This window comes from Melozone crissalis, unplaced genomic scaffold (assembly GCF_028551555.1).
Source record: "Melozone crissalis strain CALT ecotype California unplaced genomic scaffold, PUWL_Pcris_2 ptg000009l_1, whole genome shotgun sequence".
Classification (NCBI taxonomy): Eukaryota; Metazoa; Chordata; class Aves; order Passeriformes; family Passerellidae; genus Melozone; species Melozone crissalis.
In genome coordinates, this window is record NW_026535787.1 from 21,176,586 (window position 1) to 21,464,943 (window position 288,358).

General features: G+C 43.7%; 1 pseudogene; it reads right to left on the reverse strand.

The window, feature by feature from the left end:
* Nucleotides 1-43,505: 43,505 nt before the first annotated feature.
* LOC128933315 (inositol polyphosphate 4-phosphatase type II-like) lies at nucleotides 43,506-174,456 on the reverse strand (annotated as a pseudogene).
* Nucleotides 174,457-288,358: the final 113,902 nt, after the last annotated feature.

Genomic DNA, 288,358 nt, shown 5'->3' on the forward strand with positions numbered 1-288,358 from the left:
GGGTCTGGGAACCATCCTGCATATCTTGGAATTTCAGTAGCCAGCTGGCCACTCCCGGCCACAGGCTCCCGAATAAAATAATTGTTCCTCTTCCCTAGCAAACAAAACTCAGCTGCCCCGGTTCAAGGTGGCACATTGCAGGAAACAGTAGACACTGTAATCCAGCCCAACGCTTGGTCGTGGTGCCAGATTGGGTCTGGGAACCGTACTGGATAACGTGGAGTTTCAGGAACCTGTAAGCCATTCCCTTCCTCAGTCTCCCGGATAAAATAATCAGTTCTATTCCCTGGCAAATAGAAGTCACCTGCCCTACTTCTGGATGGCAGATTGCAGCAGCCACTTGGCACCGTCAAAGCAGCCCGACATGGCACTGGTGCCAGCTTGGGTTTAGGAACCATCCTGCGTATCGTGGAATTGCAGGAGCTAGCCGGCCACTCCCGGCCACAGGCTCCACAAGAAAATAATTTTTCCTCTTCCCTGGCAAACAAAACTCACCTGCCCCGGTACTGGATGGCAGATTTCAGGAGTCACTTGGCATTCTCATAGAGACCCGACATGGCACTGGTGCCAGCTTGGGTCTGGGAACCATCCTGCATATAGCAGAATTTCAGGAGCCAGCTGGCCAATCCCAGCCAAATGACTCAAAACAAAAACCTCAGCCCTGTCCCCTCGCAAACAAAAGTCACCTGTCCTGCATCTGGCGGGCAGATTACAGGAGACACTTTGCACTGTCAAACCAGGCCAACTTGGCACTTGTGACAGCTTGGGTCTGGGAACCATCCTGCGTATTTTGGAATTTCAGGAGCCAGCCGGCCACTCCCAGCCATAGGCCCCTGAACACAAACCTCGGAACTTTTCCCTGGCAATCAAAACTCACCTGCCCCGGTTCTGGATGGCAGATTTCAGGATACACTAGACACTGTCAAACAAGCCTGATTTGGCACTGGTGTCAGCCTAGGTCTGGGACACAACCTTTTTATCGTGGAATTTCAGGATCCAGCCGGCCACTCCCGGACACAGTCCCCCAAACACAAACCTCGGCCATTTTCCTGGAAAACAAAACTCACTTGCTGCGCTTCTGCATGGCAGATTGCAGGAGCCACTTGGCCCACGCAAACCAGCCCGACTTGGCACTGCTACCAGCTTGCCTCTCGGAACCATCCTGTGTATCGTGCAATTTCAGGAGCAAGACGGCCACTCCCAGCCACAGGCCCCCGGATCAAAAATGTCCGCACTTTTTCCTGGCAAGCAAAACTCTACTGCCTGGGTTTCGGATGGCAGATTGCAGGAGCAACTTAGCACTGTCAAACCAACCTGACATGGAATTGGTGCCGGCTTGGTTTTGGGAACCATCCTGCGTATTGTGGAATTTCAGGAGCCAGCCGGCCACTCTCAGACACAGGCCCCCGAACAAAACCTTGGCACTTTCCCCTAGCAAGCATAACTCAACCTCCCCGGTTCTGGATTGCAGATTGCAGGAGCCACTTGGCATTGTCAAACCAGCCCGACTTGTCACTGGTGCCAGCTTGAGTCTGGGAACCATCCTGCGTATCGTGGAATTTCAGGAGCCAGCCGACCACTCCCTGCCAGAGGCTCCCTTATAAAATAATTGGTCCTCTTCCCTGGCAAACAAAACTCACCTTCCCCACTACTGGATGGCAGATTGCAGGAGCCACTAGGCACGGTCAAACCAGCCCAACTTGGCACTGGTGCCAGCTTGGGTCTGGGAACCATTCTGCGTATCATGGAATTTCAGGCCCTGCCGGCCACTCCAAGCCACAGGCCCCTGAACACAAACCTCAGCCCTGTTCCCTCGCGAGAAAACCTCACCGCCCTGCTTCTGGAAGGCATATTGCAGGACCAACTTGGCACAGTCAAATCAGCCTTAGATGGCACTGGTGCCAGCTTGGGTGTGGAAGCCATGGGATTTTTCGTGGAATTTCAGGAGACAGCCAGCCACAGGCCTCCAAACAGGAACCTCGGCCCTTTTCCCTGGCAAGAAAAACTCATCTGCCCCGCTTCTGGATGGCAGATTGCAGGAGCCACTTGGCACTGTCAAACCAGCCCGACTTGGCCCTGGTGCCAGCTTGGGTCTGGGAACTATCATGCATATTGCAGAATTTCAGGTAGCCCGCCGGCCACTCCATCCATAGCCCACGTACACAACCCTTGGCCCTTTCCCCAGCAAAGAAAACGCTCCAGACCCCATTAAAGGAGGCAGATTGCAGGAACCACTTGGCACTGTCAAACAAGCCCGACTTGGCACTAGTGCCAGCTTGGGTCTGGAAATCATCTTGCGTATTGCCAGATTTCAGGAGACAGTCGGCCACTCTCTGCAACAGGCCCCCAAATAAAACCTCACCGCCTTTTTCTTGGCAAACAAAAATCACCCGCCTCGATTCTTGACGTGAAATCACTAAAAGGCACTTGGCACATTCAAACAAGCCTGTATTGGCACTGGTTCCAGCTTGTGTCTTGGAACCAATCTGCATATCGAAGAATTTCAGGAGTCCGCTGGCCGCTCCAGACATAGGCCTCAAAGAGAAACCTCACCCTTTTTTTCTGGGAAATTAAATCACCTGCCCCGGTTTATGATGGCAGATTGCAGAAGCCTCTTGACACTGTCAAACCAGCCTGATTTGGCATTGCTGCCTCCTTGGTTCTGGGAACCATCCTGCGTATTGTGGAATTTCAGCATTCATCAGACCACTCCATGCACAGGCCCCCAAAAGAAATCCTCAGCACTTTTCCTTTGAAAAGAGAACCCAGCTTTTGATGGCAGATATCAGGAGCCACTTGGCACTGTCAAACCAGCCTGACTTGGCACTGGTGGCAGCTTGGGTCGGGGAAGCATTCTGCGTATTGTGGAATTTCAGGACCCAACCGGCCAATCGCTGCTTCAGGCGCCAAAAAAAAACCTCGCCCCTTTTCCATCATTATCTGAACTCACCAGCCACTGTTTTTGATGGCAGATTGCAGGAGCCACTTGGCACTGTCAAACCAGACCGACTTGGCACTGGTGCCAGCTTGACTCTGGGACCCATCCTGCGTGTTGCGGAATTTCAGGAGCCAGACAGACATTATTGGCCACAAGTCTAGGAATAAAAACCTTTCTCCTTTATGCCAGCAAAGACGACTCACCTGCCATGGTTCCTGATGGAAGATTGCAGGAGCCTCTTGACACTGTCAAACCAGCCTGATTTGGCACTGGTGCCAGCTTGAGTCTGGGAACCATTCTGTATATTGCCGGATTTCAGGATACAGGCGGCCACTCTCTGCTACAGGCCCCCGAATAAAAACCTCGCCTCCTTTTCCTGGCAAACAACAATCACCTGCCTCAATTCTTGTTGTGAAATTGTGAGAGGCACTTGGCACAGTCAAATAATCCTGTTAAGGCCCTGATGCCAGCTTGTGTCTTGGAAGCATCCTGCATATCGTGGAATTTTAGGAGCCAGCCTGTCACTCTGGGCCACTGGCCCCAAAGCAAAAACTCTGCTCCTTTTCCATCACTATCTGAACTCAGCAGTCTCCATCCCAGATGGCATATTGCAGGAACAATTTGGCATTTTCAAAGCAGCCCGATTTGGCTCAGCTGCCAGCTTGGTTCTGGTAATTATTCTGCATATTGCAGAATTTCAGGAGCCCGCCGGCCACTCCAGCCATACCCCACGAACACAAACCTCGGCTCTTTCCCCTGGTAAAGAAAACGCGCCAGATCCCATTAAAGATAGCACATTCCAAGAACCACTTGGCACTGTCAAACAAGCCCAACTTGGCACTGGTGCCAGCTTGTGTCTTGGAACCAATCTGCATATCGAAGATTCAGGAGTCCACCAGTAGCTCCACACAGAGGCCTCGAAAAAAATCCTCACCCTTTATTTCTGAGAAATTAAATCACCTGCACCGGTTCACGATGGCAGATTGCAGAAGCCTCTTGACACTATCAAACTAGCCTGATTTGGCACTGATGCCAGCTTGGGTCGGGGAACCATCCCGCATATTGTGGAATTTCAGCATTAAGCACACCACTCCATCCACAGGCCCCTAAAAGCAAACCTCAGCACTTTTCCTTTGAAAAGAAAACCCACCCTCCCCAGTTTTTAATGGCACACCTCAGGAGCCACTTGGCACTGTTAAACCAGTCCGAGTTGGCACTGGTGCCAGCTTGGGTCTGGGAACTATCCTGCGTATTGCCAAAGTTTAGAAGACAGCTGGCCTCTCCAGGCCTGAGACTCCTGAACGCAAGCCTTGGCCCTTGTCGCAGGCAAATTAAACTCACCTGCCCCCTTTCTTGATGGCAGATTGCAGGAGCCACTTGGCACTGTCAAACCAGCCTGATTTGGCACTGGTGTCAGCTTGGGTCTGTGAACCATCCTGCGTAATGTGGAATTTCAGGAGTCCGCAAGCCACTCCGTTCACCGCCCTCGAATGAAATCCTCGCCCCTTTTTCCTGAGATACGAAACTCACCATCCCTGGTTCTTGATGGCAGATTGCAGGAGCTACATGACACTGTCAAACCAGCCCGAGTTTTCAGTAGCGCTACCTTGGGTCAGGGAATGATCCCGCATATCGCAGAATTTCAGGAACCAGTCGGCCACTGCAGCCACAGGCACCAAAAAAAAAATCCCTCTCTTTTTTCCTGGCAAACAAAACTCCCCATGCCCGGTTCTTGATGGCAGATATCAGGAGTCGCTTGGCACTGTCAAACCAGCCCGACTAGTGAGTGGTGCCACCTTGGGTCTGGAAACCTTCCTTCTTATTGCGGAATTTAAGGAGGTAGTCGCCCACTCTGGCCACAGGCCCCCGAAAAAAAATCCCGCTCTATTTTTCTGGCAAACTGAACTCATCTGTGCCAGTTCTTGATGGCAGATTGCATGAGCCGCTTGGCATTGTCAAACTAGCCAGAGTTGCAACTGGTGCCACCTTGGTTCTGGGAACCATCCTGCGTATTGCTGAATTTAAAGTGACAGCCGGCCACTAGAGCTATAGGCTGCAAACACAAATCACTGCCTTTTTTTCTGGTAAAAAAACTCACCTGTCCCAGTCCATGATGGGACATTGCAGGAGCTGCTTGGCACTGTCAAACCAGCTCGACTTGGCACTGGTGCCAGCTTAGGTCTGGGAACCATCCTGCGTATTGTGGAATTTCACGAGCCAGCCGGCCTTCATGGCCATAGGCGTCGAATAAAATCCTATGTCATTTTCCCAGGCAAACTAAACTCACCTTCCCCGGTTTTGATGGAAGATTACAGGAGCCACTTGGCACTGTCAAACCAGCACAACTTGGCACTGGTGCCAGTTTGGGTCTTGGAAACAGCCAGTGTATTGCGGAATTTCAGGAGTCTGCCGACTACTCAGGCCACAGGCCCCCAAACAAAAATACTGGCCAATTTTACCTGGCAAATAAAACTCAACATCCCAGGATCTTGATGGCAGATTGGAGGCACCACTTGGCACTTTCAAACCAGCCTAAGTGTCAATTGGTGCCAGCTTGGTTCTGGGAACCATCCTGCCTATTGCAGAATTTCAGGAGCCATACGGCCACTTCAGCCTCAGGCCCCCAAATAAAAACCTTGCTCCTTTTTTGCTGGCAAACTAAGCTCACCATCCCCAGTTCATGCTGGCCAATAGCAGGAGCCACTAGGCACTGTCAAACCAGCCCAACTTGAGAGTGGTGTCAGTTTCATCTGGGAACCATCCTGTGTAATGCAGAATATCAGGAGTCGGCCAGCCACTCCGGCCACAGGCCCCCAAACAGAAATGCTGGCCCATTTTCCCTGTAAAACTAAAGTCACCTGCCTCTGGTTCTTGATGGAAAATTGCAGGAGCCACTTGGCACTGTACACCAGCCCGAGGTGCAACTGGTGCCAGCTTGTGTCTGGGAACCATCCTGCGTATTGTAGAATTTCAGGGGCCAGCTGCTAACTGCCGGCCACAGGCCCCCAACAGAAATGCTGGCCTGTTTTCCCAGGCAAACCAAGCTCACCATCCCTGGTTTTTGATGGCTGATTGCAGGAGCCACTTGGCCCTATCAATCCAGCCCGAGTTGCAACTGGGGCCAGCTTGGGTCTGGCAACAATCCTACGTATTGCAGACTTTCAGGAGCCATCCGGACATTCCATCCATAGGCCTCAAATAAAAACCTCAGCCTTTTTCCGTGGCAAGAAAACTCATCTGCCCCGCTTATTGATAGCAGATTGCAGGAGACACTTGGCACAGTCAAACCAGCCCAAACTGGCACTGGTGCCAGCTTGGGTCAGGGAATGATCATGCGTATTGTGAAATTTCAGGAGCCAGACGGCAACTCTGGCCATAGGCATGGAATAAAATCCTATGTCATTTTCCCAGGCAAACTAAACTCACCTGCCCCGGTTTTGATGGAAGATTGCAGGAGCCTCTTGGCACTGTCAAACAAGCACGACTTGGCACTGGTGCCAGCTTGGGTCGGGGAAACAGCCAGTGTATTGGGGAATTTCAGGAGCCTGTCTGCTGGAATTCATAAAATTAGAGGGTTTTTAAGAAATGGGTAAAAAAGAATAGCCCTCAGACTGAAGTTCTCTTAGCATTGCAAATACAGCAAAAAAGTTTTCTAAGTAGTAGAGCATACGTGACAAATAACAATAGGCCTCTGTAGAATTGGCTTATGGATTGCAACAAGGCTATTTAATGTATATCTTTAGAAGGTTAGCATGAATGGAGCTCTGTTCTTTGTGTTTTATGAACCAGTCTTTGTTTTAACTACCATTAAGTGTGTTTATATGATTGGTAAGAATGCTTGTCAATATGTGTTGCTCTATGTATGATTGGCTGAAATCTAGGCTGAGATGGTTTTATGCTATGCTGTAATGCCACACCTCCTTGGCATTCCCTGTGGATCAGTGAGCTGTTAACATCCTGTCTCCATTGTCTAACAATGTCCTGAGACTGATGTGCTAAAATACAGAAGCCGCTTCTTGGTGCAAAGACGATTATGCCGGTCACAGTGCTCTCCAGAGCGCAGCTTCTGCCAAAAGGCACCCGAGACCGTCCCTTAGCCAAGGAGAGCTCTGTACCTTCGTCTTTTGCGTCTCTTGTCACCTACATCTTAGCAAAAAGCTTTTCCACTAGGTCTGGCAAGGAGAAATTGTGCCAACACAGAAAACAACTCCCATCGTGTTCTAGAAGTTGCACGGAGGTCTGCAGAGTGTTTGGCAAGAAGAAACAGAAAGTTGTCCAAAACACCATCCAATCGAAAATTCATGTGATTGGAAAAGGCAGGAGAGTGGTCAGGTACTGTTTTCTATCAGTTTGCAACCTGCACACACAATCGCAGTGTTGTACAGCTTCCTTCTTCACCTTTCCGAAGCTGCTGCTCTCTCCGGCTCCCAGAGGCGAAGAAGCGGCTTCTTCGCGCAAAGACGATTGTGCCGATCACAGTGCTCTCTGGACGGCGGCTTCTGCCGAAAGGCACCCGGGAGCGGCGCTTAGCTCAGGGGAGCTCCATACCTTCCAATTCCAATTTTAGGCTCGACAAACCACTGGTATACCTGCAGCAGTAGGGCAGGATAATGGACTGGACTTCCTCCTTTTAGAGAGAAGGGAATGAAAAAGTTTCACCAGAATCAGAGCAGGCTGTAAAACAAGAAAAGTGTCATGAAAATAAGCCAGCCTTATCCTCTTAGTCTTGCTTGTTGTGATTGGCCAAGAATGAAATGTGTCAACTCGGTGTTCCTGGGTATCCCATCAGTAACAGGTACTTCAGCTGCTGTACTTCTCTCCTAAAGTTCAGAACAGAATCCAAGGAATTGTGATTCCATATCTCAATTCACCCTTTGGTGCCGAAAGGTGCCGAAAAAGGAGTGGAAGGTGCACGGGTCAATTAACTTGAATGGCCTATGTAAATCAGCGGCCACTGATTTCCTGAAGGCTTCAACAGGTTAGTTGTCTATGTTTTTCTTGCAATTGTTTTAACCTTTGGTCATGTTTTTCTTGGGATTCTTTTACCCTTTCCCCATTAGTTCAGCCTTTGCTCACAAGCCTTTGCTGACATTTCCAATATCTCGGTAGCCTGGAAAAGTGTTGTCTTTATTGATCACATCATGATTCCCTTCCAAGGGTTGTTTGCCTCAAGTCTCAGTTTTGCTGGTTTTCTGCTAGTTGATTGTCAGAGGGCAGCAGGTGTTTTGTAAGAGCAAGTACACAATGCCATAGCTTGCTTTTCTTTTGATTTGGCCTGTCTAGAAAATGGAATGAGTGAACATCTCTGAGAGGCTTTTCTCTCCCCATTAGGTTTCACTGGAAGGGCAGATGCAAATCGTCTACCTAAAGTCTTGGCATAGAAGAAAGTAGTGGTTTGCTGCTGCATCTAGCTAGAAGCTTACAAAAGGAAGGCCTTGGGCTGAGGTCCATTACTTTGGCTAAGTAGAAAAGGACTGTGGGAAGGTGAGGCAGCTGAGTTAGAGGTAGATCAACAAGTTCTAGAACCGTCGTGTGTTCACAGCGTGGTGCGTGGTGGTTGGTTGAATTGTGTTTGGTATGGCTTAAAGCTATGGAAGTGATAAAGGCCTGAGTGTTTCAAAAGCCTGGTTTTTGCAAGAAAGCAGCTCTCCTTTGCATCTGCCTGGGGACTCTGCATCACCACGGACCCTCACTCCCAGTTTGCCAAGGAGATGATCAGTAGGAATGTTGCAGAGCTGCCGTGTGCATCTGAATGGAATGGCAGAGAGTGAAGCGCTGGACATTTCTGACTTTAGTACAATGCTGCTGCATTGGTGCCAGTTGAGTTGGTTTTCCATCAGTGGCCTTTCTGTCTAGAAGTACACTGCCCAGAGTCTTTCTAGCATTTGATGCCGTTTCCTTCCTGTTGTTTTCATACCTTCCTTCAGCTGAAAGGATGATACAACCTTTACATTTTGAAGATCCCTGTTAGGAAACACTATGCCAGAGGAGTCATCGCTCCCTTTTCTTCTGCCTCCTTTGTCATTTTCAGAGACTCATTTCAAATTTCTGCTAATGTCAAGAAGAATACTGAGACTACTTAGCAGGGTTGACGCTTTCAGCTGCTTTCCTCTTTCATACTGCTTCATACTGGATGTGACTTCAAGGCCTCGTTTTGTCATCTGCATTTTGCCGTGATCCAAAGCCAAATATTCCAGGCCTGTGAACACAAAAAGAACTCTCAGTCTTTTGCAAGAACTACCCCTAGCAGGATTTGTGTTCTCTTTGGTCTCTACAGTGTTTCAGAAAAAAGGAGATTGTACTCTCTTCTTGTGTACTCTCTTCTTGTGCTCTCATTTCCCTCTCTCTGCCTTGCATGCCCTAGTTCATCTACCGGCGCGCATCATTTGGCATCATCTCATGGTGCAAATTCTGCATAGTTTCATGTCCTTACAAATGCCAGTTGCCAAGGAGCCTATCTAACCATTCAAGGGGCAAAGAATTGTAGGGCTGGCAAGTTCAGGTGCTGAAACTGTAAGTCATGCCATATCAAAGTGACAGAGCAAATCAATTGATCTAGGACTTTCAGCTGGACACCTCTGAGAATAGCAGCTTGTCAGCAATGACACAGCCATCTTCCTAGCTGTATTCCAGAAAGAGGAAAGGGACACCTTCAATGGTTAATATGTTTGGCATGAGAAAACAGCAAGAAATGTACCGCAAAATTCTTTAGTCAGATCAAGTACGTTTCTCTAGTGAGAATTTTGCACTTGTTCTTTCTTGTCTGTGCCTTTACTTTTCACAGAAGACAGGGGAGCATTTCATTATTACTGTTCTTTTGTTTTCTTTTGTTGGCCTCCGTCTTTCCGCCTGCAATTAACAAATTTGCCTTTCTTTACTGGCTTCTCTTTCTTTACTTCTAGAAGTTTACATCAGGTCTTCCAACCTTATCATCAATGTTCTCAGACAGTGGAGAGAAGTAGAAGATACAGCTAAATGGATAAAACAAACCCACCAAAATAGACAGGTTTTTACAGTCTTCTGTGAGAACATTAGGACACAAGATGTCTTTGAACTGAGTAATGCTCTACTGATTGAACTTTTAGTCCACTCGTTACTATTATTACACCTGTTTGGCCTTTAGTACAGAGCCTTGGAACTAATCCAGGCCAATACTTTGGCTAATTTTGTTTTCTTTCTAGTGAGAACTTTGTTTCTTAAGGAATAGTCCAGAGAAAGAGCCTCCACGGTACAGTTACGGGTCATAAATTCTGGTACAGTTTGTGCTGGTAATACGTCTAGGAAAGAAAGGTTTGACATCTTTTTTGACTTTCAAATGGAACCATTCTTTGAAAAACCTAAGAGTTGCGGTTCCCCCCCCCACCCCACACCCCAAGTACTTCTCTTTGCAATATTACTCAGGGATTACACATCCCCCCCCACCCTGTAAAATACGTTGCAGATACTTTGCAATAAGTGCAGCTTAGCAGCTAGAGATGATAACGTGGGTTAAATAACATTGCTTCTGCAGTGATGGAAACTCTGTCTACGCAGACATACTCAACAAAGGTTACGATGGCTTAGCTCCTGTGCTCAAGTTAACGTGCATTTTAGAACTTCCCAAGAAGGTGAATTCAACCTCCTTCATTGCTCTCTGCTGGAGTCCCAAGAGAATTTCAGTCTGCTTTTTGTCATTTACAGCTGTCACTGCTTAACTCTTGAAGATGAGACTCCCTCATGACTGATGAAAGTTGTCTACTTAAGAGTGGGTCAAAGACATGGTCTTGCTCTAGAAGGAGATGAGAAGGTTTCTGCAGTCTTTGTCATCTCTACTGCTTGTGATTTCTATACAAAGCCAGTGGGAAGTTTTCTGAAGGCAGTCCAGAAGCTGGCAATATGGACAGCTTACAGCCAAACACTTGCTGCAGTGCAACCATGGTGACACCAGAAAGGACTTCAAAAATTTCAAAGGGCAAACAAAGCAGTTGGAAGGAAAAGAACATGAACCATTATTCCATTTTTCTAATCTATCTTTCTTGAAATCATCATTTTGATGCAGTTTTGCAGCTTGTGTTGGTATCCCTTCAAAGGAATCTGAGACAGAGTAAGCTTTTTAATGGAGTAGAAGTGAGAAACACAGGCCAAGTTGCCTTTTTTGCCATCAAATACCAGTTATGCTTGAACTACCCTTTGCTTAAGGTGCTTAGCTTACACTAAGAATTGCTTAGCACATTTTGATGTGAGCAAATTTTACTGTCATGATTGAGTAAATTTCGCTGTCACTCAGAATTTTACTGTCGTCTGAATAGCAATGTTTGTGTCAAAATAGTATTTTGTCTCCTGTATCTGCAGCAGGTAAGCCTTTTGCTGTCAGCAGTGTTGCTTAACCTTTCATGTCATATCCCTCTTCATATCCATCTCCTGCTTAAGGCTTATTAATCTACTTTAGAATTGGCACGTGGAATAAGACTACTTTTCCTTTTTGAAAGCTAATGTCATTTGACCTACTTACAGCAAATAATTCATTAATTGCAACTCCCCAGCTAGCATCTTTTGGGCATATTCTAACCTTCTCAAGAAGTAACAAAAGCACTCTCCAATACTTGACTTTCTTAAGCACACCAAATGCTTCCCTCCTTTGCAGTTGGCATCTCTAAAATGAACCACATGTCTGCAGTATTTTAACATGTGCCATATTTAGCCAAGTCATTCATAACACACAAAAAGCAGTCCCTTCAATTCAGAAATAGTTTTCAATTGTTCTTGAATATACAAAACAGACCCTTACCGTACGCATTGCATACAGATTTAATGGTCATTAAAGCAGAACCTATGTTTCTCTTGTGATAGAAGGGTTTTCCACAATTGTTCTTGGCACAGTTTTCTACTGATGTGACTGTTAGGAAACTTGAAGGTAATTCTAAGGTACTGTAGTAAGCAGAAAAGGAGGAGAGGTTGTGCCTTATTTCTGGCTTCCTTTGGTTTTCTTTTTTGTTTTCTTCCTCTTGCTGTTTTTCATGTCACCTTTCTAGATATTGTGATTTAGATTGGTAGTTTACTAAGCTGTGTTTTCTGTCGGGAATTCTTGTAAATTCCCAAAGGAACCCAACTGGTGAATAGGCATCTTGTTATCATTTGCTAGCTCCATAGAAAATCTTCCTGCTGCTCTCAAATGCTTTGATTTGATACGCATTTTTATCACCATTCAAATGAAAAGAGAACGGTTCCTCTAGCCACTGCTTTTGTATTGGATTCAGTTCAGTGTTCGCTAATGGTGCAAAAAAGTCCTGCTGGAAGAAAGGATCTGCATAGAAATTGACCAAGACACGTGCTACATGGGTCTTGGAAATGTCTGAAGTTTCTCTACCTTTCTGGCAGTCTGTCTTCACAGCAAGACTTGAGGAGGGCTTTTGCTAGCATTTCTTTGACAGAAAGCAAGAACAAAGCAAGCACAATGGAGCAGCAAAAGAAGATGGCAGCAAAAGGCACATTATCCCCTCTGTTATTCATGCATCGATGGAGTATACCATCTATGCATACTAATAAATGGGGACTCCAGACAAAGGAGGAAATGCAGATGAATTTCAGGGAAGGAAGTTAGTGGAGAGCTAACTGCAGTCCCTTGACTTCACAAGAAATGGTGTCCGGTAATCCCAACCAGAAAGAAATAGAACTCCATTTTCAAATGGGTTGTCATCTATGGTCCTCTGTTCTTCCTAGATGAAGGAACTGTGTTTTGAATCAATCTTCAAGATGGGATGGCTAAAGACCTTAGATGCCTCCAATTTTATTTTTTTTTTTCCAGAAGCAACTGTCTCAAAACCTCTTCCAAGCTGACTTTTTCCCCTAAGATGCCATCATTTAAAGAGCACCTTTTCATTTAACAGGGTATTTCAAACATCATTTACGAATTTAGACTAAAAGTAACACTTTTCCTAGTAGTCTTTCATTTTTTGCAGCTCAGTGCTAACATAGGCAGCAAAGAAGAGAACAGAGCACAGCTCTTTCTGGAGCATCTTGAACAAATGTCCTTGCTTATGTTCTAATCATTCACTTCACCAAAATACCTAATGATGAAGAAAAGGTTGTTTACATGGCAATGAATGGGTGTGATTTCTCAAGTAGAATTTGTATCACGTAGATGACACTTGGCAAACAGCAAATGAAGGGGTTTTCTTCAGCTCTCAGACTGATCTTACGTGTGGGTAATTAGAAGAAAAGATAACAAGAAGGATATTTTTAACATGTGAATTTAATTACACCCCTACCATGGGCATCTGAATCTTATGAATAGACTGTGTCTGATTTAGAAAAAAATCAAGAATGATCACAGTTGAAAGAAAGATAGGATCATAAACCCTTTGCTGATGGAATGTAGCCTATTCATTGGTTGAAATGAAGCAGGTAGACAGGACATATGAAATCTTTTTTTTGTGGATCAAACATTTATTTTCTAAAGTGATGCTGACAGATGGTGAACTCACCAACTTAGACATTGCCAGTAGACAAGGTTGCATCACTTGCTCCATCAAGTTATGCCTTGGAATCATCATCCAAGGGGATTTTCCCTGCATCTGTGAAAATGTGCCTACCTTTTTCACAATCTTTTTGCAGCAGCATTGGTAGGCCTGATCAGCTGGTATGGAGGGTGAATAAGCAGCAGCAGCAAGGTGACTGGTCAGGAGAATTTGCTTCAATGGATTTTGATCTCCTGGATATTTGGAAGATCTGCTTCAGCCCTGTTTGTCAAACACCACCTTGAAAGGGTGCTAAACAATTGTTCAGGCTGGGTCCTGAAATTCTTTGATATGCAGGATGGTTCCCAGACCGAAGCTGGCACCAGTGCCAAGTCGGGCTGGTTTGATAGTAGCAAGTTGCTCCTGCAATCCGCCATCAAGAAGCGGGGCAGGTGAGTTTGGTTTGCCAGGGAAAAGGGCCGAGGTTTGTGTTTGGGGGCCTGTGGCTGGGAGTGGCCGGCGGGCTCCTGAAAATCCACGATACGCAGGATGGTTCCCAGACCCAAGCTGGCACCAGTGCCAAGTCGGCCTGGTTTGATAGTAGCAAGTTGCTCCTGCAATCTGCCACCCAGAAACGGGGCAGGTGAGTTTGATTTGCCAGGGAAAAGGGCCGTGGTTTGTGTTTGGGGGCCTGTGGCTGGGAGTGGCGGGCTGGCTCCTGAAAATCCACGATACGCAGGATGGTTCCCAGAGGCAAGGTGGCACCAGTGCCAAGTCGGGCTGGTTTGATAGTACCGAGTGGCTCCTGCAATCTGCCATGATCACGTGAAGAAATACTTTCTGGTGTCCGTACTGGGCCATATGCTCTTTCTTCTCTCCCTCAACTTCTCCATCACCTCTCATCTCTTTCACATGCGCTATCTTCAAGGTCCACAGGCTACTTTTCACAGAATCTTCAGGCCTGATGCAGTAAGAATGATGAATAGAACAGAGCTGGGATCAATTTTCCAGTTTGGATAAAATGCATTCTGCACACAAATCCAAGGAGAAGGTGCTGCCCCGATGCCCAGAAAAACTTTCACTACTACTAGTGTTCTACATCAACCGCAACTTAGTCTGAAAGAAAAGCTTTTTCTCTGAGAGCATCTGAGAGGTTTGCATGAAGCACTGATATCTGACATATGCAATTTTGACTAGGAGAGGAAAAAGAAAATGGCAAGAAGTCTTCAATTTTACTGGTTTCAATTTTAAATTCCGTGCACTTTTTCAAAACTTTTCAAAGCTCAAATGCTCATCAACATCTTTTAGTCATCTGTAAGTCAGTATTCATCTAAAATGTGCTTCAAATCAAAAGAATTTCAAATTTGCACTCCAAGTTTCTATGCCTAAAGTGATGATTTCCTACACATATTAGATGAAAGGAAGGCCTTTTTTACTGTGGGAGTGCTGGAACACTGGAACAGGTTGCCCAGAGAAGTTGTGGGTGTCCCATCCCTGAAAGTACTCAAGGTCAGCTTGGACGGGGCTTGGAGCAGCAACAAAGGAGAATCTTGATGGTAGAGAAACAAAGTTGGACTATAGAAGAAACTGGGCTTGAAGGATAGGAGCAAGTTTTCTCTCAGCTCTTGGGGTAAATTCAAAGTTTTCAAAATGACATTTATCTGTGATTTTCACTACTGTAACAGGAAGCTTCATGAAAACTGTACAGAAGATAGCAAATTTTAAAAGAGATAAGAATTACAGCATAAAATCCATGGGATGGGTTACAACATGAGACACTCTCTAAGAGAAAATCTCTGTGTTTCAGCACCTCATCATGGTAAGATTTCATGAAGTGCCAAAGCAGGCGGCAAAATATCATTCGGGACATTATTTACTGGAATTCAGCCTGGCCATTAGTAGGACCTGGGTTTGAACATCATGTAGATATACCACACACACTTTCCCTTCACTGAAAAATTACTGTTTACAACGAATAAGCAATTGAGGATCAAAATGGATTGAAAGCATCTTAAACATGTCAAGTATTTCATTGTAGATGATCTGTGATCCAAATACTTCTTCCACCTTAGAGAGGGACAGAACAATCCTTCCATATCATGATGGTTTAAAATTCTATCAAGCAATGTTTTGTGCTGAAAAGATATCATCTATTTTTTTCTATTTTTCAAAGAAAATATTCCTAGACGTACAACACCTGAGAACTAAGTAATTTTAAAGAACCAAATGAAATGAAAATATTCTGTAAATAGAATTAAATGAAAAGCTGTGTTTTAAATAGGAGCTAAATGTTCAACAGAATTTTTGTACCAGGCATTTGAACGATTGCACCAGCTCTTTTGCCCATAAAGAGAGGCATTTAGCATTTCAGTCTTTTCCAAGGTGTTCATGATCTGCTATGCTGATCTCTGTGTGTGCCTAGGTGTGTGTGGAAGGGGGGGCATGTGAAGGGGAGTGTGTAGGTTTGCTTAACACTTGTTGTGGCAGATTCATGCCTGAGCTCCACATTTTGTTTTAGAAAGGTCACACAGAGTGGATATGAAGTTTACTATCAACAAGAGATCAATTCCCAAACCAACCATTTGACTCTACCTTATAAATCATGTGCTTTGTTGCATATTTGATCAAACATACTTTCAAGCCAGATGGAGGAAGGAGGATGTGGGAATCCCTCCACCATCTTGCAACTTTTATGCAAGTAGGTTTTCAAGAAAATCATCCTTTCTCTTTTAAATATGTCTGGAACAGGCATGATGGTGGTGTCAACCTGTTGGAGTTTTTGTTGCTGGGAGAAGTTGTACAAAAGGATTGGTTTTTACATTGACCAGTTAGTGAAACCAGCGCAGGAATACATTGGAAATTCAACTGGGGGTTCCTTTCCCAGGCAGACTACTTCTAGAACGAGCTTGTGCACTGAAGCTGACTCTTTTGCTCTCTTTTTGTTTCTTTCCTATTTTCTTGGCTTCTTTGCCACTATCTAGACAAATTTGGAACTTTTTTCCCAACTCAAACGGTTTCAATAGTCTGATAGTGATAATAAATTTTTACAAGGAATTTTTAAAATATTTCCTCGAGTTAAGAAAGTCAAGGACTTAGGTCTTTTTCTTCCCTTATCAATATTGCAATGAAATTGATAAATAAAGACCAACTCTTTCTTTTTGTTTTTAACCCAAGTAGATAATTCCCATCCATTAATCCATTTTGTGGACCAATATTTGCCATTCTGATGTCAGTTGTCACTTCTTAACAGTAGACATTCTGTGACTATGTTGACAACACTTTGGGTGAAGATCCTAACTGGTCTTATATACACATAGGGAGAAATTTGCTCAGCCAGTGTCAGTCTAATGCACGCATATCAGAAGATCTTTCTATAGCTGGGAATTTTCCCATGAAAGGGATTCAGTTAGGGAAGAGATACTTGTCCCAGAGTTTTACATTCTTCTTGAACACTGCTTAAGGAACTTCGATCCCATGTCCATTTGGATCTCTGTCTGCACAGAACTTTGTCATGCCAGTGCTTGAAGTGCATCTCCAAGAGAATTCACTAGCACAGAATGAATTAGAGTGGAAGGGGTTGGTGGGGCTAACTGGGCCCAACCCCCCTGCTTAAATCAGGATACCTAGAGCCTCTTGCCCAGGATTCTATCTGGGTGTACTTTTAATGTCTTCAAAGATCCAGGCTCCACAGTCTTTCTGGGCAGTCTGTGCCGTGGTTCAGTCACCCTCATAGTAAAAAAATCATTTGGTGATGTTCAAAGGCAATCTCCTGTATTTCAGAGTGTGCCCACTGCCTCTTGTCTTTTCACTCAGCATCACTGAAAAGACACTGGTTCCCTCCCCTTAGCACTATTGCTTCCGGTATGTATGTGTGCTGCCATGTAGAGAAATGCCAAAAACCTCCCTGAAGTCCAGACAGTCAAAATACCCTTCATCTACCAGTCACGTTGATTCATCAGAGGAGTTTAAAAAGATGTTCAGCATGAAATTCCCCAGGAAAATCCATGCTGACTACATTAGTTGGTCGTCCTTCATGTGCCTGGCAAGGCTTTCCAGGAATATCTGCTCCATAAACTTCCTGGGGATAAAAAAGAGGCTGGCTGGTTTGGACTCTTCTGAGTGCTCCTAATTGCCTTCTTTGAAGATAGGTGTGATTTGCTTTGATCCAGTCTTTAGACTCTCTTCTCGTCTACATCTTAGCAAAAAGCGTTTCCACTATGTCTGGCAAGCAGAAACTGTGCCAGCACAGAAAACATCTCCCATCGTGTTCTAGATGTTGCACGGAGGTCTGCCGAGTGTTTTGCAAGAAGAGAAAGAAAGTTGTGCAAAGCAGCTTCCAATCGAATGTTCATGTGATTGGAAAAGGCAGGAAAGTGGTAAAGTACTGTTTTGTATCAGTTGGCAAGCTGCGCACACAATCGCAGTGTTGTACAGCTTGCTTCTTCACCTTTGCGAAGCTGCCGCTCTCTCCGGCTCCCGGAGGCGAAGAAGCGGCTTCTTCGCGCAAAGACGATTCTGCCGCTGACAGTGCTCTGCGGAGTGCGGCTTCTGCCGAAAGACGCCCGGGAGCGGCGCTTAGCTCCGCAGAGCATCGTACCTTCGTCTTTAGCGTCTCTTCTCGTCTACATCTTAGCAAAAATCTTTTAGTCAAAGCACTTTTTGAATCATGTTCAGCAATACAACCTGTGCAGGAATAAATGCTTAGGAGGGCTTGTTTGAGGTTTACGCACTGACCTCCCTAAGTGCAGATCAACAGGGAGGGGGAATCAGGGGCATCCACAGAAGAAGTTGCACTTGCATTCTACAAGGAAACATTGCCATTTCTGATTATAGGGCTTATGCACTGAGGAGTAATAAAAAAACCACATAAAGAATGCAGCAGGATCACATTTAAAACAAAATCCAACTTAAATTGTTTATTCAGAAAAGCTGTCAGGAAATAAAACATTTAGCAGTGTGCACCATTAGCAGATACCTTTTCACCAGCTCCAGCTGACAGCAGCTATAGAACACCAGGGGTATTTTTGTTGCCATTGTTTACTCCCTTTAGGGAACCAGTAAGCTCAGAATACACCCTGGCCCAGTCTTTCTCCACTTATCCCCCAGAAAACCAGAGTTTGCAATATATTTTTTTAGCTTTGGGCATCTGTGTAGCAACATGGAATATGACCTCCAGTGATACATTTTCCCCTCCAACATCTTCCCCAGGCCATTCTGCTGTAGCTCATTTGTTTCCCGAGAGATTCACTGTCCACAGCATTCCAGGAAAATTCAGGCAGATATCAGGAAAATCTTTCCAAGATTAAACACTGGAAGTCACAGGGAAAATCTGACTGGGTTTTTGGGGGGCAGAGGAAGGATGCATTGTTTTCCCTTCTGTCTGACATCTCAATGGTGTGCCAGCAGGTTAAATATCACTCAGGAGTTAAAGGAGGGAGATGGGCTCTGTAAGCCCCCAGTTTTCTATGGTTCAGTATGCTCTCTCACCAAAATGAGAAGTTATTTAAGGATAATTCACAGCTGCTTAAGAAGAATGAAAATTGGTTCTATCTGCAAAACTCAGATCCACGATTCACATACTAGCAAGAGCTAGAAGTAACATGGACAAAGATTCAGAAATCTTTTCCAGGATCCTGCCCTAAGAAAACTTTGTTGGTATATAATATGAACTCCTACAAATACTGGTGTCAGTTCAGTGAAAAACCTGAAAGTTGCAGGTAGTGGATGTGTATTTATGGCTCAGAACCAAGTAGGCAGAGAAATCAAGCTATTCCCAGTGGTCCTAGATATAAACAATGAATGAACTGTACTAATTAGCTTTCACTTACAAGTGCAAAGCAGGTTCATTAAAAATAAACTTTACTACATTACAGCACTGAAGACATCCCTCACCCTAATTCAAGTACAGATGAATGGATACAGCAAATTGGATCTATATGTGTTCACTGGGTTAATTAAAAGTCACGCACGCATCTGCAGAACCAGACAGAATTTTTTATTTCTACAACGGCTGCTGGCAACTTGGGATTAAGAAAAAGATGAAGAAAAAAAGCATCTGGTATCTGTTGAAGTTGAAAGATCCTTTACAACAGGAAATCTAAAGCACTGCTGACATGAGAAATGTTGACTCAAGCAAAGCCTTCCACACCCTACCCTCTGCACTGCCTTTTTTTTCCTATGGAAACTGCTGTGTCTATAGTATGATAAAAGCCTGAAGGCATGAACTCATTCTGAATTAGTTTACTGTCAGCCTCTTATTTAGAAATGTCAGCAGCACTGAAAGCAAAATGACTAAGAAAATCTCTAATTCTTAGGATGATCTTGTTGGCAGAGGCTTTAAATACACCTTCAGCAGTATCAGATTCTCCCTCACCTTTCCTGGAATATTCTTTGAAGAGATCACAAATTATGCATTCCTTAATGTGGTATATAATCTCTTCATATGGGAACCATGTGTCAGGAGAAAGTGTTGAGTAGATCCCTTCTGTGTGGGGAAGCCCATAAATGACCTCATTCATCAAGAATTCAAGCACAGCCGTGTCCCGACCTGCCTCACAGAGGCAGCAATTTTATTGTACTTTATATTCCTCCCCCATCCCCCTTCAGTGGCACGAAATAATGATTTAGATGCAAGAAAACACAATGTGTATGAGGAAATTATTGTCAAGAATGCTTCCTTCAAAACACTTTTGGCATACAAATGGTTGTGCTTCCACACTGGTGGCCCCCAGGGCATCACCAAGCAGGATATTGGAATACCTGCCTTGCAGGACAAGGAGGCTGAAGGCGGGAGGACAAACATTTTTACTGCTTAGGGACCCCTCAGTCACCTTCAGTCCAAGGAACCCAATGCAGCACCAAAATGGCATTCACACACTCACACATAGTCAGTTCTTGCTGGATTTCTTCCATCATAATGTGAAAGGACCATCAATGTCCACGAGAACTGCAGGAGCTGAATCCAGCCCGAGAGTAAGAAGCGGGCACTTGTAAACTCCGTGCCAATCTTGGTTTTTCCAGTGAGCTATGAAATACAGGTGATGAGGCTTCTCTTCCAACAAAATTAAAAAGTCTGTGTTGGCTTATTCATAAAGCTGAAGTAATTAAGCAGTAATTCTACTGATATTTCAGCTGCTACTTTTCCTGTAAAACCTGCTGAGAAATATAACATACCCCAGAATGAAAAAAAACCAAACCCGACAGTGCTTCTTTAAAGTTGCACTCTTCACTTAAAAGAAAACTCTTGGAGAGTATAAAACTAATTCTAAGTACTATCACATGTATAAGAGAAGAGTAAACTTTAATTATCTCACTGTTATAGTTTTCAATAAAGATTTATTAGCAATCAGTTCCAAATGACAGCAGTTTGAAATCTTCCAATGCTGAACTTAGGAAGAGGAAATATAAAATCTGTTTGATTCCAAGGGAAAGAAGATATTTTTAAACAAAACCACAGGTGCAAAATACCCTGCATAGTCACAAATTGAATCTTTCTGAAATGAAATAATAATAAAAAGGCATGTATAAAACAAAATAATCTAAATAGAGGTGTTACCTCTCAAAGTATCACCAAGGATTTTGCTATTAAGGCACTAGAAAAGGGTTCAGTATGATTTCAGACAGCTGGTTCGGAAAAGCAAAAGGAAATTTATTTTTAACTCCTCCCATTACTGTCTCTTTCCCAAATGGTTTGATCTTAGTGAAATGGTTGGAGTTGTCCTCCTAAATCATATGCTGAGGGCAATGTCATAAGGTCAAATGAGAATCCTCATGGGAAAAAATCTTTCTTCCCCTCAAGTTCCTCTGTGCAGCACACAGACCCACCTGGTACCTCAGCTCTGCTGCAGCACTTAGGGGAAAGAGTGGGGTGTGCTTTCAGATGGCAGAACAGCAAAGATTCAGCACAGGCCATCAGAGTGGGCTGTGCTTTCAGATGGCAGAATAGCAAAGATTCAGCACAAGCCATCAGAGTGGGCTGTGCTTTCAGATGGCAGAACAGCAAAGATTCAGCACAGGCCATCAGAGTAGGGTGTGCTTTCAGATGCAGAATAGCAAAGATTCAGCACAAGCCATCAGAATTCCCCTTACAGAGCCACTGCTGGAGCAGAGAGGACAGACAGACGAGCAACACTGCCCTCCTCTGAAAAGGAAGCAGTCAAGGAAAAGGCAGAGAACAAACAGGCAGCTTGCTTTCAAATGCTCTTTTTCATTCTGCAAGTGGATTTTTAAAACAGAAAGAGAATTAAAGGTACTCCCTTTTACATGCTACTAGGTTACAAAATAAAGGATTCTGAAGTTGTGAAGGTCCTGATTTTTCCTCGTAGAGTTGCCATCCCTGGCTGTGCTGCACAAGCAGGTCTGATGCAATCCCTCTTGGAAATAGCAATTCCCTGCTGAAATGATCTATGCTCTGAGGCCATGGGCACAGCACAATCCCCTCAGGGACCCCATCCTGACCTTGCCATGGCTCTGAGGGGAGCCTGTGTCTTCTCTCCAAATACTCACCACAGCAGTAGTGGGAAGACCCTGTGCAACAAGTTTCACTTGAGAGAGCTGATTTCTTTCCTTTTTATTTTTTTCCTTTTTTAAATGGATCTCCTGTTCAGCTCAGCCTGTCAAGACGGAGCCTTTGCTTAGTGGAGGATTTGCCTCGACTGGCTGATCAATGGCAGCTTCCTCAGGAGGAAAACCACCATCACAACACCAGCTCCTCGAGGAGAAGGCCTCACGCCTGTCATGGCCTCACTGGGTGTCCCTAGGGCTCCTGCAGCCCCTCCACAGGCCTCTGACACAATTCGGAAGAGCGGCCTTCCTTAAAGATACTCTTCAGAGTTTCCCAAAGGACCCCCTCACACCTTCCAGAGGGTTCTGCTGCCCCTGCAGTGAGACAGCCCCGAGGAGCTGTGGCAGGAGGCTCACAGACACCTGTGCTGGCCTGCAGGGTGCCCCCACCGTGGACAGTAACACAGAGCTCTGGAAAACCCTCCCTGGAAATTAACTTACCAAAATTCACCAAAACACACTGGTTTTCTGGATGTTAACAACACTCCTGCCTGCCCATGTGTGATGCTGATGATGAAGAATGTCTCTGTGAGGAATTGAGGGAAGTACTTGGACTGATGGTTTTTCTCCATGGTGGTGTTTCCTCTGGCCCCAGACCCAAGGAGATCTGTTGTTCCCCCTGTCAGAGGGTTTACACTCAGGGCTGCTTTCATTAGTGGTTACACCTGAAATGTGTCTTGAAGGGCTGACAGAGAAACAAAAACCCCAACCCTACCTCTACGAAACCCAACCCTTCTACAGTCCCAAGATGTTTAATATTCCCAAGGAGAATTGATTTTGTTTGGAATGATTGCTAGACCCGTCTGTTTAAGTAGCTAATTCTGTTGCAATGACTGAGAAGTAGGTGCCATTAAAAGAGCTTTTTTGGAAGTGCTGACTATTCACTACTCCACTGACAGGCAGCAATTTCTGAAGAGAGAATCGCCCCATTTATCTTTCTTCCTTCAAGACAAAGGGAAGCCATTTTGGCAAGGAGGAGACCAAGGGGTATTTGGGGCAGCCAATGTATTGCTGTATATTTGAATGCCATTGCTTTTTATAGCCATGCAGATGTGAAAACTGCCAGCAAATTTTTTGTCAGCACTGCTGTGATTATTCTGCGATTTCAGTGCAAGTCACAGCAACTCCTTACATTTCCCCCAAGCTCAAAGAAGCACGTCTCTGCAGAGAGGAATTCAGGATATGGTATTCAATCTGCTGCTTTATTTGTCAGCCTAATCTCACAATCCAGATGCTTAAAGCAATGTGGCTGTTGGTTCTTTCCCTTGAATTAGCAGTCTTGCATCCCCCTCCCACTACTGCTCCAGCCACAGGGCTGGCAGGTATTCCACTGATGGCCATACCTGCTGTGCTGTCAGCCTTGCTTTCAATAACAATGATTTCTAACCTTTCCAAGTTAAAAAGATTGACCTTATGGCTCAGCACAGGCTTTGCTATTGAATTAGCCCAGAGAGAGAGAGAGCCACTAAGTCCCTACATGTAGCTGAAAAGTATTTTATTTACCTTTCATTTCAAAACTTCCTTTCACCAAGTAAAAAACTAGAAAGTAATTTGACCAATAGCCAGCTTTCAATATTACAGTCTTTTCTGCAAATAGATTGAGGGCTACAGTCATAAATTAATTACTTTTAATGTCACTGCAGAGTAAATGTTGCTGCTGGCTAAATTCAAGATGCGCTTCTTGATTATTAAAAAGGATTTTTGGTACTGAATTTTGGCAGACTGGCAATATTGTACAGACATATCGAGACAACCCTATGTTCACTTCCTTAAAACAGCATTTATCTTGCTTTTCCATACCTTGAGCATTCTTGAAAAAGCTTTTCTAACACATCTTAGGCTTCTCTGTATTTTTTTAACAACAGCTTTCTTTTCCTTTCCTCAGCTGAACAACACTGACAGCTGGCAGCTGCTGTGACTAGGATTCAGAAATCCTAACTTTGGCTATAGGTGTCTAATTTAAACTGCTTTTCAGAGCTCCCTATTTAGTCCCTTCCTAACTTAGATAAAGACTAATATCTTTAGAGGGCAGGTCACACATTCCTTAAAAAATTGGATTGATGATGTTTCTGGCTGTGGCCATTTTTCTCCTGGGAATGTAAATGACAATTAGACTAAATATAGACAACAGAAGTGACATATAAACCAAGTCTCCACTTTAACATAAAATCCTTGATTATATGTTTCAACCTGCTGTTTTTGAATTGCCTGTCCTAAAACTAAGGACTACCTCACATGAACCTAGCATGAACTTTTGGGATTCACATTCTCTGAACAGAGAGAGACAATTATCTCTCTCAGGCTTTTTCCTGGAGAAGGGCAGAGGGAAAACAGTTCTTATCTCATGTGCTGCTCCTGTTGTTTTGTGAACGTGTGGAATGTGTTGGAAGATTATTTACCTGAAGGAATGTGGTAATAGGATTCTGGTGTGAGTGTTTTGTTTTCTTTACCAATCTTTGCAAGCTGAGTCTGGATGGTTGGTCAGGAGACAGTCACAAGATTTTGCTCCGTTGAGTTCTTGTTCAGTTTCAGTTTAGATGTAGTGTAATATAGTATAGGATAATAGAATAATAAAGTAATTAATTAGCCTGCTGATATCATGGAGTCCCCCTCATCATCCCTCCTGCCAATGGGGAGAAATTTCCCTGATATGAGCTAAGCTGCACAAGTGCTCCTTCCTTTACCTAAAGGCTTCACCCATTTCCCATGCTGTATAGCTTTGGGTTCACTAGGCAGTACTGGATAAAATACCCACTTCTGGTGAAGAAGAGCTCATGAGAAGGCTTGCAGTGATTCCTCCGCATCCCCCTGAGGAGTCTGTATGCACATGTGGATATCAGTCACAGTCACAGTCTCTGAGAAGAACTGAACATCCAATGGCCTTTGGATTTGTATTGCTCTCAGGTATATGGGATTATTTGGCCATACTTTATGAAGCATGGAGGAGTTCATTATTTCTTCTGGTCTCAAGTCCTAGGAAACTCTATTGAATAAAGAAATAGGATCTGACATGCCATAGACCTGCACAACTAATTTTTCCCATATCCATCTATTTGGACCATTGTTTGTCTTGTTCTCTTTGTTATAGTAAGTTCAGATATAAATAACTTGTTATAAAAGTCTTTACAGGGAAAAGGAAGTGAATAAGTTATCAACTACCTATAAATATACTAAAAAATGTGGAATTATAATAAAGACCCATCTTAGTAAGAACATGCCATTTTAAAATGTGGTAGTCTTAATGATAGCTAATTTATCAATGAGAGAAATGCGAAGGTTTAATTTTCTTTTGGAAAACATTTTGATGTGGAATTTATCACAATTCCTCCAGCAGGTCAAATGAAATAAGCCAGCATTAAATTCAGATTGCAGTCTCAGAACTGTGATGGCAATGTGTTACATCTTGCATCATTTGCAAAATCTCAATGCAGTTAACAACTCAGAAAACTGTGATCAGTTCCGTTTTCACTGCTGAAGAATGTATCACTACAGTGATGGTAATTTGCTGTAGAATAAAGTATAGAGACAAAAAATGTTATGTCTGTATTCCCGCTGGTGCACAATATATATTTATATTTATATATATATATATATATACACTCATTGTTATGAAGAGAAATACATATTACTGTGCACTACACCTTTTTCCCTTTTGTTTTATGTCCTTTTCTAGACAGTGGAAGAGGATGAAGATTATCAGCCAATAAAAACTGTAGCAAACACCAGGCAAAGAGATAGAGGAGTTTGGCATACAGCCAGCATCCCAAGGTCAAGCTCCTGCGACATGGATTGCTGTAGGGAAGCACAGAGTAAGAAAATAAGTATGAACATCCAGCTGCCTCAAATAAGAATAGATATAAAGCTCTCCTATCTGCCTTGTGTGCTGATCTGGAATTTAAGTTGCCTTAATTGCTATTAGTCTTCATTTTGCTGTTTCAATAACACACTAGAGAAATGGGAGATATTATGACACATTTTCTGTCAAACCTAGTCATGAACTGAGCAGTACACTGGGAGAAAATGATTGAGGAAACTGTTGAAGTGGAATAAAGCTTTTAGTACCATGCAAGAGGGCTGCAACTTCTCAAGTTACCAGATGAGCAATGAAAGCAGGAAGCTAGATTGTAAAATAAAATTCTGGCAGAGGAAAACTAAGTACTAGAAGCTTCCTGTGGTGTCATAGATCTATATTGCTGATAGTGGCAGGGATTTATTGACACAGAGATGATTCAGATCGAGACTCACCAGAGTATTTAATCCATAGAAGGAACTTCTCATGTGTCTGGTTATCTTTTGTGGTATCTTCTTTGAGGACATGAACTCATATCTACTTATGTAGGTTATTCATTAAATCATGAATTGCTAATTAGATCATAACTTAAAAAGGAGATAGGAGGTGTTAGAGCAAAACAAAAGGCCAGCATATTTAGTAGGTCACAGGATTATGACAGTATTTATGATCCATGAGGGTGCAATCACAAACCATGAAAATACCTGAAGGCCATTTGATCCACACAGTTCCCTTCTTAGCTAAGGTGCATCCACCCTTCTCCCTAACACTAAGCAGTGCTCAGCTGAAAAAAGAATCCGTAATTCGGAAATGTGCCTTTCAGAACACTAATCATAGAAAAGAGTTTTGAATTAATGTCATATTGTAATGAAAAGAAAAATCAATTGACTCAGCCCCAAAATGTTCCATTTAAAACCTGTCACATCATAGCAGTCTTCTTCTCCAGACACCTAACAGGTATGGGGGCTGCACCTCAAGCACAGAAATTAGTGGGAGTATTCTGTAATGCTGGCTTTGCAAAAGTCAGGATCCTGTGTTTTGTGTGCTTCATGCTCTTGAACATAGCAACGACGTTTTCTTAACTCTACAATTTTCCCTTGTGCAAATGGCTGTTTGCGTGTCTGTTTGTGTGTGTGAGTGCAGACAATTAATAACTTGACAGGAATTTCAGTGCCTTAGTAGCACTAGAAGTTGTCATATTTTCATTTTAATGGTGTCCAAAAAAATTATCTGTTAAAAATAAACTGCATGGTAGCACAATGGGAAGCAGAATTTAGCAGGCGGAAGATCAAAAGGAATTAAGTTCCAGAACTCTAGCCTATGTGCTTGTAAAAATTGATTTGACTTAATAAGTTTAATGCAAAAGGGAATTGCATAGTGTGCACTGCTTTCCTGTTGATTTTTAAAAAGTGTGGGATCACATCTCCCCTGCTGATGTCCATTAACCATGCCATTGAATATGTGAATATAAACTGGGTGCTCCACTTTTTTGTTTTTTGAACTCTTACTCAGTATTTTATACCTAAGTACACTAACTGGATTCACACACAAAAAACCTGCTAACACCTACTACTTCCCACCCATGAAATGATCACTTCTATTTCCCATACTGATATTAAAAAAGCAAAAACCTTGATTTAAATTTTTTTCTTAATTAATTCTTTCTTTCAACAAAGCATGGAGGTGGTGTATCATGAGGAGGTAAAGGTAGTCATTAAAAGTATTCATTTATACTAGATGATGTTATTTTGTGAGTTTGGGAGTTGTTTTTAATTCCTGCTGAAAATTACCTTATTTGTATCAAATATTCCCATTGAACAGTGTAAATAATTAACCTATTTAAACTTAATTAAAAGTACTTAGAAGCAAGTAATTTATATTTACATTAGGACTTGCAATCAACCTCTAAAATTTTCTTTATCTTTTCTTTATCTAAAATGCTTTGTAACCTTTGGATGTGACTACAATTTTTATCTATCATACAAAAAGCATTAAACCTTGATGCATTGTTACACTCCTTACCTCCTCAGCTGAGCACTGTCCTCTTCCCTTGCTGTTGGCAGAATGTACAAAGTGGAACAACCATTTTTCCCTCAAAATCATTTTGCCTTTATGAGAATGTTTGTGCACAATACCTGTTTGGCCAATCAGCAACAGCCTTGTTTGAAAAATAGGAAAAGCCAGACTGTAATATTTCATACCAGAGAGAAGTTAAATTCAAATAGAGAGTATTGAGAATCTACCTAGATTTAAGTAGGAAACCAGACTTAAGCTCCTATTTATGTGATGTTTTTTAAATGCTGATAAGTGCCCAAAAAAGTTGGGTATTAGATCATACTAACAAACCCAGACCCCATTCAGATGCTTTTGAGTATTTTGCTCCACTAAAAAAGTCCATCTAAAGAAAGTGTGCTGATGGCATATATTTCCTTCTGTGCACAAGTTCATTAGCATCAGCTACTTATTATAATAATTTACAGGAAACTGCCATCAACTTCCTTGCCATGACCATGAGTAAGTTCTTCCTGTGTGGGGCCTTGTACAAACAAAATGTTTTTGCAGTTCTGAACCAAAGTTCAGGAATGCTAATGATTCTGAAAGCTGTCACAAAACCTGCTCCTTGGAGTTTCTCACCTGAAGTGCCCCATTTCTGGTTCTTTGCCTGTGAAGAGTGACTTTAGGACCAGAGCTTAAACCTTTCTGCCTCTAAAAGGAAACTACTGAGGAACAGTATCACCCAAGGGGTGAATTCTGCTCTGGTTATGTACGGCAGTTGTTCAAGTCAGCAGTCCTGTAAACTGCAGCAATCAAAATTATTGTTCCATGAAAAATGGATATAACATGTAGGCTTTGCTGGGGAAAGAGCAGTATTCTTTCCTTGTTGTTCTGCTGTCATTCTCCCAGCTTTGCACCTGTGGTCTGGTACTGGTCTTTCCCATTTCTCTCTCTGTTTTTTCCCCAGAAGCAACTTACTATTAGAGTCACCACATGCAACATGCCACAAGCTAAAGCTTTGTTCATGTGAGCCTATCTTTGGTGCCACACTTCCAATAGCAAAACTATTTGATTGCTAGAAATATCACAAGATCCATTTTTCAACTGATCATATGTCACTGCCCTTTCCTATCGTACAACATATAAAAGTATTAAAATGTAAATATGACATGTATGTATATACATGTAAACAAACACATAGAAGAAATCTTTCAATTCAGCTTCTTATCCCAGCTTATTTAGAAGCAGTTTACATCTACACCTCTAATAACGTCAAGGATTTTCCCTGCAGCAGAGCAAGTGTACTTCTCATTTATGCTCTGGGCTAGGACTGGGCACAGACAGCCTACACAGAAATGCAAAGGGTCAGTTTAGTTAGGCATAGCAAACAGCACACAGTCCAGTTTGCATCTAGAACCTTCTTGTCCTTAATGACATGAAGAGCATCTGTCACATACCCGTTGAAGGCTGTGATTTGTACAAGATTTGTCACTCACAGGAAAGTTCTTGCCTAGCAGAAGCAGCATTTGTGAACACATTCTGTTACAGGCAGCAATGGTCAGCCCAGTGTGGAACCCTGCAGACTGTGGTTCAGAAATATTATGTCACATACTTGCGGGATTTCTGGGCTGTTCAGATGGTCTGGGGAAAAGCCCAAAGATGGCCTTGGGCCCCCGGGTTCGAAAGGACGAGAGGAAGCTTCAGATTTGTTCTTGGTCTTGGTGTTTATTAATTGCTTATCTAAAAGATTTTCTCTTGGCCTGACAGAGTTCTGCTCAGCAGTCAGCCATGGGCACACACTGAAAGCCCCTGGGGCGGTCACCTATCTTTATACCCGGAGTTACGTATACAATATTTATCATTTTTCTCCAATACCCTCTACCCTTATTAACCAGTGTTCCCCTAGTAAGGTCCAATCCCGGAGTGCCAACATCACCACAGAAGATGGAGGTCTAGAGGAAGAAGAAGAAGGAGAAGGGCACGCCCCAATTCCTCCATCTTACTTCTCTAGACCCCCCTGTACAGAAATCTTAAACCCTGTATCTCACACTCCAATTAACTTGTCCCTTCACCATTCACCCCAGTGAAATCCTCCCGTCCTCATACTGATGTCATCTCCCATGTGGGATCAAAGTCCAGCCACCAGACATCTCTGGCAGCATTCCAGGACTCCCGAGCCCCCCAGGGGGGGGTCTTGTTCACCCTGCACCCCAGTTCTGAGAGACTGAGATCCCACATCTCCCCCTTCTGTTTGCACCAAAAGACTTTTTTTGCTTTTATGTGAAAACCCCCCAAAGTCCTTAGTTTCTTTTCATTTCTCTTCTGGGTCGTTTTTCGCAGCCCGAGTCTCGACTTCTGTCTGAGTACTCGTCTCTCTGCTTCTTGGATCAGCATTCTCGTGTTCTCGCGTTCGGAATGGTTTCACGTGCCGCGCTGACACCCACTTCAGACCTCGATCTGTGGAGATACAAGCAAAACCCTTTCCCCAAGTGATTAGTCTGAAAGGACCCTCTATTTGTCCGGTCTCTGGGTTCCTGATCAAAACTAAAGGATTTTCCCTTAGCTTTGCCTGTGTGTTGTTTAGAAAATGTCTCACGATCGGTGGATCAGGTTCCGAGGATGAGCTATTTAGGAAATTCAGCACATACAATGCCTTATTTAATTTCATGTGAGGTGTTGCCTCTGGCTCACCCTTTCTCTGTCTGTCCAGAAGGGATTTTAGGGTGTGATGTGTTCTCTCAATGATTGCCTGACCTGTGGGTGAATGCGGAATACCAAACGTGTGTCTGACACCCCATCTTTTTAGGAATCTGTCAAGCACCCTGCCTGTGTATGTTGGACCATTATCTGTTTTTATCTCCTGAGGCACACCTAATGCTGCAAATGCCTGCAGAAAGTGTCGGCAAGCATGGTCTGCTGTTTCCCCAGCATGTGCTGAAGCAAAGACTGCACCTGAGAATGTATCTACAGAAACGTGAACATTTTTGAGCTTCCCAAAAGATGGGTATTTTGTGACATCAGCTTGCCACAACTGAAGACTTTGCAGCCCCCGCGGATTGATGGCCCCGGTAGAAGAAGGTGGCTGCACAAGCTGACAGTCTGGACAAGCACTAATGATCTCCCTCGCCTGACTCTTTGTGAGACGAAAGGACTCCATCAGTGCTTGCGCATTCTGATGAAAGAACGCATGACTTAACCTTGCCTGCTCAAAAATGTCCGGCAGCGTTTGCAAAATGGGCATTGTCAACCTGTCCGCCCGAGCATTCCCTTCCGCTAAAAACCCTGGAAGTGTTGTGTGCGCTCTAATGTGTGTGATAAAATACTCCCTTTCCCTGCTCTCTAGCAGTGTTTTCAAGCTTGTCAGGTATGAGTATAAAACCTCATTACTGACTTCTTTCAAGAGCGAACCCTCCAATCTCTTGACCACACCCGCAACATATGCGGAATCTGTCACCAGATTGAGAGGCTGTTTGAACAACTGAAATGCTCGGACAACGGCTGCCAACTCCACAATTTGTGGAGAGCCCTGAACCATCCTCACGTCTGATTCCCAATCCCCTGTCGTTGAGTCTCTCCACGTGATCACTGACTTGTGTGTCTTCCCCGAGCCATCCGTGAACACGGTGATCCCGTCCAAAGGTTCTTCACTTATCTGTGGTTTTGCTCTATAGCATATTTGCGATTGCAGTATTCTGTGTTGGGGAAAGTGGATTGTGCAAGCTCCTGGGAACGCTAACAATGCGATTAACAGGTCTTTCGATTGTTGCATTGCCCAATCGAAGTAGTCTCGTTTCAGAGGTAACCTGATGACTGAGAATTCTCTTCCTGCCATTGTCAGCAGCCTTGTTCTCGCCTTTATGATGATTTGTGCTGCCATCTCCAGATCTGTGAGAATCGTTTTCGCGGGCCTGTGCGGTAGGAAAATCCACTCTATGATTATCAAAGAGTCCTTTTGTGATTCATCCCATTGGAAGATCAAACCATGGAACTGCGTTTTCTTCCCCAGCACTGCCAACTGAAAAGGCAACGATGGAACAAATCGATGTGCCTGCCTTTTCTGTATCGCATCCGAGATTTTCTCCAACTCTTTTCTTGCTTCTGGTGTGAGTGTCCTGGGAGAACGAATGTCTGTGTCTCCTCTCAAGAGATCAAGCAGTGCTGGAATGTCACTATTTGTGATTCCCAAAACTGGTCTCATCCAGTTGATTTCTCCCAAAAGCTGTTGCAAATCATGCAAATTGTTGACCTTTGTGCTGATCTCCACCTTTTGAGGCTTTATTGTTTTCTCTGAGATTTTCCACCCTAGATATTTCCAAGGTGCAACCTCTTGAATCTTTGAAATGCTGATTTCCAGACCTGCCTTTTGCACCTCTGCGATCACACAGTCACGAGCTTCTTGCAGCTCCTGTCGTGTTGATGCTGCAATGAGCAAATCATCCATGTAATGAATGATCTTCGCCTTCGGAAATTTCTTTCGTGCTGGTGCCAAAGCTCGCGCCACGTACCATTGACAGATCGTCGGAGAATTTTTCAGGCCTTGTGGAAGGCAGACCCAATGGTACCGCTGCAGAGGCGTTTCCCTGTTGATACTCGGGACTGAAAAGGCAAATCTCGGAGCATCATCTGGATGGAGTGGGATACTGAAAAAGCAATCCTTGAGGTCAATGACCACAAGCTGCCAATCTCTGGGAATCATTGAGACAGATGGAAGTCCCAACTGAAGTGGCCCCATGTCTTCTATGACTTCGTTGATCTTCCTGAGGTCGTGTAACAACCTCCATTTGCCCGACAGCTTTTTCTTGATGACAAACACCGGAGAATTCCAAGGGCTGTCTGTTGGCTTGATGTGTCCCTTCTGCAATTGTTCTTGGACCAGGTCTTTCAAGGCACTCAATTTTTTCCGCTCAAGGGGCCACTGATCCACCCAAACTGGATCATCTGTTTTCCATGTCAGCTTCAGTGTGGCGAGTGCTGCAGTGACCCCTATTAAAAATCCATTTCGATCTTCGCGCCCCATTGTGCCAAAAGGTCCCGACCCCAGACTGTGATCGGCTTTTGAACGACAAAAGGACGAATGATCGCCGTCTTATCTCCTGGTCCCGTGACAACGACGGAATTCTCACTTTGCAGACACAGAGATGCTCCCCCGATGCCAGAGAGAGAGCCCAATGGCGCGACCAAGCTCCAATTGCGTGGCCAAAAGATGTACGATATTACTGTTACATCCGCCCCTGTGTCGAGCATACCTCTGATCGATATTGTCCTGTCCCCACATGTCAATTGGCACGTGAGCGTGGGTCGGTCTCGACCTATGTGCTTCACCCATGTTGTATGTACTTCAACATGCTCTTTCATAGGGAGACCTTCTTCGTCGAAGATTGACATGACCTCTCCAACTGCATGTGGCGGCAATGCAAAGGCTCTCGCAACCACAGTATTTTCTGGTACAGTCAATGGTGGACGAAGCGCTCTTGCCAAAACTGTTAACTCTGTATTTTTGTCTGCTGAGACAACTGTTGGATAGACAATGAGCCCAAGAATACTGCACTTATCTTGCCCAACTATCAAAAAATCTTGTTTCTTGTATGAGTCCCCGCGGATACCTGTTGGTATCTCCGCATGACTTTCATCTAGAAAGCATACTAGTTTTGAAGCTGCCAATGCACACTGTGCCCCTGGTGGGAGGAGGTCTGGGTCACTGTGGAATCGACTGAGGGTTTTGCTGAGGGCATCTGCTTGTCGCTCACTGATGACTGCCCTGTCTGTTCTTGTGACACCGCCAGTATTTGTGTCGGAGCGCGCCGGGGATTTCCCGCGCTCAATTTCCCGTTTCCCGGATGCGGCAACGGATTTCCTTCCACATCTGTCCGGGAATAACATTCTTTCACGGAGTGTCTTCCTCTTCCGCACCGTGCGCAAATTGGTCTTTCCGCTCTCTGGACTGGCGTTGGTATATGTGTCCGTGGGCAATTCCTTTTCATGTGCCCAGATTCCCCACATCCGTAACACTGTCCTCCTTGGGGTCTGTTTCTTTTCTGCATTGCCGCAAGAACTTTGTTGATATTTTCGTCCTGTTGATGAAGTAGTTTCTCAAACATCTTCTCCAATGTCTTGTCCTCTGATTGCCCTTCTGAGCGTCCCTTTAGCTGTTTCTCCCATTCCTCTTTTAGTTCATCCTTTACAATCGCTGCGACGTGCTGAGGCGTCCCCACCTTGCTGCATGCCTCCACCATCTCTGCCAAGGATGGCCGTCCTGGCATGGTGCTAATCACCCGTTGACAATCCGGGTTGGCATTGCCGAAAGCTAAATTCTCCAAGAGAGGCCTCTTCACTTCTTCTGTTGTCACCTGTCGATCCACGGCTTGCGTGAGTCGGTCGATGAATGACATGAATGGCTCTGTGGGACCTTGCCTGATGCAAGAGAACGGGACATCCGGAGCTCCTGTCGGCGTAATTTGCATGATTGCCAATCGCGCTGCTTCTTTGATGTCGCTTAACACTCTCCGTGGAAGCCGCGCTGCTTGTTCCCCTGGATTGTCATCTGGAGGATCCCCTGCTAATTGCCCTTCTGTGAGGTTCGCATTCGGCCCACCTTGGTATCTGTTCCGCAACTCAGCAAGATATTTTCTCCACCTTTTTTCCCAGACAAGACTCTGTGTGTCAGTGAGGATCATTGCCACAATACTTCGAATGTCATATGGTGTGAGATCATACATAGAGAATGTCCCTCTTAATAGCTGTTTGAAGTATTGTGAGTTCAGCCCAAAAGTCTGAGCTGCCTTCCCTAGGTCTTTGAGTGTCTCATGACCCATCCTTTCCCACCTTGGATTCTGTCCCTGGGCATCATATGTCACTGGCATTGTCAAATCCCCTGATCCCGGGAATAAATGCTTTTCCTTTTCCAATGCTTTTCTGATTTGCCTCCAATCCATTGTCTTCACCGGCTCTTGAAACCCCTCTTCATCAGATTCCATTGGGATTTGCATGAATAATGGTGTTGTAGATGTCATCGGTGATTCATAGTGTCTCATTTTTTGCCTTGAGGTTTTTGGCCTTGCTCCTAAATCCGAAAAGGAAACTCGAGGATCCTGTTGATATTTCTTCTTTACTGCATCGAATGAATGCAAGAAGCTTTTTGCTGCTTCTGCTGCTGATAGCATCCATGTTGGGACACCTTCCGATGCTGTGATCCTTATGACATCTTCCCCTTGTAGCTGTTCTTCATCTGAGCTTTCATCATCTTCATGAAATCCCGAAGTGGATGGATAATCCCTTTGTCGTGTTAACATTGTTTTCTTCGAGGTGCTTTTCTTTTTATATATTGTTGGAAAAAATTGCTGCATTGTTGCAGTCTCGCCACGAGATGGCGCTGTGGCTCCGCCGAGCCGACCCGGCATGTCGTGCACTTCTGCCCTCCTGCCACTAGATGGCGCTGTCACCGGCCTCCCTGGCTCGGATGACGAAGCAAGCTCGACTACCCTACTTCCTCTTCCGGCTCGGCGTCTCCCGTGAGGGGAAGGAACTGAAACTCCGAGGCTCGAGACTAAAGGCACCAGATCTGGAGACGGTGTGGAGCCGCGGGACGTAGAATCCCTAACACGGCCCCTCCTCACCCGCGACGTCGCAGGGGACCGGGCTCGGGCCCGCCCGCGTCTTACTCTCTGCGCGTGCGTGCTCTCTGAGCTACTTCCGGTGTCCCCCAGGGTGACGTCATCATCGTCTCCCCCCTGTTTCACCTCCGAAGTTCCCGCCCCTCGGTCTGTCCCAGAATCCGACCCCTCCTCCTCTGATGTTGTGTTCGCCTCCCCCGCCGGCACCCCGGCTCTACCCGCGATTCGAGCTGATCGTCGCACCGGCTCTGACATCACACCCGCGCGCCTCCTGCGTCCCGCCGCGGCGGCCCTCCGGGGCTGCGCGTTTTCCCTCAGCCCGCCTTGCGCGCTCGCCGCCCCCGCGCTGGTATGTGAGTCTATCCCCCGGTTTTTGCGAGTTTCGCCCTCCGCGGGCGTGTCCTCATCCTCACCGGCGCTGCTCGCGCCCGCCGCCGCCGCCGCCGCGTCGCCGCTTTCGCCGCGAGCAGGCCCCCCCCCCGATCCCTTATCTTCCTGCTCCCCCCCTTCTGCTCCTGACTCCTCCACACTCTCTGGAGTTTCAGGACGCCCTTGGGGTTTGTTGCATTTTTTGATCGGGGGTTTTAATATTTTTTCCTGCTCTCTTTTTTCGAGAGCCTTTTCCCCCTGGCCTTTTAAAGCCAGAGCAATTTTTTTCCCGGAGCTCTGCCGCTCCGCCCCCTGCTCTGAGGGTGCCGCAGCTTCTCGCTGCTTCTCCAGTTTTTTAGACTGGACTGCAATACCTTGTAACATGATTCTTGCCGGCGAGAGTAGCTTTAACGCTGTCTCATCTTTTTTTGTTGCTAAAATATATAAATGCCTATTAATCTCTTGCCAAAACCCGACTTCGAACAACAGACAAGTCTCTGCAAGTGGGTAATTGAGCCTTGCCCATAATAACAGCTGTTTTAATTCTTTCTTTGGGATCCCTTCTGTATATAATTCTGCTACACTTTGTAAGGTGGATAAGATTTCCCGTTGTTCTTGGGAGAGTGTTGCCCCCATAATATTATTTTGGCCTTCTTACCGAATTTGTCGCCAGCGTGGTCTGGAGGCCCTTGTTCTCCGTCCAGCAGATTACGAGGGATGGATCAGAGGCGCCTTTCTGGTCCCAGTCCAGGCCGCTCTGCTACGAGCTGTCTTCAGCAGAAGCTGAGAGATGGGATTTCTCAGTGACTGCTGATTTTTGCAGCTTCTCCCGGCCGGTTTTTTCTTTTTCTTCTTTCTTTCTTCAGGCTTCCCTCCTCTGGAGTTATCAGTGCTGTTCTCTTGGCTCTTCAGCTCTTCAGGGCTTTCCCCCCCCCGAAAGGTTTGGTGGGAGATAGCCCGCACAGCGGACACCAGTTGCGGGATTTCTGGGCTGTTCAGATGGTCTGGGGAAAAGCCCAAAGATGGCCTTGGGCCCCCGGGTTCGAAAGGACGAGAGGAAGCTTCAGATTTGTTCTTGGTCTTGGTGTTTATTAATTGCTTATCTAAAAGATTTTCTCTTGGCCTGACAGAGTTCTGCTCAGCAGTCAGCCATGGGCACACACTGAAAGCCCCTGGGGCGGTCACCTATCTTTATACCCGGAGTTACGTATACAATATTTATCATTTTTCTCCAATACCCTCTACCCTTATTAACCAGTGTTCCCCTAGTAAGGTCCAATCCCGGAGTGCCAACATCACCACAGAAGATGGAGGTCTAGAGGAAGAAGAAGAAGGAGAAGGGCACGCCCCAATTCCTCCATCTTACTTCTCTAGACCCCCCTGTACAGAAATCTTAAACCCTGTATCTCACACTCCAATTAACTTGTCCCTTCACCATTCACCCCAGTGAAATCCTCCCGTCCTCATACTGATGTCATCTCCCATGTGGGATCAAAGTCCAGCCACCAGACATCTCTGGCAGCATTCCAGGACTCCCGAGCCCCCCAGGGGGGGGTCTTGTTCACCCTGCACCCCAGTTCTGAGAGACTGAGATCCCACACATACTCAAGCATGCTCTGAAGTAACACTGGAAAGGGAATCAGTGAAAACATATTTTTGCTATCATATTACTCTGTTATCTCACTTCAGCTGTAGGTTCTTTCTCCTTTTCTGTCTTACATCATTGTGAGAAGAAAGCGGCTCCCAGTTTATGAGGAAAATAAAATCCATAAACATGCAAAGTGAGACAAAGTAATTTTAAAATACTTTCACTTTTATTACTAAGAGACAAAACTCCTAGGCTCCTGTTAGCTGAATGCTAACAGCTTTTTAATTTATTTCCAAAGAAGCACCAATTCCCAGTGTTTTCTAAAGGTTATCAAGAACTCTGCAAGTAATTAAAATCTCACTAAATATATTTTAGTAAAACTAAAAATGCTAACATATAAACAGAGTTACTAAATTATGCAACCACCTTCTACTCGTAGTACTGACCGTACAGATGAGCCACATTTTATCATATACGCAAACAGAAGATCTGTTTGCTACATTTCAGCCAGCCATGGGGAACTTACCTTTCATTGTGGTGAGAGATCATATAATAAATCCAGATTCCAACAGAAACTCAAGAAAACAGCACAGAAGCGATCCATAATTATTTCCCAAGGAAATAATTTGCTGAGATGGTGAAGATGTGATACCAGACAAAGCATGAGACATCACTGTTTTAGAAGTCTTCATTACAAAAAGCCTTGATCCCACCTGAATTAAAGATCAACAGTTATGTGAAAGGGATCTCCTTATGGGCATTTGAATGTTTTGTTTGCTTTGAACTAGAAAACGCATGACTCACCTGGTTCTGAGATGAAAGTTATGGTAAGACTAAGAAGAATATGAACTATTAATTTTTGCCCATTGCCGGCTTTTAAATGTTATTTCAGAACTTTTCTTAAATCCTTGCTCCTAGAGGTGATGAGACCTGTGAGTGGGCTTCCCCCAACTGCTTCAGGAGGGAACACACTCTCATCAGCATGGACAATCCTCCCTCTGGGCAACGCCACCGCAATGACAATGAAAAATGAATAACGAACAGAAAAGTCAGAAACATAAAAAATAAACATTAAATTTATTTAAATAAAAATATACACATAGTGTACAATGGACATGGCTTACAGACAGCAATGAAACAAAATTGATAAACCCTGAAATATAAAAAGCATTGAATTCCTATAGTTGTGCTTTGTTTCTCTGGACACACACATGCTGCGGACTGAGGTCCTGTTAATGTTACTGATACACAGCCCTGTGTGCTCCAGAATCTAAGACAGGAACATCACAAGGAACAGCTACACAAAAGGAAAACAAGTACCAAAGTAATTTGGGATTTTAGAAGTTTTAAAGTCAGACCATTCATAAACAGAAGTGCTGAAAACTTTCAAGGCATTTTGCATGCAAGGAAGGAGTAACCAAACACCACTGCAGCGTGGTTGAATTCTCACTGCTCTGAACCTGGCATGGCCAGGGCACTCTTTTAGCACAGACTCCAACTGTAACCTTTTTTCCCAGTCAGCACACAAATCCTGTGCCTTATGTTTCAGCTCTTTGGAATAGGGAGACGCTGGTTCACAAGTGTCTTACAGTTCATTTATCCTGAAGTATTTGCTCATATCTGAGCAAATGTAAGTTTTTAACTTGGATCGTGAGTATCATGCTGATAGTCACGGCTGTTATATTACTTATTCAGCAGATGCTATGAAAGAAAGAGAAAATAAATGTTTGAGTCCTGCAGAGTGTAAGCCAAATGCTTGGCAGCACAACAGTTGAGGTGTTGTATGGCTAAGGGAAAACCCCAGTGTTTTAAGGACTGAAGTCTGTGATTTGTTTCTCTCTAAAAAAGCATTTGTATGATTTTTTTTTGTAAACACGCAATATACAAGGTAAGTTTGTGTTTTCGAGAACAGCAAATTACTTTAAAGCATTTCCATTGTAAACATCTGCTTTTAAGCTGCAAGGAAGTGAAAAGCAAGATGCAAACATGCCTCATGGCACTACCTATACAGTGCACTTCTTTATAATAAAAAAGAGCATAAATATAAATATCAATAGTTTCAAGTTCACAACATAACCAACTGACACAATGTGCGTATAAGACTGTTAAGTGATTACATACATTAATTCACACAAGTAATTTTGCTGCATAGTTTTCAATGCAATTCCTTTCTTTATTACACTGGTGGATGTTCAGTGCATTTCATGCTTTTTTTAAAATGGACCAAAGGATTTCTTGGAACTTGTGTTTAATCTAGAAATCAAAATAATTTTTTCCTGAAACTTCTAATAGGCATATTATAGAGTAGGCTTCAGAACAGAGTGTTGCAGTTCTTTATACCAAAATTACTAATGAAGATTTAGAATATCATTACAAGTTATTCCACTGCAACTAAGTGAATTTTCATCAGGAGAGATTGATTTAGACGCAAAATTGTTTGTTAATTTCCTCATTTCACTTATGTAATGGCAAAATTCAGACAGAAAAAAATTAACATCGCAAAGGGCTTCATTAAGGCTACTTCCCAGTTAATATTTTGTTTCAGCTGTCCTCCTAAATTATTTTTTTTATAACACAGACATTGCTAGGAGTCCATAAAAATACATAGCTTCACATAGACAAAAATCACACAACATGATTAAAAATTTTTGCTTTCTAATTGCTCCATAAAAGCCAAAGTATGAACATTAATCAGAATGTATTTTAAATTCCTCAAAAGACTTAAAAAAAAAAAAAAAGACCTGCCTGCCTAATGTCAGTCATAAACATGTATTATAAACAATCGATAATATAATGTCACTCATAGATATGTATTATAACAATATTACAATAATTTCTGGGGAAAAAATACTTTAACATTCCTTTCCTTATGTTTTTAGTTATTTTAGACTAGCTCTCTATTTAGTCACTACTCTGTGGTACAAAACTCCCATGTAAGTGTGTGATGCATTGTACAAATATTGAAAGCTAGAAGCCCTTATTTCAGGATTCCTCGAGACAGATCCTGATTTGATTTCTACAAATAATATCATCTCTAAGACAAGATTTGGCTTTAGATGCCAGATGTATTTTTGAATTTTCATCTTCTAGCCCTTGAGAACTGCCCTCGTCTAAAAGCAGATTATTTTATACCTTACAAAAGTTTTAAGACAGCAGTTATGGAACAGTTTTTGTGGAGCCACCATCAAAATCACTCTGCTTATGTTATCCCTCTGCAAGACAAACAATGTAGTTTGCTCATAAAAATTAAGTAGTGCACTGAAATGCACAGTGAGCTAGAAGATAATGTGCAAGACCCCAGGGATGATTTAACTCCTCTGTCAGACACTCAAACAACCCACAGGGCTGGGAGCAGCTGCTACAAAGAGCAAATGTACTCCATGTAACACAACCATCAACCTGCAGCAAGCCCCTCTTTGTTTCTCCATAAAAGGCAAACCAGAAAACCCCAAAATTTTGAATCCATGGCCAGCTGACGGCACAGCCTTTGCTCACAGGGACCACAGTAGCCCCAGCAGGCACTGACCAAACAACAAAATCTTTGGGCCTGTTTTGCTACTGAAGCAATGAGGTTTTTCCAGGAGACTTGGAGCACTTGTGCAGGTTTTACAAAGCTCTCCAGACCTACAACAAGATGTTCCAATCCAAATATCAGTGAGAAAAATTTCAGCACTATTTAGCACAGAACTCAGGCAACTCTTCTGTAATGGCCCAAGCACGAGGCTTCACTGCAGCTGACTGATGTATTTGTGGTTTTGTCTAATTGATTATCTTTAGCAAATAAGGGATTTCTTTAATTTCACAAGAACATACTGTGAATGGTTGTTAAAACAAAAAGGATAGCAATCCAGTGCCATTTTTTCTTTCTTCTCATCAAATCCATTGCTTCAGCGTGAAAAACAATTTCAACGCAAAAATAACATGGTAGTGATAACAGCAATTTAGAGCCTGGGCAGGGCTAAAATGCTGAGGCAAAATCTTGAAATACTCTTTTCCTGGCAAGAAAATCTAGAATAATTTCATAGTTTTAATTTGACATAATGCCAATGGGACTCAGATAAAGAAGTCTAGGTACCTATAGCACCAAGCAAAGAGCACCATCTCCACTGAGATTTTTACAGACAGTTTCAGAATTACTGTGCAATGGTTGGCATTCTCTACTGCATGCCTGGAGGTTATTTCAGAGACCCATAAGGAATTTATCACTATCTCTAAACTGCATATGTAGGGGTTCTTTAAGCTAATAATAAACATGTATATAGTGAGGGTCAGTGCAGCAGCCTGACAGAAGAAAAATTACTTTTCTAGGAAAGATTATGTTCCATAAATTCAGAAAAAAGTTTCACACAGATCAGCTACATTATATTAATAGATAAACACTAATTTATGCACATATCCAGCCACCCAATGAGTATTGTCCCCTTCTACTGGTACATGACAAGAAGAAATCAAGGCATTGTGTTCTCATGAGTCTGAGCTTATCTGTGATGCATTGTCAACTCTTCTGACATATACTGAATACATTCCAAGAAAAAGGATGAAATTAATGACAGCATATTATATAATAGAAATAAAAAACTAATGCACCAAAACACTACTTACATTATCTAATTTTCTTGGAAAAAATAGTTCCAATTAGCTAATGTTTTGTATAGGTGAATTTCTGGCTCCACTGAAGTCAATGAGTATTAGAACAAGAATCTCTTTCTGATGTTTGTAGGAAAACAAACATCAGCCAGGCCAAAGCCTGATCTTGCAAATACACAAGATAGATTTAATTTTAGGCAAATGATAGATCAGTTCCATGGATCACCCAAATAGAATTTGCAGAATCAGGCTCTTAAATTCTGTTATAGTTACAGATTTATACCCAGTAATGAATATTAATGGATTAAAAAGAAAAAATTAAAAGTCACAGTGTATAGAGATTTCTTTGACTTCCATAGGAGTAAGCAAACATTTACTTCTTTATCCATGGCAATTACAATTTCCTACAGATGCTCAAATTCCCAGGGTAGTTTCATTAGGCTACATTTCTCATACTTCTGCTCTAGATATAAAAAGAAGGCATTGCATAAAGGTCAGTAACCAGTGAATACTTGGGAATTTTAAATTGTATTCCTCTCTGGGAGGCAGAAGAAGGTAAATAGAAGTAAATAGACACAATTAGAAAACACAAATGTTCTTTGCAAGCCAAATTTCAGGATTAACACCAGCTGGCAGAACATTAACATTCATTTTTAAAGCTGATAGCTCTTCATCCTAGAGTGTCTACCTGCAGCATTACAAATTTGATATAAATCAGCTGCTGTGGCTAACTAGTCCTAGTACAGCAGTTTACTCATAACATTTATTTTAGGCTTTCTAATAACATACAAGTTTTCAGAGTCTAAAGATACATTAACTCCTGTATATACAATTTATTTTCCCTAGCACTAAAGAAAATTTGCTTTTAAGGGTTTACACCAAAGAGGAGGTGAAATTCACACATTACTTGTGGAATTAATCACCCTGATTTCAGTGTGATCTATGTGAAAGTGAAATAAGTAGTATTTGGCTGGGGTACAGAAAACCAAGAGTGATACATCCAAATGAACCGCAGGGAATCAAAATGGAATTACTGAAATTACAGTCTGCAATTACTAAAAACACATTATGAAGTTTCCATGCTTATGTAAAGAAGCTAATTGTAATTACCAAAATTATATTTAGCCCAGGTATTATCATTAGCATCTTTCATAAACATTTCTGTGAAGGGTTTAATCCTTAGTGATCAAGACCTCAGTGCTCTGCTGGTTACAGAAAATACCTTTTCCAGCAGTAAGATACCCCTTAAATCAAATCTCAGGGTTTGGTTTGGAGTCAGAATGCCACCTTCCAGATTACTAATCTCTGTTCCTACAGCAAATGCCATTTCCCTTTTTAATCTTCAATCAAATGACCCCAGAAACTAATTCCAGCTGGCTTATGAGTCATACTAAGCTTCAATTTCACAAAGATAAGTTGAATGTATTTGATTTTCAGAATATCCAGTCCTTTGCTTTTTCATGGTTTTATTTCATAATGACTAATCAGATTAATTTCAGTGTAAAGTGATAAAACCTGCTAAAAATAACACCTCCACTGGTCATACATTCCCAATTCATATGTCATAAACAACAGTTGTTATACTCACTAATTAGCATGATACATGCTCCTGATTACACTTTTGTTAAACTTAGGTGTCAGCTTTTCCATATGTCCCCTCTGGAGGTCTGTAGTACTTTGGGAAAGCCATCAGCTGCATCATGTTGAATGCATACTTTCTGCATTTGACATTCTTCAGAACATTCTCTATGCGGCATCCTTCTCTAGTGAAAGGGGGAAAAAGTACAACTTCATGAAACATAGAATAAATATATATGCTTTATTTGTTCATTGCAGAGTTTCAGCAACAGTTGAAGTAAAAATAACAAGGATTCAACTCTACATTTTTGTTTTCCATGAGTGATGATACATCTTACAGAATTAAATCCAAGGCCAGGCCCAATACACTTATTGCCCTCAGAAATAGGTGATAAGATTTTCCATCCCCCCTAATATATCTGCCCTTGCAGTTTAAAGTTCAGTAAAAAAATTTAATAACTTTAATGATACATTTTGTTCTAATTCCAGAAATATATTTGCCTTTTAAACCTTTTCATACCTTTCTTTTTCAATTGATTTGCTGTATATGTGTGAGTATACATTGCCCTAAAATGCGCATTCTAGGAATAAGGAATTTTATTAAGTCTGGCCCTAGAGATTCGTGAAGGAAAGTTTCATCTCTGCTTCATTTGCTGTATGTTCAGCTTTGCAATGAAAAAAAGAGAGAATGGCTTTTCAAACAGCCCAATCCACCTCTCTGCTTTATAAAGGAAGGATGTTCGTTCACATACAGTACAAAAGTCACAAGTGCCAAAGTGGTGCATCAAGACATAAACAGGACTTTGTTAAAAAGAATATAAAAGTGTACTGAAAGCAAAAGCAACTAAAGCAACAATTACAAACAGGCTAATTTCATTACAAAATAGAACTTAATATATTCTATTTACTCTACAGAAAAGGGTTAGTTGTAGCAAAGTAATAATAATTTATTAAACGAAAACAATCCCATCAGCTAGTTACAATGAAAAAACACAACGGAAGATAAGTCTCACAAACCATTGCCCTGCCATATTTGTCTAGGGGTTAGTTTGTGTTGTGCAAATTTTTTTTTTTTTTTTTTTTTTTTTGTCAGACTAATTACTCTGGAAAGAGGGATTCAAGCATTCAGGATTCCACAACTTCTATACAGTGACAGCATTGTAAGTGGGCTTTCTTTGCGCTAATTACAGTGGGAAAGCTTTACCATGAACAGAAAGAGCAAATCAATTCACTCAATGCATAGTATACTTCTCGGAGTTCAGAAAAAAAGAATGAAAACACAGTACATTTCAGACATTGGAATCTTAAAGATGAATCCTTGGGGTCTGAGACTGTAGAAATATTACAACATGATTCTTTTTTTCTAGAGTTAGTTCGTTGCTGTTTGTAGAAAAGAAAGGAACACAAGTTTATTGATATTTGGCTAATAGCAAAGCAAGACTTAAAATAAGCCACACAACCAGCAGGTGTGAGCTGACAAGCAGCAAGGCGACAGGATAGAAGTGTCGAGCAGTTGGCTTGTTATCAGTTAGACAGCCTGTTTTGGGATCATCCGAGTCAGTCAGTGCTCCCTGGGTCTGTCTGCTGTTAAACAGGGAAGTTAGGAACAGATAGAACAGCATTTCAGCAGCAAAGAAAGCCAACAAGCAGGCATTTTGACAAAATGAAAGTACAGAGCCATTTTGAGGAAATAGATTTATCTAAGTACTTCCAGTATAACTTTTGTGTTCTACAGCTGACACAGGAAGCATGATCACTGGGCGGCTACTAACATACTAATGCTACTAGGTGCCTTGGAGTAGTATTCACAAGTGAACATTAAATCACTTCCACAATGAACTACGCCATCACTAAAATCAACACACACACTGAACAGAAATGAAATAAGGAGGTTTAAAAAAAAGTTAAGGAAGCAAAGAAAAAAAGATCATGAGTACGTGATAATGCAACACTGAACAAATAATGTCTCCATGGTGCTCGCAGGCTTTTCAGTCCTGCTTCAGTATCTATTACGAAGTTTATTGGCAGAAATGAAAAGGCCACACACTAACAGCTATTCTAAAATAGTATTAAATGATGGTAAACTGACTTCAAAAATTCATCACTGCTGGTGACTCAAAGTCAATAGCAGTTCTTTTTATTCAAAGGCTCGCACCTGCATTCCTGTAAGTAAATCACCTTGTATCTTTATCAGTCAACACAGGGAGGAGCTAATCTACTTAGAAGGAAGTTCTACTGAATCACGCTGGATTGTGTGGTCCTTGTCCTACCAGAGCAACAGGGACACTTCCACTGCCAGGCTTTCCTTTTGTATTCTTGACAGATTCTCTGTAAGTAGAATTACTCACACTGCAACCACACTTCTTCAATTCCTCTGAAGCTTACTTGCATACACTCAGGAGTCCTGTTTATAGACTTCCTTTGGGCAGCAAGGACTGGCAAGATGGTTTTTTTTTTTTCTATTTACTATGAATATCCTGTGATGAAAAGATAACTTGCCATTTTTTAATGTGGACTTGAGAATATCCAAATATGCAATGCAGTGCCCTTTCAGAAGGACATGTCACAAGTATGCTCTTGCTTTCAAGAGAGAAAAAGCTGGCAGACATGATCTTTACTGTCCCACAGCTGCAGGTAAGATGAATACTCTGAAAACAGCAGCAGCCACATCACCTTACAGAAAGCCTGCCTTCTGACTCGTGTGTTATAGGGCAACGCTACATTTCTTAAGCTTGGATAGCAAGAGAGGTGCAAGAACTGCATTTGCAGGTGGAACCCTAGGCAAGGGGGGGTTGATCAAAACCTTTCCTTGCCCAATTTCTCTTTTGAACAAGCCTTCCATAATAAGTTCTTAGTCTTAGTCTTTGCTTTGAACTTCAGTCTGTATGTTACACTAGTAAAGGGATCAATACATACTATTTTAAATAGCAAAATAAGAGATAAAAAAATAAAATCCCTGCTATTTTCATCTAGGTCAAAGTAATTGCTGGTGGCAGGGTGTTTGCTGCTTTTGTTCTACAGATTTCAAGTGTCCATGGATAGAACTTGGGCAGAACTCAGACTTTGCTGTAGACATTATCTCAAAAACTATCAAGAAATTAAGCTAATTGCATGGTTTATTGGCCTGTCAGCACTGAAATAAGTAATTCTATGTTTCTCTATCAGACTGCCCCAGGTATGCCTCTGTCCTAGGGCCCACCTACAGAACTTCCTTCCTCTTCTGCTCACAGTGACATTACTATTCGTGATCAGCTGGGAGGACTAACTTTATTGTTCCCAGTTAATGTTGTCCTCCATTATGTATTTCTATATACTTTTTTAAGAACCTGCTGCTTGCTGGTTTTCCTTTTATTTTTTTTAATCTCCACAGCATCCCACAGGTTTGTCCCTTTGACACTATCCCCTCACTCCCTTCCAACTCTTCAAGGTGAGCCTGCAGGTTTCAGCTTACTCCCCTTATGCCCACAACTCATGAGAAGTCCAGCTCAACCCTCCCAGTCCCACCTCTTCCTCCCCAGTCACAGAGTCCGGGTGATTTTTGTTTGCCCTGCATCCCTTCCATCACAGACATCACGTGTGCTCCTATGCACACACCAAACTTTTTTCTTCTGGAGAAATCCATCTGGGCAGCAGTGAAGTTGAGCATTCAGTAGCTTGCACAGCCACTGCATTAATCAGATTGATTGTTTACACCAATCTGGAGAGCCCTGGCTTTGCACACCAGTGGTTCATTCCAAGCAGGCTGAGTCACACACTTGCAGGTTGTTCCTACAGGGATGAACCCTCCTGCTTCTGTGGTGTGCCTTGCTCTGTTGGACTCCACATCTCAACAGTGTCTGGCTTTTATCTGCTTTGCTACAAGTCACATTAGCTTCAGTGAGATTTATGCAGGAGTAATGATGGAAATACAGATAAAAGCCATTTGTTCTCTTTTTTTTTTTTTTTCAACAGAAAAGCCTACAGTACATTTGTTCTTTGATATGCTGAAAAGAATGATCGGTGTCTTTTAACATAAAAAGTTTATCTTCCCCCCAGGAAAGCCACCGTGAACAGCTGATGCACAGGCACTCTGTTCCACAAATTAGTCACATCATTCAATGCATGATTCAATAAGATGTCCCCAAAATAGAGCAAGAGGATCCAAGTCCATTATTAGCTTCCTAAGAACAAGCTGAGCAGAATAGCTACACATGCTTTTAATTGAGGAGGAATATTTGATCAGGGTCAGATGCCTTGCTAGCGTGTGCCAACATTTCTCAGTGCAGTGCAGTGACAGTGCCTTCCAACACACCCCAAAGTGTCGTCTGCAGTGACTATTGAACAAAGCAAAGACCTACACCCAGCTGTCAGCACCATAACATTGCTTCCCCTGGCTCAGCCCACCCTGGAGGAGTTTCACTGCAAACAGCAGAAATCCCACTAGTGCCCTGTCAGCTGGATTCATGTGGCTTCTGACTGACAGCACAACCAGAACAGAGCGCTAAGGGTGCTACATGCTCAGGTGTGAAGATACAGCCATAGTTTCAGACGTTATCTCCATCACAAATTGAACTTTAACAGCAAAAGGAAGGAAGAAAACTTGAAAAATAACCAACAAGTTTCTATTTTACAAATAATTTAAACAGAAGTAGTGAAACCACCTAAGTTCGCAACATCTGGAGTCATGAACACCCCACTAACCTATCATACAATTTTTATTCATTTACTCTCAAATTGTTCATTTGAGACCTCCAGCACAGCACAAACACATTGTAGCAGCCAAGGGTTCTGTAAGTTAATGACAATATAACCATTTCAGCCTGCCTTCTATCTCATTTGATGTTTTATCATCCTAAACTCCTGTTAGGAGTTGCTACATGCTTATCAAATGAGGCAAAGGCAAAACAGCAGGTATTTTTTGTTCTTTTCAAATTCAGCTGATAAATTATTTGGACCTCAAAGTAGTGAAGCAGAGATGATGAAAATGGTGTGAGGAAAAAGCCTCTCAAGTCCTTAAGAGAGTCAAGCACACACATGAGGGCACATTCTGGCTTTCGATTATCAGTCACACTGATGTCCCTGAGCAACGTTTTTGGAGGAGATGATTTTCACATTTTGGGATGTATGCTTCTTTTTTAGAACTTTTCCAGCTACAGTTATTAGCAACACTGGAAACATTGAACTCTTCTACACGATTTCTTCAGGTGGAATAAATAGGCAGCTTTCTATTACCAGGTGTCCCACGTGCTAGTGGTGACTACAGTTTGAATTCATGTCCTACTGCACTTGTACTTTATGGGAATTTCCCCTTTTTTTTTTTTGTAGACAGATTCAAGCAAGGTTTTTCTGGTCCTGATGTGTTTTACTTGTTAAACTTCAGTGCTGACATAGTAAATAGCAAAAGTAAGTTGCTTCTCTAGAGTGCCATCTGGTAATAGTAGAGACATTTCTTCAAATAGAAAGGATTGCTAACAGTTCTCAGTCTTACACAATTTTGATAACTTACCTATTCCTTTTATTTCAAGACAGTCAAGTTCATAAGCAGCTTTCAAGAAGCAGCTTCTCTTAAGAAGTTTTTGGAACGAAAGCATCCTAATTTCTACATGATACATGTTACTGGGATTGACTGAAACACTTCAGAGAATAATCACCTGGATCAAAGTACAGCACTACAGTTCAAGAACAAGAAGGCAGCCTTAACTTTTTCAAAGAGAAAATGTGGGATCCTTGTGAACATCTCCTAGCCATTACCAAGCTGCTGCACTAGCACATCTAGAAGAATAAAACATTATGCAGAAGGAAATAAACAGGTATCAGCCTAGTCCTGAAGGATTTCAGTATCAGAGCAGAACTCAGATAAAACATATAAAGGAATATCGGGAAACAAAATTTTATTTTGAAATATGAAGTTGATGCAATAAACCCCCAACAATTTTTAAGAACAAAAAATGGTTCGGCATTGTTTCAAAATGGAAGATAATGGAGGGGAATCAGCAGAGACATCTTTTGTATCAATGATCTTTAAAATTATTCTTTTTCTGATACGCATTTAATAACTTAAATGTTTTCCCTCAAATCTACATGGCACTAAATAAAGTAGAAGATGCTAGAAATCAATTTTTGCTGCTTACATGATCCTATAATCTCAGCTCAAAACAACTAGAATTGCTGAAACTGATAAGCGGTCTTAGATCCAAGAATACTGAGAAATTCAGTCAGTGATTTAGAAAGCTGCTATTTAAACATACACAAAAAACCCAGACTGTTTCTCAAATCTGTTTTATCAAATTGTCACACTAAATTCCCTCCTCCTGTTTTAACCTTTTGTAATGCAAGTTTTTCCCTACTCTTGTTGCTAGAATAGAAATCCTCTATTTCCCCACTCCTTTCTTCTCTCCTTGCTTGGTTATAACACACGACTTTTCTAATGCATTGTTTAGGAAATAAAAAGGAAAGTAGATCATACAATATGAGGCTTGACCACTGAGTTGGACCATGCAGCAGATTCATGGTGCAGTCATGATGATAGGACACCTAGATCTTGAAAATCAGCTATTGTGAAGTAACTGTGGGATTTGGGCTCAAAACTATTACGGAATTTCAGTCTGTACAGAGCTAAAAATTCAATTTTGAGGAGGTGGTCAGAGACAGCAAGCTACTGGAGGCTCAGTGCTGGACAGGGTACAGGTTTTCAGCACTATTATGAACAGGCCTTAACAGTTCAGTACAGAGCAACAGATTAATAAAGAAACCCTCTTGCAGCAATATTTAATAACAGGCAAGGAGACACTTGGTCCCACAGCCACACAACCACATCTGGGAAAACCCTGTTGTCTTATGTGCTGACATGGACAGGGATCCTTTGGAAGGAATGCTGAAGTCAAAATTCAATTTACACAGTTGCTCTTTTGCTCTGCTGTGTATGTGTTCTCCTTGAAGTCAAAATAATTATAAATGTGCAAATTTATGACCTATTTTATCAGCTTAGCTGTGTTTGGATTTCCCAGAGCAAGTGAAAGAGGCACACACCCTGCACTGCAGGCAACAAAACAGCACAACTCACTCCAGCTTTGGGCCATGGAAACATCTCCCAAATTGCTGGTTCACACAGAGCAACACCCTTATATTTGTCTATGTTTACTTTTTAACATACAATTAACTCCAAAGAATAGACAGGAAAAGGGCAGTTTCAAGCTTGATATCTAATATGCATAAAACATGCTACTGGGTAATATACATCTCTACCAGTGTTCATCTTAGCACTTTAGAAATCTCTGCTGATTGCAGAAGAATTAATATTTTCCTTTTTGACTGATACAGAATGCCTTCAAGAATGTTTTTCCCTCAATGTTAAAGAGTATCTATGCGGTAAAAAAATAACATTGACAAAATTATTATAGTGAAAATACAAGAAACATTAAGAAAAAAATTCCAGTTAGAATCACAATTTTTGTCACTGGTGCATTTAGGACACCTCCATTAGCAGGCTAAATTCACCCTCAGCATCTGAACAGCAAAGCCAAGTTGACTTTCTGTGCCTGTGTCCCTTAATCTGCCAAAATGGACAGCAAATGCTGCCCCATGGGCACAGTATCTTGGTCATGCCAACTCCCAAAGTGCCCTGGAATCACTTGAGAGCACACTTAATCTGCCAAAACTGCATCCAGAAACATTTAATAATTTCACTGTATAAAATGACTGAGATCATGCTCTAGCATCTATCCCCAGAGGTTTTCAATTTACAGCTGTGGCCAGAAGCTTCAAGTCCTGCAAAGTCATTGTGGTGACTGTGTGAGAGATTAGCTTCAGAACTGAAAAGTGATGGGTTTGCAGAGGAGATTCTTCTTTACCTGTCGAGACAGCAGAGCAGTTTCTGAAACATGATTTTCACCTCTACTGTACTCCAAGGAAAGGATTTGTTATTCCGTTCTGCTTTTTACTGATAGTTCTCTGTAGTATTACGCATCAATTTTACCAAGGTTTCTCTGTCTATCAAAAAGTATGGTTCTAATAATCTTCCTAGACACTCTTCTATAAAGTATTAGGATTACATGTGTATGGGAATTTCTCAGGTCAAAGTTGCAAAATCTTTCCTGACAAATTTCTCTTACAAGGTGTCAAATTCAGTCTAATGTACGACCAACACTAAAGCCAATGTGGTCTGTATCTCTGTGCAGGAAAACAACTAAGCAAAACCCCACGGGTTTAACCTTCACTTGAGCTCTGAATAGATCCAACATTTCCCTTCCGTAAGGGTATGGCACTGGCCTAATTGGTTAGCGAGTCACACTTGTTTCCAGACTGTTTCTGTCACAGCAAGAGAGTTTTACTGAAGATGCAGTTATACATTTAGCTCACATAGCACAGTGAAACATAAATCCATGATAAATTCTTTCATATGTCTAATCAGGTTTAAATACTTTCTGTTGGCCATGAAAATAAATCTTTGTGAGTCATCCCTTTTCTTTTGGCAACAATTTTTTTAGTCTTTTTCCCCATGCTGAGGACAAAGTAGCAAAGCTGATTTAAGAGGCAGAAAGGGCTTCCTACACTAGTTAACAGACATGTGTGAAAGATGAAGCTTAAAATCTGTTATTCATTTCGAGATGTCCAAATCTATGGGTAGGATGACAGAATTAAGGTCAGAGAACTGCTGGTATAAACAGAACATCATTTAATCTATGTTGCATCCCTAATTTGGGTATTTTAAGGGAGGAGGGTGCTGAACAGCAGGAATTCTAAATTTGAATGTTGTGACTTGCTGGGTTTTCACTTTGAGATATATGAAAGGAGGAATGCAACTGCTTTTCATTAATGACACCAAGTCACATAGTCTCTTCATGGGATTAACCAAAGTGTGAGTCATAAACTACAGACAACTGCTAGTCTCTAAATAATTCAGCTAAATAATGTCAGTTCATTAAAAACTTTCACCTAACACACTGATACATTTTTTAAAAACCACAAAACCAGTTTGAGATTTTATCGGTTCTGATCCCAGCTGTTCTTTCAGCAGCACACAGTATGGGGGTATATTTATACAAGGTGAATTTGTGCATATATAGATTCCTCAGCCACAAAGAAAAATGCATCTAAATCTGATTTTAGCTGCTACCAGGAAAAAAAATGCAGCCCTGTTTTGGTTAGGTAGGGAGCTAACCAAAACAACCTATCCAAAAAATGCATAGGCTGGGATGCACACTGCAGCAACCTGAAAATTGTGTCCCAACATTAGTACCAATAAACCATCTTCTCCTCTCTTCAGCAGGTAGATTGTTAGAGAACTTTGGAAAATGCAAGGAAAATTCCATTTGAATCAGAAACACACAATTTTTCCATGTACTTCCTTCAGGGCAAATGACAAGGCTAGATAAAATTCTAATTTAAATGCCTTGAATGCATTTGTCATCTTTTCTGTTAACAGGTACAATGTGGAGACTTAGAGAAATAAACCTTTCTATGAGAAATTAGGAGTTAATGTAATTCTTTCATCTTACTTGTTTTGTTTCAGTATCTTTTTAGAAGATGGCTGAAATTTTGGAGTCTGTTCTTCACTCAAGTACCAAGGAGGAGAACTGAAACTGAAATCTTTTAAACAATATTGAATACAAGCATTTTCTCTTTGGTTGTTAAGCTGCATTTGTAAGGAAATCTTTATTTGAATGCTACTGCAGATTTGTTAAGAAGTTCATTGTATCTCACAAAGACAATATTAGCACAGATTCACTTTTTAAGCAAAAATACCACTGCACTGAAAGGGAGAATAAAGAGATGAAAGCCCATACTATTTTCCCCCCAGTATCAAGAAAAAAAAAAGACTTTCAGAAGATTTGAGATCACTAAAGACTAAAAATTCAATAAATTTTTAGTCTTCTGCATTCCTAAATCTTTGCTGGCAGAAAGGAGCAAATAATTTATAACACAGGTGCAAATACCTTCCTCTCTGCAATAACACTACATTTTTCTCACTGTTACAAAGAGCTGAAGGACATGGTTTTGCTCAGTGCAGTAACAGTAATTGTCAGTTTGCCAAAGATCAAAGACGCAGTTCTCAGGATAAGCTCTATGAACTATGCTCAAGACTCCCTGAGCACAAGAGGAGTTCGCTGCACTGTCAGCAGCACTTAACCATGAGCTAAGTCTCTGACAGATGAAAAAAATGGCAATTTATTTCCTGACCTGGACTGAACTATCAGATACATATGAAGTTTTTTATAAAGTCAGTCTTTCCTGTGTTGCAGACTGTGTTCCCTCAAGCGCATGACCAGTGGTGCTGAAACATTATCACCAGGGTTTAAACTACAATGCCTTGGGACCTTCTACAGAACCTGCCAATTCCTGAAACTTTGGAGTCTCTGGGTTTGAGATATTTTAAGTATGAATGTTCCCAAGCACATGTTCAGCAAGCCACATATGCAACTGCCAAGCAGAACAGCAATGGGGCTTTCCACATTTGGTGGCAATTGCAATCACTGGGAAAAGAGGGTGTTTTCCTGTGAGAAATCCAAAACATTAAAAAAAAAAAGGAACCATCCAAGATTTTGTGGGAAACATTCATCCCTTATTATTTTCTTCTGAAGAAGCAGCATGCCAATAGCAATGTTGGAGTATTCCTTCCTTCCTTCCTTCCCCAGGATGGGACACAGAAGGTAGCAAGTGGGTACAAATGTCTCACTGGGATGGTGGAGAGTGACCTTTGTCTGCAGTGCATTTTTCTACTCTATTATATGCACTGCTTATTATGTGCACTGGAAGGAAAACAGCTCAAGGTACATTTCAGAGTTTCATCATCTCACGGTGCTCCAACTTTAGCTAAACACTGCTCCAATTTTCCAGAAAAACCCTGTATTTTGAAATAACTACAAAATATTAGACTACACAGATTGAGGTTGTGCTGGGGGCAATGCCAGTGCCTCTGATTTTACACTCTCTTTATAAGAATACAGTTCTCAACTATATTCGTACACGTATATAAGATTACATTCTTATTACATTTGTATTACATTCAGATATTCTGGTATGCTTATGTTTCTGGCCATGCCTTCTTCAGTCACTAGGAAAACCAATAACACTTATTCATATGCTTCAGGTGTTTGGATCAAATAAATATGAGCCAGAGGCCAGGTGTTCATACAGAAAAACCTACAGTGCAGCCAAAAAGCACACAGGTTGTTAATGAGAAACATTTCATCCTCTCCAAATGCCTGTAATGTCAGGCCTTAAGGAATTCCGCTTTCTTTTCAATTTCTAATAAATGCTAATGTCCTTCAATTATATTGCAACTCACTCCACATTAACCTCATTAGGAATAATGCTGCCTTTCCAAGTGAGTGAGGGAGGTCAGCACTCACAGTCCTCTCTAGCACTTGCTCGTGGCCAGGGGACTACGAAAAAGGGCAGCCACCCTCCAAAAACATCTGAGCAGGCTGATTCTGTCCCTGGTTTTTGGATAATCCTGAGCTTCTATGTCTGTTGGACAGCACTTACAGGCTTCTGGTAACTAAACAATTTCGGTTTGGTTATTTTTTAAAGATCTCAACAATTCTTATAGCTTTATTCTCAATTACCCTTTATTAAAAACTTATTATCAGTTAACATCATCTTGTCAGAGCCTGGTTTACACATGGAAATTAGTCCACTTGTCCCTTTTTATTAGCATTCAATTCTGTGTTAAATGCACTATTAATGTACAGCTACTGATAGCTTAAATAAAATCTATAAAACACAAAAGCTGCAATTAAACAGCAAAAGCAATTTTAAAAAAAATTATCTTTGCTGAGCTACAAGCATCTCATGTTATCTCATTAATGTACACACGGGACAGGGCTTGTGCACTCTTTATGTGGTTCATAATATCCTTCCTACTCTCTTAGAACACTGGAGTTGGTTAAAGCAAGCACTCTGAATTCCTTGAATTATTTCCTTTGCTTTTCCTGCTTGCATGAATAGTTAATGATGGCAGATATGAGATTCAAATAAAGCTAAAGATATGTGAGTGCAGGCCAGCAGCTGCACTTGTCAGACAAGAAGGCTCATCAATGCAGACAGAGTATTTTGATGTATGAAATAATAAATGACATTTTCCCATGTATGGTGCACAGTAATGAAGCACATGCAGAACACTACAGAATATGAAAAATATTATAATCCTCCCCAAGATGGAATTGCTCACAGATAATGGAAATTTCAATGGAAAAGTAATGGGTTTAGATTTGACCAATAATGTTCTCTCGAGTGCAGAGGAATTCAACAACCGAAGAAGCAACAGACAACCTGAGGGCAAGGAAAGAGCTCTCTACCAAACACTTGCTTCCATAAACAGGACATACTTTATACATACAGGAAAGCTTCCTCTCCCTCCCATTCATTCAAATTATTAGCTGTATATTTTTACTAAGGAACACTGATTATAAGTTCTTTTTCAAAAATAAACACATCAAATCACAATGGTAGAAAAACTAGAGCAACATCTAACGAAATACTGAAAAAGTGTTCTTCAGTATAGAAGTATAACTTCTGCACATGTATCTACTCAAAATGACTAAATATCTGCAGAATTTGTAATGTTGCTGAAATTATGCAAGCTAAAGTAACTTTGTCTGGAAGAGTTATCAAATAAAGTTTTTCTATGAAAATAAACAAGAATTTAGCATAAGGGCACTATAACTACATCACTTGATGGCTACTGCTCTCTATGTAAACAAGGAAAGTAACCAAAGTGGACTTCTACCCTTATTGCAAAGCATGCAGTAGTTATCATATGAATTGAGCAAACAAGCAGCCTATATCTTGTAGCAGCTAAAGTTTAAAGAGTAACTTAACAGTACACATTTCGTTTCTTACCCATTTCTTCTTTCTAATAACTCCTGGCTTCCTTGACCTCATGATAATAAATAAATTAGTGTCTAGTGACAAGCATATGTTTAAAAGCCCATCAGGTTCTGATGTCAGCAAAATTTTCCTCAAGCTAAGTTTTGCCCTCATACCTTTATTTCACCTTCAAGTATTTACCATGACAACTACAGAATACACTTCTGAGATCTGATCCAACTCCTTTAAAAGGCAACATTCCCTAACCATGAGTGGCAAGTCTTTGGGTGCCAAATTTAACAGCCCAGGCTTCCTCTAGTTCTACAGAGCATCCCCAGGATGATTCAGGGCCCCTAAATCAGGCTACTAACCATCCTCCCCAGGACAGTATTGGGAACCTGAGTCCTTAACTGGGATACAATAGCTATCTAAAGTTTTATGATAGAAACAGCTTGATTATAAGTGTTGCACTGAATTCAGTGGTCTTTGGAAATAACTTCCTCAATGCCAATCACCCAATGTTTTTTCCCTCTCATCTTCAAAGAGCTTTATAATCTCCAGTCCATACTTGCACTGCCACTGTATCCCCTAAAATATGAAGCTCACAAGCCTAGATTTTATCTCCAACACCATAAACATAGTCAAACATGATGGATAACAACATAAACTTTCAAGCTCACTTGACGACAGAGTGCTTTTGAAGGACAGACTTGATTTTTGTCTATAGTGTAAATAAAAGAAAAACCAAGAGATTTATGAGCCAGGAATTGTCAGGTTTGGGCTACATTATGATGTGGTACAGAACATTAGGCTTTGCAACAAGATGAAATGTATTTTATTTCTCTTTTGGCATTCCATACCCAATGGAGTATGGATAGAGAGCTTCAAGTTTTTATTTTTGCTATATAAGATCATTTGACTTTTTCCACTCCATTGTAGTATATTTTTAATTTAATAAAGCTTATAATTAAAAAACCCCTTCTAGTTTATTCAAGGATTACAATTCAGAGGGGGTTCATTTAATTCCAATAGTTTTAACATCTGTGGTTTAAGTTGCAGAAAGCTTCAAAAGTAGCTATTGAAGTAATGTATTGCTTCATTTACAAAGGAAATTGGATGCCTAATGCATTTTGTGGTGCAATAATAACGAAGCTGTACTATTTGCATAAAGCAGCCCACAGTAATACCAGGTGTAGGTCCTGTCTGAAGAAAGGCTTTTAGACTTTTCCTAGCCCAGTGTGGACACATTATTCCATCGGGTTACACATTAGCATAGAGTTTTGCTTTCCAAATGGCTTTGATTGGTCTGATCAGAGGATCAGCCTCTTCATCTTAACAACCTATTATTTGCTACAATGATCTCATCCTGATAATCATGAGCCATACTTCTTTTGGGTATGAATTTATGTAGACCTAATTCAAACCTAGGAGGTGAACTCCAAACGGTGTTACCGTATTCGCTGCAACAACAAGCAAAGCAGAAAATTTCAGGGTTTAATCTGCTCAAGAGAGAAACACTCTCAGAAGAGAACTATGTCTCAAAAATATCTGTCTTGTGTTTGAACATCTGTGTAAGCATGCAGGAGGTAATCTGTACTAAGTTCAAGTTCATTACCACCTCATTGCAAGTTTTTCAGATTGGAATTAAGTTAAGACTGAAATGAGGTTTTTTTGTCCCTATTGTGCTGCACCAAAGATGCTTTGTGATAGCAGGAAGAATGATTGCCTTTAGGATAGAAAATATAAAATTTGAGATACATCTGTCACAAAAAGATTTTTAAAAAGTCTGCTAAGCCTACAAATACTTTTCTACACTACTGTACCCAGCATTGTCTTGCCAGTGAATACCCTTGGTGTAAAAGTAAGAAAATGTGTCTGATTTGAAAAATGTTACTGCACTCAAGTTTCTCTGAAAACCAAAAACAAGAGCCTGATCACATTATATGAAATGACTACATTTTCCTAGAGCTTCTATCCCACCAAAATTTTCATTTACAAACAAAGATCATGACATGAAGATAATAAACCTACAGGGCAACACAGGACATGAAAATCTCAAGTGTTTTAATTACCTTTTAATTGCCAATCAGAAACCACAGTGATGCAGAAATAAAGTACTCTAAAACCACTTTCCTGAATTGGAAAAAGATTTGCAAAGTTTGTAAACCATTTTAAATAATTCACTTCATTAAGTCATCTAATTAATCAGAAATGTGACAAATACAATTTTTCATTTGTATATAATCACATGTGTGTGTGTGTGCATATTATGTACACTATAACACAGACCAACATACTTAGAAAGCAAAGCTTTGGTGTATGCAATGTTGCCTTGTCAAGCATCACCAAAAGGTGATCTCAATCCCCTTTAGCCAGAAAAACATTTTATTGACTTTTGCTCTACTAGATTGAAATTATGCACCTTACAGTCAGACCAACAATAGCCACAGTCGCAACACAGTATTCTGTATCTCCTGTAGAGCAAAGGCAGCCTGAAGCATAAGGCTGTGTTCACACTAAGGGTTTCATGGAATTGTGGGCGCCTCATCCCTGGAAGCATTCAAGGCCAGGTTGGATGGGGCTTGGAGCAGCCTGGGATAGTGGAAGATGGCCCTGCCCGTGGCAGGGGGTTGGAATGAAGTGATGGTTAAGGGTTAAGTGATGATTCTATGAAATATTGTACTTTTCCCTCCAAGAAAGAACAGAAGGATGTGAGCTGCTACAAGAGCGTGACAGCATTTACAGAATGCAGCAATGTAATTTAACAGGGGAAAAACAATCCTACAGAAGCAAAAGCAAAATACCTCTACCTGGCAGCACATCTTGGGCTCCTTGCATGGCACAGGAGAGAAAATAAACAGCATCATAGTGGTCTGATATGTGCCAACTTACTTGAAAAATAAATTCAAAAAGCGTCTTCACGCGGCAAATGAACGTCAAACTAACTTTAATGTGGTTATCTACAAATTTGCTGATAATATCATTGTGATAGTAAATTTTTACAGAGAAAGGTGACATAGGGAGCAGCCTTCTCCCTGAGGCTACCACACAGCAGGAAAGCCAGAGAGGATTTTATTCAGGATGATGTTGAGGGAAGACTATCCATCAGCACTCAAAAGCTTAAACACCAGTTCAGCAGTGTCCAGAAGGCAGAGAGCCTTGAATTGTGCAGCCAGCATTGCTGCACTTGCTATGTCAGCATGAACCCAAGTAGCAAGAAGGAGTGTGAAAACAGAATTAGTACTATGCAGAAAAGTGAATGTCAGTAAGGTAATGAACATTATTTACAAGCTTTGCTATTGCACACTCAAGTACAGCAACAGGACTCTTATTTAAAGCAAAACAGTCTATGAGAAGAGGCCCTTTTAAAGAAAAAGTAGATTCAAATGAAATTTCAAACAAAGGAAGGACTATGATGTCATAAAGGACTTGGCACCTCTGTACTAGTTTTCTCCCACTTTAAAATTGAAAGAGATCCAAGAGCATTTCTTTCTCTTGCCCTTTGGTTGTCAATTATAAGCTTTTTAAATCAAAAAACTTTTGACTTTAAAAAGTGCAAGTGGAATAAATACTCAAACCAGTTATAGCCAATATTATCAAAGCAGTCTCTTGTGGATTTTCAGAATCATTTAATGGATCTTTGAGAATGAGATATTGTTGTAGCTGCTTGACTCTGCCTGATGCTACTTTGATCACTTCAAAACCAGCCAATAATGCCTCTGCCACAGTGCCAGTTTACCCATTTTCATTTGCTTTCCTGAGGCTTTCAATGTAACAACCATTTAGGAGAAATAAACTTAGAACAGAGACCATGCCAGTCTTGGTTAAACACCATGAGCTAAAACCCTAAAGAAACAAAACCAAAACCATATGAAAAACACTCCACAACAAACTACTCTGGACCCTCACATATTTTACTTACTACACAACACAAGGCAGTTTGCTGGAAGCTGCAAACCTTTCTGAGCTGATTACTTTGTATTCTGTAGATGCTCTGCTATCAACAGTTATGAAAGAATTATAAAGGAATTTAAATTAAAAAACCACCAACTTTGGAATGATGGCTGCAAAACAAATATAAAAGCCAACACTATTTTGACAGGGATTACATATTTTCATCAGATTTTCAGTTCACCCAGGACACAAACTATTAACCAGATGATCCTACAACAGGGTTTTATAAAATATATGACTGTGTGATCAGATTGCACCTCAGTCTTTTCAATGTTTTAGTAATCTAAACAAGTTCCTCAAATCTGAAAAATGCTGACTGGAGAGGGGCTGAAGAGTAAATATATATATTTTTTAAAGTCAGGTGTATCTCAGTGATCTATTGCAGATAATATGATGCCTTTTTAGCCTGTCTTTCTCTAGAAGCAAAGGGCACATGCTAGCTCTTGGTGTGAGGGGAAGGAACAGCAATGTGTACATATCCTCTTTGGGCACAGGGACTGAGTTCAGCTAAACTGAAATGTGGGATAAGAAGGCTCACACATTACAGTGTTCCCACAAGGGTAAGGAGACGTGCAGCCAAGGGGAGGCTGTAGCATGAAATTAAAGCTGATGATACATCAGAAAACTCATAGGATGAATGAAAGGGACAGAAAGGAAGGTTTCTTATCTATGTACTACACAACAATTTCACGGAGCAGTAAGTGAAGTTCCTGAGTAGCACACACAGAGGCATTGTCTCCCTCAGCAAGAGGCAACCTAACAAAAGAGGCTGGTTCACATACCAAAGGATGTCATCCCTTAACAGAAGAGAGAGGGAGCAGTGATTCCCTTCCCACACTCTGATCTCCGTGGTCTAAGGGACTGTAGATCTTGGCTAAGCCTTGTCTAGAATCACAAGACTCTGCAGAGGCAGAAACGCGCTCTGGCATCTTCCTGGGGCATTAGGAGCATCTCCAACAGAGCAGAAAAGCCAAGGGCTTTTCCCACTGCTGGAACACAACACACACATGGCAACTTGCAGGCTGGGGAGAGGAGACAGGCTGCCAGGGAAGTAAACCCAGACCAGGGCACGGGAACAGCACTGCAGATGCACAGCCAAAGCAGTGCCCAGGGATTTTGGCATTAGGGGTTTTGTTAGACCCACAGGACAACTGCAGCACCACTAAGTCCCAGGGCTGCAGAAACTACTTTAACTGTTCTATCATTAGGAGTCAGCTGTGGAGCGGGCTGTGCACTTTGGCAGGACTCCAACATTTCCTTTGCATTAACTTCCTTATAAACATGTGCTTTCTATTCATACAAATTATAGCAGAGACCTCCACTACTAAGAATGCAAATTCCCTAAACTATCTCCCAGCTTTATCTCTGGATGATCTAGAGAATAGGATAGCAATATAATACTGCTGTCTCCATTCCTGGGTTTAGTTCCAGCTGACTGCAGACAACATCATGAAAGTAGGAAATACATAATAGGTACATAATGATCCAAATGGAAACTCCTCTGGTCACTGCACTGCAAACAGCTACCAGGACTTGTATTGCAGGTTAATACTGAGAAACAACTTGTTGCTGCCAGGGATTCCAGTGAAAGGTCACCAGTGGCTGCTGTAATGGTAAGGACATGCTTACAAAATGTCACTCACCAAACCAGAGCTGCCACAGAAAGCAACAAGTAGAAACTACTGCTAAAACTAAGCTGAGAAAAGCCACTGTCAGAAGAGTTTCTATAAAAATACCATACACTAAGATGTTACTGCAAGAGAGTAAGAAACAGGGAAATGCTCATTGGAAAAAGAAAAAGCAGCAGACTGAAGGGAGAAAACCCCCATACATCAAAGACAGTTCCTCAAATTATGGTTATAAAATACGGGGGCTGATGATGACACACAATTACATCTCTCCTTTTATTTTGGTATCCAATATGATTTTAGATTCTTTCCCTAAAGAACCTGAGATAGAAAAATTCAGATCCAGTGTCTGAAGCTGAATAGGACCCTAATTATTTGAAAGCACAATTGTATAACAGAATGTGCCTGGTCACCTTATGAATGCATCATAATAAAAAATGGAAAAAGATAATGTGGAGATTGAATGCTGAATTCTCTCATGTCATGTACATCTTAAGCACTAGGCTAGCCCCCAGAGATGGTGGCTGGCCCTGAGCCAGTGTTCCATCCCAAAGGATGGGACTCAGGGAAAAAAAACCTGAAACCAGGCTGCTGGACAAGAAAAGATGATTATCTGAGCCAGAGAGCATTCCTACAATAGGAAACTAAGTTTATGAAGGGATCAAGGGAGTCTAAAATGAGAGGAAAGATAAACCTAGAAATGTATTTATCTGCTTCCTTTACAAGGCAGCCAGAGCTATAGCCTGACACTCCGTCACCTTTCTCCTGAAGGAATGCAGGATCTGCTATCACAAAACCACCTTGTCTGGAAGAGCAGCTGGTTGCTTCTTCCTTGTGTGCCCCCTCCCACCTTTGGACAGTCTGTAGGTTGCTGGGACTTCAGACAGGAAGCTATGAGCCCTCCCTGTCCAAGTTATATTACTCTGAGAAGAACACTGGTTTAGAGGCCAGTAACTTCTAGAAGAAATTTCATGTTTGATAGCTTTAACTAGCTATTGTATGCTACTACTGCCCTCTTACTCTCATTTCCTGCTTCTTTCTTATCTAAATTTTAGACTTGGCAGTGTTGTTCTTCCTGAGATTTAGCTGAACATGGCCAAAGCCATGGTAATTCAGCTGAAGGAACTGGATTTTCAATAGATAATGAACATGCATGCAGGACTTTTCCCACACACTCTTCCAGGAAATCTTAATCAAAGTGAAATATAACAGGAAGAAACCTGGTATTACTCAGTCTGGTGATTATAAACATCCGGTTGTTGATTTCTGCTAAGACCGAGTTTTTCATGGAAGCTCTTAATAAGCAATAAAGCACTAAATGAATGAGAAAATTAATGAAGTTTTCCATAAACAACTAGAAAAGCCTCAAAAGTGAACACCAAACAATATTTTACAATAATCTAACTACTTGCATGCTAGCTTTGTCTAATCACAACAGGTGAATTCACTTTTAGAAAACAAGATGGCAATTCAAAGCACCAAAACTGGACCTTACTGTTACTTAATGCCCAGGCTCCTATCAGTACATCAGGTGATGCAAATCATCTACAGCTTCCACCTCCAAATAGAGATGTTAAGTTTCTAAAGAGCCATAGAATGATGTAAAAATCTATACTGGAAGTCAGGCTTGCCTTTTGCAAGTTTTGTTTGCACTGTGCTTATACTTTTAAATGAAAAAAGAAAAGGTGGTGGAGGTCAGATATTCCTCCTCCTCAACTCACTCATTTTTAATGTCCTCAAACAGCTCTTTAAAAAAGGAGATATTTTCTTTATAATTGGCTCATCAAAAGCCCAATACTTGTCCAGATCATTCATTCTTTGAACTCGTGCTTCAGGGAGATTTTTGATAGGCAATTTATCTAAGACACCCTGAAATATCCTTAACCGTTTCAAGTGGAAACAGTGTGTGCCACACTGAGTCAAATTTTGTATTCAATGTCAGAAACACGTGACAGGTGTTGTGCCCAGCTCAGAACGATGATAAGGCTGACAGCATGGAGGATTCACCATAGACAGTGGATTTGTCATGGCCTTTGTTACTGCTTTGAGGCTTTATTGGAAACATGCCCGATGACAGGAGATCCTGAGGTTATTCACGACCCACAGCCTCCAAAAGGGATCCTGTCACTGAAACAATAAAGCTAAATAGAGTCAGAAAATAAATAAATTTTAAAAAGGGAAAAAAATCTAATTTTTTTTTACAGATCTACTTCATCATGCGTTGCCCACCAGTCCATCCTCCCTTAACAACAGTCAGCTCTAAAGACCAAAAAAATAGAACCATGTGACAGATACTGCAATGAACTCAGGTAAACCAGTTTTGTGCCTCTGTGTCTCTTGGAATAGACTTAACACTGAATTATAGGAAACATTCAGGTATGGGTGAAGGGAAAAATAAGAATATTGATGCCTGCAAAAAGAGACTTGGAAGTGGCAGAGACATTATAAACAGGATTTTAATACGATGTGAATTACAAGCACTTGATACAGAGGGGATGATATATTGATTTTCCTCATTCTGAACTATGCCTGTCACTAAGATCAATGGAAGTCACAAACCTATATCAAGGAAATTATAATATGTGGAATTATTTATAGAATGGCTGCTCCAGGTACACATCAATTGCAGCATCATAATGGCCAGACATGACTGAGGACAAAGCCATCTATTACATGTTGTAAATGATAAAGTATGCATTGCCATCATTGCTTCATTTTCCACATTTTTCATAAGTGAAAGGAAGAACTAATAGAAGGATTCTTGTACAGCCTTTTTTTATAAAGAAGCAACAAACATTGTAGAGTTTATCACTAAACGACAACAATTCCACTTACAAACTAAGTCATTAAAAGAACAGCTACAGGCAGCATGCTGAAACTTTGGGAATCACTTCTGGATTGCTCAAAATTCTGGGCACCCTGAAGAAGCTGAAAAGCAGCAGCACACAGGAGGGCAGCATCTCCAAGCTGCTGGTGGCAAGGAAGCATGAACCTGTAAACACATGCTTCCCTTTTCCGCTGCAAAAGCTCTGTCACCACTGACAGACAAAGAAAAAGTCTAATGGCTACACAGGCACCTTTATAATTTTCATATCTCAAAATTATGGCATTTCCAATAAAGTCTGCTTTTGAATCACCATTTACTTCTACAGTTCACTTAGTTTCACAGCAGTCTCTACCTCCCACTGTTAACTCTTAAAAGAAGTCTTTCAAAGGTCAACCCAAACTGTTAGGATTCTAGATGGTAAAACTGAATTTTTCATGTCTACTTGTTCTTCTGAAAGGCTTAAAAGCAATTTGTGGCAATCAGCACAAAGGGATTTGATTGACAAACTTTAACAAAGTGATCTAGAGAAGATTCATTGGGAAAAAAACTGCTAAAATTGCAAATTAAATGGCAAATAGTTTTTCTCTGTCTGCCCTTGAAGGAAAATAGGTTCTCTTCGTAGATGTGAAAATTTTGAATTCGGGAGGGAAAAAGAGGAATTTGGCTGGGTTTTTTTTATATTTTATTTTTAAACCTCTAGTATTGTGTTAGACTGATAGCAACCAGCATAGTTAGAAGATTTATTTCTTTATTATCCTGATGCTGCAAATTATTTTGTATGCTACTGCCACTACTGCAAAGCCTTTGCTTTAGTCCTCAGACAATCCTATCACTCAAGTCAAAGTAACTCATTTTTCACCTACTTTAATTCAGTTCTGAAATTCATATACAGGGCAAGAGCAGGATAAAGCTTTTGTCTGTTTGAAACTACAGCATAACTGATAGATTTTACATTTTTGTAATGGTGCTTCAACCTCATATACCCATTTACTTGTTTAATTTTTAAGTATTATTCTGATTTTTTTGCCTTTATAACATTCTTCTGTGACTTCAAATTACTGTTGCCTGCAAATATAACTAATGTGTTAATCTTCTCAACTTTCAAATCAGTCACATGACATAAACCCACTCAAAACCATTTATATTTTGATCTACAAAAACCTACTAGATTTTTTTACTAACAAGTTCAGGTTTTTTAAAATTATATTTATGTCTGTGAAAATTTTCCAATCTCCTACTCTACTCAAAGCTATTCTAACATTATGGTGATTTTATGTAATTAAATTATTTTCCTGTCTGGTAACTTACTGTAGCTTACATACTTTTGTATTTATTGGAGACATACCAGAAAAAAAAAAAAAAAGCATTTGAAATGCCAACAAACAAAATTTAACACAGAAAACTCAGAATTCATTAATGATAAAATATGTAGTTATGAAAAACTGCACAAAACTCATTCACTCACTGAATCACTACAGAGACTGAGGGATTTATGCAAGGTGCAATACATCCAAAACAATACAGCTCAGTTCAACACACCACATCTCACTGCATTAGTAGCACTTGTGAACTAAACCTACAGCTAAGCCATCTCAGCTCATTTACTCTTTATAAAATTACCTTTTCTCTTTAGAGCAGCTATCTTTGCCAAAGGACAAAGGGTTTATGTAGGCAAACCTACAGTATTAATCTACACATTAAGCGCCTATTCTGGCAATAATAAATATGAAGGTCCAGAATTACCCATTACAGACCGTAAACATGCTTGTTTACTTATTAGGATCTTTATAAAGCCACCATACAAACAATTTGTGTTTAAGAAAAGTCAAGATATGATTCAGTTACTTCTTTGCAGGCTGACCAAAATATTTTCTATTAGTTTTCTATTGTTATATGTTATTCTAGTGTTGGGGATACACATTTTAAAACTCCTCTTGACAATGTGATTAGAACTGTTATTATATGATTAAAAATATATGGATTAAGCTCATTAAAACCAATGATGAAAGTTTCTTTAGATAATCTAGCATGTGGATTAATTTTATGATTGAAATTTGTTTGCTCAAGAAGGTTTTTTTATTCATCAAAGACCCAGGTAATGAAAAATCTTTACATCTTTTAATTACACATTCCTGATAATATCAGCCTCAATTTCTGCATAGTTGCAATTTAGAATAAAACATGTTTTAATTCACTTCTTCTAAAGTGCAGTAAAGATTTCATCAGGTATTAGTGGCAAACACCACCAGTCCAAACCTACTTGGATGTTTCTTTTCAATAACGTGACTAGTAAGAATTGCCATGTGTAACAAATTTTTCTTTTGCTTTCTCAGTGTTTGTGTAGATGTCGAACAAATAATTTAATGACTGCGCAAATGGTTTTAAAATACCCTCAAAATTGAAATATAGCTTTTTTAGAAGCAACTGCTGCTCAGACTACTGCTCATATTCTACAGTTGGTGAGCTGACCCTTGCAAGATTTCACATATCTGTCTCACAAACTGTTAATGACAGATAAAACACACCGCTGCAAAGAGCCTGCCCTGAGGTGACCCAGCAGCAGTCAGGCTGCTGCTCAGGCAGGCCTGGGCTCAGCTGGGCACTCAGAACCAGCCTCAGACCCTGTGCAGGCAGGCCTGGGCTCTGCTGGGCACTCAGAACCAGCCTGGGCTCTGCTGGGCACTCAGAACCAGCCTCAGACCCTGTATGCCTGTGGCCCTGGGCTCTGCTGGGCCCTCAGAACCAGCCTCAGGCCCTGTTCGCTGGCAGCCCTGGCCTGGCTCAGAGTTCCATGGAGCCCCACCTACGTCCTCATGCAATCCAGCGCCCGGATGAAGAAGTCTTTGTGCAGCTGGTGCTCGTCCCTCAGGATGGAGCACTGCTCCAGCGTCACTGACATGGATGTCCTGTCTTTGGCACTCTTGCAGCAGGTGAAGCGCACTCCGTTCAGCTTGCGGCAAATCTGAAACACGGGCAGGGCCCACAGGTCAGCCCTTCCTTCCTACCAGGCTGCGCAGCCCTACAGCTCTGCAAGCCCAGCGAGGGCATCCAGACAGCTACAGCACTTCTCAAGAAGAAAACACCTTCTAGAAGTTAGTACCAGTACACTGAATTCCTGAATTTGACATGGGACTTTCATAACTATAAAAGAAACAGTTCCTTCACCGTTTCCTCACTGAATGTAGCAGCTGCCCTGTTCAATGAAAGCTAAATTGTCTGAATATCTGATGAATGAAGATATGGTGAGTCTTAACTCACAAACATGAATGTAGCAGACTAACTTCTTGTGAAGGTATGGAGTCAGACACATCTAACTTACATAGTTTTTATTTTCAACAGGTGAACTGTTCAATGTATGGCTCACAATTAATAAAGTTTAACAAATTGCTGCCATGGATTGTCTACTTTCACTTATACTTTGAAAAAGTTATAACACATAAAGGAAACATGACATTTTGGAGGATGATTCCTCCTCTTAGGAATCAATCTGTGGTTGTATCATTCCATTAGTTTATACTGTGGTTTCAAATGATATTTTACTAGAAAAAGAAAAATTGAAGGAGAGCTTCTGTGCCCAAATCTACCATTTCCCAGATATAACCTGTCCTGAGAAAAGGTAATAATTTGCTTACATCTATCCCTGGGGAATCACAGGTGTAATGGTACGAAACCTCAAAATGTTTGTGAGAATGCAGCAAGGCGATAAACTACAGCAGGAATCACAAAAAGAAACTTCCCGCATTGGCTATCATGGGGATGAAGGATGGAACATGAACTGAAACATGACCAGTGTCAGTCCAGCAAATAAGTGTTTCTTCATCTAATGCTAATTGCATTCTTAGAAATTCTATTAAACAATAAATACTATTAAATTCTATAAAAATCAAAAAATACTTAGCGCCTTTAAGTTCTTTGTGACACCATGGTGAGGACAATCTCAAAAGTTTAATTTAGGGAACCAGTTAAGGGGATCTTACTTAGAATCCAAAGAGGTACAGGATAGTGAAGGAGAATCTATGAGTGTTTCTTCCATCATATAATATAAAATTTTAAAAGTTAAATCTGTTTAAAAATTTGAACAGTTGCACTGGGATTTAAAACAAGTACTATATGATAATCTTCTTAAATAATTATGTGAAAGAACTGTTTCATTGAAGAGATTAATTCTCTTTGCACTAGTATCTTTGGAAGTCCCTGATTCATTTGGGCTATTTGATGTGAATGAGTCCTAAAAAAAATTTTAAATATTAAAAAATCATTTATAAAATAAAGTAAAAAAATCCCAGGTAATTATTCTGGATGAGTGATGGGCTCATATGTGGAATCTTGTACTTCCACTGCAATAAAAAAGTGATATTGCACAGCTACTGCACTGACAAAGTTTTCTTCTTACATCTTTTTCAATAAATAAATGGAATATAGAATAACAGTGTGTAGATCACTAGGACCAGAAATACACATTTCAGAAAGTTAAAGTAAGGGAACCAAGCAATCCTGTCCCACATCATACCTCAAGGGCACTAAAAAATTATTTTGAGTAATTTTATATTATCAAAGAATGGATATCAAACAAATCACTCCATTTCTAGCAGGTTCTACCAGTTTAAAAAGTGAGAAAAAGAAATTGTCTGCAAAAAACTATTACAGCACATCTGCCTCCTTTAACCAGTGAGTTTTCCAGTCATTTCCTTAAAATCCATTGCAGTTACAAAGTCAGCAAGCTTATGAAAATGAGTTTATGGTTAGTTCATCAATTTCTTTGAAACAAGAGAGCTCACCGTTGCAGCCAGCCACATGATTTCTGGATATTTTGATGAAGACTTTCTAGCAATCCCTTTAAATCATTTTGTTCTTGAAAATGTGGTAAACCTGGGAAAAAAGGACAAAAAAAGTTGCTAATTTTGATAAGGTTGGTGATATCATTGTCCCGACTACAGAATGCTCATGGTAAAGAACAGGTCTATTATTTACAGCCTTGTTTTGGAACACAGGATAGAAATTACCAGCTAAATATTTAAGGAATAAGCAAACCTTATGTCTTTTGAGTATTGCCTTGTCCTCTCTAAGATCTTCATGTGGAAATTTGAAGTATCTTCAACCTTTATCTTATAAATGGATGGTGAAAAACAAAATCAAATCTCTGCTGTAGTTCTGTTCATCAGCTATTACAGACATTCAAAAGAAATCAGAAAAATAAAAAAAACCTGAGTGTATTACAACCTGCTTTGATGGGATGATTATTTTTTAATTTTAAAGTCAAAAATTAGGGTTTTGTTTTCAAATTGAAACATCTAGTTTTTGTTTTAAAATGTGCCTTAGATTTTTCTATAATGTAAGATAAGGGTTAAACAGCACTTAGTATCCCCTCTAAAAAGTAACAAAGTATATTTCTCCTGAAATTAAGTGGGGCTTTATTTTGAAGTAGAAAATAATTTCAAGTTTGCTTAAAATCCAAAAATTTACCTGCTTGTTCTGGGTATGGCATTTAAGTTGAAGTTTAATTTATCCTACATCTCCAGCAAAAATTCAAGAGTAGGCAATTTAATTTCCCCCTCTGTTTCATATGTATATAGAGGAGGGATTTTTCTAATGTTGCATTTATCCTTGCTAGTTCTGAAAATCAATAAAAACATGCAGAATCTGTTTTTTGAAATTATTTCTTCTCATGGTGGCAAAGTAAAAAGAATTTAAATCATAGTTATCACCAAATAAAGGGGCCAGAATCAAGTGGAACAAAGTGAAACTAAATTGATCAATGGATTTCTTCAAGCAGAGAAAGTAAGTTATCCATCCAGTGAGGGGAAAAAACCCCACAACTCAAGCCCCAAACCCAAGCCCGAAGACTTACACTCAATTGGAAGAATAAAAATGAGGGAAGTATTAATGAAGGTCAATATCCATTCTCCTAACATGATCCAAGTTGGAATGATCCCTCTCATCAACAGGCTTTTACCTTTTACATCTAATAAATTCTGTAGTTTCCCTTATCCATGATTCATAGTAATAAGTACTTTAAATATATTCAAAAAGAACTAAGTTGCTTCAGTCATACTGTGCTGTCTAAAAAACCTCACCAACAAACAAGAAAAAAAGAAAAAGGGAGGAAAATGTACATCCAGAATCTGTTTTGCAATAATTTTAATGTGGATTGTTTTACCTCTGTATCACAAGCTCTGATTGTACATTAGATAATGTAGAGCACATAAAACCACATCACACTCTGCTAGACCATTACACTTACGGGTGCATCTGTTTCTTTAAAACAGAGAGCACAAAATGGCAAAGATGCTTTGAGATGATGCAAATGTATCACTAAACATTCTATTGCTCCCAGCAGCTTTCCTTTGGGTCACAGCAGAAAACGTGACATCTCAGAGGGGTGACTTCAGCACAGGTACAGCAAGAGTCTCCTAATTCATAGTACTGCCAAAGGGGTTGCACCTTGACTGGAAATGATCAATGGCCTAAACTCCTTGGGTCCCCCACAGTACCAAACCACCAAATCAGGCTAATAAGGGGGAGAAGCCTGGAAATACCAAACAGCCTTGTTGTTTTCAGGTACTTATGTACTACTAAACAACTATCTTACGTTTTTGGACTCTTACTGTCTCAGTATTTCTATAAAAGCAGTACCATTTTGAGCTATATTTGGTCAGCATTTTTGGTAGGAACCTTGCTGGAAACATGCTCTTATTTTCAGTTTCTGCTAAAAGAATTTAAGAGGTTAACGAATGGGTAAATGACGAAGTGTATGTTCATCTTAAAGACAGAAAGTCAGTGGATGCTTAGTTACAAGCAAGACTATTATTGCCAAGGAGAAATACAGACACAAGAGGAAAACTAACAGCGAAGGTGGCAATACCTTTCAGGGAGTGGAAAATTGAATTCTTTGAAAGGGAATATATGAATGAGGCAGCAGGCCAGGGAGGCTGCCAAGGGTGGATCCAACAGCCTGGCAAATAGGGCTGCAAATGCTCAAATTCTGTTGGGCTTTTTGAGCACTGTTTGGAACTGACAGCTTTGGGAACACAGTCCTGCATTTATTTGTAGCACAGATTTGGCATTATAGGAAATTATCTGGATAGGTGGGACAAAATCATCAAAAAGCCATCAATATTGAATGCCTCTCACGTGGCCCCAGCACCAGGGTTGCTGCCAGCCTTGTATGGAGGTTTGTCTTCCAGAGGCAGGGGAACAGGAGTGGGATTAAGTCCTGCCACAAATGAACAAGTTTGAGAACTTCCCTTTTTTCCCAGGGGGCTGGTTTAAAAGGCACATTTCTCCAAGGCAAAAGACTGACTCTGTATACTGGCAGGGAGCTACTGGGAAGGGCAGTGGAACCAAAAGGTGCTTTATGTTCCACAAAAAATTGTATAAAGAAGAGACTGTGTTCTTAAAGGTAAAGAAAAAAAGCAAGAAAGTTATAATAACCAGAAAATACACGATGAACTAGACACAATTAGTTCTCAAAAGCCTTCACAGTCTGAAAGAAGTCCAGGAACTGTGTGGCTCACTAATAATCCTTCAAGAAGGCAGTACAAGTTTAAATTGTGTTAATGAAAAGTAGCCAATACTGTCTGCATGCAAATTTTTGCTTTTATAAAATAAAATCCATTTATGAGGTAGCAGATCTACCTTAGTCCTAACCTGCATGAGGTTAGTTTTTCGAGGATGTTTTCTTAGCAAGATTCCCCTCAATTAATCACCCAACTTATTGTATGAGTTTCTCTGTAGACATCCTGGAAAAAAATACTAGGTCTGTGGGTGGATGGATGGGCATCCTGCCCATCATTTAGGAAGGGCTTTTGTTTCTGTCAAAATGATTAACAAATTAAAATCATCCTGATATAAGAGATAAACATGTATACATACACATGTGATGTATCAAAGTTTTACATAGCATTTAAACATCAGGCAGTTAAATCTCCCACATTTGGGACTATAGTTTGGGCATTAAAACTAACAGGATTTGATTGATGCAGATGTTTTCTTCAGTCCTTGCTTCTGGCAATCAGAGTAACAGCATAGTAATGTTTATGTTTATAATAGAGAAGTTCTATAGAAGTGGAATACAGGGCCTATTCCAATGAAACCTTGTCATTCATATAATGATGATGTGGCTCATTGCTTGTATTTGATCTGCAGATTTCTCCATGGTTCACCAAACCTCAACATATTTTCAGAATAAGAACAGAGGGTATGACTGAAGCTGATGAAATTTCCCACCAAGTATTTATGTAAAAATACAGTAGGTACAGACTGTCCTCTACATGAAATATTAACAAACTTATTATTTTAATAAATTAATATAGCTTAATGATGAACTGAACAGCTTAAAATAGCTGTTCAGTTCATCATTCCTCTCTGTAGTTTCATTTTCTCTGTAGTTTCTGCTGTGGCACAGGGCCTGAAATCACTCCTGAGACCAGCAGGGTCATGTACAGGTAAAAAATGTTTAAATTTATGGAACAAGTTATGGGATTCTGCTAATATTACTGTCTTATAACCTTCTACCTACTCGAAGCTTTTCAAACTGATTTGGACATTGCATTATTTTGTATTCACAATCAGGAGGCATTTTTTCTGTAAATAACTTGTAATATTCTTTGAGAAGTTCTAAGTTTTCCTGGTTAATGCTTTCCTGCAAAGTGGTATCTCCAAACCTATGAAAATACACAATAAATTATGGAAAAAACCCAAAACCCACAAACAACAACAACAACAAAAGATAAATTATCCTTCATAGTTATTTCTTTGCATAAAGAAATAACTTTGGTGCTAAATGCATTAGATTTTGTCAAACATGCAGTAGTTAAGTTCTTGTATGCTTTGGAATTAATTTTTGGAAACGAGATCATCGCTGATGCATACTTCTTCCAAAAGTTTATTAACAAAGCAATCTATTCACAAACATGCAATAAGGCACTTATTCTTTTCCCCTCACAAATCTTGAATAAATGGAAAGGCACTTTGGGGGAATTCCAATTCCAAAAATTGGGTACCACAGGCAGAGAACACCAACTCCTCCATCTCTTAGTGCTGCTACTGCTTAAGCATATCAATTTCTGTAAGAGCTGGATAATATGGAAGTGACACAAGATGGAAGAGAAGCTTATCTACAAAATAACTGTAGCTATAAAAACAAATATCTTTCTCTCTGAGACCAAGATTTCTACAACAGCCACATTTCACATGCCAAGAAACTAAATCTCACGGTACTACAGGAGATATGATTGTAAAGACACGAATGTCCCCATGACAGTTAGGGCCAAAGTTTTGAAATTCATCTTCAGAATAGATTTGAAACGGGAATGGAGGAGTAGAGGAAGAGAAGCATGGGCAGATAAGTGAGAAACTCAGAGAGAAGGGGACACAGATCAGAAGATACCAAATATGCTGCTAAATTGGGAACAAGGGAAGCAAATATTTCAACAGGCCACAGGGAGAAGGTGTAACTACTTCCTCAGTAGCCATTGCTGCACTGTCACATGAGAACATTTCTTTTAAATCGGAAATATTGTCAAGTGTATTCTATCAAAAAACAAATTAAAAGATTTTTTTTCTAATAGAGTAACATTTCCTAGAAATTTGCCACAAAAATGTTTTTATATTCTCAGGTTCTTTATCCCACAAACCCCTCCATGTTTTTAGCCATAAATCATGTGTGGTGTTTTCAGTCTCAAAAACAAATGTACAACTTTAGGAGTTAAACAGCATTTTGAATTAAGACAAAATCAGACTGTAACTGCATGCATTAAAGCTGCTTCTGCATTGAAATTATTTTCTTGGTAGATATTAGTACATATCCATATTTATAAATATGCAGTTATTTTGTTTTCTTCTATGGCTTTCTTTGCACACAATGTAAAATGACCACTGGGAACAACACTTCCTGCCACTTCACTTGCAAGCCAGGCATCTTTTCATACCAACTCCTCTACAAGCCCCCAGGTAATCAGGCTATTTCTAAATGTTGTCAAATTTTTCCTCAGACTATTCATAACTCAGTCCTTCCTGCCTATCTCACTCGTGTAAGCTCCCACCAGCCTGCTTCTTGCTTACCACATCATGTATTACCTCTTATTTTTTGAGTGTCTGATGACTGATTTTGTTGGTTTTGCACATTATGAGTTTGGCCACGTCACTCCTCTCAGCACTTTTCTCTTTATGTCATCAGAATAACCTATTTTCATTTTCAAGAAGTTTCCAAGTCCTCTAACCAGCTATCCAGCTCTTTCACAGTAAAATGCCACATTTTACTGTCTTTAGATTCAGTCTATGTCTCCCATTTCAATTTTCTGCCTAAATTTTCTCACATATCACCACTCAACTTGGAAAAGTGTCCCATAAACATTCACAAAGCTGCCTGATGGCATTCTTTAGTAGACTTCTTTAAAAGACTGGGTTTACTTGGCTGTCAACAGTGAACAGGAGATAAAATCCTGTGGTGTTTAACTTCTTGCCTATTACCCAGGTTAAGGATTTTCACTGTCTCCCTCCATTACTCCAGCTACAGCTTTGCTATAAGCTTTTGGCTTAGAGCAAATGCAACCTCAAGATAAGCATTAGGTATTTTGGATGCTCTGTTAATAAAAGCAGCTAAAAGAAAAGAAGTTTTAACAAAGTAGCTGTCTGTATTGACATCTTGACTTCTACCTTGCAGTTTTAGCCCTGCACAAATGTGGTAATTTAACATGACTGACAGATACCCTTCTCTTGGAAGAGAAAATTAGTACGTTGGTGAATCCATGACTATTATTATACTAATTAATTAATTTCCAGCAATCTGTTGCAGAGGAGTACTAATTTCTCTAGCTTATCACTTGTTTGGTCTCTTCAAACCCATCTTCAAGATGTAAGAATTTTGAAATTTCAAACTTGTGTGAGAATTTCAGAGTACTGCATACAACCAAAATTCTGCATCTGAAATAGAAATCCATTTTGCACCTGTATCCAAGAGAAACATGGCACCAACCCTGTGAAACGAAGCCCTGCTTATGATCTTATCTTCATCTGGACTTTTTCACTGTTCTACATTGCTTCATAGCTTGTGTTTATTTCCTTTAATACCTTTGAAAATACACACTGAGTCAATGTGAGATTGTCTAAGAGCAAATAACAAAGAAGATTTGTTTCTAATCCTGAGAGATAGCCTGTACCAGCATGGAGTACTTGGACAGAAAATGCAACGTGACTTTTCCTTACCTCTCTGCCAGTGTTTGCTGCTCATTGATTCCAACATTAAAGAGCACTGGATACATGCGAAGCAGCTTTCCCTCTTTAATCTCTTGTGGCAGCAGCTCAAACATCTTTGCTGGGAGCTGGACCTCTATAATGTAATGTTCACTAGGAAAAATGAAAACAAGAGTGAGGATGGGGTTCTTGATTGTCAGGAAAAGTTTCTTCAGCCAGAGAATGGTTGAGCAGGTTGAACTGGCTCCCCTGGGAAGTGTCATAGCACCAAGCCTCACAGAGTTCAAGAAGCATCTGAACTCTCAGGCACGGGGTGTGATTCTTGGGAAGCCCTGTGCAAGGCCAGGAGTTGCACTTGATGATGCATATGGGTCCCTTCTAACTCAAAATATTCTGTGATTCTGTAAAGAATGTTCCAAAAGCGCCTCTAATAAAAGAATGGCCTCTAATAAAAGAATGTGAGTTCCTGAACAGAATTTCACCTCCCCTGGGTGGCTGGTGTCTACCACCCACATCAGATGATCAGTGCACTGCTAGACAGTGCCACACACTTTGGATTGATTTGTTTGTGTACACAGAATGTCAGGTTTAAGCACTTTCCTAGAAAAAACAATTACAAGTAAATATGCTGACTCTTCAAGATAAGAATTTGTAGTTTGATTTTTCTGTCTTGCATTTCTACAGTCTTTCACTCTCATTTATTGAGCCATACCATATAACAACCAAAATAAAAATGGAGGGTTTCTAAAAAAATTATTAGAAAATAACTAGATTTTCACCTTTTCATCTTTTCTTTTTATGGTTGACTTCCAATTTGTTTGATAGGAGCAGTCTTATCACAGCTCTAAGAGGAATGGGACTCCTCCACATAAACCTTGTAGATTTTATTTTTAAATTTTTTTTAATTTTAATTATTCCCAATGTATTGCCTTTCATATTCCAGCCTTCCTGTAATTTATTCAATCCCTTCTCAGACAGCCCATATGATGAGAGTGAATCATCCAGATTAATTAAGCAAATCAGTGGTGAAAGCCCCCTTCAGAGGAAACATATATTTTCTAAAAGTTCCTGCTTTTAGCTGAATTTAATTTGCAGTCATCTTAAGAGCAATGATACTATTAAGAAAGTGATTTTTGCAAAATAAAACTATTTGGAGCTTCAGACTAGAATAATAATAAAGATGAAAAATCCATTCCAATCTTGTTAACCCTCAAATAGCCAAAATTAATGGAGTATTGCAGTTTATGTCCTGACATTCAGCAGTACTCACGTGAGATTCATAAAGGATAAGTGATTTTGTGCAAGGATTTCTGAGACTGCCTATGTCCTGTGTGATTTTCAGCAGCTAAAAAAGGCTTCCATTCTTAAAAGTGACTACTAAGTTTTTAATACTAAGTGGCATCGGAGTTTTTTGGTTTCCATCTTAAAAACAATCAAGGCCTAACTCTTGGAACTGCAATTTCATTTCTCATGCTGAAATACAAATTCAGGACATTCAAAAGCAAAGTTTCTCAGTTAGAGACCACATTTGTAAATAATGGCCTTGTCACTTGTCCAGGATTCAATATCCATGTGTGAATAATGCATCAGCAGCTCTGCACAACACAGACATTGCTCAGATTAATCTGTATTAGTAACTGGAACTTTTGCTTTTTATCAGGAGAGTAACCCAGAGCCTACTGGCTTTTAGAATCCCTACTAACTCACCTTCTAAAAAGTAAAACAATGCACTTTCAATAAAACAGAACTCAGCAACAAGAAAGCCATTAGACGGGTTTCATGGGCTACAGATTAAAACTGCAGCTCAGTTTCCTGGGCTCCAAGAAACAAAGTTCTTACCGCCTTCCACTTATATTAGGCAAAAAATCTTCTGACTTGGCTTCAATTACTCTAAACATTACTTTCTGCAAATCTGAAATGCCCACAGCCATGTCTTCAAGCATCCCTGCTTCTTCACCTACATGAAAAGATTAAAGAGACTATTAACAGAGTTGGCAGATCAGTCACTGTATAGGTCAGGGCAAAGCAATATATTTTCCAGTCTGTGCATCTAAAAATCACAGTTCTAAATCCACAGTAACCTACATAAAACCAGACTAATTTCTTGAACTGCTGATAATTCTGTGGCCTAAATGATAACCATGAGAATTAAGCAATTCTGAAAATCAGCCTGCTCTATATAGGCATAAAATAACCTCAGAAAAGCCATTTTTGTCTATTCTGAAAGTTTTCAAAATGCTTTCCTGCTGATGGAGGACAAAGGTTTTGAGAATAAAAACAAGCGTCATGCAAAATGGAGAAGACAGCTATCTCCAAATGAGCAACTGCATAAAAAAGCTGCACAAATGCTAAATTCCTCTACTTTAGTCAAAATCTCTGATTCAGGGAATGATTCCAGTAGATCTAGTTCAAAGTTTGAAACATAAGGCAATTTCTCCTTCCAAATTTCCTTTTTAATACATACCAAATAATGGCATGTGTAACAAACTATGAAACTGTTTTCAGGCTATCTTCACATTATCAGCACTGGGGATCAGGGCTGAGGCTGATAAAAGCAGTAAGTGTTTAAATCTTCTGTTTGCATTAGTTTTATAAACCTGCTATTTTGGGTCAGGTCTGCATGGAACAATAAGCAGGCCATGTTCTCTGAGCAACTCAGAATGAAACAGATTAATAACTTTTGCTGCAGAATTAACAACACAGTATCAATGACTTCAGCTGTGCTATTATGTGCAAGTCTACTATCTTGTAAGGACAATATTTGATTCAGCAAGCCAAATTATTGGAAACAGAGCAGAGGTTAAAATAAGAACTTCCTGGGTAACTTCTGGGCAGGGAACATAAGGAACTTTGTCCAAGAGCAATACTTACTGTATGTACTAAGGAGTCCTTCATACTGCACCAGCAATCCAACAGTGTGAAGCTGTTGTAAAAATCCTTGATCATGTAAACCTGTGTGCAATTTGATTACAAAACCACAGACCAATCCAGCGAGCTGTAAAGATAATTAAAACACGTGCAAGAGTGTTACAAGACAAACAGATACAAGACATTTCAACTGTTACAAGACAAACAGTTAAAATGAGGCTTGCTATCATTATACACAACAGAGGTAGCACCTACATATTTGAGAAATCAGCATAGGTATTTCTGTTTAGTGACTAAGTACATGATTTCATAATAATTATTTTGATGGGTTTTTTTGGGGTGTATAAAGTAGTGAAATATTCTGTTAAGGTATATTAGATAAGCTTAATTTGTTTTGTATCATTGTGTGTTATTTACACTGACATAAATAAGACCAGAACCTCACTTGTCAGGCTTCAAACATGCAAGACTGTGAATTATGATGTGAATTATGTGAATTAAACATGTGAATTATGATGGATTTGAAAGTGGTTCAACATCTAATGTAACTGAATCTCCTTGGCAGCTGCAACATACAACTTAAGAGAAAAATTAAGTGAAATATTTAGAAAAAAATCTATCTGAAAAAAACATGATATACAGGAGAAGACATAAAGAGCTTCAGTTATTTGCCAAGAAAAGACAGTTCTAAGGAAAGACATGCTAATAGTATTTAAACACTTAAAACACTGCCACAAACTGAAAACAAATAATCTCATCCCTGTTTCCAAGGTGACCAGGAGAAAAAATCTCCCTGGCTTGGATGCTGCCTAGCCAGTACCCCGTGAGGCCACATCTAGAGTGCTGCGTTCATTTCTGGGCTCACTAGGACAAGAAAGACAAGGAGCTACTGGAGAGAGTCCAGAGAAGGAACACAAAGAGGATTTGGGTCTGGAGCATCTCTCTTATGAGGAGAGACTGCACAAGCTGGGCTGTTCAGTCTGGAGAAGACTGAAGGGGATCTCATTAATACACACAAATACCTCAAAGGAGCAAGTGCCAGATTCTTTTCAATGGTCCCCAGCAGCAGGACGAGGAGCAAAGGCCACAAGCTAAAACACCAGACATTCCACCTCAACATGAGGAACAACTCCTTTATACTGAGGGTGGCAGAGCACTGGAACAGGCTGACCAAGAAGAATTTGGGTGCCCCTCTCTGCATACATTCCAACCCCACCTGGGCGTGTTCCTGTATCACCTGCTCTAGGTCACCCTGCCTTGGCTGGACTGGGGGGTTGGATTGGATGATTGCCAGAGTCCCTTAACCCTACTTATTCTGTGATTCTGTGATTATGAATATCAGCAGGATATATTCAAAGCTACACTTGAGAACTATATCATCTAGGAAGTCTAAAAATAAATTTCTGGATATTACTTTGTGCAAAGGCAGGATTAGCCAACTTTTTCAGTCCACTGCAGACCTGCTGCTCTGACTCAGTGATAGAAGCACCGTGGATTTCTACTTACTATTTAGTTTCTTACCACATTATAAATTATTTAGGTGAATATCATGGAAAATAAATGAAAAAGCTGTATCAAATTGTAAGAAAAAAAAAAGAGAAAGAAACCCACAAACACTGGCGTGAAGAGTATGCTTATAATTAGAGCAACAGAAGGAAGTGAGTGACACAAGACAACCTACTGCTTGGCTGAAGACGATGTCTCTCCTCAGGGTCAGCATCAGGCACTGGGGCAAGCCACAGGCAAGTTCCTGGAGCAGGACAAAGGCCATGGACTGCTTGGTCCTGGTCACCACCTCTGCCAAGCAGTCCTTCAGCGTGACCACCAGTGGGTACAGCTGCTCGTACCAGTCACCTACAACACAACAGGTCATCTGCTCCAGAGTGGAAAACTTGCAGTGAAAAACCCTTCTTTACTAGGAAGGATGGCAGTAGCAGCTGTGCACATCACCCTTCCCTTTAAAACAACCCCTGCAGCTCTCCCCAGACCACTGTGGGACCACAAATGCCACTGGAGAACATACTTATAAGCAGGATTCCATCTTACCACTGGGAATGGGGTTAAATCCCTGGCCTGAATCCAACTGCACTCTGAAACAATGGCCTTTTCTAACAGTCCCAGCATCCCTGTAAAACTGGTATTCAAGTGTCACAAACAGAGTACACAGGGAAACACATAAAACCTCATTTAGCACACAGAGATTAATACAGTGGCGATGGAGTCTCCTTTCAGGACTCAGAACTGGCTATGTAAGAAATGAAATAGCATCAAAAATGCAAAACCAGAGAGAATAACCAAATAATTAAGAAAAGGTGGGTGCTGGAGGGCAAAACACAATAACAAATAGGTTTCTGGAAGGGTATCACCTACTTAATCTGCAGGCTGGAAATATAAAAAGCTTCAGACCATATTCCTTTTTTTTTAGATTCTATGTTGTTCTCTTTAAACATTTAGAGATTTTGAACTCATTTTAGCTATTTCTATCAGAGAGATGCAGACTATTTTGAAACATGTTTTTCTCTGTAAAAATACATGCTAGGCATATTAAAAAAAACACTCATTAAATGATTGAAAAATGTGATTCCTTAATACATTACAAATGAAACAGTGATAACTAGGAATGGAGGAGAATTGGAACACCTTACACAAACTTGCCCAATAATCCCAGTCACTCCTGAATTTTATACGATTTAATAAAATCAGACCTGCCTTGTAGCTGCATATGGCTTTGCCTACCCCTAAGTTGAGCAAATAATAAAAACAAATAAATAAATCCCCCTCCTTCAGAATCTACATCTCAGTTTGATTGTACAGATTGAAATGAGGGAAATCAACACTCTGGAAGAATCTATATAAAAGTTGGGAATGCAACTGACAATGCAACAGTCTACAATTGGCTCATATTTTCTGTAGATCAGTGTAATTTAGAATCAATGATAATTACAATCTGTTGTAATTAGGTGCAAGACAGCAGCGGGTTGTTTCAGGTAACATTCTGAGTCAGGCCAGTAAAACCTCATTAGAACTGAGGAAGTTCTTGAGGCAGAAGACAGCTGCCTGTTGCCAGTCAATTTGGCTGAGCTCCAGAAAAACACATAAATTAATAAAACTGCAGCCAAGAAGACTGGAGAGAGCTTTGAAAGCTGGGAGAAATTAGAGAAAGCAAGGAGCAGGAAAGGGGAACAAGGACAGAGCATGCACAGAGAATCAGACGAGCTCTTTGTTAACTTTGTGGTCAGACAACATGAGTTTTACCACATATTTAACCATGAGTAACACAGACTGAGGAAGCATTCCCTGGAAAAAAGCAGTTCTGAAGCGAGTGTCATCCTGACAAAGCAGACCATGAGCCACCCCCAGGCACAAGCTCCAGGTGATTTTATACATGTCATTGGCTAACAGAGTGATGACACACTGTGTGCCAAAAGCTGGTGTACACGTTTTAGAGAGGCTGCTGGAAAAATGGAGAGCTTGCAGTGCAGAGCTACCAAGATTTAGAGTTTAATCTCCTTAAGCTGATGAAAAAGACTGAGCAGCAACTTGATTTCCCCTCTTCATGAGGAGAAAATAACAAGAACTAACTGTGGTGTTTATTCCAGGGAATAAAAGCAAAAGAACAACCAGAGGCTGCTGCAAAACACAGACGAGTTTAGAAATAAGGTAGACAAAAAAGTGTATCAAAGATTGTCTTGTATGCAAGGCATAAATATATAATACCAATGCAATTCATAAATAGACATTATTTGCAAAGGGACCTGACATGTCTAAAGTAGAGTTCTCTTAGAGTGACTCAGTAAATCATATTGTATACATTTTAGAATAAGATATCTTTCAGAATACCTTTGTAGAATCACTTCAGGAAAGGAATAACACAAATTATTGCTTTTAACACATTCATGGACTCACACACATTGAGCCTTCGGATCTCAACTTTCTTTTAAATTAAAATCACAGAGGAAAATTGTTTGAAGGGGTGAAGAATTAATTGAATGAGTGACCATCTGAAAAAAGGAGATTAGAAGCAAGAACAGAAGCGACAAGGAGACTCCAGGATGACTGTCAGGTTGCTAAAATGACATGGGCAGCCTGTCAGTTTGGAACGCTTAGCATCCAGAAGAACTGTCAGAGTCTCCTGATAAAGCAAAGAAACTCAGCACAAAAATAGAGCTAGTCAGCCACGGGAAACTAAAACAAGGCATGAAAACCAAACATACTAAATTAAAAAATTAAAGGATGAAACTAAAAGGACAGTACCACTGCTATGCAGTTAGAATGAGATTAAAACAAAAGTGCATGTTCCACAAAGCACTGAGTAAATATTCCATGTTCATTGCCAAGAGAGTGATGGCAGCTCAGTCTGTGACAGGATTTGCCCTTTGGTTACTGGAAAATGCCCTTCAGCCCCATGTTCCTAAAATCAACAGGCTGCGCAGGCAAATGACCTGCTTAGCACCCAGCTAGTCAGTTCTGCGTGCTCATATCCAAGTTGCAATATGTCAAACCACACGTTAAATTTGATAAACTTTGGCAGAAAAGCAAGCTTCTGGTCTTTTCAAAGTCAGGTCCACTGAAATGCTCATTAAAATATGCTGGTAACCAAAAAGGATGCTTCAGCATAGTACTCCTATCTCCTTTAGTCCTAGCAACAGATTAAAAAAGCCAATTTTGTCACTGCTATTTGTGCCACCTAAAATCCATAAATTGCTTTAAGTCACTTCAAAACTTGAATGGTATGAAGTTAAAAAACCAAACCTTAAAGAAAAAGCAGAAGAATGCATAATGTTGTGCCCTTAAAGCAAAGGGGGGCACTACAGCCATACAAATGTAAGAAATACAAATATAAATGTGATATATAAATGTAACAGCAGATACCCACGAGGTAACGTTTCACTTAAATTAATCACTCACTACCTGATCATAAAAATATTCCATGATAGAATTGAAATAATAGAGGTAAAAAAACATAAATGAGTTTTCTTTATATCACAAAGTGATCATTAGACAAACTCTGTTTTAATGAAAAAGGCAGGCAAATCAAACCAACCAACCAACACAGCAGCAGTAAATCCCTAAAATCAGCATGAAATAATTAACCCAGAATTTGATTTTACTGACTTAGGAAAGGAACAGTCTTTGAATTAATTATTTTTTTTAAAGGGAGGTTTAAAAAGACAGAAGATTGCACATATTCAACTTTGCACCATAAAAAGGTCAGTGCCTTATTTCTTTATTTTGCCACGCAGCTCTTGGAACTCAGCTGAACTCCAGCTGAGGGCTAAGCTCTTTGAAAAAGGAGGAGGCTTTGTACTCACAATGCTGCAGCAGTTCTTGCAGGAACAATAAAAACCTGAATAAGATTTCCTGGTGTTCCTGCACTTGAAGGCAGCAGTTTGCTTTGCACAGTTTGGGTGTCCAGATATTTGGAATTCTTGGGATTTATTATTCCACTGCAGGCATCCAAGATTTTCTCCACTGTCACATGGATTAATAGCTAAACCCAAAACCATCCAATAATACCTACATGAGCATCTCAGCATGCTTAGTCAGAGTGAAAACAGAAAGAGAAGACAAAGGTAATAAAAGACAAAGCTAAGAAAATCTAATACACTTTAAACATAGGAAGGTTCTGTGAATGCTGTGCAACTAAATATTCTTATATCTTGTTTTAGTTTGTTGATTCAGTTAAATAGTCTTTCCCTTACATATTTTTCAGCTTCTGTTTTTAGCCAAAGTACTTAGAGAAAGTACTGCTGAAGGGGATTGTCTTGTATTGCTGGGCTACATTCAGCCCAGATAAGGATCCTATCAAAAAGAAAAGGATGACACAGAAGAGAGGGGGAAAGGGGGGAAAAAAGCATAAGTAAAACTTATGTAAAAAAAAGCTTCAAAGAAAAGGAAGGAAAAATGTGAGGAAGAGGAAGGAAAGAGAAAGCTTTTCACATGTGACTGCTCTAAATAAATTGTGTCTGCTACTCAAGGACACAGGCCACAGAAAAATTTTTCATCTTCATGACTAAACAATATTTTATAATAAAAGCTTTTCTGAAGATTCAAATAAAACTAGAACACAGCTTTATTTCCCACAGAACATAGCTTTATTTCCCACTTCTACCAGCCTGCATTGGAAGGGATGCAATGAAAGGATGCAGTCCCCATCCCCAGGGCAATGAAAGTCCGAAATTTTGAATCTAAACTTATATAGTCCCCAACAGGTATGAGATAATACAAGAAAAATAAACCCACATATGTCTGTAGCAATGTGAGTATGAACAGAAGTTTCCTGTAATTCCAGCTAGGAAATGTGGCAATGTTCCCCAGGTGCTCTTTGCAAACCTATGCTGAAGGTTATCAAGGGCCAGTTCACGGAGCTCATGATTCCATAATTCACTTAAAGGCAAAATCCAGGTGCAATCACACTGGCAACTCAAATTGTTTGTGATGCTAGGTGGATCCTGTGTGTATCAAATGGGGGAGTCCTCACGCAGAGGCAGCGAGGGAACGGCTGGGTGGGAGCTCTGAAGGGAGGCACGAGCAGCAGACAGAAACAACAGCCACACGCAGCAGCCAAGCACAGACATCTGTCGGGGCTGTGCCAGCACCAGAGCCAATGCTGTGTTCCACTGGCACTTCTAAGGCTGCAGGACAGGCTTTCACATCACAACTCTCACGGAAAACGAAAAGGCAAAAGTGAAAAGAATTTAATGTTGTCACATATTTCTCCAAGGCAAACCAGACTAGAGTCAGAAGAACAACAAAAAAGCCCTCTCCTTAAAAATCCTTCTACTCTTCCTGATTTATCCTGCAGAGGATTCATAATCCTGCGACTGATGAAACCATAGCATGTTACCTTGGTAACTGTAACTCAAATTCAGTCTTTAGAATACACTCAAAGGTCAGACTGCATGAAAAGTTAAGGCTAAGGAAGGTATAATTCACATTGAAAGGTAGAGTACAGGAAAAAAAAGTGCTCCAGTATCTCCAATTACAAAGATTCCAAACAACAAATATAAACATGTTTGAAAAAAAAGAGTAAGATCACACAATGCCATAGTCACTGAGACTGCAAATATCAACCTACTTTAGGAAACTCTGAATATATGTTACAACAATATCTAAATTTATATGAAGATGCTATTGTATCAAAATATTGTCATAATATTTTCTATCATCTAAAATGAACAGATGTGCATTTTTTGAAAGGTCTTTCATTGCTATATGCTACAAAAAACCAGTCAGGTTCACTAAATAAGCAAAAATTTAATCTCATACTTCAAGGCATATTTGTTATTATTTTGTTCAAAACTCTGCATTCTTTTTTCTTACAAAAGCAGCCCAATTTCTCTGAGTATCAACTAGAGCAGTTTCAGACTTAAAGATCAACCTGTGCCATATATTTGCAGTATTAATGAAATACATTATGCTCAAATATGCTCAAATTATGTATAATATATAAGCAAGATGTGGCAAGATTTTCATTTATGTCACGTTTGTGAATTTTAAGTAGTGCAAAAGTCTGTTATTTTAGAAATGTATCTATGGGCATACACAGTGTGATTTTGTATCTAGGAAAATGCTGTGAACTCATAATCAGGCTTCAAGTTTAAAATTAAGCAGAATTAAAGCCAAATTTGTAACTGTAAACTTGGAATCTCAACCTCTGTGTAGTTGCTTCACGGTGCAGCCTTAGGGTTTCATGTTAAATTTCAGAGAGGGAGACACAGAGAAAAACAAACATCTACACCCACACTCTCATAGAGAAGTCAAGCATGAAAAATTCTGGCCCCAAAGTTTTGAAAATCATTAGGGAACCAACTTTGGCACACACCTGGAAAGCTCTTCGGAAAGCTCCATCTTTCAAGTTAGTCCTATAAAAGAAAGCAATTTTAAAATGTCTCCATCTCTATGTGACCTTGAAAGTCCTATAAACTGTCCAAGGCATTCCTAAAACGATGTCTTACTCAAAAAGGACATGAAAACACAGCAGTTTGCCCCACAAATCTCTGCAGCTCTCATGTGAGGGAGTGTTAGAGAACTTTCAGGACAGCTCAACAAAAGCACTGCTCTCACTGAAGGACACCTGTACTTATTCAAGAGAAATAGGGATGGCTCTGAAATGAAGAAAAAAGCAAGGATTTATTCCAGCATCATAGCAGTTGGATATTTTTTGTGTCTTTGGCCCACCAGCTCCAGAAGACAACCTCTCAGCTGGATGAAGCTCATCTAAAATTTTCTAACCATCACTATTATCATTATTGCTAAGCAAGAGCTACCTTTCATTCTACTTGATGACTTGATGGCTGCCTTATTACAGTACTTTAAATGATGCAACTTTGCTTTTTCCTTTTTTGTTTTTGGCTTGTGACCTAAAAGTTGTAACCAATATTTCATTTGCCTGTGCTGGTTAAATCCATAACATGGCGTATAGCAGAGGAGATACTCAGGGGGTTGAAGAGAGTGAAGGAAATTAGGGAAAAGTCTGTAAAAGTCTGTAAAAGGTCCACCATCTAAGGATTCTCCCAAGTTCAAAACTACACCTACCTAGCTGTTAAATATTTGTACTTTCTCTGAGGAAGGCAGGAAAGGTGTAGAAAGCTGTGTTGATATTTTTCACCTGCAAGCCTTCACTAGAGAGCAGAGATTATATCACCCTCCTGTCTAACATTACATGCCTGGTAGACAGAAACTTAGAGAACCCAACAGATAAGGAATAAGTTGCTCTCTGAACAAATCATACAAAATCAAGTCCAACACATCTTGCACTGAAAACAAGGATGCCAGGACTGCAGCATAAACCTCTCACACTGGCAAAATGCAGATGTTACAGCTGCATTAAAAATCAATACTACAACCAGAATTCACAGATCTCACCAGTACTACACAAATGACATAAAACTTTAAAAGTAATTTTAATTCTTGTTGTGTAAGAAATAAATTACAAGTGAGTACTGATAACTTTAAAACTCTTTATATAAAATGATGTAATTAAATTCCATGGAGAACATGTAAGGGAAGACACAGGATAAAATGCACAATGAAAAAAAAGAAAGTTGAAACTATACAAAACTGTATAAAATAAAGCAGTTGTGTTGGTTTGTTGTTTTGTATGGGGAGTTGATTTATTTAGCCGAAGAGTGGCACAAAGGTTGGCTCTGATGTCCTTCCATTAGGACTACTACCACTATCACTAAGGATCTGTTTCATTTATTGCAACACACTTTCAGACTAGAAAATCTCATTAGACTTATTAAGCAGATATAATCTATGCATCAAGAATGCAAACATGAATCATAGGAGAAGATCAGAAGATGAGAAGGAGAAGATCAGAAGGTGACAAGGACCCTTGTCACAAAATTTTCTTTACATCATCCCACTGAATTATTCCACTTGACCTTTTGACACAGGCTGACAGGTATATCCAGGTAAAAATGAATTTTATAAAATCAGAAAATAAAAATCAGTATATCACCTCAGAAAAGCAGAAGCATTTGCAGGAGAATGACACTGATTCAGAATGTTCACCTTTCCTTACAAGTTTTCTATGGGGCAAGACACAGTCCAATTTTTTTTTTCCTCAAAATACTACACGCAAGTAAAATCTTAAGTAAATTAAATTACATCAGCCTACAAAAAGAAAAGACTGTAGTTTCAAAAGGTTTACACTCTAGCACAAACAACTGAGCATGGCAAGCAGTCTGAGCACACATTAAAGCTGTACTTTGATAAATAACCTCCCACAAATGTGTAAACCTTGCCATTAGCCCTCTCATCAAAGATACTATGGAGTCTTCTCTAGATGACTTTTCTGTAGCTGTGCAAATTTTTATTTACTCTTGTCAATGACTAAAAAATAAAAAATTAGGGGAGGTTGCTTACCGCCTGTATGCAACACTTTGCAATCTTCTGCTGAAGGCTCATTTTCACCCTCTTTGATGTTGCTGATGTTGTCCTTTTCAAGCAGCCTGTCCACCATGGCAAATAAGGCTGTTCAAACTCTTTGCCACGTTGGCCCACACCCTGTCCTGAAAAGACCAGAATTATCACTGCATGTTACTGAAGAAAAAAACCAAAAAGGGACAATAGTAAGTTATTCATGATGTTAGCATACGACTGCTCCTCTCATCCTTCAGCCTATTACCAACCTGAGCCTTTTTCATGGAGATTCTCTTGCAGCGTAAATGAACCCAAACTTTTATGGTTTTAGACACTGTGCACAAGTGCTTCAAACTCGACATAATGCAGACAAAGTTTCAGGTCTAATAGCAAGGAACTGAGCAGCTTGTCTATTTAAATGATACCTTAAGAGTACAGACACACTCAAAGCTTGACAAATGAAACCTTGTGTGGGCCAGTTTTGTCACAGTGTTTAATAACCTCTTTTTGATAATTTAACATATCCTGTATTTTATCACATCAGTTACTCTGCTGAAGAAAATGTTAATTCAAGGACTAGAATGAGAAACTTGCTGTCATGGCATATTTATTAGCTAACACAATTTCAGTTTTGTTCCTCACCTCTCACATAAACTGCAACCACCACACTTAACTGAGTTTACAATAGGAGAATTAGGGGTGTAATAGAGAGGTAGAAAAAGTTCTGTACAAGCAGAGAGGAAAAGAAATCATGTGGAGCATAAGACAGAGCTGTTATGGATCAGAGATATAGGGAGGGTCCTTCAGGTGCTGGATGCTGCAGAAATCAAAGCTTTTGCACCTACTTTTGCAGCACTGAATAAGAAGGAAGAAACCAAGCCATACAAATAATGAGGCTGTTCACAAGACAAGCAATCAGACTAAAACCAAACCATAACAAACCCACAGAAACCACCCTTCCCTCTCCAATATGTTTCAATGCTGAGTCATTCTGAAAGTATTGGAGAGCAACCAGAGTATGCTTGAGGGTTAAAAATGGGAATTTAACATGACTGCTTTGTTTTGTATTTTACAGAGCCAGAAGCATTATGTATTTGTCAGGTCTTCAGGCAGAAAAATGAAGTTGCAAAAATACCAAGAGAGAAGGTTAAAGAAAACTGAGAACTCAGAGAAATAGCATAGTTTCATATAAATGGCAACCCTTGGATTTTGAGTGGAGGCAAATCTAGAGCCACTGCTAAGGCAAACATTTAAATCTAATGTCGCTTTTCAACTATATGCCTCACTTCAGCCTGACTAGAGGGATCTTATCTTATGCCCTGCTCCCTCCTCCTGAGGACACAAAAGACTGAGGGCAGGTATAGATGCCTTCAAAAGTTTCCTCCTCTATGCACTCCAAGCAATCCTGAAAAAACATTTACAATATGTGTGAAACTACTGATTTTTACCACCCACAAGCATAATTCTGGGGAGAAGGATTCTATGAAGAATCCTCCAGAATATAAGGGAGCTTCAGAGCTTTCAGTCACTGAAGTTGCTGAGGAATGTGCAAGTGAGGTTGCTCAGAGAAGTTGGAGTAATCTAATTTCCCTTTTCTTTTGTGTGATGGGGGAACTTAATTCCTGCACCAAAAAAGCATTAAGCTCTTAATGAGCATCTGGAGTTATTGCACAAGCAACACAAATATGAGCCCTTGTTTCACACTGGAAAGAGCACTTTTTTCAAACCAACTGTTAACCCAGCATTGAGATGATTTCTATACAATATTCTACAAACATTCCCTGAGGGTTTAGAAGCGAAATTCATAAACATCTGTTGACAGAAAGCTCACTCTTACTATCATGTATCTGGCTTTTTTATATACAAGCAACTGAGAGGGAGCAAGGGCCTGTTTCACAGCCCCTTTTCTCCACACAGGAGGTTCCTGGGATTGTGGGCTGATAGAAAATGTAGAGGCATCTATTTATCATTCATTGAGATGTTATTCTGTCTGCACCAAAGGCAGTCACATTTATCTAAGAAGGTTGTTGAAATTCTGCAGTTTGGCAGGAACAATTTTCAAGTAAAACTGCAGTTTCCCATCACTGAAAATCAAGTGGCTTCTATGATTCTCCATGAGAAGAAATTAATCCACTTCTTTGTTGGAGAATTTTGCTCAGACATGGCTTGAAGGAAAAAAGGCCATGAAAATATACGACTGATTGAAAAGTAAAAGGCAGGTGTAAACAGCAAAGTTCTCAGGCTTGTTTTTAATAACAAGTAAATACCTTGTCCTTGGATAGTGATGGGAAAGCAGTGACAAACATGGAGGCCTTGAGAACCATTCATAACAGGATGAGAAAAACAAGTTTTGGTCTCAATAACAAACCACAGGTATTGAAAACAAGAGGAGGGGTTGAGCCAATGATGAGCTCGGGTTTTGCAATATGTATGAACTTAATTAACACGGTTATAAAAATGTGCATGTTGGATCAATAAATTGGAGTTCGATGCTGATCAATTAAGATGGGCCATCTCCCTTCACTTCGTCACTTCTTATTGTCATCTTTTACTATTTCCAGAATATTTTCCTGTAGCCTAGCACTGACCTTTCATCTTCTTAAGCAGATGAAAAGATGGAAAGGCAGGCCTTGGCATCAGTGAAAGCTGGGCACCTCTCCTAGGACAATTAAAAATGAACCTGTAAAATAATTCTCTTTCATTCATCCAACTGAAAAAATTGTAATTAAGTTCCATCTGATCAGAAAGTATCATTAAAAATTAGGACACCTTCCTCATTTCAGAGAGCAGGAATGGACACTCCTGTCTGTCACTGCACCTGACTGGATGTCTTCCTTCTAAACACTGCCAGCCAGTGGAGTCCCAGAGGCTGTTTCTGTTTTTAAAGGATTCTCAGCCTTTCTGAATTCACCACAGAGCTCCTCAGTCACTTCTTGTCCCTCCATACACACCACTTCAGCTGCGTGCTTTACTTGTGCCATGTATGGCACAGCATCTGCACGTCCAAGCACTCTGAAGATGCTGTGTCGCCTTCATTTCAGTGGATATTCAGATAATTCCTTAAGGCCTTTTTGAGCTCTGTTCAGAGATAAAGGAAATATCTTAAGTAATGTGCATGATTAACACCCCCGTGGGCTGCTTCAAGGGTCAGCTTAAAGAGTTGTTTAAGGATGTAGATTTCAGGCAAAACTAAAGTTCCAACTGCAAAATGTAACACTAGTACTTATAATAGTACTTATAACACTTAGTACTGATAATAGTGAGGAAAAAACCTACAACAGCAAAGGAGGATAGAGCATTGTGCATACAAAGCAACATATATTAAAGTTTTTCCCTTTATAGTTGTGTTTCACAGTGGATTAAGTGTTTTTTCAAATTTTACATGGCTTTATTCTTTCTCTTTCCATCGTGCTAATCACAATTTGATTATTAAAACTCATATTATTATCACCTCTACTGACAGAAATAACTGAAAAGTTTAACCATTCAAATTCAGAAAAAATCACAAAATTTCTCCAAAATTTATACTGTCTCAAGTTTGACAATGACTCTGACTCAGCTCAATTCAGAAAACAGTGAAAGATACATTTAATTTGAATCAAGGTAATTTTACTAATTCAGCAGAAAAAAATGAATACTGTTTAAAATGACCCACTTACACAGTTTAATAGGTGAGGACCAAGCACCTGGCAGCTTTTAGTTATGAATTACAGCAAAGCTATCTTCTCTTCAGAGATGCTAAATTGCAGTACTAAATTAAAATGCAGCTTTCACAAAGTGCCACTTTTTCCAGTGCAAAATTTATCTCTTTTACAAAAACTATTGTGTTATTTATATCTCTGAATGTTTCAACAGCTAAAAACAAACATTTTGGCTTTAGTTCAAGCAAAGAGCCACCATTCCAACCCCTCAGGTTGTTGAGAAAACAAGAAAAAGTGAATTAAAGGCTCTAAAGCTGGAGGACAAATGAAATAATGAGCTATTTATTGTTTAAATCTCATGAATACTTAAGGCATGGGGCTGGAAATATTTGCCTTTCTTCTAGAAGAAATATATTCTTCTTCCTTTATTTTTGGCATGGAAAAAAATTACAGTTTAGGTGGATTACCATAGCTCACACAAGTTATTAATTATTTACAATAGAGATGAATATGCTGACATCCTTTACGTCTATGAGAATACAGTGATGAACTCAAAGCATGAGCCTGGACTGAATAAAAATAGCTTGAGTATGTATGAAATAAAGTAACAGATCTATTAAGAAGACATCCACCAAAATAATTGATTTATAAAATTTCAGCCATATAAATAATACATATCTTTGAAAGATATGCTAAGAATGTTAAAATCTAAACATTGTATTTAATTCTTTTACAGAACCTCAGACAGTTTCTAAGAACAGAGTCTAGGGGCAATGGGCTGAGGGTTAATTCAGTGTATTTAAAATGATTCCAGCCTGAGGGCTGGAGAGGGGTGTTGCAAGGGGTGGGGAAGAAAAGAATATTTCCCTGTGAACAGCATGTACTGTTCCAGTCCTTAAATCTGCCCAACTAGCAAAATCAACCCAAGTAAGAACAAAGACTATTCTTGTGTCTGGGCAAGAATACACTCAACACCTTCACTGTTCTATGCACAACTAGGCAGTCTCAGAGCAGTACACTGTACTTAGGCAAAGCCTTGCAATTTAGCTTCAAAATCTGCATATCTGCGATGTATCTGAGAAGCACAATTTTACAGTTTTGCACCCCTTTGCCCCCTGCAACGGCATGTGACAAGGACACTGAGGGCTTGAGGTGGCTTATGCTAATTTGTAGGGTTTCACTGGCCAAGGGTTTCTGTCCACTTACCCACTCCTCCTCATCATACTCAGAATGATGGGGTATGGAGTCCTGCCTTTTGACGTGAGCAGGATGGTCCTGGTGCTGTGCATCAGCCCCTTCCTCTGCACTGCTCCTGGGCACAGCTGGTTTCTTGAGCACACAGCCAGGCCGGGCCGTGTACAGCGCAAGAAGGGCACTTCTCACCAGCTGGTCCTTGAACGTGTGCACAAATAACTCCGTCTAGGGAAAAAACCAAACCAATGGAAAGGTTAGAGCAAAGAATGTGGTATGGCAGCAAAGCTGTGTAACACTGAATTATCCTTAGGCAGAGCAGCTATTTGTTTCAGGCCTGCCTGGGAGGCAGAAAACAAAGTAGGCCAACAAATAATGAGGAAAATTTCAAGAGTTTTAGAGATCACATCCTACAATCCCAGTGTTCTAAGGATTAACACAGGAGCACATTATCTGTCATAGAGATCACAATCTTTTCACTTTTTATTTGAATTCCAAATTTCTCCTCAGAGGCGAGCCTCAACAAGAGCCACTTCCAAGAGTAACCAACCACAGCATGATAATTTCTGAATAAGTGTAAGATAAAACACAATTAACCAGTTCAATAATCTCTCTAAATAAAACCCACCACTCTACAATGCTGAAATAGCAGTATCTGCAAAAGCAGTATTTCCACAGATAAATTTTACTACTGGTAGGTGTCAACCCAGATATCATGGTAGGTGACACCTGATTTCAAGCTTGATTTTTTTGTATATTTTAAAGAAAGGAAACTCTGAAGTTGTCTTCTCGGGTCTTCTGAAGATGCTATTCAATCTTTGCATCATTTTTCTATGTTGACTGTTACAGCTGGCATTTTACTGTATTTTTTAAATCCTTCAACTTCCCTGCATTATTCATCTCCCTTCCACCTCAACAAGGAAAGTATGCCTTTGTGCAGACAATCTTAATTAAACAGGGATGTGGGAAGGTATGTAGATAAGAGTCAGAGGATCCAGCCTCAACCAGCAGGAAATGCCAGAAATGAGGGCTGCCCAGCCAAGCTCCGTTCAGCCCTTATGTGCTGCTTATGCAAAAACTGGAGGGAAAAGTAGCCAAAAAGAACCCCAAAACAAAAAAGTGCCAAGTGCCAGCACCTCCCTGGAACTCCTGAGAAGATTCCTGGAAGTCTTTTCTCCCAGTTTCTGCATTTCTTATCCTATCCGTTCTTCATACTACCTGTTCATCTTTTGCACCCACTCCTACTCAACTTCTTTTTCTTGCCTTCCTGTCTCAAGACCCTCTCAAAAGTTTACAGATATTTAAGACAGAAAGGCTCTAAAAAATTAATGGTTTTCTTAAGGCTCCAGCTGCTAGGTGAGGTACTTAAATGAGAAGTTTCTGCCTTTCCCATTTTCATTATGTTTACCAAAAAAATGCTTTCTGAATTGTTTCACATGGATGGGCTGAAAATTTTACTCCAAATAAATCTCTACAGTTCTAAAAATAAGAACTGCAGGCACATCTAAGAAAAATTATTGATTTTTTAAAACCAAAATCAGACCTGACTTGGGATTCTTTAGACTTGGCAACACTACTCATCTCCCTGGCAATATTACCAGACCCATTCCTTCTCCTCATTACCAACTTGGTGCCTGAGGGAAAGGCCATTTTTTAACAGTTTTCTCAGGACTGTCTCCTCGTTGTCCTGAATTGATCTTCAGGACAATTTCAGTTTTCTACATTTCCAACCCAGATGGTACATGCCTGGAGAATGACTTAGTCTTTGGGGAATAGTGCTATCACACCCCACCATTCTTTGCCTTCCCATGGCACAATGAGATTTGAGGGGTTGTGTGGTAACAGCAAAGCTCCTCTTCAACACTCTTCTACAGTTCCATAGCAAGAGAGTTGAAACTCCATTACTTGTCTACCCTTAAAAACAGCAATATCATGGTTTTGCTGAGGTTTAATATCTACCTTCCCCACAATGTCTGTTTGAGAAAATTTCAGGTTTCTGGTTCAGAATAACGCTCAAAAAAACTTTACATTTCAAAAAATTATGAGAATTGGATAGCTTGATGTAAATAATGCCCACTAGGACTGCAAATTTTAAGTAATATAATTGAATAGAAATATTTTATAGGGAAATTTAGTTTTTAAAAGAAAATCAGTACAGAAGTGCGACTCCATTTTTCATGCAGCAACTAAAATAATTCTGTAATTAAATTCCATTCAGAGATCCCATTGGTTTAACAGCAGTCTATGTTTCAACTTCACTTTCTAACAGCTCAGTACAGCTAAATTTGCAGAATATCACTATTTATGAAACTGCACTGAAATCACAAAACCAGTCTATACAAAGAAATAAAAACTCCGCAAATTCTTTCAGATACTCTACTAAAGAGCATTTCTGCAAACAAAGATAGGCATAGCTGGAAAATTAATTTATCAAGCCTTCTGCAAGCTGCAAATGCTGATACACTTGTCGATAGCTAAAGGCTTCCTTAATCAACTAACAAAAAGTAATGATAAAAGGTTGGTCTCAGGAAAACACTACAGTAAACTGTAAATTATATATGGAGATGCTTAATAGGAGAAAATAAGCTCCTTTTAAGAAGCAGCAGTGGAATTATTTGATTTAATTTTCCACTTTCAATTCATGCAGCCAGTCCTTCCATTTCCAACATGAACACTTAAATGTAATTCACATTATTGATAATTCAGATTTACTCACTGCTACCTAATAATTATAGAAAGAATTCTTATATATACCAAGTGATATGTTTTTTAATAAACTTGCAGAATTTAATCACCAGGCAAATAATTTTTATGACTTCAAACAGACGTTTAATTTCTAAATATCTATCCAGTTAAAACAGCAGAGCATTTATTTTTTACATACAAAAAGTGCAGGAAAGATGGAATAGCAAAGCACTACATATGCCTCAGGAGCACAAGCAGATATCATGTCATTATACTCAGCAGAGCATGTGCTACTCTGCGTTAAATACAAGCAGGAACACTCTGGTAGTCTTGGTTCTCCAGTACTGTACCAGGCTATACAGACAGAATATTTCAAGACAGCAATATAAGGCTTTGAATTAACCATGAGGGATCTAATTTCAGTATTGTGTGGGTTCACTGAGTTTAGGGCTTTGAAATTGTATTTCTCTTTCCTGAAGCTGTTTCTTGGTCTCTCTTCCCCATCTCTCCTCCCCTCTTTACAAGCAGCTGTCCCAGCACACTTGCTTCCTCAGCAATCCACCCTATTTCTCTATTGTCCACCTTTTCCTAGGAGTGCATTTGGTAATAGACAGGGAAGCAGGTATTGAACCACTCCTGCTGCAGTTGTTCAGACAACTGGATTTGTCTCTTTCAAGCAAAAGGTGGAGGCTAGACAGACATCCAAGGAGTACATGGGGTGAGACTCCTTCTTCTGGGAACCTGAGCTCATGCACTAACATGCACTCATGCACTAAATTTAATCCTGGTCCTGAAAAGCTGATATGAACACACTCAACTAAGTCACCAGCTATAAATGTAAAATACCTAAGGCTTTAGCAAACTGAATGAATTGTCTTTTTTGTCCCCTTTTTATAGCCAGAGTCTCTAGCGAGCCATGGTTCAAGCAGCACTTTAGTACCATGGCTCCTGCCTCTGAAATCATCCCCTCCTCCTGTCCAGAGGCAAATGGCAGAGGAAATGCACATTGCTCAGCAACCACCCCTTGGATCTTCAGAACAAACCCTTCTTTGCCTGATTTGCTTTGCCTCTGCATACAGATTTCTTTGAACTAACCTCTAACAGAGCAGCTTCACTCTTCTATGCACAGCTAAAAATGCCCTCCTGCATCCAGAGGTACACCATAATCGCTACAGTCCCCCTCCTTAAATTCCTCTGTTTCATTTCCAGGCTGAATTCTGCCTTCTTCCATCACCCCTGACGCTCAGAGCGACTCCACATTCTCAGAGCAAGTGTGGATTCACACATCTGCCGCTGAGAGCGATATTCCTCTCCCTTGTGCTCTTCTGGAATGCCTTCCCAGTAAGTGGCCAAGCTCAATATCAATATTTGAAACCCTCCTATGGCACGAGGAGCTGCTGGGGTAATGGTGCTCAACAGACCAACAGGGCTGTCACTTCCCAATAGCTGAAGATGCATGGAAATGGTTACTGATCGTGTTATTGAGCCATACTGGGATCACACTGCTGAAGGGATGGCCCGTGGAGAAATGGGAAATTCTTCACAACCTCTCGGGTCACAGGGTTCATATTGTTATTCCTATAAGGGTTCATATTTTTATAGGGTAACATATGCTGGGAAGCACTACAGGCTTCAGCTAATCTCCATTTTCAGTCTGTGAGACCAGCGGGGAACATTATCTTCTCTAATTTAGAACTAAAGGAACTAAAATGAGGAAGAGGTTGCAGCTACAGACAGATATAATAGGAGAAAGAGAAATAAAATTTGAGATCTCCTAGAGCAAATTTCCCAGCTTCTCCTTCCAGGCTGCATCACCATTTCTGATCATGCTGTTATTCTAAACCTTATACACCAACCTGGCTTGAACTACCTCCCATAAGTAGCAGCTTGAAATATAATAGAAAGAGAATTAAAAAAAAGACTTCTCATACTACAAAATTATTTATAATTTTTGATATTTTCATAAACTCCAGTATGTAGCCACTAGAGGATAAAGAAGCTACATGAAATTAAATTAATTACACTTTTAAATAAAGGCAATCTTTATAGATTTCATTAATTTTCTATACGGAAGGCCTACAGAAATACTGAATAACATTATTTTTCTAATAACAACATTTTGATGCTTATTTTAGCTGAGTTTATTTAACATTTCCTGATGCTGTGAAAGTCAAATGATGCAGAAACCCCCTCCCTTCCTCCCCAGCAGTTAGAGAGACTTGGTTACTCCATTTTCCATTGCAGTGAGGATTTGAATCTTACTTTTTCTGAAAGCATCTTTAAAGAGTTCTTCAAGCTGTCTGGAGAACGCTGGCTTGCAGAACTGAGCAGCAGGTCTGCATGGCTTGATATGAGAGGCTGCAGATGACTGATGTTGCTGAGAACTTCTTTTGCCTTGGCTGTGTTTTCAGGTGAATAGTAAATACACTGGTATCCAGTGCTGTGATAACAGAGAGTCACATCATGTCAAATTCATTTCTGCCATTAACAGCAATGCTTATGGTGCTAAAAATCTTACCACTACTTTTGCAAAAAAAAAAAAAAAGGCCAGATGCCTGAACTTCATAGACACCACTGATCCTGCATTTAAGGGTAAAAACAAACCTTTCCTTGAACAGTAAAAGCATAAACAGCATGAAACAGCCCACCACCACATGCTCCAAGTAATACAGTGCAAAACTCCTTTGAGTGGGTGATCTGAACATAAACCCCCATGTTTTTATGTGTTTCTTTTAAACAGTGTAATTCTAGGGATAGAAAATATTTGACAAAGTCAGGTAATAATATCAAAGAGCATAAGGCTCCTTATTCTTCCAACTGAGCTCCCCAAAAGAGAATTGACTGCCTCACCGAGTCTTTCCAAGTGGGCCATTTATGTTGAATTGATCAGTGGCCCACACTGTGTTTTGATTGGCCTCGGTGATGTCCAGGAAGAGACAATAAACAGAGTTATCTCCAATAAAGAACAGGCATCTGATTTGCAAGAAGAGACCCAGCAATGGGTGTGGAAGTGAATTACTTCAAAACCACACAAATGCACACTGCAAACTTCCTACTGTCCGCTGTTCAAACTACTGCAATTATTTTGCAGGACTTCTCCTATCCCTCTTTATTCTTTTCCTCCCTACAAATTATGCAATACCCTTTTACACCACTGTTCTCAAACACCACTTCAGACAGCATGCACACACCCACTGGCTCTTGCCTGCAGCCCACAGCTCCTCACCTGAACCTCTGGTACGTAACCCTTCCTTTTATAAAGCCCTGGTTTAGTCTTTCAGAGAAACTAACCAAAATCTTCTACAGCTTCAGATTAAAACAGGAAAAAAAGAAACCAAGCACCTCCTGGCACATCACCAATGCCAGAGGAATGTACATACTACTCCCAGCTGGTACTGTTTGTATCTCCCTTCTCTCCTTTTTGTCTGAAGTATTTCAGTCCCTTCAGCCGTTTCACCACTGATTTCTTTCTTAATTTGGCATACCAAGACCAAATACTGACACTTGTTCAATCCTCTGAACTTTATGCATTCCCTTTCATTTCAGTCTTTGTCCAGATCTCTTCACTACCCCCAGTTCCCCTTTGTGCCTTTTATTGAGTGAATTCTAGTTCCTTCTCTTTAGTTTTCTACAAATTAGAAACTAAATCTTGATCAGTCCCTTCCAATTCAGCATTTTCTATGATTCTGGCAAATAAGGATAGCTTCAAGCAGTTTTAAAATTAAGGCTCTTGCTTACGTATTTTGCTGAGGTATACTGTCAATACCCAATTCTAATTTTCTATTCCCCAATATCCATTCTATTTTTCTGTCTTTCACCAATGTCTTCATTCCTAGATACAATTCTTTGTAGAGGCAATCAGGATTAATGGCATATAGCTGCCATTACTACCAGCCACATCTAAATTACGACGCATCTCCAACTTACATGAGCTACTCATGTCTACTAGACCCATGTCTAGTAAAAGTCATAATTCTGAGTATTTCAGCAAAGTGAATAATATAAACTGTCCCTCCTAATGAATTAGGAAAAACAAGCAAACCTCTGTCCCTCTGAGTAATGAAGAAACTGCCACAGTTCTGCCTTTGAGGTGGAGAGCCTGTTAGTGGGATGACTTCCAGAGTCAGATCTGGCACTACATCCACTGGAACCCTCAAGCAGCAGGCTCAGTGGATAGGGCAGGGACAAAGAGCAGTAGTCTGTGTTAATTGCAGTGAAGACATAGTCTTAAAAGTCTTGACACTTCTCTAATTCCCCATCAGGCTTTTCCCTCCCTTTATCAAAAAGTCCTTTTTGCAGGCTGAATCTGGCTAATGCTGTTATCAAGTTCACTGTGCACATACTCCTTTCTGGGATTTCCCTCAGTCTTTAAATCCTAGATAGTTTTCACTGATCTCCCACAGCTCTAAGCTTCACTGAATATTGCAGCAGAAAAGCTACAGACACCACTTGTAAGAAAGAGGGCAGTGACACCAAAGGTGTGGGCAGTTCTCATTGCAATTAAGTAAATCATAGCTTTTAAGTAAAGGAGTTAGTGAAGAGAGAATGGCTCTTCAGAATGAAGTGCACTACCAGACTGGTAATTATTTGGACAATTTAAACATTTTCAGAACCCTAGAAAGCCCGACACAACTTCAAATATTTAGTTCCTCTCATAATTTGAGAGCAACTTTCTCAATCCCCCTAGAAGAATGTGTAATTATTTTTCAGAAACAACACATTTGAAGTTTCTAACTGTTGTGTTCACACTGTTGCATGTATGACTAGCTGAGGTTTTCTGTGGCCTTAGCCTTCACAAACAGATATTACCACTCACAAGTAAGTGACATTCCCTCCTCTGCAGCTACTTTTAAAGCTTAGTGCTGCATGCAGCTCTGGTATGTAAGCACTGTTAGGCAGAAGAGGCAGCTGCCTCTTACAGAGAAACTTCTCACAGGTGTCCTAAGGCACAAACTGCATGAAACTTCTGCATTAGGGTAAAGGCCACATGGGTAGGTCCAGTGCAGAATAGCAGCAGCATAATGAAAACATACTTCTCATATGTAAATTATGACTCGGGTACCTTTTGAAAACTGTATGATAATGCTTTCTGGGAAAAGTTTGAAAGCTTTCACTAAGCATATAAAACCACATTTGATCATTTCCATATATTGGCACCATCATTAACCATGACCACATGACTGTCAGCGGTCATTTCAGTCCTAAACTTGCTTTAAGGACATTCTTCAGATCACATACCAGAAAATTTTCACCTAAAAGAAAAGCCTTTCTTGCTCTTATTTCAGGTCCTCTTTTTTTTTTTATAATGTGCCTTTTATAAAAATTGGATATGACATTCCTGATGGTAATAAATGAGAGGAGAATTGCAAAACCACTGCATTTTTGTAAATATTATTATACAGGACTTTCCCTTTGTGTCTGCACAAAGATTGATATTCTGTGTAATAGAAAAGACGCCAGAACTATCTTCACATACACATTTTCCACATTCTTCTGTTTGATAAACTTTCACAAAACATATGTCTCAGTCGTGTTTTTGTTTTGCCACTGCAAATGCTACCAGATAACTGTTTCTCTTTGTCTTCAAATTCCACAAGTCTAAGACTGCGCAAGAAATATATTGCAATATGCTGACACTGTTGAATATTTTGATAAACTGCTCTAATAATCAGACTGAAGGTCAAAAACACGCAAGGCAATTCTGTCACATCTTGACAGCTGCTAGGATTGGCTGAGAACTAGTCTCTCCCCACATCTTGCATTAGGTCTTCAGCTCAGTTAGCCTAGAGAAAACGGCTGCTGAATCTGCATTTTTCCTGTTCGTTCTGTATTCTGACTGATATCGCAAGGTGTCACTTCTTCCTTCAACAAAATCTTCAGAAAATCTAGCCCCATCATTTCACAGGAAATTCAAATTGCCAAAGGTGCCCCGGGGGACACAAGGTGTCCTCAAAATACCTTTATCCAGCAAAATAAACAGGTGCACGCAAAGCAGCACTGTTGTCGCCAGAGTGAAATACATTTGTCCATTCATTATAAGATTGAGAATGTAGTAAGAAATGGTTCATTTTCTGAAAGGTGAGCACTGTGAAAACTGTAATGCTACTTTATATCATATGACTTTAAAGGATTATGTCTATTATATTATTTATATCTAGCGGCTTCAGTTATAAATTATTATGATCAAAACCCACAAATCACTATTGCAACTGCATTAATCAGATAGTAAAGGAGAAGATACTTTAAGAAATGTCTTCAGACATTTTCTTCAGCAGAAAACATGTACTTTGTAGGCCCTCATATGATGGGGATGAGGCTGCCCATACCAGTTTGCTGACAGCAGAATATTAACACCGAGTTTATCGATGCGTCTTATGTGATCAACATGATGTACGTGTTTCATTGGCAGGTTTCAGCATCAGAGGTGGTCAGGGAAATGAAAGATTTTTGAAGATTTAACAGGGTTTTTATACTGTGTAGGGCAAGCAAGACCCCCTCAATAATACAGCTTTCAAAGCAACTAGATCTGCTGGGTTTTGTTTGATGTTAATATTAATGCCAACTCCTATTCAACCTAGAAGTCAACAGCAGAATTGAATAATTTTCCTTTTATTCTCTATGATATTTTATCCATGAAACTTTTTTGAGCATTGACTATAATGGAATTAATTTTCTGTGGACTGTCATGGTAATTTAGATCAGAGCACTCCCTCCCTGCTTTCCCTTTGGAATGCTGTAACACTGCAGCTGGCACCATCAGCTGGAGCACTGAGCAGTCACAACTACTGAAAAAATCTGAACAGCCACAGCAACAAACACAAATACATCCAATTCTTAGGAAAAGATGTAACTAACACTTTGGTGCATGTTCAACAGTGAACAAAGCATTTGAGCTCCACAATAAACTGAAACCTTTATTTTTGATTAGTCTTATTTTGGCTTTTTGAAGAATAAGAGTAGTTTGTTTTTTCACAGCGTACTAAAAATACTTCTACCCTAGCATACACCCAGGCCTGTCAGAAATAAAGCTGCTACCTTAAGTTACAGTTTCTGTATTTAAAAATTGTCTACAGGTACATTCCTCTTAGCACAAGAATTGCCAAAGAGATAGCTCATTCTGAACAGCAGGTTTTCAAGTACTGATATACCTCCAACTTCCTAAAATACAAGGAAAAAAAATCATAATTTTGAACCATTAAGGTTGCAGAAGACCTCCAAGATCATCGAGTCTAACCTTTGACAGAACAACCGCCATATCAACTAAACCACAGCACCGAGTGCCAAGTCCTGCCTTTTCTTGAGCACTTCCAGGGATGATGACTCCACCACAAGTCCCAGTGCACAAAAACCCTTTTCATGAAGAAATCCTCCCAACCTGAACACCCTGCAGCACAGCTTGAGGTAATTTCCTGTGTTTAGTCAAAATTAGTCTTAACACTAGAAGTAGAGCGTGTTTCAATTTTCATCAAAGCAGGGGGAAAAAAGGGAATATTTTATGAATGCAATGTTCAATCCTACCAGATTTTAATCTTCCATTCATTCAGCAGGATAAACTGTTTTGTTATTCAGTGAGCTTATGGCATTTTAATGCAACCTTAATGGTATTTTCCCAGCTACTGGAAAGAATACTTACTTTCGTCTTTCAGCCTCAAATTTACTCAGCAGTTTCCGGAGACCACCATTCTTAAATCCTTGGAAATGTGCTGCTGGGGCTCCCACAGTGATAACGTCATACAGAGCATCCGGAATGGGAATAGAGGAACACAGACATCTGAATGCTTCTATCCCTAAATCATGGAAACACTATGACATCTATTCCACAAAAAGGAAGGATAAGTCTATATAATTTCCAGGGAATAATTGATAATCCATGTCCCAAGAAGGCCCAAGAGCTAATCAATCTTTCTATACAGCCACTGCACATTTTAAAAAGTTCATTTGATTTATGGCTATATGTAAATTATGTGCCACTGAGTAGAAGAATATTCCAGCTCTGCAGTTTACAAAGCTGACAAGTAAATTGGCCCATTGCGTATTCCACTCTATTGCCCCTTTCATTATTTAACTTGTAGTCATGTTCAAGCATTTTAGAGTCAAAAGAGACCATTTTGATGGAATAGTCTGACTGAATAATAGAGACTACTGAATCACAGCTAATAATTCCTGCATCAAGCTTGTCTCTTGGTTGAGTGAAGGAATCTCTTTGTTTAGGCATCTAATCTTGATTAAAAGATTTCAAATGACAACAAATTCACTGCATTCCCAGAGAAGTCAATTAGGCTAGTAAAAACCTGTATTCCTTTTCTAGCTTGAATTTGTTCGGATGTAATGTTACTGTACTTTCAGATATAACGGTGTTTAATGCTGAATTGGTGAGCCCTGCTCTATGACATACACTTTTTATATATGTTTATAAACACAAAGTCAGTTGAGAAGCTACCAGAATAGGAAATAAATCATACTAATGAAATGCTTGCTGAGAAAACAATCTGTTGTCTCTTTCTGTATATACCTGGTGCCTTGTGACATAGGAGATGAATTCTTTTTGTGGATATATGCTTACAGAACTGGAGGTGAAACATCATTTTTCAAAGAGCTCATGATTGATTCTCAGGGTGGAGATGAAGATTTAATTACATCCCACACCACATAACTATTTTTTCTAAGTTTAAATTTACATTTACAGTAAGTACCTGTTTTGTACCTGAACTTACTGGAGGTACAAAAGTGCAGTTCCGAATGCCTCATCCTTAAAACGTATTTCTAAAGGAAACGTTACAGGATGTTTTTTGAGAACTGTTTTATTCCTCAAAGAAGTTTCCCATGTAAATTAAAATCTAGACCTCTCCTAAAATAGAACTTGCATTGTGATGATAAATATGCCCAGAAGCATGAGCACTGTACAAATGATTCACAGTTAATGAACTATGCCTTACTTCCTGAGCTGAATCTCAGAACATATTTGCTCAAATTGATTTGAGCTCTAATGAGTTGGTGACTCTTCAATATCCACTTAAAAGGAGAAGTGACATAATTTCATTCACCTAAGGTGAGCCTCAAGATTCTTAAATAGCCCATTCTTTTAGGTCTTTATACAGATTATCACTAATACATATTCTTCAGCTATTAGGACTCCACTGATACTTGACAATAAGGAGGAGGAGGCAGTCAGTGTCTTAAACTGGCCAGATGCAAAACAAAAATCACTTCAGTTCACCAAATCTATTTAAAACAAGCACATATTGCAAACAGGAACAAAAGCAAAGCTAAGTCAATATATAGATTTAAGTTCTCTAGTATGATGAACAGAGCACAATGTGGGGTTTATCAAATGGATAAGGATACCATTGACCCATAGGAAAATAGTATTTTTCCTCAAAGCTACTCCTACTGAAAGCTTAAGCACACTTTCTCTTCCATTTCAGTACTCAATGACAACCCAAACAAAAGTTCAGGAAAAGCAAACCTATTATTATACATGTCAAACACAAAAAAACCCACATACCAATGTGTATATACAATAGATGGGATTAAAACCTGTCTTGCATTCCCAAAATTAAGATATCTGATAGTGTAAGGGTTAATGACACCTCCATGGATCATTAGCTTGTTTAAATGCCACCTCCATGAATTTTTATTCTTCCCCTTCCAGTGTCATTCTCCTGGTTATATTCCAGGTGTCCTTTGATATATGCCAAGCAAAGCATGAGCTGAGAAAGACCAACTTCATATCAAAGTGCTGCCTATTCCAGATCAATTAGCAATTGCTACAAACTGCTTAGACTGCATATATCTAATACAAGACACAGGGAAGAACATCAGTTAACTAACAGAGGCAGAGTTTTATAATTTGAAGATTCAAATTTGGAAGACAACTAGAACAATTCTAACATTTATCTCTTCCTGTACTCTTTTTGATTATCAATTAATGATGTGTGCAAAGCAAAATGGTTTTGGAGAAGAAGGGAGAAAATTCATAAAAAAGCAAAACAAAACTCCAGTACTGTAAAAGTTGTGGCTGCTTAAGTAAGTCACAGATTTCACTCAACTTTTCTTTTTATTTAGCAAATAGAACAGTGTCCTGTTCACAAAGAGGTTTTCTTGAAAAGACAATGTTAAACTTCTGGCCCCCATTACAAACCTAAAAATCCTTTTCAGTTAATTAATTAACTTGAAAACATTAAATTAAAATCTGTGTTATCACATTATGTCACTATAAATCGCCATCTTGTTGAAATATTTGGAGGCACAGTTTTTTAGTAAAAGAAATAACAAAATATTGAACCAACAAGTATCTAACAGATAATTGGAAGCCCCTGTGTCCCAACTTAGAAGTGGATGTATACTCACACAGTACAAAACAGGAAATTTACCACTGTTTTTACTTCCTGTTTTACAATCTTAGATGCAGAGTGTATTAATAAGGCAAAAACCGTATCAGAATGTAATTTCTGTGTTTGTAGTTACAGCAAATTTATCAGACCTCAATTTATCGACAAATTATTCACTGTGCCATTTGGTCATATATATGTATCAATATGATCTTTGATCTGTAAAGGAAGCTGCTAAAATCATATGCAAGTGGCAACAACAGAATTCTGTGTTAAAAAGAACCACAGACCATGTTAGAGAAAGTTATCCCCCTTTCCAGGAGATGTTGGAAGCTTGCAGTATTTTCACTCAACACTGAGTCAAAATAGCACATATTCTCCATTTACTTATTTGCTTGAAGTGTCATAGGAACAAAATGAGCACATCCTTGGAATCTGTTTTTAGAAAGGAACTTGGAAGAAATTTAGTTAACCAGCCCCTAGTTTTCCAAGATGTGCAGTAATTGTCCACAACTTGTGGCATCAGAAGACGAGGCAGGGAAATTCCTTGCAGAGCTTTGACTTTGGATGTGATTTCTAGATTTCAGTGAAACTGTGTTTCAAAGCGTACTTAGTCATACTTGGGGAATTTCTTTACCTTTCAATCGAGGACTATGCACATGCATTCTTTGCAGATGAAGATTTATTGGGATGAATTCTAGTGTTTTTTATCCTTTGCTACAGCTTGATTTAAAGGAAGAACCTGAAAAACAAAAGTTTAAAGAATCATTGTCTTAACCACCCAGATGTTTTTGTATTCCTTTTAAAGGGAGACAATACTTGTATGTGAGGAGTTGTCTTTAATTTACCTTCAATGGATAATTATATATTAGGAGATGAAATGTTCACTGAGTCTCAGCATGTATCCATACTGGAAGCAACAAAGCAGCATTTAATTCACAGAGCAATCTAACTGTTTTATTCTGGGAGACAGATACTCTTCCCTGCTGTCTGAAATCAGTCTGTAGTCTGCTGGAGACAATGCAGCAGTTAATGTGCATTGCGTATATTCTGTGCTAAAACTGCAAGGTTACAGAGCTATGATGGCGCTGCATTTTTCCAAGTAAGATTATTTTCTTTGAAGAAAAGTATTGTATTGAATAGGCTATGTGTTCTTCCTAGAAAGAAAGTAAAGAAACACAAATGATCTTAAGGAAAGCCATATATTTGTTCACAGGAGGCATGATGCCTTGGAAAAACAAAACAAAACAAAATTAATATAGCTGTATATTTCCAAAACATTAGAATTTGAGTAGTTTTTTGGTAGCATAAAGAAAAATAATTAAAGTCTGACAGCGTGAAAATATAATTTACCTGAACACATTTAATACAGAATCTGTATAAAATAAAAGGGTGTAGATTAGGAAAGAGAGGTGGCCTTGTCTTCTGACTCAGGCAGCCCAACGTTTACCTAGGCCACTTTTCCAACATTCTATCATTTCGCCAACTATTAATTACTAGAACTAAAATTCCTCTCATTCAGATGGAATTTTTAAATAAGTTTTGCCAAGGTTCAGCCTTTTTTTGAAGCAAACACATAAAAAGATAAAGAAAATATTTTAAATTGTTTTTTGCTTGCCCAATCAAGACTTGCTAGTGTTTATCTGTTGAAACTGCCACAGGACTGAGCACTGAGCCTCCCAATATAAACCACTCTGCCAGAGGGCACCAACGATGCTCCAGACCAGCCAAGCTTGCTCAGGCTGCTCCCTAAGTTAGGAACTTAAAATTATAATTTAATACAGATGAAGAGCACAGCCAGGAGTCAAAATTTTAGATTAGACAGGAAATCCCATGATGCAGATTGAAACAAACAAATAACTTTCAAAGTTCCACTCCCTCCCAATATCACCAAATCTGTGCTTTAGAGTTACCTGAAATTACTGGGGTTTTTGTTTCCTAACCCTTATATCTTCCTGGTATATTTCCTTACAATAAAATGCTTTACATTCTCTCAAATTCTCCCATTACTGAGGATAAAAGTGTTTGCCAAAACAACTCAAATCTGAGATAGTTTTAACTTTCTTAAACATCCATTTTCAATAAATATGCTGGTAAACCAAAATTGCTGTCTAACACTAATGTGGCTTCCTCATACTTCCACAGCAATCTCTCAACTTCAAAAAGAAATTAGGTGGTCTCCTAACAGCCTTCTCTACTAAATTCCCAAATAGTTTGGTTGAGTTCAAGTGGGTATCACTCAAAAAGCCCAACATGAGATTATTGTGCTGGGGAAGCATGAGCATATTTTGGAGAAATTTTATTTGCAGGTGCTATCTGCCCTTCTGAACAATTCAACACAAACTCAGGCAATATTTTAAGATGAAGAAAGACACCTGCACTGGTTACACTGAACAGCAAAATGGTTTTTGGCATGCCTTGAAATATGTTGACCTGAAAAGTCTGAATTAAAATTGTACTCACATCCCTAATCTTAGCAATTTCTACTTCATAAGTACTTGAATTTCAATGTGCTCCCAACATAACTATTTGTTCAACTACAGTATTAAATCAAATCTATGTCTGGCTCGCTTTTCTAATCTGGTATACAATCTTGTATTAGGTTGCTTTGTTTTCTGATTAATGTCCCTTTCTCTTTTACATGTGCTGATTTGCTCCTCCTGGATGACCTCAGTTTCCCAGGACCACATTATTTCTCTCAAGACCCAATTAAGATGGGTCCTTTAACATTATAAACCCTTTAGAAAGTCACTTTGCACAATACAGGTCTTGCAGGGTTTATGTTTAATAGATTATATAGTCTATTTTTTAAAATCTCAAAATGTCCCCTCAATATTTTCCTGAATGTTATAATTATTACATTGGATCTGTCATTATCTGTATTTATTGGCTTGTTTACGACACTTTATGGAGCGCTTTCAAGATTAATTAGGCAAAGATTGAAAATACATATAGATACTATTTAAAACAGAATCAGGAAGTGCCATACTGGGCTAGACAGTAGATGCCAAAATTGGAACTGGGATATTCTGATGATGGCAAACAATCATAAATACAAGAAACGTCACTTCTGCCAACAAAATGGAAATAATTATACAACATTTAGTGCAACACAAGAGCTTTTTCCCCCTCCAAATATTTAAGCAGCTGACTGACTGCTTTCAGAAAGGTGACTTTCAGTTAGAGACTGGTTTTTTTTTAATACACTCAAATCGGATTTCTCCTTTTCTGTGACCAAGATCTCTGCATCCAGCTCTGGGCTCCCAGCACAGGAGGGACACAGACCTGCTGGAGTGAGTCCAGAGGAGGCCACAGAGATGCTGATTGGAACAGTTCAGCTTGGGAAAGAGATTTCAGGCTGATGCAATTGCAACCTTACTGCCTCAGTACACGGAGGGAGCTTACAATAAAAGCTGGAGTGGACTTTCTACAAGATCATGTGATGACAGGACAAGGGGATTCAAACTTAAATGAGGAGATCTGGATCAGACATTAGGAAGAAATTCTTTAATGTGGAGGGAGGTGAGACACTGGAACAGGCTGCCCAGAGGAGCTGGGGATGCCCCATTGCTGGAAGTATTCAAGGCCAGGCTGGATGGGAGTTTGAGTAACCTGGTCCAGGTGGGCTAGAACTTGATAATCTTTAAGGTCCCTTCCAATCCAAACCATCCTTTGATTCTAAGATTTATATGTATTTTATTCCCACTGAATATGCCAGTATTTTATAGCTAACAATCTAATAAGCTCTGAAAGGTTCCAGATAAAATCACAGATTCCCACCTGTATGCTTCCCAAGCTCTGCCAGAGTGTCCTGGTACATGCTCAGCATCTGATCACAGTGAGCAATTACACTTTTGCGCATGTTGTCCCAGTGAGGAGCAAGCTCTCCCAAGTCTTTAAGCTCCTGATTCCTGTACCAAAAAGCAAAAAGGGAAGGCGCTAATTAACTCATTAATCTATTAAGATTCATCCAAATTAATCTAAAACCAGTTTGCTACAAAACATCAGAAAGATTTCCTAATTGAAATAAAATCCGTTTTTGGACTGCTTGTGAGATCTGCTTTTCATCTCTCTTTTACAAGTACACAATAAATTATGTCAGTAGATAATGCAGTAACTTTTGTGCTCAAAACTCATCTGGTATAAATGCAGTAACCTTCAAAATGAAATACCACTTCTTTCATGAAGGAAAGAAGGCTTCCAGGCTCCAGAGAGTTGTGCTCAGAGCAAGTAACTTTATGTGAAGAGATATTAAACAACATTGGAAAGAATATAAAGTTTCTTTTTCCTGCAAAACTTTCAGTATGGTTGTTTTGATGCACTACTCTTTGTATACTTTCATAAACACATATTTCCAGCATTGTTTCTACAAATTCAGTTTAATCAGCACATCAGCTCTCACCACATTTCTTCAGGATTCAAAACAAAATATACACAAAAAATCCCAACACCTGCTCCCTAAAATGTCATGTCCAGTGTTCATCAGGTCAAAAAAGTACTGCTATGGTAACCAAACATGTCACTGGAAATCCAAAAGGAAATCCTTTAGTAAATTATCAGTTTTCCTGTACACTCTTGAGAGCTGACCTGAGTGAAATAGAGATCATCTGAATTTCCTGCACAAACAAGCTTAGTACTTTGGGCTTTCTGTTTGGTTTTTCCTCTTGCAGAGGAAGTTTCTCCTGTATCTCTCCCAAAGCCATTTTGTGGGACCTGCTTTTAAGGAAAATAAAAGATCTTCAGTCAGTCTTCAAACATCTGGAATTTGGCAGGAGAAAATGTTTGCAACACAACCAGTTTTCATTATTTTCCTTGGAGCATCAAGAAGAGTGTTCCACTGTAATTCTTGGAAGTCTCCAAAAAGTCTTCCAGAAGACAGTTCTTGCATACAGAAAAATTATGTAAGAAAAAGCAAAAATGGGGTAGAAGAGGTGGAAAGAGGGAGGAAAGGACCAGTGAGCTTGCAGCACAGGAACACAGAGCTCACTTATGTGAGCAGCAGATCTGACCATTAGTCAAAAAAGCCTTAAAATGACTTCTTAAATGGAACAGCAACACACTGGTGGTGCTTTCCCCATCATTATTAGCTTTGCATTAGTGTGAGCAGTGCAGTCAGAACAAGCTCCATAGGCAGACCTCTGCTCCTGGTGAGGTGACAATCAAAACCAGAGAGACTGCACTGGAAGCGGAATTAAAGCATTTCATTTGTACATGTTCTTGAAAATATCAACATGGAAACAAAGACACAACACGTGGACTTGCTGACAGTCTATGTTAACGATATTATTACTTTCTGCCATTTAATTGCTCCTGAAGCTGAACCAATTAAACTTTCCTCCAGCAATACAAACCGGTAATGCTGTAGCATAAGAACAATCTGTCACGAAGGGATATGAGAGGATAAACCAAACGTTCTCAGGGACCATTTTCTTTGCCAGTTTTTAGCAGTATAACATGAGGTTCCCTTTCAATTAAAATCTTAGGGCTTCCTTCTCAGAAAAGTGTGTAAAATTTGTCAGGGTATGCAATTTTGTTTATGTGCAGTGATAATGTTTTGGCCCTTAATATTTATGGTGTCTGATTTAATAGTTTTAGCAACAATGTTTGGACCTGGCTGGCTTCCAAAACTTTACTACTCCTTCTGTATAGGAATAGAGTATTCTATCCAAGAACTACATCCCTGCCTCCATCTAAGCTCATGCCTGGAGCTGCTGGTCTCAAACTGAAGTTTGAGAGTTAACTCCACTGACATCAATAGCGATGGGAATATTAATTTTAATAGGTCTTCAAGAAATATCAAATCCTGCCCCCATTACTGGTGACAAGGTTGGTATTTGTTTCTTCTCAGAAACATGTACAAATCAATGAAGTAAAAATTCAGTCTTCAATATGTGGCAAAAAAAGACACATCAACAATGCTTAAAGTGAGAGTACAGCGCTATAGCAATCTAGAGCATACACAGCGTGGAAATTTTAAAGACTACGATTTCTGAATTTATTTGCATTTTAAACTCCGGCAAAATCAAAACCATTAGAAAACAGGATTATATGGCAGACACTTCCATAGAAAATAGTCTCATAGCCTCACTTTATATCTTTATTTCTTTTTCTAATGAAATTATAGAAGACAGAGGATTTAAATTGGATTTATGTCTTGTGGTCTTTTTACAGTTTATCACTGCTGTTGTTGACTCCATAAAATTCTGAGTTATGAATGAAAAAAGAGTTGTCTTTTCTATATCTAAACTCCATCAACAATACTCCACAGTACCAAGCTTTATTATTATTACATGAAAGGCCTTTTCTAAAAGTAAACAGAGTGGAAAAAGCATAATATTTTTCATTTTTGAAAAAGTTTATAGTTCACACTAATACAATTGTTGAAATTTTTAATAATATTTTAATACTTTAATGTTAACTTATTTCATTGAATAACTTTAAAAACACACTTCAACCAGTAACTGTGTCAAACAACAATTGTGCTATTAAAAAGCACATAAGCTGAAAACGCTGTATGAAGGCCAAGTAGCAATTTTTTATACATACAGCTTCAAAAATCTAATGATGTGTTTCCTAGTAAAGCAAACATGACAAATTCAAAACCTAGAAAACTAAGTGATTTTGGCCTCCACTAAGCAAAATGAGCTTCTGAAATCTACTTTTGCAAAACATCAGAAGCAAAGAGCTTAGCAGGATTCAAAACAAGAGGAGACATTTCTGCAGATTATATTTGCAAAATATTGTAACAGCATAAAAATTCTGAATATTTATCAAACAGGAGTTTTGGAGTAAATATAAACCATAAGCTTTGGGATATGACTCAATCATTCATACGTAATGGAAGTTTAGAAGCTTCTAAGGAAAGGAGCACAGGAATTATTCTTCCTAACAAAGTTCACTTTAAAATGTATGGATAACCGCTTCATCTTTTTTTTTTTTTTTTTTAAAGAACAGAATCAGATAAAATTACTCTCATTTTTCTTTGCTACAAAATATGCTTCTGTGATATATAGGCAATAAACTGCAGACAAACAATATAACATTCCCTCCAGAAATAAAATACTCATAGCTTTTTCACTCTGTTGTTTCCAAACCAGGCAAATAATTATTATGGAGGAGTCAATAAGAAAAAAAAAAGAAAAAAAAAAGGAAAAAAAAAAGGCACGTTTTTCTTTCTCTACTAATAATCTCATTTCAGATTCTCTTGAAAACAGTTGCAATTTTTGTCTCCTTACAGAATTTCCCAAAATTATTTCAAGTTTTGGTAAGCCTGACCCGACAGGCAACTAAAAACTTCAATGTGAGTTGTGCTTACCTTTGCATGCCCTGAACAGTTGTTTAGAAACAGAAAAAGAGAAAACAAAGCAGAAAAAAGAGAAAAAAGAAATCCCACCAGAACCCCATGAGCAAACTACCCACCCCAAAAATGGCAACAAATACATTTAAAATTATTTTAAAGCCTCTTTTCCTATGCATGTGAGGAGAATAGACTGGGGTTTGCAAAGCCATGATAAGATTTTATATGGTTCCTAAGAGATGAAAACTTTAAGTTCCTTTTAAATTTCTATCCACTACACTTTTTATTATACAAAAGTGTAGACAATTATAAGCTAAATTTAACTTGTTTCTCCCTTCCTACTTTAAGACCATTTTGCTTCCATTCCTGCTTTAAATTCTTTCCCTTAAAGTTAAAATAAAGTCAAATACCTTTAGAAGTTACAAATTTCAAAGCATCATCTCAATAAATGAAAGGGTTTGGTTAACAATGAACACTGAAGTTTTATCAAGAGACAATCAATCTCAAGATGGCGAGAAAAGGGAATTTAAACTACAATTTTTAATGAATACTGAATAGCATTAACACTTACTGGCACATTTTTATAGGTAATTGCTTCAGACCTGACTATATTGAAGCCACAATAAAAAAAATGAAACAGGCTGAGTATGATAAGCGGCTTCTGAGACAAAAATATTTATCATTTTATACTAACAGAGGGGAAAAGACACAGAGAAGAATACTTGAGCCCACACTGAAAATAGCAGCATCCTCCTCACACGTTCTACTAGACTACAAGTGTAAGGACTCCACAAGAACACACATCTCCACAATTGCTTTTCTTGAAAAAGAAAGGCCAGACAAAGCTGAAGCTCCAACCCACACTCTTATATGATGGTAGATGACACAGATGCTCCTGTTCCCACCATCTGCTGGTATTCTACATAGTGTTGCTCATTTTGGTTAGTCTTATCTCCTCCTCCAGACTGCATCAATCACTTGGTCTCTTTCTTTCACACCCACACTTTCAACTAGGCTTGAACAGCTCAACCACACCGGCAGTCAGGAAAATCAGAGGCACTTATCTCAATCTTTGTGCAACTTTTACTTCTGTTTCTTTATCAAATCTTTATTTTGGTGAAGAGAAAACCCCACCATGGTGAATTCTTGCTAGGAGTTTGTCCAGGGAGGTGAATTCTATAATATGATACAACAACAAGGGCTATTACTTGTATTATGCCTTTGGAGAGAATAATGCAGAAGTAGTAAAAGTGGTTGAAGTAATCCTCTAACATTTAAAAGGCATTTACCCATGAGGCAAATGAAAATATGGGAAGTGCATGAACTGTGAGACTCAGTATAATCTATTTTTATTGCTTACTGCAAAAACCTTGCACATAAGTATTCTCAAACAAGATGAGGCCATAAATGCCTAAACACAGTACTAAATGAATAAAATAAACTATAATAACAATTCATAGGAATTTTATAACCCATCATCATCATGCATAAGGATGTATCAGTCCAGTGACTTTATTAAAATCAAGATTCCAGCCTCCTACATGCTGTTCTATTGGCATGTAAACATCATAGGGAAGCAACAGATGGGGTAAATAAAAAAAGGAAAAGAAGCTTGATACTGCAGAACAAACAGCCACAACAGGTTGTTTTGGGATGTGACACAACAGGAAGGAATTGCCTCAAAGTGCACAGGATGGCTTTGGAATGCAGCACTGGGTCCCAGCATTACTCTTACACATGAGACCAGCTGCCCATCTATGTGTTAAGTAACTTGCATGAGGAAGGAGGCAATATCTTCTACATCATGCATTATCACTGGAAGAAGAAGGAGGCACTGTCTTCAGGGTAGCCCTGGGTTACTTAAAAAGATGTTTCCCCAAATTTTATCAGCACAGCTTACAAGGATTCAAGGACAGGCTCCATTTTAATCACTGCAATGGCAAATTGGACATTCAAAGGCTTTTGGGACACCTGTGTTCTCTATTCTCCTTTTTCTCAAGGCCATACACATTGTTATGATTCTTAGATATCTCTCTGGGTTATGAGGCCAAACATTAGGGTTTCAAACAAACATTACTTTGGAATCCTTTTCTTATGCCAACTAATTTAGATTAGCTAAAGGAATGTCAATTTTATCCTCATTGCTCCTTTATTCACTATAAACTTGTCATTTTTCATGGCATAATGTTTGTCTATGTTATTAACTCTACCCAGACACATAGCCAAACACAGCACAATGTTGCTCAGCCCCCTGTCATTTTCTGATCCTTTATAAAATGCTAATGTTCCAGAATATTTAACTTGTTAATCAAACAGTGGTGCTAATAGGTTTAAAGCCATGACTGCACTTTAGCACAGTTCATTGCTCAGAACTTATGAGGTCACTGGAGTCCTATTGAGCAATCAATTCTGTTCAGTTACAGCTGTAAATTCTTAGCAGCTGTAAAGTGCCCATTTCATACTACAAATAAATATATTTTAGCTCCTCGTCTGCATGATTCAAAGTCAGAAAAATATCATTTATATTGCTGCCTCTTCCTTACCTTCTCATGTCCTCCTTTATGTGCAGATTTATTAGTTCTTTAGGAACGTGGAAGGAGAGGGTGGTCTCAGCCATCTGCTCCCGGATCCGCATCCACTTGTTGTCAGAAGTAGGGAATCTATACAACTTACAAACAGGGTTTCTCAACACTGCAAAGAGCAAAAATAATATCATTGCTTTCATGTGCTTATATGACTCCAAACATTTCTGACAATAACCTGCATAATTATTATATTATTTCCCCCTAGCTTACAAAATTAATTTTAGTATCATTAAAATTCCACTAAAAACATTTAATTTCTATTTCATTTTTATACCAGCATGTGGAGGGTAAAGTATTACTAGTACATCAATAAATCGCATTTTACCAGCAGAGTAGCTAACTTTTGAATTTAGGTCTTCAAAGTAGTGAGAATGTCAATCAGACTCTTTTTCTTACATTTCAGCTGAAGTTAGGAAAACCAGAGAGCACAAATGAACAATGAATTCAATACAGCCACCACCACAGCTTGCCAGCACCACTCACAATTCCAATAAATTGCACAGGACTCAGGGTTCAGCTGCATCTTCCCCTGGACATGCACATACAAATCATTAATGCAAATTGGAGGTGTGCTTCTGCATTAAAGGAAACTTGAACATATTAGAGTTACCTGGAACTTTGATGGGGTCAAGACACTGCCACTACATAGAAATAAATATAACAGCCCTGCCGATATGTTACATACACAGTTTTCAGATCACTATTGCAATGTGACATAAGAAAATCACATTTCTTTGTATTTTGGAAGATTATGTTTAAAACCCACCACATTTTTTATTTTACAGTTTTCATGTGTTGGCTACATTTCCATTCAGATCTTAAAACGATGCCATACAATCTACTCTCTCCTTTCCATCTTTTTATTTTCTTTTTTTACCCCACTCTTATTTTCCAGAAAGATCAAAAAGGGGGAAAGCTGAGGAAGAAAAAGTTCTGTTTCACTAGTTTGGTAAGTTTACTTGGAGACAAATGATTGCCATTTAACACACACATCCACAATATCTTGACTTGGAATGAGTGACAGCTACTAACAGTGACAGCTACTAACAGACATTTCACAGACACCATTAATGTTTATGTAGTCTGATTTGTAGAGAATTAAAAATAAAAGGTACCCAAACTGCCTTGTCTATCTAAGCAATCAGGATTTTTAACAAATATCCTTTAGGAAAGGCCTAAAAGAAGACCAGAGATTTAAATATACTGATAATAAACCCACTGCTTGCAACCCGAAGAAAGGAGCAATGTTTAAGTGGTCGCACTGCTCTATATTCCCATCACTCCACTGAGATGTCTTTCATCAGCAATCTTGGATGAAAAACTGTTGTTGGATTATGCCCTTTTCTGATCCAGAGATGGAGCAACTGAGTTTTAAAAAACTTTTATTCTATTTTCAATCTCTTGGGAAGGGTGAGACAATACAGATGTTATAATTTACGCCTTTACAATCAGAAGCCAACTATTTCTTAATTACAGTACATTACAAGCACTTCTTGCCATTTTATTGTCATTTTATGAGCCTTTTTAGAGTAATTTTGCCTTTAGTCCTTAGTGATTTTACTTTCAAAAACTAAATTTTCACTCAGTATTGTGAAATAAGGGAAAGAGATGCTTAATTTCTCTGACATATTAAAAAGAGCAATTTTTCTTTACTATCAATACCCAAAATATCTCAATGTTCAAACCTCAGGAAACGAAGGGCTAATTCAAGGGCTAATTTAAGTCTGGCCTTAAACAGAAAACTGCCAAACCAGATGATAATTTTGAGTTGGTATTGTTTTTTCTGTTGTGCCCCCCGATCAGCATATTACCTGGACATTTTAAATGATGATGCCCCTGACACAAAAGATTCTTTATTTTACCTTTTTATATCTACTTCCTAAGGAGTTTATCAAGGGATTTTTTCCAAGAGCAGCCCTTAAATTCACACTCGGAATCTACTACACTGAAAAATGCACATTAATCTGTGAGAACCTAATGCAAATATGTATCTGAAAAATCTCTTTCCTCCCATCTCCCCACTGTTGCCACCATCACAAAGAAAAACAAACCCCAGAAAACCCATCACAACTGCAGCAAGGGACAAAGAACACTAAAAATATGGATTCAAAGTTGTGACTTTTATTGTGGCTAGAATTATTAAACTCCTCTCCAGGTACTAGCTTCATCTTCAGGTCTTTGATTCAGGTCTGAATTTTCAGACATGGGGATAATCTCAAGTGTGTTGTAAGTTTTTAAATGGTCAAATCCATGGGTTTAAGAAGAAAATTTCATTTACAAAGTCAAAAAAAGCCTGGGCATTTTTCCCAAATAATCCCAATATGCAGTATTGCTAAAGCTTAAGATTTAAGGCCAATAAAAGCTGCATAAGTACTTGATGTTTTTTCCTTATAAACAGAACTACTGAAGGCATGCAACTCCATAAAAATCTCAGAAGTATCTTCCCCTCCAACTGCAACAATAATTAATTTCTAACTGTAACAAGTTGTCTAGAACCAAATTCTAGAGGGCATGTACAATAAGAAGGGCAAGACTAGAACTGGTTTTCATAAAAAATAGTGATTAAAATGAGTGGAAGTTTCATCAAGATAATCCTTGCTGTACTTAGACAGTGATCATGAGAGGCATTGAAGAAAACCCAAAATCCACATGAACTGCAGTGGTTAAAAAAGAGAAAACTCTGTTTTAAAAGCTTTTCTCTACAGCATCAAGTCTGAAAGCCAATGCCATATATTTACCCATGAATATTTTTGGACATTGTCATTTTTAATATGAAGACCTCTGTGCTTTTTATTCCATGCAATATCCTTCACATTGCTTCCTCTGAAAGTACAATAAAAAATAATAAAAGATTGAATACTCTGGTTTTATTTTCATTCCCTATTGAACATAGATCAAAGCATATCTTTGCCATATATTAATTTGCTAACAGTGTTCCTATTTATATCTTTCTTTGTAGCATAGGAATATGATGTGTATTACCTCAGGAATAATAATTACAGCTTTCTTCATTTTGCTTAATTTCAATTACTTTTCTTATCTTTCTTTTTTTAATTTAGAATGCAATTTGTTTACATGTAAACAACTGGCAAACTCTCCAGTATTATAAATAAATAACTGAATTTTGAGACGTAAATTCAGTCTCTGGAGGTATAGAAGCAATAGTGATAAGGCTCTGAAACACACTGCTTATTCCCAATCGCTCAATAAGCATCTCATAACTCACTGGAGGGCTGAGAGTTCCTTATCCTAGGATTTAAATTTCACAAGAATGCCAGCATGCTTCTATGCCTACAAGCTTAAGGATTCACAGAGGCAGGTTTTTTTTTCAGTTTCATCATTTTGAAGGCCTGATAAACAACAAGAAAATACCAGAAAGCTTTACAACAGCATACAGGTGAACTAAATATGAATGTATATGGAAAACATACTGTTCTGGGGGTAGTTCTGTATGAGCACAGCATGTCAGCAGGAAAGTGGAGGTGATGCTGCATGAGAAGAGAAAGTCACAAATACAGGAAACAGACTGAAGACTAATTATTTATCTGAGAAAAACTTCCTGTGAGTGCAAACTCTTCCCAATAGCCTGCATGCTGTCATTTCTTGCATATGCACCTCTTTCCCCTCAATTCCTTAAAAAAAGCCTGACAACCCAAAAAATGACAAAAAAAAAAAAAAAAAAAGCAAGCTCTTCATGGTGTGTTTGACTTTATAAACCCGAGTAGTGTTGGATGGGCTTTGGTTTTATATTGTGTTTGTATATGACAATAACAAATGTGAAAACGCTGCCTAGATACACTGTAGAATCACGTGGAAATATTCCTGACAAATTGATCGAGACTTCAATATTCCTAAAACTGACATCTACCTTGGAAGTTCCAACAAAACATATTCACAACCTACAGCATTTTCCTATACAAAAGAAGTCAACAAAAAACCCCAATCAAACCTATACAAGGGAGGCAACAAACAGAAAACAATCTGTTGTGAATCAGCATCGTTCTCTGGCAGAAATGTCATTTCTTCAAGTCTCACTAATCTGGATGACATTCAGAATCACAACCAAAGAACTGCACTGGGCTAGATGAAATCCTTCACCTGGCCTCTGTATCTTGTGCCCAAGAAAAGCCATAAATACACACCTGGAGACACAGGATACCCTCCATGCCTCCAGCTATTTCCAATTCAGGAATTTCTGGAGCCGGATGTAGCTCCGGCACATTCAGAAATTCTCAATTAACACCTTTCTCACTTTGAATTGATGAAAATACATGGTACTTCTGTAGAACATATTTTTTCTGATTCTGATCTAATCTCAACAACTCACAGAAAAAAAATGCAATATTCACACACATATGGAAGAACTTAATTTTTGGCAGTTTTTAGGGCTTCCTTCAGACTGCAAAGCAGATTCAGAAAGTCTGCCCTATCAGAGAAATCAGATTAAAAAGTTTCAGGAAAGATTTTAAAAAGTTGTAAAAGTTTGGTAACATTCCTCATCAACGGTATGTAGCAAACACAGAATTCTTGACAGTGCTGTGGTTTTAGATGACCCATATAACTTATTTGTGACATTGTTATTGCTGAGTAATGGAGATTCATAAACTCGGGCTAATAAAGGTTTTATGGCACAGCACATCAGCATGTAATACTCCTCAGCATAATGAAAGAAAAATAGATCTTGTTTAACACCATGCACTCAAGCCCAAGCTGGCCTAGAATTGAGAATGCCTTGCCAACAGCTCCCTTCATTCTAGGACAGACAGTTTCCAGATCAATCTGAAACTGCCACTTCACCAGTTATGAATGAGAGAGATTGATTGTCCTGGGTATTCACTTACAAATAATGCAGAATTATTTTACAGAATGCCGTGCAATGACACGACAGAAACTAATGACGGTAATTCCATGCCCATGGAAGTCACTGACAGTGATTTTTAGTCACTGAAAATCACTGAACAGTAAAGATGCAGGAGATGGAGATTTCAGCACTGCTTCAGAAAGCGCAATTGACACACATTTATTCAAACTTCTCCGTGAAATGATAATGCCAAACACGTATAAAACACTAAAATATTGAACTTGAACATCTGTGCAGCATTTGAAGAGACATTGATGAGCTGTGCCACAAATCTGTGTGATTTCTACAGGACCAGAGGTGGAGTTGCAAGAGCCGTCTCTTACAGATATTGGAATTCTTACCTGCATTTAAGGAAGGCAGGTTGTCCTTCCCACTTATGCCCTCAGTGGCTGTACACTCACGAACCAATGCACACTGCAAAAAAATACAATACAGATGTGACACATTCAGGGGGTCTGAGATAAATCCATGGCAGTTTATAAAAGGTAGGCTGAAAACCATGAGTGATAATAATACAAACTTCCAAAGTCTTACTTAGAATTTACATTTTTCTTTATATTTCTGTTCCAAGATACTGAAACACAGTCAGAATTATAGCCAAGAAAATGAAAAAATATGATCAGCTGTTCCATAACAAAAGAGAAATGTTTCCTACCAGTATTATGGCAGAAATGTTGAGAGATAGTAATAGTTTAGCTTTATTTTACTATAAAAATAAGGCACTTTAGTTTAAAACCATTTTTGACAAGTTCCATACTTTCGAAGAGGTTTCTTTAGACAAAGCAGTTTTCACATGCACAGTGCAAGAAAACACTTCATTAATTTTTAAACAAGGGAAAAGCAGGAAGCACAAAAAAGTCCTTAAAATGTGCTCAGATTTTGTGATTCACCAGTTCAAAACTTATTTATTTTTTATAAATTCAATTACTCACCATTCTCACAATTGCATCCTCACTATCAACATATAATCCAAGACTGTGTTGCCACTGATTTGTACAAACCAAGGACTCCTTTAAAGACCATACATTGGTCATGAGTCTGGTCTCTCTTTACAAGTATTAGAAACCCCTAGAAAGCTGCTATTAAAGCCTTCTGTGTCCCCCAGGCCCAACAGAGCTCAGTAACTACATCTCCAATAACTGCAAGGAGTCTCATTCCACATTCTGCAGTGGAAGAAAAGCCAAATAAAAGAGAAGGCTGAAAAAAACAGCTCATGTTGCCTATATTGTGCAAGTTTTATGGGTCAAAATCAGGAAGATTTCACAGCATTTGTTGCTTTTTTGGAACTGGTCACACTCATCTAAGGCACTGAAGTTCTCTGAGATAAGCAGTGAAAAAAAAGTGTGAAATTTACCCTCAGACTGATTTTGCTATGCAGAAAAGATACTGAAAATAATGTCCTCTGCTCAAAAAATAGTTTTATGTGTAACTTCCAAACAAAAAAATCCTGCATTCCCTGTAGCAATATTTCCTTTTATTCAGGAAGAACAGGATACACCACAGTGTTAAGCAGTGAACTGTTGTATTCGGGCTGCAAAAATTGTGTGCTCCCATTTAATGCAGATGAACCTGCCCCTTTGCAAGGGAATTTACCTCTTCTTTGCTTTGCCTGTCTGTCATTCTTCCAGCTTTTCAGTATTGTGGGCACAGATTGCACATAAAAATCAACATAAACAGGACTTCAAGGGCAGAAACCAGACCAGCTGTCCAAGGAAAAAAGAAGCTCTATTTATGGCATCTCTCTGGACAGTTTTTATCAGAAGTGATCATATATATTCAGTTGAGATAAAAATAAGCTATTTTTTTTCTTCAAGAAGGAAAGGGCCTAGGAAACTCAGGTCAGAATATTACTCTGTACATCTTCATGAATTTGGTTTTTTTGGATGGGGGAGATAAGTTTACACAGCACTTGCGCCACAAATTTTGTTTTAAGTTCTTAACCCAATTTGGTAATTAGTATTTTAGACATCTGGTACAACAGATCATTCTAATTAACTTTGTGCAATAAACTGAGTTTCTACCTTTTGATCCTGAGCATCTGCTGTGATGTGGTCTGTTTCCCCCTCATCCAGCTCTCCCATCTTCATAAGATTGACTTCAATGGTACCAACTGTCTTTCCACCATCAGATGTCCTGGGAAAAAAACCAACCCATGACACTGGGTCACTTGCAGCATCAAATCCTTTCAATTAGAATAACATCAGTAAATATTTAGTGCCCTCTCCATTCTGTAAAGTGCAGCCACCGCTATTGAGCTGGCTATTTACCATCACAAACCAAATGTTAAAAACAATGAGGCAACTTCTTCAGGACAATGAAAGCTCTCATCACAACACTGAGGACAAGTAAGTGCTATAAATGGTGCATGAATCCATGAACACTGCCAGGTTCTCATTCTAGACCTTATCCTCTTTGTGGACCATTGGATAAAGGGCTGTAACACTGCACCAATATTCCACTTAGGATCTGCAATCTCAATGCAGAGTACATGGCTTTGTTTCCTAACAATCTGCAAAGAAAGGACAGAGTGTATTAACAAAATCCCTGCAAAACCAAAACAGTGAAGCTAATCTGAATATCACGTTTTCCTTTGTAATCCCTCCACAGAGAAATTATTCAGAATCCATCCCATTTCTTGAACTATATGGGAATGGTAGTATAGTTACAGGTGAATTCCTTCATTATCATCCCCATAAATAGTTTACTTTCAATTAATCAAAACCAAATAATTTAGATGTACATCACTGAGAGAAGAGCATTGCTGACTTCCTTTAGGAAGAAACAAGGATTTAAACTCCTGAAAGATACCAAATGCTTTTTCAGCTTTCACTGGCAGCACAGCACCAAGTTTATCTCCCTGGCTTCTTCTGAACAGCTACATTTTTTTTTTTTAAAGGAAGGAAAGAAGAGTAACTGATAGTTTCATAATAATGAGGAAAGGGTAACAAAAGGCACCAAGCAAAAATAGGCAAAAAGGAAATGACGAGAATAAGTTCAGCACAATTACAAAAACACAGCGAGGAAGGAGAATCAAAACAAATACGTGTGGGGCAATACTGTGTCTTTTCTGAGCAGTGGAAATGAAGAGTGATGAATCAAGAAAAAAGAATACATAGAAAACTTCAATGTCATAAAATCATAAAACCACAGAATTATTGAATATGCTGAGTTGGAAGGGACCCATTAAACAAGTTCAGCTCGTACAGTAAAATCTCAAAAAATAGTTACCCCCAAGCTTTCAAATTAAATAATTATCTTCCTTGAAAACCATTAGGCTTTACTATGCACTCAGTAGAATACACTCATCTTGCAACTACACAAATCTGGTCTTCTATAAAACCTTGCAAAATAAACATAATTCTTCATATTTTACATGTGCAAAACTTCATCTGCTCTAAGCCAAATTGATTACTGACAGTAAAGAGTCTATTAAAAATGAACCAGTTCCAGATAGTTTTGCAATTGAAGAAGCCTGTATTAATTTAAGAAGTATCCAGAAGAAAAGTAGTAAGGGTTCAGTGTCCAAATTGTGCTTATGAGCAGAAATACATAATAATATTGAAAGGGCCTTCTGAATGAAGAACTTTCCCTGGAGTCGCTACAGCCGTGTGGCTTGACTTCTCCTTCTTGTGTCAAACCAGCACCCAAACTAGGCTCTGTCAACAAATGCACTGCAGCATCCCCAGCAGAAAGGGAATACAGCAGATGTCAGCAAATCACATATCTTTAGAAGCCAAAGTGTGTGGTTATGAGACTGACAATTTTTCAGGAGCTTAAGGTGTTCCGATCAAAGTGCCAAGCAAATGAACTGATCCAAACCAACAGGGCCTGTTGCTCCAGTAAAATGGAAATGCTAACTACACTTTCTCATCCTTGTCTCCTGTTCTTTAGAATCCTAAATATTTCCCTTGGTGCTATTATTAAAAGCTTGGCCTCAGTATGACAGCGAGCATTGCACTGTTTGCCTGCACAAGGAGCAATATGTATTTTGTATGGGTGTAAAAACAGTGATTGATATAATTCCACTTTTATTTTTTTTTTATTATTATTTTCTTCTCAAAATCACTCCTGTTCTGGTCTAATACATATTTAATATTACAATCTGTTACAGGTGTTACCTGTAAGAGAAGGTAATGCAACACAATAAAACTAAACAGTGGGACTTGTTGCATTGTAGTTGTACTCCTTTCTCCAGTTCTTATCTTCCCACACAGAAATATGAAGACACATTTTTACGAAAAAGGCAACAACAACAAAATCAACAAATCCCAAACCCAAAGTTTCTTTTGAATGCTACAGGCATACAAATCAACAAAGAGCTCTGTAAATGCCCAGGGTAAAACTGTCAGACTGATTTTAAAACACCAGCAGTGCCTGAGAGTCTTCAGCTACTTGAAAACATGCATTTCAAACTTTCCAGCAATACCATGAGATTAAAATTTCATTTGAAAGAAAATTTAAAAAGAGAAACAGAAGTGATGGAGTGGGAAAAAAAAAAAGCTTAGCGATCATACCTTAGTAGGATAAAACCCTGCATAATTTTACTTTGCACTAACAGTATTGCGCACACACACACATTATGTATACACCTCGTGTCCTTTGCTTGTAGAGATGTAAAAAGTCTCACATAGACACACTGTTCAATACAGCACCAGATAGGGAATCAATTGGTTTTAGGATACTTCACAATGCATTAGAATGAGATCAGCTTATTTGCTGTAGTTTAATAAAGCTGAGAAGGGCACTCTGCACTCACACGGTGCAGTGAAGACGGTCCCTGCACCAAATTGCTTTCAGTCATGAGTGAGGAGACACATCCCCACAAAACAAAGGACTGCACCTTGACAACCTGCTTAGGGCGAGTTGGGATGGGGAATCTGGCCAAGAGAATAAAATCAGCATCAACATAAGAAGCCCATACATGGGACAAAACCCACCTGGCTTATGGAGATGGAAAATTGCTGATATTTTTTGGCACCCTGGGACAAGGATCAGCACTCATCTGATACCTGTCAGCAGAGCACCTGCATTTGAAACAGATTTCTCTACTATCCCAGGTCCTTAAGGATCCCCAGGTCAGTATTAGTTCTCCCAAATGTGAGGGAAGGAGATAGCCAGTAACACCACGAGCAGCAGGAATCTGTGCCCACCCTACTCCTTCTGGCCATAAAATGCTGACCAAGGCATCCAGGGAGAAAAAAGGTAACAAGCTAGTGATGGAAAAGTAAGTGAACAAGATGGACTGAGAACAGCAGGCATTTGCCTCCAATCTTCCAAAAAAAAAAAAATCAGCTTTTATTGCTAAATTAGCAACCAGTATACCTAGCTCTTATTTAGAAAGGACAAAAAAATGTGTGATTTTATTTTTTTCATCAGACACACTGTATCATACACTCAATATTAAGAAACATTGTCGTACTGAAAAATATTTCTGTTGCATTCAACAGCTCATTTTTTGCCATTCATCATCACAACTGTAGGAGAAAGCTGGAAGCAAGTGACATTGCATTATCACTGCAAAATGAAACATGCAAGTCTATAGAAAACCTCTCTCTTCTTATTAATTCCATATTGGAAACTGCAATCCCAAATCTCTAATAACTAAATTCCTCTGCCAACATCTGTTGTGTACACTGAAGTAATTCTGCAAATCAATCTTTTTGTGTTTTGATGATTACTGCACAGATCTACCAGAAACACTCAGCCACCAGTTTAGGACACCTTTATGGAGAAGAAACGGCAATCAAAATAAAAACTTCTTTTGCAGAGGTTTTTTAACATGTGTCCCTAATCACTATTAGGGCACAATGGTAAGAAAACAGAGAAGTAGAGCACTGTGTGTCAGCAGTAAGAACTTGTAGACACAAGCCAGCTCTCCACAAAATAACAGAAAAACACAAGAATGCTCCTTTGAAAACACTTTTATATTGTTACATTGTACCTCAGAAAGATAAAGGAAAAACATAACTAAAAAAAAGGAAAAGAAAAAGAAAACTCAGTTAAAAATTAAGCAGATTCTATAATTACACCAATCTTTACAGGGCACACCACAGAGCTATTTCTGGGTCCTTAAATCTCTACTTTAAATCTAACAAAGGAGTATCTCAATCACAGGCATGCCCTGATAAACTCCTATCCAAAGAATATCAACAAGAATTAAATAGAATTTCATGCTCTGACAAGTCCCTTGATATATCCTCTCTCCTCCTGAGAGGTACTAATACTGCAGGGTAATTAGAGGAAAGCAAGCTTAAATAAGTAGACTGCTCTGGTTAAATTGCCGTCAAAGAAATGTGGATCATTTCTACTGACATTCTGCTGCCCAATAGTCATAATCAGAAAACAATCCCACTTTTGAAAGGTTAGGATGTTTTTCTTAAAAAATATCCAACTGACTAAACCCTACCATTTAATGTGTCTGCAAATTAAATTTAATTGGTACATTTGTATTTTAGTGTTAGCTGAACAAAGAGGGCAACCAAGACTAAAAATATTAATGAAAACCAATTTTTTCATCTATTTCTTATGAGTTTTCCATCCTAACTTTTTGCTTACAAATTGGATGGCTGAGATACAAAATATTTACTCTGAAACCGAAGCTTTCCGTTCTGTCAATTACTGTGCCACCTGTTGGAGACAATCTTCCAGATCAAATTTTCAATATGTCAGTTAGGGAAACCAAATTTATCCCAAAGAGCTGAAGACAACTTGAATTCCTGTAAGAACAATTCTTACGATCACTAAGCTGGAGTTCATCAACCTATCTCTGTACCCTGTCACTGATTAGAGTTTTGTATCACACCCCCTGCAGTCTCAGTGTAGCTGCATACAACGAGTTCAGGAGATCACAAGCATTTTCATGTGGGAGACACCTTCAATAATTAGGACCACCTTCTTTAAACGTGCCTAAAAAAACCTGTACATTGCTAATTCTTTAAACCACACACACCAAACAAAACTGACAATTTTATGCTCCTTTCTAAAGGAAACTTTGAATGAATATTCCCTATGCCAAGTTCTTTACAATTCTTCCATAGGTTATCGTGGTATAAAATGGCCTTTTCTAATCTGGCACATGGGAAACTCCAGGTTATAGGGCTGATATTTCATTTTGGTGTTTAATTATGGATTTGTACATGGCAGAATTAGAAGCACTTCAAGTCATCATCTGATATACCTGATGGAACATGGAGTTTCAGTCAAACAGCAATCCTAGAATTGTATAGGCTGGAAAAGACCTTTAAGAGCACTGAGCCCAACCATAAAGCCAGCACTGCCAAGTCCACCATTTAACCATGTTCCTCAGGGCCACATCTACATGTCTCGTAAATATCTCCAGGGATGGTGACCACCCTCTTTCCCTGGGCAGCCTGCTCCAGTGCATGATAGCTCCCCATGTGAAGCATCTTTTTCATAATATCCAATCTAAACCTAAACACTTACCTGAGGGTGAGGGTCAACTGCTGCTCCTTTGACTTTACCAGATCACCCACTCTAAAAGTTGCACAGTCCAGGAAGCTTCGCTACAAATCAAAGCAGAAAGAAAAGATAACATATTCATTCATTTTTGTTACTTCTTTTGCTCACACACTTGAAAATCTTTCTTTGCTACAAAGAAAAATATTGCATTTCAATATAACAGTTTGATACTTAATCCTCTAGAATTTTTTTTGTGCAGCATGATTATCAGTAAACTGTTAAAAACTTTGGTTTTATGGGCAGGAACCTTTCTCTTTTCCATTAAGAACAGTCTAACAACCCGACAAAATAACAGGTTGTAAGATGTACAGCCACAGGAAGATTTTCATTCAGTACCAGTATTTGCATTTTGCATCTATTCCTTCCTATTTTTCTAATTTCTGGATTACAAGAAGTGCTAAGTTTTCAGTGTTTTACCAAAGTTGTTCTTGTTATGGTTTTTCCTCAAACCATTGGTACTACCATCCATGTATTCAAAATTTGAATGTATGTGCTAGGAAGGCATTCTTAAATTGAGTTCAGCACAAGTTTATTAATAGAAATGTTTTATTTCTCTAGTTCTTGGCAATGTTTTAAGTAGTGTTTTCCTCTATTTCCATTGTAAGGTGAACTTATTCACTGCATTAAAATTGCAGAGAAATGTGGTAATGTAACTAGAATGCCTAAAGTTAAATTAGGCTACACCACTGTATCTTTTTCTTCTATAAAAATCAATCTTCACACATAAAAAAGTACAAAGAGGAAAAAGGGTTAAATCTTCTCTTGCACTTTGGCTATTTTTTAACCTCTGCTCATATCCTGCTGAGATCCCATTTTGTCAATTTGGCCAGCAGTAGTATTCTTGCCTTGGGAACAATGGGCAAGAAACTAACAGCCATCTTCTACCAATTTATCTTTCAAATGTACAACACAACATCACTTGCTCTAAATAAATTGTAAGAAGATCATGACATTATGTTTAATTTTTAGCAATAAAACAATAAGAAGGGCACAAAGTTTGGTTTTTCTTACATAACACTAAGTTTACTGTTGGAATGGCAAATTAGAATTCCAGGCTAAATTATATACATTCTTGGCTATACAAATGAAAGAAGAATCAAGTTGCTCTGAGTCAACAGAGGCTGCCTACAGAGAGCAATGTTCTCTTCAAGGAAAACAGAAAAGAATTTGTCACTGCTGAGAAGAGTTACTTCTCTGGTAAAAAAAAAAACAAAACCCTTCAGCCTGCTTTCTTTCAGGAAAGCCAGCAGGATGTTGTGTGCTTGAATGCAAACAATAAAGCTCTACACTAAGATAAGTTTTCTTCCATGTACAACGTACAGTTCAAACACCAACTCTGAAATTGGGCAAGCACCCACAGTGCAGTTAGTAAACTGCAAACTGCATGTCTGCAGTTTAAAAAACTGAGCCATGAGGTATGGCTTGTTCCCATAAATGGCACAGCCTTAGATTTCCTAAGCAGCATGTAAGCAGCAACGGAAAAAGGATGCAAGTTGAGAGTCTAGGGCAGGCTGGAAAAACATTGAATTTGGGAAGCAATGAACAGGAAGAAAGGAAGAAAAATAACACAGCCACACAAGCAAAGAGCACAATTAGTTTTCAATGCCAAAATTAAAGGCACTTCTACAGAAAAAGACATCCAGGTGCAACACATGGTGATGCACAGCCTTGCTGGAGTGAACACACAGGTGGTTCTGTCTTCCTTTAGATGAGTCAGTGTGAGAGTGTTTCCACACTAAAACTCTGTGGTCACACACACTTAGCCCAGATTATTCATCTTCTTCCAAGAGCATATCCTTCTCCATGCTGCAAGAACGCATTCCACAGCACTGTCTCTCCACAGCAGCCTTTATTCTGGCATTTCATGACATTGGAGTGTTTGTATTTGAAACCTGACCGCTTGGAAAGGGGAAGAGGGCTATTTGGAATGAAACTGATATAAGGTTTGGTCACCTGGGGCTTCTTTCTGCAGCAAAATAGAACCATAAATATATTTAAGAATCCTAAGTCAGAATCCTCACGTGACCAGGGCCAAGAGACAACTACACTACTCTCTCATAAAGCCAAAGAGCTTTGGTCATTGTACCCACTAAACATGTCTGAGCATCAGATCTACTTCTTCTGTGTCATGAAATTAAAGGTGAATGATTTTATCGGCTTAAAATGTTCTACTTAGTTATCTGTTTCATATTCATATGCTTATTTAGAAAAAAAGAAATTCTTTGCTTGACAACACAGAGCTATGTGCAAAATCAAATAAAATTTCAAATGATCCCATGACCCAAATTAAGAGAGTTATGCTAATGTTCAAGGGGTCTAATATCAAACCGGAGAATACTTTTTCTATACTGATTCAGATACCAATAGTCCACCCTGGGGCCTGAACTGGCAGTCTACAAACCAATTTAACTTTGCCCACATGACTTGGAAAGGCTTGAAAAGTAGGCTTTAAAACAAAATTTGTGCTGTAATCCTAATCGCAGAGTTATGCTCCTTTGGAATTTTGCTAGTGTTCCAGACACAAATCTTAAGACACTCGCCTTGAGTAGTTTGATGAATAATCTCAACTAGCCAAAGAGAAAAGTCTCTATAATAGCTATATGGAAAGCTAAAACACACTGATTATTTCACTAAGATTGAACTTGCTGCCAAGCTACAGGTTTTTCAAACACTAGCTGAAGTCTTGAAAACCATGCCAAGGAAGCCCTTGTAAGGCAGAAAAGTCAAACCCTTAGGCTAAAAAATTGAAGCCTCCAGGCGTTTTCCATATTTGCAGACAGATCTGACACCTGCACCAGGTGGGCTTTGTTCTTCTACTCAGCTCGAGCAGGACCAACCTTTCCCACTCCCACCAGGGGCCCATATTACCCATGAGGTTTTAGCCCTCTCAGAAAATGACTTCTCATCCAGACTGCTTGCTTGATATTAGCAAGGACTTTACAGGGTTGTGCTGGTCTCAGGATAGCTTCAGTTGAAAGAGGTTTTCAAAAAGATGGGAATGGGATTACATCAATCCATGAGACTGCCACTCCTGCCTTGATTATTTTATTCATTCCACCAAAAACTTTCGCTATTAAAAAAGCTTTTCAGCTCCTGTTGAGCACTGAGTGTTAGTGCCTTCCAATGAGATGGAAAAAAAAAAAAATTCAGTTACTGAAAATGATTGCTTACCCCAACATCTGCTCTTGGTTCCTTGTGGTCAGGTAGGACACTGGTGCGGACCTGAGAGAAGGGAGGGGAAAAAAAGGCAAGAAATAATCAAACTCCTTCTGTAAATCTCTCTGCAAAAGACTCATTTTTTTTCCCATGCCCTCAAAAATGACCCTCAATTCTTCTATTCTAGCTGCAACTTAGTGCACAAAAAGAAACACTCCTTTAATGTAAAGATAATTTAATTGTCTGTTTGTTATTCTAAATACATGTTGTTATAAAGCACCAATATAAAGGCTACCACAAAGACTTGACAAAGCAGAACCACAGCTTTTCTCAGCCAGCTCTTATCCCTTGATTTCCTACAGTGATAACTTTGATTTTTCCACAAAAGCCTGGAGATAGTAAAAAAAATGCTATAATTAATTTATTAAGGGACAGCATACTTTAGAAATCTGTGGGAGTCCTCATATGGATGCAATTTTACATTTCAATTTTCCACACTAATACATTAGCAACTCCAAAGCATTTGGAAATCTACAGAAAGCTAGTATAAAATGTTCAATCATGATATTTTTATCTAAAATTAACCTTTAAATGCTTCACGCCCTGAATGAAAATGAAATTACTGGCATTTTCTTGTTGGTGATACCCATCTTTCCCTTTTGAAGCTGAGGAAATAACTTAGAGCAATCTGTTTCTTAAAAGAAAGATGGAGTATCAACACCAAACCAAAAATGCTGTGTCATTTTAAGATGCTAAAAAGCTGCTCTATGTGCCAGCCTCAAAGAAGTGACATCTGGCCCAACAACTGAGGTATTTATATTTTCTAATTATTATTATGGCTATTTATTCAAGAGAAATAAACTAATAATGTAAGAATTAACACTCCTTTTCATAATTTACTTATGTATTTTTAATCCAACAGCAGTTCATATTTTTAACAGTGTATGCGTTTTTATATGATACTACGTTGTATTTCACAGCAAGAGAAAGCTAATGTTTCTTTTACACATACTGAAATCAAGGAAATTCAACATTAATTTAGAATCAAAGAATATTAATTCCTTCTTTTGCTGGATAAAATATCAATTCAGGAGAACATATTTCAGCTTTTCTGACCCAACACAGGAGCAGAAAGGGATGTCAACACCTGACTAACCTGGAGTCTTCCATATAATAAAAGCATATTCCTGAATTTCAAATGGATTTAAAATACAGAAAAAACTTCTGCTGCATTTTGCAATACTTTTTGGTTCAGCTATGTTTATTTGTTTTCATTTGGTTTTAACCCCTTTAAATTAGACTGTACATTAGACCGTACCTCTCTTCTTCCCAAAGTATATTTTGTTTGAAATTAAATCTAGTGCCTTGATCCAAGTGTGTGCAAATATATGCAATTTCAGAAGCAGTTTTACTATTTGACATTTATCAAAAGAGAAGCCACATATGTGTATGTAAATACATACATGGGTGGTACAGGCTGAACACTATCAGGCTGTCTGTTGGTTGAGTTCCCGAACAAACTCTCTGAATGCTGCAATTACTGGGGTATCATTATGGGGTGTTCACACAGGCCTCATTATAAACATCAGGTCAGCTCATAAAAACTTATAAAACATAAGAAACGAGTCAGTTTTAGTCCCAGTCCACAAAATGGAAGAGAAAAAATGGGAGATAAATACAGAGGATTTGAAAGGTCAAATATCCTCCCAGTGCATTTCTTGATTAAACAAACTGCCACACTTTTTAAAACCACGTCATAAATCAACTTTTCCCCTCTGGCCCCATCCAGAACAACTATAAAATCTAAAAGCAAACAGAAAGTCAGATTTTATTCCCAAACCTCCACTACTCTGTTAGAATTTCAGTTTTCCCATTACTCTCTCTAGGTTTTCCTGTGCAAAATTCAAACCTCTGAGTGGGGAGGTCACTCACAACCGGGGTAAGCCCATGCCTGCAGGGAATAGCACCACTACTGCTTTACCTTTGTGACACAAAGAGATCACAAAGGCACACAAGAAACACAGCTTGTGACCTGGACTAAATGCAGCAAAGGTTTTGGCATCTATCCATTCCTGTAATTTTGTGTGTAGAACAACACAGTTACCTTTTTACACCACAGTGGAGGCCTGTGAACCCATTGGGAAAAGGGCAGTGTGATGAAGGTTCGTGCAAGTGAAAGATGCACAACAGTAGAGTTAGTTTTCAATGCCAAACACATCAGAGTCCAGGAGTTACGACTCCCTGGAATTTCCCAGTCAAACAAATTGCAGCTTCGTGTGTTTGTGCTGGGTGAGCCTAAAATGCCAAAACTGTTATGGGGTTCTGCCACAAAACCAATCAGTTTTTCCTACAGTCCACATAAAACAAAAGAGAAAATCTTTTCAAAATGGACATACACGTGGTATTGCGGGATTTTACAGTTCCAATGGAAAATCTGATAGGCAGTGAAACTAATAAATATTAAAACTTCATTGAAGATGAAAACTAATAAAGGGAATATAAGCTTTATCAAATTACTGCAACATTGCACAATAACTGCATGATTTTTATTATATATTAATTAGTTTAAACTTACAAAATATTTTTATATATATATATATATATGTGCCTCTGTGTGTGTATATATATATATATATATATATATATTTCCTACTACAGATAGGGAAAATATGTATGCCCCTATCACTTGCTGTATAGCAACTGACATGGCACAAGAGAAGAATCACGAGATCCCCCAAGCAAAGACTGAGTTTAACATAAATCTAAATAATTTTAATATGTTTTTAGTGTATGCAACAAAAAAAATGGAAGGAAGGAAGAGTTTATTTACCTTCTTAACACAGCACACAGCGTGAGACTGGATTCAATTTTTTTAACCAATTTGAAACAGCATTTTTTCTTCAGACAAAGCTTTGTCATGTAAGGTTATGCCACAGATAAAAAGTGACAAAGAAAAACGTGTATAACTGTGACAGGGACACTCAGGCACCCCAGTGCCCCACAGTGATGAGTACTGACTGGCACAGACCCACTGGGGTTTTTTTAAGCAGTTGAATGTTTGCAATCAATGACCGCTGGTAGCAAGCTAATGAGCCACAGGCTTTTTCTGCCATTTTTCAGGCTTTTTTGAACAAAGCCCAATGATGCAAAGTAGCCTTCTAGAGTCTTAATAGGTACTGAATATTCTAAGCATTTGGTCAGTTATAATTTTAATGAAATAGAACAGAAAATCACATTTAAGTCTGTAGCTGTTACAATCAGCCAGTTATCCTTGCCTCCTCCCCATAATAATTCCCAGGAATGATCCTGTTGAAGTCTGTTTTGTACTGGGAACAATCTGCAAAATTTGAAGAGTAAAAATACCCTTCAAAGTGCTTGCGGTGCCTCCTCTTTCCAGCTTTCTTCCACTGTGAAATAAAATTCACAAAAGGCAAATTCTGGCTTCTGTCAGCAAGCTACAGATGGAGCATTCCTAAGCTCTTCTGGCTCTTCATTTACATGGAGTAGGCAATGGGGACCTGTGTTCCCAGATCCAAACACCTCAGCCTAGTCACTGCAATGGCACTATTCAAAAATCCCCGAGACAGACTCCACAGTCCAAACAAGGCAGCAGCTAACGGCAGCCAAAGAAATCCAGATGTTCTGACAAATTATATCCCAAAAAATACTCACTCTAGAGCGATGAAGGAAATAGGAAACTTGAGAGGATGCAAGCCCAAGCTGGTAAAAAGCTCCTACAGTTGTCTGATGAACACCCAGGTCAGCTCCACCTCGCTTCAGTGTATGGCACACAACATGAATTAAAGCAAGTATTACTGGAGTGATCAGATGAGCTCAATGGCATAACAAAATTTCCAGAACATGATCTTCTGCCTCAAAATTTCAGCAAAATTTAAAATTTGACTGCGAATATCTGACAAAATAAACTGAAATCCTATATTTTGATTTACTGAATAAACAGCCTTTTTTGAATATGCTAAAGTCTACGTTTCATAATTTGCATCTATTACCATAGAAGTTGCAGTAAGAAATCTTAGTATAAATTAAACATGATGCCATTTCCACTGACGAACCAGTTACAAGAAACAAGATTGATTTTATTCATTTTTTAGAGGTGTATCCAAGTGTTCCAGTCCCTTACCAGATTGCAACATCTACTCAAGTGACAAAAGAATATTCACATATTAAACACAGAAAAAAAGTCTTGCTGCCTTAAACAAGTCCAGACCCTTCAAGACTCTACACAAAATATCCCTGTCTTCTGACTCATGGCAGAAGCTGAAATGAAGAACTCAGAATTTAACTTGCTGGAGCAGTCCATGAACCTCCAAAGTTCCCTTGAGGAGCTGGTATTATCCCTGTGCCAAGAAGACCTAAGTGCATTTCCAGCTGGGGGCCTTGAGTTCAATATTTTGAAAGAGTTGTTTTTATGTGAGGTACCAAACTAACCAAATATAGAAGCAAACAGTGGTTTTGAGATCACCCCCAAAAAACACTGAAGATTTTATCCCCCACTCCATGTTTTATGGTAACTTTTTAACATAAATTTTTAGATTCTAAAGTGAACATTTTCTAACTACACATTGAAATTATTTTAATTTCCTATTTCCTCTCCCTCTCTTCTGACTGGAAGGTCATTCAAAACACATGATTGCAATGATAGTACAGAGTCCTTTCCTAATCTACAGCCCATCATTACTCATGGCAAGTTTATACTCCTTTGCTCTTCTGCCAACACGGTGTCTTAGATAAGTAATTCTTTTCTGTTCCTCATACTGGTCTCCTGATGAATCAATGAGAAAGGAATCATATGCCCTCTTGTACTTCATTTTGTTAGGATAATAAGCCAATCTTTTCCAGTACACTGTCATACCATAAGCTCTGCATTCCCCAAATCACATCATCTGCTCCAGTCCTATGTCATACTTTGAACAACTAATTTACCTGAATTTTCCTTCACACCATTTGCTTCTGACATATTAAGTCTTTGTTGACCCAAAAAACTTCATGTTATTAGAAAAGCACAAAGGCATGTACTGAGAGTCTACTTTATTTCATCCTGTTTGCATTGTTCCAGCTGGCAAACGCTTTTTTTTTAGGAGAACTAAGGGAAATTTCTGCACACATCAAACTTTTCTCTAACACATAGAAGCTGAAGGACTCTCGCACAAACATCCACAAAAGCAAAGAAAATTATATTTGCCAAGAAGGATTTTTCTTTTCTTCTTCTGACAGTTTGTGATGATGTTTGAAAAACAGCTGAGGCTGAGGTCTGGTGCTAGCATTACCTAATGGATAGGATTTCACTTCTCCTTTACAGAATTAGGGGTAAAATTGCTCATCAGATTTACTGTGGCAGAAGGTGTATTTTAGACAGATGAGAGGGAGTAGGAAAATATTCGGGGCTTCCTACAAGCTCTGGTTTTTTTGCCTTCATAGACAGGATCTATTTATTCATAAAAGTCTGTTCTAGCAAGATTATAGCTGCACTTCCATAGTGAATGTCCCTTCCAGCCTGTGGAACTGCAGCACGAGAATTCATGAGAATTACTGCTCTGTCCAGGGCTCCCACATGCTCCATCCGCATTTCTAACAATCCGCGCTCGAGGGGAGCAAGGAATTTTCTCTAAAGAGCCTCCAGAAGATCCTGGGAAAATAAATGTTGCCAGCTATCCAAATATAAACACTCCCAACTACCCAAATATAAACATTTCTAAAGCTATCTAAAAAGAAAAAATGTACAATTGTTTTTTTTTTTCATTTGAGAAAGCATTTTTTTCTTGGATTAAAACAGTTAAACCTGCATAGCAAGAATTAAATTCTTAAGTACACAAACACTAAAACCCATAACCTCCTGATCAGCTATCTTTAAATAGTTTTTGCTAGTGCTCTGCCCTTTGCTCCCTGTCTTCTGAGATGAGAAACTGAAAGGAGTTTTATTTATTTATTTATCAAATAAATTCACTGTTGGCTTTGGAAGAAGTTTCCAGACAAATGCATCATCTGTCCCACAATCTAAATTAGTTTCTGCTTTAAAGGAAGGAGGAGGTATCACCGGGAACAAGTATCTCTGTGGGACTATTTTACTATGCAGCAACCCAAAAGAAACTTTGTGCCTACAAGCGAAGGTAAAAAGCAGTTTTCACACAGCACCTTCTCTCTCCTGTACCAGACACAGGTTTGTGTGAAGAGAAGTTCATTTTCCCATCAGTGATACTGTATTCATGGCTACATCCCCATTAAACACACGTGATTTTGCTCTCCAAACCGTTTCACAGGAAGAGCAGCTTTCCTCACCAGAGTGTGCGTCATTGTGCCTGACTGCCACACAAAGATAAACCCTTTCCCTCCTCTACAGCGTCAATTCTACTTTTTTTAAAGCACAACTGCAATCTGCAAGACATGGTAATCCTCTTCTGCAAGCATGATCAAGCTCTTGCAGAGATGTTACTTAAAACCAGGTAAGAAATGAGCTCCCTACTTTCAGACTGATAAGCAGGCTCAGGAAAGTTCATAGTCACAGCTGCCTGAGATAAGTAATTAAACTCTGATTCTTATGAAGCACAAGGTGTGAATAAAGACGTTAGGTGTATGTTTTTAGGCAATCATTTTGCCTCTTTCAGAATTAATGCAGAAAGATGCTAAGGCTCAGAGAGCCAAATATATTTCAATATTTTCACTACTTAGAAAAAACAAAATAAGAGTTTCTTCAGAACCTGAAAAGTGGCCTTTTTTTGGGGAACTGTTTCAGTGATGCTTTTTCTGCAAATAAAAGGATCTATTAGGAACAATATTGTTGGCAAAGCTGCTTAGGTCTGAAATTTGACCACCACACTTCTATTTCTAGAAATTACTTACATATTTTTTCTTCCTTTTTATATTGCATCTTCTTATTTGGAAATTCAGCATGACATTGTTTCTGGGAAAGATAGGATCTGTTATCAGACAAGCTGATGTAAGATGGAAACAGGCACTTTTTTCTTGGCCCAAGGTTCCTTCAGGAACTAAAGAAAGCTCGTGCTTCTGAAAATTTCTGTGTTTTCTCCATCATACCGCAAGAATAGGGGTTGAAAAAAGCACGTGCACATTTCCACAGCAAGGATTTTATGTAATCTAAATTAGATGACAGAGTTGATTTCTCTCTAAATAAAGTGAAAGGAACAGATACATTTTGCCGTAGACAAATCTAAATTTACATAACTTGAAATGGGTCACTACAGATAATGCAACATCTTGAGGAGGGACTTCTGAAAAACAGTGAGAGATTCTATCCGTTTAATAAACCACATAGTCTGTACTTCCAAAAATGTGTTGGTAGCCTCATGTATCATAAGGCCACAGGCCACAAGTTGTAGGTATCATAATTCAGCCAAGTACAGAGCAGCTTCACTCCTTCCACATGAAGCAGAACCTCCTTCACTGACAAAGGGAGTCATTATTTGTAAAAGAAAACCATTTTAACACATGATGGATGATATGAACAGTAACTTTACATGTGAAAATATGGTAACCTCCTCAGCCTGAGGACAGCTGGTGATATAGCATCCTCAATAGCACAGCATCCCATGTGCTGGCAGGATAATGGTAGTTCTGGAAAATTAATGTTTAAAGGCTTCCCCTTCCACAACTCAACTAAAAGGGAAAAAGATATATGCAAGAAGGAAGAGCTTATATGTGAAATAATGTTGTATTCACAGAACATCGCACAACTCATGCCATAAATTCTCTGTAAATTATTGCATACCCACATTGCATCCAATATTACTATTATGGTGGAATCATAGAATCATCAGTGTTGGAAAAGCCCTCCAAAAGGAGTCCTCCAACTCAACCATCTTACAGATGGGTCCTTCTGACAAAAATCAAAAGCAAGACAAAATTCCATTAGATAAAAATGCATTCATTTTTATCTAATTAATTCCAGGAAACATTTCAAGATATTAACTAAGTTAGCATGAATGCCAAGGGTCACGTGCCCAGTTTTCTGATAAAACCCATTCAATTTCCAATGTTAAAAAAGCCATATCCAGCAGCTGAATTGTCCAAGTTAATTCAGAATCAAACCCCAAAAATACAACCCCAAAAACACAACCCAAAACACCTCCTACACATAGATTTATGACTTTTATTTGTCATACCACAGATAAAGAGTCCAAGTCCTCATCTACAACAGCAACAGCCACACTGAAAAATGACAAACAAAACATGAGGATGTAATGAGGTCAATGAACACTGGAGATGAGTAGAGAGTCTAACCTTAAAGGGAGACAGACAGTGTCTGTTTCACACACATCATTTGAAACACCCCATATAAAAGTTTATCACATCTTTCTGAAGACAGAAAAATCCCATTCTCACATATATGCCCGAACTTAGTCATTATTTTGTACAGTATTAGTATCATCAGAATTATTTTGAAATTAATCCTGAGTCTTTTCTCCATCTTTAAAACTTCCATAAAGTCGGCCAAAATTAATTTTGTCACTTCTAGCTTATTTCACAAAGGAAAGAATAAAAAGGGTCAAAATGCTTTTCAATATTTTGGCTAGCAAATAAAAAAAATACTTTTAAAATCTAAGAAGCTAATAATTTAACTTTAAAAAGAACCAAACACCAGCAAAATCACAATAAGTATTTCCATACACATCTCCTAGAATTTGCTACAATTTCCTCTATTTGCACATAAATATTAGCACCATTAAAAACCATCTTTATTCAGATGTACAAGAATGAAAATGGGCAGTTAAACCAAAGTATACCAATTGTTTATTTATGCACCTTCAATAGACATGGCCTAAACGAGAATAATTTCTTTTTGTTGCAGTCTGTGATTTCATTAAGTCACTCTGCTCAGCTTTAAGCACTAAAGATCTTGAAATAATACCTAATTTAATACTGCTGCAAGAACCTTGACTCCAAAGCTGTCAGCACAGACCTCATCAGAGAACCATTAATAAAATGCTCTTTATTGAAGTCTATCTTTTGGTTTTGAAAAGATCAGAGTGGAATAAAACCCACATTAATGATCTTCAGTAATCACTCCCTGCAAAAACTAAAACATGCTTGGACTTGAAAGTACACATTTAAAAATAATAGCTGAGCATTCTTTTAAAAGGAAGGCCCAGCACTGATCTAAATTTCATGTGAGGCTTCAGCTCAAGATTATGTTAGGATTAACAAAGTGTGCATGACAGATGTGATTTAAAGACTGCAGCTTAAAATTCTCCTCCTTCCACACAAATCTCATGGCACAGAAAGGCAGTGATTTATGTACCACTCTCTACCACAAACCTGTGAGCAATCCACAATTGCAAATACCTTGAGAGGGACAGTTTCAGGGCATGTGAAGGTCCTCAAAAATGCCAAGAATTCTCAAGGTTGGTCTGAGTTAACAATACTTCCCTTTTCCCTTGTGCATGTAAGAATAAACCAAGAGCCCTTGAATGAAGCCCATGAAGAACGTTTTGCAAACACAAGAGTGACAGACTTTCAGACCTCTGCAGGAAGGTTGATTGTGTGAAATAGCAAGCTCAAAAGCTAGACATTTATGGAAGCTGTTTTCTGGTCAATATTCATCTCATAAAAGCCATCCATGTCTATGTAAAACTAAATGCCTTTGTCCTGCAGAATGGAGGACCTAAGATGCGGGAGCCAGGACATCAATTCTCTGCTCCACCTGTCCTCTCATTTCTGTCATGGTAGTTTTTGTTTCCCCTACCCCAATTTAATTCAACTGTTAATTTATTTTCTACCTAGCATCTTTGTCCTTAGCACACAGCAATTCCTTCCATGCTGCCACAGTGAAACACGTCCTTCCTGCGACAGCACTTCCCTTAATTCCTCACCATGACTCACAACAGGACAAAGAATGACATTTTCAGCCTCTGTCAGAGGGAAGTCAGACTGCACAGCACTCAGCACCCAGACCCTTCTTTTCTTCAAAAGCCATGTGCCAACCCAGGCATATTTTCTCCTGAGATATTTCTCTCCTGGAAGAGAGAATTGTTTTTCCTGCCTAACAGTGAGCTGAACACAGTGATCTACAAAGCCCTGCTGAGGAAAGCTGGTATTTAACACCTCAACCTGGACAGCACCAGGATGGATCACATGTCATAAGCATTCTTCCAGGATTCCTGGACTCCCATGATCAGAAACTTCTCTTTGCTGGTAGGCCAAACTTCTACTCTTTTCCATTCTTCACTACCAAGAATTTGATAATAAAGTTTGCTGCAGAAGTTTCCTTTTCATGTAAGTCATTATGACGTTTTACCACTGGCGTATGAAACAAAAGTTAAGTTGGTTACTCTTTTTTATTTTATGGACATAAAAAGGAAACTCATGCAAATAAATGCCTTCATTAAAAAAAATTACCATTCCCTCTTTTTAAGTTCTATTTGTGAACACAGCTGGTAGAAGCCTTGAGAAAAGGCACACAGCTGCTGCAGGACTACTTTTTGGCACATGTCTCTTCCAAGTTCTTCCAAATGACAGAACCCATTTTATTTCTAACTTCAGTTTCTACTTAAAAATACCGTACCAGTTATCCATAACATATAATCACAGAAACTTGGTTCTTCCAAAGACAACATTAAGAAGCAGCAGCTGGAAATGTCAGCATCATGAGAAGTATTATTAGTCTTACGGCCAAAAAATTCCTGTTGATTCTTCTGGTTTGCCATGTATTGATGATCATTTTACAATCACGCACTTCACCTGCCTACACACAAGAGAGCTCCTGCCAGTACTATAGCTACCATAACCCCACAAATCCAAGTGAAGTCTGGAAGATATTTTTTTTCCCTGCTAAAAAGTGATCTTCAAATGACAAAGAATTATTCACGGTTTAACCTTTTTGTTCATCTACTGTGTTGTGGATGCTAAAGATCTCTCAAGGGCAGAGCTACTATTCTTGTTCCATTTCACCAAAGACATAAGCACAGTGTCATCCCAGCAAACTACACTTTCCAGGAAAGAACATCTGTAGGCTGGCTTCCATTTTGTCTTGCATATTTCTCTGTAAAGATAAGCACCAGTGCCTGGTGAACATCGTTTAAGAACACCAAACTTCCTGAGCAGATGCTCAGTTTGCTTCCAGCACTGCCTCCATATAGCAAAGCAACGACAAAAGCCACTTCCAGTTATGCAGCTCAATTGTATTAACAGCAGTATTTTTTCCTCTCCCTTTTTTTCTCCCCTAAATTTCCCACATCCTGTGCTGATAATTAACAGCTCCAATACATTCTGTATAAATCCTGCTCTGTTGGCAACCCATGAATCATGTGGCAGAATAACTCCTCGTGCCTGCAGGGCACAGATAAAGGCTGCCCCGTGGCACGGGGCCAGTGCAGCACATTCACTGGTTCCAGACACCAGGAGTCGGCATGGTCACGCTGAACCCAGAAAAGGGCTTTACTCTTTTCTCTGTATATCTTGTTAGTAACCACAAATCAAACTAGGCTCTGTGCTTGACTCGGAGCAACCAGCTCACTGGCCACCAAGTTTGCATCACAAAGGAAAGTCATCTCTGCTTTTCTAAACTCCCACATTCACAGCCTTTTTAGATTAAGGCCTTAACAAACTCCATCTGCAAAGTTTCAAATTCAAAATTATCAAAGTTCGCATACATGTCTTTTAACTTTCACATACATGTCTTTTAACTTTCTTTTAATCCTTACCATAACATTGGCAAGTATATTCCTGGGTGTGATCTATTAGCATTTATAATAGGATTTCACAGAAATTTTTTCTTGTACAAATATTTTAATATACACCACTTTCCATGAGGAGACACACACACATTAGACTGCACTAAACAACTGTTCGGTTATCTACTCCTGACTTTCCTGCTCTTTATTTTCTGAGAATAAGATTTGTTCTCTCCATATATGAAAGAAAATTATTCATAAACGGTTTCATGCTCCTGCAAACTTCAGTAATTTCTGTACAATAGATCAGAAAAACCTGACACCCACATTTCAAATTTTAAAGAAACAAACAAAAAACCTCTCCACTTGTTTGCACATTAAAACAAGCAACACCACCATACTCAAAATAAGTGAAAACAAGCTGCAGTGAATAGTCAGGGTGAAGCCCCCAGAGGCTGACTGGCAGCCGAGCAGGACAACACAAAATATTTCAGCAAAGGATACACACAGTAACATTTAAGTTAAAATCAGCTCAGTCGGGTAACTAAACGAAACGCCAGCTCAAATCACTTTCCTGACCATCACACACAGTAATATTCCATGGAACTCACTCCAGTGTATCTGCACCTGCAAAATAGGGTTAATAAACCAAGAAGCCATGGAAAAGTTTTGGATCCCTATTCATTTCAGGTAGACAGATGAACTCCAGCTACAAAAGCATTAAAAGAAAAAAATCTGTTTCTATTACCTTTATTGATGTGTATTTATATACTTTTGTGAAAGAAAAAGAAGGAAAAGAGAAACATATTACAGCTTTTTTACTTGGTTTAGCTGTTCAGAAACTGTTTTAAATTATGGCACTCTTCCTCCATTCTGGTCAGAATTCACCACACAAAAGAGTTTGGGCTGAAATGAGTAACTTTGCCTTCTCCCACAGCCCAAGACCCCCAGAGATAAAATGAATTACTTATGAGGAATTTACCTGCAGAAAACTAAAACCATTCCTCTCCACGAGTGATACTTTCACAAGGGGCATGAATAATACTGCTTCAGAACTCCTCACTGGAGTCAGGAACTGCCTTTGGCAGTGGAATGCACGCTGGTTTGGGGAAGAGCTGAAAAAATTATGCGCAAACAAGTTGTTGCACCAGGATGGAAAATAAATTCTAAAGCCACTGGTAGCCCCCTGGCATCCCAAGGAAGAAACTCAACTTTTCTACTTAGTTAGAATGCAGATGGCTAATATCAGTAGAGTCTAAAAGCTGGGGTAGTCTTTAACCAAAAGCAAAGAACTGAAGCTTTTGGAACATCCCAAACACTATGCCACAGCACGTGGGGACACCCAAACCAGACAGATAGCAGTGTATTAAAGACTCCAAGCAGGTCTAAGTTTCTCAGCATCCCTCTATTTAGAACTAGTGACAAGAAAAGTGGCAGAACCTTACTAGAAAAAGAGAACTTCCTTGCATCCAAATGCAAATAGATAAAAATAGATACAAGTCACTGTTTAAAGACTGAATAATACCAAAATAATTTAAACAAGAGATCATCCCCTTGTGACTCAGCATAATTATTTTTCTTTCAGGAAAAGATTAGTTTTCAACCTAACTGAATCCTATCTTCCAAATGACCATATCTTCAAATGTAATTGAAAAATTGCATATTCCCTTTGGGCTGTACTCCTCTTGAATTCTTTTGGGCACTCCATGACTGCTGCTATGCTTGCACTGCCCTGGGGACCATGACTGCTATTCTGGGCCACAGCAGACACACTCAGCTATGAATCTGGCACACCTGGCCTGGATTCAGTGGCACAGGCTCAAAGCACCCAAAATTCCTGTTTTGTCCTGAGGTGTGTAAAAGAGTAAGAGCATTGTCTTGCTTAAAATAGTGACAGTATTGTTGTGCTAATTACATACATCCGCATAAGCACAGGATCAGTACTGTAGCCCCCAACACAACCTTCCTCATTCCTCCTTACCCTATTCTCGCTAATTACTTAAAATGAACAATAAAAAAACCCAAATAACAAAACCCCCCACAAAACTAACCCAGCCGAAGAACCTCTTCCAAACCAAACCATCACACTCAAGCACCTCAAACCAATTACTTTTAAAATTAATTTTAAAAATAATAAGCATTACATATATTCACACTGTCAGAATAAGAGGTGCCTGTATCAAAATCTTCTTTGAAAAAAAACCCTGCAAGAGAATAGGAATTTTAGAAAGGACTTGCTGACAGAGCTGAAATTTCCTAAATGCATTCTTGTTGCTGTACTAAACACTTACTTTCCTTTCCAGTGGTCCTTTATAACAAAGATTTAGAAGCAAAAGGCATCACAGTCTTCATGGACCTTTCTGTGACTGTAAGAACAGGAGTAATGAACACATGCTCATATTTCAGTTTAAGAGTTTTATTGCTAAGTTTTTTCACTAAAAAAGGATGGAGAGTGAAGCAAAATGTGTTTGTTTTTTGACTCCCAGGAATGTGTTTCATCCAGACCCCTGATTAATTAATTCTTGGAAAGGTGCTTGGTCTTCCTCTCTGAAGTTAATGGAGCATACTGCTTTGTTTAGGTAGGCTGAACTCTGCATTGTAACAGAGATGCTCTGTTGGGCATCACTCTGGAGAAGTCAGGGTCACATTTTTCAAATGCATATGGAGTCTGAAAATGGTGCTGACAGATTTCTTCAAGCAGTTTTAAAAGTGCCTTAGGAGATACATGGGGCTAAAAAAAAAAAAAAAAAAAAAAAAAAGTACCTCAAATACATAAAAAAATGGGAAATTGGATGTCTAATTTGATTCAAATCCATTGAGCAGCCCATTGACATATTCAAATCCATTGAGCAGCCCATTGACATCTCCAGGTGTATAAGTATCTCCCATCAGAATACCTTTATAAAATCTACCCATAAGAGTTAACATACTCTTCAGCTACAGCAGAAGTTCTAACATGAAGAAAAAAAATGAAAAAACATTAAAAACTCATGTTTCCTTCCTAAAAAGCACCTTAGACAATCCAGTCCCATTCCAGACCTTTCAGTCTTTTTCCAGCCCAGTGTATAAGCTATGATTTCCCCAAAGGCTATATAGCACATAAATAGTAACATCTACAGTCTAAGCAGGTTACATGCAAACTCTGTGTGTTAGGGGAGTAACTTTGTCATGCAGGATAAACTGCCTTTTTTCTTTGCACTGCTGTGGTAAATCCATGCTAAAAGGTAAAAAAGTAACAAATAGTGACATGCAGCAGAGCCTATCACAAATTACATAAATCTAATTCTACAGGTGAATGAAAATTATATAAGAATCAACTGCCTTTGCAGCAGCCAACTGAATGAAAAATATTCAGTGAAATTTATGCCAGAAATCTCCCTTTTGTTCAAGGGTATGATGTGTTGTGCTTTAGAAGACAAACAAGGTAGGACTGTGAAACAGAGGATGCCACAAATCATAAAGCCATTGAAAAGAAACTGTTATTTTTTAGGGCACTTTTCAGAAATCTGTAAGTTTGTCAGCAGAACTGGTTTCATTTGCTACTGACCTGACTCTTCAACTTTCTGAAACTAACAGAAGGAAACTACAGCAGCAAGCACCATGAGCAACATAAAAAGTTCATGGCAAATTTAACAATTTCCATGAAGATCAGTGAGGAATCTACTCTTCCCTTTTTCTCTTTGCTTTTTTCAACAAATTTCCTTTCAGTTCCAAATAAGGACAGACTGATTAAGAATCCCATTATATCTGAAAAGACTGGATTCAAATACAAGTTCTGGAGCTGAAAGTAGGTAAATTTTCATGTACATTTACTGCAAAGAAAATTTTCATTAGCAAGAAATTTTCAGAGTTATGTGAACAGTAACACTTTTAATAGAACCCTCAGAAGAAAGAAGTGGGAGCACTCAGTACATGTTGCAAACAACTCTGTGTTTGAAGTGATATCACCAGGGAAATCCTGCAGTCACACATCACTTCCACTTCCAGACAGACACTAGAGAAAAGGATTTATTAACAGAACTCGTACATTTCCAGCTCTGGATCTGAAGCTAACCAAATGTAGCAACCCTTCCCTAAAAACTGAAAGGTTAAGGAGAGACAGTGAGCTTGATCAGCAGTAACAAGGACTATATAGATTTAGAAAGAGGAAAACACAAACAAACAAACAAAAAATGTAAATAAAGATACCTGATACCGTAGCCTACATTCCAGCCTTTTCCTTTAAACATCTTGAAGAAACTATACCTCAAAAAGTAGCATCTTTTCTAAGACTGCATGATTCTAAATACAGGTATACAAATTCCTCCTGCATGAATAGGAACTGCTCTATTAACATGCAGCAGACCTTCAATGCTATTCATTGTTTTTTCATAGACTGTTTTCATTTTTCATAGGACTTCGTTAATATTGACTCTAGAAGCAGCACACAGGAAAAAGAGCACTAAACAGCACACTCTGCTCTTGGGTACAAACTCCAATCTTTACACCTAGCTTAGAAAATAATCCACCTATATGTGACCTCCTTACTGATCTGAAAACCAGGAGGAGGAGTAAGAGATTAAAGGAAACAACTTAAGCTGCCTTCCAGAAATGAATGTAGAAACCTTCATGTAAGGACATGCACCTTTTAGAATCCTAGCCCTGTCTCCTGCAAATGCCACTGTGGCTGAGACACTAACCTACATTCCAGGCTGCAAGCAGCACCCTGCCCGCAAACTCCGAGCCAGCTCAAGCTCCAGTAGTTACACCACGTGGAAATTCTGACTCATTCAGCCAGCTAGGCCTACGAGGTTTAAAGCACTATCAGGCCAAGGATCTTGACAGAAACAGTCCCTTTCTCCCCTAAAAGTATCTCCCAATCAAACCAAACAAAACCTAATTCAAGGGAAATCAAACACGCCAGGTGAACATTCTTGGAATTTTATTTCAAACATTTAAAGGGTACTTTGTCTAATATCAGCTTTTAGAACAGTTAAAATTTCATGGAAGACAAGAAAATGAAAGCATTTTAGAAATATGAGCCAAACCAAACATCCCAATTAACCACTGTGTTCTTCAGGAAGGTGAGGTGTTATTAGAAGTGAATGGCCTTACAGTAACAGGAGAGGCTAATTTAAGATAAAGTGATGATCTGTTTAAAATAACTGCTAATAATAATGCAATATTATTACATTAGTTTAATGGTAATGACAATGTTTCCTTCTTTGGAAAAGCCAACTTACATATTTCATTGAAAAATTAAATTACTTTAATAAAGTATTGAAGGCTTTTTCTCATATGTTGCAGGGCTAATCCTGAACAAGACATGAATACATCACATAAATGAGCAACCACAATAAAATGAAATAAAGTACTTGAATCACTATTTTGGTATAGGCAAGCACACTAGACAATTTGATATTCTCTGAACATGTTTTTAAGATATTAAGAAAAATACTTGCAAAATTCATCACATATAGACACCTGTAGTCAATGGTTACATCCCATTTGTCTTAAAATAAAAGTGAAAAAAATCAGGTAACTCTAAAAGCAGCTTCATCTAGGAGTTTCAGAAACATCAAATAAACAGCGTGGTCCATGCTGAGCATACAGAACAGGCTGCACACCTAGCAGAGAAACCAAACTGCAAATCTGGAAAAAAAAAATGAACTGGCAGGAAAAGGGGGGAAACAAACCAAACCCAGGGCAAATAATGCTTTGCTTTTTCAAACTGCATAACACCCCTTCACTTCTTGTTACCTTCTCTTCAACTCCTTCAAAAGATAGCTCATGGATTATGAGGAACAATAGTTCAGATGTTAAGAATGCCAGTGTCCTATTCCTGTGGAGCTTATGCCACTGGAGTCAACAGGCTTTTTGTCTTCGTACTGAATACCCTGCTCATTATCTGTTTCACCTGCCTGAGAACAGCCATGAAAACATCAGGCCCTGTGGTACCTCCGAGAGGAGCCTTTTCCAGGGGCCACTGAGATGCTGCCTAAGGAACTTCAGTAAGCAGTAGAGAAAAGGAATACACCCCTGCCCTACTATCAAATACTCTGTACAGGGCTAATTCTAAGTCCAGACAGAGTTATTCACCAGGAGAGGACTGCAGGCTGATAATGCCAAGGTCATCTTAATGGGCAATGAAACTTTGGACATATACAATGTCCAAATGTCCAATGGACAATGTACTTTGGAGTATTTTGTGTACACACAGAAAAGTCTCTCAGGAAGCCTCTCAATGAAATTGGGTCTATGTGCCTATACTTTAATTTATACTGCAAGGACAGTCTTCTGTCATACCCAAGCCTGAAAGCCATTTGGACCCAGCTAATTATTCAGAACCTTCCTTGTCTCACAGGGATAACGTTATTTCAAAACAGGGTAGCAATAATTGGGCAGTAACCATCCAGAGCTTCCACGTTCAGAGATAATTTCTTTAGCAAGAGTCTAGCAATTACTTCTTTTTGAAAAGCTGCCAAGTTATTCAGCAGGAACAGAGGCAATGAGAATCTACAGCTATAACAATCAAAGACCTCAGTGCTCGATTTCGCTGAGGCAGCTGTGTGCCAAAATCCAAGCCTTCCAAGGATCTCAAAAACATACTAACCGCTGCCTTCTACAGGCAAAAAATCACATTTGTCCCTCATGACACAGACCTTCTGTTCAGAAGCAAACAAACCCGTCTGAAGGGTTCTCAACAGAGAAATTATTTTTCCAACACAAACTCATGGATCTGCATTTTAAGACAAAACATACCTACACACAACTACTCACAGTGTAGATGCTGTTGCAATGAAAGGAAATAGCTTGTAACTCTGGATGCACTTCTAATACACCCAGTAAAACTTCTGTAAAGTAGGGAACAAAACCCTGAAGCGCTGTGATACAATGCTGCTCCAACTGCTGCTGCCAGATTTTGATGGAAATAGTAGAGACAAATTTCTAAGACAGTTACACCTGCACAATTTGTTTTTGCTAAAAGACCCAGACTTCTACTCCACACAGAGATCTAGAAATTTTCTTTCTTTCACTAAAAATACAGTAACAAATGCCCACGGTCTTGCCTTAGAACCAAAAAGCTGAGCAATGTAGACAACCATATGCAACAGTGAGACACATGAAGTAAAAAGATTTCAGATTCCACCAGAAAGGGTTGTCAAGGCAGATATCAAGTCAGACTAACATATAACATAGACACACTCAAAACCTTCATTTTATCTCACAAGAATACATATGCTAGAAATGTTCTGCTTATTTACTATTCCTGATGTGTGTGACAACATGTCTGCTTAGCAACTTGCAGACGAAATACATTCCTCTACTTCCTCTCCAGTGAGAGACCTCTGAATTTCATTGACGTTAGTGAGACTGTGTATACAGCAAGGGATTTAAGGATGATAAGACTGCAAGAATAAAGATCAACAGCTGCATGGTACTCTAAAAGTATTCAACTATTCTTGCTTTAAAAATAGCATGATTGCAATGAGAAGAACTCAGGAGGGTGGTGGAGGGTGAGGTGGGAAGGGAGGACAGAGGGGAGGGGGAACAAAATGCACTGAATTCTCATCACTGAAGAATGGTGAAAAAAACCACCAAAAAAAGAATAAATAGAAACATAACCAATGTCCCTGTGCCAGTGAATCCTTGGTTATAACCCAAGATCTCACCTAAAAGTAATAAATTCAAGGTGAAAGGACATCTCAGACACCACAAATTGCCAGAACACTACAAAGCAGCTGATGCTCTGCTGAATGCAGTAACTGTGTTGCACACTGAAACCTTGGGCCCACAATTGTTGCTGTTGATAGTGCTCATTCACATTTATGCTGCTGAGATTTTGACAGGACCACATGCACTAAATTCTGACCATGCTACAAGACTGCATTTTTTTCGTTTGTTCTCCTGGCTTTCTGGTCATCACTACGCAAGCTGCAAACAGATAGTTTAAAAACAATGCATGTTAGAAGGCAGGGATTCTTGCCCTCTCTTTGAGATCACACAATCTGTGACGAACAGGACAAAACAAAGAACAGATCAAAACAAAATCCTCATTTTTGGCATGAAGAAAGACAAGCATGGAGAATTTCAGCCACATGGGAATTTAGCTCTGTAAAATACTGCATAATGATTACATCAAGAGGCTTTGATTACTGTAAAATACAATGATACGTGCACTTCTAACAGCATTGGAAATCCTAAATGGTTACACAAGCCTTTCATGTTTATTCATCAAATATTTAAAATACAGCATAGTACAAAACATTTAACTAGTTTGCTTTGAGAGCAATTTACTGTGCTCTTCCAGCAAAAATTTGCTCAAGAAGATAAAGTCTCACATTACGTCCAGTGCATATGTTTCTAACGTTATTTTTTAATAGAATTATTTCCTCAGCTTTAGTTTTTAGGTACAAAGTTTCAAATGTAAACATTTACTGGTACAAGCATGGCTGTAACTATAAAAGACACTTTTATGAGGCACACGGCAGAGGAAGAAAAATCTGTTCTAACAGATTGAATTTGCTGCTTTCAATTTCACAGAGCACACACTCCAAAACCTCCAAAGAAAAATCTGTTTCCAACCTCTGAGTACCTGCTCTCATAGCACAGAAGCAAGGGCAGACTTACCACTGCTCCATACACCTTTCTTTCCATCTTTTCAGTCCTGATGGGATACTTTGCTCTGTTTTACATCAATCTCTACAAAGGCTGCAATGTCTACAAACCCTTCAGAAGGGGTAAGCAAGGAAGGAGATAGGAGGTGGGGTAGCCCCACATGTTAGGAAGGGCTCTGATTGTCTAGAGCTGGCACTCAAGGAGAAAAAGAGAGTTTGTGGCCCTTGGAAGAAAGGGAAAGCAATGCAGGAGGACTACAAGGATTCCATTAGCTTATACAGGGAGAAAATTAGAAAGACCAAAGGCTAGCTGACATTTCATTTGGCGTCTGCCATCAAAGACAGTAACAAATGTTTCTATAAATACGTTAGCTATAAAAGGAGGGCTAAGGAGAACCTCATCTTTTATGGATGCAGAGACACACAGAGACAAAAGAGGAGGGAAAGGCTGAGGTACTTCAAATGCCTTCTTTGCTCCAGACTTTAAGAGCAAGGCCAGCTGTTGTCTGGGTACCCGTGCATCTGAGCTGGAAGAACTGATCAATAAATGAAAAATTGACAACAAATAAAAAATGACCAATGAGAACAAACAAATCTCATCCTTGAAGTGACTCTAAAATTTCCATGTTGCTGCATTTAGCTCAAGGAAATCCTTCACCCCTGTGGTGCCTGGGCTCCCTAGGAGGGCTTCAGTATCCAGCACCAGCCATCCCTCCTGAGGGATGAGCAGCTCCTCCAGTGCCTTGTCCAGTAAAATTTACAGGAAAATGCAATCATTTACTAATTCGTTCTTTTCTTCCTAAGCAGTTTTCAAGGCAACCCTTTAAACTCTCAGAGAATACCATTAGTCTCATGGCTAGGTACTTGTACAAACCTTTGCCCAAATGTCAGCTCTTAGAACAAACCTTTGCCTGATGTGAGGCTGCAAATAACATATGATTGGCAGAGTAGGTGGAAAAGGAAAAGAAAAGAGAAAATTACCAAACAGTAGGTTACAATTTTCCCTGAAGATACAGGAAGAGGGAGGAGTTTTCCTCAATAAGAAAAGAAAAAAAAGTAATAAAAGGGTAGGAGAAAAAGTAGTAGATAGTTTCAAAGGGAGAAAGATTTTTGCAAAACCAAATCCTCCCACTAAATTTTCAAAGGTGAGGTGCAAAGAGCAGTAAGGCTACAAATGGACTTTAAGCCTATAACTGTAACTTGACCAGTCTTGACACTTCTCCTCAATTCTCTTACAGATAGACTAAGATATATGAAACCTATTTGTACCTCAGCCACTTCAAAGAAAGAATTTATATCAATATAAACCCAAAGAAAAGTCAGTAGTTTGACTTTCCCGTTTTGCATCCAAGACTTTTAAAAAATACGGAAACAACTGACAATACTTTAGGGGGATTCAACGTGCAGGTGCCTCGAAGAATCAAAAGACATTCCTCTCCTCCTCCTAATAATGATGTTTAGTAAGAACATCTAGCCTGATGCAAAAGGAAAACTAAATCTATCATCAAATATATATTTATGAAGAAAATAGATGATTTTGCAGAGAAAGATGAGCATCTAAAGCTTTAATGCAAGTACTTCTGTGGGTAGGACTGTAGCAGACTATAGTACTGCTCTATTACGGAGAATGAGATAATAGGAGTTTCTAGTTTAAGGCAATATTTCTCTGCAAATCCTGCAGAGACAGCAGGGAACACAACTGATAAAGGGAAGACTTAGGTGTTTTTGTCTTTAAACAAAGTATAACACTTTGCTTCAGCTTTTGAAGATAAACTGTTTCGGTATTTTTAGCATTGGCAGGAATGAGGGACTGTGTGCACTGTGGTGCAGGCAGAGAACGGGAAGGCGAGGTAGAGATTTCACATTGATCTCTGCCAATGCATTTTACACACTGCCCTGCAGCACTCCTGGTGCTCCAGTGTCCCCTCAGCAGAGATGGCAAAGGCACAAGGACCAAACTGCATGGTGGTGGTGGTGTAACAGGGATCAGTGCCCACAGGGGAACACAGAACGCTGTCACTTCAGATTTGGCTTAACTCAAAACGCCTCTGTCGTGATGGACAGGCCTCATTTTCCAGCTCACCCCAGCAGGATTCAATTTTAACAGGGGCGCTTGCAAAATCAAGAAACACACAAAGCAAAGCCTTTTGCAAAATATCATTCCCAGTGAACAGGTTTAATAGAAAATTTAAACCCCAAGAGTTAAAAGACAAGTTATTTAAAGCCTGAGTAATCTTAAATTGCCACTTTACAAGATATATTCCCATATCAAAAACAGAACTTCTAGCCCCACTACTTCTAAGATTATCAAATGAGTCGAATTTTATTCTGAGTGATTAAGATGAGATTTGGGGAGTGAAAAAAGGGAGACCGGACTGTCAAATGCAATATTTTAACAGCATTTTATACATCCAGTTTCTCCTTGCCCTCAGGAGATAACACTGGAGTGGCTGTGTGTAACTTTCAGTACCGCACATGAATTCCAATAGTAATATCCATCCAAAGGAGATTATCTTTGAAGGGATGACGCAAAGATCAGATATAGAAAGTTCCCAGCAGGTACAGAAAGTTGCTCCTGCCTCTGTTCCCAGCACTTGTCCATGTGTGGATGAAAAAGAAGTGGCCAACTCACTGGGTATGAGGTTAATTCTTGCTGCAGGATAGACATATTCCAAACAAAGAACAACACCCACTGCCTCCCATATGAGGAGCAGAGGAGGAGGAGGAGTCCACACTGAGTAGACTTCTCTCAGTGGAACACAAAACCATCAGCTTTGTATTCTCTGTGGCTCTGCCACGCAGCAGTGGTACCTGACTCGTGCTATGCAGTATTGTCCCAGAGAATGAGCCCAGCTTCAGCTCTAAATCTTGCCAGACCAAGCTGGGCTAACCTACATGCCTATAAGAAAGGTAAGAACAGCATGCCTGTGCAAAAGTGGGATAGAGGTAATTTTTCAATGATTTATAAGCCTATAATTCTGATCTTATTTGACAATGACATAGAACAGGTACAGCCCCAGCATTACAACAAAACCCAACTTTATAAAATCCTAAAGACAGTGTAGCTCAAGCCAGCAAAACATAAATTTGCCCACGGCAATATGAGAAGAAAAATCTTTGTGATGTAGAAACAGATGTCACTATACATTTCTCACAATATGGCATTACCCACCGATCTGTATGCGTGGCTTCGCTGGAAATATTTAAAGGATATTTCATAAGCATTTCAACTACGTTGTTCTGAGTATATCTAAGTGAACTGGGAATGCCATAGTCTTTCTTAAAAGTTTCTATTTACGTGAAAACTTACACTAACTTAGAAAGACTAGTCAAAACAAACAAAAACCCCCCTTTCATCAACCTAAAAAGCCGCAATAACAGAAAATCTGACACAGCCAAGATACAATGATGATCAACATCAGACAGAGAAGCATAAAAAGGGAGAAGTGCGGTCAGAACATTCCAGGTGTCAAGCAGAGTGAATGTGATCCCAGCTGCACAGTATTTCAATGTAATTAAACCATACTTCTTACATAATGTAAGTGAAGTGACAGTCAAGAGTGAAGCAACTAAAAGCTTTCTGGTACAGGAATACTAGCATTGAAAGGTAGTTTTCAAGATTTTTTTTTTTTTAAAAGAGCAGGCCAAAAATAAATTCTGGTTTTTTCTCAATGAGGAGCATCTTCTTTCACTTTAATATTATCACTTGTGTGCACAACTCAAGAAGTATTTAGTTAGTTTTCTATTATAGTAAAATTCCAGCAGATTTGAAAATGAGAGCAAATTCTCTTGTATAGTCAGAGCCAGGTTTAACAAAACCCAAGAAAATGCTTTACCCAGTGATGTACTCACTGCCCTTTTCCCACCTTCTCTACAGTCTTCTATTTGTGGTAGTAAAATCCTGCTGAGTTTAATTCATGCACAGAATTCACTTCTTATAGTTGCATCAAAATAAATAAGAAAAGTTCAAGTATTTATTTGTGACAAGGGATATTAACTACTTTGAGCTCATTAACTGAGGCAAGCAGTAGCACAGCCCTGATGCTGTGGGAATTATTGCTGTAACACGATTTCTGCAGAACAGCTCACAGTCCAATCCAAGGTTTATTTCTGCTACAAATGCCCAATGATTTGAGCTCACATCTGCTCTGGAGCACAGCCTGGAAGAGCAGGGCATGCCTAGCAGGCCTGGATTCCCCCCCACCCAAAACTGGATTACCTGTCCGTTTGGAGGAATGGTGGGACTACATTTGGCAGCTGTAATACGTGGCAGCACTTTTTGAGGAACAGGAAAGCCAGCTCTGCTGCAGACTGGAGAATCAGAGCTGTGACACCACAGCCCTGGGAGCAGTTTCACTGCCAAAGGGACATGTCCAGTTTCTTTGGTTTGATCTCCAAGCATGGAGATCCGTGCTGTTGCAGCTACGCTGGTAATGATATCAAATTATAGCTCATTTGAACCTGACTCTTATGAGCCTACATAAACATCCAGACTTGAAAAAAAATCACCCAAACTAATAGAAAGCATGATGGTTTCTAATTAATTACAGGTAAGAAAGTCAAGTTATAGCATGACTGAGATTCTGGGATGTAAACAGAAGTGGAAATATTGCCACAGATGAAGTTGCAACTAGGGTAGCCTGGGGTCATTCACATATGCTGCAGCTCATCTTGATTTAAATCTTACATCTTATTTAATTTTTTATTGCCTACATCCAGCTTAAAATGGTTGAGTAGTAAAAAATGCTAAATGTATGTAAATCAGAGATGAGATTAATACTTGCCCCCACAAAAAGGTCCTACAGCACAGATCTAGAATGTTTCACATAGGAACAATACAAATGCTACGACAAAAGAGAAAGGTATTATCTCGTGATTTACAAGCTACATCAGTGGGATTCCCTGGGAGAGACTCTAGTCCTGAACTACAATTGTAAGGAACAGTTACAGAAAGTTCTTACAGCTTTGCAAAAAGCTTATCAAGTTCTATTAGTTCTCTAGGGTAGATCTTCTCTTTCATAAGTGGCAGTAGAGGAGCCTGGAGCTAGAAAAGCAGTAACACAGGGAAAAGTACTACCAACCCAGTTCACTTTTATCACTTACTGATAGGATATTATTTTCCAGCATCTGTCAGTCAAAATGAAACTGGAAGGGAAGGACAAAGTCCAACTCCATTAACTCAATGCCTGTTACCTGTCCACAGGTGACAACTCTATTGAAGAAACAGCAGATCCCATTTTAAGTCCCTGTAGTCTAATCCAACACCAAATTTAAATAAATACATTATAAAATGCATCTACATGTCCCTTCCCTTCTTAAACAGAGAAGAAATTCAGATTTGATGCTTAAGACACTCCACATATTCCCATGAAAGAGCACAGTGAGGGGACAGAACCAACCTGCTGGCTCACAAAGGTTGAAAATTTAAACAAATAGATCAATAATTTTCTACCTGGAAAAATTACAAGTTCTCAAAACATAGAACTTTACTTTTGTAAGCAGCTCAAAGACAGTCTCAAGCTTCAAATCATGTCCTCGATTACCTTCTTATAGATAATGAACATATATACAGCCAGGACAGAAGCTTGCACTTGCTTTCATCATGCTGGGTGCCAACTACAGAGCAATTCAGTCAATTCAACACAGGTGTCAACGTGGCCATTCTTGATTTCTGAGAGCAAACTAATCAGCTGGACTCCAGCCTGCTGCAGAAGAAAAATACACATCTCCCACAGGTCCTGTTATGACATCTAGCTCTGTCCTAGGCTAAGACAAAGGCTTAGCCCTTGTCTAAGGCTGTCTTGGATTATCTGGAACACATCAAATAGTACTCAAGCTCTTTATTTGGCAGTTTAACCACTCAGATTGTTCCTCTGACCTCCATGTATCAGCCCAAGTGAGTAACTCCCAAGAATAAAAAGCTGACTCTGTATTCAAGAATATACAACACTGGAACCCCAAATGATTCACCTTTAGCTGTAGAGTTTGGACTGCTACAAATCAAGAACAAAAGCAGCAACAGAAAGCTGCAGGTATCACCACCCAAGAGATTGAATATGAGTAGCTCTCTCCCAAGTTACAGGCTCTACTGTCATTCTGGTTTATGCAGAGAAGTAAAATATCATCAGAAATATATTTCTGAAAAGTTATTCACAGCAGTGCTATCAGAGTCTATTCCATGTGTTCTCTGCTCTCAAAAAGCACAGCAGAGCAGTCTTTTCTTTGCCAGGAATACCTGTGCTGACTCATGTAACCAGTTAAAAAGCCAGTAGCAAAAAGCCCACCTTAAGTGCATGGTTCTCTTTCTCTAGTCTCTAACATATCAACAACAGATGAAGTAGATTTTAGGCACAAGAGAACAACAAAACCAATTGTACATCAAACCATCTCCCCAATTTGCTAATGAGAGCTGAAGAACAACACAGCAAGAAACTCATTCCTCAGTCAGATCTGTGCAAGGACTGAAGCAAAGCGCTTACCGTGTCTTGGGATTTATCTTTGACATCGTAGACCGTGAGTTTTATTTTAGTTTCCTCATAGATGGGGTATTCCAGTGGGAAGGTCACACCAGTCAGAAACAGAGGATCTTTTGTACCCTGTGCAACATGGGCAAACACTCAGTAAGGACAACTGAGCAATGTGAAGGGTGTCACTGTGGAGGTACAGAAACCCAGAGGGTGCCAGCTGTCTACAGCAGAGAGATGGAAACAGCTCAGTTTTATTACCCAATCAAAGAGAAAAAACAAACAGCCTTAAAACTTTATCAGGAAAGCTAAAAACAAACAAGCAAAACCCAAACAAAACTACAAGAACTTCCTGGAAAGTTTTTTTAACTGGGGAGGATATGAAGTGCTTCAGAGGCAGAGCCTGCTATCACATTTTTAAACAGCTCAGCCAGTACCAGGTTCTGGAATACAACCTATAATAACCAAAAAACCTTTCTTACTCCCTCAACACTTTTTGAAAGTACCAAAATTTCATCTTAATTTAGATGAACTAAGGATTTAACATGCACACACATACAAAAAAGAGCAATCTTCATTAAGCCACAATACTAAGTGTATAGAAATGCTACAGAGACTCTCAGTATTACATTAAGGATACTGATTTTGTGGAGAGGGGATTGAAATATTCCTCTTTAGGCTGTACTGCTATAAAATAAAATTCCTCTGCTTTGAAACATTATGATTACACTTAAAAACTGTACACAGAACTAACTATATCATAGCTAAAGATGTACAATTAAATGAATAATACAAAACATTATTTATAATTTCTTAATGTTTAATTACACCTAATTGCCAAAGGTTACCAGGTGTGTATCATTAAATTTTCCATGAAGTAATTTAAAAAAAAAAAAAAAGGCTTGTGCACGACAAAGGTAATTTATCTTATGGATTAACTTTCTGTGACCCTGCCTTGCCCTCCACCAAAGCTTGACTACAAAGCCAAGAACCTTGATAAAACAAATTCAGGAATTTATTGAGGTCTAGGACATTGTATTAGGAAATGCATCAACTTCTATTTAAAAGAATACATAGTTATCTATCCATCTTTTGCACAACATCATTCCAGACAGTCTGCAATGAGACATCCTGATCAGATACAAGATATTTGAATTAAATAGTTTCAGGATGGTTGAGGGCTGAAACCATAATAATTTAATTAGTAGTTGGTTGAAAGTAATCACACAAAGACCTCATGAAATACTCTCATTGTATTTAAGAGTTAAAACAAGCCTCTGGTGAAATCATGTGTGTGTTTACCATGAGACTTTCCTGCTCTTAATGAATCTCCCCTGTAAGTTAAGCAAGTTACATCTACATTGCTCACCCTTCATTTTCTCTGAACTACTTTTGGTGTTTCTGACACCAATGCTTACAGGGCAAAGTCAGGACTAGCAAAGCAGCCTCAGACAACTTTTGTTGTCACGTATGGTACCAATTACTAATTCTTACATGTAAAGTCACAGACATTACATACACACATTTCTTTCCCAAATTATAGATCTAGAGTAATATTTTTCAAATTGCAAAAGCATCAGCTCTTTAATGGCAAAAATAGAACAAAAAACAAATAGGATAACAGGCCATGTAATACACCTCTGCTTTTCTGCATTTAAAAATACTTTCCAAACTCACTATACTCTTAATTAAGTTTTATTTTGCATTGCCTTGTCCCTTCATGAGAGCAACTATTCCCTGTTTCATTCTAAACCTGTGTCTGGAGAATTGGAATATTCTCCATGCCTCCACTTGGAACAACAGAGCTTTCATGAGAAGCCAAGTGAATTTCTGTTTAGCCTGGTTAAATGCCAAGAACTACAGCACACTTCAGTATGCTTTACTAACTGCCAGGGTGTGCTTGTCTTACCTGGCACTATGCACCAACTTGTTTTATTCCTAACTCACTTTCTAAGGAAGAAATGAGCAATGGAACAATCAGCATGTTAATTGAGTAAGGAAGACTCTCACCTCCACGATTTCAGTGCTCGAATACCGCGCGGCAATGTGCTCTGCTGGATGCACCACTGAGACCTGGACAAACGTGCTCAGCTTCCGATCACGGGTAGCAGCCACTAGATCCTTGCACGCTGGAGACAGTGCAAAATCAAAATGAAATACTCAAAAGCAAACTCCAGGAAAGTGCTGTCAGCGGCACAGGACAAAGCAGACCATGCTCCAGCTCCAGATTAAATCTCCAGAGACGAGTCCATTTAACAGAGGAAGTCCCTTGGAAGTAACCTACCGAAATAGGAAGTCACATGCCACAGAACTGAGCTGAGGTCTCCTTTCCACTGAAAACATTTGCAGCTTCTGCAAAGCTCCCTGCCAGAGGCTCATCAGCCCCAGCCCACCAGTGTGCATGCGCATACGCTGCAATAGTAAGGAATTTTACAGAAGTACTCATTTCATTTGCCCACAAAATCTCTTTTAGCAGCCTTATTGGATCTTCTCTTGTCTGACAATTTCCCCAGTTACACAACCTTTTCAAACACATTCTAAAACAGCTAATTGCTACCAGTGGTTAAGCTGGTTTCTATCGTTTGTTACTACTTGTGAACTTAGAGCTAGTTGTCAGGTATAAATCTACATACCTAAAAGCAGGCAGCAACAATCAATTCTTTTGTCAGGGTATACAAATGAGAAATGCATTCTGCCTATGTGGCATCATTCTTAAAACTCATTCTACCTCAGAGAGAAATTCTGTTCTAATAATTCACTTTTATCCTGGACTCAGAGTCCCTTACCATGAGATCATTCTTTACACTTCCACACCTTATGCTTTCAAAATGAAAGGGTCAAAGCACTGAAGAAAAAGAAGGAAGGAAGAAATAAATAAACGCATCATCAGCTACTCCACAGAAGGGACACAGATTAATGAGCCATGCATTGAAATATATATCTATTTTATATATATATATATATATATATATATATATATATATATATATATATATATATATATATACAGGAATATACAGCAGTGAACCCTGCTGTGGGATCTACCCAGTGCTTTCTGCAGGGCAATAAACTATCCTGGGCTCCCAGAAGCCTGAGGCAAGCAAAGACAAGACCATGGTCCAGAGAAGGTAACTGTCAAGAAAGAGCTGACAGTATTTTCTATGAGCCTACATTGCCTACCAGGGGCTTCCTCAAGTGCAGCTGACCTTTACCTTTCCAAAAGGTGAGTCAGATTATCCTCACAGCAAGCAAGCTTGGTCTGATGAGAAACCAATGCTACAAAAGCTCTGATACATACAAAAGGCCAAGTCAGCTTGTTTTACACCTTTTTTTTTTTCCTTTGGGCTTGAACCTGCTGCTGGAGTAAATAAAAGGAAAACTCCCTGAAGCTTTTTCACTACTCTTTTATTACAGTTAAGAGAGGCAGGGAGACAATTAAATCTAACCTTCAGAGATTAAAGTTTTTGCTTTAGCCCAAATTGCCAATGAAATCTCCTGGTATATAGTTTCAAATTGACCCCTATTTTAATTTGGCAGAAAAAGTGGGATAAGCATAAAAGTTTGTGCATGATGAAGCCTTCACAAAAGAGCTGATGTAACAGCACCAGGCTCAAACAGCGAGTTGCCAGCAAGTCTTTGCTGCTAAGACTCACTGCCTTATTAAAATGACTGAATACTAGCACTACTTGACATCATCTTAAAAATTACAGTAGACATCGTGCAAAGCAGTTGTCAAAGCACAAAAGGCTCAGCAGACACCTTCTGACGCTCTTTGACTTTGTCCTCTCTAAAGCTGATCACGAGTAGTAGCAGATCACTGAGATTTCCAAATACAGCCAGTTCCCCCCACAGAACCTGACCTCATGCCACCATACAACCCTTAAATACTGCACTCCATAATCATTTTTTTAGAATGTAGCACAGTTTCAGAGGAATGGCAAGAGAGCTCATGTTCACCAGAGGCTGGAACAGAGAGACAGTCCAATTTTTCACACCTACCACACAGGAAGGCTAGCTGGCTCACAACTCACTAGAATGCAACAAAAGTGAGAAAAACAAAGACACACAGAGACACCTAGGAAAAACAAAATCAGACCCCCAAAAAACCTTATCAGTGTCTCTGGTAGGAGCTCTGCAGCCGAACTCTTGGAAAATGTACTACCGCATGATGAATCGAGGCAAAACCCTCACAAATAATCATTTGATCTAGTTGTGTCTTGTCTCAAATACATTATCTAGATGTGACTAAATCTTTTAGCTGCCAAGAGCACAGGCTTTTATGCTACTGAGAAACCATTAACAATAGGAAGAAGATTTGCACTAAGTGGTCACCACCTTGCTGCTATCTGAACATAGGAGGCAATTTATTTCCATGACAGTACTGCAATCCAGTCATTAGATTATTTTTCCTGTAAAAAGGTGGCCTAGCAGCATGATCTTGACTTTCATTGGACAGAGCTAACAGAAAAATAACTCATCTGCATATCTCCAGTAGGGAGGATCAGCACAAAGCATCAGAACTCTTTGGGAAACACTGGTGCAGAGGATAAATGAAATTAAATGAAACCTGCATCTACTTCGATAACAGTGTTATTTATCTCTACTGTGACACTGGACTAGTGTTGTTCACCACTCTCCTTTCAGTCAGAGAGGATATTCAATAAAGTTATCCCAGTAAAGAACACAGAAGTTGCCAGTTTGAGCCACAGTACATCACTTCCCTTCAAAACAACCCAAATTAAAAGTTTCACAAAACAAAAGGACTACTTTTAAGCTGATGCCAAAGAATAGAAGCTTGTTATATCCTGTTCACAGCCTGGCAAGCTCCACAGCCCCATGCTGCATTATCGCCCTTTCAACAATTTTACTATCAGCACCTTAGGTCTTCAAAGAAACAAAGTGGACAAAGTGAAACATTACGCAGTTAGGAAAGTATGCTATATATTTAAACAAGTTTGTTAGGTATTAGAGGCATGCCCCTCAAAGAGAAACTGATAAAAACACAAGCATGGAAGGCGTTCTGAGGCTGTTTCCTTAACTGCAAATGTAGCATCGTGAGAGCAGGTAACAACATCAACTCACTTTCCACCATAACCTACCCCCAAGCAGACACAGGTTATGTTGCTTCTCAATGCTTCAGAATGTCTGAATTAACTCTGGAAAAATTCATCGACAAAACACAGTGAAATGAAGCACCAGCTTGTACTTACATGCCAAAAGTATATGAATCTACTCATTGTGACTGTTGACTCCGAGTGTAAAAGCCTGAGTCATCCATTCCCCGGTGACCAAACCTCTGCTGAGCCTATCAGCGTACAAGGAATGTTTAAGGAAGAACTGCATTAAGAATAACTTATGCTTTAATATCAACAAAGAAAAAAAGTTAGGATAGCAGGAAGAAACAAATCCTCTACTGATATTTCACTGTTCTCTGTGCTGCACTGACAGGATGGCTATGCCCTCTGCCCTTCTGAGTGTGTGCCTACACAAAGAAATGAAAGACTGGTTACTGTTTCCTCATGGGACCTTGGAGGATTTTTGAAAAATGTTATTTCTATATTGGAAGAGAGTACAGAGAGAAAAACTAAAAAAAACCTATTAGTATATAACAGTAAGAAGAAAGGAAACAAACAAAACCCAAAATAGAAATGGCCTGGAAATTCACCATCTACCTTCCCTGAAACTGTAACACTTCTGACCAGGCATTTTGCACTGTCTGCTCCAAGCACAAAGCCCACTGGAGCAAAAAAGAATTAGTCTGGCAGAGAAACAGAGAGATGCAGCCTCTCCCAGAAATGGAAAAGATCCAGTAGCCAGAACAAACAACACGGGCAGCGGGAATGAAAGACATTCCCAGCTCAGAGTTGTTTGGGAAATGAGCCAAGAGGGATATCAAAAATTGGGAAATGGCATTGAAACGGAATCGTTTATTTTTGCTAGTGAGGAAAAATACAGTACACTGGTGAACGTCTCCTCATACTCTGGATTCACACAATGTATGTATCAGCCCATATCACAGCGTGCAAGGTAGCTCTTTCTTTAACCAGGGACAAACACCTTTTCCCCACAGTTTCATTTCTTCCCATATTCCAAACCAAAACAGATTCCAGGGGCTGGCTAGGAACAGGAATTCACAACACAGCCCTGTTGTCTCCAGGGTATGCTATTTTGTACGCTGTCCAAACAACAAAAAATGAGTAGCATCTGATGGCAAGGGGCATGGGAAAAGCCTGTGCCTCACATGCACATATATATGTGAAGGTAATGTTCAAATTTTTACTCATTCATCGACAGCGCAGAAGCATTATTATCCCAGAGCAACTTAGTTTATAAACAATAATGTACAGTCTGTCTTGATAAACTGATCAGTAAGGTGTAGCTATTCCTTAGTGGGCAAAAGGACCTGATAGAGAAGGGAATGCCAGACTTGGCAATTTGCAATGTGGACTCCCAGAATAATTCACCATGCAAGACTAAATGGATGTGGCCACAAAACTTATAATGCCCATGCTATCACAAAATGAGAGCACAGTTACACAGCCATGCAACAGGTATGCATTAGGAGGGACACCTTTTAATTGTAGCGACCAAAATAGATGCTCAGACTCAGGTGAACTCTATCATGAAAAGAAACTCAGGGCAACAGAAAACTACATTGGAGCATATATACAAATAAGTAAAGATCCATTGATTTTTACCCATGGAGACATTCAAGATCACTGTTCCTGTCTCTAGGGGTGAGAGGCTTCTATAAAAATAATAAATCTCTTCTCCAGAACATACGGCTGGTTGCCAAAGTAACCTAGTTATATTTTCAAGGAAAGGTACATACATAAAACAATTAGTATCCTTCAGGGAGGTATGTAACGAACAGCAGGAAGAAAATTTCTACCAGTAATCCAAGGAGAAAGATGATAGGGAAGTCTTACCAAATTAATCATTAAAAAAAAAATAATCTCTAAGACCTACAAGTACAGGTTTTGGGGGAATAAACCCCCACAAGCACAAAACAATATTAACAGCACTAACCATACATAATCTATCAGTATGCTGCCCAAAAAACCTCAGCCATTAGCCACTTAATTTGCAGGTAAAAGAACATGATTATTTATGAGTCACTGAAGTAAGATACACATGAATGCTGCTGGGGAGAAATGCTGTACGCTGGTAAGGGATCATGCCCATGAGTGGAGATGCCAGCTGCACTCATCATCTCATTTGCAGATGAAGCAATTAATGTGGTTAGAATCATCAGGGTGCAACCCAGAGGTGATCTCTCTCAGACCAAGGTTAGAATCACCAGGGTGCAACCCAGAGGTGATCTCTCTCAGACCAAGGTTAGAATCACCAGGGTGCAAACCAGAGGTGATCTCTCTCAGACTAAGGTTAGAATCACCACCAGGGTGCAAACCAGAGGTGATCTCTCTCAGACTAAGGTTACAATCATATGTGTTCAGCACCCATCCAGTGCTATTCACATTTGTTGTGCATTGATCTGCTGCTAACGTCAGACAATCGGTTCCTGCACATCCACAACCTTCCTCCAGCTTTATTTACAGTTGTGAGAACTGAGTTCCATCATCTTCATGCTCTAGGCTTCAGCTACACAACAGCAACATGAGGAGAACTTAGAGCTTGGCTTAGAAAAGCTCCTCAAGTAATGAAACAAACTGGTTTTGATCAAAATTTTTAAACTTCTGTAATTTTTGAAAATGCGTCTGAGAATACGCATCTGCTTATTGCTTTCAAGTAATTGCGAAAAGATATTTTTTCCCAAGAAGATTTCCTTACTGAGCACATTGTGACTCTAATAGCACAGCAAGCTTTCTCAGAGATGCAGCAGACTTGTGACAGCAAGGCAGATCTCTTGCTGTTTGCTTTAGGCTATCAATTACCCTCTTTCCTTCTGTTCAAAACTATTCTACACAAGGCACGAGCTCCTAATGATATTTAGGCTCTTCTCTTCAGTTTTCTAGTGAGAGAAATTAAGAAAGAAGGGGGCAGGGGCTTGAAGCCTTACAAAAACTTGCTATACATTACTAATCAAAAATACATCCATATCAAAATAAATTTTGATACTGCAATTCCAATGCTGCAATTTATTTTGGGGTTGCTGGTATTTCAGAACACCACCAAAGGGTTTGAATCGTCATGGAAACAGAGCTAAACACCATTTTCTCCTTCCCCTTCTCCTAATATTGTCATATCAAGTATCTAATGACAAAGTAATCTTGCTGTAGTTTCTCTCACAGATTTCTAGCTATCCAAAAAAGAGAGCGGTTACAAGTTAAAGTACCAAATGAAGAATCAGAACATCTGCAAATGGTAAGCAGAATTCCATTATTCTGTGAACTATTACCTTCTTCATACCATAAGCTTATACTGGTAATCACTTCATCTGAAATAAGATGATGAGTGCAGCTGGCATCTCAACAAAAATCACTAAGGACCTATAACAATTTATTTCAGATTTCATTTAAAATATATAGTCTTCTGTTTACTAACATTTGACATCTCTTTGGAAATAAAATAAATGTAAAAAAAAAACATCACCAACACCACAAGAAAATGAAAAGAAACAAAAGTGCCATGGATTGAAAGCATCTTAAACATGTCAAGTATTTCATTGTAGATGATCTGTGATCCAAATACTTCTTCCACCTTAGAGAGGGACAGAACAATTCTTCCATATAACGATGGTTTAAAATTCTATCAAGCAATGTTTTGTGCTGAAAAGATCTCACCTATTTTTTTCTGTTTTTCAAAGAAAATATTCCTAGACATACAAGACGTGAGAACTAAGTAATTTTAAAGAAACAAATGAAATGAAAATGATTTGTAAATCCAATTAAATGAAAAGCTGTCTTTTAAATAGGAGCTAAATGTTCAACAGAATTTTTGTACCAGGCATTTGAACGATTGCACCAGCTCCTTTGCCCATAAAGAGAGGCATTTAGCATTTCAGTCTTTTCCAAGGTGTTCATGATCTGCTATGCTGATCTCTGTGTGTGCCTAGGTGGGTGTGGAAGGGAGGGCATGTGAAGGGGAGTGTGTAGGTTTGCTTAACTCTTGTTGTGGCAGATTCATGCCTCAGCTCCACATTTTGTTTTAGAAAGGTCACACAGAGTGGATATGAAGTTTACTATCAACAAGAGATCAATTCCCAAACCATCCATTTGACTCTACCTTATAAATCATGTGCTTTGTTGCATATTTGATCAAACATACTTTCAAGCCAGATGGAGGAAGGAGAATGTGGGAATCCCTCCACCGTCTTGCGACTTTTATGCAAGTAGGTTTTCAAGAAAATCATCCTTTCTCTTTTAAATATGTCTGGAACAGGCATGATGGTGGTGTCAACCTGTTGGAGTTTTTGTTGCTGGGAGAAGTTGTACAAAAGGATTGGTTTTTCCATTGAGCAGTTAGTGAAACCAGCGCAGGAATACACTGGAAATTCAACTGGGGGTTCCTTTTCCCGCAGACTACTTCCAGAACGAGCTTGTCCGCTGAAGCTGACTCTTTTGCTCTCTTTTTGTTTCTTTCCTATTTTCTTGGCTTCTTTGCCACTATCTAGACAAATTTGGAACTTTTTCCCCAACTCAAATGGTTTCAATAGTCTGAGAGTGATAATACATTTTTACAAGGAATTTTTAAAATCTTTCCTCGAGTTAAGAAAGTCAAGGACTTAGGTCTTTTTCTTCCCTTATCAATATTGCAATGAAATTCATAAATAAAGACCAACTCTTTCTTTTTGTTTTTAACCCAAGTAGATGATTCCCATCCATTCCTCCATTTTGTGGACCAATATTTGCAATTCTGATGTCAGTTGTCACTTCTTAACAGTAGACATTCTGTGACTATGTTGACAACACTTTGGGTGAAGATCCTAACTGGTCTTAGATACACATGGGGAGAAATTTGCTCAGCCAGTGTCAGTCTAATGCACGCGTATCAGAAGATCTTTCTGTAGCTGGGAATTTTCCCCTGAAAGGGATTCAGTTAGGGAAGAGATACTTGTCCCAGAGTTTTATATTCTTCTTGAACACTGCTTAAGGAACTTCGATCCCATGTCCATTTGGATCTCTGTCTGCACAGAACTTTGTCATGCCAGTGCTTGAAGTGCATCTCCAAGAGAATTCAGTAGCACAGAATGAATGAGAGTGGAAGGGCTTGGTGGGGCTAACCAGATCCAACCCCCCTGCTAAACCAGGATACCTAGAGCCTCTTGCCCAGGATTCTATCTGGGTGTACTTTTAATGTCTTCAAAGATCCAGGCTCCACAGTCTTTCTGGGCAGTCTGTGCCGTGGTTCAGTCACCCTCACAGTAAAAAAATCATTTGGTGATGTTCAAAGGCAATCTCCTGTATTTCAGAGGGTGCCCACTGCCTCTTGTCTTTTCACTCAGCATCACTGAAAAGACACTGGTTCCCTCCGCTTAGCACTATTGCTTCCGGTATGTATGTGTGCTGCCATGTAGAGAAATGCCAAAAACCTCCCTGAGGCCCAGGCAGTCAAAATTCCATTCATCTACCAGTCGATTCATCAGAGGAGTTTAAAAACATGTTCAGCATAAAATTCTCCCGGAAAATCCATGCTGACTACATTAGTATGTCGCATTCCATGTGCCTGGCAAGGCTTTCAAGGAATAACTGCTCCATAAACTTCCTGGAGATAAAAAAGAGGCTGGCTGGTTCGGACTCGTCTGAGCACTCCTAATTGCCTTCTTTGAAGATAGGTGTCATTTGCTTTCATCCAGGCTTGAGCGTCTCTTCTCGTCAACATCTTAGCAAAAAGTTTTTCCACTATGTATGGCAAGGAGAAACTGTGCCAGCACAGAAAACATCTCCCATCGTGTTCTAGAGCTTGCACGAAGGTCTGCCAAGTGTTTTGAAAGCAGAGAAAGAAAGTTGTCCAAAACAGCCTGCAATCGACTATTCATATGATTGGAAAAGTCAGGAGAGTGGTAAGGTACTGTTTTGTATCAGTTGGCAAGCGGCGCACAAAATCGCAGTGTTGTACAGCTTGTTTCATCACCTTTGCGAAGCTGCCGCTCTCTCCGGCTCCCGGAGGCGGAGGAGCGGCTTCTTCGCGCAAAGACGATTCTGCCGCTCACAGTGCTCTGCGGAGTGCGACTTCTGCCAAAGGACGCCCGGGAGAGGCGCTTAGCTCCGCAAAGCATCGTACCTTCGTCTGCAGCGTCTCTTCTCGTCTACATCTTAGCAAAAAGCTTTTCCACTATGTCTGGCAAGCAGAAACTGTGCCAGCACAGAAAACATCTCCCATCGTGTTCTAGAAGTTACACGGAGGTCTGCCAAGTGTTTAGCAAGCAGAGAAAGAAAGTTGTGCAAAAGAGCTTCCAATCGAATGTTCATGTGATTAGAAAAGGCAGGAGAGTTGTAAGGTACTGTTTTCTATCAGTTGGCAAGCTGCGCACACAATCGCAGTGTTGTACAGCTTGCTTCTTCACCTTTGCGAAGCTGCCGCTCTCTCCGGCTCCCGGAGGAGAAGAAGCGCCTTCTTAGCGCAAAGACGATTCTGCCGCTCACAGTGCTCGGGCGGAGTGCGGCTAGTGCCGAAAGACGCCCGGGAGCGGCGCTAAGCTCCGCACAGCATCGTACATTCGTCTTTAGCGTCTCTTCTCGTCTACATCTTAGCAAAAAGCTTTTCCACTCTGTCTGGCAAGGAGAAACTGTGCCAGCACAAAAAACATCTCCCATCGTGTTCTAGAAGTTGCACGGAGGTCTGCCGAGTTTTGTGCAAGAAGAGAAAGACAGCTGCCTAAAACAACTTCCAATCGAATGTTCATGTGATTAGAGAAGGCAGGAGAGTGGTAAGGTATTGTTTTCAATCAGTCGGCAAGCTGCACACACAATCGCAGTGTTGTACAGCTTGCTTCTTCACATTTGCGAAGATGCCGCTCTCTCCGGCTCCCGGAGGCGAAGAGGCGGCTTCTTCGCGCAAAGACGACTGTGCTGCTGACAGTACTCTGCGGAGTGCGGCTTCTGCCGAAAGACGCCTGGGAGTGGCGCTTACCTCCGCACAGCATCGTACCTTCGTCTGTAGTATCTCTCGCCGTCAACATCTTAGCAAAAAGCTTTTCCACTATGTCTGGCAAGGAGAAAATGTGCTAGAACAGAAAACATCTCCCATCGTGTTCTAAAAGTTGCACGGAGGTCTGCCGAGTGTTTTGCAAGAAGAGAAAGACAGTTGCCTAAAACAGATTCCAATCGAATGTTCATGTGATTAGAGAAGGCAGGAGAGTGGTAAGGTACTGTTATCTCTCAGTTGGCAAGCTGCGCACACAATCGCAGTGTTGTACAGCTTGCTTCTTCACCTTTGCGAAGCTGCCGCTCTCTCCGGCTCCCGGAGGAGAAGAAGCGGATTCTTCGTGCAAAGACGATTCTGCCGCTCACAGTGCTCTGCGGAGTGCGGCTACTGCCGAAAGACGCCCGGGAGCAGCGCTAAGCGCCGCACAGCACCGTACCTTTGTCTTTAGCCTCTCTTCTCGTCTACATCTTAGCAAAAAGCTTTTCCACTCTGTCTGGCAAAGAGAAACTGTGCACGCACAGAAAACATCTCCCATCGTGTTCTAGAAGTTGCACGGAGGTCTGCCGAGTGTTTTGCAAGAAGAGAAAGAAAGTTGTCCAAAACAGCTTGCAATCGAAAGTTCATGAGATTAGAAATGGCAGGAGAGTGGTAAGGTACTGTTTTCTCTCAGTTGCCAAGCTGCGCACACAATCGCAGTGTTGTACAGCTTGTTTCATCACCTTTGCGAAGCTGCCGCTCTCTCCGGCTCCCGGAGGCAAAGAGGCGGCTTCTTCGCGCAAAGACGATTCTGCCGCTCACAGTGCTCTGTAGAGTGCGGCTTCTGCCGAAAGACGCCCGGGAGCGGCGCTTAGCTCAGCACATCATTGTACCTTCGTCTTTAGCGTCTCTTCTCGTCTATATCTTAGCAAAAAGCTTTTCCAATATGTCATGCAAGCAGAAACTGTGCCAGCACAGAAAACATCTCCCATCGTGCTGTAAAACTTGCACGGAGGTCTGCCGAGTGTTTTGCAGGCAGAGAAACAAAGCTGTCCAAAACAGCCTCCAATCGAATGTTCATGTGATTAGAAAAGGCAGTAGAGTGGTAAGGTACTGTTTTCTCTCAGTTGGCAAGCTGCGCACACAATCGCAGTGTTGTACAGCTTGCTTCTTGAGCTTTGCGAAGCTGCCGCTCTCTCCGGCTCCCGGAGGAGAAGAAGCGGCTTCTTCGCGCAAAGACGATTCTGCCGCTCACAGTGCTCTGCGGAGTGCGGCTACTGCCGAAAGACGCCCGGGAGCGGCGCTAAGCTCCGCACAGCATCGTACATTCGTCTTTAGCATCTCTTCTCGTCTACATCTTAGCAAAAAGCTTTTCCACTCTGTCTGGCAAGGAGAAACTGTGCCAGCACAGAAAACATCTCCCATCGTGTTCTTGAAGTTGCACGGAGGTCTGCCGAGTTTTGTGCAAGAAGAGAAAGACAGTTGCCTAAAAGAGCTTCCAATAGAATGTTCATGTGATTAGAGAAGGCAGGAGAGTGGTAAGGTACTCTTTTCTGTCAGTCGGCAAGCTGCACACACAATCGCAGTGTTGTACAGCTTACTTCTTCACATTTGCGACGATGCCGCTCTCTCCGGCTCCCGGAGGCGAAGAGGCGGCTTCTTCGCGCAAAGACGACTGTGCCGCTGACAGTGCTCTGCGGAGTGCGGCTTCTGCCGAAAGACGCCTGGGAGCGGCGCTTACCTCCGCACAGCATCGTACCTTCGTCTGTAGGGTCTCTCGCCGTCAACATCTTAGCAAAAAGCTTTTCCACTATGTCTGGCAAGGAGAAACTGTGCTAGCACAGAAAACATCTCCCATCGTGTTCTAAAAGTTGCACGGAGGTCTGCCGAGTTTTGTGCAAGAAGAGAAAGACAGTTGCCTAAAACAGATTCCAATCGTATGTTCATGTGATTAGAGAAGGCAGGAGAGTGGTAAGGTACTGTTTTCTCTCAGTTGGCAAGCTGCGCACACAATCGCAGTGTTGTACAGCTTGCTTCTTAACCTTTGCGAAGCTGCCGCTCTCACCAGCTCCCGGAGGAGAAGAAGCGGATTCTTCGTGCAAAGACGATTCTGCCGCTCACAGTGCTCTGCGGAGTGCGGCTACTGCCGAAAGACGCCCGGGAGCGGCGCTAAGCTCCGCACAGCATCGTACCTTTGTCTTTAGCCTCTCTTCTCATCTACATCTTAGCAAAAAGCTTTTCCACTCTGTCTGGCAAAGAGAAACTGTGCACGCACAGAAAATATCTCCCATCGTGTTCTAGAAGTTGCACAGAGGTCTGCCGAGTGTTTTGCAAGAAGAGAAAGAAAGTTGTCCAAAAGAGATTGCAATCGAAAGTTCATGAGATTAGAAATGGCAGGAGAGTGGTAAGGTACTGTTTTCTCTCAGTTGGCAAGCTGCGCACACAATCGCAGTGTTGTACAGCTTCCTTCTTCACCTTTGCGAAGCTGCCGCTCTCTCCGGCTCCCGGAGGCGAAGAGGCGGCTTCTTTGCGCAAAGACGATTGTGCCGCTCACAGTGCTCTGTAGAGTGCGGCTTCTTCCGAAAGACGCCTGGGAGCGGCGCTTAGCTCAGCACAGCATCGTACCTTCGTCTTTAGCGTCTCTTTTCTTCTACATCTTAGCAAAAAGCTTTTCCAATATGTCTGGCAAGCAGAAAATGTGCCAGCACAGAAAATATTTCCATTCGTGTTCTAGAAGCTGCACGGAGGTCTGCCGAGTGTTTTGCAAGCCGAGAAACAAAGCTGTCCAAAACAGCTTGCAATCGAATGTTCATGTGATTAGAAAAGGCGGTAGAGTGGTAAGGTACTGTTTTCTCTCAGTTGGCGAGCTGCGCACACAATCGCAGTGTTGTACAGCTTGCTTCTTCACCTTTGCGAAGCTGCCGCTCTCTCTGGCTCCCGGAGGAGAAGAAGCGCCTTCTTCGCGCAAAGACGATTCTGCCGCTCACAGTGCTCTGCGGAGTGCGGCTACTGCCGAAACACGCCCGGGAGCGGATCAAGGCTCCGCGGAGCATCGTACCTTCGTCTGTAGCGTCTCTTCTCGTCTACATCTTAGCAAAAAGCTTTTCCACTATGTCTGGCAAGGAGAAAAAGTGCCCGCACAGAAAAAATCTTCCATCGTTTTCTAGAACTTGCACGGAGGTCTGCCGAGTGTTTTGCAAGCAGAGAAAAAAAGCTGACAAAAACAGATTCCAATCGAATGTTCATGTGAATAGAAAAGGCAGGAGAGGTGTAAGGTACTGTTTTCTCTCAGTTGGCAAGCTGCGCACACAATCGCAGTGTAGTACAGCTTGCTTCTTCACCTTTGCCAAGCTGCCGCTCTCTCCGGCTCCCGGAGGAGAAGCAGCAGCTTCCTCGCACAAAGGCGATTGTGCCGCTCACAGTGCTCTGCGGAGTGCGGCTTCTGCCGAAAGACGCCCGGGAGCGGTGCTTAGCTCCGCACAGCATCGTACTTTCGTCTGTAGCGCCTCTTCTCCTCTACATCTTAACAAAAGCTTTTCCACTCTGTCTGGCAAGGAGAAACTGTGCCAGCACAGAAAACATCTCCCATCGTGTTCTAGAGGCTGCACGGAGGTCTGCCGAGTGTTTTGCAAGAAGAGAAAGAAAGTTGTCCAAAACAGCTTCCAATCGAATGTTCATGTGAATAGAAAAGGCAGGAGAGTGGTCAGGTACTGTTTTCTCTCAGTTGGCAAGCTGCGCACACAATCGCACTGTTGTACAGCTTGCTTCTTCACCTTTGCGAAGCTGCCGCTCTCTCCGACTCCCGGAGCCGATAAGGCGGATTCTTCGGACAAAGACGATTGTGCCGCTCACAGTGCTCTGCAGAGCGCGGCTACGGACGAAAGACGCCCGGGAGCGGCGCATAGATCCGCAGTGCATCGTACCGTCGTCTGTAGCGTCTCTTCTCCTCTACATCTTAGCAAAAAGCTTTTCCAATATGTCTGGCAAAGAGAGGCAGTGACAGCACAGAAAAAATCTCCCATCGTGTTCTAGAAGTTGCACGGAGGTCTGCCGAGTGTTGTGCAAGAAGAGAAAGAAAGTTGCCTAAAACAGCTTGCAATCGAATGTTCATGTGATTAGAGAGGGCAGGAGAGTGGTACGGTACTGTTTACTGTCAGATGCCAAGCTGCGCTCACAATCGCAGTGTTGTACAACTTGCTTCTTCACCTTTGCCAAGCTGCCGCTCTCTCCGGCTCCCGGAGGCCAAGAAGCGACTTCTTCGCGCAAAGACGATTCTGCCGCTCACAGTGCTCTGCGGTGTGCGGCTTCTGCCGAAAGAGGCCCCGGAGCGGGGCTTAGCTCTGCAGAGCACCGTACCTTCGTCTTTAGCCTCTCTTCTCGTCTACATCTTCGCAAAAAGCTTTTCCAATATGTCTGGCAAGCAGAAACTGTGCCAGAACAGAAAACATCTCCCATCGTGTTCTAGAGCTTGAACGGATGTCTGCCTAGTGTTTTTCATGAACAGAAAAAAAGCTCTCCAAAACAGATGCCAATCGAATATTCATGTGTTTCAAAAGGCAGGAGAGTGGTAAGATACTGTTTTCTCTCAGTTGGCAAGCTGCGCACACAATCGCAGTGTTGTACAGCTTGCTTCTTCACCTTTGCGAAGCAGCGTTCCCTCCGGCTCCCGGAGGCGAAGAAGCGGCTTCTTCGCGCAAAGACGATTCTGCCGCTCACAGTGCTCCGCGGTGTGCGCCTTCTGCCGAAAGACGCCCGGGAGCGGCGCTTAGCTCCGCACAGCATCGTAACTTCTTCTCTAGCGTCTCTTCTCGTCTACATCTTAGCAAAAAGCTTTTCCACTCTGTCTGGCAAGCAGAAAGTGTGCCAGCACAGAAAACATCTCCCATCGTGTTCTAGAAGTTGCACGGAGGTCTGCCGAGTGTTTTGCAAAAAGAGAAAAAAATTTTGCAAAACAGATTCCAATCGAATATTCATGTGATTAGAAAAGGCAGGAGAGTTGTAAGGTACTGTTTTCTATCAGTTGGCATGCTGCGCACGCAATCGCAGTTTTGTCCACCTTGCTTCTTCGCCTTTGCGAAGCTGCCGCTCTCTCCGGCTCCCGGAGGCGAAGAAGCGACTTCTTCGCGCAAAGACGATTCTGCCACTCACAGTGCTCAGCGGAGTCCGGCTTCCGCCGAAAGACGCCCGGGAGCGGATCTAGGCTCCGCACAGCATCGTACCTTCGTCTTTAGCCTCTCTTCTCGTCTATATCTTAGCAAAAAGCTTTTCAAATATGTCTTGCAAGCAGAAATTGTGCCAGCACAGAAAATATCTCCCATCGTTTTCTAGACATTGCACGAAGGTTTGCCGAGTGTTTTGCAAGCAGACAAAGAAAGTTGTCCAAAACAGCTTCCCATCGAATGTTCATGTGATTAGAAAAGGCAGGAGAGTGGTAAGGTACTGTTTACTCTCATGTGGCAAGCTGCGCACACAATAGCAGTGTTGTACAGCTTGCTTCTTCACCTTTGCGAAGCTGCCGCTCTCTCTGGCTCCAAGAGGCGACGAGGCGGCTTCTTCGTGCAAAGACGATTGTGCCGCTGACAGTGCTCTGCGGAGTGCGGCTTCTGAAGAAAGACGCCCGGGAGCGGATCTAGGCTCCGCGCAGCATCATACCTTCGTCCGTAGCGTCTCTTCTCTTCTACTTCTTAGCAAAAAGCTTTTCCACTATGTCTGGCAAGCAGAAAGTGTGCCAGCACAGAAAACATCTCCCATCGTGTCTAGAGGCTGCACGGAGGTCTGCCGAGTGTTTTGCAAGCATAGAAAGAAAGTTGTCCAAAAAATCTTCCCATGGAATGTTAATGTGATTAGAAAAGTCAGGAGAGTGGTAAAGTACTGTTTTTTATCAGTTGGCAAGCTGCGCACACAATCGCAGTGTTGTCCAGCTTGCTTCTATACCTTTGCGAAGCTGCAGCTCTCTCCGGCTCACGGAGGCCAAGAAGGGCCTTCTTCGCGAAAAGACGATTGTCCCGCTCACAGTTCTCTGCGGAGTGCGGCTACTGCCGAAAGAGGCCCGGGGGCGGCGCTTAGCTGCGCAGAGCATCGTTCCTTCGTCTTTAGCCTCTCTTCTCGTCTACACCTTAGCAAAAAGCTTTTCCACTCAGTCTGGCAAGGAGAAACTGTGCCAGCACAAAAAACATCTCCCATCGTGTTGTAGAAGTTGCACGGAGGTCTGCCGAGTGTTTTGCAAGAAGAGAAAGAAAGTTGTCCAAAACAGCTTGCAATCGAATGTTCATGTGAATAGAAAAGGCAGGAGAGTGGTAAGGTACTCTTTTCTCTCAGTTGGCAAGCTGCGCACACAATCGCAGTGTTGTACAGCTTGTTTCATCACCTTTGCCAAGTTGCCGCTCTCTCCGGCTCCCGGAGGCGAAGAAGCGGCTTCTTCGCGCAAAGACGATTCTGCCGCTCACAGTGCTCTGCGGTGTGCGGCTTCTGCCGAAAGAGGCCCGGGAGCTGTGCTTAGCTCTGCAGAGCACCGTACTTTCGTCTTTAGCCTCTCTTCTCGTCTACATCTTAGCAAAAAGCTTTTCCACTCTGTCTGGCAAGGAGAAACTGTGCCAGCACAGAAAACATCTCCCATCGTGTTCTAGAGGCTGCACGGAGGTCTGCCGAGTGTTTTGCAAGAAGAGAAACAAAGTTGTCCAAAACAGCTTCCAATCGAATGTTCATGTGATTAGAAAGGGACGGAGAGTGGTCAGGTACTGTTTTCTCTCAGTTGGCAAGCTGCGCACACAATCGCAGTGTTGTACAGCTTGTTTCATCACCTTTGCGAAGCTGCCGCTCTCTCCGGCTCCCGGAGACGAAGAAGCTGCTTCTTCGCGCAAAGACGATTCTGCCGCTCACAGTGCTCTGCGGTGTGCGGCTTCTGCCGAAAGAGGCCCGGGAGCCGCGCTTAGCTCCGCACAGCATCGTACTTTCGTCTTTACCGTCTCTTCTCTTCTACATCTGACCAAAAATCTTTTCCACTATGTCTGGCAAGGGGAAAGTGTGCCAGCACAGAAAACATCTCCCATCGTGTTGTAGAAGTTGCACGGGGGTCTGCCGAGTGTTTTGCAAGCAGAGAAAGAAAGTTGTCCAAAAAAGCTTCCCATGGAAACTTCATGTGATTAGAAAAGTCAGGAGAGTGGTAAAGTACTGTTTTCTATCAGTTGGCAAGCTGCGTACACAATCGCAATGTTGTCCAGCTTGCTTCTATACCTTTGCGAAACTGCCGCTCTACCCGGCTCCCGGAGGCCAAGAAACGCCGTCTTCGCGAAAAGACGATTTTCCCGCTCACAGTTTTCTGCGGAGTGCGGCTACTGCCGAAAGACTCCCGGGGGCGGCGCTTAGGTGCGCAGAGCATCGTACCTTCGTCTTTAGCCTATCTTCTCGTCTACATCTTAGCAAAAAGCTTTTCCACTATGTCTGCCAAGGAGAAACTGTGCCAGCACAGAATACATCTCCCATCGTGTTCTAGAAGTTGCACGGAGGTCTGCCGAGTGTTTTGCAAGAAGAGAAAGAAAGTTGTCCAAAACAGCTTGCAATCGAATGTTCATGTGAATAGAAAAGGCAGGAGAGTGGTAAGGTACTGTTTTCTCTCAGTTGGCAAGCTGCGCACACAATCGCAGTGTTGTACAGCTTGCTTCTTCACCTTTGCGAAGCTGCGTTCCCTCCGGCTCCCGGAGGCGAAGAAGCGGCTTCTTCGCGCAAAGATGATTCTGCCGCTCACAGTGCTCCGCGGTGTGCGGCTTCTGCCGAAAGACCCCCGGGAGCTGCGCTTAGCTCCGCACAGCATCGTACCTTCTTCTCTAGCGTCTCTTCTCGTCTACATCTTAGCAAAAAGCTTTTCCACTATATCTGGCAAGCAGAAAGTGTGCCAGCACAGAAAACATCTCCCATCGTGTTCTAGAAGTTGCACGGAGGTCTGCCGAGTGTTTTGCACAAAGGGAAAAAAATTTTGCAAAACAGATTCCAATCGAATATTCATGTGATTAGAAAAGGCAGGAGAGTTGTAAGGTACTGTTTTCTATCAGTTGGCATGCTGCGCACGCAATCGCAGTTTTGTCCACCTTGCTTCTTCGCCTTTGCGAAGCTGCCGCTCTCTCCGGCTCCCGGTGGCGAAGAAGCGACTTCTTCGCGCAAAGACGATTCTGCCGCTCACAGTGCTCTGCGGAGTCCGGCTTCCGCCGAAAGACGCCCGGGAGCGGATCTAGGCTCCGCACAGCATCGTACCTTCGTCTGTAGCGTCTCTTCTCGTCTTCATCTTAGCAAAAAGCTTTTCCAATATGTCTTGCAAGCAGAAATTGTGCCAGCACAGAAAACATCTCCCATCGTTTTCTAGACATTGCACGGAGGTCTGCCGAGTGTTTTGCAAGCAGAGAAAGAAAGTTGTCCAAAACAGCTTGCAATCGAATATTCATGTGATTAGAAAAGGCAGGAGAGTGGTAAGGTACTGTTTTCTCTCAGTTGGCAAGCTGCGCACACAATCGCAGTGTTGTACAGCTTGCTTCTTCACCTTTGCGAAGCTGCCGCTCTCTCCGGCTCCAAGAGGCGAAGAGGCGGCTTCTTCGCGCAAAGACTATTGTGCCACTGACAGTGCTCTGCGGAGCGCGGCTTCTGCCGAAAGACACTCTGGAGTCGTGCTTAGCTCCGTATAGCATCGTACCTTCGTCTTTAGCGTCTCATCTCCTCTATATCTTAGCAAAAATCTTTTCCACTATGTCTGGCAAAGAGAAACTGTGCCAGCACAGAAAATATCTCTCATCGTGTTCTAGAAGTTGCACGAAGGTTTGCCGAGTGTTCTGCAAGAAGAGAAACAAAGTTGTCCAAAACAGCTTCCCATCGAATGTTCATGTGATTAGAAAAGGCAGGAGAGTGGTAAGGTACTGTTCTCTCTCAGTTGGCAAGCTGCGCACACAATAGCAGTGTTGTACAGCTTGCTTCTTCACCATTGCGAAGCTGCCGCTCTCTCCGGCTCCAAGAGCCGAAGAGGCGGCTTCTTCGTGCAAAGACGATTGTGCCGCTGACAGTGCTCTGCGGAGTGCGGCTTCTGAAGAAAGACGCCCGGGAGCGGATCTAGGCTCCGTGCAGCATCGTACCTTCGTCCGTAGCGTCTCTTCTCTTCTACTTCTTCGCAAAACGCTTTTCCAGTATGTCTGGCAAGCAGAAAGTTTGCCAGCACAGAAAACATCTCCCATCGTTTTCTAGAGCTTGCACGGAGGTCTGCCGAGGGCTTTGCAAAAGCAGAAAAAAATTTTGCAAAACAGATTCCAATCGAATATTCATGGGATTGGAAAAGGCAGGAGAGTGGTAAGGTACTGTTTTCTATCAGTTGGCATGCTCCGCACACAATCGCAGTGTTGTCCAGGTTGCTTCTTCGCCTTTGCGAAGCTGCCGCTCTCTCCGGCTCCTGGAGGCCAAGAAGCGGCTTCTTCGCGCAAAGACGATTCTGCCGCTCACAGTGCTCTGCGGAGTGCGGCTTCGGCCGAAAGACGCCCGGGAGCGGCGCTTAGCTCCGCACAGAATCGTACCTTCTTCTCTAGCGTCTCTTCTAGTCTACATCTTAGCAAAAAGCTTTTCCACTATATCTGGCAAGGAGAAACTGTGCCAGCACAGAAAATATCTCCCATCGTGTTCTAGAAGTTGCACGGAGGTCTGCCGAGTGTTTTGCAAAAAGAGAAATTAAGTTGTGCAAAACAGCTGCAATCGAATGTTCATGTGATTTTAAAAGGCAGGAGAGTGGTAAAGTACTGTTTTCTCTCATTTGGCAAGATGCGCACACAATCGCAGTGTTGTCCACCTTGTTTCATCACCTTTGCGAAGTTGCCGCTCTCTCCGGCTCCCGGAGGCCAAGAAGCGGCTTCTTCGCGCAAAGAGGATTGTGCAGCTCACAGTGCTCTGCGTAGCGCGGCTTCGGCCGAAAGAGTCCCGGTGGCGGCATTTAGCTCCGAACAGAATCGTATCTTCGTCTTTAGCATCTCTTCTCCTCTACATCTTAGCAAAAAGCTTTTCCACTCTGTCTGGGAAGCAGAATATTTGCCAGCACAGAAAATATCTTCAATCGTACTCTAGAATCTGCACGGAGGTCTGCCGAGCGTTTTGCAAAAAGAGAAAAAAATTTTGCAAAACAGATTGCCATCGAATATTCATGTGATTAGAAAAGGCAGGAGAGTTGTAAGGTACTGTTTTCTATCAGTTGGCATGCTGCGCACACAATCGCAGTGTTGTCCACCTTGCTTCTTCGCCTTTGCGAAGCTGCCGCTATCTCCGGCTCCGGAAAGAGAAGAAGCGACTTCCTCTCGCAAAGACGATTCTGCCGCTCACAGTGCTCTGCGGTGTGCGTCTTCTGCCGAAAGAGGCCCGGGAGCGGTGCTTAGCTCTGCAGAGCACCGTACCTTCGTCTTTAGCCTCTCTTCTCGTCTACATCTTAGCAAAAAGCTTTTCCACTCTGTCTGGCAAGGAGAAACTGTGCCAGCACAGAAAACATCTCCCATCGTGTTCTAGAGGCTGCACGGAGGTCTGCCGAGTGTTTTGCAAGAAGAGAAAGAAAGTTGTCCAAAACAGCCTCCAATCGAATGTTCATATGAATACAAAAGGCAGGAGAGTGGTAAGGTACTGTTTTCTCTCAGTTGGCAAGCTGCGCACACAATCGCAGCGTTGTACAACTTGCTTCTTCACCTTTGCCAAGCTGCCGCTCTCTCCGGCTCCCGGAGGCCAAGGAGCGGCTTCTTCGCCCAAAGACCATCCTGCCGCTCACAGTGCTCTGCGGTGTGTGTCTTCTGCCGAAAGAGGCCCGGGAGCGGGTCTTAGATCTGCAGAGCACCGTACCTTCGTCTTTAGCCTCTCTTCTCGTCTACATCTTAGCAAAAAGCTTTTCCACTCAGTCTGGCAAGGAGAATCTGTGCCAGCACAGAAAACATCTCCCATCGTGTTGTAGAAATTGCACGGAGGTCTGCCGAGTGTTTTGCAAGCAGAGAAAGAAAGTTGTCCAAAAAAGCTTCCCATGGAAAGTTCATGTGATTAGAAAATTCAGGAGAGTGGTAAAGTACTGTTTTCTATCAGTTGGCAAGCTGCGTACACAATCGCAATGTTGTCCAGCTTGCTTCTATACCTTTGCGAAGCTGCCGCTGTCCCCGGCTCCCGGAGGCCAAGAAACGCCTTCTTCGCGAAAAGACGATTTTCCCGCTCACAGTTTTCTGCGGAGTGTGGCAACTGCCGAAAGACGCCCGGCGGCGGCGCTTAGCTGCGCAGAGCACCGTACCTTCGTCTTTAGCCTCTCTTCTCGTCTACATCTTAGCAAAAAGCTTTTCCACTCTGTCTGGCAAGGAGAAACTGTGCCAGCACAGAAAACATCTCCCATCGTGTTCTAGAAGTTGCACGGAGGTCTGCCGAGTGTTTTGCAAGAAGAGAAAGAAAGTTGTCCAAAACAGCTTGCAATCGAATGTTCATGTGAATAGAAAAGGCAGGAGAGTGGTCAGGTACTGTTTTCTCTCAGTTGGCAAGCTGCGCACACAATCGCAGTGTTGTACAGCTTGTTTCATCACCTTTGCCAAGTTGCCGCTCTCTCCGGCTCCCGGAGACGAAGAAGCGGCTTCTTCGCGCAAACACGATTCTGCCGCTCACAGTGCTCTGCGGTGTGCGGCTTCTGCCGAAAGAGGCCCGGGAGCGGGGCTTAGCTCTGCAGAGCACCGTACCTTCGTCTTTAGCCTCTCTTCTCGTCTACATCTTAGCAAAAAGCTTTTCCACTCTGTCTGGCAAGGAGAAACTGTGCCAGCACAGAAAACATCTCCCATCGTGTTCTAGAGGCTGCACGGAGGTCTGCCGAGTGTTTTGCATGAAGAGAAAGAAAGTTGTCCAAAACAGCGTGCAATCGAATGTTCATGTGATTAGAAAAGGCAGGAGAGTGGTAAGGTACTGTTTTCTCTCAGTTGGCAAGCTGCGCACACAATCGCAGTGTTGTACAGCTTGTTTCATCACCTTTGCCAAGTTGCCGCTCTCTCCGGCTCCTGGAGACGAAGAAGCGGCTTCTTCGCGCAAAGACGATTCTGCCGCTCACAGTGCTCTGCGGTGTGCGGCTTCTTCCGAAAGAGGCCCGGGAGCGGGACTTAGCTCTGCAGAGCACCGTACCTTCGTCTTTAGCCTCTCTTCTCGTCTACATCTGAGCAAAAAGCTTTTCCAATATGTGTGGCAAGGAGAAACTGTGCCAGCACAGGAAACATCTCCCATTGTGTTCTAGAAGTTGCACGTAGGTCTGCCGAGTGTTTTGCAAGAAGTGAAAGAAAGTTTTCCAAAACAGCCTCCAATCGAATGTTCATGTGAATACAAAAGGCAGGAGAGTGGTAAGGTACTGTTTTCTCTCAGTTGGCAAGCTGCGCACACAATCGCAGCGTTGTACAACTTGCTTCTTCACCTTTGCCAAGCTGCCGCTCTCTCCGGCTCCCGGAGGCCAAGGAGCGGCTTCTTCGCCCAAAGACGATCCTGCCGCTCACAGTGCTCTGCGGTGTGCGGCTTCTGCCGAAAGAGGCCCGGGAGCGGGTCTTAGATCTGCAGAGCACCGTACCTTCGTCTTTAGCCTCTCTTCTCGTCTACATCTTAGCAAAAAGCTTTTCCACTCTGTCTGGCAAGGAGAATCTGTGCCAGCACAGAAAACATCTCCCATCGTGTTGTAGATGTTGCACGGAGGTCTGCCGAGTGTTTTGCAAGCAGAGAAAGAAAGTTGTCCAAAAAAGCTTCCCATGGAAAGTTCATGTGATTAGAAAATTCAGGAGAGTGGTAAAGTACTGTTTTCTATCAGTTGGCAAGCTGCGTACACAATCGCAATGTTGTCCAGCTTGCTTCTATACCTTTGCGAAACTGCCGCTCTCCCCGGCTCCCGGAGGCCAAGAAACGCCTTCTTCGCGAAAAGACGATTTTCCCGCTCACAGTTTTCTGCGGAGTGTGGCAACTGCCGAAAGACGCCCGGCGGCGGCGCTTAGCTGCGCAGAGCACCGTACCTTCGTCTTTAGCCTCTCTTCTCGTCTACATCTTAGCAAAAAGCTTTTCCACTCTGTCTGCCAAGGAGAAACTGTGCCAGCACAGAAAACATCTCCCATGGTGTTCTAGAAGTTGCACGGAGGTCTGCCGAGTGTTTTGCAAGAAGAGAAAGAAAGTTGTCCAAAACAGCTTGCAATCGAATGTTCATGTGAATAGAAAAGGCAGGAGAGTGGTCAGGTACTGTTTTCTCTCAGTTGGCAAGCTGCGCACACAATCGCAGTGTTGTACAGCTTGTTTCATCACCTTTGCGAAGTTGCCGCTCTCTCCGGCTCCCGGAGGCGAAGAAGCGGCTTCTTCGCGCAAAGACGATTCTGCCGCTCACAGTGCTCTGCGGTGTGCGGCTTCTGCCGAAAGAGGCCCGGGAGCGGGGCTTAGCTCTGCAGAGCACCGTACCTTCGTCTTTAGCCTCTCTTGTCGTCTACATCTTAGCAAAAAGCTTTTCCACTCTGTCTGGCAAGGAGAAACTGTGCCAGCACAGAAAACATCTCCCATCGTGTTCTAGAGGCTGCACGGAGGTCTGCCGAGTGTTTTGCAAGAAGAGAAAGAAAGTTGTCCAAAACTGCTTCCAATCGAATGTTCATGTGAATAAAAAAGGCAGAAGAGTGGTAATGTACTGTTTTCTCTCAGTTGGCAAGCTGCGCACACAATCGCAGCGTTGTACAACTTGCTTCTTCACCTTTGCCAAGCTGCCGCTCTCTCTGGCTCCCGGAAGCCAAGAAGCGGCTTCTTCGCGCAAAGACGATTCTGCCGCTCACAGTGCTCTGCGGTGTGCGGCTTCTGCCGAAAGAGGCCCCGGAGCGGGGCTTAGCTCTGCAGAGCACCGTACCTTCGTCTTTAGCCTCTCTTCTCGTCTACATCTTAGCAAAAAGCTTTTCCACTCTGTCTGGCAAGGAGAAACTGTGCCAGCACAGAAAACATCTCCCATCGTGTTCTAGAAGTTCCACGGAGGTCTGCCGAGTGTTTTGAGGGCAGAGAAAGAAAGTTGTGCAAAACAACCTCCAATCGAAGGTTCATGTGATTAGAGAAGGCAGGAGAGTGGTTGGGTACTGTTTTCTCTCAGTTGGCAAGCTGTGCACACAATCGCAGTGTTGTACAGCTTGTTTCATCACCTTTGCGAAGTTGCCGCTCTCTCCGGCTCCCGAAAGAGAAGAAGCGGCTTCTTCGCGCAAAGACGATTCTGCCGCTCACAGTGCTCTGCGGTGTGCGTCTTCTGCCGAAAGAGGCCCGGGAGCGGTGCTTAGCTCTGCAGAGCACCGTACCTTCGTCTTTAGCCTCTCTTCTCGTCTACATCTTAGCAAAAACCCTTTCCACGCTGTCTGGCAAGGAGAAACTGTGCCAGCACAGAAAACATCTCCCATCGTGTTCTAGAGGCTGCACGGAGGTCTGCCGAGTGTTTTGCAAGAAGAGAAAGAAAGTTGTCCAAAACAGCTTGCAATCGAATGTTCATGTGAATAGAAAAGGCAGGAGAGTGGTAAGGTACTGTTTTCTCTCAGTTGGCAAGCTGCGCACACAATCGCAGCGTTGTGCAACTTGCTTCTTCACCTTTGCCAAGCTGCCGCTCTCTCCGGCTCCCGGAGGCCAAGAAGCTGCTTCTTCGCGCAAAGACGATCCTGCCGCTCACAGTGCTCTGCGGTGTGTGTCTTCTGCCGAAAGAGGCCCGGGAGCGGGTCTTAGATCTGCAGAGCACCGTACCTTCGTCTTTAGCCTCTCTTCTCGTCTACATCTTAGCAAAAAGCTTTTCCACTCTGTCTGGCAAAGAGGATCTGTGCCAGCACAGAAAACATCTCCCATCGTGTTGTAGAAGTTGCACGGAGGTCTGCCGAGTGTTTTGCAAGCAGAGAAAGAAAGTTGTCCAAAAAAGCTTCCCATGGAAAGTTCATGTGATTAGAAAATTCAGGAGAGTGGTAAAGTACTGTTTTCTATCAGTTGGCAAGCTGCGTACACAATCGCAATGTTGTCCAGCTTGCTTCTATACCTTTGCGAAACTGCCGCTGTCCCCGGCTCCCGGAGGCCAAGAAACGCCTTCTTCGCGAAAAGACGATTTTCCCGCTCACAGTTTTCTGCGGAGTGTGGCAACTGCCGAAAGACGCCCGGCGGCGGCGCTTAGCTGCGCAGAGCACCGTACCTTCGTCTTTAGCCTCTCTTCTCGTCTACATCTTAGCAAAAAGCTTTTCCACTCTGTCTGCCAAGGAGAAACTGTGCCAGCACAGAAAACATCTCCCATCGTGTTCTAGAAGTTGCATGGAGGTCTGCCGAGTGTTTTGCAAGAAGAGAAAGAAAGTTGTCCAAAACAGCTTGCAATCGAATGTTCATGTGAATAGAAAAGGCAGGAGAGTGGTCAGGTACTGTTTTCTCTCAGTTGGCAAGCTGCGCACACAATCGCAGTGTTGTACAGCTTGTTTCATCACCTTTGCGAAGTTGCCGCTCTCTCCGGCTCCCGGAGGCGAAGAAGCGGCTTCTTCGCGCAAAGACGATTCTGCCGCTCACAGTGCTCTGCGGTGTGCGGCTTCTGCCGAAAGAGGCCCGGGAGCGGGGCTTAGCTCTGCAGGGCACCGTACCTTCGTCTTTAGCCTCTCTTGTCGTCTACATCTTAGCAAAAAGCTTTTCCACTCTGTCTGGCAAGGAGAAACTGTGCCAGCACAGAAAACATCTCCCATCGTGTTCTAGAGGCTGCACGGAGGTCTGCCGAGTGTTTTGCAAGAAGAGAAAGAAAGTTGTCCAAAACTGCTTCCAATCGAATGTTCATGTGAATAAAAAAGGCAGAAGAGTGGTAATGTACTGTTTTCTCTCAGTTGGCAAGCTGCGCACACAATCGCAGCGTTGTACAACTTGCTTCTTCACCTTTGCCAAGCTGCCGCTCTCTCTGGCTCCCGGAAGCCAAGAAGCGGCTTCTTCGCGCAAAGACGATTCTGCCGCTCACAGTGCTCTGCGGTGTGCGGCTTCTGCCGAAAGAGGCCCCGGAGCGGGGCTTAGCTCTGCAGAGCACCGTACCTTCGTCTTTAGCCTCTCTTCTCGTCTACATCTTAGCAAAAAGCTTTTCCACTCTGTCTGGCAAGGAGAAACTGTGCCAGCACAGAAAACATCTCCCATCGTGTTCTAGAAGTTCCACGGAGGTCTGCCGAGTGTTTTGAGGGCAGAGAAAGAAAGTTGTGCAAAACAACCTCCAATCGAAGGTTCATGTGATTAGAGAAGGCAGGAGAGTGGTTGGGTACTGTTTTCTATCAGTTGGCAAGCTGTGCACACAATCGCAGTGTTGTACAGCTTGTTTCATCACCTTTGCGAAGTTGCCGCTCTCTCCGGCTCCCGAAAGAGAAGAAGCGGCTTCTTCGCGCAAAGACGATTCTGCCGCTCACAGTGCTCTGCGGTGTGCGTCTTCTGCCGAAAGAGGCCCGGGAGCGGTGCTTAGCTCTGCAGAGCACCGTACCTTCGTCTTTAGCCTCTCTTCTCGTCTACATCTTAGCAAAAACCCTTTCCACGCTGTCTGGCAAGGAGAAACTGTGCCAGCACAGAAAACATCTCCCATCGTGTTCTAGAGGCTGCACGGAGGTCTGGCGTGTGTTTTGCAAGAAGAGAAAGAAAGTTGTCCAAAACAGCTTCCAATCGAATTTTCATGTGATTAGAAAGGGAAGGAGAGTGGTCAGGTACTGTTTTCTCTCAGTTGGCAAGCTGCGCACACAATCGCAGTGTTGTACAGCTTGTTTCATCACCTTTGCAAAGTTGCCGCTCTCACCGGCCCCCGGAGGCCAAGAAGCGGCTTCTTTGCGCAAAGACGATTCTGACGCTCTCAGTGCTCTGCGGTGTGCGGCTTCTGCCGAAAGACGCGCGGGAGCGGAGCTTCGCTCTACAGAGCACCGTACCTTCGTCTTTAGCCTCTCTTCTCGTCTACATCTTAGCAAAAAGCTTTTCCACTCTGTCTGGCAAGGAGACACTGTGCCAGCACAGAAAACATCTCCCATCGTTTTCTAGAAGTTGCACGGAGGTCTGCCGAGTGTTTTGCAAGAAGAGAAAGAAAGTTGTCCAAAACAGCTTGCAATCGAATGTTCATGTGATTAGAAAAGGCAGGAGAGTGGTCAGGTACTGTTTTCTCTCAGTTGGCAAGCTGCACACACAATCGCAGTGTTGTACAGCTTGTTTCATCACCTTTGCGAAGTTGCCGCTCTCTCCGGCTCCCGGAGACGAAGAAGCTGCTTCTTTGCGCAAGGACGATTCTGCCGCTCACACTGCTCTGCGGTGTGCGTCTTCTGCCAAACGAGGCCCGGGTGCGGTGCTTAGCTCTGCAGAGCACCGTACCTGTGTCTTTAGCCTCTCTTCTCGTCTACATCTTAGCAAAAAGCTTTTCCACTCTGTCTGGCAAGGAGAAACTGTGCCAGCACAAAAAACATCTCCCATCGTGTTCTAGAGGCTGCACGCAGGTCTGCCGAGTGTTTTGCAAGAAGAGAAAGAAAGTTGTCCAAAACTGCTTCCAATCGAATGTTCATGTGAATAAAAAAGGCAGAAGAGTGGTAATGTACTGTTTTCTCTCAGTTGGCAAGCTGCGCACACAATCGCAGCGTTGTACAACTTGCTTCTTCACCTTTGCCAAGCTGCCGCTCTCTCTGGCTCTCGGAAGCCAAGAAGCGGCTTCTTCGCGCAAAGACGATTCTGCCGCTCACAGTGCTCTGCGGTGTGCGGCTTCTGCCGAAAGAGGCCCCGGAGCGGGGCTTAGCTCTGCAGAGCACCGTACCTTCGTCTTTAGCCTCTCTTCTCGTCTACATCTTAGCAAAAAGCTTTTCCACTCTGTCTGGCAAGGAGAAACTGTGCCAGCACAGAAAACATCTCCCATCGTGTTCTAGAAGTTCCACGGAGGTCTGCCGAGTGTTTTGAGGGCAGAGAAAGAAAGTTGTGCAAAACAACCTCCAATCGAAGGTTCATGTGATTAGAGAAGGCAGGAGAGTGGTTGGGTACTGTTTTCTATCAGTTGGCAAGCTGTGCACACAATCGCAGTGTTGTACAGCTTGTTTCATCACCTTTGCCAAGTTGCCGCTCTCTCCGGCTCCCGAAAGAGAAGAAGCAGCTTCTTCGCGCAAAGACGATTCTGCCGCTCACAGTGCTCTGCGGTGTGCGTCTTCTGCCGAAAGAGGCCCGGGAGCGGTGCTTAGCTCTGCAGAGCACCGTACCTTCGTCTTTAGCCTCTCTTCTCGTCTACATCTTAGCAAAAACCCTTTCCACGCTGTCTGGCAAGGAGAAACTGTGCCAGCACAGAAAACATCTCCCATCGTGTTCTAGAGGCTGCACGGAGGTCTGCCGTGTGTTTTGCAAGAAGAGAAAGAAAGTTGTCCAAAACAGCTTCCAATCGAATTTTCATGTGATTAGAAAGGGAAGGAGAGTGGTCAGGTACTGTTTTCTCTCAGTTGGCAAGCTGCGCACACAATCGCAGTGTTGTACAGCTTGTTTCATCACCTTTGCAAAGTTGCCGCTCTCACCGGCCCCCGGAGGCCAAGAAGCGGCTTCTTTGCGCAAAGACGATTCTGACGCTCACAGTGCTCTGCGGTGTGCGGCTTCTGCCGAAAGACGCGCGGGAGCGGAGCTTCGCTCTACAGAGCACCGTACCTTCGTCTTTAGCCTCTCTTCTCGTCTACATCTTAGCAAAAAGCTTTTCCACTCTGTCTGGCAAGGAGACACTGTGCCAGCACAGAAAACATCTCCCATCGTTTTCTAGAAGTTGCACGGAGGTCTGCCGAGTGTTTTGCAAGAAGAGAAAGAAAGTTGTCCAAAACAGCTTGCAATCGAATGTTCATGTGATTAGAAAAGGCAGGAGAGTGGTCAGGTACTGTTTTCTCTCAGTTGGCAAGCTGCACACACAATCGCAGTGTTGTACAGCTTGTTTCATCACCTTTGCGAAGTTGCCGCTCTCTCCGGCTCCCGGAGACGAAGAAGCTGCTTCTTTGCGCAAAGACGATTCTGCCGCTCACACTGCTCTGCGGTGTGCGTCTTCTGCCAAACGAGGCCCGGGTGCGGTGCTTAGCTCTGCAGAGCACCGTACCTGTGTCTTTAGCCTCTCTTCTCGTCTACATCTTAGCAAAAAGCTTTTCCACTGTGTCTGGCAAGGAGAAACTGTGCCAGCACAAAAAACATCTCCCATCGTGTTCTAGAGGCTGCACGCAGGTCTGCCGAGTGTTTTGCAAAAAGAGTAAGAAAGTTGTCCAAATCAACTTGCAATCGAATGTTCATGTGAATAGAAAAGGCAGGTAGTGGTCAGGTACTGTTTTCTATCAGTTGGCAAGCTGCGCACACAATCGCAGTGTTGTGCAGCTTGTTTCATCACCTTTGCGTGTTGGAATCCATAAGGTTAGAGGGTTTTTAGAAAATGGTTAAAAAAGGTATAGGCCTCAGACTGAAGTTCTGTTAACATTGCAAATGCAAGCAGAAAAGTTTCCCATGCAAGCAGAAAAGTTTCCCAAGCAGTAGACGTGTCAAATAACAATAGGTCTCTGTAGAATTGGTTTTAGGATGGCAACAAGATTATTTAATGTATATCTTTAGAAGGTTAGTATGAATAGAGCTCTGTTCATTGTCTCTTATGAACCAGTCTTTGTTTTAGCTACGATTACGTATACTTTATGAGATTGGATAGAATGCTTGTCAATATGTGTTTTCTGTGTGTGATTGGCTGAACTCTAGATTGAGATGATTTTATGTATTGCTGTATGAGCCCTCCTGGGGGAGACATTTTGGGGTGGATCAGTGAGCTGTCATGTCTCCTTCTTGTATTATGAGACTGATGTACTGGAAATAAAATCAGAAATCTCTTCACTGGTCTGTTTACAATGTTATCCATATTTGGATATTTTGCCGCGGCCTAGTGGGTTCCTTTTTTAAGACGTGGGTTCCTGACACAATTGGACTTATATCTACCCATCCCCCGACAAATGGTGCCCCGTCCGAGGACGTAGAATAGAAGAAAAAAGAAAAATCGTGGATGTACCAGCCGCGGAGACCCAAGTGTTAACAAGGAGGACACTGTATCATCTCTCCCGCCGAAGCCAAGAAAATTGTAAGTAACTATTTCGGGAGAGCGCTTGGGTAACTTTGGGAGCAAATATAGAGAAAAAGAAAAATTATTAAAAGAACACAAAAATGGGAACGAATTTATCAAAAGTTGAATGGGATGTTTTTCATCAATTAGAGACAATGTTACAAGAAAAAGGTCACTCTGAAATTTCAAAAACTGAGCTTAAAAACTTACTTATCTGGGTTAAGGCGAATACGCAAGATTTGAATTTGCAGTCTGCTTTTACTTTTCATTTTTGGGATCAGATAAACTGGAGAATCTATAATCTAGTTTCTCTCAAAAAAGATGAAAGCTTAAGAGAACTTATGCCGATTTGTAGAGCTCTGTTGGAGTGTTTTAAACAAACTGATAATAATAAGATCAACTTGGACTCAGAAAACAAAGCTTCTGGCTCTATCTCTTTAAATGCCAGTAAACCGGAGACTGCGTGTGTATCGGAGAATGTAACAAGTGTTGCTTCAAATGTTGACACTAATGCTTTGAACTCTGTTGAAAGAAATCTTTCTTCTCTTTCGCTGGGAAAAAGTGAGACTCTTTCGGACTTTTCTTCGCGTTGTTCTGTTAATGTAAAAATATGTGACTCTTGTAAGGGGGATGGGACAAAGTGTGTAAAAGATGGGAATGAAAAAGTGATTGTACTTCCTAAAATTGTTTGCGCAGGGACACTGAAACCTGAATGGGATTCTATTGGGCCTGGGGTGGAGGCTGAAGTGACTGCTTCCACTCGGGAAATTGCGGTTCCGGGGAACTCTTTTTCAGTTTAGCAAAAATATGGTTGTTCTGGTGGTTGTCAATCTAAAGATACAGAGAAAGAGAAACTGGTTTCAATTCAAAGGGTGGAGTCCTTTGAAAGGATGGATAACTCTCAAAAACCTGAAAAAACACGGGTTGAGTTTTTAAAATGCCATGATCCTAATTCTTGTACTTTAAAACAAAACCATGTAAGTTTAAAATCTGGATTTGGGGACTCCCAAGCTGAGTTTTTCTTGGCAGGGAGACAATGTGAAACTTGTAGTAAAGTATCAACCTCAAGGTTAAATGGCACTGTTCCCAGAAGAGAGGAACACGCCTCTGTCCCTGCCCCTTTGGGTCGGGCTTCAGAAGAGGCGTGTTGTTTGTGGGAGTCCACTCTCCCGGTCCCTTTGGGCCGGGCTTCGGAGGAGGCGTGTTGTTTGCGGGAGTCCACCCCTGCCTTTTATGGCCGAGTTCCCAGAACTGGCCGAGTTCCCAGAACTGGCCGAGTTCCCGGAGTTGGCAGAATTCCTGGACAAGAGTACAGTGTCCCTGTCAGGAATTTGGAAGTGGCCAGAGTGCCTGAAAGGTTTGGATTTAGTGATTTTTCAGAATCAGAAAATGTATTGGTTAAAAGTAAAGGTCAGCCTGTCATTGATCGAAGTGACAATTTTGATTTTCCATTGAATTTACCTGATTGGTCATACATTAATCGGAAACTAGAAAAAGATTCAGATTTAAGGGAACAATATCTTGCTTTACCAGTAAAATATGGAAGAAATGATAGAAATCCAAAATATGAAAGACTTGATCATCATGATATAAAGGAGTTGCGACAGGCTTTGAAAGAGAGTGGATTCTCTTCTTCCTATTTTAACAGTGTGTTGAAAAATACTTTTAACTCTTATGATTTAGTTCCTGCTGATTGCAGGAATGTGGCCTCTCTGATCTTAACCAATTCACAGTACCTACTATGGGAAATACAATGGAAAAAATTACTTAACAAGTTGGTTGAAGGATATGCAAATACTGATTATGCTAATCTAGATGTTGCTCAATTAGCTGGTGATTCACCTTACAATAGGCCTGAAAATCAAGCAGCTGAACTGCCTCGGCCTGTGTTAACAGACATTAAGGATGCTGCTAGAAAGGCCTTGCTTTCACTTGAGCCTGCTGGCTCACACTTGAATTCATATCCACTGATCAGACAAGGTGAAACTGAATCTTATGGTTCCTTTTTGGATAGATTAACTCAAGCAGTTGAAAGGCAATGTCCAGATGAACAAGCCCGCTCTTATATCATTCAAAATCTTGCTTCTGTAAATGCTAATAATGAATGTAGAAAAATTATTTTAGCTTTGCCTGATCAGCCTCCAACAATTACACAGATGCTAACAGCTTGCAGTAGACTTGTGGGTTCACAAAATGCTGTAAATTCACAGGTCAATGCTTTGGAAAAAACACTGGAACACAATTTGACACAACGAATGGATAAAATTGAAAAGCTTTTAGAAAAACATTGGGAAAATTCTGTTAATGCTGTAAAAGTAGATCCTAATAAAAAGCCTGTATTTACCTAATAAAAAGCCTAATTTACCACAACCAAAGCCTGTCTGCTTTGGTTGTGGTAAATTAGGACACCTTAAAAAGGATTGTCGTGGGACATCAAATCAAATTTCTATTTGCCCTCGATGCCGAAAAGGAAGGCATCTTGCTAAATTCTGTCACTCACTATTTGATATCAATGGCAACCCCCTGTCTTTAAACTTCAGAAACAGCGCGTTCCACCGCGCTCAGACACAAATGGTGGCACCCACTGGCAATCAGATCTCAGACCAAGTGATGATGACACGTCAGCCATTTGTCTCTCAACCAGCACAACCTCGAATGATCCCAGCTCAGCAATTCCAAACACAAGGGTGGAATTGTGTTCCTCAAAACTAATTCATCTTTTAAATAATTTTTGCTGGGTGAATATTCCCACTGGGCTGATCAATTCTTGTCAACAAGGACAAGATTTTTTAATTTTGGGCAAAGCAAATAACAAATTACTGGGACTGTCAATCTTTCCTACTATTGTTTCAGTAAATCATAATGAGGAGCTGATGATTTTAGCTCTTGCATTCAATGTTCCTGTGGTAATTCCACCAAAACCACCTATTGCTATTGCATTTCTGACATCTGAAAATGGGTCTCCCAACATCTCAGATCCAGAGGTTTTCTGGGTGCAATGTTTGAATCGTGACCGTCCACAATTAACTTGTAGTCTGACTCACTGTGGTAGAACAATTCATGTTACAGGAATGCCTGATACTGGTGCAGATGTCACTGTGATTTCTCACATGTTTTGGCCCAATGACTGGGGATTAGTAGCTCCTTCAGGTTCTCTTTCAGGGATTGGAGGTGCTACTGTGTGTATGCAAAGTGCATCCATGATTGACATTACAGGTCCTGAAGGAAAGACTGCTACGGTGCATCCTTTTGTTGTTCAGAAGCCTCTCACCGTTTGGGGGAGAGACGTCCTGTCCCAATGGGGAGCAAGATTGGAAGTGGGCCTGTAATGAAAGCTTCATCGAAACCTGCTACTTTGAAGCTCACCTGGAAAACTGATCATCCTGTGTGGGTCGATCAATGGCCTTTGACGGAAACAAAGTTGAACATTCTTAACAAACTGGTAAAAGAACAATTACAGCAAGATCACATCACTCCCACGAACAGTCCCTGGAACTCTCCAGTTTTCATCATCCACAAGAAGACATCTAATTCCTGGAGGTTGCTACATGACCTGAGGAAAATCAATGAAGTAATTGAAGACATGGGCCCTCTTCAACCTGGACTTCCTTCTTTGCCCATGATCCCAAGGCATTGGCCTCTCGTTGTAATTGATTTAAAGGACTGTTTTTTCCACATTCCACTTCACCCTGATGACGCTCCAAGATTTGCTTTTTCAGTCCCTGTCATCAACCGAAGTGAACCCGTTCGAAGATACCACTGGAAATCGCTTCCACAAGGAATGAAAAATTCGCCTGTGATTTGTCAACATTTCGTTGCCCAAGCTTTGCATCCTGCTCGTCAGAAGTTTCCAAGATCCATGATTCTACACTATATGGATGATCTTCTCATCACAGCTTCTACACAGGAAGAGTTGGAAGAAACTCGAGACTGTGTTGTTGCTGAAATTCAAAAAGCTGGACTTGAAATCTCTACAACAAAAATTCAAGAAGTTTCACCTTGGAAGTACCTGGGATGGAAGATGACTGAGACGACAATAACACCACAAAAAATTCAGATTCGAACCAGAGTCAACAACCTACAAGAGTTACAACAACTTCTAGGAGAAATCAACTGGGTCAGACCGATGTTGGGAATCACCAATGATGAACTGAGTCCGCTCTTCAATTTGCTGAAAGGAAGTTGCGACGTTACTTCGCCAAGAACTTTAACTCCTGAAGCTCGTGCTGCTCTTGACAAAGTCACAGAAGCACTTCAAAATAGACAAGCTCATCGCTGCGTTCCTGGAAATCCTTTCTTTCTTGCAATTTTAGGAGAGAAGATGCAGCTTTGTGGCCTCATTTTCCAATGGGATGCCACAGAACAAGATCCTTTGTTAATAATGGAATGGGTTTTTCCTCCTTACAGGTTTTCGAAGACCATTTTCACAGTTTTAGAAATGATTGCATACATTATAATTAAGGCTAGAACCAGATTGTTAACTTTGGCAGGTCAAGAATTTTCAGTTATCTATTTGCCATTGAAAAATGATTACTTCAATTGGGCAATGCAAAATTCTGATGATTTACCATATGCATTCTTAGGTTTCCCAGGTGTTTGTTCCATACACTATCCAGCTCACAAACTACTGCAAGCAAAATTGAGTTTCAGAGAAAAACCTAAATTAAGTGAAGAACCTTTAAATGCTGTGACTCTCTTCACTGATGGCTCTGGTAAAAGCCACAAGTCCGTTGTAACTTGGTTTAATGAAAAGACTAAGGTTTGGGAATCAGATATTCAAGCGGTAGAGGAATCCCCTCAAATTGTTGAGCTTGCTGCAGTAGTTCGAGCTTTTCAGCTTTTCCCTCAGCCTTTTAATCTAGTTACAGATTCTGCTTATGTTGCTAATATAGTCAGGAGAATAGAAGGTTCAATTTTAAAGGATGTTAGTAATGAAACTTTACATCATTGGCTTTCATGTCTTTTTATAACTTTGCAATATAGAACTAATCCTTATTTTGTTTCTCACATTAGGGCGCATTCTTCACTTCCTGGATTTTTAGTGGAAGGAAATGCAAGAGCGGACAAGCTGACAATGGTCATTTCTAACACATTGCCAAACATTTTTGAACAAGCAAAATTGAGTCATGCCTTTTTCCACCAAAATACACAAGCACTCATGCGAATGTTCCAAATCACTAAAAGTCAAGCTAAAGCTATCATTCATACTTGCCCTGATTGTCAATTGGTACAACCTCCTGTCTCTACAGGAGCAATCAACCCCCGAGGCTTACAAAGCCTACAGTTGTGGCAAACAGATGTTACTAAGTATCCTTCTTTTGGTAAATTTAAAAATATTCATGTTTCCATAGACACATTCTCTGGTGCAGTTTTCGCTTCCCTTCACACAGGTGAAACTGGCAGCCATGCCTGTCATCATTTCTTGCAAGCTTTTGCTTCCTTGGGTATACCCCAAGAAGTAAAAACTGACAATAGTCCTGCATACATATCCCAAAAATTGGCCACATTTTTAAATGAATGGGGTGTTCGACACATTTTTGGTATTCCCCATTCTCCCACAAGCCAAGCAATCATTGAAAGAACACATCAAACCTTAAAACGCATATTAGATCAACAGAGAGGGGGAACAGAGATAACCCCGCAGATGAGACTGAGTAAGGCTCTGTATGTTTTTAGTTTTCTAAATAGTTCAAGTACAGAACCAGATCCACCAATTTTTAGACACTTTTCAAATAACACACAGGCAAAACTGAAAGAACATCCTCCTGTTCTAATTAGGAACCCTGACTCTGGACAGATGGAAGGTCCGTTTCATTTAATAACGTGGGGCAAAGGGTATGCTTCTATTTCCACAGGTGCTGGAATTAAGTGGGTTCCTGCCAAACACGTCAAACCATATCGCACTTCAGAACCTGTTGTCGAATCCAGAACCGAGGAAGCAAATACGCAGACGTGAACCGAATCGAAGGATCCCGGGTCTCGCCTGACGCCTCTTGTGCCTGACGTTCTTTGTGCATCGGTGGAACCCATGAACTCTGATTTTGTGCCAATGTTATTCATGAGTATACTAATTGAATGCTGAATGTTTGCTTTACAAAATTAATATTTGGCTGAAAACTTAAGGTTGTCATTTTTGTGTAGAAAGAATTTTGCCAAAACTTAGTTCTTGAAAGAGATGGGGAAAAATCAAATGGTATACTTGTTTTGCTTGATTTTAATTGTTTTTTGTCGTGCAGATCTGCCTGTGGATCAACCGAAAATGAATGTTTGGGTGACCTTAGCCAAGGCTGCTGGATCGGATACTATATGTCTGTCTAATTCGGAACAAGAAAAGCCTTTTTCAACCTGTCTGGTTGGTGTGCCAGTGAAAGAGTTGCCTTTGATCAAAAAACAATCTAATGGTAAACCAAGTGGAATTGACAATGGAAACAGTCCTTCCTTTAATTGGAATATTTGGTCCAAAAAACTCCTTAGGGCAGCATCTGAATCTCAAGAATTGGAAATCCTTGGTTCTTTGACCATGGATTTTTGTTTTACTTTCATGACTCGTGCCTGGCGAAAAGGTGATCCCCCAAAGTTCAGTGTTACCCCTCATTATTTTGCATATAAAAATTTGAGTTTTTGGTGTAATGTTTCAAACAGTTGGGATGTGTTTCCGGAGACGGATCAATATCCACGGCAATTGCCGAAAGGGTATTGGTTCATCTGTGGAGACAGAGCTTGGCAAGGCATTCCAGCTCACCTTGAAGGTGGCCCTTGTAGCATTGGTATGCTCACCATAATTGCTCCCACTGCCAAAGCAGTGATGAAAAAGAAACAAAGGAGAACGAGAGCTGTTCCTCATTATGATGAGAACTGTCAGAGTGATTTTATGCCTTGGAATGCCGCCAGAAGGGTTTCAGCAGGTATATTTTTACCACAATTGGCTTCAGCAGTGGCATTGAGACAATTAGATCAAGTTGGATGTTGGCTGAGCAAACAAGCTAATGCCACATCCTCCACAATCAGTGATATGTTGACCGATGTTGATAGTATTAGACATGCTACTCTTCAAAACAGAGCAGCCATTGATTTTCTTTTACTGGCACAAGGACATGGTTGTGAGGAATTTGAAGGATTGTGTTGTATGAATTTTTCTGATCACTCTGAATCCATTCACAAAAGCATTCAAAAATTAAAGGATCTGACAGCCCAAATTAAAGAAGATGGAGGTTCTTGGTTGGATGATTTGTTTCAAAATTGGAATTTTGCACCTTGGCTAAGGCAATTTTGCAAGATAGGTCTTTACGTATTAGGTGTTCTAATACTGATATTGATAGTGGTGCCTTGTATACTCTGTTGTGTTAGGCGAATGATGAACAAAACAGTCCGAGAAGTTTTTGTCATTCAAGCAGGAGAATTAGGAAGTAGAAGCACGGAGAGTGTACGAAATCTCACGAAAGCAGTAGATGAAGGTATTGACATGAACGAAGGTTTTGAATTAAGGCCTTGGAATCGACCAGAGTTTTTTGAACGATAACTTGTGACTGTTGCCGAACGTGAATCATACCTCTTTCAAGAATTAGGTTTTCACAGCATTAAGTTGCTGTGCCGTAATATAGCAATACATCAGTTTAGTGAAAATAGGTCTTCAACAGATAATAAGCAGAAATTTTGCAATAGAGCTATGAAACGCAAGTAGTAAGCGACAAGAAAATGAAAGTTTCTGTGTCAAACAGAGAGGGGGAAATGTTGGAATCCATAAGGTTAGAGGGTTTTTAGAAAATGGTTAAAAAAGGTATAGGCCTCAGACTGAAGTTCTGTTAACATTGCAAATGCAAGCAGAAAAGTTTCCCATGCAAGCAGAAAAGTTTCCCAAGCAGTAGACGTGACAAATAACAATAGGTCTCTGTAGAATTGGTTTTAGGATGGCAACAAGGTTATTTAATGTATATCTTTAGAAGGTTAGCATGAATAGAGCTCTGTTCATTGTCTCTTATGAACCAGTCTTTGTTTTAGCTACGATTACGTATACTTTATGAGATTGGATAGAATGCTTGTCAATATGTGTTTTCTGTGTGTGATTGGCTGAACTCTAGATTGAGATGATTTTATGTATTGCTGTATGAGCCCTCCTGGGGGAGACATTTTGGGGTGGATCAGTGAGCTGTCATGTCTCCTTCTTGTATTATGAGACTGATGTGCTGGAAAAAAAATCAGAAATCACTTCACTGGTCTGTTTACAATGTTATCCATATTTGGATATTTTGCCGCGGCCTAGTGGGTTCCTTTTTTAAGACGTGGGTTCCTGACACAATTGGACTTATATCTACCCATCCCCCGACATTGCGAAGCTGCCGCTCTCTCCGGCTACCGGAGACGAAGAAGCAGCTTCTTCACGCAAAGACGATTCTGCCGCTCACAGTGCTCTGCGGTGTGCGTCTTCTGCCGAAAGAGGCCCGGGAGCGGTGCTTAGCTCTGCAGAGCACCGTACCTTCGTCTTTAGCCTCTCTTCTCGTCTACATCTTAGCAAAAAGCTTTTCCACTGTGTCTGGAAAGGAGAAACTGTGCCAGCACAAAAAACATCTCCCATCGTGTTCTAGAGGCTGCACAGAGGTCTGCCGAGTGTTTTGCAAGAAGAGAAAGAAAGTTGTCCAAAACAGCTTGCAATCGAATGTTCATGTGAATAGAAAAGGCAGGAGAGTGGTCAGGTACTGTTTTCTCTCAGTTGGCAAGCTGCGCACACAATCGCAGTGTTGTACAGCTTGTTTCATCACCTTTGCGAAGTTGCCGCTCTCTCCGGCTCCCGGAGACGAAGAAGCTGCTTCTTCGCGCAAAGACGTTTCTGCCTATCACAGTGCTCTGCGGTGCGCGTCTTCTGCCGAAAGCGGCCCGGGAGCGGTGCTTAACTCTGCAGAGCACCGTACCTTCGTCTTTAGCCTCTCTTCTCGTCTACATCTTAGCAAAAAGCTTTTCCACTCTGTCTGGCAAGGAGAAACTGTGCCAGCACAGAAAACATCTCCCATCGTGTTCTAGAAGCTGCACGGAGGTCTGCCGAGTGTTTTGCAAGAAGAGAAAGAAAGTTGTCCAAAACAGCTTGCAATCGAATGTTCATGTGATTAGAAAAGGCAGGAGAGTTGTCAGGTACTGTTTTCTCTCAGTTGGCAAGCTGCGCACACAATCGCAGTGTTGTACAGCTTGTTTCATCACCTTTGCGAAGTTGCCGCTCTCTCCGGCTCCCGGAGACGAAGAAGCTGCTTCTTCGCGCAAAGACGATTCTGCCGCTCACAGCGCTCTGCGGTGTGCAGCTTCTGCCGAAAGAGGCCCGGGAGCGGTGCTTAGCTCTGCAGAGCACCGTACCTTCGTCTTTAGCCTCTCTTCTGGTCTACATCTTAGCAAAAAGCTTTTCCACTCTGTCTGGCAAGGAGAAACTGTGCCAGCACAGAAAACATCTCCCATCGTGCTCTAGAGGCTGCACGGAGGTCTGCCGAGTGTTTTGCAAGAAGAGAAAGAAAGTTGTCCAAAACAGCTTGCAATCGAATGTTCATGTGATTAGAAAAGGCAGGAGAGTGGTCAGGTACTGTTTTCTCTCAGTTGGCAAGCGGCGCACACAATCGCAGTGTTGTACATCTTGTTTCATCACCTTTGCAAAGTTGCCGCTCTCTCCGGCTCCCGGAAACGAAGAAGCTGCTTCTTCGCGCCAAGACGATTCTGCCGCTCACAGTGCTCTGCAGTGTGTGTCTTCTGCCGAAAGAGGCCCGGGAGCTGTGCTTAGTTCTGCAGAGCACCGTACCTTCGTCTTTAGCCTCTCTTCTCGTCTACATCTTAGCATAAAGCTTTTCCACTCTCTCTGGCAAGGAGAAACTCTGCCAGCACAAAAAACATCTCCCATCGTGTTCTAGAGGCTGCACGGAGGTCTGCCGAGTGTTTTGCAAGAAGAGAAAGAAAGTTGTCCAAAACAGCTTGCAATCGAATGTTCATGTGAAGAGAAAAGGCAGGAGAGTGGTCAGGTACTGTTTTCTCTCAGTTGGCAAGCTGCGCACACAATCGCAGTGTTGTACAGCTTGTTTCATCACCTTTGCGAAGTTGCCGCTCTCTCCGGCTCCCGGAGACGAAGAAGCGGCTTCTTCGCGCAAAGACGATTCTGCCGCTCACAGTGCTCTGCAGTGTGCGCCTTCTGCCGAAAGAGGCCCGGGAGCGGTGCTTAGCTCTGCAGAGCACCGTACCTTCGTCTTTAGACTCTCTTCTCGTCTACATCTTAGCAAAAAGCTTTTCCACTCTGTCTGGCAAGGAGAAACTGTGCCAGCACAGAAAACATCTCCCATCGTGTTCTAGAAGCTGCACGGAGGTCTGCCGAGTGTTTTGCAAGAAGAGAAAGAAAGTTGTCCAAAACAGCTTGCCATCGAATGTTCATGTGAATAGAAAAGGCAGGAGAGTGGTCAGGTACTGTTTTCTCTCAGTTGGCAAGCTGCGCACACAATCGCAGTGTTGTACAGCTTGTTTCATCACCTTTGCGAAGTTGCCGCTCTCTCCGGCTCCCGGAGACGAAGAAGCTGCTTCTTCGCGCAAAGACGATTCTGCCGCTCACAGTGCTCTGCAGTGTGCGTCTTCTGCCGAAAGAGGCCCGGGAGCTGTGCTTAGCTCTGCAGAGCACCGTACATTCGCCTTTAGCCTCTCTTCTCGTCTACATCTTAGCATAAAGCTTTTCCAATCTCTCTGGGAAGGAGAAAATGTGCCAGCACAAAAAACCTCTCCCATCGTGTTCTAGAGGCTGCACGGAGGTCTGCCGAGTGTTTTGCAAGAAGAGAAAGAAAGTTGTCCAAAACAGCTTGCAATCGAATGTTCATGTGAATAGAAAAGGCAGGAGAGTGGTCAGGTACTGTTTTCTCTCACTTGGCAAGCTGGGCACACAATCGCAGTGTTGTACAGCTTGTTTCATCACCTTTGCGAAGTTGCCGCTCTCTCCGGCTCCCGGAGACGAAGAAGCTGCTTCTTCGCGCAAAGACGTTTCTGCCGCTCACAGCGCTCTGCGGTGTGCAGCTTCTGCCGAAAGAGGCCCGGGAGCGGTGCTTAGCTCTGCAGAGCTCCGTACCTTCGTCTTTAGCCTCTCTTCTGGTCTACATCTTAGCAAAAGGTTTTTCCACTCTGTCTGGCAAGGAGAAACTGTGCCAGCACAGAAAACATCTCCCATCGTGCTCTAGAGGCTGCACGGAGGTCTGCCGAGTGTTTTGCAAGAAGAGAAAGAAAGTTGTCCAAAACAGCTTGCAATCGAATGTTCATGTGATTAGAAAAGGCAGGAGAGTGGTCAGGTACTGTTTTCTCTGAGTTGGCAAGCGGCGCACACAATCGCAGTGTTGTAAAGCTTGTTTCATCACCATTGCAAAGTTGCCGCTCTCTCCGGCTCCCGGAGACGAAGAAGCTGCTTCTTCGCGCCAAGACGATTCTGCCGCTCACACTGCTCTGCAGGGTGTGTCTTCTGCCGAAAGAGGCCCGGGAGCTGTGCTTAGTTCTGCAGAGCACCGTACCTTCGTCTTTAGCCTCTCTTCTCGTCTACATCTTAGCATAAAGCTTTTCCACTCTCTCTGGCAAGGAGAAACTCTGCCAGAACAAAAAACATCTCCCATCGTGTTCTAGAGGCTGCACGGAGGTCTGCCGAGTGTTTTGCAAGAAGAGAAAGAAAGTTGTCCAAAACAGCTTGCAATCGAATGTTCATGTGAATAGAAAAGGCAGGAGAGTGGTCAGGTACTGTTTTCTCTCAGTTGGCAAGCTGCGCACACAATCGCAGTGTTGTACAGCTTGTTTCATCACCTTTGCCAAGTTGCCGCTCTCTCCGGCTCCCGGAGACGAAGAAGCGGCTTCTTCGCGCAAAGACGATTCTGCCGCTCACAGTGTTCTGCAGTGTGCGCCTTCTGCCGAAAGAGGTCCGGGAGCGGTGCTTAGCTCTGCAGAGCACCGTACCTTCGTCTTTAGACTCTCTTCTCGTCTACATCTTAGCAAAAAGCTTTTCCACTCTGTCTGGCAAGGAGAAACTGTGCCAGCACAGAAAACATCTCCCATCGTGTTCTAGAAGCTGCACGGAGGTCTGCCGAGTGTTTTGCAAGAAGAGAAAGAAAGTTGTCCAAAACAGCTTGCCATCGAATGTTCATGTGAATAGAAAAGGCAGGAGAGTGCTCAGGTACTGTTTTCTCTCAGTTGGCAAGCTGCGCACACAATCGCAGTGTTGTACAGCTTGTTTCATCACCTTTGCGAAGTTGCCGCTCTCTCCGGCTCCCGGAGACGAAGAAGCTGCTTCTTCGCGCAAAGACGATTCTGCCGCTCACAGCGCTCTGCAGTGTGCGCCTTCTGCCGAAAGAGGTCCGGGAGCTGTGCTTAGCTCTGCAGAGCACCGTACATTCGCCTTTAGCCTCTCTTCTCGTCTACATCTTAGCATCAAGCTTTTCCAATCTCTCTGGGAAGGAGAAACTGTGCCAGCACAAAAAACCTCTCCCATCGTGTTCTAGAGGCTGCACGGAGGTCTGCCGAGTGTTTTGCAAGAAGAGAAAGAAAGTTGTCCAAAACAGCTTGCAATCGAATGTTCATGTGAATAGAAAAGGCAGGAGAGTGGTCAGGTACTGTTTTCTCTCACTTGGCAAGCTGGGCACACAATCGCAGTGTTGTACAGCTTGTTTCATCACCTTTGCGAAGTTGCCGCTCTCTCCGGCTCCCGGAGACGAAGAAGCTGCTTCTTCGCGCCAAGACGATTCTGCCGCTCACACTGCTCTGCAGTGTGTGTCTTCTGCCGAAAGAGGCCCGGGAGCTGTGCTTAGTTCTGCAGAGCACCGTACCTTCGTCTTTAGCCTCTCTTCTCGTCTACATCTTAGCATAAATCTTTTCCACTCTCTCTGGCAAGGAGAAACTCTGCCAGCACAAAAAACATCTCCCATCGTGTTCTAGAGGCTGCACGGAGGTCTGCCGAGTGTTTTGCAAGAAGAGAAAGAAAGTTGTCCAAAACAGCTTGCAATCGAATGTTCATGTGAATAGAAAAGGCAGGAGAGTGGTCAGGTACTGTTTTCTCTCAGTTGGCAAGCTGCGCACACAATCGCAGTGTTGTACAGCTTGTTTCATCACCTTTGCCAAGTTGCCGCTCTCTCCGGCTCCCGGAGACGAAGAAGCGGCTTCTTCGCGTAAAGACGATTCTGCCGCTCACAGTGCTCTGCAGTGTGCGCCTTCTGCCGAAAGAGGTCCGGGAGCGGTGCTTAGCTCTGCAGAGCACCGTACCTTCGTCTTTAGACTCTCTTCTCGTCTACATCTTAGCAAAAAGCTTTTCCACTCTGTCTGGCAAGGAGAAACTGTGCCAGCACAGAAAACATCTCCCATCGTGTTCTAGAAGCTGCACGGAGGTCTGCCGAGTGTTTTGCAAGAAGAGAAAGAAAGTTGTCCAAAACAGCTTGCAATCGAATGTTCATGTGAATAGAAAAGGCAGGAGAGTGGTCAGGTACTGTTTTCTCTCAGTTGGCAAGCTGCGCACACAATCGCAGTGTTGTACAGCTTGTTTCATTACCTTTGCGAAGTTGCCGCTCTCTCCGGCTCCCGGAGACGAAGAAGCTGCTTCTTCGCGCCAAGACGATTCTGCCGCTCACACTGCTCTGCAGTGTGTGTCTTCTGCCGAAAGAGGCCCGGGAGCTGTGCTTAGTTCTGCAGAGCACCGTACCTTCGTCTTTAGCCTCTCTTCTCGTCTACATCTTAGCATAAAGCTTTTCCACTCTCTCTGGCAAGGAGAAAATCTGCCAGCACAAAAAACATCTCCCATCGTGTTCTAGAGGCTGCACGGAGGTCTGCCGAGTGTTTTGTAAGAAGAGAAAGAAAGTTGTCCAAAACAGCTTGCAATCGAATGTTCATGTGAATAGAAAAGGCAGGAGAGTGGTCAGGTACTGTTTTCTCTCAGTTGGCAAGCTGCGCACACAATCGCAGTGTTGTACAGCTTGTTTCATCACCTTTGCGAAGCTGCCGCTCTCTCCGGCTCCCGGAGACGAAGAAGCTGCTTCTTCGCGCAAAGACGATTCTGCCGCTCACAGTGCTCTGCAGTGTGCGCCTTCAGCCGAAAGAGGTCCGGGAGCGGTGCTTAGCTCTGCAGAGCACCGTACCTTCGTCTTTAGACTCTCTTCTCGTCTACATCTTAGCAAAAAGCTTTTCTATTCTGTCTGGCAAGGAGAAACTGTGCCAGCACAGAAAACATCTCCCATCGTGTTCTAGAGGCTGCACGGAGGTCTGCCGAGTGTTTTGCAAGAAGAGAAAGAAAGTTGTCCAAAAGAGATTGCAATCGAATGTTCATGTGATTAGAAAAGGCAGGAGAGTGGTCAGGTACTCTTTTCTCTGAGTTGGCAAGCGGCGCACACAATCGCAGTGTTGTAAAGCTTCTTTCATCACCTTTGCGAAGTTGCCGCTCTCTCCGGCTCCCGGAGACGAAGAAGCTGCTTCTTCGCGCAAAGACGATTCTGCCGCTCACAGTGCTCTGCAGTGTGTGTCTTCTGCCGAAAGAGGCCCGGGAGCTGGGCTTAGCTCTGCAGAGCACCGTACCTTCGTCTTTAGCCTCTCTTCTCGTCTACATCTTAGCATAAAGCTTTTCCACTCTGTCTGGCAAGGAGAAACTCTGCCAGCACAAAAAACATCTCCCATCGTGTTCTAGAGGCTGCACGGAGGTCTGCCGAGTGTTTTGCAAGAAGAGAAAGAAAGTTGTCCAAAACAGCTTGCAATCGAATGTTCATGTGAATAGAAAAGGCAGGAGAGTGCTCAGGTACTGTTTTCTCTCAGTTGGCAAGCGGCGCACACAATCGCAGTGTTGTACAGCTTGTTTCATCACCTTTGCGAAGTTGCCGCTCTCTCCGGCTCCCGGAGACGAAGAAGCTGCTTCTTCTTCGCGCAAAGACGATTCTGCCGCTCACACTGCTCTGCAGTGTGTGTCTTCTGCTGAAAGAGGCCCGGGAGCTGTGCTTAGCTCTGCAGAGCACCGTACCTTCGTCTTTAGCCTCTCTTCTCGTCTACATTTAGCAAAAAGCTTTTCCACTCTATCTGGCAAGGAGAAACTCTGCCAGCACAAAAAACATCTCCCATCGTGTTCTAGAGGCTGCACGGAGGTCTGCCGAGTGTTTTGCAAGAAGAGAAAGAAAGTTGTCCAAAACAGCTTGCAATCGAATGTTCATGTGAATAGAAAAGGCAGGAGAGTGGTCAGGTACTGTTTTCTCTCAGTTGGCAAGCTGCGCACACAATCGCAGTGTTGTACAGCTTGTTTCATCACCTTTGCGAAGTTGCCGCTCTCTCCGGCTCCCGGAGACGAAGAAGCGGCTTCTTCGCGCAAAGACGATTCTGCCGCTCACAGTGCTCTGCAGTGTGCGCCTTCTGCCGAAAGAGGTCCGGGAGCGGTGCTTAGCTCTGCAGAGCACCGTACCTTCGTCTTTAGCCTCTCTTCTCGTCTACATCTTAGCAAAAAGCTTTTCCACTCTGTCTGGCAAGGAGAAACTGTGCCAGCACAGAAAACATCTCCCATCGTGTTCTAGAAGCTGCACGGAGGTCTGCCGAGTGTTTTGCAAGAAGAGAAAGAAAGTTGTCCAAAACAGCTTGCAATCGAATGTTCATGTGAATAGAAAAGGCAGGAGAGTGGTCAGGTACTGTTTTCTCTCAGTTGGCAAGCTGCGCACACAATCGCAGTGTTGTACAGCTTGTTTCATCACCTTTGCGAAGTTGCCGCTCTCTCCGGCTCCCGGAGACGAAGAAGCTGCTTCTTCGCGCAAAGACGATTCTGCCGCTCACAGTGCTCTGCAGTGTGCGTCTTCTGCCGAAAGAGGCCCGGGAGCTGTGCTTAGCTCTGCAGAGCACCGTACATTCGCCTTTAGCCTCTCTTCTCGTCTACATCTTAGCATAAAGCTTTTCCAATCTCTCTGGGAAGGAGAAAATGTGCCAGCACAAAAAACCTCTCCCATCGTGTTCTAGAGGCTGCACGGAGGTCTGCCGAGTGTTTTGCAAGAAGAGAAAGAAAGTTGTCCAAAACAGCTTGCAATCGAATGTTCATGTGAATAGAAAAGGCAGGAGAGTGGTCAGGTACTGTTTTCTCTCACTTGGCAAGCTGGGCACACAATCGCAGTGTTGTACAGCTTGTTTCATCACCTTTGCGAAGTTGCCGCTCTCTCCGGCTCCCGGAGACGAAGAAGCTGCTTCTTCGCGCAAAGACGTTTCTGCCTATCACAGTGCTCTGCGGTGTGCGTCTTCTGCCGAAAGCGGCCCGGGAGCGGTGCTTAACTCTGCAGAGCACCGTACCTTCGTCTTTAGCCTCTCTTCTCGTCTACATCTTAGCAAAAAGCTTTTCCACTCTGTCTGGCAAGGAGAAACTGTGCCAGCACAGAAAACATCTCCCATCGTGTTCTAGAAGCTGCACGGAGGTCTGCCGAGTGTTTTGCAAGAAGAGAAAGAAAGTTGTCCAAAACAGCTTGCAATCGAATGTTCATGTGATTAGAAAAGGCAGGAGAGTGGTCAGGTACTGTTTTCTCTCAGTTGGCAAGCTGCGCACACAATCGCAGTGTTGTACAGCTTGTTTCATCACCTTTGCGAAGTTGCCGCTCTCTCCGGCTCCCGGAGACGAAGAAGCTGCTTCTTCGCGCAAAGACGATTCTGCCGCTCACAGCGCTCTGCGGTGTGCAGCTTCTGCCGAAAGAGGCCCGGGAGCGGTGATTAGCTCTGCAGAGCTCCGTACCTTCGTCTTTAGCCTCTCTTCTGGTCTACATCTTAGCAAAAGGTTTTTCCACTCTGTCTGGCAAGGAGAAACTGTGCCAGCACAGAAAACATCTCCCATCGTGTTCTAGAGGCTGCACGGAGGTCTGCCGAGTGTTTTGCAAGAAGAGAAAGAAAGTTGTCCAAAACAGCTTGCAATCGAATGTTCATGTGATTAGAAAAGGCAGGAGAGTGGTCAGGTACTGTTTTCTCTGAGTTGGCAAGCGGCGCACACAATCGCACTGTTGTAAAGCTTGTTTCATCACCATTGCAAAGTTGCCGCTCTCTCCGGCTCCCGGAGACGAAGAAGCTGCTTCTTCGCGCAAAGACGATTCTGCCGCTCACAGTGCTCTGCAGTGTGTGTCTTCTGCCGAAAGAGGCCCGGGAGCTGTGCTTAGCTCTGCAGAGCACCGTACATTCGCCTTTAGCCTCTCTTCTCGTCTACATCTTAGCATCAAGCTTTTCCAATCTCTCTGGGAAGGAGAAACTGTGCCAGCACAAAAAACCTCTCCCATCGTGTTCTAGAGGCTGCACGGAGGTCTGCCGAGTGTTTTGCAAGAAGAGAAAGAAAGTTGTCCAAAACAGCTTGCAATCGAATGTTCATGTGAATAGAAAAGGCAGGAGAGTGGTCAGGTACTGTTTTCTCTCAGTTGGCAAGCTGGGCACACAATCGCAGTGTTGTACAGCTTGTTTCATCACCTTTGCGAAGTTGCCGCTCTCTCCGGCTCCCGGAGACGAAGAAGCTGCTTCTTCGCGCCAAGACGATTCTGCCGCTCACACTGCTCTGCAGTGTGTGTCTTCTGCCGAAAGAGGCCCGGGAGCTGTGCTTAGTTCTGCAGAGCACCGTACCTTCGTCTTTAGCCTCTCTTCTCGTCTACATCTTAGCATAAATCTTTTCCACTCTCTCTGGCAAGGAGAAACTCTGCCAGCACAAAAAACATCTCCCATCGTGTTCTAGAGGCTGCACGGAGGTCTGCCGAGTGTTTTGCAAGAAGAGAAAGAAAGTTGTCCAAAACAGCTTGCAATCGAATGTTCATGTGAATAGAAAAGGCAGGAGAGTGGTCAGGTACTGTTTTCTCTCAGTTGGCAAGCTGCGCACACAATCGCAGTGTTGTACAGCTTGTTTCATCACCTTTGCCAAGTTGCCGCTCTCTCCGGCTCCCGGAGACGAAGAAGCGGCTTCTTCGCGTAAAGACGATTCTGCCGCTCACAGTGCTCTGCAGTGTGCGCCTTCTGCCGAAAGAGGTCCGGGAGCGGTGCTTAGCTCTGCAGAGCACCGTACCTTCGTCTTTAGACTCTCTTCTCGTCTACATCTTAGCAAAAAGCTTTTCCACTCTGTCTGGCAAGGAGAAACTGTGCCAGCACAGAAAACATCTCCCATCGTGTTCTAGAAGCTGCACGGAGGTCTGCCGAGTGTTTTGCAAGAAGAGAAAGAAAGTTGTCCAAAACAGCTTGCAATCGAATGTTCATGTGAATAGAAAAGGCAGGAGAGTGGTCAGGTAGTGTTTTCTCTCAGTTGGCAAGCTGCGCACACAATCGCAGTGTTGTACAGCTTGTTTCATCACCTTTGCGAAGTTGCCGCTCTCTCCGGCTCCCGGAGACGAAGAAGCTGCTTCTTCGCGCAAAGGCGATTCTGCCGCTCACAGCGCTCTGCAGTGTGCGTCTTCTGCCGAAAGAGGCCCGGGAGCTGTGCTTAGCTCTGCAGAGCACCGTACATTCGCCTTTAGCCTCTCTTCTCGTCTACATCTTAGCATAAAGCTTTTCCAATCTCTCTGGGAAGGAGAAACTGTGCCAGCACAAAAAACCTCTCCCATCGTGTTCTAGAGGCTGCACGGAGGTCTGCCGAGTGTTTTTCAAGAAGAGAAAGAAAGTTGTCCAAAACAGCTTGCAATCGAATGTTCATGTGAATAGAAAAGGCAGGAGAGTGGTCAGGTACTGTTTTCTCTCACTTGGCAAGCTGGGCACACAATCGCAGTGTTGTACAGCTTGTTTCATCACCTTTGCGAAGTTGCCGCTCTCTCCGGCTCCCGGAGACGAAGAAGCTGCTTCTTCGCGCAAAGACGTTTCTGCCTATCACAGCGCTCTGCGGTGTGCGTCTTCTGCCGAAAGCGGCCCGGGAGCGGTGCTTAACTCTGCAGAGCACCGTACCTTCGTCTTTAGCCTCTCTTCTCGTCTACATCTTAGCAAAAAGCTTTTCCACTCTGTCTGGCAAGGAGAAACTGTGCCAGCACAGAAAACATCTCCCATCGTGTTCTAGAAGCTGCACGGAGGTCTGCCGAGTGTTTTGCAAGAAGAGAAAGAAAGTTGTCCAAAACAGCTTGCAATCGAATGTTCATGTGAATAGAAAAGGCAGGAGAGTGGTCAGGTACTGTTTTCTCTCAGTTGGCAAGCTGCGCACACAATCGCAGTGTTGTACAGCTTGTTTCATCACCTTTGCGAAGTTGCCGCTCTCTCCGGCTCCCGGAGACGAAGAAGCTGCTTCTTCGCGCCAAGACGATTCTGCCGCTCACACTGCTCTGCAGTGTGTGTCTTCTGCCGAAAGAGGCCCGGGAGCTGTGCTTAGTTCTGCAGAGCACCGTACCTTCGTCTTTAGCCTCTCTTCTCGTCTACATCTTAGCATAAAGCTTTTCCACTCTCTCTGGCAAGGCGAAAATCTGCCAGCACAAAAAACATCTCCCATCGTGTTCTAGAGGCTGCACGGAGGTCTGCCGAGTGTTTTGTAAGAAGAGAAAGAAAGTTGTCCAAAACAGCTTGCAATCGAATGTTCATGTGAATAGAAAAGGCAGGAGAGTGGTCAGGTACTGTTTTCTCTCAGTTGGCAAGCTGCGCACACAATCGCAGTGTTGTACAGCTTGTTTCATCACCTTTGCCAAGTTGCCGCTCTCTCCGGCTCCCGGAGACGAAGAAGCGGCTTCTTCGCGCAAAGACGATTCTGCCGCTCACAGTGCTCTGCAGTGTGCGCCTTCTGCCGAAAGAGGTCCGGGAGCGGTGCTTAGCTCTGCAGAGCACCGTACCTTCGTCTTTAGACTCTCTTCTCATCTACATCTTAGCAAAAAGCTTTTCCACTCTGTCTGGCAAGGAGAAACTGTGCCAGCACAGAAAACATCTCCCATCGTGTTCTAGAAGCTGCACGGAGGTCTGCCGAGTGTTTTGCAAGAAGAGAAAGAAAGTTGTCCAAAACAGCTTGCAATCGAATGTTCATGTGAATAGAAAAGGCAGGAGAGTGGTCAGGTACTGTTTTCTCTCAGTTGGCAAGCTGCGCACACAATCGCAGTGTTGTACAGCTTGTTTCATCACGTTTGCCAAGTTGCCGCTCTCTCCGGCTCCCGGAGAGGAAGAAGCTGCTTCTTCGCGCAAAGACGATTCTGCCGCTCACAGTGCTCTGCGGTGTGCAGCTTCTGCCGAAAGAGGCCCGGGAGCGGTGCTTAGCACTGCAGAGCACCGTACTTTCGTCTTTAGCCTCTCTTCTCGTCTACATCTTAGCAAAAAGCTTTTCTATTCTGTCTGGCAAGGAGAAACTGTGCCAGCACAGAAAACATCTCCCATCGTGTTCTAGAGGCTGCACGGAGGTCTGCCGAGTGTTTTGCAAGAAGAGAAAGAAAGTTGTCCAAAAGAGATTGCAATCGAATGTTCATGTGATTAGAAAAGGCAGGAGAGTGGTCAGGTACTCTTTTCTCTGAGTTGGCAAGCGGCGCACACAATCGCAGTGTTGTAAAGCTTCTTTCATCACCTTTGCGAAGTTGCCGCTCTCTCCGGCTCCCGGAGACGAAGAAGCTGCTTCTTCGCGCCAAGACGATTCTGCCGCTCACACTGCTCTGCAGTGTGTGTCTTCTGCTGAAAGAGGCCCGGGAGCTGTGCTTAGCTCTGCAGAGCACCGTATCTTCGTCTTTAGCCTCTCTTCTCGTCTACATTTAGCAAAAAGCTTTTCCACTCTGTCTGGCAAGGAGAAACTGTGCCCGCACAACAAACATCTCCCATCGTGTTGTAGAGGCTGCACGCAGGTGTGCCGAGTGTTTTGCAAGAAGAGAAAGAAAGTTGTCCAAAACAGCTTGCAATCGAATGTTCATGTGAATAGAAAAGGCAGGAGAGTGGTCAGGTACTGTTTTCTCTGAGTTGGCAAGCGGCGCACACAATCGCAGTGTTGTACAGCTTGTTTCATCACCTTTGCAAAGCTGCCGCTCTCTCCGGCTCCCGGAGACGAAGAAGCTGCTTCTTCGCGCAAAGACGATTCTGCCGCTCACAGTGCTCTGCGGTGTGCCGCTTCTGCCAAAAGAGGCCCGGGAGCTGTGCTTAGCTCTGCAGAGAACCGTACCTGCGTCTTTAGCCTCTCTTCTCGTCTACATCTTAGCAAAAAGCTTTTCCACTCTGTCTGGCAAGGAGAAACTGTGCCAGCACAGAAAACATCTCCCATCGTGTTCTAGAGGCTGCACGGAGGTCTGCCAAGTGATTTGCAAGAGGAGAAAGAAAGATGTCCAAAACAGCCTTCAATCGAAGTTTCATGTGATTAGAAAAGGCAGGAGAGTGGTCAGGTACTGTTTTCTCTCAGTTGGCAAGCTGCGCACACAATCGCAGTGTTGTACAGCTTGTTTCATCACCTTTGCCAAGTTCCCGCTCTCTCCGGCACCCGGAGACGAAGAAGCTGCTTCTTCGCGCAAAGACGTTTCTGCCTATTACAGTGCTCTGTGGTGTGCGTCTTCTGCCGAAAGCGGCCCGGGAGCGGTGCTTAGCTCTGCAGAGCACCGTACCTTCGTCTTTAGCCTCTCTTCTCGTCTACATCTTAGCAAAAAGCTTTTCCACTCTGTCTGGCAAGGAGAAACTGTGCCAGCACAGAAACCATCTCCCATCGTGTTCTAGAGGCTGCACGGAGGTCTGCCGAGTGTTTTGCAAGAAGAGAAAGAAAGTTGTCCAAAACAGCTTGCAATCGAATGTTCATGTGAATAGAAAAGGCAGGAGAGTGCTCAGGTACTGTTTTCTCTCAGTTGGCAAGCTGCGCACACAATCGCAGTGTTGTACAGCTTGTTTCATCACCTTTGCCAAGTTGCCGCTCTCTCCGGCTCCCGGAGACGAAGAAGCTGCTTCTTTGCGCAAAGACGATTCTGCCGCTCACAGTGCTCTGCAGTGTGTGTCTTCTGCCGAAAGAGGCCCGGGAGCTGTGCTTAGCTCTGCAGAGCACCGTACCTTCGTCTTTAGCCTCTCTTCTCGTCTACATCTCAGTAAAAAGCTTTTCCACTCTGTCTGGCAAGGAGAAACTGTGCCAGCACAGAAAACATCTCCCATCGTGTTCTAGAAGCTGCACGGAGGTCTGCCGAGTGTTTTGCAAGAAGAGAAAGAAAGTTGTCCAAAACAGCTTGCAATCGAATGTTCATGTGAATAGAAAAGGCAGGAGAGTGGTCAGGTACTGTTTTCTCTCAGTTGGCAAGCTGCGCACACAATCGCAGTGTTGTACAGCTTGTTTCATCACGTTTGCCAAGTTGCCGCTCTCTCCGGCTCCCGGAGACGAAGAAGCTGCTTCTTCGCGCAAAGACGATTCTGCCGCTCACAGTGCTCTGCGGTGTGCAGCTTCTGCCGAAAGAGGCCCGGGAGCGGTGCTTAGCACTGCAGAGCACCGTACTTTCGTCTTTAGCCTCTCTTCTCGTCTACATCTTAGCAAAAAGCTTTTCTATTCTGTCTGGCAAGGAGAAACTGTGCCAGCACAGAAAACATCTCCCATCGTGTTCTAGAGGCTGCACGGAGGTCTGCCGAGTGTTTTGCAAGAAGAGAAAGAAAGTTGTCCAAAAGAGATTGCAATCGAATGTTCATGTGATTAGAAAAGGCAGGAGAGTGGTCAGGTACTCTTTTCTCTGAGTTGGCAAGCAGCGCACACAATCGCAGTGTTGTAAAGCTTCTTTCATCACCTTTGCGAAGTTGCCGCTCTCTCCGGCTCCCGGAGACGAAGAAGCTGCTTCTTCGCGCCAAGACGATTCTGCCGCTCACAGTGCTCTGCAGTGTGCGTCTTCTGCTGAAAGAGGCCCGGGAGCTGTGCTTAGCTCTGCAGAGCACCGTACCTTCGTCTTTAGCCTCTCTTCTCGACTACATCTTAGCATAAAGCTTTTCCACTCTGTCTGGCAAGGAGAAACTCTGCCAGCACAAAAAACATCTCCCATCGTGTTCTAGAGGCTGCACGGAGGTCTGCCGAGTGTTTTGCAAGAAGAGAAAGAAAGTTGTCCAAAACAGCTTGCAATCGAATGTTCATGTGAATAGAAAAGGCAGGAGAGTGGTCAGGTACTGTTTTCTCTCAGTTGGCAAGCTGGGCACACAATCGCAGTGTTGTACAGCTTGTTTCATCACCTTTGCCAAGTTGCCGCTCTCTCCGGCTCCCGGAGACGAAGAAGCGGCTTCTTCGCGCAAAGACGATTCTGCCGCTCAGAGTGCTCTGCAGTGTGTGTCTTCTGCCGAAAGAGGCCCGGGAGCTGTGCTTAGCTATGCAGCGCACCGTACCTTCGTCTTTAGCCTCTCTTCTCGTCTACATCTTAGCAAAAAGCTTTTCCACTCTGTCTGGCAAGGAGAAACTGTGCCAGTACAAAAAACATCTCCCATCGTGTTCTAGAGGCTGCACGGAGGTCTGCCGAGTGTTTTGCAAGAAGAGAAAGAAAGTTGTCCAAAACAGCTTGCAATCGAATGTTCATGTGAATAGAAAAGGCAGGAGAGTGCTCAGGTACTGTTTTCTCTCAGTTGGCAAGCTGCGCACACAATCGCAGTGTTGTACAGCTTGTTTCATCACCTTTGCCAAGTTGCCGCTCTCTCCGGCTCCCGGAGACGAAGAAGCTGCTTCTTCTTCGCGCAAAGACGATTCTGCCGCTCACACTGCTCTGCAGTGTGTGTCTTCTGCTGAAAGAGGCCCGGGAGCTGTGCTTAGCTCTGCAGAGCACCGTACCTTCGTCTTTAGCCTCTCTTCTCGTCTACATTTAGCAAAAAGCTTTTCCACTCTGTCTGGCAAGGAGAAACTGTGCCCGCACAACAAACATCTCCCATCGTGTTCTAGGGGCTGCACCCAGGTGTGCCGAGTGTTTTGCAAGAAGAGAAAGAAAGTTGTCCAAAACAGCTTGCAATCGAATGTTCATGTGAATAGAAAAGGCAGGAGAGTGGTCAGGTACTGTTTTCTCTGAGTTGGCAAGCGGCGCACACAATCGCAGTGTTGTACAGCTTGTTTCATCACCTTTGCGAAGCTGCCGCTCTCTCCGGCTCCCGGAGACGAAGAAGGTGCTTCTTCGCGCAAAGACGATTCTGCCGCTCACAGTGCTCTGCGGTGTGCGCCTTCTGCCGAAAGAGGTCAGGGAGCTGTGCTTAGCTCTGCAGAGAACCGTACCTGCGTCTTTAGACTCTCTTCTCGTCTACATCTTAGCAAAAAGCTTTTCCACTCTGTCTGGCAAGGAGAAACTGTGCCCGCACAAAAAACATCTCCCATCGTGTTCTAGAGGCTGCACGCAGGTGTGCCGAGTGTTTTGCAAGAAGAGAAAGAAAGTTGTCCAAAACAGCTTGCAATCGAATGTTCATGTGAATAGAAAAGGCAGGAGAGTGGTCAGGTACTGTTTTCTCTCAGTTGGCAAGCGGCGCACACAATCGCAGTGTTGTACAGCTTGTTTCATCACCTTTGCCAAGTTGCCGCTCTCTCCGGCTCCCGGAGACGAAGAAGCTGCTTCTTCGCGCAAAGACGTTTCTGCGTATTACAGTGCTCTGCGGTGTGCGTCTTCTGCCGAAAGCGGCCCGGGAGCCGTGCTTAGCTCTGCAGTGCACCGTACCTTCGTCTTTAGCCTCTCTTCTCGTCTACATCTTAGCAAAAACCTTTTCCACTCTGTCTGGCAAGGAGAAACTGTGCCAGCACAAAAAACATCTCCCATCGTGTTCTAGAGGCTGCACGGAGGTCTGCCGAGTGTTTTGCAAGAAGAGAAAGAAAGTTGTCCAAAACAGCTTGCAATCGAATGTTCATGTGAATAGAAAAGGCAGGAGAGTGCTCAGGTACTGTTTTCTCTCAGTTGGCAAGCTGCGCACACAATCGCAGTGTTGTACAGCTTGTTTCATCACCTTTGCCAAGTTGCCGCTCTCTCCGGCTCCCGGAGACGAAGAAGCTGCTTCTTCTTCGCGCAAAGACGATTCTGCCGCTCACACTGCTCTGCAGTGTGTGTCTTCTGCTGAAAGAGGCCCGGGAGCTGTGCTTAGCTCTGCAGAGCACCGTACCTTCGTCTTTAGCCTCTCTTCTCGTCTACATTTAGCAAAAAGCTTTTCCACTCTGTCTGGCAAGGAGAAACTGTGCCCGCACAACAAACATCTCCCATCGTGTTCTAGGGGCTGCACCCAGGTGTGCCGAGTGTTTTGCAAGAAGAGAAAGAAAGTTGTCCAAAACAGCTTGCAATCGAATGTTCATGTGAATAGAAAAGGCAGGAGAGTGGTCAGGTACTGTTTTCTCTGAGTTGGCAAGCGGCGCACACAATCGCAGTGTTGTACAGCTTGTTTCATCACCTTTGCGAAGCTGCCGCTCTCTCCGGCTCCCGGAGACGAAGAAGGTGCTTCTTCGCGCAAAGACGATTCTGCCGCTCACAGTGCTCTGCGGTGTGCGCCTTCTGCCGAAAGAGGTCAGGGAGCTGTGCTTAGCTCTGCAGAGAACCGTACCTGCGTCTTTAGACTCTCTTCTCGTCTACATCTTAGCAAAAAGCTTTTCCACTCTGTCTGGCAAGGAGAAACTGTGCCCGCACAAAAAACATCTCCCATCGTGTTCTAGAGGCTGCACGCAGGTGTGCCGAGTGTTTTGCAAGAAGAGAAAGAAAGTTGTCCAAAACAGCTTGCAATCGAATGTTCATGTGAATAGAAAAGGCAGGAGAGTGGTCAGGTACTGTTTTCTCTCAGTTGGCAAGCGGCGCACACAATCGCAGTGTTGTACAGCTTGTTTCATCACCTTTGCCAAGTTGCCGCTCTCTCCGGCTCCCGGAGACGAAGAAGCTGCTTCTTCGCGCAAAGACGTTTCTGCGTATTACAGTGCTCTGCGGTGTGCGTCTTCTGCCGAAAGCGGCCCGGGAGCCGTGCTTAGCTCTGCAGTGCACCGTACCTTCGTCTTTAGCCTCTCTTCTCGTCTACATCTTAGCAAAAACCTTTTCCACTCTGTCTGGCAAGGAGAAACTGTGCCAGCACAAAAAACATCTCCCATCGTGTTCTAGAGGCTGCACGGAGGTCTGCCGAGTGTTTTGCAAGAAGAGAAAGAAAGTTGTCCAAAACAGCTTGCAATCGAATGTTCATGTGAATAGAAAAGGCAGGAGAGTGGTCAGGTACTGTTTTCTCTCAGTTGGCAAGCTGCGCACACAATCGCAGTGTTGTACAGCTTGTTTCATCACCTTTGCGAAGTTGCCGCTCTCTCCGGCTCCCGGAGACGAAGAAGCTGCTTCTTCTTCGCGCAAAGACGATTCTGCCGCTCACAGTGCTCTGCAGTGTGTGTCTTCTGCCGAAAGAGGCCCGGGAGCGGTGCTTAGCTCTGCAGAGCACCGTACCTTCGTCTTTAGCCTCTCTTCTCGTCTACATCTTAGCAAAAAGCTTTTCCACTCTGTCTGGCAAGGAGAAACTGTGCCAGCACAGAAAACATCTCCCATCGTGTTCTAGAAGCTGCACGTAGTTCTGCCGAGTGTTTTGCAAGAAGAGAAAGAAAGTTGTCCAAAAGAGCCTTCAATCGAAGGTTCATGTGATTAGAAAAGGCAGGAGAGTGGTCAGGTACTGTTTTCTCTCAGTTGGCAAGCTGGGCACACAATCGCAGTGTTGTACAGCTTGTTTCATCACCTTTGCGAAGTTGCCGCTCTCTCCGGCTCCCGGAGACGAAGAAGCTGCTTCTTCGCGCAAAGACGATTCTGCCGCTCACAGTGCTCTGCGGTGTGCGCCTTCTGCCGAAAGAGGCCCGGGAGCGGTGCTTAGCTCTGCAGAGCACCGTACCTTCGTCTTTAGCCTCTCTTCTCGTCTACATCTTAGCAAAAAGCTTTTCCACTCTGTCTGGCAAGGAGAAACTGTGCCAGCACAGAAAACATATCCCATCGTGTTCTAGAAGCTGCACGGAGGTCTGCCGAGTGTTTTGCAAGAAGAGAAAGAAAGTTGTCCAAAACAGCTTGCAATCGAATGTTCATGTGATTAGAAAAGGCAGGAGAGTGGTCAGGTACTGTTTTCTCTGAGTTGGCAAGCTGCGCACACAATCGCAGTGTTGTACAGCTTGTTTCATCACCTTTGCGAAGTTGCCGCTCTCTCCGGCTCCCGGAGACGAAGAAGCTGCTTCTTCGCGCAAAGACGATTCTGCCGCTCACAGTGCTCTGCAGTGTGTGTCTTCTGCCGAAAGAGGCCCGGGAGCTGTGCTTAGTTCTGCAGAGCACCGTACCTTCCTCTTTAGCCTCTCTTCTCGTCTACATCTTAGCAAAAATCTTTTCCATTCTGTCTGGCAAGGACAAACTGTGCCAGCACAAAAAACATCTCCCATCGTGTTCTAGAGGCTGCACGGATGTCTGCCGTGTGTTTTGCAAGAAGAGAAAGAAAGTTGTCCATAACAGCTTGCAATCGAATGGTTATGTGAATAGAAAAGGCAGGAGAGTGGTCAGGTACTGTTTTCTCTCAGTTGGCAAGCTGCGCACACAATCGCAGTGTTGTACAGCTTGTTTCATCACCTTTGCGAAGTTGCCGCTCTCTCCGGCTCCCGGAGACGAAGAAGCTGCTTCTTCTTTGCGCAAAGACGATTCTTCCGCTCACACTGCTCTGCAGTGTGTGTCTTCTGCCGAAAGAGGCCCGCGAGCTGTGCTTAGCTCTGCAGAGCACCGTACCTTCGTCTTTAGCCTCTCTTCTCGTCTACATCTCAGCAAAAAGCTTTTCCACTCTGTCTGAAAAGGAGAAACTGTGACAGCGCAAAAAACATCTCCCATCGTGTTTTTGAGGCTGCACGCAGGTCTGCCGAGTGTTTTGCAAGAAGAGAAAGAAAGTTGTCCAAAACAGCTTGCAATCGAATGTTCATGTGAATAGAAAAGGCAGGAGAGTGGTCAGGTACTGTTTTCTCTCAGTTGGCAAGCTGCGCACACAATCGCAGTGTTGTACAGCTTGTTTCATCACCTTTGCCAAGTTGCCGCTCTCTCCGGCTCCCGGAGACGAAGAAGCTGCTTCTTCTTTGCGCAAAGAGGATTCTGCCGCTCACACTGCTCTGCAGTGTGTGTCTTCTGCCGAAAGAGGCCCGGGAGCTGTGCTTAGCTCTGCAGCTCACCGTACCTTCGTCTTTAGCCTCTCTTCTCGTCTACATCTTAGGAAAATTCTTTTCCAATCTGTCTGGCAAGGAGAAACTGTGCCAGCACAGAAAACATCTCCCATCGTGTTCTAGAGGCTGCACGGAGGTCTGCCGAGTGTTTTGCAAGAAGAGAAAGAAAGTTGTCCAAAACAGCTTCCAATCGAATGTTCATGTGAATAGAAAAGGCAGGAGAGTGGTCAGGTACTGTTTTCTCTCAGTTGGCAAGCTGCGCACACAATTGCAGTGTAGAACAGCTTGTTTCATCACCTTTGCGAAGTTGCCGCTCTCTCAGGCTCACGGAGACGAAGAAGCTGCTTCTTCGCGCAAAGACGATTCTGCCGCTCACAGTGCTCTGCAGTGTGTGTCTTCTGCCGAAAGAGGCCCGGGAGCTGTGCTTAGCTCTGCAGAGCACCGTACCTTCGTCTTTAGCCTATCTTCTCGTCTACATCTTAGCAAAAAGCTTTTCCACTCTGTCTGGCAAGGAGAAACTGTGCCAGCACAGAAAACATCTCCCATCGTGTTCTAGAGACTGCACGGAGGTCTGCCGTGTGTTTTGCAAGAAGAGAACGAAAGTTGTCCAAAACAGCTTGCAATCGAATGTTCATGTGAATAGAAAAGGCAGGAGAGTGGTCAGGTACTGTTTTCTCTCAGTTGGCAAGCTGCGCACACAATCGCAGTGTTGTACAGCTTGTTTCATCACCTTTGCCAAGTTGCCGCTCTCTCCGGCTCCCGGAGACGAAGAAGCTGCTTCTTCGCGCAAAGACGATTCTGCCGCTCACAGTGCTCTGCAGTGTGTGTCTTCTGCCGAAAGAGGCCCGGGAGCTGTGCTTAGTTCTGCTGAGCACCGTACCTTCGTCTTTAGCCTCTCTTCTCGTCTACATCTTAGCAAAAAGCTTTTCCACTCTGTCTGGCAAGGAGAAACTGTGCCAGCACAGAAAACATCTCCCATCGTGTTCTAGAGGCTGCACGGAGGTCTGCCGAGTGTTTTGCAAGAAGAGAAAGAAAGTTGTCCAAAACAGCTTGCAATCGAATGTTCATGTGAATAGAAAAGGCAGGAGAGTGGTCAGGTACTGTTTTCTCTCAGTTGGCAAGCTGCGCACACAATCGCAGTGTTGTACAGCTTGTTTCATCACCTTTGCGAAGTTGCCGCTCTCTCCGGCTCCCGGAGACGAAGAAGCTGCTTCTTCGCGCAAAGACGATTCTGCCGCTCACACTGCTCTGCAGTGTGGGTCTTCTGCCGAAAGACGCCCGGGAGCTGTGCTTAGTTCTGCAGAGCACCGTACCTTCGTCTTTAGCCTCTCTTCTCGTCTACATCTTAGCATAAAGCTTTTCCACTCTGTCTGGCAAGGAGAAACTGTGCCAGCACATAAAACATCTCCCATCGTGTTCTAGAGGCTGCACGGAGGTCTGCCGAGTGTTTTGCAAGAAGAGAAAGAAAGTTGTCCATAACAGCTTACAATCGAATGTTCATGTGAATAGAAAAGGCAGGAGAGTGGTCAGGTACTGTTTTCTCTCAGTTGCCAAGCTGCGCACACAATCGCAGTGTTGTACAGCTTGTTTCATCACCTTTGCGAAATTGCCGCTCTCTCCGGCTCCTGGAGACGAAGAAGCTGCTTCTTCGCGCAAAGACGATTCTGCCGCTCACAGTGTTCTGCAGTGTGTGTCTTCTGCCTAAAGCGGTCCGGGAGCGGTGCTTAGCTCTGCAGAGCACCGTACCTTCGTCTTTAGCCTCTCTTCCCGTCTACATCTCAGCAAAAAGCTTTTCCACTCTGTCTGGCAAGGAGAAACTGTGCCAGCACAGAAACCATCTCCCATCGTGTTCTAGAGGCTGCACGGAGGTCTGCCGTGTGTTTTGCAAGAAGAGAACGAAAGTTGTCCAAAAGAGCTTGCAATCGAATGTTCATGTGAATAGAAAAGGCAGGAGAGTGGTCAGGTACTGTTTTCTCTCAGTTGGCAAGCTGCGCACACAATCGCAGTGTTGTACAGCTTGTTTCATCACCTTTGCCAAGTTGCCGCTCTCTCCGGCTCCCGGAGACGAAGAAGCTGCTTCTTCTTCGCGCAAAGACGATTCTGCCGCTCACACTGCTCTGCAGTGTGTGTCTTCTGCCGAAAGAGGCCCGGGAGCTGTGCTTAGCTCTGCAGAGCACCGTACCTTCGTCTTTAGCCTCTCTTCTCGTCTACATCTTAGCAAAAAGCTTTTCCACTCTGTCTGGCGAGGAGAAACTGTGCCAGCACAAAAAACATCTCCCATCGTGTTCTAGAGGCTGCACGGAGGTCTGCCGTGTGTTTTGCAAGAAGAGAAAGAAAGTTGTCCAAAACAGCTTGCAATCGAATGTTCATGTGAATAGAAAAGGCAGGAGAGTTGTCAGGTACTGTTTTCTCTCAGTTGGCAAGCTGCGCACACAATCGCAGTGTTGTACAGCTTGTTTCATCACCATTGCGAAGTTGCCGCTTTCTCCGGCTCCCGGAGACGAAGAAGCTGCTTCTTCATTGCGCAAAGACGATTCTGCCGCTCACAGTGTTCTGCAGTGTGTGTCTTCTGCCGAAAGAGGTCCGGGAGCGGTGCTTAGCTCTGCAGAGCACCGTACCTTCGTCTTTAGCCTCTCTTCTCGTCTACATCTTAGCATAAAGCTTTTCCACTCTGTCTGGCAAGGAGAAACTGTGCCAGCACAAAAAACATCTCCCATCGTGTTCTAGAGGCTGCACGGAAGTCTGCCGAGTGTTTTGCAAGAAGAGAATGAAAGTTGTCCAAAACAGCTTGCAATCGAATGTTCATGTGAATAGAAAAGGCAGGAGAGTGGTCAGGTACTGTTTTCTCTCAGTTGGCAAGCTGCGCACACAATCGCAGTGTTGTACAGCTTGTTTCATCACCTTTGCGAAGTTGCCGCTCTCTCCGGCTCCCGGAGACGAAGAAGCTGCTTCTTCTTCGCGCAAAGACGATTCTGCCGCTCACACTGCTCTGCAGTGTGTGTCTTCTGCCGAAAGAGGCCCGGGAGCTGTGCTTAGCTCTGCAGAGCACCGTACCTTCGTCTTTAGCCTCTCTTCTCGTCTACATCTTAGCAAAAAGCTTTTCCACTCTGTCTGGCAAGGAGAAACTGTGCCAGCACAAAAAACATCTCCCATCGTGTTCTAGAGGCTGCACGGAGGTCTGCCGTGTGTTTTGCAAGAAGAGAAAGAAAGTTGTCCAAAACAGCTTGCAATCGAATGTTCATGTGAATAGAAAAGGCAGGAGAGTGGTCAGGTACTGTTTTCTCTCAGTTGGCAAGCTGCGCACACAATCGCAGTGTTGTACAGGTTGTTTCATCACCTCTGCCAAGTTGCCGCTCTCTCCGGCTCCCGGAGACGAAGAAGCTGCTACTTCGCGCAAAGACGATTCTGCCGCTAACAGTGCTCTGCAGTGTGTGTCTTCTGCCGGAAGAGGCCCGGGAGCTGTGCTTAGCTCTGCAGAGCACCGTACCTTCGTCTTTAGCCTCTCTTCTCGTCTACATCTTAGGAAAATGCTTTTCCACTCTCTCTGGCAAGGAGAAACTGTGCCAGCACAAAAAACAGATCCCATCGTATTCTAGAGGCTGCACGGAGGTCTGCCGAGTGTTTTGCAAGACGAGAAAAAAGTTGTCCAAAACAGCTTCCAATCGAATGTTCATGTCAATAGAAAAGGCAGGAGAGTGGTCAGGTTCTGTTTTCTCTCAGTTGGCAAGCTGCGCACACAATCGCAGTGTTGTACAGCATGTTTCATCACCTTTGCGAAGTTGCCGCTCTCTCCGGCTCCCGGAGACGAAGAAGCTGCTTCTTCGCGCAAAGACGATTCTGCCGCTCACACTGCTCTGCAGTGTCTGTCTTCTGGCGAAAGAGGCCCGGGAGCTGTGCTTAGCTCTGCAGAGCACCGTACCTTCGTCTTTAGCCTCTCTTCTCGTCTACATCTTCGGAAAATGCTTTTCCACTCTCTCTGGCAAGGAGAAACTGTGCCAGCACAAAAAACAGCTCCCATCGTGTTCTAGAGGCTGCACGGAGGTCTGCCGAGTGTTTTGCAAGAAGAGAAAGAAAGTTGTCCAAAACAGCTTCCAATCGAATATTCATGTGAATAGAAAAGGCAGGAGAGTGGTCAGGTACTGTTTTCTCTCAGTTGGCAAGCTGCGCACACAATCGCAGTGTTGTACAGCTTGTTTCATCACCTTTGCCAAGTTGCGGCTCTCTCCGGCTCCCGGAGACGAAGAAGCTGCTTCTTCGCGCAAAGACGATTCTGCCGCTCACACTGCTCTGCAGTGTGTGTCTTCTGCCGAAAGAGGCCCGGGAGCTGTGCTTAGCTCTGCAGAGCACCGTACCTTCGTCTTTAGCCTCTCTTCTCGTCTACATCTTAGCAAAAAGCTTTTCCACTCTGTCTGGCAAGGAGAAACTGTGCCAGCAGAGAAAACATCTCCCATCGTGTTCTAGAGGCTGCACGGAGGTCTGCCGAGTGTTTTGCAAGACGAGAACGTAAGTTGTCCAAAAGAGCTTGCAATCGAATGTTCATGTGAATAGAAAAGGCAGGGGAGTGGTCAGGTACTGTTTTCTCTCAGTTGGCAAGCTGCGCACACAATCGCAGTGTTGTACAGCTTGTTTCATCACCTTTGCGAAGTTGCCGCTCTCTCCGGCTCCCGGAGACGAAGAAGCTGCTTCTTCGCGCAAAGACGATTCTGCCGCTCACAGTGCTCTGCAGTGTGTGTCTTCTGCCGAAAGACGCCCGGGAGCTGTGCTTAGCTCTGCAGAGCACCGTACCTTCGTCTTTAGCCTCTCTTCTCGTCTACATCTTAGCAAAAAGCTTTTCCACTCTGTCTGGCAAGGAGAAACTGTGCCAGCACAAAAAACATCTCCCATCGTGTTCTAGAGGCTGCACGGAGGTCTGCCGAGTGTTTTGCAAGAAGAGAAAGAAAGTTGTCCATAACCGCTTCCAATCGAATGTTCATGTGAATAGAAAAGGCAGGAGAGTGGTCAGGTACTGTTTTCTCTCAGTTGGCAAGCTGCGCACACAATCGCAGTGTTGTACAGCTTGTTTCATCACCTTTGCCAAGTTGCCGCTCTCTCCGGCTCCCGGAGACGAAGAAGCTGCTTCTTCGCGCAAAGACGATTCTGCCGCTCACAGTGTTCTGCAGTGTGTGTCTTCTGCCGAAAGAGGTCCGGGAGCGGTGCTTAGCTCTTCAGAGCACCGTACCTTCGTCTTTAGCCTCTCTTCTCGTCTACATCTTAGCAAAAAGCTTTTCCAATCTGTCTGGCAAGGAGAAACTGTGCCAGCACAGAAAACATCTCCCATCGTGTTCTAGAGGCTGCACGGAGGTCTGCCGAGTGTTTTGCAAGAAGAGAAAGAAAGTTGTCCAAAACAGCTTGCAATCGAATGTTCATGTGAATAGAAAAGGCAGGAGAGTGGTCAGGTACTGTTTTCTCTCAGTTGGCAAGCTGCGCACACAATCGCACTGTTGTACAGCTTGTTTCATCACCTTTGCGAAGTTGCCGCTCTCTCCGGCTCCCGGAGAGGAAGAAGCTGCTTCTTCGCGCAAAGACGATTCTGCCGCTCACAGTGCTCTGCAGTGTGTGTCTTCTAGCGAAAGAGGCCCGGGAGCTGTGCTTAGCTCTGCAGAGCACCGTACCTTCGTCTTTAGCCTCTTTTCTCGTCTACATCTTAGGAAAATGCTTTTCCACTCTGTCTGGCAAGGAGAAACTGTGCCAGCACAAAAAACATCTCCCATCGTGTTCTAGAGGCTGCACGGAAGTCTGCTGAGTGTTTTGCAAGAAGAGAATGAAAGTTGTCCAAAACAGCTTGCAATCGAATGTTCATGTGAATAGAAAAGGCAGGAGAGTGGTCAGGTACTGTTTTCTCTCAGTTGGCAAGCTGCGCACACAATCGCAGTGTTGTACAGCTTGTTTCATCACCTTTGCCAAGTTGCCGCTCTCTCCGGCTCCCGGAGACGAAGAAGCTGCTTCTTCGCGCAAAGACGATTCTGCCGCTCACAGTGCTCTGCAGTGTGTGTCTTCTAGCGAAAGAGGCCCGGGAGCTGTGCTTAGCTCTGCAGAGCACCGTACCTTCGTCTTTAGACTCTTTTCTCGTCTATATCTTAGGAAAATACTTTTCCAATCTTTCTGGCAAGGAGAAACTGTGCCAGCACAGAAAACATCTCCCATCGTGTTCTAGAGGCTGCACGCAGGTCTGCGGAGTGTTTTGCAAGAAGAGAAAGAAAGTTGTCCAAAAGAGCTTGCAATCGAATGTTCATGTGAATAGAAAAGGCAGGAGAGTGGTCAGGTACTGTTTTCTGTCAGTTGGCAAGCTGCGCACACAATCGCAGTGTTGTACAGCTTGTTTCATCACCTTTGCCAAGTTGCCGCTCTCTCCGGCTCCCGGAGACGAAGAAGCTGCTACTTCGCGCAAAGACGATTCTGCCGCTAACAGTGCTCTGCAGTGTGTGTCTACTGCCGAAAGAGGCCCGGGAGCTGTGCTTAGCTCTGCAGAGCACCGTACCTTCGTCTTTAGCCTCTCTTCTCGTCTACATCTTAGGAAAATGCTTTTCTACTCTCTCTGGCAAGGAGAAACTGTGCCAGCACAAAAAACATCTCCCATCGTGTTCTAGAGGCTGCACGGTGGTCTGCCGAGTGTTTTGCAAGACGAGAAAGAAAGTTGTCCAAAACAGCTTCCAATCGAATGTTCATGTCAATAGAAAAGGCAGGAGAGTGGTCAGGTACTGTTTTCTCTCAGTTGGCAAGCTGCGCACACAATCGCAGTGTTGTACAGCTTGTTTCATCACCTTTGCGAAGTTGGCGCTCTCTCCGGCTCCCGGAGACGAAGAAGCTGCTTCTTCGCGCAAAGACGATTCTGCCGCTCACACTGCTCTGCAGTGTGTGTCTTCTGGCGAAAGAGGCCCGGGAGCTGTGCTTAGCTCTGCAGAGCACCGTACCTTCGTCTTTAGCCTCTCTTCTCGTCTACATCTTAGGAAAATGCTTTTCCACTCTCTCTGGCAAGGAGAAACTGTGCCAGCACAAAAAACAGCTCCCATCGTGTTCTAGAGGCTGCACGGAGGTCTGCCGAGTGTTTTGCAAGAAGAGAAAGAAAGTTGTCCAAAACAGCTTGCAATCGAATGTTCATGTGAATAGAAAAGGCAGGAGAGTGGTCAGGTACTGTTTTCTCTCCGTTGGCAAGCTGCGCACACAATCGCAGTGTTGTACAGCTTGTTTCATCACCTTTGCCAAGTTGCCGCTCTCTCCGGCTCCCAGAGACGAAGAAGCTGCTTCTTCGCGCAAAGACGATTCTGCCGCTCACACTGCTCTGCAGTGTGTGTCTTCTGCCGAAAGAGGCCCGGGAGCTGTGCTTAGCTCTGCAGAGCACCGTACCTTCGTCTTTAGCCTCTCTTCTCGTCTACATCTTAGCAAAAAGCTTTTCCACTCTGTCTGGCAAGGAGAAACTGTGCCAGCACAGAAAACATCTCCCATCGTGTTCTAGAGGCTGCACGGAGGTCTGCCGAGTGTTTTGCAAGACGAGAACGTAAGTTGTCCAAAAGAGCTTGCAATCGAATGTTCATGTGAATAGAAAAGGCAGGGGAGTGGTCAGGTACTGTTTTCTCTCAGTTGGCAAGCTGCGCACACAATCGCAGTGTTGTACAGCTTGTTTCATCACCTTTGCGAAGTTGCCGCTCTCTCCGGCTCCCGGAGACGAAGAAGCTGCTTCTTCGCGCAAAGACGATTCTGCCGCTCACAGTGCTCTGCAGTGTGTGTCTTCTGCCGAAAGACGCCCGGGAGCTGTGCTTAGTTCTGCAGAGCACCGTACCTTCGTCTTTAGCCTCTCTTCTCGTCTACATCTTAGCAAAAAGCTTTTCCACTCTGTCTGGCAAGGAGAAACTGTGCCAGCACAAAAAACATCTCCCATCGTGTTCTAGAGGCTGCACGGAGGTCTGCCGTGTGTTTTGCAAGAAGAGAAAGAAAGTTGTCCATAACCGCTTGCAATCGAATGTTCATGTGAATAGAAAAGGCAGGAGAGTGGTCAGGTACTGTTTTCTCTCAGTTGGCAAGCTGCGCACACAATCGCAGTGTTGTACAGCTTGTTTCATCACCTTTGCGAAGTTGCCGCTCTCTCCGGCTCCCGGAGACGAAGAAGCTGCTTCTTCGCGCAAAGACGATTCTGCCGCTCACAGTGATCTGCAGTGTGTGTCTTCTGCCGAAAGAGGTCCGGGAGCGGTGCTTAGCTCTGCAGAGCACCGTACCTTCGTCTTTAGCCTCTCTTCTCGTCTACATCTTAGCAAAAAGCTTTTCCACTCTGTCTGGCAAGGAGAAACTGTGCCAGCACAGAAAACATCTCCCATCGTGTTCTAGAGGCTGCACGGAGGTCTGCCGAGTGTTTTGCAAGAAGAGAAAGAAAGTTGTCCAAAACAGCTTGCAATCGAATGTTCATGTGAATAGAAAAGGCAGGAGAGTGGTCAGGTACTGTTTTCTCTCAGTTGGCAAGCTGCGCACACAATCGCACTGTTGTACAGCTTGTTTCATCACCTTTGCGAAGTTGCCGCTCTCTCCGGCTCCCGGAGACGAAGAAGCTGCTTCTTCGCGCAAAGACGATTCTGCCGCTCACAGTGCTCTGCAGTGTGTGTCTTCTGCCGAAAGAGGCCCGGGAGCTGTGCTTAGCTCTGCAGAGCACCGGACCTTCGTCTTTAGCCTCTCTTCTCGTCTACATCTTAGCAAAAACTTTTCCACTCTGTCTGGCAAGGAGAAACTGTGCCAGCACAAAAAACATCTCCCATCGTGTTCTAGAGGCTGCACGGAGGTCTGCCGAGTGTTTTGCAAGAAGAGAAAGAAAGTTGTCCAAAACAGCTTGCAATCGAATGTTCATGTGAATAGAAAAGGCAGGAGAGTGGTCAGGTACTGTTTTCTCTCAGTTGGCAAGCTGCGCACACAATCGCAGTGTTGTACAGCTTGTTTCATCACCTTTGCCAAGTTGCCGCTCTCTCCGGCTCCCGGAGACGAAGAAGCTGCTTCTTCGCGCAAAGACGATTCTGCCGCTCACAGTGCTCTGCAGTGTGTGTCTTCTGCCGAAAGAGGCCCGGGAGCTGTGCTTAGCTCTGCAGAGCACCGTACCTTCGTCTTTAGCCTCTCTTCTCGTCTACATCTTAGCAAAAAGCTTTTCCACTCTGTCTGGCAAGGAGAAACTGTGCCAGCATAGAAAACATCTCCCATCGTGTTCTAGAGGCTGCACGGAGGTCTGCCGTGTGTTTTGCAAGAAGAGAAAGAAAGTTGTCCAAAACAGCTTGCAAGCGAATGTTCATGTGAATAGAAAAGGCAGGAGAGTGGTCAGGTACTGTTTTCTCTCAGTTGGCAAGCTGCGCACACAATCGCAGTGTTGTACAGCTTGTTTCATCACCTTTGCCAAGTTTCCGCTCTCTCCGGCTCCCGGAGACGAAGAAGCTGCTTCTTCGCGCAAAGACGATTCTGCCGCTCACAGTGCTCTGCAGTGTGTGTCTTCTGCCGAAAGAGGTCCGGGAGCTGTGCTTAGTTCTGCAGAGCACCGTACCTTCGTCTTTAGCCTCTCTTCTCGTCTACATCTTAGCATAAAGCTTTTCCACTCTGTCTGGCAAGGAGAAACTGTGCCAGCACAAAAAACATCTCCCATCGTGTTCTAGAGGCTGCACGGAGGTCTGCCGAGTGTTTTGCAAGAAGAGAACGAAAGTTGTCCAAAACAGCTTGCAATCGAATGTTCATGTGAATAGAAAAGGCAGGAGAGTGGTCAGGTACTGTTTTCTCTCACTTGGCAAGCTGTGCACACAATCGCAGTGTTGTACAGCTTGTTTCATCACCTTTGCGAAGTTGCCGCTCTCTCCGGCTCCCGGAGACGAAGAAGCTGCTTCTTCATTGCGCAGAGACGATTCTGCCGCTCACAGTGCTCTGCAGTGTGTGTCTTCTAGCGAAAGAGGCCCGGGAGCTGTGCTTAGCTCTGCAGAGCACCGTACCTTCGTCTTTAGCCTCTTTTCTCGTCTACATCTTAGGAAAATGCTTTTCCAATCTGTCTGGCAAGGAGAAACTGTGCCAGCACAGAAAACATCTCCCATCGTGTTCTAGAGGCTGCACGCAGGTCTGCGGAGTGTTTTGCAAGAAGAGAAAGAAAGTTGTCCAAAACAGCTTGCAATCGAATGTTCATGTGAATAGAAAAGGCAGGAGAGTGGTCAGGTACTGTTTTCTCTCAGTTGGCAAGCTGCGCACACAATCGCAGTGTTGTACAGCTTGTTTCATCACCTTTGCCAAGTTGCCGCTCTCTCCGGCTCCCGGAGACGAAGAAGCTGCTACTTCGCGCAAAGACGATTCTGCCGCTCACAGTGCTCTGCAGTGTGTGTCTTCTGCCGAAAGAGGCCCGGGAGCAGTGCTTATCTCTGCAGAGCACCGAACCTTCGTCTTTAGCCTCTCTTCTCGTCTACATCTTAGGGAAATGCTTTTCCACTCTCTCTGGCAAGGAGAAACTGTGCCAGCACAAAAAACAGCTCCCATCGTGTTCTAGAGGCTGCACGGAGGTCTGCCGAGTGTTTTGCAAGAAGAGAAAGAAAGTTGTCCAAAACAGCTTGCAATCGAATGTTCATGTGAATAGAAAAGGCAGGAGAGTGGTCAGGTACTGTTTTCTCTCAGTTGGCAAGCTGCGCACACAATCGCAGTGTTGTACAGCTTGTTTCATCACCTTTGCCAAGTTGCCGCTCTCTCCGGCTCCCGGAGACGAAGAAGCTGCTTCTTCGCGCAAAGACGATTCTGCCGCTCACACTGCTCTGCAGTGTGTGTCTTCTGGCGAAAGAGGCCCGGGAGCTGTGCTTAGCTCTGCAGAGCACCGTACCTTCGTCTTTAGCCTCTCTTCTCGTCTACATCTTAGCATAAAGCTTTTCCACTCTGTCTGGCAAGGAGAAACTGTGCCAGCACAAAAAACATCTCCCATCGTGTTCTAGAGGCTGCACGGAAGTCTGCCGAGTGTTTTGCAAGAAGAGAATGAAAGTTGTCCAAAACAGCTTGCAATCGAATGTTCATGTGAATAGAAAAGGCAGGAGAGTGGTCAGGTACTGTTTTCTCTCAGTTGGCAAGCTGCGCACACAATCGCAGTGTTGTACAGCTTGTTTCATCACCTTTGCGAAGTTGCCGCTCTCTCCGGCTCCCGGAGACGAAGAAGCTGCTTTTTCGCGCAAAGACGATTCTGCCGCTCACAGTGCTCTGCAGTGTGTGTCTTCTAGCGAAAGAGGCCCGGGAGCTGTGCTTAGCTCTGCAGAGCACCGTACCTTCGTCTTTAGACTCTTTTCTCGTCTATATCTTAGGAAAATACTTTTCCAATCTTTCTGGCAAGGAGAAACTGTGCCAGCACAGAAAACATCTCCCATCGTGTTCTAGAGGCTGCACGCAGGTCTGCGGAGTGTTTTGCAAGAAGAGAAAGAAAGTTGTCCAAAAGAGCTTGCAATCGAATGTTCATGTGAATAGAAAAGGCAGGAGAGTGGTCAGGTACTGTTTTCTCTCACTTGGCAAGCTGCGCACACAATCGCAGTGTTGTACAGCTTGTTTCATCACCTTTGCCAAGTTGCCGCTCTCTCCGGCTCCCGGAGACGAAGAAGCTGCTACTTCGCGCAAAGACGATTCTGCCGCTAACAGTGCTCTGCAGTGTGTGTCTTCTGCCGAAAGAGGCCCGGGAGCTGTGCTTAGCTCTGCAGAGCACCGTACCTTCGTCTTTAGCCTCTCTTCTCGTCTACATCTTAGGAAAATGCTTTTCCACTCTCTCTGGCAAGGAGAAACTGTGCCAGCACAAAAAACATCTCCCATCGTGTTCTAGAGGCTGCACGGAAGTCTGCCGAGTGTTTTGCAAGACGAGAAAGAAAGTTGTCCAAAACAGCTTGCAATCGAATGTTCATGTCAATAGAAAAGGCAGGAGAGTGGTCAGGTACTGTTTTCTCTCAGTTGGCAAGCTGCGCACACAATCGCAGTGTTGTACAGCTTGTTTCATCACCTTTGCCAAGTTGCCGCTCTCTCCGGCTCCCGGAGACGAAGAAGCTGCTTCTTCGCGCAAAGACGATTCTGCCGCTCACAGTGCTCTGCAGTGTGTGTCTTCTGGCGAAAGAGGCCCGGGAGCTGTGCTTAGCTCTGCAGAGCACCGTACCTTCGTCTTTAGCCTCTCTTCTCGTCTACATCTTAGGAAAATGCTTTTCCACACTCTCTGGCAAGGAGAAACTGTGCCAGCACAAAAAACAGCTCCCATCGTGTTCTAGAGGCTGCACGGAGGTCTGCCGAGTGTTTTGCAAGAAGAGAAAGAAAGTTGTCCAAAACAGCTTCCAATCGAATGTTCATGTGAATAGAAAAGGCAGGAGAGTGGTCAGGTACTGTTTTCTCTCAGTTGGCAAGCTGCGCACACAATCGCAGTGTTGTACAGCTTGCTTCATCACCTTTGCCAAGTTGCCGCTCTCTCCGGCTCCCGGAGACGAAGAAGCTGCTTCTTCGCGCAAAGACGATTCTGCCGCTCACACTGCTCTGCAGTGTGTGTCTTCTGCCGAAAGAGGCCCGGGAGCTGTGCTTAGCTCTGCAGAGCACCGTACCTTCGTCTTTAGCCTCTCTTCTCGTCTACATCTTAGCAAAAAGCTTTTCCACTCTGTCTGGCAAGGAGAAACTGTGCCAGCACAGAAAACATCTCCCATCGTGTTCTAGAGGCTGCACGGAGGTCTGCCGAGTGTTTTGCAAGACGAGAACGTAAGTTGTCCAAAACAGCTTGCAATCGAATGTTCATGTGAATAGAAAAGGCAGCAGAGTGGTCAGGTACTGTTTTCTCTCAGTTGGCAAGCTGCGCACACAATCGCAGTGTTGTACAGCTTGTTTCATCACCTTTGCCAAGTTGCCGCTCTCTCCGGCTCCCGGAGACGAAGAAGCTGCTTCTTCGCGCAAAGACGATTCTGCCGCTCACAGTGCTCTGCAGTGTGTGTCTTCTGCCGAAAGACGCCCGGGAGCTGTGCTTAGTTCTGCAGAGCACCGTACCTTCGTCTTTAGCCTCTCTTCTCGTCTACATCTTAGCAAAAAGCTTTTCCACTCTGTCTGGCAAGGAGAAACTGTGCCAGCACAAAAAACATTTCCCATCGTGTTCTAGAGGCTGCACGGAGGTCTGCCGAGTGTTTTGCAAGAAGAGAAAGAAAGTTGTCCATAACCGCTTCCAATCGAATGTTCATGTGAATAGAAAAGGCAGGAGAGTGGTCAGGTACTGTTTTCTCTCAGTTGGCAAGCTGCGCACACAATCGCAGTGTTGTACAGCTTGTTTCATCACCTTTGCGAAGTTGCCGCTCTCTCCGGCTCCCGGAGACGAAGAAGCTGCTTCTTCGCGCAAAGACGATTCTGCCGCTCACAGTGTTCTGCAGTGTGTGTCTTCTGCCGAAAGAGGTCCGGGAGCGGTGCTTAGCTCTGCAGAGCACCGTACCTTCGTCTTTAGCCTCTCTTCTCGTCTACATCTTAGCAAAAAGCTTTTCCAATCTGTCTGGCAAGGAGAAACTGTGCCAGGACAGAAAACATCTCCCATCGTGTTCTAGAGGCTGCACGGAGGTCTGCCGAGTGTTTTGCAAGAAGAGAAAGAAAGTTGTCCAAAACAGCTTGCAATCGAATGTTCATGTGAATAGAAAAGGCAGGAGAGTGGTCAGGTACTGTTTTCTCTCAGTTGGCAAGCTGCGCACACAATCGCAGTGTTGTACAGCTTGTTTCATCACCTTTGCGAAGTTGCCGCTCTCTCCGGCTCCCGGAGACGAAGAAGCTGCTTCTTCGCGCAAAGACGATTCTGCCGCTCACAGTGCTCTGCAGTGTGTGTCTTCTGCCGAAAGAGGCCCGGGATCTGTGCTTAGTTCTGCAGAGCACCGTACCTTCGTCTTTAGCCTCTCTTCTCGTCTACATCTTAGCAAAAAGCTTTTCCACTCTGTCTGGCAAGGAGAAACTGTGCCAGCACAAAAAACAGTTCCCATCGTGTTCTAGAGGCTGCACGGAGGTCTGCCGAGTGTTTTGCAAGAAGAGAAAGAAAGTTGTCCAAAACAGCTTGCAATCGAATGTTCATGTGAATAGAAAAGGCAGGAGAGTGGTCAGGTACTGTTTTCTCTGAGTTGGCAAGCTGCGCACACAATCGCAGTGTTGTACAGCTTGTTTCATCACCTTTGCCAAGTTGCCGCTCTCTCCGGCTCCCGGAGACGAAGAAGCTGCTTCTTCGCGCAAAGACGATTCTGCCGCTCACAGTGCTCTGCAGTGTGTGTCTTCTGCCGAAAGAGGCCCGGGAGCTGTGCTTAGCTCTGCAGAGCACCGTACCTTCGTCTTTAGCCTCTCTTCTCGTCTACATCTTAGCAAAAAGCTTTTCCACTCTGTCTGGCAAGGAGAAACTGTGCGAGCATAGAAAACATCTCCCATCGTGTTCTAGAGGCTGCACGGAGGTCTGCCGTGTGTTTTGCAAGAAGAGAAAGAGAGTTGTCCAAAACAGCTTCCAATCGAATGTTCATGTGAATAGAAAAGGCAGGAGAGTGGTCAGGTACTGTTTTCTCTCAGTTGGCAAGCTGCGCACACAATCGCAGTGTTGTACAGCTTGTTTCATCACCTTTGCCAAGTTGCCGCTCTCTCCGGCTCCCGGAGACGAAGAAGCTGCTTCTTCGCGCAAAGACGATTCTGCCGCTCACACTGCTCTGCAGTGTGTGTCTTCTGCCGAAAGAGGCCCGGGAGCTGTGCTTAGTTCTGCAGAGCACCGTACCTTCGTCTTTAGCCTCTCTTCTCGTCTACATCTTAGCATAAAGCTTTTCCACTCTGTCTGGCAAGGAGAAACTGTGCCAGCACAAAAAACATCTCCCATCGTGTTCTAGAGGCTGCACGGAGGTCTGCCGAGTGTTTTGCAAGAAGAGAAAGAAAGTTGTCCAAAACAGCTTCCAATCGAATCTTCATGTGAATAGAAAAGGCAGGAGAGTGGTCAGGTACTGTTTTCTCTCAGTTGGCAAGCTGTGCACACAATCGCAGTGTTGTACAGCTTGTTTCATCACCTTTGCGAAGTTGCCGCTCTCTCCGGCTCCCGGAGACGAAGAAGCTGCTACTTCGCGCAAAGACGATTCTGCCGCTAACAGTGCTCTGCAGTGTGTGTCTTCTGCCGAAAGAGGCCCGGGAGCTGTGCTTAGCTCTGCAGAGCACCGTACCTTCGTCTTTAGGCTCTCTTCTCGTCTACATCTTAGGAAAATGCTTTTCCACTCTCTCTGGCAAGGAGAAACTGTGCCAGCACAAAAAACATCTCCCATCGTGTTCTAGAGGCTGCACGGAGGTCTGCCGAGTGTTTTGCAAGAAGAGAAAGAAAGTTGTCCAAAACAGCTTCCAATCGAATGTTCATGTCAATAGAAAAGGCAGGAGAGTGGTCAGGTACTGTTTTCTCTCACTTGGCAAGCTGCGCACACAATCGCAGTGTTGTACAGCTTGTTTCATCACCTTTGCCAAGTTGCCGCTCTCTCCGGCTCCCGGAGACGAAGAAGCTGCTTCTTCGCGCAAAGACGATTCTGCCGCTCACAGTGTTCTGCAGTGTGTGTCTTCTGCCGAAAGAGGCCCGGGAGCTGTGCTTAGCTCTGCAGAGCACCGTACCCTCGTCTTTAGCCTCTCTTCTCGTCTACATCTTAGCAAAAATCTTTTCCACTCTGTCTGGCAAGGAGAAACTGTGCCAGCACAGAAAACATCTCCCATCGTGTTCTAGAGGCTGCGCGGAGGTCTGCCGTGTGTTTTGCAAGAAGAGAACGAAAGTTGTCCAAAACAGCTTGCAATCGAATGTTCATCTGAATAGAAAAGGCAGGAGAGTGGTCAGGTACTGTTTTCTCTCAGTTGGCAAGCTGCGCACACAATCGCAGTGTTGTACAGCTTGTTTCATCACCTTTGCGAAGTTGCCGCTCTCTCCGGCTCCCGGAGACGAAGAAGCTGCTTCTTCGCGCAAAGACGATTCTGCCGCTCACAGTGCTCTGCAGTGTGTGTCTTCTGCCGAAAGAGGCCCGGGAGCTGTGCTTAGTTCTGCAGAGCACCGTACCTTCGTCTTTAGCCTCTCTTCTCGTCTACATCTTAGCATAAAGCTTTTCCACTCTGTCTGGCAAGGAGAAACTGTGCCAGCACAAAAAACATCTCCCATCGTGTTCTAGAGGCTGCACGGAAGTCTGCCGAGTGTTTTGCAAGAAGAGAAAGAAAGTTGTCCAAAACAGCTTGCAATCGAATGTTCATGTGAATAGAAAAGGCAGAAGAGTGGTCAGGTACTGTTTTCTCTCAGTTGGCAAGCTGCGCACACAATCGCAGTGTTGTACAGCTTGTTTCATCACCTTTGCGAAGTTGCCGCTCTCTCCGGCTCCCGGAGACGAAGAAGCTGCTTCTTCGCGCAAAGACGATTCTGCCGCTCACACTGCTCTGCAATGTGTGTCTTCTGCCGAAAGAGGCCCGGGAGCTGTGCTTAGCTCTGCAGAGCACCGTACCTTCGTCTTTAGCCTCTCTTCTCGTCTACATCTTAGCAAAAATCTTTTCCACTCTGTCTGGCAAGGAGAAACTGTGCCAGCACAGAAAACATCTCCCATCGTGTTCTAGAGGCTGCACGCAGGTCTGCCGAGTGTTTTGCAAGAAGAGAAAGAAAGTTGTCCAAAACAGCTTCCAATCGAATGTTCATGTGAATAGAAAAGGCAGGAGAGTGGTCAGGTACTGTTTTCCCTCACTTGGCAAGCTGCGCACACAATCGCAGTGTTGTACAGCTTGTTTCATCACCTTTGCGAAGTTGCCGCTCTCTGCGGCTCCCGGAGACGAAGAAGCTGCTTCTTCGCGCAAAGACGATTCTGCCGCTCACAGTGCTCTGCAGTGTGTGTCTTCTGCCGAAAGAGGCCCGAGAGCTGTGCTTAGTTCTGCAGAGCACCGTACCTTCGTCTTTAGCCTCTCTTCTCGTCTACATCTTAGCAAAAAGCTTTTCCACTCTGTCTGGCAAGGAGAAACTGTGCCAGCACAAAAAACATCTCCCATCGTGTTCTAGACGCTGCACGGAGGTCTGCCGAGTGTTTTGCAAGAAGAGAAAGAAAGTTGTCTAAAACAGCTTCCAATCGAATGTTCATGTCAATAAAAAAGGCAGGAGAGTGGTCAGGTACTGTTTTCTCTCAGTTGGCAAGCTGCGCACACAATCGCAGTGTTGTAAAGCTTGTTTCATCACCTTTGCCAAGTTGCCGTTCTCTCCGGCTCCCGGAGACGAAGAAGCTGCTTCTTCGCGCAAAGACGATTCTGCCGCTCACAGTGCTCTGCAGTGTGTGTCTTCTGCCGAAACAGGCCCGGGAGCTGTGCTTAGTTCTGCAGAGCACCGTACCTTCGTCTTTAGCCTCTCTTCTGGTCTACATCTTTGCAAAAAGCTTTTCCACTCTGTCTGGCAAGGAGAAACTGTGCCAGCAGAGAAAACAGCTCCCATCGAGTTCTAGAGGCTGCACGGAGGTCTGCCGTGTGTTTTGCAAGAAGAGAAAGAAAGTTGTCCAAAACAGCTTGCAATCGAATGTTCATGTGAATAGAAAAGGCAGGAGAGTGGTCAGGTACTGTTTTCTCTCAGTTGGCAAGCTGCGCACACAATCGCAGTGTTGTACAGCTTGTTTCATCACCTTTGCGAAGTTGCCGCTCTCTCCGGCTCCCGGAGACGAAGAAGCTGCTTCTTCGCGCAAAGACGATTCTGCCGCTCACAGTGCTCTGCAGTGTGTGTCTTCTGCCGAAAGAGGCCTGGGAGCTGTGCTTAGTTCTGCAGAGCACCGTACCTTCGTCTTTAGCCTCTCTTCTCGTCTACATCTTAGCAAAAAGCTTTTCCACTCTGTCTGGCAAGGAGAAACTGTGCCAGCACAAAAAACATCTCCCATCGTGTTCTAGAGGCTGCACGGAGGTCTGCCGAGTGTTTTGCAAGAAGAGAAAGAAAGTTGTCCAAAACAGCTTCCAATCGAATGTTCATGTCAATAAAAAAGGCAGGAGAGTGGTCAGGTACTGTTTTCTCTCACTTGGCAAGCTGCGCACACAATCGCAGTGTTGTACAGCTTGTTTCATCACCTTTGCCAAGTTTCCGCTCTCTCCGGCTCCCGGAGACGAAGAAGCTGCTTCTTCGCGCAAAGACGATTCTGCCGCTCACAGTGCTCTGCAGTGTGTGTCTTCTGCCGAAAGAGGCCCGGGAGCTGTGCTTAGCTCTGCAGAGCACCGGACCTTCGTCTTTAGCCTCTCTTCTCGTCTACATCTTAGCAAAATCTTTTCCACTCTGTCTGGCAAGGAGAAACTGTGCCAGGACAGAAAACATCTCCCATCGTGTTCTAGATTCTGCACGGTGGTCTGCCGTGTGTTTTGCAAGAAGAGAACGAAAGTTGTCCAAAACAGCTTGCAATCGAATGTTCATGTCAATAGAAAAGGCAGGAGAGTGGTCAGGTACTGTTTTCTCTCAGTTGGCAAGCTGCGCACACAATGGCAGTGTTGTAAAGCTTGTTTCATCACCTTTGCCAAGTTGCCGCTCTCTCCGGCTCCCGGAGACGAAGAAGCTGCTTCTTCGCGCAAAGACGATTCTGCCGCTCACAGTGCTCTGCAGTGTGTGTCTTCTGCCGAAAGAGGCCCGGGAGAGGTGCTTAGTTCTGCAGAGCACCGTACCTTCGTCTTTAGCCTCTCTTCCGGTCTACATCTTTGCAAAAAGCTTTTCCACTCTGTCTGGCAAGGAGAAACTGTGCCAGCACAAAAAACATCTCCCATCGTGTTCTAGAGGCTGCACGGAGGTCTGACGAGTGTTTTGCAAGAAGAGAAAGAAAGTTGTCCAAAACAGCTTCCAATCGAATGTTCATGTGAATAGAAAAGGCAGGAGAGTGGTCAGGTACTGTTTTCTCTCACTTGGCAAACTGCGCACACAATCGCAGTGTTGTACAGCTTGTTTCATCACCTTTGCGAAGTTGCCGCTCTCTCCGGCTCCCGGAGACGAAGAAGCTGCTTCTTCGCGCAAAGACGATTCTGCCGCTCACAGTGCTCTGCAGTGTGTGTCTTCTGCCAAAAGAGGCCCGGGAGCTGTGCTTAGCTCTGCAGAGCACCGTACCTTCGTCTTTAGCCTCTCTTCTCGTCTACATCTTAGCAAAAAGCTTTTCCACTCTGTCTGGCAAGGAGAAACTGTGCCAGCACAGAAAACATCTCCCATCGTGTTCTAGAGGCTGCACGGAGGTCTGCCGTGTGTTTTGCAAGAAGAGAACGAAAGTTGTCCAAAACAGCTTGCAATCGAATGTTCATCTGAATAGAAAAGGCAGGAGAGTGGTCAGGTACTGTTTTCTCTCAGTTGGCAAGCTGCGCACACAATCGCAGTGTTGTACAGCTTGTTTCATCACCTTTGCGAAGTTGCCGCTCTCTCCGGCTCCCGGAGACGAAGAAGCTGCTTCCTCTTTGCGCAAAGACGATTCTGCCGCTCACAGTGCTCTGCGGTGTGCAGCTTCTGCCGAAAGAGGCCCGGGAGCTGTGCTTAGCTCTGCAGAGCACCGTACCTTCGTCTTTAGCCTCTCTTCTCGTCTACATCTTAGCAAAAAGCTTTTCCACTCTGTCTGGCAAGGAGAAACTGTGCCAGCACAGAAAACATCTCCCATCGTGTTCTAGAGGCTGCACGGAGGTCTGCCGAGTGTTTTGCAAGAAGAGAAAGAAAGTTGTCCAAAACAGCTTGCAATCGAATGTTCATGTGAATAGAAAAGGCAGGAGAGTGGTCAGGTACTGTTTTCTCTCAGTTGGCAAGCTGCGCACACAATCGCAGTGTTGTACAGCTTGTTTCATCACCTTTGCGAAGTTGCCGCTCTCTCCGGCTCCCGGAGACGAAGAAGCTGCTTCTTCGCGCAAAGACGATTCTGCCGCTCACACTGCTCTGCAATGTGTGTCTTCTGCCGAAAGAGGCCCGGGAGCTGTGCTTAGCTCTGCAGAGCACCGTACCTTCGTCTTTAGCCTCTCTTCTCGTCTACATCTTAGCAAAAAGCTTTTCCACTCTGTCTGGCAAGGAGAAACTGTGCCAGCACAGAAAACATCTCCCATCGTGTTCTAGAGGCTGCACGGAGGTCTGCCGAGTGTTTTGCAAGAAGAGAAAGAAAGTTGTCCAAAACAGCTTCCAATCGAATGTTCATGTGAATAGAAAAGGCAGGAGAGTGGTCAGGTACTGTTTTCCCTCCCTTGGCAAGCTGCGCACACAATCGCAGTGTTGTACAGCTTGTTTCATCACCTTTGCGAAGTTGCCGCTCTCTGCGGCTCCCGGAGACGAAGAAGCTGCTTCTTCGCGCAAAGACGATTCTGCCGCTCACAGTGTTCTGCAGTGTGTGTCTTCTGCCGAAAGAGGCCCGGGAGCTGTGCTTAGTTCTGCAGAGCACCGTACCTTCGTCTTTAGCCTCTCTTCTCGTCTACATCTTAGCAAAAAGCTTTTCCACTCTGTCTGGCAAGGAGAAACTGTGCCAGCACAAAAAACATCTCCCATCGTGTTCTAGAGGCTGCACGGAGGTCTGCCGAGTGTTTTGCAAGAAGAGAAACAAAGTTGTCCAAAACAGCTTGCAATTGAATGTTCATGTGAATAGAAAAGGCAGGAGAGTGGTCAGGTACTGTTTTCTCTCAGTTGGCAAGCTGCGCACACAATCGCAGTGTTGTACAGCTTGTTTCATCACCTTTGCGAAGTTGCCGCTCTCTCCGGCTCCCGGAGACGAAGAAGCTGCTTCTTCGCGCAAAGACGATTCTGCCGCTCACACTGCTCTGCAGTGTGTGTCTTCTTCCGAAAGAGGCCCGGGAGCTGTGCTTAGTTCTGCAGAGCACCGTACCTTCGTCTTTAGCCTCTCTTCTCGTCTACATCTTAGCATAAACTTTTCCACTCTGTCTGGCAAGGAGAAACTGTGCCAGCACAAAAAACATCTCCCATCGTGTTCTAGAGGCTGCACGGAGGTCTGCCGACTGTTTTGCAAGAAGAGAATGAAAGTTGTCCAAAACAGCTTCCAATCGAATGTTCATGTGAATAGAAAAGGCAGGAGAGTGGTCAGGTACTGTTTTCTCTCACTTGGCAAGCTGCGCACACAATCGCAGTGTTGTACAGCTTGTTTCATCACCTTTGCGAAGTTGCCGCTCTCTCCGGCTCCCGGAGACGAAGAAGCGGCTTCTTCGCGCAAAGATGATTCTGCCGCTCACAGTGCTCTGCAGTGTGTGTCTTCTGCCGAAAGAGGCCCGGGAGCTGTGCTTAGCTCTGCAGAGCACCGTACCTTCGTCTTTAGCCTCTCTTCTGGTCTACATATTAGCAAAAAGCTTTTCCACTCTGTCTGGCAAGGAGAAACTGTGCCAGCACAGAAAACATCTCCCATCGTGTTCTAGAGGCTGCACGGAGGTCTGCCGAGTGTTTTGCAAGAAGAGAAAGAAAGTTGTCCAAAACAGCTTGCAATCGAATGTTCATGTGAATAGAAAAGGCAGGAGAGTGGTCAGGTACTGTTTTCTCTCAGTTGGCAAGCTGCGCACACAATCACAGTGTTGTACAGCTTGTTTCATCACCTTTGCGAAGTTGCCGCTCTCTCCGGCTCCCGGAGACGAAGAAGCGGCTTCTTCGCGCAAAGACGATTCTGCCGCTCACAGTGCTCTGCACTGTGTGTCTTCTGCCGAAAGAGGCCCGGGATCTGTGCTTAGTTCTGCAGAGCACCGTACCTTCGTCTTTAGCCTCTCTTCTGGTCTACATCTTTGCAAAAAGCTTTTCCACTCTGTCTGGCAAGGAGAAACTGTGCCAGCACAAAAAATATCTCCCATCGTGTTCTAGAGGCTGCACGGAGGTCTGCCGAGTGTTTTGCAAGAAGAGAAAGAAAGTTGTCCAAAACAGCTTCCAATCGAATGTTCATGTCAATAGAAAAGGCAGGAGAGTGGTCAGGTACTGTTTTCTCTCACTTGGCAAGCTGCGCACACAATCGCAGTGTTGTACAGCTTGTTTCATCACCTTTGCCAAGTTGCCGCTCTCTCCGGCTCCCGGAGACGAAGAAGCTGCTTCTTCGCGCAAAGACGATTCTGCCGCTCACAGTGCTCTGCAGTGTGTGTCTTCTGCCGAAAGAGGCCCGGGAGCTGTGCTTAGCTCTGCAGAGCACCGTACCTTCGTCTTTAGCCTCTCTTCTCGTCTACATCTTAGCAAAAATCTTTTCGACTCTGTCTGGCAAGGAGAAACTGTGCCAGCACAGAAAACATCTCCCATCGTGTTCTAGAGGCTGCACGGAGGTCTGCCGTGTGTTTTGCAAGAAGAGAACGAAAGTTGTCCAAAACAGCTTGCAATCGAATGTTCATCTGAATAGAAAAGGCAGGAGAGTGGTCAGGTACTGTTTTCTCTCAGTTGGCAAGCTGCGCACACAATCGCAGTGTTGTACAGCTTGTTTCATCACCTTTGCCAAGTTGCCGCTCTCTCCGGCTCCCGGAGACGAAGAAGCTGCTTCTTCGCGCAAAGACGATTCTGCCGCTCACAGTGCTCTGCAGTGTGTGTCTTCTGCCGAAAGACGCCCGGGAGCTGTTCTTAGTTCTGCAGAGCACCGTACCTTCGTCTTTAGCCTCTCTTCTCGTCTACATATTAGCATAAAGCTTTTCCACTCTGTCTGGCAAGGAGAAACTGTGCCAGCACAAAAAACATCTCCCATCGTGTTCTAGAGGCTGCACGGAATTCTGCCGAGTGTTTTGCAAGAAGAGAAAGAAAGTTGTCCAAAACAGCTTGCAATCGAATGTTCATGTGAATAGAAAAGGCAGCAGAGTGGTCAGGTACTGTTTTCTCTCAGTTGGCAAGCTGCGCACACAATCGCAGTGTTGTACAGCTTGTTTCATCACCTTTGCGAAGTTGCCGCTCTCTCCGGCTCCCGGAGACGAAGAAGCTGCTTCCTCTTTGCGCAAAGACGATTCTGCCGCTCACAGTGCTCTGCGGTGTGCAGCTTCTGCCGAAAGAGGCCCGGGAGCTGTGCTTAGCTCTGCAGAGCACCGTACCTTCGTCTTTAGCCTCTCTTCTCGTCTACATCTTAGCAAAAAGCTTTTCCACTCTGTCTGGCAAGGAGAAACTGTGCCAGCACAGAAAACATCTCCCATCGTGTTCTAGAGGCTGCACGCAGGTCTGCCGAGTGTTTTGCAAGAAGAGAAAGAAAGTTGTCCAAAACAGCTTCCAATCGAATGTTCATGTGAATAGAAAAGGCAGGAGAGTGGTCAGGTACTGTTTTCCCTCACTTGGCAAGCTGCGCACACAATCGCAGTGTTGTACAGCTTGTTTCATCACCTTTGCCAAGTTGCCGCTCTCTCCGGCTCCCGGAGACGAAGAAGCTGCTTCTTCGCGCAAAGACGATTCTGCCGCTCACACTGCTCTGCAGTGTGTGTCTTCTGCCGAAAGAGGCCCGGGAGCTGTGCTTAGTTCTGCAGAGCACCGTACCTTCGTCTTTAGCATCTCTTCTCGTCTACATCTTAGCAAAAAGCTTTTCCACTCTGTCTGGCAAGGAGAAACTGTGCCAGCACAAAAAACATCTCCCATCGTGTTCTAGAGGCTGCACGGAGGTCTGCCGAGTGTTTTGCAAGAAGAGAAACAAAGTTGTCCAAAACAGCTTGCAATTGAATGTTCATGTGAATAGAAAAGGCAGGAGAGTGGTCAGGTACTGTTTTCTCTCAGTTGGCAAGCTGCGCACACAATCGCAGTGTTGTACAGCTTGTTTCATCACCTTTGCGAAGTTGCCGCTCTCTCCGGCTCCCGGAGACGAAGAAGCTGCTTCATCGCGCAAAGACGATTCTGCCGCTCACAGTGCTCTGCGGTGTGCAGATTCTGCCGAAAGAGGCCCGGGAGCGGTGCTTAGCACTGCAGAGCACCGTACCTTCGTCTTTAGCCTCTCTTGTCGTCTACATCTTAGCAAAAAGCTTTTCCACTCTGTCTGGCAAGGAGAAACTGTGCCAGCACAGAAAACATCTCCCATCGTGTTCTAGAGGCTGCACGGAGGTCTGCCGAGTGTTTTGCAAGAAGAGAAAAAAAGTTGCCCAAAACAGCTTGCAATCGAATGTTCATGTGAATAGAAAAGGCAGGAGAGTGGTCAGGTACTGTTTTCTCTCAGTTGGCAAGCTGCGCACACAATCGCAGTGTTGTAAAACTTGCTTCTTCACCTTTGCGAAGTTGCCGCTCTCTCCGGCTCCCGGAGACGAAGAAGCTGCTACTTCGCGCAAAGACGATTCTGCCGCTAACAGTGCTCTGCAGTGTGTGTCTTCTGCCGAAAGAGGCCCGGGAGCTGTGCTTAGCTCTGCAGAGCACCGTACCTTCGTCTTTAGACTCTTTTCTTGTCTACATCTTAGCAAAATGCTTTTCCACTCTGTCTGGCAAGGAGAAACTGTGCCAGCACAGAAAACATCTCCCATCGTTTTCTAGAGGCTGCACGGAGGTCTGCCGAGTGTTTTGCAAGAAGAGAAAGAAAGTTGTCCATAACAGCTTGCAATCGAATGTTCATGTGAATAGAAAAGGCAGCAGAGTGGTCGGGTACTGTTTTCTCTCACTTGGCAAGCTGCGCACACAATCGCAGTGTTGTACTGCTTGTTTCATCACCTTTGCGAAATTGCCGCTCTCTCCGGCTCCCGGAGACGAAGAAGCTGCTTCCTCTTTGCGCAAAGACGATTCTGCCGCTCACAGTGCTCTGCGGTGTGCAGCTTCTGCCGAAAGAGGCCCGGGAGCTGTGCTTAGCTCTGCAGAGCACCGTACCTTCGTCTTTAGCCTCTCTTCTCGTCTACATCTTAGCAAAAAGCTTTTCCACTCTGTCTGGCAAGGAGAAACTGTGCCAGCACAAAAAACATCTCCCATCGTGTTCTAGAGGCTGCACGGAGGTCTGCCGAGTGTTTTGCAAGAAGAGAAAAAAAGTTGCCCAAAACAGCTTGCAATCGAATGTTCATGTGAATAGAAAAGGCAGGAGAGTGGTCAGGTGCTGTTTTCTCTGAGTTGGCAAGCGGCGCACACAATCGCAGTGTTGTGCAGCTTGTTTCATCACCTTTGCGAAGTTGCCGCTCTCTCCGGCTCCCGGAGACGAAGAAGCTGCTTCTTCGCGCAAAGACGATTCTGCCGCTCACACTGCTCTGCAGTGTGTGTCTTCTTCCGAAAGAGGCCCGGGAGCTGTGCTTAGTTCTGCAGAGCACCGTACCTTCGTCTTTAGCCTCTCTTCTCGTCTACATCTTAGCATAAACTTTTCCACTCTGTCTGGCAAGGAGAAACTGTGCCAGCACAAAAAACATCTCCCATCGTGTTCTAGAGGCTGCACGGAAGTCTGCCGATTGTTTTGCAAGAAGAGAATGAAAGTTGTCCAAAACAGCTTGCAATCGAATGTTCATGTGAATAGAAAAGGCAGGAGAGTGGTCAGGTACTGTTTTCTCTCAGTTGGCAAGCTGCGCACACAATCGCAGTGTTGTACAGCTTGTTTCATCACCTTTGCCAAGTTGCCGCTCTCTCCGGCTCCCGGAGACGAAGAAGCGGCTTCTTCGCGCAAAGATGATTCTGCCGCTCACAGTGCTCTGCAGTGTGTGTCTTCTGCCGAAAGAGGCCCGGGAGCTGTGCTTAGCTCTGCAGAGCACCGTACCTTCGTCTTTAGCCTCTCTTCTGGTCTACATCTTAGCAAAAAGCTTTTCCACTCTGTCTGGCAAGGAGAAACTGTGCCAGCACAGAAAACATCTCCCATCGTGTTCTAGAGGCTGCACGGAGGTCTGCCGAGTGTTTTGCAAGAAGAGAAAGAAAGTTGTCCAAAACAGCTTGCAATCGAATGTTCATGTGAATAGAAAAGGCAGGAGAGTGGTCAGGTACTGTTTTCTCTCAGTTGGCAAGCTGCGCACACAATCGCAGTGTTGTACAGCTTGTTTCATCACCTTTGCCAAGTTGCCGCTCTCTCCGGCTCCCGGAGACGAAGAAGCTGCTTCTTCGCGCAAAGACGATTCCGCCGCTCACACTGCTCTGCAATGTGTGTCTTCTGCCGAAAGAGGCCCGGGAGCTGTGCTTAGCTCTGCAGAGCACCGTACCTTCGTCTTTAGCCTCTCTTCTCGTCTACATCTTCGGAAAATGCTTTTCCAATCTGTCTGGCAAGGAGAAACTGTGCCAGCACAGAAAACATCTCCCATCGTGTTCTAGAGGCTGCACGGAGGTCTGCCGAGTGTTTTGCAAGAAGAGAAAGAAAGTTGTCCAAAACAGCTTCCAATCGAATGTTCATGTGAATAGAAAAGGCAGGAGAGTGGTCAGGTACTGTTTTCTCTCAGTTGGCAAGCTGCGCACACAATCGCAGTGTTGTACAGCTTGTTTCATCACCTTTGCCAAGTTGCCGCTCTCTCCGGCTCCCGGAGACGAAGAAGCTGCTTCTTCGCGCAAAGACGATTCTGCCGCTCACAGTGCTCTGCAGTGTGTGTCTTCTGCCGAAAGAGGCCCGGGAGCTGTGCTTAGTTCTGCAGAGCACCGTACCATCGTCTTTAGCCTCTCTTCTCGTCTACATCTTAGCAAAAAGCTTTTCCACTCTGTCTGGCAAGGAGAAACTGTGCCAGCACAAAAAACATCTCCCATCGTGTTCTAGAGGCTGCACGCAGGTCTGCCGACTGTTTTGCAAGAAGAGAAAGAAAGTTGTCCAAAACAGCTTGCAATCGAATGTTCATGTGAATAGAAAAGGCAGGAGAGTGGTCAGGTACTGTTTTCTCTCAGTTGGCAAGCTGCGCACACAATCGCAGTGTTGTACAGCTTGTTTCATCACCTTTGCCAAGTTGCCGCTCTCTCCGGCTCCCGGAGACGAAGAAGCTGCTTCTTCGCGCAAAGACGATTCTGCCGCTCACACTGCTCTGCGGTGTGTGTCTTCTGCCGAAAGATGCCCGGGAGCTGTGCTTAGCTCTGCAGAGTACCGTACCTTCGTCTTTAGCCTCTCTTCTCGTCTACATCTTAGCAAAAAGCTTTTCCACTCTGTCTGGCAAGGAGAAACTGTGCCAGCACAGAAAACATCTCCCATCGTGTTCTAGAGGCTGCACGCAGGTCTGCCGAGTGTTTTGCAAGAAGAGAAAGAAAGTTGTCCAAAACAGCTTGCAATCGAATGTTCATGTGAATAGAAAAGGCAGGAGAGTGGTCAGGTACTGTTTTCTCTCAGTTGGCAAGCTGCGCACACAATCGCAGTGTTGTACAGCTTGTTTCATCACCTTTGCCAAGTTGCCGCTCTCTCCGGCTCCCGGAGACGAAGAAGCTGCTTCTTCGCGCAAAGACGATTCTGCCGCTCACACTGCTCTGCAGTGTGTGTCTTCTGCCGAAAGAGGCCCGGGAGCTGTGCTTAGTTCTGCAGAGCACCGTACCTTCGTCTTTAGCCTCTCTTCTCGTCTACATCTTAGCAAAAATCTTTTCCACTCTGTCTGGCAAGGAGAAACTGTGCCAGCACAAAATCATCTCCCATCGTGTTCTAGAGGCTGCACGCAGGTCTGCCGAGTGTTTTGCAAGAAGAGAAGGAAAGTTGTCCAAAACAGCTTGCAATCGAATGTTCATGTGAATAGAAAAGGCAGGAGAGTGCTCAGGTACTGTTTTCTCTCAGTTGGCAAGCTGCGCACACAATCGCAGTGTTGTACAGCTTGTTTCATCACCTTTGCGAAGTTGCCGCTCTCTCCGGCTCCCGGAGACGAAGAAGCTGCTTCTTCGTGCAAAGACGATTCTGCCGCTCACAGTGCTCTGCGGTGTGCGCCTTCTGCCGAAAGAGGCCCGGGAGGTGTGCTTAGCTCTGCAGAGCACCGTACCTTCGTCTTTAGCCTCTCTTCTCGTCTACATCTTAGCAAAAAGCTTTTCCACTCTGTCTGGCAAGGAGAAACTGTGCCAGCACAAAAGACATCTCCCATCGTGTTCTAGAGGCTGCACGAAGGTCTGCCGATTTTTTTGCAAGAAAAGAAAGAAAGTTGTCCAAAACAGCTTGCAATCGAATGTTCATGTGAATAGAAAAGGCAGGAGAGTGGTCAGGTACTGTTTTCTCTCAGTTGGCAAGCTGCGCACACAATCGCAGTGTTGTACAGCTTGTTTCATCACCTTTGCGAAGTTGCCGCTCTCTCCGGCTCCCGGAGACGAAGAAGCTGCTTCTTCGCGCAAAGACGATTCTGCCGCTCACAGTGCTCTGCGGTGTGCGCCTTCTGCCGATTGAGGTCCGGGAGGTGTGCTTAGCTCTGCAGAGCACCGTACCTTCGTCTTTAGCCTCTCTTCTCGTCTACATCTTAGCAAAAAGCTTTTCCACTCTGTCTGGCAAGGAGAAACTGTGCCAGCACAAAACACATCTCCCATCGTGTTCTAGAGGCTGCACGGAGGTCTGCCGAGTGTTTTGCAAGAAGAGAAAGAAAGTTGTCCAAAACAGCTTGCAATCGAATGTTCATGTGAATAGAAAAGGCAGGAGAGTGGTCAGGTACTGTTTTCTCTCAGTTGGCAAGCTGCGCACACAATCGCAGTGTTGTACAGCTTGTTTCATCACCTTTGCGAAGTTGCCGCTCTCTCCGGCTCCCGGAGACGAAGAAGCTGCTTCTTCGCGCAAAGACGATTCTGCCGCTCACACTGCTCTGCAGTGTGTGTCTTCTGCCGAAAGAGGCCCGGGAGCTGTGCTTAGCTCTGCAGAGCACCGTACCTTCGTCTTTAGCCTCTCTTCTCGTCTACATCTTAGCAAAAAGCTTTTCCACTCTGTCTGGGAAGGAGAAACTGTGCCAGCACAGAAAACATCTCCCATCGTGTTCTAGAGGCTGCACGGAGGTCTGCCGAGTGTTTTGCAAGAAGAGAACGAAAGTTGTCCAAAACAGCTTCCAATCGAATGTTCATGTGAATAGAAAAGGCAGGAGAGTGGTCAGGTACTGTTTTCTCTCAGTTGGCAAGCTGCGCACACAATCGCAGTGTTGTACAGCTTGTTTCATCACCTTTGCCAAGTTGCCGCTCTCTCCGGCTCCCGGAGACGAAGAAGCTGCTTCTTCGCGCAAAGACGATTCTGCCGCTCACAGTGCTCTGCAGTGTGCGTCTTCTGCCGAAAGAGGCCCGGGAGCTGTGCTTGGTTCTACAGAGTACCGTACCTTCGTCTTTAGCCTCTCTTCTCGTCTACATCTTAGCATAAAGATTTTCCATTCCTTCTGGGAAGGAGAAACTGTGCCAGCACAAAAAACATCTCCCATCGTGTTCTAGAGGCTGCACGCAGGTCTGCCGACTGTTTTGCAAGAAGAGAAAGAAAGTTGTCCAAAACAGCTTGCAATCGAATGTTCATGTGAATAGAAAAGGCAGGAGAGTGGTCAGGTACTGTTTTCTCTCAGTTGGCAAGCTGCGCACACAATCGCAGTGTTGTACAGCTTGTTTCATCACCTTTGCCAAGTTGCCGCTCTCTCCGGCTCCCGGAGACGAAGAAGCTGCTTCTTCGCGCAAAGACGATTCTGCCGCTCACAGTGCTCTGCGGTGTGTGTCTTCTGCCGAAAGATGCCCGGGAGCTGTGCTTAGCTCTGCAGAGTACCGTACCTTCGTCTTTAGCCTCTCTTCTCGTCTACATCTTAGCAAAAAGCTTTTCCACTCTGTCTGGCAAGGAGAAACTGTGCCAGCACAGAAAACATCTCCCATCGTGTTCTAGAGGCTGCACGCAGGTCTGCCGAGTGTTTTGCAAGAAGAGAAAGAAAGTTGTCCAAAACAGCTTGCAATCGAATGTTCATGTGAATAGAAAAGGCAGGAGAGTGGTCAGGTACTGTTTTCTCTCAGTTGGCAAGCTGCGCACACAATCGCAGTGTTGTACAGCTTGTTTCATCACCTTTGCCAAGTTGCCGCTCTCTCCGGCTCCCGGAGACGAAGAAGCTGCTTCTTCGCGCAAAGACGATTCTGCCGCTCACACTGCTCTGCAGAGTGTGTCTTCTGCCGAAAGAGGCCCGGGAGCTGTGCTTAGTTCTGCAGAGCACCGTACCTTCGTTTTTAGCCTCTCTTCTCGTCTACATCTTAGCAAAAATCTTTTCCACTCTGTCTGGCAAGGAGAAACTGTGCCATCACAAAATCATCTCCCATCGTGTTCTAGAGGCTGCACGCAGGTCTGCCGAGTGTTTTGCAAGAAGAGAAGGAAAGTTGTCCAAAACAGCTTGCAATCGAATGTTCATGTGAATAGAAAAGGCAGGAGAGTGCTCAGGTACTGTTTTCTCTCAGTTGGCAAGCTGCGCACACAATCGCAGTGTTGTACAGCTTGTTTCATCACCTTTGCCAAGTTGCCGCTCTCTCCGGCTCCCGGAGACGAAGAAGCTGCTTCTTCGTGCAAAGACGATTCTGCCGCTCACAGTGCTCTGCGGTGTGCGCCTTCTGCCGAAAGAGGCCCGGGAGGTGTGCTTAGCTCTGCAGAGCACCGTACCTTCGTCTTTAGCCTCTCTTCTCGTCTACATCTTAGCAAAAAGCTTTTCCACTCTGTCTGGCAAGGAGAAACTGTGCCAGCACAAAAGACATCTCCCATTGTGTTCTAGAGGCTGCACGAAGGTCTGCCGATTTTTTTGCAAGAAAAGAAAGAAAGTTGTCCAAAACAGCTTGCAATCGAATGTTCATGTGAATAGAAAAGGCAGGAGAGTGGTCAGGTACTGTTTTCTCTCAGTTGGCAAGCTGCGCACACAATCGCAGTGTTGTACAGCTTGTTTCATCACCTTTGCGAAGTTGCCGCTCTCTCCGGCTCCCGGAGACGAAGAAGCTGCTTCTTCGCGCAAAGACGATTCTGCCGCTCACAGTGCTCTGCGGTGTGCGCCTTCTGCCGATTGAGGTCCGGGAGGTGTGCTTAGCTCTGCAGAGCACCGTACCTTCGTCTTTAGCCTCTCTTCTCGTCTACATCTTAGCAAAAAGCTTTTCCACTCTGTCTGGCAAGGAGAAACTGTGCCAGCACAAAACACATCTCCCATCGTGTTCTAGAGGCTGCACGGAGGTCTGCCGAGTGTTTTGCAAGAAGAGAAAGAAAGTTGTCCAAAACAGCTTGCAATCGAATGTTCATGTGAATAGAAAAGGCAGGAGAGTGGTCAGGTACTGTTTTCTCTCAGTTGGCAAGCTGCGCACACAATCGCAGTGTTGTACAGCTTGTTTCATCACCTTTGCGAAGTTGCCGCTCTCTCCGGCTCCCGGAGACGAAGAAGCTGCTTCTTCGCGCAAAGACGATTCTGCCGCTCACACTGCTCTGCAGTGTGTGTCTTCTGCCGAAAGAGGCCCGGGAGCTGTGCTTAGCTCTGCAGAGCACCGTACCTTCGTCTTTAGCCTCTCTTCTCGTCTACATCTTAGCAAAAAGCTTTTCCACTCTGTCTGGGAAGGAGAAACTGTGCCAGCACAGAAAACATCTCCCATCGTGTTCTAGAGGCTGCACGGAGGTCTGCCGAGTGTTTTGCAAGAAGAGAACGAAAGTTGTCCAAAACAGCTTCCAATCGAATGTTCATGTGAATAGAAAAGGCAGGAGAGTGGTCAGGTACTGTTTTCTCTCAGTTGGCAAGCTGCGCACACAATCGCAGTGTTGTACAGCTTGTTTCATCACCTTTGCCAAGTTGCCGCTCTCTCCGGCTCCCGGAGACGAAGAAGCTGCTTCTTCGCGCAAAGACGATTCTGCCGCTCACAGTGCTCTGCAGTGTGCGTCTTCTGCCGAAAGAGGCCCGGGAGCTGTGCTTGGTTCTACAGAGTACCGTACCTTCGTCTTTAGCCTCTCTTCTCGTCTACATCTTAGCATAAAGATTTTCCATTCCTTCTGGGAAGGAGAAACTGTGCCAGCACAAAAAACATCTCCCATCGTGTTCTAGAGGCTGCACGGAGGTCTGCCTAGGGTTTTGCAAGTAGAGAAAGAAAGTTTTCCAAAACAGCTTGCAATCGAATATTCATGTGAATAGAAAAGGCAGGAGTGTGGTCAGGTACTGTTTTCTCTCAGTTGGCAAGCTGCGCACACAATCGCAGTGTTGTACAGCTTGTTTCATCACCTTTGCGAAGTTGCCGCTCTCTCCGGCTCCCGGAGACGAAGAAGCTGCTTCTTCGCGCAAAGACGATTCTGCCGCTCACACTGCTCTGCAGTGTGTGTCTTCTGCCGAAAGAGGCCCGGGAGCTGTGCTTAGTTCTGCAGAGCACCGTACCTTCGTCTTTAGCCTCTCTTCTCGTCTACATCTTAGCAAAAAGCTTTTCCACTCTGTCTGGGAAGGAGAAACTGTGCCAGCACAGAAAACATCTCCCATCGTGTTCTAGAGGCTGCACGGAGGTCTGCCGAGTGTTTTGCAAGAAGAGAACGAAAGTTGTCCAAAACAGCTTCCAATCGAATGTTCATGTGAATAGAAAAGGCAGGAGAGTGGTCAGGTACTGTTTTCTCTCAGTTGGCAAGCTGCGCACACAATCGCAGTGTTGTACAGCTTGTTTCATCACCTTTGCCAAGTTGCCGCTCTCTCCGGCTCCCGGAGACGAAGAAGCTGCTTCTTCGCGCAAAGACGATTCTGCCGCTCACAGTGCTCTGCAGTGTGCGTCTTCTGCCGAAAGAGGCCCGGGAGCTGTGCTTGGTTCTACAGAGTACCGTACCTTCGTCTTTAGCCTCTCTTCTCGTCTACATCTTAGCATAAAGATTTTCCATTCCTTCTGGGAAGGAGAAACTGTGCCAGCACAAAAAACATCTCCCATCGTGTTCTAGAGGCTGCACGGAGGTCTGCCTAGGGTTTTGCAAGTAGAGAAAGAAAGTTTTCCAAAACAGCTTGCAATCGAATATTCATGTGAATAGAAAAGGCAGGAGTGTGGTCAGGTACTGTTTTCTCTCAGTTGGCAAGCTGCGCACACAATCGCAGTGTTGTACAGCTTGTTTCATCACCTTTGCGAAGTTGCCGCTCTCTCCGGCTCCCGGAGACGAAGAAGCTGCTTCTTCGTGCAAAGACGATTCTGCCGCTCACACTGCTCTGCAGTGTGTGTCTTCTGCCGAAAGAGGCCCGGGAGCTGTGCTTAGTTCTGCAGAGCACCGTACCTTCGTCTTTAGCCTCTCTTCTGGTCTACATCTTAGCAAAAAGCTTTTCCACTCTCTCTGGCAAGGAGAAACTGTGCCAGCACAGAAAACATCTCCCATCGTGTTCTAGAGGCTGCACGGAGGTCTGCCGAGTGTTTTGCAAGAAGAGAAAGAAAGTTGTCCAAAACAGCTTGCAATCGAATGTTCATGTGAATAGAAAAGGCAGGAGAGTGGTCAGGTACTGTTTTCTCTCAGTTGGCAAGCTGCGCACACAATCGCAGTGTTGTACAGCTTGTTTCATCACCTTTGCCAAGTTGCCGCTCTCTCCGGCTCCCGGAGACGAAGAAGCTGCTTCTTCGCGCAAAGACGATTCTGCCGCTCACACTGCTCTGCAATGTGTGTCTTCTGCCGAAAGAGGCCCGGGAGCTGTGCTTAGCTCTGCAGAGCACCGTACCTTCGTCTTTAGCCTCTCTTCTCGTCTACATCTTCGGAAAATGCTTTTCCAATCTGTCTGGCAAGGAGAAACTGTGCCAGCACAGAAAACATCTCCCATCGTGTTCTAGAGGCTGCACGCAGGTCTGCCGAGTGTTTTGCAAGAAGAGAAAGAAAGTTGTCCAAAACAGCTTGCAATCGAATGTTCATGTCAATAGAAAAGGCAGGAGAGTGGTCAGGTACTGTTTTCTCTCAGTTGGCAAGCTGCGCACACAATCGCAGTGTTGTACAGCTTGTTTCATCACCTTTGCCAAGTTGCCGCTCTCTCCGGCTCCCGGAGACGAAGAAGCTGCTTCTTCGCGCAAAGACGATTCTGCCGCTCACAGTGCTCTGCAGTGTGTGTCTTCTGCCGAAAGAGGCCCGGGAGCTGTGCTTAGTTCTGCAGAGCACCGTACCTTCGTCTTTAGCCTCTCTTCTCGTCTACATCTTAGCAAAAAGCTTTTCCACTCTGTCTGGCAAGGAGAAACTGTGCCAGCACAGAAAACATCTCCCATCGTGTTCTAGAGGCTGCACGGAGGTCTGCCGAGTGTTTTGCAAGAAGAGAAAGAAAGTTGTCCAAAACAGCTTGCAATCGAATGTTCATGTGAATAGAAAAGGCAGGAGAGTGGTCAGGTACTGTTTTCTCTCAGTTGGCAAGCTGCGCACACAATCGCAGTGTTGTACAGCTTGTTTCATCACCTTTGCCAAGTTGCCGCTCTCTCCGGCTCCCGGAGACGAAGAAGCTGCTTCTTCGCGCAAAGACGATTCTGCCGCTCACAGTGCTCTGCAGTGTGTGTCTTCTGCCGAAAGAGGCCCGGGAGCTGTGCTTAGTTCTGCAGAGCACCGTACCTTCGTCTTTAGCCTCTCTTCTCGTCTACATCTTAGCAAAAAGCTTTTCCACCCTGTCTGGCAAGGAGAAACTGTGCCAGCACAAAAAACATCTCCCATCGTGTTCTAGAGGCTGCACGGACGTCTGCCGAGTGTTTTGCAAGAAGAGAAAGAAAGTTGTCCAAAACAGCTTGCAATCGAATCTTCATGTGAATAGAAAAGGCAGGAGAGTGGTCAGGTACTGTTTTCTCTCAGTTGGCAAGCTGCGCACACAATCGCAGTGTTGTACAGCTTGTTTCATCACCTTTGCGAAGTTGCCGCTCTCTCCGGCTCCCGGAGACGAAGAAGCTGCTTCTTCGCGCAAAGACGATTCTGCCGCTCACAGTGCTCTGCAGTGTGTGTCTTCTGCCGAAAGAGGCCCGGGAGCTGTGCTTAGTTCTGCAGAGCACCGTACCTTCGTCTTTAGCCTCTCTTCTCCTCTACATCTTAGCAAAAAGCTTTTCCACTCTGTCTGGCAAGGAGAAACTGTGCCAGCACAAAATCATCTCCCATCGTGTTCTAGAGGCTGCACGGAGGTCTGCCGAGTGTTTTGCAAGAAGAGAAACAAAGTTGTCCAAAACAGCTTGCAATCGAATGTTCATGTCAATAGAAAAGGCAGGAGAGTGGTCAGGTACTGTTTTCTCTCAGTTGGCAAGCTGCGCACACAATCGCAGTGTTGTACAGCTTGTTTCATCACCTTTGCGAAGTTGCCGCTCTCTCCGACTCCTGGAGACGAAGAAGCTGCTTCTTCGCGCAAAGACGATTCTGCCGCTCACAGTGCTCTGCGGTGTTCGCCTTCTGCCGAAAGAGGCCCGGGAGCTGTGCTTAGCTCTGCAGAGCACCGTACCTTCGTCTTTAGCCTCTCTTCTCGTCTACATCTTAGCAAAAAGCTTTTCCACTCCTTCTGGGAAGGAGAAACTGTGCCAGCACAGAAAACATCGCCCATCGTGTTCTAGAGGCTGCACGGAGGTCTGCCGAGTGTTTTGCAAGAAGAGAACGAAAGTTGTCCAAAACAGCTTGCAATCGAATGTTCATGTGAATAGAAAAGGCAGGAGAGTGGTCAGGTACTGTTTTCTCTCAGTTGGCAAGCTGCGCACACAATCGCAGTGTTGTACAGCTTGTTTCATCACCTTTGCGAAGTTGCCGCTCTCTCCGGCTCCCGGAGACGAAGAAGCTGCTTCTTCGCGCAAAGACGATTCTGCCACTCACGCTGCTCTGCAGTGTGTGTCTGCGGCCGAAAGAGGCCCGGGAGCTGTGCTTAGTTCTGCAGAGCACCGTGCCTTCGTCTTTAGCCTCTCTTCTCGTCTACATCTTAGCAAAAAGCTTTTCCACTCTGTCTGGCAAGGAGAAACTGTGCCAGCACAGAAAACATCTCCCATCGTGTTCTAGAGGCTGCACGGAGGTCTGCCGAGTGTTTTGCAAGAAGAGAAAAAAGTTGTCCAAAACAGCTTGCAATCGAATGTTCATGTGAATAGAAAAGGCAGGAGAGTGGTCAGGTACTGTTTTCTCTCACTTGGCAAGCTACGCACACAATCGCAGTGTTGTACAGCTTGTTTCATCACCTTTGCCAAGTTGCCGCTCTCTCCGGCTCCCGGAGACGAAGAAGCTGCTTCTTCGCGCAAAGAATATTCTGCCGCTCACAGTGCTCTGCGGTGTTCGCCTTCTGCCGAAAGACGCCCGGGAGCGGTGCTTAGCTCTGCAGAGCACCGTACCTTCGTCTTTAGCCTCTCTTCTCGTCTACATCTTAGCAAAAAGCTTTTCCACTCTGTCTGGCAAGGAGAAACTGTGCCAGCACAGAAAACATATCCCATTGTGTTCTAGAGGCTGCACGCAGGTCTGCCGAGTGTTTTGCAAGAAGAGAAAGAAAGTTGTCCAAAACAGCTTGCAATCGAATGTTCATGTGAATAGAAAAGGCAGGAGAGTGGTCAGGTACTGTTTTCTCTCAGTTGGCAAGCTGCGCACACAATCGCAGTGTTGTACAGCTTGTTTCATCACCTTTGCGAAGTTGCCGCTCTCTCCGGCTCCCGGAGACAAAGAAGCTGCTTCTTCGCGCAAAGACGATTCTGCCGCTCACAGTGCTCTGCAGTGTGTGTCTTCTGCCGAAAGAGGCCCGGGAGCTGTGCTTAGTTCTGCAGAGCACCGTACCTTCGTCTTTAGCCTCTCTTCTCGTCTACATCTTAGCAAAAAGCTTTTCCACTCTGTCTGGGAAGGAGAAACTCTGCCAGCACAAAACATCTCCCATCGTGTTCTAGAGGCTGCACGGAGGTCTGCCGAGTGTTTTGCAAGAAGAGAAAGAAAGTTGTCCAAAACAGCTTGCAATCGAATGTTCATGTGAATAGAAAAGGCAGGAGAGTGGTCAGGTACTGTTTTCTCTCAGTTGGCAAGCTGCGCACACAATCGCAGTGTTGTACAGCTTGTTTCATCACCTTTGCGAAGTTGCCGCTCTCTCCGGCTCCCGGAGACGAAGAAGCTGCTTCTTCGTGCAAAGACGATTCTGCCGCTCACAGTGCTCTGCGGTGTTCGCCTTCTGCCGAAAGAGGCCCGGGAGCTGTGCTTAGCTCTGCAGAGCACCGTACCTTCGTCTTTAGCCTCTCTTCTCGTCTACATCTTAGCAAAAAGCTTTCCCACTCTGTCTGGCAAGGAGAAACTGTGCCAGCACAGAAAACATCTCCCATTGTGTTCTGGAGGCTGCACGCAGGTCTGCCGAGTGTTTTGCAAGAAGAGAAAGAAAGTTGTCCAAAACAGCTTGCAATCGAATGTTCATGTGAAAAGAAAAGGCAGGAGAGTGGTCAGGTACTGTTTTCTCTCAGTTGGCAAGCTGCGCACACAATCGCAGTGTTGTACAGCTTGTTTCATCACCTTTGCCAAGTTGCCGCTCTCTCCGGCTCCCGGAGACAAAGAAGCTGCTTCTTCGCGCAAAGACGATTCTGCCGCTCACACTGCTCTGCAGTGTGTGTCTTCTGCCGAAAGAGGCCCGGGAGCTGTGCTTAGTTCTGCAGAGCACCGTACCTTCGTCTTTAGCCTCTCTTCTCGTCTACATCTTAGCAAAAAGCTTTTCCACTCTGTCTGGGAAGGAGAAACTCTGCCAGCACAAAACATCTCCCATCGTGTTCTAGAGGCTGCACGCAGGTCTGCCGAGTGTTTTGCAAGAAGAGAAAGAAAGTTGTCCAAAACAGCTTGCAATCGAATGTTCATGTGAATAGAAAAGGCAGGAGAGTGGTCAGGTACTGTTTTCTCTCAGTTGGCAAGCTGCGCACACAATCGCAGTGTTGTACAGCTGATTTCAACATCTTTGAGAAGTTGCCGCTCTCTCCGGCTCCCGGAGACGAAGAAGCTGCTTCTTCGCGCAAAGACGATTCTGCCGCTCACACTGCTCTGCGGTGTGCGCCTACTGCCGAAACAGGCCCGGGAGCTGTGCTTAGCTCTGCAGAGCACCGTACCTTCGTCTTTAGCCTCTCTTCTCGTCTACATCTTAGCAAAATGCTTTTCCACTCTGTCTGGCAAGGAGAAACTGTGCCAGCACTAAAAACATCTCCCATCGTGTTCTAGAGGCTGCACGGAGGTCTGCCGAGTGTTTTGCAAGAAGAGAATGAAAGTTGTCCAAAACAGCTTGCAATCGAATATTCATGTGAATAGAAAAGGCAGGAGAGTGGTCAGGTACTGTTTTCTTTCAGTTGGCAAGCTGCGCACACAATCGCAGTATTGTACATCTTGTTTCATCACCTTTGCGAAGTTGCCGCTCTCTCCGGCTCCCGGAGACGAAGAAGCTGCTTCTTCGCGCAAAGACGATTCTGCCGCTCACAGTGCTCTGCAGTGTGTGTCTTCTGCCGAAAGAGGCCCGGGAGCTGTGCTTAGCTCTGCAGAGCACCGTACCTTCGTCTTTAGCCTCTCTTCTCGTCTACATCTTAGCAAAAAGCTTTTCCACTCCTTCTGGGAAGGAGAAACTCTGCCAGCACAGAAAACATCTCCGATCGTGTTCTAGAGGCTGCACGCAGGTCTGCCGAGTGTTTTGCAAGAAGAGAAAGAAAGTTGTCCAAAACAGCTTGCAATCGAATGTTCATGTGAATAGAAAAGGCAGGAGAGTGGTCAGGTACTGTTTTCTCTCAGTTGGCAAGCTGCGCACACAATCGCAGTGTTGTACAGCTTGTTTCATCACCTTTGCCAAGTTGCCGCTCTCTCCGGCTCCCGGAGACGAAGAAGCTGCTTCTTCGCGCAAAGAATATTCTGCCGCTCACAGTGCTCTGCGGTGTTCGCCTTCTGCCGAAAGAGGTCAGGGAGCGGTGCTTAGCTCTGCAGAGCACCGAACCTTCGTCTTTAGCCTCTCTTCTCGTCTACATCTTAGCAAAAAGCTTTTCCACTCTGTCTGGCAAGGAGAAACTGTGCCAGCACAGAAAACATCTCCCATTGTGTTCTAGAGGCTGCACGCAGGTCTGCCGAGTGTTTTGCAAGAAGAGAAAGAAAGTTGTCCAAAACAGCTTGCAATCGAATGTTCATGTGATTAGAAAAGGCAGGAGAGTGGTCAGGTACTGTTTTCTCTCAGTTGGCAAGCTGCGCACACAATCGCAGTGTTGTACAGCTTGTTTCATCACCTTTGCGAAGTTGCCGCTCTCTCCGGCTCCCGGAGACGAAGAAGCTGCTTCTTCGCGCAAAGACGATTCTGCCGCTCACAGTGCTCTGCAGTGTGTGTCTTCTGCCGAAAGAGGCCCGGGAGCTGTGCTTAGTTCTGCAGAGCACCGTACCTTCGTCTTTAGCCTCTCTTCTCGTCTACATCTTAGCAAAAAGCTTTTCCACTCTGTCTGGGAAGGAGAAACTCTGCCAGCACAAAACATATCCCATCGTGTTCTAGAGGCTGCACGGAGGTCTGCCGAGTGTTTTGCAAGAAGAGAAAGAAAGTTGTCCAAAACAGCTTGCAATCGAATGTTCATGTGAATAGAAAAGGCAGGAGAGTGGTCAGGTACTGTTTTCTCTCAGTTGGCAAGCTGCGCACACAATCGCAGTGTTGTACAGCTTGTTTCATCACCTTTGCGAAGTTGCCGCTCTCTCCGGCTCCCGGAGACGAAGAAGCTGCTTCTTCGCGCAAAGACGATTCTGCCGCTCACAGTGCTCTGCGGTGTTCGCCTTCTGCCGAAAGAGGCCCGGGAGCTGTGCTTAGCTCTGCAGAGCACCGTACCTTCGTCTTTAGCCTCTCTTCTCGTCTACATCTTAGCAAAAAGCTTTTCCACTCTGTCTGGCAAGGAGAAACTGTGCCAGCACAGAAAACATCTCCCATTGTGTTCTGGAGGCTGCACGCAGGTCTGCCGAGTGTTTTGCAAGAAGAGAAAGAAAGTTGTCCAAAACAGCTTGCAATCGAATGTTCATGTGAATAGAAAAGGCAGGAGAGTGGTCAGGTACTGTTTTCTCTCAGTTGGCAAGCTGCGCACACAATCGCAGTGTTGTACAGCTTGTTTCATCACCTTTGCCAAGTTGCCGCTCTCTCCGGCTCCCGGAGACAAAGAAGCTGCTTCTTCGCGCAAAGACGATTCTGCTGCTCACACTGCTCTGCAGTGTGTGTCTTCTGCCGAAAGAGGCCCGGGAGCTGTGCTTAGTTCTGCAGAGCACCGTACCTTCGTCTTTAGCCTCTCTTCTCGTCTACATCTTAGCAAAAAGCTTTTCCATTCTGTCTGGGAAGGAGAAACTCTGCCAGCACAGAAAACATCTCCCATCGTGTTCTAGAGGCTGCACGGAGGTCTGCCGAGTGTTTTGCAAGAAGAGAACGAAAGTTGTCCAAAACAGCTTGCAATCGAATGTTCATGTGAATAGAAAAGGCAGGAGAGTGGTCAGGTACTGTTTTCTCTCAGTTGGCAAGCTGCGCACACAATCGCAGTGTTGTACAGCTTGTTTCATCACCTTTGCGAAGGTGCCGCTCTCTTCGGCTCCCGGAGACGAAGAAGCTGCTTCTTCGCGCAAAGACGATTCTGCCACTCACGCTGCTCTGCAGTGTGCGCCTACTGCCGAAAGAGGCCCGGGAGCTGTGCTTAGCTCTGCAGAGCACCGTACCTTCGTCTTTAGCCTCTCTTCTCGTCTACATCTTAGCAAAAAGCTTTTCCACTCTGTCTGGCAAGGAGAAACTGTGCCAGCACAAAAAACATCTCCCATCGTGTTCTAGAGGCTGCACGGAGGTCTGCCGAGTGTTTTGCAAGAAGAGAAAGAAAGTTGTCCAAAACAGCTTGCAATCGAATGTTCATGTGAATAGAAAAGGCAGGAGAGTGGTCAGGTACTGTTTTCTCTCACTTGGCAAGCTACGCACACAATCGCAGTGTTGTACAGCTTGTTTCATCACCTTTGCCAAGTTGCCGCTCTCTCCGGCTCCCGGAGACGAAGAAGCTGCTTCTTCGCGCAAAGACGATTCTGCCGCTCACAGTGCTCTGCAGTGTGTGTCTTCTGCCGAAAGAGGCCCGGGAGCGGTGCTTAGCTCTGCAGAGCACCGTACCTTCGTCTTTAGCCTCTCTTCTCGTCTACATCTTAGCAAAAAGCTTTTCCACTCTGTCTGGCAAGGAGAAACTGTGCCAGCACAGAAAACATCTCCCATCGTGTTCTAGAGGCTGCACGGAGGTCTGCCGAGTGTTTTGCAAGAAGAGAAAGAAAGTTGTCCAAAACAGCTTGCAATCGAATGTTCATGTGAATAGAAAAGGCAGGAGAGTGGTCAGGTACTGTTTTCTCTCAGTTGGCAAGCTGCGCACACAATCGCAGTGTTGTACAGCTTGTTTCATCACCTTTGCCAAGTTGCCGCTCTCTCCGGCTCCCGGAGACGAAGAAGCTGCTTCTTCGCGCAAAGAATATTCTGCCGCTCACAGTGCTCTGCGGTGTTCGCCTTCTGCCGAAAGAGGTCAGGGAGCGGTGCTTAGCTCTGCAGAGCACCGAACCTTCGTCTTTAGCCTCTCTTCTCGTCTACATCTTAGCAAAAAGCTTTTCCACTCTGTCTGGCAAGGAGAAACTGTGCCAGCACAGAAAACATCTCCCATTGTGTTCTAGAGGCTGCACGCAGGTCTGCCGAGTGTTTTGCAAGAAGAGAAAGAAAGTTGTCCAAAACAGCTTGCAATCGAATGTTCATGTGAATAGAAAAGGCAGGAGAGTGGTCAGGTACTGTTTTCTCTCAGTTGGCAAGCTGCGCACACAATCGCAGTGTTGTACAGCTTGTTTCATCACCTTTGCGAAGTTGCCGCTCTCTCCGGCTCCCGGAGACGAAGAAGCTGCTTCTTCGCGTAAAGACGATTCTGCCGCTCACACTGCTCTGCAGTGTGTGTCTTCTGCCGAAAGAGGCCCGGGAGCTGTGCTTAGTTCTGCAGAGCACCGTACCTTCGTCTTTAGCCTCTCTTCTCGTCTACATCTTAGCAAAAAGCTTTTCCACTCTGTCTGGCAAGGAGAAACTCTGCCAGCACAAAACATCTCCCATCGTGTTCTAGAGGCTGCACGGAGGTCTGCCGAGTGTTTTGCAAGAAGAGAAAGAAAGTTGTCCAAAACAGCTTGCAATCGAATGTTCATGTGAATAGAAAAGGCAGGAGAGTGGTCAGGTACTGTTTTCTCTCAGTTGGCAAGCTGCGCACACAATCGCAGTGTTGTACAGCTGATTTCATCACCTTTGAGAAGTTGCCGCTCTCTCCGGCTCCCGGAGACGAAGAAGCTGCTTCTTCGCGCAAAGACGATTCTGCCGCTCACACTGCTCTGCGGTGTGCGCCTACTGCCGAAAGAGGCCCGGGAGCTGTGCTTAGCTCTGCAGAGCACCGTACCTTCGTCTTTAGCCTCTCTTCTCGTCTACATCTTAGCAAAAAGCTTTTCCACTCTGTCTGGCAAGGAGAAACTGTGCCAGCACAGAAAACATCTCCCATCGTGTTCTAGAGGCTGCACGGAGGTCTGCCGAGTGTTTTGCAAGAAGAGAAAGAAAGTTGTCCAAAACAGCTTGCAATCGAATGTTCATATGAATAGAAAAGGCAGGAGAGTGGTCAGGTACTGTTTTCTCTCAGTTGGCAAGCTGCGCACACAATCGCAGTGTTGTACAGCTTGTTTCATCACCTTTGCGAAGTTGCCGCTCTCTCCGGCTCCCGGAGACGAAGAAGCTGCTTCTTTGCGCAAAGACGATTCTGCCGCTCACAGTGCTCTGCGGTGTGCGCCTTCTGCCGAAAGAGGCCCGGGAGCGGTGCTTAGCTCTGCAGAGCACCGTACCTTCGTCTTTAGCCTCTCTTCTCGTCTACATCTTAGCAAAAAGCTTTTCCACTCCTTCTGGGAAGGAGAAACTGTGCCAGCACAGAAAACATCTCCCATCGTGTTCTAGAGGCTGCACGGAGGTCTGCCGAGTGTTTTGCAAGAAGAGAACGAAAGTTGTCCAAAACAGCTTGCAATCGAATTTTCATGTGAATAGAAAAGGCAGGAGAGTGGTCAGGTACTGTTTTCTCTCAGTTGGCAAGCTGCGCACACAATCGCAGTGTTGTACAGCTTGTTTCATCACCTTTGCGAAGTTGCCGCTCTCTTCGGCTCCCGGAGACGAAGAAGCTGCTTCTTCGCGCAAAGACGATTCTGCCACTCACGCTGCTCTGCAGTGTGTGTCTGCGGCCGAAAGAGGCCCGGGAGCTGTGCTTAGCTCTGCAGAGCACCGTACCTTCGTCTTTAGCCTCTCTTCTCGTCTACATCTTAGCAAAAAGCTTTTCCACTCTGTCTGGCAAGGAGAAACTGTGCCAGCACAAAAAACATCTCCCATCGTGTTCTAGAGGCTGCACGGAGGTCTGCCGAGTGTTTTGCAAGAAGAGAAAGAAAGTTGTCCAAAACAGCTTGCAATCGAATGTTCATGTGAATAGAAAAGGCAGGAGAGTGGTCAGGTACTGTTTTCTCTCACTTGGCAAGCTACGCACACAATCGCAGTGTTGTACAGCTTGTTTCATCACCTTTGCCAAGTTGCCGCTCTCTCCGGCTCCCGGAGACGAAGAAGCTGCTTCTTCGCTCAAAGAATATTCTGCCGCTCACAGTGCTCTGCGGTGTTCGCCTTCTGCCGAAAGAGGCCCGGGAGCGGTGCTTAGCTCTGCAGAGCACCGTACCTTCGTCTTTAGCCTCTCTTCTCGTCTACATCTTAGCAAAAAGCTTTTCCACTCTGTCTGGCAAGGAGAAACTGTGCCAGCACAGAAAACATCTCCCATCGTGTTCTAGAGGCTGCACGGAGGTCTGCCGAGTGTTTTGCAAGAAGAGAAAGAAAGTTGTCCAAAACAGCTTGCAATCGAATGTTCATGTGAATAGAAAAGGCAGGAGAGTGGTCAGGTACTGTTTTCTCTCACTTGGCAAGCTACGCACACAATCGCAGTGTTGTACAGCTTGTTTCATCACATTTGCGAAGTTGCCGCTCTCTCCGGCTCCCGGAGACGAAGAAGCTGCTTCTTCGCTCAAAGTATATTCTGCCGCTCACAGTGCTCTGCGGTGTTCGCCTTCTGCCGAAAGAGGCCCGGGAGCGGTGCTTAGCTCTGCAGAGCACCGTACCTTCGTCTTTAGCCTCTCTTCTCGTCTACATCTTAGCAAAAAGCTTTTCCACTCTGTCTGGCAAGGAGAAACTGTGCCAGCACAGAAAACATCTCCCATCGTGTTCTAGAGGCTGCACGGAGGTCTGCCGAGTGTTTTGCAAGAAGAGAACGAAAGTTGTCCAAAACAGCTTGCAATCGAATGTTCATGTGAATAGAAAAGGCAGGAGAGTGGTCAGGTACTGTTTTCTCTCAGTTGGCAAGCTGCGCACACAATCGCAGTGTTGTACAGCTGATTTCATCACCTTTGAGAAGTTGCCGCTCTCTCCGGCTCCCGGAGACGAAGAAGCTGCTTCTTCGCGCAAAGACGATTCTGCCGCTCACACTGCTCTGCGGTGTGCGCCTACTGCCGAAACAGGCCCGGGAGCTGTGCTTAGCTCTGCAGAGCACCGTACCTTCGTCTTTAGCCTCTCTTCTCGTCTACATCTTAGCAAAAAGCTTTTCCACTCTGTCTGGCAAGGAGAAACTCTGCCAGCACAGAAAACATCTCCGATCGTGTTCTAGAGGCTGCACGGAGGTCTGCCGAGTGTTTTGCAAGAAGAGAAACAAAGTTGTCCAAAACAGCTTGCAATCGAATGTTCATGTGAATAGAAAAGGCAGGAGAGTGCTCAGGTACTGTTTTCTCTCAGTTGGCAAGCTGCGCACACAATCGCAGTGTTGTACAGCTTGTTTCATCACCTTTGCGAAGTTGCCGCTCTCTCCGGCTCCCGGAGACGAAGAAGCTGCTTCTTTGCGCAAAGACGATTCTGCCGCTCACAGTGCTCTGCGGTGTTCGCCTTCTGCCGAAAGAGGCCCGGGAGCGGTGCTTAGCTCTGCAGAGCACCGTACCTTCGTCTTTAGCCTCTCTTCTCGTCTACATCTTAGCAAAAAGCTTTTCCACTCCTTCTGGGAAGGAGAAACTGTGCCAGCACAGAAAACATCTCCCATCGTGTTCTAGAGGCTGCACGGAGGTCTGCCGAGTGTTTTGCAAGAAGAGAACGAAAGTTGTCCAAAACAGCTTGCAATCGAATTTTCATGTGAATAGAAAAGGCAGGAGAGTGGTCAGGTACTGTTTTCTCTCAGTTGGCAAGCTGCGCACACAATCGCAGTGTTGTACAGCTTGTTTCATCACCTTTGCGAAGTTGCCGCTCTCTTCGGCTCCCGGAGACGAAGAAGCTGCTTCTTCGCGCAAAGACGATTCTGCCACTCACGCTGCTCTGCAGTGTGTGTCTGCGGCCGAAAGAGGCCCGGGAGCTGTACTTAGCTCTGCAGAGCACCGTACCTTCGTCTTTAGCCTCTCTTCTCGTCTACATCTTAGCAAAAAGCTTTTCCACTCTGTCTGGCAAGGAGAAACTGTGCCAGCACAAAAAACATCTCCCATCGTGTTCTAGAGGCTGCACGGAGGTCTGCCGAGTGTTTTGCAAGAAGAGAAAGAAAGTTGTCCAAAACAGCTTGCAATCGAATGTTCATGTGAATAGAAAAGGCAGGAGAGTGGTCAGGTACTGTTTTCTCTCACTTGGCAAGCTACGCACACAATCGCAGTGTTGTACAGCTTGTTTCATCACCTTTGCCAAGTTGCCGCTCTCTCCGGCTCCCGGAGACGAAGAAGCTGCTTCTTCGCTCAAAGAATATTCTGCCGCTCACAGTGCTCTGCGGTGTTCGCCTTCTGCCGAAAGAGGCCCGGGAGCGGTGCTTAGCTCTGCAGAGCACCGTACCTTCGTCTTTAGCCTCTCTTCTCGTCTACATCTTAGCAAAAAGCTTTTCCACTCTGTCTGGCAAGGAGAAACTGTGCCAGCACAGAAAACATCTCCCATCGTGTTCTAGAGGCTGCACGGAGGTCTGCCAAGTGTTTTGCAAGAAGAGAAAGAAAGTTGTCCAAAACAGCTTGCAATCGAATGTTCATGTGAATAGAAAAGGCAGGAGAGTGGTCAGGTACTGTTTTCTCTCAGTTGGCAAGCTGCGCACACAATCGCAGTGTTGTACAGCTTGTTTCATCACCTTTGCGAAGTTGCCGCTCTCTCCGGCTCCCGGAGACAAAGAAGCTGCTTCTTCGCGCAAAGACGATTCTGCCGCTCACACTGCTCTGCAGTGTGTGTCTTCTGCCGAAAGAGGCCCGGGAGCTGTGCTTAGTTCTGCAGAGCACCGTACCTTCGTCTTTAGCCTCTCTTCTCGTCTACATCTTAGCAAAAAGCTTTTCCACTCTGTCTGGGACGGAGAAACTCTGCCAGCACAAAACATCTCCCATCCTGTTCTAGAGGCTGCACGCAGGTCTGCCGAGTGTTTTGCAAGAAGAGAAAGAAAGTTGTCCAAAACAGCTTGCAATCGAATGTTCATATGAATAGAAAAGGCAGGAGAGTGGTCAGGTACTGTTTTCTCTCAGTTGGCAAGCTGCGCACACAATCGCAGTGTTGTACAGCTTGTTTCATCACCTTTGCGAAGTTGCCGCTCTCTCCGGCTCCCGGAGACGAAGAAGCTGCTTCTTCACGCAAAGACGATTCTGCCGCTCACAGTGCTCCGCGGTGTTCGCCTTCTGCCGAAAGAGGCCCGGGAGCGGTGCTTAGCTCTGCAGAGCACCGTACCTTCGTCTTTAGCCTCTCTTCTCGTCTACATCTTAGCAAAAAGCTTTTCCACTCCTTCTGGGAAGGAGAAACTGTGCCAGCACAGAAAACATCTCCCATCGTGTTCTAGAGGCTGCACGGAGGTCTGCCGAGTGTTTTGCAAGAAGAGAACGAAAGTTGTCCAAAACAGCTTGCAATCGAATGTTCATGTGAATAGAAAAGTCAGGAGAGTGGTCAGGTACTGTTTTCTCTCAGTTGGCAAGCTGCGCACACAATCGCAGTGTTGTACAGCTTGTTTCATCACCTTTGCCAAGTTGCCGCTCTCTCCGGCTCCCGGAGACGAAGAAGCTGCTTCTTCGCGCAAAGACGATTCTGCCACTCACGCTGCTCTGCAGTGTGTGTCTGCGGCCGAAAGAGGCCCGGGAGCTGTGCTTAGCTCTGCAGAGCACCGTACCTTCGTCTTTAGCCTCTCTTCTCGTCTACATCTTAGCAAAAAGCTTTTCCACTCTGTCTGGCAAGGAGAAACTGTGCCAGCACAGAAAACATCTCCCATCGTGTTCTAGAGGCTGCACGGAGGTCTGCCGACTGTTTTGCAAGAAGAGAAAGAAAGTTGTCCAAAACAGCTTGCAATCGAATGTTCATGTGAATAGAAAAGGCAGGAGAGTGGTCAGGTACTGTTTTCTCTCACTTGGCAAGCTACGCACACAATCGCAGTGTTGTACAGCTTGTTTCATCACCTTTGCCAAGTTGCCGCTCTCTCCGGCTCCCGGAGACGAAGAAGCTGCTTCTTCGCTCAAAGAATATTCTGCCGCTCACAGTGCTCTGCGGTGTTCGCCTTCTGCCGAAAGAGGCCCGGGAGCGGTGCTTAGCTCTGCAGAGCACCGTACCTTCGTCTTTAGCCTCTGTTCTCGTCTACATCTTTGCAAAAAGCTTTTCCACTCTGTCTGGCAAGGAGAAACTGTGCCAGCACAGAAAACATCTCCCATCGTGTTCTAGAGGCTGCACGGAGGTCTGCCGAGTGTTTTGCAAGAAGAGAACGAAAGTTGTCCAAAACAGCTTGCAATCGAATGTTCATGTGAATAGAAAAGGCAGGAGAGTGGTCAGGTACTGTTTTCTCTCAGTTGGCAAGCTGCGCACACAATCGCAGTGTTGTACATCTTGTTTCATCACCTTTGCGAAGTTGCCGCTCTCTCCGGCTCCCGGAGACGAAGAAGCTGCTTCTTCGCGCAAAGACGATTCTGCCGCTCACAGTGCTCTGCAGTGTGCGTCTTCTGCCGAAAGAGGCCCGGGAGCTGTGCTTGGTTCTACAGAGTACCGTACCTTCGTCTTTAGCCTCTCTTCTCGTCTACATCTTAGCATAAAGCTTTTCCATTCCTTCTGGGAAGGAGAAACTGTGCCAGCACAAAAAACATCTCCCATCGTGTTCTAGAGGCTGCACGGAGGTCTGCCGAGTGTTTTGCAAGAAGAGAAAGAAAGTTGTCCAAAAGAGCTTGCAATCGAATGTTCATGTGAATAGAAAAGGCAGGAGAGTGGTCAGGTACTGTTTTCTCTCACTTGGCAAGCTACGCACACAATCGCAGTGTTGTACAGCTTGTTTCATCACCTTTGCCAAGTTGCCGCTCTCTCCGGCTCCCGGAGACGAAGAAGCTGCTTCTTCGCTCAAAGAATATTCTGCCGCTCACAGTGCTCTGCGGTGTGCGCCTTCTGCCGAAAGAGGCCCGGGAGCGGTGCTTAGCTCTGCAGAGCACCGTACCTTCGTCTTTAGCCTCTCTTCTCGTCTACATCTTAGCAAAAAGCTTTTCCACTCTGTCTGGCAAGGAGAAACTGTGCCAGCACAGAAAACATCTCCCATCGTGTTCTAGAGGCTGCACGGAGGTCTGCCAAGTGTTTTGCAAGAAGAGAAAGAAAGTTGTCCAAAACAGCTTGCAATCGAATGTTCATGTGAATAGAAAAGGCAGGAGAGTGGTCAGGTACTGTTTTCTCTCAGTTGGCAAGCTGCGCACACAATCGCAGTGTTGTACAGCTTGTTTCATCACCTTTGCGAAGTTGCCGCTCTCTCCGGCTCCCGGAGACAAAGAAGCTGCTTCTTCGCGCAAAGACGATTCTGCCGCTCACACTGCTCTGCAGTGTGTGTCTTCTGCCGAAAGAGGCCCGGGAGCTGTGCTTAGTTCTGCAGAGCACCGTACCTTCGTCTTTAGCCTCTCTTCTCGTCTACATCTTAGCAAAAAGCTTTTCCACTCTGTCTGGGACGGAGAAACTCTGCCAGCACAAAACATCTCCCATCCTGTTCTAGAGGCTGCACGCAGGTCTGCCGAGTGTTTTGCAAGAAGAGAAAGAAAGTTGTCCAAAACAGCTTGCAATCGAATGTTCATATGAATAGAAAAGGCAGGAGAGTGGTCAGGTACTGTTTTCTCTCAGTTGGCAAGCTGCGCACACAATCGCAGTGTTGTACAGCTTGTTTCATCACCTTTGCGAAGTTGCCGCTCTCTCCGGCTCCCGGAGACGAAGAAGCTGCTTCTTCACGCAAAGACGATTCTGCCGCTCACAGTGCTCCGCGGTGTTCGCCTTCTGCCGAAAGAGGCCCGGGAGCGGTGCTTAGCTCTGCAGAGCACCGTACCTTCGTCTTTAGCCTCTCTTCTCGTCTACATCTTAGCAAAAAGCTTTTCCACTCCTTCTGGGAAGGAGAAACTGTGCCAGCACAGAAAACATCTCCCATCGTGTTCTAGAGGCTGCACGGAGGTCTGCCGAGTGTTTTGCAAGAAGAGAACGAAAGTTGTCCAAAACAGCTTGCAATCGAATGTTCATGTGAATGGAAAAGTCAGGAGAGTGGTCAGGTACTGTTTTCTCTCAGTTGGCAAGCTGCGCACACAATCGCAGTGTTGTACAGCTTGTTTCATCACCTTTGCCAAGTTGCCGCTCTCTCCGGCTCCCGGAGACGAAGAAGCTGCTTCTTCGCGCAAAGACGATTCTGCCACTCACGCTGCTCTGCAGTGTGTGTCTGCGGCCGAAAGAGGCCCGGGAGCTGTGCTTAGCTCTGCAGAGCACCGTACCTTCGTCTTTAGCCTCTCTTCTCGTCTACATCTTAGCAAAAAGCTTTTCCACTCTGTCTGGCAAGGAGAAACTGTGCCAGCACAGAAAACATCTCCCATCGTGTTCTAGAGGCTGCACGGAGGTCTGCCGACTGTTTTGCAAGAAGAGAAAGAAAGTTGTCCAAAACAGCTTGCAATCGAATGTTCATGTGAATAGAAAAGGCAGGAGAGTGGTCAGGTACTGTTTTCTCTCACTTGGCAAGCTACGCACACAATCGCAGTGTTGTACAGCTTGTTTCATCACCTTTGCCAAGTTGCCGCTCTCTCCGGCTCCCGGAGACGAAGAAGCTGCTTCTTCGCTCAAAGAATATTCTGCCGCTCACAGTGCTCTGCGGTGTTCGCCTTCTGCCGAAAGAGGCCCGGGAGCGGTGCTTAGCTCTGCAGAGCACCGTACCTTCGTCTTTAGCCTCTGTTCTCGTCTACATCTTAGCAAAAAGCTTTTCCACTCTGTCTGGCAAGGAGAAACTGTGCCAGCACAGAAAACATCTCCCATCGTGTTCTAGAGGCTGCACGGAGGTCTGCCGAGTGTTTTGCAAGAAGAGAACGAAAGTTGTCCAAAACAGCTTGCAATCGAATGTTCATGTGAATAGAAAAGGCAGGAGAGTGGTCAGGTACTGTTTTCTCTCAGTTGGCAAGCTGCGCACACAATCGCAGTGTTGTACATCTTGTTTCATCACCTTTGCGAAGTTGCCGCTCTCTCCGGCTCCCGGAGACGAAGAAGCTGCTTCTTCGCGCAAAGACGATTCTGCCGCTCACAGTGCTCTGCAGTGTGCGTCTTCTGCCGAAAGAGGCCCGGGAGCTGTGCTTGGTTCTACAGAGTACCGTACCTTCGTCTTTAGCCTCTCTTCTCGTCTACATCTTAGCATAAAGCTTTTCCATTCCTTCTGGGAAGGAGAAACTGTGCCAGCACAAAAAACATCTCCCATCGTGTTCTAGAGGCTGCACGGAGGTCTGCCGAGTGTTTTGCAAGAAGAGAAAGAAAGTTGTCCAAAAGAGCTTGCAATCGAATGTTCATGTGAATAGAAAAGGCAGGAGAGTGGTCAGGTACTGTTTTCTCTCAGTTGTCAAGCTGCGCACACAATCGCAGTGTTTTACAGCTTGTTTCATCACCTTTGCGAAGTTGCCGCTCTCTCCGGCTCCCGGAGACGAAGAAGCTGCTTCTTCTTCGCGCAAAGACGATTCTGCCGCTCACGCTGCTCTGCAGTGTGTGTCTTCTGCCGAAAGAGACCCGGGAGCTGTGCCTAGTTCTGCAGAGCACCGTACATTCGTCTTTAGCCTCTCTTCTCGTCTACATCTTAGCAAAAAGCTTTTCCACTTTGTCTGGCAAGGAGAAACTGTGCCAGCACAAAAAACATCTCCCATTTTCTTCTAGAGGTTGCACGGAGGTCTGCCGAGTGTTTTGCAAGAAGAGAAAGAAAGTTGTCCAAAACAGCTTGCAATCGAATGTTCATGTGAATAGAAAAGGCAGGAGAGTGGTCAGTTACTGTTTTCTCTCAGTTGGCAAGCTGCGCACACAATCGCAGTGTTGTACAGCTTGTTTCATCACCTTTGCGAAGTTGCCGCTCTCTCCGGCTCCCGGAGACGAAGAAGCTGCTTCTTCTTCGCGCAAAGAGGATTCTGCCGCTCACAGTGCTCTGCAGTGTGTGTCTTCTGCCGAAAGAGGCCCGGGAGCTGTGCTTAGCTCTGCAGAGCACCGTACCTTCGTCTTTAGCCTCTCTTCTCGTCTACATCTTAGCAAAAAGCTTTTCCACTCTGTCTGGCAAGGAGAAACTGTGCCAGCACAGAAAACATCTCCCATTGTGTTCTAGAGGCTGCACGGAGGTCTGCCGACTGTTTTGCAAGAAGAGAAAGAAAGTTGTCCAAAACAGCTTGCAATCGAATGTTCATGTGAATAGAAAAGGCAGGAGAGTGGTCAGGTAATGTTTTCTCTCACTTGGCAAGCTACGCACACAATCGCAGTGTTGTACAGCTTGTTTCATCACCTTTGCCAAGTTGCCGCTCTCTCCGGCTCCCGGAGACGAAGAAGCTGCTTCTTCGCGCAAAGAATATTCTGCCGCTCACAGTGCTCTGCGGTGTTCGCCTTCTGCCGAAAGACGCCCGGGAGCGGTGCTTAGCTCTGCAGAGCACCGTACCTTCGTCTTTAGCCTCTCTTCTCGTCTACATCTTAGCAAAAAGCTTTTCCACTCTGTCTGGCAAGGAGAAACTGTGCCAGCACAGAAAACATCTCCCTTCGTGTTCTAGAGGCTGCACGCATGTCTGCCGAGTGTTTTGCAAGAAGAGAAAGAAAGTTGTCCAAAACAGCTTGCAATCGAATGTTCATGTGAATAGAAAAGGCAGGAGAGTGGTCAGGTACTGTTTTCTCTCAGTTGGCAAGCTGCGCACACAATCGCAGTGTTGTACAGCTTGTTTCATCACCTTTGCCAAGTTGCCGCTCTCTCCGGCTCCCGGAGACAAAGAAGCTGCTTCTTCGCGCAAAGACGATTCTGCCGCTCACACTGCTCTGCAGTGTGTGTCTTCTGCCGAAAGAGGCCCGGGAGCTGTGCTTAGTTCTGCAGAGCACCGTACCTTCGTCTTTAGCCTCTCTTCTCGTCTACATCTTAGCAAAAAGCTTTTCCACTCTGTCTGGGAAGGAGAAACTCTGCCAGCACAAAACATCTCCCATCGTGTTCTAGAGGCTGCACGCAGGTCTGCCGAGTGTTTTGCAAGAAGAGAAAGAAAGTTGTCCAAAACAGCTTGCAATCGAATGTTCATATGAATAGAAAAGGCAGGAGAGTGGTCAGGTACTGTTTTCTCTCAGTTGGCAAGCTGCGCACACAATCGCAGTGTTGTACAGCTTGTTTCATCACCTTTGCGAAGTTGCCGCTCTCTCCGGCTCCCGGAGACGAAGAAGCTGCTTCTTCACGCAAAGACGATTCTGCCGCTCACAGTGCTCCGCGGTGTTCGCCTTCTGCCGAAAGAGGCCCGGGAGCGGTGCTTAGCTCTGCAGAGCACCGTACCTTCGTCTTTAGCCTCTCTTCTCGTCTACATCTTAGCAAAAAGCTTTTCCACTCCTTCTGGGAAGGAGAAACTGTGCCAGCACAGAAAACATCTCCCATCGTGTTCTAGAGGCTGCACGGAGGTCTGCCGAGTGTTTTGCAAGAAGAGAACGAAAGTTGTCCAAAACAGCTTGCAATCGAATGTTCATGTGAATAGAAAAGTCAGGAGAGTGGTCAGGTACTGTTTTCTCTCAGTTGGCAAGCTGCGCACACAATCGCAGTGTTGTACAGCTTGTTTCATCACCTTTGCCAAGTTGCCGCTCTCTCCGGCTCCCGGAGACGAAGAAGCTGCTTCTTCGCGCAAAGACGATTCTGCCACTCACGCTGCTCTGCAGTGTGTGTCTGCGGCCGAAAGAGGCCCGGGAGCTGTGCTTAGCTCTGCAGAGCACCGTACCTTCGTCTTTAGCCTCTCTTCTCGTCTACATCTTAGCAAAAAGCTTTTCCACTCTGTCTGGCAAGGAGAAACTGTGCCAGCACAGAAAACATCTCCCATCGTGTTCTAGAGGCTGCACGGAGGTCTGCCGACTGTTTTGCAAGAAGAGAAAGAAAGTTGTCCAAAACAGCTTGCAATCGAATGTTCATGTGAATAGAAAAGGCAGGAGAGTGGTCAGGTACTGTTTTCTCTCACTTGGCAAGCTACGCACACAATCGCAGTGTTGTACAGCTTGTTTCATCACCTTTGCCAAGTTGCCGCTCTCTCCGGCTCCCGGAGACGAAGAAGCTGCTTCTTCGCTCAAAGAATATTCTGCCGCTCACAGTGCTCTGCGGTGTTCGCCTTCTGCCGAAAGAGGCCCGGGAGCGGTGCTTAGCTCTGCAGAGCACCGTACCTTCGTCTTTAGCCTCTGTTCTCGTCTACATCTTAGCAAAAAGCTTTTCCACTCTGTCTGGCAAGGAGAAACTGTGCCAGCACAGAAAACATCTCCCATCGTGTTCTAGAGGCTGCACGGAGGTCTGCCGAGTGTTTTGCAAGAAGAGAACGAAAGTTGTCCAAAACAGCTTGCAATCGAATGTTCATGTGAATAGAAAAGGCAGGAGAGTGGTCAGGTACTGTTTTCTCTCAGTTGGCAAGCTGCGCACACAATCGCAGTGTTGTACATCTTGTTTCATCACCTTTGCGAAGTTTCCGCTCTCTCCGGCTCCCGGAGACGAAGAAGCTGCTTCTTCGCGCAAAGACGATTCTGCCGCTCACAGTGCTCTGCAGTGTGCGTCTTCTGCCGAAAGAGGCCCGGGAGCTGTGCTTGGTTCTACAGAGTACCGTACCTTCGTCTTTAGCCTCTCTTCTCGTCTACATCTTAGCATAAAGCTTTTCCATTCCTTCTGGGAAGGAGAAACTGTGCCAGCACAAAAAACATCTCCCATCGTGTTCTAGAGGCTGCACGGAGGTCTGCCGAGTGTTTTGCAAGAAGAGAAAGAAAGTTGTCCAAAAGAGCTTGCAATCGAATGTTCATGTGAATAGAAAAGGCAGGAGAGTGGTCAGGTACTGTTTTCTCTCAGTTGTCAAGCTGCGCACACAATCGCAGTGTTTTACAGCTTGTTTCATCACCTTTGCGAAGTTGCCGCTCTCTCCGGCTCCCGGAGACGAAGAAGCTGCTTCTTCTTCGCGCAAAGACGATTCTGCCGCTCACGCTGATCTGCAGTGTGTGTCTTCTGCCGAAAGAGACCCGGGAGCTGTGCCTAGTTCTGCAGAGCACCGTACATTCGTCTTTAGCCTCTCTTCTCGTCTACATCTTAGCAAAAAGCTTTTCCACTTTGTCTGGCAAGGAGAAACTGTGCCAGCACAAAAAACATCTCCCATTTTCTTCTAGAGGTTGCACGGAGGTCTGCCGAGTGTTTTGCAAGAAGAGAAAGAAAGTTGTCCAAAACAGCTTGCAATCGAATGTTCATGTGAATAGAAAAGGCAGGAGAGTGGTCAGTTACTGTTTTCTCTCAGTTGGCAAGCTGCGCACACAATCGCAGTGTTGTACAGCTTGTTTCATCACCTTTGCGAAGTTGCCGCTCTCTCCGGCTCCCGGAGACGAAGAAGCTGCTTCTTCTTCGCGCAAAGAGGATTCTGCCGCTCACAGTGCTCTGCAGTGTGTGTCTTCTGCCGAAAGAGGCCCGGGAGCTGTGCTTAGCTCTGCAGAGCACCGTACCTTCGTCTTTAGCCTCTCTTCTCGTCTACATCTTAGCAAAAAGCTTTTCCACTCTGTCTGGCAAGGAGAAACTGTGCCAGCACAGAAAACATCTCCCATTGTGTTCTAGAGGCTGCACGGAGGTCTGCCGACTGTTTTGCAAGAAGAGAAAGAAAGTTGTCCAAAACAGCTTGCAATCGAATGTTCATGTGAATAGAAAAGGCAGGAGAGTGGTCAGGTAATGTTTTCTCTCACTTGGCAAGCTACGCACACAATCGCAGTGTTGTACAGCTTGTTTCATCACCTTTGCCAAGTTGCCGCTCTCTCCGGCTCCCGGAGACGAAGAAGCTGCTTCTTCGCGCAAAGAATATTCTGCCGCTCACAGTGCTCTGCGGTGTTCGCCTTCTGCCGAAAGACGCCCGGGAGCGGTGCTTAGCTCTGCAGAGCACCGTACCTTCGTCTTTAGCCTCTCTTCTCGTCTACATCTTAGCAAAAAGCTTTTCCACTCTGTCTGGCAAGGAGAAACTGTGCCAGCACAGAAAACATCTCCCTTCGTGTTCTAGAGGCTGCACGCATGTCTGCCGAGTGTTTTGCAAGAAGAGAAAGAAAGTTGTCCAAAACAGCTTGCAATCGAATGTTCATGTGAATAGAAAAGGCAGCAGAGTGGTCAGGTACTGTTTTCTCTCAGTTGGCAAGCTGCGCACACAATCGCAGTGTTGTACAGCTTGTTTCATCACCTTTGCCAAGTTGCCGCTCTCTCCGGCTCCCGGAGACAAAGAAGCTGCTTCTTCGCGCAAAGACGATTCTGCCGCTCACACTGCTCTGCAGTGTGTGTCTTCTGCCGAAAGAGGCCCGGGAGCTGTGCTTAGTTCTGCAGAGCACCGTACCTTCGTCTTTAGCCTCTCTTCTCGTCTACATCTTAGCAAAAAGCTTTTCCACTCTGTCTGGGAAGGAGAAACTCTGCCAGCACAAAACATCTCCCATCGTGTTCTAGAGGCTGCACGCAGGTCTGCCGAGTGTTTTGCAAGAAGAGAAAGAAAGTTGTCCAAAACAGCTTGCAATCGAATGTTCATGTCAATAGAAAAGGCAGGAGAGTGGTCAGGTACTGTTTTCTCTCAGTTGGCAAGCTGCGCACACAATCGCAGTGTTGTACAGCTGATTTCATCACCTTTGAGAAGTTGCCGCTCTCTCCGGCTCCCGGAGACGAAGAAGCTGCTTCTTCGCGCAAAGACGATTCTGCCGCTCACACTGCTCTGCGGTGTGCGCCTACTGCCGAAACAGGCCCGGGAGCTGTGCTTAGCTCTGCAGAGCACCGTACCTTCGTCTTTAGCCTCTCTTCTCGTCTACATCTTAGCAAAAAGCTTTTCCACTCTGTCTGGCAAGGAGAAACTGTGCCAGCACAGAAAACATCTCCCATCGTGTTCTAGAGGCTGCACGGAGGTCTACCGAGTGTTTTGCAAGAAGAGAAAGAAAGTTGTCCAAAACAGCTTGCAATCGAATGTTCATGTCAATAGAAAAGGCAGGAGAGTGGTCAGGTACTGTTTTCTCTCACTTGGCAAGCTACGCACACAATCGCAGTGTTGTACAGCTTGTTTCATCACCTTTGCCAAGTTGCCGCTCTCTCCGGCTCCCGAAGACAAAGAAGCTGCTTCTTCGCGCAAAGACGATTCTGCCGCTCACAGTGCTCTGCAGTGTGTGTCTTCTGCCGAAAGAGGCCCGGGAGCGGTGCTTAGCTCTGCAGAGCACCGTACCTTCGTCTTTAGCCTCTCTTCTCGTCTACATCTTAGCAAAAAGCTTTTCCACTCTGTCTGGCAAGGAGAAACTGTGCCAGCACATAAAACATCTCCCATTGTGTTCTGGAGGCTGCACGCAGGTCTGCCGACTGTTTTGCAAGAAGAGAAAGAAAGTTGTCCAAAACAGCTTGCAATCGAATGTTCATGTGAATAGAAAAGGCAGGAGAGTGGTCAGGTACTGTTTTCTCTCAGTTGGCAAGCTGCGCACACAATCGCAGTGTTGTACAGCTGATTTCATCACCTTTGAGAAGTTGCCGCTCTCTCCGGCTCCCGGAGACGAAGAAGCTGCTTCTTCGCGCAAAGACGATTCTGCCGCTCACACTGCTCTGCGGTGTGCGCCTACTGCCGAAACAGGCCCGGGAGCTGTGCTTAGCTCTGCAGAGCACCGTACCTTCGTCTTTAGCCTCTCTTCTCGTCTACATCTTAGCAAAAAGCTTTTCCACTCTGTCTGGCAAGGAGAAACTGTGCCAGCACAGAAAACATCTCCCATCGTGTTCTAGAGGCTGCACGGAGGTCTGCCGAGTGTTTTGCAAGAAGAGAAAGAAAGTTGTCCAAAACAGCTTGCAATCGAATGTTCATGTCAATAGAAAAGGCAGGAGAGTGGTCAGGTACTGTTTTCTCTCACTTGGCAAGCTACGCACACAATCGCAGTGTTGTACAGCTTGTTTCATCACCTTTGCCAAGTTACCGCTCTCTCCGGCTCCCGGAGACGAAGAAGCTGCTTCTTCGCGCAAAGAATATTCTGCCGCTCACAGTGCTCTGGAGTGTGTGTCTTCTGCCGAAAGAGGCCCGGGAGCTGTGCTTAGTTCTTCAGAGCACCGTACCTTCGTCTTTAGCCTCTCTTCTCGTCTACATCTTAGCAAAAAGCTTTTCCACCCTGTCTGGCAAGGAGAAACTGTGCCAGCACAGAAAACATCTCCCATCGTGTTCTAGAGGCTGCACGCAGGTCTGCCGAGTGTTTTGCAAGAAGAGAAAGAAAGTTGTCCAAAACAGCTTGCAATCGAATGTTCATATGAATAGAAAAGGCAGGAGAGTGGTCAGGTACTGTTTTCTCTCACTTGGCAAGCTGCGCACACAATCGCAGTGTTGTACAGCTGATTTCATCACCTTTGAGAAGTTGCCGCTCTCTCCGGCTCCCGGAGACGAAGAAGCTGCTTCTTCGCGCAAAGACGATTCTGCCGCTCACAGTGCTCTGCGGTGTTCGCTTTCTGCCGAAAGAGGCCCGGGAGCGGTGCTTAGCTCTGCAGAGCACCGTACCTTCGTCTTTAGCCTCTCTTCTCGTCTACATCTTAGCAAAAAGCTTTTCCACTCTGTCTGGCAAGGAGAAACTGTGCCAGCACAGAAAACATCTCCCATCGTGTTCTAGAGGCTGCACGCAGGTCTGCCGAGTGTTTTGCAAGAAGAGAACGAAAGTTGTCCAAAACAGCTTGCAATCGAATGTTCATGTGAATAGAAAAGGCAGGAGAGTGGTCAGGTACTGTTTTCTCTCAGTTGGCAAGCTGCGCACACAATGGCAGTGTTGTACAGCTGATTTCAACACCTTTGAGAAGTTGCCGCTCTCTCCGGCTCCCGGAGACGAAGAAGCTGCTTCTTCGCGCAAAGACGATTCTGCCACTCACACTGCTCTGCGGTGTGCGCCTACTGCCGAAACAGGCCCGGGAGTTGTGCTTAGCTCTGCAGAGCACCGTACCTTCGTCTTTAGCCTCTCTTCTCGTCTACATCTTTGCAAAAAGCTTTTCCACTCTGTCTGGCAAGGAGAAACTGTGCCAGCACTAAAAACATCTCCCATCGTGTTCTAGAGGCTGCACGGAGGTCTGCCGAGTGTTTTGCAAGAAGAGAAAGAAAGTTGTCCAAAACAGCTTGCAATCGAATATTCATGTGAATAGAAAAGGCAGGAGAGTGGTCAGGTACTGTTTTCTTTCAGTTGGCAAGCTGCGCACACAATCGCAGTATAGTACATCTTGTTTCATCACCTTTGCGAAGTTGCCGCTCTCTCCGGCTCCCGGAGACGAAGAAGCTGCTTCTTTGCGCAAAGACGATTCTGCCGCTCACAGTGCTCTGCAGTGTGTGTCTTCTGCCGAAAGAGGCCCGGGAGCTGTGCTTAGCTCTGCAGAGCACCGTACCTTCGTCTTTAGCCTCTCTTCTCGTCTACATCTTAGCAAAAAGCTTTTCCACTCTGTCTGGCAAGGAGAAACTGTGCCAGCACAGAAAACATCTCCCATCGTGTTCTAGAGGCTGCACGGAGGTCTGCCGTGTGTTTTGCAAGAAGAGAAAGAAAGTTGTCCAAAACAGCTTGCAATCGAATGTTCATGTGAATAGAAAAGGCAGGAGAGTGGTCAGGTACTGTTTTCTCTCAGTTGGCAAGCTGCGCACACAATCGCAGTGTTGTACAGCTTGTTTCATCACCTTTGCCAAGTTGCCGCTCTCTCCGGCTCCCGGAGACGAAGAAGCTGCTTCGTCGCGCAAAGACGATTCTGCCGCTCACAGTGCTCTGCGGTGTGTGTCTTCTGCCGAAAGAGGCCCGGGAGCGGTGCTTAGCTCTGCAGAGCACCGTACCTTCGTCTTTAGCCTCTCTTCTCGTCTAAATCTTAGCAAAAAGCTTTTCCACTCTGTCTGGCAAGGAGAAACTTTGCCAGCACAGAAAACATCTCCCATCGTGTTCTAGAGGCTGCACGGAGGTCTGCCGAGTGTTTTGCAAGAAGAGAAAGAAAGTTGTCCAAAACAGCTTGCAATCGAATGTTCATGTGAATAGAAAAGGCAGGAGAGTGGTCAGGTACTGTTTTCTCTCACTTGGCAAGCTGCGCACACAATCGCAGTGTTGTAAAACTTGCTTCTTCACCTTTGCGAAGTTGCCGCTCTCTCCGGCTCCCGGAGACGAAGAAGCTGCTTCTTCGCGCAAAGACGATTCTGCCGCTCACACTGCTCTGCAGTGTGTGTCTTCTGCCGAAAGAGCCCCGGGAGCTGTGCTTAGCTCTGCAGAGCACCGTACCTTCGTCTTTAGCCTCTCTTCTCGTCTACATCTTAGCAAAAAGCTTTTCCACTCTGTCTGGCAAGGAGAAACTGTGCCAGCACAAAAAACATCTCCCATCGTGTTCTAGAGGCTGCACGGTGGTCTGCCGAGTGTTTTGCAAGAAGAGAAAGAAAGTTGTCCAAAACAGCTTGCAATCGAATGTTCATGTGAATAGAAAAGGCAGGAGAGTGGTCAGGTACTGTTTTCTCTCAGTTGGCAAGCTGCGCACACAATCGCAGTGTTGTACAGCTTGTTTCATCACCTTTGCGAAGTTGCCGCTCTCTCCGGCTCCCGGAGACGAAGAAGCTGCTTCTTCGCGCAAAGACGATTCTGCCGCTCACAGTGCTCTGCAGTGTGTGTCTTCTGCCGAAAGAGGCCCGGGAGCTGTGCTTAGCTCTGCAGAGCACCGTACCTTCGTCTTTAGCCTCTCTTCTCGTCTACATCTTAGCAAAAAGCTTTTCCACTCTGTCTGGCAAGGAGAAACTGTGCCAGCACAGAAAACATCTCCCATCGTGTTCTAGAGGCTGCACGGAGGTCTGCCGTGTGTTTTGCAAGAAGAGAAAGAAAGTTGTCCAAAACAGCTTGCAATCGAATGTTCATGTGAATAGAAAAGGCAGGAGAGTGGTCAGGTACTGTTTTCTCTCAGTTGGCAAGCTGCGCACACAATCGCAGTGTTGTACAGCTTGTTTCATCACCTTTGCGAAGTTGCCGCTCTCTCCGGCTCCCGGAGACGAAGAAGCTGCTTCGTCGCGCAAAGACGATTCTGCCGCTCACAGTGCTCTGCGGTGTGTGTCTTCTGCCGAAAGAGGCCCGGGAGCTGTGCTTAGCTCTGCAGAGCACCGTACCTTCGTCTTTAGCCTCTCTTCTCGTCTAAATCTTAGCAAAAAGTTTTCCACTCTGTCTGGCAAGGAGAAACTGTGCCAGCACAGAAAACATCTCCCATCGTGTTCTAGAGGCTGCACGGAGGTCTGCCGAGTGTTTTGCAAGAAGAGAAAGAAAGTTGTCCAAAACAGCTTGCAATCGAATGTTCATGTGAATAGAAAAGGCAGGAGAGTGGTCAGGTACTGTTTTCTCTCACTTGGCAAGCTGCGCACACAATCGCAGTGTTGTAAAACTTGCTTCTTCACCTTTGCGAAGTTGCCGCTCTCTCCGGCTCCCGGAGACGAAGAAGCTGCTTCTTCGCGCAAAGACGATTCTGCCGCTCACACTGCTCTGCAGTGTGTGTCTTCTGCCGAAAGAGCCCCGGGAGCTGTGCTTAGCTCTGCAGAGCACCGTACCTTCGTCTTTAGCCTCTCTTGTCGTCTACATCTTAGCAAAAATCTTTTACACTCTGTCTGGCAAGGAGAAACTGTGCCAGCACAAAAAACATCTCCCATCGTGTTCTAGAGGCTGCACGGTGGTCTGCCGAGTGTTTTGCAAGAAGAGAAAGAAAGTTGTCCAAAACAGCTTGCAATCGAATGTTCATGTGAATAGAAAAGGCAGGAGAGTGGTCAGGTACTGTTTTCTCTCAGTTGGCAAGCTGCGCACACAATCGCAGTGTTGTACAGCTTGTTTCATCACCTTTGCGAAGTTGCCGCTCTCTCCGGCTCCCGGAGACAAAGAAGCTGCTTCTTCGCGCAAAGACGATTCTGCCGCTCACACTGCTCTGCAGTGTGTGTCTTCTGCCGAAAGAGGCCCGGGAGCTGTGCTTAGCTCTGCAGAGCACCGTACCTTCGTCTTTAGCCTCTCTTCTCGTCTAAATCTCAGCAAAAAGTTTTCCACTCTGTCTGGCAAGGAGAAACTGTGCCAGCACAGAAAACATCTCCCATCGTGTTCTAGAGGCTGCACGGAGGTCTGCCGAGTGTTTTGCAAGAAGAGAAAGAAAGTTGTCCAAAACAGCTTGCAATCGAATGTTCATGTGAATAGAAAAGGCAGGAGAGTGGTCAGGTACTGTTTTCTCTCACTTGGCAAGCTGCGCACACAATCGCAGTGTTGTAAAACTTGCTTCTTCACCTTTGCGAAGTTGCCGCTCTCTCCGGCTCCCGGAGACGAAGAAGCTGCTTCTTCGCGCAAAGACGATTCTGCCGCTCACACTGCTCTGCAGTGTGTGTCTTCTGCCGAAAGAGCCCCGGGAGCTGTGCTTAGCTCTGCAGAGCACCGTACCTTCGTCTTTAGCCTCTCTTGTCGTCTACATCTTAGCAAAAATCTTTTACACTCTGTCTGGCAAGGAGAAACTGTGCCAGCACAAAAAACATCTCCCATCGTGTTCTAGAGGCTGCACGGTGGTCTGCCGAGTGTTTTGGAAGAAGAGAAAGAAAGTTGTCCAAAACAGCTTGCAATCGAATGTTCATGTGAATAGAAAAGGCAGGAGAGTGGTCAGGTACTGTTTTCTCTCAGTTGGCAAGCTGCGCACACAATCGCAGTGTTGTACAGCTTGTTTCATCACCTTTGCGAAGTTGCCGCTCTCTCCGGCTCCCGGAGACAAAGAAGCTGCTTCTTCGCGCAAAGACGATTCTGCCGCTCACACTACTCTGCAGTGTGTGTCTTCTGCCGAAAGAGACCCGGGAGCTGTGCTTAGTTCTACAGAGCACCGTACCTTCGTCTTTAGCCTCTCTTGTCGTCTACATCTTAGCAAAAAGCTTTTCAACTTTGTCTGGCAAGGAGAAACTGTGCCAGTACAAAAATATCTCCCATCGTGTTCTAAAGGCTGCACGGAGGTCTGCCGAGTGTTTTGCAAGAAGAGAAAGAAAGTTGTCCAAAACAGCTTGCAATCGAATGTTCATGTGAATAGAAAAGGCAGGAGAGTGGTCAGGTAATGTTTTCTCTCAGTTGGCAAGCTGCGCACACAATCGCAGTGTTGTACAGCTTGTTTCATCACCTGTGCGAAGTTGCCGCTCTCTCCGGCTCCCGGAGACGAAAAAGCAGCTTCTTCGCGCAAAGACGATTCTGCCGCTCACAGTGTTCTGCGGTGTTCGCCTTCTGCCGAAAGAGGCCCGTGAGCGGTGCTTAGCTCTGCAGAGCACCGTACCTTCGTCTTTAGCCTCTCTTCTCGTCTACATCTTAGCAAAAAGCTTTTCCACTCCTTCTGGGAAGGAGAAACTGTGCCAGCACAAAAAACATCTCCCATCGTGTTCTAGAGGCTGCACGGAGGTCTGCCGAGTGTTTTGCAAGAAGAGAAAGAAAGTTGTCCAAAACAGCTTGCAATCGAATGTTCATGTGAATAGAAAAGGCAGGAGAGTGGTCAGGTACTGTTTTCTCTCAGTTGGCAAGCTGCGCACACAATCGCAGTGTTGTACAGCTGATTTCATCACCTTTGAGAAGTTGCCGCTTTCTCCGGCTCCCGGAGACGAAGAAGCTGCTTCTTCGTGCAAAGACGATTCTGCCGCTCACAGTGCTCTGCGGTGTGCGCCTTCTGCCGAAAGAGGCCCGGGAGCTGTGCTTAGCTCTGCAGAGCACCGTACCTTCGTCTTTAGCCTCTCTTCTCGTCTACATCTTAGCAAAAAGCTTTTCCACTCTGTCTGGCAAGGAGAAACTGTGCCAGCACAGAAAACATCTCCCATCGTGTTCTAGAGGCTGCACGGAGGTCTGCCGAGTGTTTTGCAAGAAGAGAAAGAAAGTTGTCTAAAACAGCTTGCAATCGAATGTTCATATGAATAGAAAAGGCAGGAGAGTGGTCAGGTACTGTTTTCTCTCACTTGGCAAGCTGCGCACACAATCGCAGTGTTGTACAGCTTGTTTCATCACCTTTGCCAAGTTGCCGCTCTCTTCGGCTCCCGGAGACGAAGAAGCTGCTTCTTCGCGCAAAGACGATTCTGCCACTCACAGTGCTCTGCGGTGTGCGCCTACTGCCGAAACAGGCCCGGGAGCTGTGCTTAGCTCTGCAGAGCACCGTACCTTCGTCTTTAGCCTCTCTTCTCGTCTACATCTTAGCAAAAAGCTTTTCCACTCTGTCTGGCAAGGAGAAACTGTGCCAGCACAGAAAACATCTCCCATCGTGTTCTAGAGGCTGCACGGAGGTCTACCGAGTGTTTTGCAAGAAGAGAAAGAAAGTTGTCCAAAACAGCTTGCAATCGAATGTTCATGTCAATAGAAAAGGCAGGAGAGTGGTCAGGTACTGTTTTCTCTCACTTGGCAAGCTACGCACACAATCGCAGTGTTGTACAGCTTGTTTCATCACCTTTGCCAAGTTGCCGCTCTCTCCGGCTCCTGGAGACGAAGAAGCTGCTTCTTCGCGCAAAGAATATTCTGCCGCTCACAGTGCTCTGCGGTGTTCGCCTTCTGCCGAAAGAGGCCCGGGAGCGGTGCTTAGCTCTGCAGAGCACCGTACCTTCGTCTTTAGCCTCTCTTCTCGTCTACATCTTAGCAAAAAGCTTTTCCACTCTGTCTGGCAAGGAGAAACTGTGCCAGCACAGAAAACATCTCCCATTGTGTTCTGGAGGCTGCACGCAGGTCTGCCGAGTGTTTTGCAAGAAGAGAAAGAAAGTTGTCCAAAACAGCTTGCAATCGAATGTTCATGTGAATAGAAAAGGCAGGAGAGTGGTCAGGTACTGTTTTCTCTCAGTTGGCAAGCTGCGCACACAATCGCAGTGTTGTACAGCTTGTTTCATCACCTTTGCGTAGTTGCCGCTCTCTCCGGCTCCCGGAGACAAAGAAGCTGCTTCTTCGCGCAAAGACGATTCTGCCGCTCACAGTGCTCTGCAGTGTGTGTCTTCTGCCGAAAGAGGCCCGGGAGCGGTGCTTAGCTCTGCAGAGCACCGTACCTTCGTCTTTAGCCTCTCTTCTTCTCGTCTACATCTTAGCAAAAAGCTTTTCCACTCTGTCTGGCAAGGAGAAACTGTGCCAGCACATAAAACATCTCCCATTGTGTTCTGGAGGCTGCACGCAGGTCTGCCGACTGTTTTGCAAGAAGAGAAAGAAAGTTGTCCAAAACAGCTTGCAATCGAATGTTCATGTGAATAGAAAAGGCAGGAGAGTGGTCAGGTACTGTTTTCTCTCAGTTGGCAAGCTGCGCACACAATCGCAGTGTTGTACAGCTGATTTCATCACCTTTGAGAAGTTGCCGCTCTCTCCGGCTCCCGGAGACGAAGAAGCTGCTTCTTCGCGCAAAGACGATTCTGCCGCTCACACTGCTCTGCGGTGTGCGCCTACTGCCGAAACAGGCCCGGGAGCTGTGCTTAGCTCTGCAGAGCACCGTACCTTCGTCTTTAGCCTCTCTTCTCGTCTACATCTTAGCAAAAAGCTTTTCCACTCTGTCTGGCAAGGAGAAACTGTGCCAGCACAGAAAACATCTCCCATCGTGTTCTAGAGGCTGCACGGAGGTCTGCCGAGTGTTTTGCAAGAAGAGAAAGAAAGTTGTCCAAAACAGCTTGCAATCGAATGTTCATGTCAATAGAAAAGGCAGGAGAGTGGTCAGGTACTGTTTTCTCTCACTTGGCAAGCTACGCACACAATCGCAGTGTTGTACAGCTTGTTTCATCACCTTTGCCAAGTTACCGCTCTCTCCGGCTCCCGGAGACGAAGAAGCTGCTTCTTCGCGCAAAGAATATTCTGCCGCTCACAGTACTCTGGAGTGTGTGTCTTCTGCCGAAAGAGGCCCGGGAGCTGTGCTTAGTTCTTCAGAGCACCGTACCTTCGTCTTTAGCCTCTCTTCTCGTCTACATCTTAGCAAAAAGCTTTTCCACTCTGTCTGGCAAGGAGAAACTGTGCCAGCACAGAAAACATCTCCCATCGTGTTCTAGAGGCTGCACGCAGGTCTGCCGAGTGTTTTGCAAGAAGAGAAAGAAAGTTGTCCAAAACAGCTTGCAATCGAATGTTCATATGAATAGAAAAGGCAGGAGAGTGGTCAGGTACTGTTTTCTCTCAGTTGGCAAGCTGCGCACACAATCGCAGTGTTGTACAGCTGATTTCATCACCTTTGAGAAGTTGCCGCTCTCTCCGGCTCCCGGAGACGAAGAAGCTGCTTCTTCGCGCAAAGACGATTCTGCCGCTCACAGTGCTCTGCGGTGTTCGCTTTCTGCCGAAAGAGGCCCGGGAGCGGTGCTTAGCTCTGCAGAGCACCGTACCTTCGTCTTTAGCCTCTCTTCTCGTCTACATCTTAGCAAAAAGCTTTTCCACTCTGTCTGGCAAGGAGAAACTGTGCCAGCACAGAAAACATCTCCCATCGTGTTCTAGAGGCTGCACGCAGGTCTGCCGAGTGTTTTGCAAGAAGAGAACGAAAGTTGTCCAAAACAGCTTGCAATCGAATGTTCATGTGAATAGAAAAGGCAGGAGAGTGGTCAGGTACTGTTTTCTCTCAGTTGGCAAGCTGCGCACACAATGGCAGTGTTGTACAGCTGATTTCAACACCTTTGAGAAGTTGCCGCTCTCTCCGGCTCCCGGAGACGAAGAAGCTGCTTCTTCGCGCAAAGACGATTCTGCCACTCACACTGCTCTGCGGTGTGCGCCTACTGCCGAAACAGGCCCGGGAGTTGTGCTTAGCTCTGCAGAGCACCGTACCTTCGTCTTTAGCCTCTCTTCTCGTCTACATCTTAGCAAAAAGCTTTTCCACTCTGTCTGGCAAGGAGAAACTGTGCCAGCACTAAAAACATCTCCCATCGTGTTCTAGAGGCTGCACGGAGGTCTGCCGAGTGTTTTGCAAGAAGAGAAAGAAAGTTGTCCAAAACAGCTTGCAATCGAATATTCATGTGAATAGAAAAGGCAGGAGAGTGGTCAGGTACTGTTTTCTCTCAGTTGGCAAGCTGCGCACACAATCGCAGTGTTGTACAGCTTGTTTCATCACCTTTGCGAAGTTGCCGCTCTCTCCGGCTCCCGGAGACGAAGAAGCTGCTTCGTCGCGCAAAGACGATTCTGCCGCTCACAGTGTTCTGCGGTGTTCGCCTTCTGCCGAAAGAGGCCCGTGAGCGGTGCTTAGCTCTGCAGAGCACCGTACCTTCGTCTTTAGCCTCTCTTCTCGTCTACATCTTAGCAAAAAGCTTTTCCACTCCTTCTGGGAAGGAGAAACTGTGCCAGCACAAAAAACATCTCCCATCGTGTTCTAGAGGCTGCACGAAGGTCTGCCGAGTGTTTTGCAAGAAGAGAAAGAAAGTTGTCCAAAACAGCTTGCCATCGAATGTTCATGTGAATAGAAAAGGCAGGAGAGTGGTCAGGTACTGTTTTCTCTCAGTTGGCAAGCTGCGCACACAATCGCAGTGTTGTACAGCTGATTTCATCACCTTTGAGAAGTTGCCGCTTTCTCCGGCTCCCGGAGACGAAGAAGCTGCTTCTTCGTGCAAAGACGATTCTGCCGCTCACAGTGCTCTGCGGTGTGCGCCTTCTGCCGAAAGAGGCCCGGGAGCTGTGCTTAGCTCTGCAGAGCACCGTACCTTCGTCTTTAGCCTCTCTTCTCGTCTACATCTTAGCAAAAAGCTTTTCCACTCTGTCTGGCAAGGAGAAACTGTGCCAGCACAGAAAACATCTCCCATCGTGTTCTAGAGGCTGCACGGAGGTCTGCCGAGTGTTTTGCAAGAAGAGAAAGAAAGTTGTCCAAAACAGCTTGCAATCGAATGTTCATATGAATAGAAAAGGCAGGAGAGTGGTCAGGTACTGTTTTCTCTCACTTGGCAAGCTGCGCACACAATCGCAGTGTTGTACAGCTTGTTTCATCACCTTTGCCAAGTTGCCGCTCTCTTCGGCTCCCGGAGACGAAGAAGCTGCTTCTTCGCGCAAAGACGATTCTGCCACTCACAGTGCTCTGCGGTGTGTGTCTTCTGCCGAAAGAGGCCCGGGAGGTGTGCTTAGCTCTGCAGAGCACCGTACCTTCGTCTTTAGCCTCTCTTCTCGTCTACATCTTAGCAAAAATCTTTTCCACTCTGTCTGGCAAGGAGAAACTGTGCCAGCACAGAAAACATCTCCCATCGTGTTCTAGAGGCTGCACGGAGGTCTGCCGAGTGTTTTGCAAGAAGAGAAAGAAAGTTGTCCAAAACAGCTTGCAATCGAATGTTCATGTCAATAGAAAAGGCAGGAGAGTGGTCAGGTACTGTTTTCTCTCACTTGGCAAGCTGCGCACACAATCGCAGTGTTGTACAGCTTGTTTCATCACCTTTGCCAAGTTGCCGCTCTCTCCGGCTCCCGGAGACGAAGAAGCTGGTTTTCGCGCAAAGATGATTCTGCCGCTCACAGTGCTCTGCAGTGTGTGTCTTCTGCCGAAAGAGGCCCGGGAGCTGTGCTTAGTTCTGCAGAGCACCGTACCTTCGTCTTTAGCCTCTCTTCTCGTCTACATCTTAGCAAAAAGCTTTTCCACTCTGTCTGGCAAGGAGAAACTCTGCCAGCACAAAAAACAGCTCCCATCGTGTTCTAGAGGCTGCACGGAGGTCTGCAGAGTGTTTTGCAAGAAGAGAAAGAAAGTTGTCCAAAACAGCTTGCAATCGAATGTTCATGTGAATAGAAAAGGCAGGAGAGTGGTCAGGTACTGTTTTCTCTCAGTTGGCAAGCTGCGCACACAATCGCAGTGTTGTACAGCTTGTTTCATCACCTTTGCGAAGTTGCCGCTCTCTCCGGCTCCCGGAGACGAAGAAGCTGCTTCTTCGCGCAAAGACGATTCTGCCTCTCACAGTGCTCTGCGGTGTGCGGCTTCTGCCGAAAGAGCCCCGGGAGCTATGCTTAGCTCTGCAGAGCACCGTACCTTCGTCTTTAGCCTCTCTTCTCGTCTACATCTTTGCAAAAAGCTTTTCCACTCTGTCTGGCAAGGAGAAACTTTGCCAGCACAAAAAACATCTCCCATCGTGTTCTAGAGGCTGCACGGAGGTCTGCCGAGTGTTTTGCAAGAAGAGAAAGAAAGTTGTCCAAAACAGCTTGCAATCGAATGTTCATGTGATTAGAAAAGGCAGGAGAGTGGTCAGGTACTGTTTTCTCTCAGTTGGCAAGCTGCGCACACAATCGCAGTGTTGTACAGCTTGTTTCATCACCTTTGCCAAGTTGCCGCTCTCTCCGGCTCCCGGAGACGAAGAAGCTGCTTCTTCTTTGCGCAGAGACGATTCTGCCGCTCACAGTGCTCTGCAGTGTGTGTCTTCTGCCGAAAGAGGCCCGGGAGCTGTGCTTAGCTCTGCAGAGCACCGTACCTTCGTCTTTAGCCTCTCTTCTCGTCTACATCTTAGCAAAAAGCTTTTCCACTCTGTCTGGCAAGGAGAAACTGTGCCAGCACAAAAAACATCTCCCATCGTGTTCTAGAGGCTGCACGGAGGTCTGCCGAGTGTTTTGCAAGAAGAGAACGAAAGTTGTCCAAAACAGCTTGCAATCGAATGTTCATGTGAATAGAAAAGGCAGGAGAGTGGTCAGGTACTGTTTTCTCTCAGTTGGCAAGCTGCGCACACAATCGCAGTGTTGTACAGCTTGTTTAATCACCTTTGCGAAGTTGCCGCTCTCTCCGGCTCCCGGAGACGAAGAAGCTGCTTCTTCGCGCAAAGACGATTCTGCCACTCACGCTGCTCTGCAGTGTGTGTCTGCGGCCGAAAGAGGCCCGGGAGCTGTGCTTAGCTCTGCAGAGCACCGTACCTTCGTCTTTAGCCTCTCTTCTCGTCTACATCTTAGCAAAAAGCTTTTCCACTCTGTCTGGCAAGGAGAAACTGTGCCAGCACAGAAAACATCTCCCATCGTGTTCTAGAGGCTGCACGGAGGTCTGCCGACTGTTTTGCAAGAAGAGAAAGAAAGTTGTCCAAAACAGCTTCCAATCGAATGTTAATGTCAATAGAAAAGGCAGGAGAGTGGTCAGGTACTGTTTTCTCTCAGTTGGCAAGCTGCGCACACAATCGCAGTGTTGTACAGCTGATTTCATCACCTTTGAGAAGTTGCCGCTCTCTCCGGCTCCCGGAGACGAAGAAGCTGCTTCTTCGCGCAAAGACGATTCTGCCGCTCACACTGCTCTGCGGTGTGCGCCTACTGCCGAAACAGGCCCGGGAGCTGTGCTTAGCTCTGCAGAGCACCGTACCTTCGTCTTTAGCCTCTCTTCTCGTCTACATCTTAGCAAAAAGCTTTTCCACTCTGTCTGGCAAGGAGAAACTGTGCCAGCACAGAAAACATCTCCCATTGTGTTCTAGAGGCTGCACGCAGGTCTGCCGAGTGTTTTGCAAGAAGAGAAAGAAAGTTGTCCAAAACAGCTTGCAATCGAATGTTCATGTGAATAGAAAAGGCAGGAGAGTGGTCAGGTACTGTTTTCTCTCAGTTGGCAAGCTGCGCACACAATCGCAGTGTTGTACAGCTTGTTTCATCACCTTTGCGAAGTTGCCGCTCTCTCCGGCTCCCGGAGACAAAGAAGCTGCTTCTTCGCGCAAAGACGATTCTGCCGCTGACACTGCTCTGCAGTGTGTGTCTTCTGCCGAAAGAGGCCCGGGAGCTGTGCTTTGTTCTGCAGAGCACCGTACCTTCGTCTTTAGCCTCTCTTCTCGTCTACATCTTAGCAAAAAGCTTTTCCACTCTGTCTGGGA